The sequence below is a fragment of the Drosophila grimshawi genome, unplaced genomic scaffold, assembly GCF_018153295.1.
Source record: "Drosophila grimshawi isolate 15287-2541.00 unplaced genomic scaffold, ASM1815329v1 contig_1377, whole genome shotgun sequence".
NCBI classification, from domain to species: domain Eukaryota; kingdom Metazoa; phylum Arthropoda; class Insecta; order Diptera; family Drosophilidae; genus Drosophila; species Drosophila grimshawi.
The window spans coordinates 20,149,984-20,433,618 of NW_025062900.1; the positions used below are offsets into that span (position 1 = coordinate 20,149,984).

The window sequence follows — 283,635 nt, forward strand, 5'->3', positions numbered from 1 at the left end:
AATCACAATTAAATTAAAAAAATAATAATAATAATGCTTAGCAAATGAAATGCGAGCACACAAAAAGGGATGCAACGATGCAATCAAGTAATGAAAAAAATTGTAAAATATGATATGATTTTGTAATTGCTTTCATGATTTCCAATTCAGACAGCAGGTTAAAGAATAAAAGAAAATGAAATTAAATGAATATAATATAAGCCAACAAAAACATGTCATTGTAGAAATAACATGGAAGTTTTACTTCTTATTTCCCCTTTTTTTGTTTGTTATCTGTTGTCTGACATATGTTAAACTTCCGTAAAATATGTGAGATTGAGATTGATATTGAGGGTTGCATATGCTGCAGTAATCCAAATGTCCATCACAAGTCGCAATGCGACTGTTCAATAAAATTCCAATTTCCTTTAAAATACAAAAAAAAAGGCGGAAGTTCTTCAAACAATCCAAATAACCAGTTGGAAGCCAAGCGAACTCGCACAATTCAATTTCAGCATTTGAAATCGGATACTAAACGGCGAGAAATGGAATGGATTTGTGGTGAACCCGAAACCCAACTGGGACAAGAATACAGATACAAGCAACAATCATGATTATAAAGATGATGATGATGATGATGATGGGCTGCGTCTGTTTTAAATTCAGCGTGAGGTAACAAGTAAAGTAACAAAAGTATGCAATCGACGCTTTGAAATCTAAGCGCATCGGCAACCACAACAGAACAAAACGACAAACCAACACCAACAGCAACACTAACACCAACAACACTAACAACAACACCAGCAACACCAGCAACAACAACAACACCAACAACACCAGCAACAACAACACCAACAACAGCAACTATTGCAAAGCCACTGGAATGTTGGCGCAGCCGCAAGTTAATTTCTACATAAAAAAAGTAACTGCAATGTATACAAAATGCGAAAGCCATTTGATGAAAAAAAGAATAAAACTGATATTAGTTTCAGTTTTGGCATTGATGGAATAAAATAAAAACGAAACAATAGAATGTCAACATGTGGCATACCACTAAAATGTGCAAGACCATGAAACTTTCATAATTCCTGTTTGGCATCGCTTAGATTGGAAAAAAAAAAAACTACTCCAACTCAGTCAAAATCCAATAATTATCATCCAATAATTCTTCTCTGCAAAACTACAAATTAAACAATAACTTTAAATTTCATCTTATAGTAAATCAATAAGAATTCGTTCAAGTTAAAAAATATATAAATAAATATATAAGTTATAAGAAATAACGTCCAGCTGCCAAAAATTACTTACCGTTCAAAACCAGAGTCAAATTGCCCATATCTAAATTGTACTATAAATTAATCGATTATTTTTCTATGATCTCTATTAGATATAATTTTTTTCTTTACTTTGAGGAGCATAATAACACACATCACTTATGAGTTTGCTTGGAATATTTTGTTAAACAATAATATTTTTCACACAAAAACTCATCTTTCGATCGATTGTTCCTATGAATGGCTTATAATATAATAGACCGATCTTCAGTCTTTTTTTTCAAATATTAGAAACTTATTAACACGCATAACTGAACAATTTAGTTAGGGTATCTAAAGCAAACAATTTTTTCAAACTCATCTTGATTGCTCTTGTGGAAGCTTTATGATATAATAGACCAATATTGATAAATCTGTTGAACACTTTAGGAGCAACTACTATAGTAGTCCGATCCCGTTCACTTTATGAGGAGCATAATAACACTTATAATTTGCCAGATTTATTATGTTTTAAGAAAGCTTTCTAGCGCTTTCCTCAATTGAAGCAGCTGAATATTTATTTCATAAATTGCATTTTATGCACAACTTACCTCCAGGCAGCGAAGTCCGTTCAACCAAGTGGCAAGTTTTATTCAATTTAAGCCGCTTAGCCAATGACAACTGCAAGTTTTCATTTATTTCAGCGGATTTTATCTGGCTTTGATTTTGACTGCAGAAAATGCACTTGCTGAAACAACTTTTAGCCTGATTAACATCAGGCATCAGGCATATTGCAATTTGTATATATAGCATTTGATTTGATTTATTGAAATATATATTTTAGATTTATTTAAACATTTAGATTTTAAAATTTTGATTCGTTTGTACACAAAGTCGAATAATTTAATAAACATTTTCTGGTTTTGCTGTATTTATATTAATATTTTTTTTGTACTGAACAAAGCAACAAGTTTCAACTAAGAGAAATAACAATTGCTCATTGATTATTTAGCATATTTGGTGGATATTTGATTTTTAGCTGTAGCAATTTTGATTAAATTTATTACAAATCACAAGCGTAATTTTTAGGAGTTGATAAATATTTTTTCATATGAATTTACAGAATGTAGTTTGTAAAAGTTTTTTAATTAAACGGTGGGCAATAAAATATTAGCCATGAGCAAATAATATGTTCTTAAGCTTTAGTAACACTCATTTTTTTCTTCAGGAAATATTACAATTTGTTGCTTACTTCGAGTTGAATATCTGCAAAGCTGTTCTGTGAATATTTAATGTAGTTATTATATAATTTTCAACCTAAGCAAAACTGCATAAAATTTAAATTCAATTTGTATTAGTTTATAATAATAATAATAGTAAATATTGATCGGTCACTTTAAGCTATTAAACGTTAAGCACGACGTGTTAAACCAAAACACATTCCTTTGCTGCTTAAGAGTCGAGATATTTGTATTATCCTTACTACGGCTGCGATGCCATACGAATCCTTGCGGTTGCACGTGACTTTGTGTGGATCTCAGCTGTGCGCAATGTAATGCCAAAGATGTCCTCATGATAACGATTCTCGTCCTGTGTGTGCCATACAAAACAAATATATACATATGCATATATTTATATGTGTGTGTGTGTGTGTGTGTGTGTGTGTGTGTGTGTGTGTGTGTGTGTGTGTGTGTACAAAGTGATAACAGTGCATAATAAAACCCTCACAATAAAAGAGTAAGCGTCATCATATTTGTGGCTGTCAAAAGGAGGGCAAATACACAACATAGCAAAACAAACTTAGAGGTTGAAGCACTTTTCCACAAAATGACCTACTAGCAAATACCCATTATTTTTTTCAAATCCGAGTTATTAAATAAAAAAATATATAAGCGATGCGTCACTTAGAAAAACACTTATAAAAAACTTGCATATTTTTTTAGATTTACTTAATAAATATTTGCTGCTGTACTTTTTAATTATCTTTGTATCTTTGTTTATTTGGATATTTTTCAGACTTAAAGAAGAATCTATTTTTGCTGACTTCGGGGAACATCTGACTAGAAATCTTTATTATTAGATTGTTATATTAAAAAATATATAAGTTATGTGTGACTTCAACAAATACAACAAAAAAGATTACAGTAACTATAAAACTTTCATAGTTTTTGGACTAATTTAAGTCAATTATATTGCTGCTACACTTTTAAGTTTCTAAGCTAAAATTTCTTTTTCATTGGAGTTAACTAAAAATGCATATTTTTTACCTATAAATCTAAGAAATAAACTGGATGATTTGAAAAACAACTGATTAGCTAAAAATCTAAGTCATTAGCTAAATGATTATATATAATATATCTGAATATCTACAAATAACACTAATATAAAAAAATATATATAAATATATATAATATCTGTAATATGAAATATACGATTTTCTGAATGTTTGACTAAAAATTTTTGATGTAGCTGTAAACACCCCATTTCAGATAGCTATCTGGGTATCTTTGCATTTTTCATATAGAAAACTGCATTTGTATAGCTAAAGGAGCTGTAAAAAGCCAACAAAGTTTTGCTTCATGGCTCACCACCCTCCCCTCCCCTCCCTCTCCCTCTCCCGTCATCCCATTGTCGCACACTGGGGTCAAATAAAATGCGCATACGCCGCATGTGACAAGGGAAGCGAAGTGCCTCGCTTTTGACTGCTGAGAGTCGCACTTGCTTTATGTTATTTATACGGGCCGTTTAAGTTGGTTTAGTTTAAGGATACTTACGCGCAATGTGAGCAAAAATGTCTCAACTTCCGCCTCTGTTTTCTGCTCCTTGCCAGCTATGCATTTCCTGTGAAGGCAACAAAAAGGAAGAGTAAATATAAAATATAAAATAAATAAGAGAATGTGCAAAGTATTTCATTATTTAAGTTTTTGTGATGTGAGCGTATTTAATAAACAAACGCTAATTAACTGCGCTGTGGGCAGTAGTTAGCTGAGTGGGCAGAGCAGCATTGGTGAAGCTAAAAGCTCATAATTAGTCCCTCTTAACTGTCTACAGAAAAAAGGGAACTTTCCGTGGTAAAATGTGAACAGAGAATTGCAAATAGAAAATTCTTTGGATGAAATTTCAACTGTTTTTATACGGTGATATCGAATAAGGAACATATATCGATAGCGTCGATCTATCAAAACTTGCCAGATAATTTGCTGGTGGTTCTTTAAAGATCCACAAATAAATTTGCATGCAACGACCAACCGATAAAAATTAAATTGCTCAAGCAACGAAGATTTAATCAACAATTTTATAGCCAAAATTGTCAGATTTGCAAAGCCTTTAAAATCTACAAACCTATTATTTTCTCTTGGTATAAATGCATGCCAATTTGTAATCTGATGAATATTTAATTGCCATTTTTTATTTTAAGTGTAACTACTGCATTCCAATTTGCAATCTGTTGGCAATTTTGTGCTTTTTTTGAGTGTACTCATTGCTCTGCCATAGAAATGATAATTAACATAAGCCGCTTTAGATCAGATAAAAGACTTAAAAGCAAATGAATTGACATGAAAAGCACAACTTGCCATGAATGTCTATATACTGTCTGTGTTTATCAATGCGAATGTGAATGTGTGTGTGTGTCTCTGTCTGTGTGTTTGTATTACCTCAGGACTCAACCTGTGCCTGCACCTCCCTCAACTGCTGTGCGACAAACACATTTCACAATAATGGTTGTAATCAAGAGCTAGTTTTGTATACACAGGAAAAAAAATGGTCAAACAGCAGAGAAAAACAAGAAAATGATGCCAAACCGACCGCAAGGCATTTGAAAAATAAATTCCCTGTAGAGCAACGCCCATGCCTGGCACCGCCCTCCCCCTGGGCACCGCCCATGCCAGTAGCACACAAAGGCAATCAAGCTAAACAGCAAAACTAAGAACTATAAACTCAACTCTCAACTCAGGTATCCGGCAAAATGGCAAACTCACCTGATGGTCTGGTAAACATGCTCGGCCATTGTGACATCGCCACAGACATACACATGTCCTCGTTCCAGGACAATCAAATTGTACAACGAATCAAATTCCTGTTCAATCAGATCCTGCACATATGTCTGCAAGTAAAGAAATAGTAAAGAACAATCCCGCATCAAAAGCCACTCCTGCTTCAAACAAATGTTAGCTTAGGTTTAAAAAAAAAAGAAAAAGAAAATGTTGAATGTGATTTGCGCAAAATGTTCAGGCAATGAATCAATTTGCCAGCAATTCAAGTTAAACAAATCATTTATCGTAAAGTACAACAGCTGGTAATCCCCCCATTTAAGGACTTTGATGATGAGACCTATTGCTTGAGGCCAAAAACAATCAAGGCTGACAACGGGGAATAAACAATTGTTCACCTTAGCACATTTAGTGTCGTCATTCTACAACTACAACTACGTAAATGAATTGCTGAACTTAAATCACAATTGACTTTAGCTTGATTGGTTTCATTCACTGCACAAATATTTATACAAATTGTGGAAAATACTTAAACATTCATTCACTTTAAAAATATACAAAATATTCTATGAAAGTGTCTGACATTTTATTCACTTTAAAACAAATAGAAAATAGTCTAGGAAAATGCCTTAAGCTTATTTCAGTTTGAATATATAGAAAATAATCTAATTTAAAATCTAAATGTCTTAAATTTTATTGCCTATTAAAATATTGAAAAAAAGCCAGTGAAAATATCTAAGCTTTTATTCGACTTAAAAAAACATTAATAAATATGCTGCGAAAATGCCCAAAACTCACTCTAAAAATATAAAAATATTCTTCCTAAACTTTCACTCACTTTAAAAGTGTTAATCTGTTACAATGTTAAAATAATTATTAAATTGAAAAATATAGAAAAAACCAGTGAAACTGTCGAAGCTTTCATTTTAAAAATATACAAAATGTTCTGAATAAATTTCGAAACTTTTATTCACTTTAAAAATACAGAAAATAATCAGTTCAATTTGTTGTTAATCTTTGAAGTGTTCATTTAATTTTCATTTTCTCAGTTTTATTTTTAAAAATAAGGAATAATAAACTTACCTTGGGTATGTCTGGCTCTCTGGATAGTGCCAAGAATACACGATCCATGATTTGATCCTGCAGCAGTTGCGCCTTCTCCTCGGCATACAGATCCACGTCGCGATTACGACAGCCAAAGAAGAGCCACAATTTTGGCAGTGCCGTTGCCGCATCCACTTCGCGCAGCACCTGAAACTCCTGCCAGAAAGAGCGGAAGGGGGCAATCCCAGTGCCTGGGCCAATGAGGACCACCGGACGACTGCGATCCGCAGGCAAATGGAAACCCAAAGCGCTGCGCACAAACATAAATAGCTCGTCGTCGGCTCGCAGCCCGGCCAGATAATTGGAACAGACACCGAAGCGCTCCTCGCCTTGACCATCCTCGCAGCGATACTTGACAATGGCGACGGTCAGATGAATCTCATCGCTGACGCGACGTGGCGATGATGAAATGGAGTAGAAACGTGGCTGCAGCGGTGTCAGATGTGCCACCACCAGCGAGGCGGGCGGTCGACACGAGGGGAACTCCTCGAGCACTTCCAAAAGATGGGGCAGACGCCAGTGACGCCAATCCTCATAGGCCGACGAGTCAGTGACCAGCAACTGCATTCGCTCCGCATCCGTATTATCATCGCAGAAGCCCGCCAGCAAGGTGAGCAACTTCCTCGACGGCGGCGTCGTCAGATCAAAGAAACGCGACAACAAATTGCGCAACGTATCCGGTGGAATTTTATCATGGGACTCCCAGCACTTGAAGATGCCATTCGACGTTTGTTTCTCCTTCAGCAGCTGCAGTTGCAGCACATCGTCAGGCGAGTCGACGCCAACCAGTCGCTCCAGCAGTCCGTCGACCAACGCCTTGCGATTCGCTGGAAAGATGCCAACATGATCGCCCGGTTCGTATTCCAAGCCGGGTGCATATATCTCCAGCAGCATTGTTGTCTTGGCACCCTCGCTCAGCTTGGTTAGATTGTGTGGCTGCGTCTTGATCTTGCAACAGTGCACCTTCTTGTTGTGGTACTTGGAGAGGGCACTATCCAGCGACGTCTTGCTTACAGACGGTACCAGGCGAACCGTGTTCACGGTAAGCGATTCATTTTGCAGTGCTATCGATGCATCGGACAGACTCTGATCCGGATCCAAGCAGAAGGTCTCGCATGCCAGCTGCAGAGGGAGAAAAATATAAATTTCTGATTGAAATCTTAATTAAAATTCGACTTTGAAACTTTGACTGTCAAAGCTAAAGCGATTTCTAAAAACTACATCGATAATAATTCAGTTAGTCAACTCACCTTGAACACCTCTGGTGCCCACTTGCGGAACGATTGCTCCTGTCCGCACATCTCATCGCCATAGGCAATCCTCAGTAGACGCTCGCCGCCCAGTTCGCCCAGAATGTTGTCCACATATTGGCCAAAGGCGCAAAAGTTCGGATAGGCCGAGGAGCCCAGTGCGAAGACAGCGAATCTAACATTAGACAGCGGTCCAAAGGTCTCTTCCGTAAAGGTATCCGAGGTGGAGCCACGCAGCGAGTCCCAGCGATCGATTTTCTTGACTTGTTGCAGCGGCAGCTTCATAAAGTCCTGCCTCGAGCTGGCCTTCATGAAGGACTTGGATGAGCTGACACCCCTGCTAATCATAAGTAGTTGCAAGACAGAGACAAAGATGCCACTTTCAGTTAGAAATTGAAAACGCTTTTGGAATTTTTGTTTTGTTTCGTTTTGTTGGTTTTTTGCCTGCTCAGCTCGAAATACATTTGCACAAAGGGGGCCAAACAAAGGACGTGGGCTTGAGCACTGCGCCTCTTGTCAAGCAATCACAAAAGGCAAAGGACACGGATAAAAAAGAAGAAGAAAAAAAAATGATGAAGACAACAATAAAAGCAAAGCATACATAACTGACAGCAAAACATTTATTACGCTTGTCATTTGACGTAACCAAAGTGAGCCAAAACCAAAAATAAAATGCGCCTCTCAAGCGAAGGCCTCGCCTTGGACATACTTTGCAACTGGCAAAGCGTAATCATCCGCTCGTCAGCAGCTCGTCAGGCGCAGCAACAGTAGCACTCGCAGTCGCAGTCGTAGTCGCAGTCGCAACATGTGGCAAGTGCCCCCAAACCCCGCATCAACAGTTGAGTGATGATCCAACAATGAACAGTGTCAGCTTTTAAGGAACACAGCACTGCGGAGAAATGGACAAAAATCCATCTTGCAGCTGAAAAATCCAGCTTAGCGCAGAACTATCCATTGCCAGCTGTAGTTGTCTTTTGGGTCTTTTAGAGTCTGAGTTTGGGGTCCTAGCCTTGTTCGGGCAAATGCGTTTTAAACTATTTGAGCTGCTGCTCAGCTTTGGCTTTGGGTCAAAAGTTTATGGCTTTGGTGCCGTCGTAAAAACCTGTTGGCTGTTACATAATCAGCTGCCAAGTACTGCTGGGGTTGTCACACACACTACACACACACTACACACACACTAAACCACCCCCGACTACACACCATATCAGCAACATCAACATCATCATCAGCTGGGGAAGAGCTTACACGTTGTAAGTGCTTTTCAACAAAAATGGTGCACACAGTTGCAGACCACACATAAACATTTTTTATGTTTGTGGACTTGACTAGTTTTTTAGAGAATAGATATCCCATGAAGCTAATTAGCTCAACTCTACTTTTACTCCCAGAAAATGCAGCACATAGATTAGTATGCGGAAATGTTCTTAATTGATATAAATAAATATATTTTTTACATATATATATTTTTTTGATTTCTTCATATTATATATATATTTTATCTTTTATTATTTTGTTGAAGATTTGAGCTGTTTGTACCACTGTGCCATTCTTAGGTCATGTGCAATTCATCAAGGTAGCAAAGCGTTGAGTTGCAAAGCTGCGTGCCACTTGCTGCGTGCTGCCTATCAACTTAATCGCAGCACTAACCATATGAGCAACAGTAACAACAGAATCAGCAAGCAGCTAAGCAATGAAAACAGAGAAACAAACACACGAACAGACAGACAGACACACACAAACAGACAGACTAACAAACGAGGCAACGTTATCCTTGTTAAGTCTCGAATTTCGTTGGGTGGCAACTGCTTGCTGCTGCTGCTGCTGCTGCTCTGCTTCTGCTGCTGCTGTTCATTGCGCAACCCAAAAGTGCAGCTTGGCGTGAAAAGAGTGTTGTAATTTAAGAGCTATGCAACAGCTAAGGCAACGACAGGTGGCAGCGCCAGTTGCCAAGTTGCACGTTGCAGGTACAATAAAATATACGCCAAAGTAAACAAGGCAAACGGCGAAAGTACAAAATTGTAGTGTGAGAAAAGCCCCCAATCCCCCTATTCCCTAGAGACTCTGGCATAATTAAAACAGCTTGCGAGCTGAACAGCAAAATTGGCTGTTCCTTTTTCTGCTTCCCTTTCGCCATCATAAATCCGACGAGTGCCCAAAAGTAGGCAACAGTTTTTTCTTCTCATTTTTGTTTCACTTAACTTGAGTCAAGTGGCCTCCGGACAACTACTACTCGTAATTGTTTTGTGCACTCGAAATGCTGTTGAAAAGTGTTGAAGAGTTTACTATTTGGATATTTTATACCCTATAAACTGTATGCGAAAAGTCGAGCTTTAAATACTTGCCAGCCATTGAGTAATTTATTGAGTTTATAGAGCTTTTTAATAAATGCTAGCAACATTTTGAATAAAAAAATTATATAATTTTCATTTTATATATCTAAAATTACATTTTAAAAAAATATACCATAGAATAGTTTTAATTTTACTTTTTCTGTTCTTTTTTATTGCAACAGATGTTGGTAAGTATTTAAAAAAATAGTTTTAAGTTGCAATACTAAATAATTCAAAGAGTATTTATATTTTCGATACCAGAACCAAAAATGAACTGCGCGGGAGACGTGTAGATGGTGTTGATTATGAAATGTGTTAAAAACTGCCAGTTTGAGGCTTAAGGGAATAAGAGCAAAGTTTGCTCCAACGGCTGAGAAGATTTTTGATGAGAAAATAAATAAGAGTGGAAAATGTGTGCTTAAGATTTTGCTGATAATGTTCTTGGTGAGCTTGTTTAATAACAATTATAACAACTATTTGATATAATGATTAACAATGAAGCTTATATCTGAAATTTAAATTAATTCCCTCAATGAATTTAATATCATTTTTCATTGCTCAATGAAATGCGGCTACATATATAGTTTATATATTTATTCATTTTTTATATTATTCATTTATATATATATATATATTTATTCAAGCATTGCAACTAAAAAAGTATCAACTAGGGTATCTGATTTTCAAGATAGCACTGACAGCCAATTCTTCCTGTTGCTATTTGCAATTTTATTCGAGTATCTTATTATGCAAAGTGAAGTAATTGTAGGTTTATAGCTAGCATCATCATAAAAAACTATGATGACAACATCTGTGCGTTCCCATCCAATAGCAGCAATAATGATAATAATGTTGATGACGTCTAAATGAATGCCGGTTGGTGCCACTTGTGCGCTCAAGCAGCGGCAGTTGCAGCTTGCAGCAGCAGTTGCAACTTGCAGCTTGCAGGATGCGGATGCTGCTGTGACACCCACACCCACACTTAATCATGGGGCAAATAGATAAGCAACCTGTGTTGAGTGACACTTGAAGCGATACTTGAAGGCGTTGATGGTATAATAGACAGCAATTAAGAGAGTCACTTAAGCTGACAAACACAGAAGCACGGTCTGTTGCAACAGGAACATTGACAAGGCCACCAGCTATATAGCTGATGACTGTGCACTTTTTGGGGATGACATGATTTGCAGACAATCAAATTAACGTGCAGCTGGTTCGCTATGAAATTGACTTCAATTAATTGGCAAATTGCCAGTGCCACAAAGCACACAGCACTTGTGGAATTGAATTCAATTTAGGTTTTGGCAATATGCAATCTTGCTCCAGCTGAGGCACTGAAACTGTTTGTGAACTCTTAAGTAACTATTTTGTAAAGTTTTGGCGCCAGTTAAAATCTTGCCACATGCCAGACAACATGCTGCAACTTGAGACACGAGACATGGCCGAAAGTTGCAGTAAAAGTTTTCGCATTCTTGACTTTAAGCATGAAATCAATTTGGGGCAAACAATTAACAGTCAAGCAATTTCCGAAGCGACAAGCGCCCAAAGCACTCACTCAACTGGAAGAGCAGCCAAAAAGAAAAGCAAAACAACAAAATGAAGCCGAAGAAAATCGCAATTCACCTACAGGCGATGAAAGCTGTTCAGCTGTTGCTCATACGCAGTGTATGCCTCAAAGGCAGCTACTAAGTGGCTCACAATATAATCAAATTACCAAAAAAATATCGATATAACCTATATCTAATAGCTAAGCTAATGCGTTGCTAATTCTCGGACATTAAATCAAAAATTGTGAAAACTAAGCTAATTAACGACTCCCGAAAAGCAACTAAGATTTATGTACGTGCAACAGTTTGAAGCAAGGAGAACACACAAAATATAATAGACAAATGTGAAAGCATCAATAAATCATTTTAAGTGGTTTATACTGGCATGCCAAGTGCTTAACACGATAAACCAGCCAAAAGAGAATTTTAACATTGTTATCATAAAATACAAATTGATAAACAGGCGTTGCAATAATAACAGCAACAGTGCCCCACACAAAATGATGTGCGTATTAAGTTGATGTATTTAATATTGTATGTAGAAAAAACACACTTCGGGCAGCATTTAAGGAGTCAAAACGTCCTATTGAAAGCAGTCGCAGGACATTTTTTTTACTGCTGATGCTTATCAGCTTCTGTTGAACTGCCAAATATATCAACACACACACACACACATGTATTTCTTTCAGTGTGTGCCTGTCAATATGTCTTACACAAGTCTACGCATTTTTTCATATGAATTTTCAATTTCGTCTTCAAGAGCAGCAACTCGCATTGAGTATAAATTTAGACATGTACGAGTGAGTGTCGGAGAGAGAGAGAGGAAGAGAGATAGAGCGAGGGAGAGAGAGAGAGGGTGTGTGTGCGTGTGTGCACAGCAAGTTGTCAAAGCCGTCAACCGGAAATTCCCTTTACATCATAAAAACAGAAACACAAACGAGTACAAAACTGTTGCGGCTGACGTCTGGCAAATACCCTATAAAAAGTGGTGTTAGGCAGGCGGAAATATTGATATGTAAGATTTAATGGAAGAAATAATAATATTAATTTATAGAAATATTAAATATAAGACTTAGTAATTGAGGAATTATGAAATTATGCCTAAATACAACTCTATTCGTGCGTTTAAAATTCGATTGAAAGGCTCAAAACCCATCAACCTGTAAATTTGAAAATATTCAAGAACATAAACATTTTTCAATAATCAATAATCAAATAAAAAATTAGGTGACTTTGAAAACCAATTTTCTGTTTATTATTATTTATTTGTTCATTGCCTATTTTAGAGGCATTTTGTGAAGCAATTTTTAAAATCAATTTTTTGCTTGCTATTATTTTTCTCTTACTTCAACAATTTCGTGTTTTTTGCTTCGGTTAAACCCTGTTGTTCTGGACTTAAGGGGCATAATTCTTGACATACATAATACGAACACACACGCCACGGAAATATCGAAATAACAAAATTATTGTTATTGTTTGGGGCCTGATGGTGGTGGCCAAAGGAAATTGCGCGGATTTGGCTGTGCTCCCAAGCGGCACACACTTAACTGTCGAATTGGGTTTATCCCTGTGTGTGTGTGTGTGTCAGCTTTATATTATGTTACAAAAATAAAAAGAAATACATAAGAGCCAGCCAATTAATAATGCAAAATATTAAATATGTGTCAGCAAAAATGCGACCCAAATTCAATTTGAATTCCTATTTAATAAATCAGTTTCACAAGGGCCTGCGAATAAATGTAATTAATTCATTTTTTATTACATACATTTTTCACTCGATTTTATATTAATGAAAAATATTCAAGACTTGCTTATTTGTTGAGCATCAAATTTAATATAAACAAAAAAAAACTAAATTAAAATTTAAGAAGAAAACTTAAAATTGAAAAGAAGCACTTTTCAAAGTATGAACTGCTATCCAAATAATGAAAGGCAAATGGCTTACAAATTATGCAATTCTTGCTTAAAAAGCAATTTAGTTTCGACCTTTGTAAACCCTCATTTATTAAACTGGGCAATCTCGTCCAGCAACCTCCACGCAATACCCCGCAATGCTGTTGCCAATATTGGCCAGACAGCCAAATTGATTTATATGAAATTTATGCAGAGCCGCAGATAAAGGCATAAAAAAAAAAGCAGAACAGCAAAAAAAAGTGGCCACAACAAAAGACGAGGCCAAAGGTTAAAGGCATGAACATTTATTTGACTCTTCGCCACACTCACCTGGAATCCTGGAGACCATGTTCGCTCGACTCCTGCACACGCATTGCATACAATTCCTGGGAGAACAGCTGAACGGCACAAAGTTCACATTTGATGTCATTAGTGTTAAACTTGTACTTGGCTCATTCATTAATTAAGTAGTTGATGATCAGGGCTAACTTACCTCGCCATTTTCCGGCGGATCTCCATTGCCAAAGGTGGAGGCAACCACAATTAGCAACGCCTCGTGCTCAATTGAGGATATATCGTAGTCAGACATGCAATATATCTAAATGAATAAACAAACAATTTACTCTCGCAATCGTAATCGCAATCGACAACCAACAAACTTGGCTGAGGTCAACACATTTGTGGTCATTAGTACATATATAAAAACAGCCTAAATTACTTCGACAGATGTGTGTGTGTGGCTGTGTGTGGGTGTGTGTGTGGCTGTTGTGTGTAGTTTGTCACAGGTGCTTGCAGCTTATCTAGTTTTTCAAGGCAATGAGCAGCTGTTATTTTTTTTTGACCAGCATCCGCTTCCGCACACACACACAGAAACACACCCATAGGCACACCATACACCCCCCACACACAGCACCCACTGGACACTAAGCTGCTAAAATTTGAGTTTCACATTTTGGGCTTATGCTAATTTGTGTAATGTGGCATTTACGATAGGTCGCAGGTTGCAGTTTATTTTCGGCTAGTCCAAAGCAGCCTTTTTAATGTCACATTAAGGCTGCTTTTGGCTAACATGATGTATGCTTAATATTTGGCATAAGCCGGCTCAGTTTTTTGATAACTTGCCCATTTTAAAGCTTGATAATTTTAACTATTTTGTATAACTCTTTAGTCTCTTAGACTTTTGCATTTAATTTTAAGTACAAGAATAGCAATATTGTTATTAAATCACATACTATTTAAAGTTGACCCTTTTTATTCATTGACTCGCAGACAATAAGCAAATTTCGCTAGGCTTCTAACTTGACATACCCATATTGACAAAGCTATATAAATTTCAATAGAATCAAATCAATTACGTATTGGCATATCGAACTCACCTGTGCATTGAAGGCGTGTCCCAAGAGTTCGCACAATTGTTTGGCATACTGCTCCGATTTGCCCGTCTCTGTGGCATACAGAACCGTTGCCTTGATGCGTTTCGACAGAGCGCGTCCAAATAATTTCGATGTAAATTTCACAGCACTGCAAGTAGCAAGAGGCAAGCACAGAGGCAGAAGAGTTATCTTTTAGAGACTCAAAATGAACGAGAGCTGTTAATAGTATGTATATATATATATATATATCTATGCATATTCATGTAGCTAGTTAGGGGCATCGCACACTTTCAGCATAGTCAGCAGCAGAGGCATCACTACACTCTATAAGGCTTTATAACGTTGCCATAATACACAAACACACACTGGGAGACTGGCTGATTGACATGCCATATAATTGGAAAATTGTCTTGCAGCACAGCATAGAATGCTCAAAAGACGTTTGGCGTCGACACACACACACACACACACATATACAAACACATACTCGATGTCCTGCCAATAGTCAATTGACTGCAACACTTTTATTACATGGCAGCTGGCTGTCATAATCATCTTGTTGTTCCTTGCTTAAAGCATAAAACACATGAAATTTTAGTGCATAGTGTAAGATGTGAATCGAAAAGAACGTCTACACTCAGAAAAACAATCGACATGCATTTGAAAAAATCGCCTTACTCTTAACACCAAAGGCAACTTATTTATTCAGATAATATATTTCTAAAATTTAACTTTCTGTCTTTATAATAACCAAGGTTAATATTTTCTTATTTTTTTCTGAAATTTAGAAAAATATGTTTAATTTATGCAGTGTTTTTCATATATTTTTAGCTGCTTATATTATGATTTTAGATAGTTTATACATTTATAAAATTTAAATTTTGAAAACTTAAGAATTTATAAGAGCCCGAGAACTCAAGTAAAGATACTTCCCACTAATATAGTTAGGAATTTGAAATTTACTTGGCCTCTGAAGAAGAGGCCTCTTTCGAGAAAGGACATTTTATTACCATTTTGTGATGTTCAGAAAGAATTTGTTCTCAAAATCCTAATTTGCATTTCTACTTTGTTGAATTATTTTATATTATTAAGAAATCAATTTTTGAGAAATTGAAAAAATTCCTTTTTTAATTTGTAGATATTTTTTGGAGTGTACTGTTGCCTGCTGCCGGCTAATAGAATCTAAGAAATCTTTAGCTATGCCGCCTCTACTCGCACATAGTGGATCTGTGCTGCTGGCTCGTGACTCGCACTTATGGCATTGGGTATACGGATGCTTATAGGCAGTTTAACTGTAATTTAATATGGCGTCGCTGCAGACTTTTGTGCGTGGCATAATTTGATTCCCATAAAGTTGTCGATGTCAGCGCTGATTTAATTTCATTTCATGAGAAGTCGAGCTGCCGTGCTCATACACTGAAACAATTAAACTTAATTATGGCGCTACACACATACACACAAATATATATATATATATGTGTGTGTGTGTGTGTGTGTGTGTGTGTATAGTGCATTTTGTTTTTTTAAGCATTGATAAAAAGTTATGCTGAGCAGCGGAGGCGCTCGTTTTAAATACGTAAAGTGTCTGTGTGGATGTTTGTGTGTGTGTATGTTTGTGTGTGTGTGTCTGTTTGTGTGTGTGTGTCTGTTTGTGTGTGTGTGTGTGTGTGTGTTTGTGTCTGTGTATATTTTTGTGCCTGTGTGCGTGTGTGTGCATTCGCATAAGTAACGATTTTAACATGTTAATTGACAACTTTTTAATGAATTTCATTTTTGCCATTTTGTCAGCCGACAATCCATATATACACATTATACATATACATACATATATTATCTGTATACATATTTAATTGTTCAGTGAAGTTGCGGAATTGCAGTGAATTAAAATTAATTAACTTATGAAAATGTGCAAAATGTACAAGTGCGAAAAGCGCTTCATTAAACTGTTACGCTTTAAAGCGTGGTCATTATATAATTATTATGTTGGTTTTTTGTTGCTTTTATAATTCATTAAACAACAATCTGTATATTAATGAAAGTGATCTCACCATTTAAAACTGGCTACAGTGTTAATTACATTGTTTTTATTATACCAAGTTGGGTCATTACGGCAGCACTTCTCAGCCAAAAGTTGAACAGGTGTTTAAATAATGAGACCTTTTCAAAATAGGCATTTGAAAGTAAAGAGTCATTTGTTCCAAGCAACACGGACAAATTGTGAAAACTGCGTAAGAATTCTCTCACTTTGCTTAAAGCTATTATTTTTCAGAGTTTTCATGAGCTCCGTTCTCAAAGTTTTCTCTAATGAGTTTTTGTTGTTTTGCACTTATTTACAATGACAAATATTATGGCACACTGGAACGAGAACTTTCTCCATTGCGTTCTATGTTTCTTGATTTTTGTACCCTGAACCCATTCAAAAGTTGGAGAAGTGCTTAAGTATGCAGCGGGCGGAAGGAAGTATCACCGAAGCAATAAGACATTAATATTCTGGATCAGCATTAACAACCGACTGGATTTAACCAGATTCGTATCTCTTGTCTGTTTGATTAAGTTGATCTCAGAGACTATAATATATAGAAACTTTAAATTTGGATCAGATCATTGTGATTTTATTTAATAGATATTTCTCCTAGCTTAATATCGATAAAAATCGATAAATACACAACTGCAAAGTGGATAAAGGCATATTATTGATCGACAGTAAAAATTCTTTTCTTATTAAGCAAATGAATAATCGCCAGTTTGTTATGAATTTAACAGCTATGTTCAGGACATTTACTAGTATCAGATATTTCTTACTGATTTCAGCTGAGCTTCAGCTATTAGAAATAAGACACATATCTAATTTTAATATGTATAATATATGCTAGTATTGCACTATAAAGATTATTAGTATAAAATGCCTTTAAATAGGGATATCAGCTAATTATTGCTGGCAGCAACTAACTTTGCATATTTCATAAACTAGCTAACACTTAGTGAGTAGCTTAATAAAAAATAAAAATACAAAATAAAACCTGATGCAATGCATCACATTTTGCAAGCGTGTTGACATCGCTGACAGCCGGGGGGAGAATCAGAATGAGAATGAAAATGAGCAGAGAACTGGCAACCGGTCGCAATAAACCGCAATCCATGTAATCTACTTAAGAGCTAATCCCTGCTGATGCTGTGTTGTGTCGTGTGACACACGCCACACACATCACACACCCACACACACACACACATAACACACACACACACATCGCTCACCCACACACACACATGCATAAACAATTACACGGCATGATGAGAATGCACACAAAAGCCAAAGATATCATCGAGCAAAGGTCGGCTACGCTTAACGGTGAAGGTAAAGGTAACGGCAACGGCAACGGTAACAGTAACAGTAACGGTAAAGGTAATAGCAACAATTTGAGCACTCGTAATCGTGCTCGTACTTACCGAGCGATTTGTTTAAAATTGAATTTACGTCTTGGCTTTTTGCCTTTGCTTTCGCCACGTCCCTTTTTCCAGATGTGCGTGCGCCAAGCGGAATCCTGATATTCAAACGAGGGCTTCAAATAGTACAGTGCCATCTCCTGATGAAACACTGGCGTTATGGACCCCGAGAGTGGCGGCACAATCCATATCCAATCCGCTGGACAGCCATTCCTAAGAGACAGACAGAAAGAGAGAGAGAGAGAGAGAGAGAGAGAGAGAAACAGAGAACGATACGAAAGGATGAGATTCAAGTAATTGTTATGGTCGCCGCTTTGTTTTTGCTTATTGGCTGTAATTGACATATCGCCGCAGAGCAGAAGCTGCAGCTAATGGCTGGCAACGCCACTCCCCTTCTCACCACAACCCATCCCTGCACATCTCTGCTTAATTGAAGCCAACAATCGAGCAGGAGGATGCTCAACGCTTATCTGATGTATCCGCTTTGTGTAGCATTAGAAAATGCAAATTGGCTGTAATTGAAATATGGCCATGTATTTTTAGACAGCAAATGGCTTAAGTCGAAGCGTATTTTCAGCATTGGCCCAACCGTTGCTGTCTAGAATGTCTCTTCTCGTCGGCTGAATTTATTTAACTTTTAAATGAACAGGATTTAACAGTTTAAGCAGTTTAAGCACTTAACTTAACACAACATAACGTTAACTTAATCCCAACGTATTAAAGTTTACCATTTGACTTTTGGTTTTTGGCTTGCGGATAATACATATATTTTAATTAAGCTTTGTAGTCGGTAAATATAGTCAAACTTAAGTTAGCTTAAACTATATTTACAAACACTATTAAAATATAATACACAGTTTATAAATATATTAAATCAAGCATCAAAGATAACCACTGATTTATTTCAACAATTATGCCCTGCAGCCAACTGCAACATGAAATCTACAATTAAAATGAACTAACACATGCCAGAAGTGTGAAAATATACTGGCTTGTACACTCAGAGAGAAAATCGCACGGATTATTAAAATATCAGCGCATTTTTTTCTCTGCTGGGTATATTTGAGATAGTTTATAAAATAATTATAAAATTCATTATACATTTCAGAAATGATTTTTGCTAAAAATAAAATTAAGTTAATTATTAAGAAATATATTTATGTAAAATTGAAAAGTCATTCTTTTCAATTTTAAGATTATTTAATTTTAAGAAATATTTATGCGAATTTCGAAAAGAATTAGAAAAAATGATTTCAAAATACAAGACGATTTTGTTGGAAATAACTGTATTTGCCCACGTACACCGCAGCTTGTCTTGCATTCCCGTTTTGTAGTCTTAATCTTTTGTTGCCTGCGAGCAACGGTAATTGTCAGTTCCTTATGATCAAGAGCTTCTTCGATGGTATGTTTAAGCTACTTTCATGAAGTAAGAGTCAGTCGCTTTTGGTCGCTTGAATCGCGTAGCAAAAGTCGCATGAAGCGGACAAAACTCTGAATAAATATAAGCCCCAAATTATAATATATTTTTATCTGAGTGTATGTAAATAACATTTATTACCAATAAATGTGATAGCGACTCTGACAACAGTTACGCAAATAATAATATATATATGGCACATATATCATATAAAACCTTAAACCAAACCGAGCATCACATCCTTCCTCCGTATCACAGCTTGCAAAGTTTTTGGACATATTGTGTGGCATTTGTGAGTGTCTCGTGTGCACTTTATGTAAACCGATGACAGCGGCAAATTGAAAACAATAAATTAAATTCGCACCTGAAAACGAGTGCCAGTGCAACACAGGAAGTTAAATAAAACGCGTTAAGCTATCAACTTTGGCCTGCAATGTGTGATAAACATTTACAATATTGCGCATACGCCCCCATGAACGATCAGTGAATATTAATTTATGCTTACCGTAACTTGGACTCGTTCTCGAAGTGTTTCATGAAACTTTCGCTGGCCGTGTGATGATCCACAATGGTTATATTGCGACTCTGATATGAATGCAGCACAGCAATATTCATTTCCACAACAGCCTTATCCTTCCACAACGATGTCGGCGTTCGGGTATCCAGATTCATTTTGAGCGCCATCGTCTACAAGAATATTCAATTTCAGATTACTTTATGCTATCTCTCTTTTCATTACAGCTCCTGTCGGACTGCTGTGATGTTGTTAATTTTCGATTATAGGTTCTGGTTTTTTTTTTGTGGCAAACAAATTAATAATTGCCTATGGTTATGCCCCTGGCAACAAGTGGCGTATTTTGTTTTGTGGTTACTGGACATCGACCTGACATCATTTATCGATTTGGCTGCTGGCCATGAAACATGGCATTTGCCTACCACACTGGCTTTCAATTATGTGAAACTTTAAGGAAATGGAAAAGTTTGAAATTGGAAAATATAACTTCATTATGTGTAGCTCTGACAAACGTTTCCCTAGCCATGTGCGAAATTGGTGGTATATTTAAAATTCATTGTTAAATTGCGTGTGCTTTAGTTTAGTTTGAAAGACTTGATTTAACGACTTAAACTAAAATCTAAAAAGTTTTTGTAAGATTTACTGGATTGTGGCTTTTGTCTTAATAGTTTTGAATTAGCTGAAATGATAAACTTATCAATCTCCCTTTATGAATGTAAAGTAACACAGGATAACAATAATAATAAAACATTAAATTTTTATTTAAACAATGTTAGTTAAACAAATTAGCCTAACAAAAGTATAAAAAGAGATTTGAAATTTAAAATCTGCATAAATATAAATAATTGTGATTTAGCAATAATAATTCGATAATAAGAAACTAATAATAATATTTATAATATATATATATTGAAAACAAAATAACTGAATTTTGACAATGTGCGTGTACAACTTCCAAAATATAATTGGGGCAAATGGTGTACGTTGTGTGTGAGTATAAAATCCTATCATCAAATTGAATCAATTCACCTGTGTATGCTAATGGCTGGTTCGTGTTGAAAACTAATTGAACCAGCATTTTGCAAGTGCAAATTCATTTCATTACAAATTTATGCTGTGCAAATAACTAAAATATTCAAGTATCCAAAAATCTGCCAGCAATTAGTTCAACTCTGCAGATACATACATCGAGTACTGGCCTGCACTGTTCAATGTTGCACCATTAACACTATGGAAACAGCATTTACTTAAAATGCGCTCGAGTGGCTTTTAAAGATTCTTGAGCCAAACTGACTATCCAGAGAAGCAGCTATACACATAAGCTGTCTCACACACTGAAATATTTACTCGAAAAGGCGCTTTATGGCGGCAAAGTAAACGCGATAAGGCAAACGGAAGAATGAATGAGTTCGCAAAGGATCGACTAGCACATACTCAGTACTCAAAAGTTAAACGATTGCTTCATAAATAGGGAATTTTAGTTCTCATAATCAAATTTCAGAAATTTGATTGTAAACACCAATAAATAAAATAAGTAATAATAATAATTAATTAATTAAATAAATCAAAAATAAATAGATAAAATAGAAACAACCGAATTGACGGTCTGAGTAGCCACTTCTCAGTAATTAAAGTTAGCCAATATTTTAATTATAAATTAATAAAATAAATAAGTAAATTTTAAGAAAGTTATTGGGAAACAATAATTTTATATATTCAGTAACATTTAGTCATTAAGCTGATAAAAAATGTATATATCCCGGAAAGGTTCGCAATTTGCTCATCCAGAGTGCTTAATAGATTTTCAACCAGTGATTAAAACCTTTTTAAAAGCATTTTTAAGCGTTGCAGGGTATAATAAAAAGGAAGAATCTTTGTGGAAAGGCGGCCATTATGCGGCACGTAATGAAATAAATGCCGGAACACGCCAGTGCGGTGGCGACAAAAACATCAAGGACATTACGCAATGACAATCCCAGTGCTATCAATAATGCAATTTCAATATACATGCACCACCAACCCCTCTCCCGAGCCGCAAAACCAATTAACGATTTAAATACTTTAATGAGTCGGGTAAAGCTGGCAACTTACCTCCAACATATTGCGACGATTTGTATCGCACAAATTGCGGCAGCCAATCTCTGTGGACATGTACCAACCACTGAATGTGGTGGCCGTAAACTGTATGCCACCCACATCGAACAGCATGCTAGATACGGCGGGCAATGCATACCACCGTAAATCCAATTCCGTAAACCATTCAAACCTGCACGAGACACAGAGAGTGAGACAGCGAGAGAGAGAGAGAGAGAGAGAGAGAGAGAGAGAGAGAGAGAGAGAGAGATTTATAAGTTGAAATATTTGTTGGCAATGCTGATGCGAGTCCGTTAAATACACTTGAATATAACTGCTTTGTTTGCATGACTATTTATACACAGTCCCACACACAAACACACACACTCCCACACTCACTTGGGATGAGTCAGCGGCACTTCTAGTATCAGTTCCGGCGGGTAATCAAAGTAGTCCGGATCGTGACCATTGGCAGACACCACCAGCGGCAAAATGTCCCATTCGGTGCCCTTGCCCTTCCAGCCGAGTTTAGTGCAAACCTAGAAGAAACAACAATGAACAAAAATAAAGAAAAGAAATAATATCAGCATGAGAGAGGCAGAGAGACAGAGAGACAAAGAGAGAGAGACAGAGAGGGAGCAACATAAAAGCGACATGTGAACAAATATATGGCACACTTTCGAGCTGGTTTTTGTATGCAAATACATCAGTATTCAGCATATTGTGTCCTGGCAACATATGTTTCAGTTTGTGTCTTTATTGACAGCATTGTTGTTTGCTCGTTTTGCGTGTTTTATTTTTTTTTTTTTTGCTTTGCGTATTTAAAATGCGATTTATTACATGAAGTTTACACAACTTTTGTCCTGCCAAAGTACACAAATGTTCCGATAATTTGTTGTGTTATTGTGAATTGAGGGATTTTGCAATTGGTTGGTTTACTAACAGCATCAAATACAAACATATACATTCATAGGAGGGATTGATGCAATATATAAATTGATAGGTAGATTAAAAGCAATAAATAAACATCAATTCTCCCATTATGTTAGAAACTGCTCAAATTGCTGCAATTTCTGTGGGATTCAAAGAAGTTTTTTGCCTTTCAAGAAGTGGTTCAATGCCTGATTATCTTAGCGTCATTTTATTCACAACTCTTGTTATTAATAATACATGTTTTTGTAATGATAAGTAGATGCTTAATTTTAAGTCTGACTTGAAAGTGGGAAGAAACCTGTGGCAACCTGTGACTCACAGCTCTAATATAGACCACACAAAAATAAGATAACATAAATAATTATTAATATTCCAATTACCTGGTTGCAACTCTAATATTATATTAAAATTAAAATGTAATTACCTCTGTAAACTCTACATTCATGGGATCACCAATAATCTTGGCATCGGCTTGCTTATAGCCAGCATAGGAAATAAGCTGATTGTTCCATATGCGATAATCGTGACGAGCATCTGTCCGCTGTGGAAATATTGTAATGGCTGATCTGCAATCAAGTAAAATAAATCCATTAATACGTATTTGAACCAAAAAAAAAAAACAAAGGGCAAAGTTTTAAGCAAAACAATATAGATCCGACTACAAGCCAAACTATTTACAGATGTTTTCAATTTCGAACGAACTTTAAAGTTTGCAAAGCTTAAGCAACTTTGGTAACATAAGCGGCTTCTAACCTTAACATAGTCAAAATTGCAATTGATAGTCAGTTTAGGGCATTATTTAAGCTGTCAATTTTACCAATATTTACCAGACCACTTTGCAGCTCAACTCATTGCCAATTAGCAATGACCAAAATATTTGGCAGCCATTTTGGGCAAACTTTCGCCCGATGGCTGAAACGTTAATAGTATGTTTTAAGGGGATTATTGCGTGTCAATGAAATTTTAAATTAGTAATTTTCCAAATTTTCCAATTGGCATTGGCATATGCATGCTTAAAAGCATGGAAAATAATGTTCAGCTTTCAATATGATATCACAAAGATATTTTCACTAATTAGTATTTCCCAGCAATTTATAATTTAATGAGAATTTCATAAATTCATACTATTGCTGACTAAGGTTTATTTAAAATATGTGTAAATATAAATTCATTTCATTTTCACATTTTTGGGCAATTAAATTGCGTCAATTGCTAATATATATTTGCAGCTTAGTTTTGCAGAGTCTGAATTTGCTAACAATTACAATTTGCAGTGTTTATTGTTTTAATTAACTGATATTAGTAGTCATTAGCCCACCATTATATACTTGGTATACAATTTATAATAGATGTATTCGCATTTAATTACTTGGGAAAAACAATTTGAATGCGAAAAACACTGTATTATTTATAACTGAATTTTTGGTTTTACATTTTTGAGTGAATATTTTGTATTTGTTTTTATTGGTTTAATGTTCTAATTTAATATTTATTTGGTATTCATTTTAATACAATTTTGTATTTTAAAACTTACCTGAGATTTCCTTTATTGGTTGCATATTTTATGTGATTGCAAATTGCCTCAAACATGCCACTTGTTGTGGTCACATAACGACAATCAAACACCTAGAAATATAGTTGAAAACAATTATAAAATAGTTTTGTAACTTTGCCTGAATATCTAACAAATTAAAGCCAACACTTAGAGTTTAGGCCAAGTCTAAGCTAATCGCTTAAATTTTCTATTCTCAGCAAGACTAACTACAATCAAAGCTGCAACTGCAATTTTGCAACATCCAGTTCAAAAGCTAATATTAACTAAAATATTCATAGCGCTCATAGACACAGGCAACAACCGAAATAACGAAAACTAACACAAGTTAGAGTTGGGTATACATGACTATAAGATGCCCTATATTGAAGAATTATAAACTGCACTAAGCTTATTCAAAATTCAAAATGCAAACACTGCATCTATATCTGTATCAATATGTTTATATATAGCTATATAGATTTGTATGTTACGGTTTTAAAATCTTTTGGCAATATCGGACCAGAATCGTGTTTCCAACTTTCAACTGAAAATCGGTTCACTTTTGACGAATTTATGACTAAAAGAAAGTTTCCTTCACCCGTCCCTTTTTTTGGGAGTTTAATTTTAAGATTAATTTCGGATCAGAATCGTATTTCTAACTTTACATGTAGCTTTGTTCTAGACCTATCAATCTATATCTACACCAGAATCTATATCTATTTCTACATCTGTATCAACATCTATATTTATATCGACATCTAAGTCAACATTTATATCAGTTACTATGTCTATTATTGACACATATAATCCGCTTTTGCCTTGTTCATCCCCAAGTCGATGTCTCACATCATTCCCGTTTCCCCCATTTAAGTGTACAGGGTATTCAAAACAGCAGAAACTGTTGAAAAAGAACAGTCATAACAGTGGCACTACATGAATTTTAAGTTGCAACGGCACTGGAAAAACTGTAAATTAAATCAGCTGAGTTAAGTTATGTCCTGTTTTGTGCTGTTCTCTTCTGTGTTTGCTTGCAGCCCATGGGGCGTATGATAGATGTGTTATAATACACTTTGTTTCGATTGTTGTTTTGCTGTTTTTGTTCGTTTCGCATTTTGTTCAGGGTCCCTACCCTTTTTCAATGGTCTCGCTTCTGAGCACTTTCGAGTTATTCCAGATATTTCACCAGTTCAGTTCAACTGTTCTATTTACAATTGTTTGGGCAAATTTTCACACCTGCTGCTGCTGTTTCTATTTGTGGTTTTTCAATGATAGGTGCGAGTGCCAACACTTGACCCTTTGGAATTTCTATGTTGTCCACTTAAATCTCTGAACCGCAATTTGTTTTTTTTTTAATATCTAGCCCCTTCCTTTATTTCATTTCCATTTGATTTTCTGCTGTGTTGGGTTTTTGTGCGAATGCTGGCCCCCATTTATTTGTAATTAAGTTAGAACCCTTTTTCAAGTGGTCACCCATAACCCATTCATTGGATCATGATGCATGCATTTAATTTAGAGCAAAGTTTTGTTTTTCAAGTGTTATGGGATAACTTTTTTTGGAAAGTCATGGCGTAAAATGAAATTATCATAGTACACAACAACAAAAATGATGCTTATGCAACAGCATTTTTTAAAGGCAAACGGATAAACTATGCTTTGAACTTTCCACATATTTTCACAAATCGAAATGGTTTTTGGTAGTGAATGATAAGGATCAATGAATTAGGATTAAGCTAATAAAATTAACTCAATATTGCATTTAGCTATAGATTCGGGAAAGCAACAAAAAATATTTAATAAATATATAATATATGAGCAGATAGCTGGACTTTAGTATACCTAGTAACCATTGCAGGAATAAATAAATTTTGATTAAGCTTACAAAATTGATTATACACATCAAAGCAGAAAAAGATGATCGAAAATCCAAAATTTAATTCAATTTGATGTATTTTGCTTTTGATTACTAAAAATTATAAGTCGGTTTGCAGAGCATATTTCCATCAAGTCAAACTATTTCATTTGTAAGCAAAGAGCAGAGAGTCTTTGTTCATTAAATATGCATAAATACACGAGTGTACAATAAGTAAATATTTAACGCTAAGTGAATTTCTTAAGGTGACTTCAGAGACAACGAATTGAGAATTCCTGTATGCCTTAAGGCAAACACACACATGCCAACCATTGAGGCGCGAATGCAAATTTGCTGACACATTTCTAGGCGCTCTCTGTTGCTTTTCAATGTCAACTACCGATCATTATAATATACAAATATATGTATATTCACTTACACATATAAATCTAGGTATGTATGAATAAATCTCTGCGGAGCAGACACTGAAATTTTTGTAAATTAAAATTTACGAGGATTTGCAATGCAAATGTGCACATGGCATGCCTTTGTCTCTCTCTCTCTCTCTGTCTGTCTCTCTCTCTTTATCTCTCTCTCGCTCTCTTCCTCCATCTCTCCCTCTATATATATGTTTATATTTTTTGTTTGTGTGTGCTGTCCTACTTGCTGCCGTTTTTTATCGCCTTTGGCTGTGCGTTTTGTATTTGTCATTTTGTTGAAACACGCATAAATCTTGAATAATGTTGCCCAGACAGACAGACAAGCATATACATATATATGTGTATGCTTTATATGCATATAACTACTAGGAAGCCCCTCCCTCCCTGCACCACCCTCTTCTCGAGCTGCCTGTGTGATTTGTGCGCCAGCTAATTTGCTCGACTATTTTGCGTATCTTTCAAAATTCTTCTAAATTACACAAATTTGCCTAATGTCTCTTGATGAATTGTCGAGTTGGCATTCGCAAAATATCGCAAGTCACTGGCGAATGCACGACGCAAGCTAATATGTGGCCCAAATAAGGCTGACAAGGGTCGCTAGTTGGATGAATATGAAATTTTGACTGTAACTTGAACTTATATTTTACAACAATTTAAAGCAGCTTTCTTTTTAAACTCAAATGTGTAGAAGTAGGACTTCTAACTTGAATGTTTATAAGACAAGTAATATATCTGTTGGACAGCTATAATCGTATAAAAGTATTATCCTTGGGGAAGAACAGACTTAGAATAGTCAACGGTCTATTGACAGGACACTAGGAGAACTAAGAGATCACCTAGCTAAATAAGGTATAATTATTAGAGGAATCTACTGATTTTATGATAATTAGAAGGGGCGCAATCGATCTGAAAAGTCCACAATTAATATAATTCCCAAATAATAATAATAAATTAAATGTCAGTTATTTGTATTTGTATTAAATATTTTAAATTATATTCATTTTTAAAATGTAATTTTAAAGATGCTGTTTTTTTTCTAATTCTCCCAATAGTCACACAAAAATGGGGAGCTCCCAAATATTGCACAGATTTTATTTAATATTTTATCGTACGCTCTAAATAAAGGTACAAAATTGTTCTTCAGATAACTAATTCGTAAGTTGTTTGCCATTCATAAATCAAATGTGAAGCTCACCTGCAGCTTGGACCATTGGATGCGGCCAATGCAGCGAGAAGAATTTCGCCAAGCTAATTTGGCGCCATAAATTAGCTCCGTTTCAGTTAGCTGATAATGTCCCGTTGTCTCTATGCTCTGACGCACCTGTTTCCAGCGTGTATCGTGGGCAGCCGACGAGGAGCTGCGAGTGAAAAAAGTTTTGCCAAATTTGAGTTACATATTTCATTTGGCATTTGGCAGTGCACAGTGTGTGTGTGTGTGAGTGTGTGTGTGCGTGTGTGTGAGGATTACCGTTTTATTGAAGTGAAGTACTGATCCAGAAAATCCTTGGCGTGCTCCAGCACCAAATCCGATTTGCGCGCCTCAGCCGGAACATTTCCAATGGCCATGATGCTGCTCGTACAGGTAGCCTTCGAGCAGGATAATATCTGGAATGATGGAGCCAGTCGCAAAATCATAAATAAATAAGTCATTAATTTGTCACAAATACGACATACTCTGGGCTTGGGGATTTGTCTTAGTTGGTTGTGACAATTTAATTAAAAAAATAAAAAAAACACAAATAAAAAAATTTAATTGCTTATCTGGGTAATTAAATTTTTGATTGCTCATTTCGTGCGCCCTAATTGCAGCAACAAATGAAGATGAATGACAGAGCTGACAGTGCGATAATAAAAAACACACCCACAACTTGTTGCAATGAAAATGAAATTAAACAGCAACGGCACGAGGAATCATGAACGAGGACGAAGAAGTCACAACTTCTCGCCTCGAGCTGTATCTCCAAAAGTCCTCAACAAGTTAGCTGCTTGCTGCTTGCTGCTTGCGTCCTGCCTTTGCCACGTTTCAAAAGCATTTCACTGTCAATTGCGAATTTTACTTGTTACTTTGCTTTACTCTCACAATTTTCTTCAGTTGCTTTCTTTTCGATTTATTATGACACATGTCGCTGTAAATATACCCTGTAAGCAGCGCGGACGAGTTGAATAAAATCATTGACGGCACAGAGCTTAAAGTGATTGTTGTAAATAAATTAAGTTCACGACTAGATTTATGTGAGATTTTGTATAGAACAGAAACGATCCAGAAGCGGTCAGTGCTATCAGGTAACCTTCTTGCAATTATCCCGATAGTGTTGAATAGTAAATAATCGAGTTGAGTTGCAATTAATCGATAACACTAAAGATATCGATGTATCCGAAGAGCATCACAAGCAAGTCTTCAGAAGGCAGCCGTAAAAAGCGTTCTTAAAAATAAGTTCAAACTTAAATATCATAAAGCACAAACAGATCAATGTAAATCTTTAAGTAAAGATTAAATTAACTATATAATAATATCTACATATACAAGAGGTCCCATCATATTTAACGTACAACTCTTAAATGTACAACCTTTTATTCCATGTCTATCCTACCAAACCCAACCATGATACTTTTCTATTGCTTTTTTTAAACTCAACATCAGATTGTGGACTTAACTCTTACATGGTACCAACAAGTTGAGTACTGTCGAGTAGAATTATGCTGCTGCTGAAACACTCAATTTATCTGATTCCCCGCCTCAGCCCAGCGCTGACAACTGTGAATGCTGTGTGCCTGTTTTTTTTTGGTGTGTTTTTCTTTACCTTGTTTTACGGTCTGTTTTTCCACGACGTTTTAATTTACTCAGCGCCAACGCAAACGCCTTCAAGCACCAAGCAAACCTGGCAAATCTACCCGCGGTCATAATTAGTTTGTTTTTACAGGCAGTTGAGCTTCTGAATTGGCTGGCGAAAACTGAATTGGCCCCCCTATAAAAGCGCTCAAGTGGTTTTTACCTGCTTGCTGCTGTTGTTGTTATTATAATGACTTTGAGACTGCGACAAATACATCGTGCATACGCAATGTAACCTCTTCAGTTAACTTTTTTGTTTGCGTTTTATGCAAATGAGTCGAAATTAAAAGTATTTTCCAACTGCTGCTGGTTTTCCCATTACGACTTTTAATTATGAACGATGTTGCTCTTTAAGAGTGTTAAATTCTTTGGAGAAGTTAAATAATCGTCAACGATAGTCACTTAAACTCAGTTTATTATATTTGTAAACTAATTTTTGAATTTTGGCAGTCGATAGCCTTATATATCTCCCTTTAGCTAAGCATTTATTTAGCTATAATGGACTTATTTACTATTAAAAACCAATACTAAGGTTTAGTCAGAAATGCTTTTCAGGAGAAGTTTCTAAAGAAGGTAATTGTGACTACAAAGAATGACAAGGGTTGCGCAGACATACTTAATATTGACGAACCGAAAAGTTAGGATTTTCATATTCAAAATATATTAAGGAAAATGTTCAGTTGCAACTTATGTAATAAGTATTCTATCCCTAGACCCAATAAATCACCAAAGTTGACAAGATGAGCACGACAAGTTAACAGAGTTAAAGAAAACTTCAATTTTGATGCTCCCAAAATCATATGTTTTTTGCTGTATCCAGGTGACCTATTAAAATGCATCCAATTTAGCAATATAAATTCTAAGAATGATGAATAAATGTAATATTTATAAAGAAATGTTCGCTGGCCTGGTAAATTTATCTGAAATTATATTTATAGGCTGTTAAGAAACTAAATTCTTTTTGCAGCATTTTGAATAGTTCATGAATTTTGGGAAAAATACATTTTTAAAGAACTTGGGCTCATCAAGATAATTGAATTAGGTGTGCCAATTGAAATGTAATAATCCAATAGATATTGGAATGATTAGAACCCAAATAACAGAAAAATGTCGAGCGTCATTAAACCATTTCTTTTTTCACCGACTCTATATGCATTCTGAATCATCAACCGTCATTATGTATATCGAAGCCGACTCTATTGCATGTGTAAAAGAAGTCGATCGAAAGAGCTTTGAATCCCACTTTCCACACTCGAATCGAAGCAAAAAAGGCAGCCTTATTTTACTGTACATTTATTTATTGGATGCCAATAAATACTACAGAATAGAGAATTTCTTGGCATATATTGCATCACCAGATGTAGCCACTCAGATGCGCCTGGGCAAATGAATTGGATGGCTTCAGGGGCTCAGTTTCAAGTACTTAATCAGCTTGTGCTTCTTTCAATTACTTTTCAGCTTTTAATAGTGATATGGTAAGGGAATATAACCACTTTAACAAAGTGTGCTGAAACACACAAGTTGTAACTTAGACAAAGACAATAAATAAGATCTTTCTCTATTTCCGGTTGATTTTTTCTGTACGCTTCCTCTTAATTTGTCAAAGTTTTTGGCACAATCTAAAGTTAATGCAACCACACAGTAAATTCTGGTTGTCTATTTATGAGCCCCTCAAGCGGTCATAGCCACTATAAACTTCAAGTCCAACCACACACACATGGGGGAAAAAAAAATAAGAAAAATATGCCACACGGCAGTGGCATAAACTTTGCCAATTTTCAGGAGACAAATTTATGCACAATGTAAACAGAAACAGTAAACAGCAGATGTAACCTACACTTTTCCACACACACACACACACACATTCGTGGGTTACATTACGCAATTTATTTGCAACAACTTGGAAATGGTGAATGTAGTAAGTAAGTAAGTCGCTGCATGCCACGCCCAACCCACACAAATACCACTGCACATTCGCACACCTCATTACGGTAGACCAGACTGTTTGCCGAGCACAAAAATGAACTTTTGCTTCTTCGGAAAGGGAATAATCCCATAAGCCAACCGGAGAAAACAGCTAAAAACTGTGGCCAGGCAGCTTTCCAATGCTGGAGATTTGCAGACAGCCAAATGAATTTGGCTGCCAGCGTCAAATGCAAATAATTACGTGACTGCTGTTGCTGCTGCGGCTGCGACTGCTGCATGCCACGCCCATCAACTGGTGAGCCCCTTCTCCCCAGCAGCAAGGAAAGTTCTTCAAAATTGTTTTATGTAAATATAAACACAAAGCAGGAACAACGCGTGGCGACGGCCGCCAGTGAAACTTGCCACTGCGCTCGGAAACGGAAATTGTTGCAGCTGCAGCGCGTCAAATAAATACATATACAAGCGCACCCAGCCACACACACACACACACACACACACCCATATCAAAGTGCTTAAAGTTTGGCGTGTGAGTTTTGGGTTGCCTCGACACCACTTGCCAGCACTGTGGGGCAGCAAATGGGAGCCAAGGGGATGGGATGTGATTCTCTGGCGTGCGCCAAATTTGCACATTTTTATTAGTTTACCTTTTTATTTATTTATGTTTATTTGTTGTTGTTAAAGTTATGCGCCCCCTAACAGGAAAAGTGTTAAAATGCAGCCAGCTGCTCTTGAACTTCAGGCGAGTTCCAAATGCGCTTTTTACTCTTCCAAGTAGTCTCTCGATAAACATTACAAATATCATCGATTTGTAAGTGAAAAGTATTCTTATTCGAAATATGCTTTTTCGGAAAAATTATTAAACTGCCTTAAAACAAACTCAACCAGTTGAAAGAAGCCAACAATTATTTATATTCGCGAAATGAGCTTTATAAAACGATTTATTTTTCATAGAGAGAGCTTGTCCTCTAAGAGCTATAATATAAATTACTCACAAAGGAATAACATCATATAAGTAATAATATATTATTACACAAATATCGTTCAGAATTCTATTTATAATTGAAGCTGCCATAAAAGCGAACAACACTTGAAAAAAATACCAATTTGTAGTTGTTGACTTCTATGATCTTATATACCCCAAACAGCAGCAACTTGCTTGCATCTCAGCATGCTTAAAGAAAATTGCAATTGAAAATGCCACAAAAATTGTATTCAACTGAAATTAAATTAAACTTATGGCAAACAGTAAATATTCTGCAAATATTTGGCTGAAAAATAATGGCATTATAAAGCCACCTTGCATGAAAGTTTTCATGGCAAGCTACTAAAAATAAATCAAAGGGAAGGTCGAGCAGCAGATACCCTGTACTAAGCTAGGCTTCATTTTATGGGCTTATTAAAAGCAAAATAATTATTAATTTAAATGGTTAATCCACCTGCTAAAATGTATTATTAAGAGCATCTCACTGACATGCAATAAAATGTATTTTTAGTGGGTATTTTTACAACTATTCAACTCAGTATGCAATGGATACAACTGAGAGCCGGGCTTAAGAGCGAAAGCAGCGCACATAAACATGAAACTTATGAAATCCATAGTTTAAGGCTATGAATATTTACGTGCCACATTGTGTGGCACCTTGTTAAGACATTTAAGCTGTGAATTCCGAGCGGAGGACATTAAGTTAAATTCCGCATCCATAAAGGAGCCCATATTATAATTAGCAGGTGGGTGAAATTAGCATATCAAGTGGCAAGTTGAGTGTCTCTATACGAAGGTAACTAAAGTCGAGGACGCTACTTAAATAAAATGGCGCCAAACGCAAATATTTTGCATTACATTAGTTGATGCGCTGTGCACATTAAAATGCACTGGGCGCTGCTGCAAAACTAAAAGCGACAGCAAAGGCAATGAAATTTGATTGCAAAAAAAAGATTCGTAGCACCATTTCCGGCTCCGGCTGTTGCTGCCTCGACGCTGACTTAATTAGTCAGGCTAGCTGCTGCATGGGGACAGCTCCAGCTAATTGAGGTTAGTTGGCAACTTTAAGGCCAACACGTCGACGTCTTTTCCGCTTGTGCAACGCCACTTGCCTGAACTGCTCTAAGCGGCCTAATGAGTTTCAAATCGCAGTTGCAGTTGCAGTTGCAGTCGCAGTTGCTGAAACACTTTTGGGGCACATTGCCAAATCACGTGCACTAATTAAATTATGCAATAAGCACATAATTCTTCTATTTTATTAGATAAATGCTTTTATTTTTTACTATTCACTTGGAGTTCTTCGTTTTCCGATAACTTTGTCTAAATGCAACAGCTTTTTAAAAACAACACGCCTCCTAGCTTGGTATTCTATACATATATTTGAGAATATAAATGTGATTTATTTTAAATTAATTATTATATTTAATTGTATTTCATGTAAAGGTTCTAACCCAAAAATCCACTTGGTTTTTCTAAAGCCATAGCTTTGTCAAAAATCAACAGATTCCTTAAATAAAACCTTTCAGATTACATTGTTATTTCCCGGCTCAGTTTCTGTCTTGAGTCGAATGGACAGCAAAGGTTTAAATTGTCAAAAAGATATTTAATAATTTCAGAATATGCAGCACTAATACAAAATCTACTGCATTTATTTTATTATTCAAATTGTGCAATTCCCACAACAATAAGTTTTAATTTCCAAGTATTAAACAAATCCCTTTCGCAGTGTCTTAGACTGCTGCCAAAGTTTGAGACATCAGTTTTATGTTGCACACAAGTAAAAACTTTGCGTCCAACCAAAGACCACAACACAAATTACAAGCAAAAACAAAGAAAACCAACAATGAACGACAGTTTCAACAAAATTTTGTACGCACGAACACTTTCTACAGCAGCCAGCATCCGCCCACATTCACTAACCAACAAAACACACACAGCTGGATATAATTTAAGAGAACACACACACACACAACACACACACACACACACACATACACACACACAACACACACACACACACATATGTTAAAAGAATTTTTCAGCTACTTCATTACGCTGAGCACACTTGACTCAAAGTAAAGTCGACCAATGCGAGGTCCTTTTAAGCCGGAAACAGGCACGCACTCGAACAACTTTTACATAAGAGAGAGAGCAATAAACATTAAAGCATAATAACAGCAACAACAACAACACAGTTACCCACACACACACACACACACAAACAAACAATTACATGGCCAACTAGCAGGCAGCATGAGTATTAAGGAACTCCTACAAGTATGCAATGGATTTTTTCGTTCACGTTCCTCATTTTAGCAAAAAACAACTTTTTAACGCACTCAATAAAAAGAGCGAGCATTGTGCAAATTGTTTTACTGCCTTTTTTTTATTGCACATTCATGTTCATGGCAATGGCTAAGTCATAGTCAAAATGATGCCATTGCCCACGTGCAACAACTAATTATAATCTGTTAGAGCAAATGGAAGATAAAAAAAAAAACAAACTCACATCTCGTCCCTTGCTGTGCAACGTGTCGTACACTTCCGGTCTGCCCTCAATGTTCTTGAGACGCATTGGCTTGCGCATCAGCAGGCTGCGACCCTCGTCGTCCAGGTGCATGAAACTGCAATGAATCAGCAATTTAAGATTAGAACAACTTGCTAATATTAATCAGTAATCAAGCACTTGAAAATGATTCGTGTAACAAAATCGGATTAGTTGTGTTCTTGAAAGCTATTTTTCATTTTAAATTAATTTAATGCAATTAAAGTTGAAACACTGAAAATATTTGATTTTTATTTTATTTAGAAAAATAGTCTAACTATTTTAAAATTAAAAATATTCTTCTTGAGAAATTGAAACAAGATAACAGATCAACATATAATGTTAGTTTTCTAATATTTAAAGAATCGTTTGCAATATGTCACAATGCCACGAATATCTAATTCTGATCATAAAACAAAAAGTATAAACTTATTTAAATTGTATAAAATTTATGATTTTAGTTCTCTCAAAATAAAATATTGAGTTAAGTTTCAGCTGGAAAAAAGTTGTCGCTTTTGTTGTCTGCATTATTGCGTTGCGGCATTTGATATATGATATTTGCTTATAAGTTTTACCTGCCGGCACGCGAACGATAATCCTGTGACATTTTTCTTGGCTGTTGGTTTTTTGGTGTGGGCGAAAGTTCGCGTGAACTTTTGCTGGATGCGGTGCCACTGCCGGAGGCGCCTGCCGTATTGACACAAACACCGCCACCACTACCACCAACACCACCACCACCACCACCACTGCCACTTCCACTCCCATTAATCCCATCGTCCAACTCCACAACGATGCTGGTGTTGGTGCCACGACGTTCGCCCCTTGCCGGTTGCGGCGATGTTGTGGTAACATTGGTGCGCTTGTGGTGCTTCAGCGGCGTGCCGCCGCCACCAACGCCACCACCACTTGCTGTGGCCGCAACTGCTGCGCCTCTGCTGTGGTCCACTTCACCGCCACCATCAAGATTTGTGCTCGAGAGCCCATTGCCGTTTAGTATTGGCGTTGGTGTTGGCGCTGTTGTTGACTGAGTTTTGGCTTTGAATTTATTTTGTTCGATGCTCGTTGCTTTCACTGTAGGCAGCGGCGATTGTTGTGGTGGCTGTTGCTGTTGCTGCTGCTGCTGCTGCTGGTGCGCATTTGGAGTACGTTTGATGGTCACAAAGCGCAGATTCTCAAATATCGATGTGAAATGCTGAGACATGATGTTTGCCCTGCGCTATTCCTGTCAAAGACTTTTTCACGTTTTTCTTTTTTTTTGCCTCTCTTTTTGATGGCTTGCCTCGTTTATTTAAAATGCAGCCAGCACAGGTGAACATGAAAACATCTCCAGCTGCTGGCCAAGCTTTGATTAGATTTTCTTCAACAGAAGAATGCAGGAAAACTTAAACTTTTTTTTTGGGTTTCTGGCAGCCTGCCGCAATCGGTTTTCCGTTGTTGCTTGACTTGCTGCAAATAGAAAACTTTAAATTAACAATAAATACTTAGACAACCACAGAGTTAAACGAAAATCCAGTTTTATAATAAATTAAAGATGCAATCAGAAAATAAAACGAAAAAAAAAACAACATTTAAAACCAAATGTAATTAAATTAAGAAACTTAACTTTGCCCCATACTTTTATTATATATATATATTTCTTATTTTTAATAATTTAAATATGGTAATTATAGCACTTAAAGTTTCCAATGGTTTTCTACTTCAGTTGAGCTCTAAGCATATAAATATTTCAATATAAATTCCTTAATTTGCTTGTATTAGTATAGATTTTCTATGAAATCATCTCAGTAAGTTTCAATTTATGCTTATTTTAATAAAATGTCCACAAGCATCTTTATTTTCAAATTTTCAAAAACGAATCAATTTCAATTCTCATTTCATACGCTTATTGAGTTTAAGCCCCTTTAAAATGCGTTCAATTGTGAGTAACTTCTATGACTTTATAGCGAGAGCTTGCCGCCGATCTCAATCCATTTAACCTGATAGTTGTATCTCGTTTAAGTCCTGGCAGTGTGCTCGGCTCATTAACTTTCAAATCAAGCAACCTACATTTACTTTTCCAGCACAACAATTCCGCAACTATAACTCAGGACTCGGTGCACATCGTTTGCCATCTGCCGTTTGCCATTGGAGACTTGCTGGCTGCCAACTTTGAGAGTTTCCTTTGCCTTTGGGCTGGATAAGTGTTGGATGTTGGATGTTGGCTCTACCGGCACTTAGTACCAATTAAAAGTATCTTTATGGCAATTTCCTGGCTGCTGAGCAGCTCAAGCCACAAACTAAATTTTCACCTCACTTTTCTTCTATTACTTGCGTCTTAATTATTTGCGGGTGCACATAACTTGTTTAATCAAATGTGACTGCGACTGAGACTCTGTGAAAATTCAATTAGTACACCTTTAAATTGTTCGAAGATGGATTCATTAGAACAATGTTTGTGACGCCTCGGCTCTTTCACGGGCAACAGCTGGGCAACCCTTTTACTTTCCCTAAGCTACATTTGAAAGTCCTAAAAGTTAACCTTCGCATTAACATCACATTTGAGCACTTTTCACGCCCACTTGACACCAGCTGTTGAACTTTGCGAGACAAGCACAAAATATTCCTCGAAATCCTTTCATTTTGTTAACTCAGTCGCGCCTAGTTCCGTTCCCTGGCCGCAGCTGTTGTCTCAAATACATCATCAACAGTTGGCCAGGTGCGTTCTGGGTAAGAGGCCACATAAATGTATTTGATTTGAAGGTCGACAAAAGCATTAATATTATATTAATTCATTCACTCATTTATTTATATGCCTCGAAGTAATCATGTTCAAAAATGCTGTCAACAATTTGCCCACTCTTTAAATAGTTGTGAAGTTGATAATTGTGTTTAAATGTGTACAAAAGCTAAATAAGAAAAGAACTTTCAATCATAATACCAATTATCTTTTCATGTGTCATATATAATACCCTTTACAAAAATTTCAAATAATAATTGTTTTTGTTTTTCATCAACATTTTTCTTAAGGAAAATTAAAAAAATATCATTTGCTATTTTTCTGACATTTTAACAGCTTTCAATTAAAAGTTTTGAGTTTCTCAAAAGTTTATCATGAGTATTAAAATAAAATATAGCTATTTTCAATTATGGGAAGTTTAGCTTAAATACATTCGAACTTTTATAATGAGTTTTATAATAAACTCTCGATGATCTCCTAATTGAAGCACATGGATTAAAGCCAATAATTTATTTTTATTACTACCAAAAAGCTAACTTTTGTTGTTCAATCAATATTTCAATACAACTTTTAATTTCAAATTTTATGTGATGGCACAGTTGAAATAGTTTGTGATAATGATTCTGTGGAACACAACAAACACATAACACACAACACACACTCAACATTAGCACAAGCTAACTGCAGAACGGCTGATTGTATTTTTGGGTCTATAGGACATAAAACACATCACATTAATTCACACACACACACACACATTAACACACACACACACTCAAACACATTAAAACACACACACAGAAAATGATGGAGCTGCATATTGTTGACCGCTGGCAAAATCGGTTGACTGAATCACCATCCATTGACCAATTTAACATTGGCCTTTGATTTGCAGCTGGCACTGTCATATTTATACGTATGTTTTGTTTTGTTCTGTTTTTTTTTTTTATTTTTATGACTGGTTCCGAGTCCGTAAAACATTTTCATGCAGGCACTCAACCAAGTGGGGTGTGGGTAGTCGAGTTCTCAGGTTCAATGGGCACTCAACTCACATTTAAATTCAAATCACAAGCACAAATATACGCTTTGATTTGCTAACAAAACACACACCACTAAATAACCTACTTGAACGCATTTGTTATTGTTGGCCTCTGGAATTGGCTAAGCAAACGAAAATAATGAACCACATTTTGGTTGATTTTGGTTAATTTGATTTTGTTAGACAGCACGCATTGTTGATCAAGCTAATCAATCAATCAATCAATTAATTGACCAGTTTGATATACTCGTCTGTTAGTCTATTTTCATTGCGGATTGCCACCATTTGTTGCTATTTTCTTAGCTGTTGGTCATCTTGGCACTTAGCCAAAGTTATTGCATATCATCCCAGGCGATCAGATGGCAAAAAGATTATGTGTGTTCTCTATGAACACTTTATAATCTTATATATAAGTTATATAGTTATATATATATATATATCTGGCTAGCTTATCTTTTACCTTTCATATTCGAAATTATTTCCTTTTCCAATTGTTTAACAAATACGCTTTCTATAAATAACCAGTTACGCCTAAAACATGTCTTTCCAGCCACTTAACACAACTGCAATGACAGATTTTCGCAATCCTCGTTTCAAATCCAATCAATTGCTTTAAAATAAACTTGAATACAATCAAAGCTGATGGGAAATAAAAGCAAAAATGTTGCAAAGCCTGAATGCTTTTCGTTTTATCTCAAATGACAACGCAAAAGCGACAAAATGAAATGGTAAAAGAATCAACAAACTACAAGAAATCGCAGCAATGGAAATCGTCGAACAATTGGAAGACAAAAGGGAAATTGTAACAGTAGCTGACAAAAAAAATAAAAAAAATAAAAGAAAAAACCACATTCACACCCACAATGTATAAATAAGAGTGCAAATCTGTTAAGAAAACCCATTTAAATGTTTGGGCCAGAGCCAAGTTAAATTAAAAAACAGACGAAAAAAAGTATAGCATATTTTTTCGGGTAGGTTGCAAATAATAAAAATGTTGAAGACTTAAGCATGCACAAATTTGTAATGCTCAACTGCCGTAAACCGTATAACCCTGTTCTAGTTCATTTCCTCTTATGCAAATACACAAATTGTAAAAGCACAAGATGCCAAGTAAGAAAAATTTGCACATATGAAGTGAAGTGCGGTAGGCGTTAGAAAAGAAATAATAAAATCGTGAGGCGCTATAATGGGTTGAACGTTACGGAGCAAAATATGTATGCAAGGAAGCTGGCCAACCTGCCTGCTCCTGTTGCTGGTCCTTCCTTACGCGCCAAGGTAAACAAGGGTGGCCGACTAACTGACTGACTAACTGAGTAATCCACTGTGCAACTGGCAGCTAAAGGATTAACATATAAAAGGTTGGCGCTCAAAAGGATCATCCTTTGAAGGCATGCCCTTTTTATTTATTATTTACTTATGCAGCAAGTGCGCATAAGAAAAAAAAATACAAAAAATATGCTATAATAAATATTCGCACTTTGTTTGGCACACATATATAAAATCCACAGACGCCATGCATTCTTGGAAGATGTCAGTCGCAGCTGCGCCGCTTTTGCGTGCCCTCGTCAATATTTATATATTGTTATTTGAAATTGATATGTTAAAGCCGACTCAAAACATTCATTATACCCTTCGCCTTACACGAGAAGCAGATAATGGGCGTATGTGGCTTGTTCAAGGAAGCTTAGTCACATAGACGGGTTTAGGAATATAATATTATGTAAAATGAAAGCCTTCAATTTACTTGTGCGATATGACTTTTAAAATATGGATATGAGTGTGTATTACTTTTTAATTTACCTTAACTATCCCAATGGGTATGTTATAAAATAATAAAACAAAATACAGAAGTTCTTAAATTGATCAAATTCAGTAGAAGGCCGGTGAAATTTGTAAGAGTTAACAATGCATATATTGAAAGGATTCCTGAAAGATTCCCATTGTATCACTTGTCAATATCCTGACAATGTTTATTCACAAAATACGTTGCATAGTTGATTTTCTTCAACATATCTGGTATCTGGCAGAAAAGCCGAACAATTCAGTTTATTTGACTTACTTCGTTTGCAAAGTAAATTTGACTTGTCTATTTAAATACCACTGCAAATGTAAACCGACTTCTTTGTGACCTTGTGAAATTTTAATTAAATTTAAGCAAGTGTCCACCACAGCTTGGTAGATAAGTGCACCAATTAAAGAAGATTGATTTGTGTCACATTTAACGCAAGAGACTTAAAAAAAAAATAGTTGTAAGTATGTTGCATTCACAAGAACTGTCGCTGCAAAACTATTTTTCATTTAAATTTCAATATACAAATGGTAGTCAAGCAATTTACATTTAAGTACTAGCAACTCGAATGATAATAATGAAAAACATGAAATTGACAAAAAGAGGCACACATTTGAAACACACACCCGCCGACACGTCCTGACACGTCCTGAAAGGAGGCAACTTGCAGCAATGATGTGGAAGTGGATGTGGAAGAAATCTGAGGCAGCTGGTGTTCTAACTTCGGTGACTTGTCTCAAAAATATAATGTACTCTAATTGTTTTTAAATTTATTTAATGGGTCGGAGGAAAGTCGAGTTATAAACAGTTCGCGACTCGCTCAAACTTAATTATTGTTTTAATTAATGTCTGAAATCTTTACTAAATGTTTTTGCCGAAACAAATTTGCAATTTTCAAAAGGCCAATTGCGGCAACATCTAAGTGCTTGTCCTCTCTTAGCGGCTCGACAATATTATAAATGATTTATATCAATTTTAATTAATGACTTCTTTAGAGGTGAGTGGAGGCGTAAATATTTTTCATGATTTGATTTAATTGTCGCAGCTCTTTTGGTAAGCCTAATTTTCTGTCTGACCAATTTCATTTAATTTTGTGATTTATTTAATTGGATACGACAACATTAATCAATTGCCTTGAGGGGATTTTGTGCACAGTTTGAGTGATTATTATGTCTCAACAATTAGGCAATAATTTTGCAATTATAATTAAGAGTTGTCCAGCTTGTGGTCCATTTACAGCAGCTTCCATTTATGCACTATTTAATTACTCAGTTTAACTTATTAATCTCTTTCAGCTTTTGTCTTTAAGCGCTTGTCTAGCACAGAAAAGCTAAACTTAGTAGCATAATTTTCTAAGCAATTTTAAATTTCATATTTCGTATTCTATAAAGTTAAAATAGGCCCAATTTCATTTTTAATCTAACAAAAATCACCCAATAATTATTTTCTCATTAACACAAACTTTTTGCTTTACATTTTAAGGTTTAAACTATTCAGCTCAAATAAACTTAAAAACAGTTGAATTGAAAAATATTAAAGGATTGCATAAAAGATATTAAAATTTTTTTTACTTACCTTTTAAGTATTACAGTTATATGATGAAATGTCTTTAACTTAAAATATGTTAGTGTAACTTTTCTTTTAAATGTAACTAAACTATAAAATAACTTTACTTTGTCACAAGATATAATTAGCTTGTATTTATATATTTACAGTTCCAACTTTTTATTCGTAATAGTTCTTATTAAATTTATTAGTTTTAAATTTTTGTTTGATTTTCTATTTGTGTGCACTGCACTAACAAAGTTAAATTTTAATCTAATATCTTTTGATTATCATGTTGGTCCATAATTAGTTAAGAGTTTTGTTCCAAGATTTTCAGCTCGATCCAACGAACTCAAGCGCCGCGCGTTAACTGAAGCTAAGGCAGCAACGCAGCATCCTTAAATAGTAGTCACTCCCCCAGGACTGCCGCACAGTGGCCGTTGTCGTGGTCTTCAAAGTCAACAACCAGCCAGCATCCGTTCACCATTGGTGTAAAGCTTCGCTACAGCCTGCACGCACACACGTACTGGGAAAATCAACAATGGTTCTGCGACTTGGCTAAAGCTTCACACTGGAAGGTTTGTTTTGACGGCAACAGGTGCGTATTTGTTGTTGTCACACCGTTAAGCTCATGCAACAAGTGGCGCTGCACCTTTAAGAAATCCCCAGCATTAATAGGCAACACAATTTTATTTTGATATATTGTAAAAGCGCGCTTTTTATTTCACTTTTTGAGTGGCACGAACGCAATTTCTTGTAATTCTTGCAGCTGAAAAACGCGTTGAAATTCTCAATTGATTTCAATTTGTTTTTGTTTTTTCAACATTCAAAATTAAAAGAACAACAATTAACCTTAAGCTTAAGTAAACAACAAAAAAGTTGTGCTTAAAATTAGCCTAACCTAAATGGATAAATATACCCTACATGCCCTCGCTAAGCAAATTATTGAATATACCTGACTATAATAGCTTGTTTAATTATTTTATTGAATAAACTTGTTATTCAATTCTGGAATCTCATTTTACATACTTAAAAAGACATTTTTTTAATGGTGTAGTACTTTTTCTTGCGACAGATTAAAATTGGAAGTGCTTACAAGTCCCAAACAGTGATGGCTGCAATGTTAACGTGAAGACTGTCGATGCTGCACACTCCGCCGGATGATTTTTCTTGTTGTTGCTGGTTGTTGTCGTTGTAGTTGTTGAAAGTTGTGCATGCCTTGAGACGCTGTTCCCCACGTGCTGGTTGCAAGATTATTGTTGCTGAGAGTAGCTTGTTGATGATGTTGTTGGTGATGGTGTTGTTGATGTTTATATACAGGTATATAATAGAGAGACAAGACATTAGTATTAACCTTTTTTCAATAATTTAAACAAATAACAAACTTTAAAGCTAATGCTTAAGATTATTAAAAAAAAAAATTAGATGATAAAAGCGGAAACAAGCCCAAACAAATTTTGCCAACGATAATTTGTTGAGGCTCCCGCGTTTTGTTGGCGGTGTTAATTTTTTGTTAATATTGTTGTTAATTGATTAATGTGTATCATACAGTATAGTTGAATTATTTGGGTATACATTCATTGTGGTTTCAAGTTCAGTTTTGTTTAGTTCACATATAGTTCACATTTGTTACACCTTGCACTTTTCATATTGCTCATTATTGCACTCAACTCAGAGGTTGATTAGTTTGAAGGATTTCTGGTTGTGTTTTTTTTTATTTGATTGAGAAGATTGATGAGAATTTTACTTTCTGCTAAAAACCTGAAAAGATGTTGGCTCAACGACGTAGTTCGAAACGAATCCACACGACGCAGAGTAAATAAGAGTTTGTCCCAAGAATCTCAATTCCGCCTTGATGTTACTTAACTTCAGAATAGCTTTTTTCTTCCATAACAAGTGACAGGAAACTAAAGCACAGGCTACATCTAGAGTCATAGCTATCATGACGTTCCACATTGTCCGCTGCTTTCTTAATGAATTCATCATTTAATTCTGAAATTCAAGAGTAGATTGCAATGTTCCGCTAGTTGATCTTCTGTCAATCCCAGAAACCATGTTGCCGAGTCCTTGATGACTTTGAGCATTTCCAGCGTCGATATTTTTGCCTGCAACCAGGTCGCCTCGATGCGTTCGTTGATATTTTCCAGATCCCAGGAACCATGAGTGACAACTTTAAGCATATCCAGCGCCGTAAGTTTTGCCTGCACCTAAATCGCTGGAAAACCGACGCGGTGCTCCATGTGCAGATCCATAGATGATAATCCCTATGAAGTATTTCGACGATATTCAGCAAAATATTTAACTTAGAGACCGAGAACGTAGAATTGTGATGAATTAATTGTTCAAGTGCAGATGAAACTTAAATTGCAACCTCCATGCGAATGTAAGCCGACGACGACTTCTTTTCGGTGCTTGATTTTTTTTTGCAGTGATGTTTGAACAGTTTGGAGTTGAATTAGGGGCAGAACCGAACTGAGATACATTTGTGAAGGGGCGGGGCCGAATATATATATTACAATTGTCCAATTAGCAAAAGAGTTAATCAATAATACAAATAGATTGTATTGTATAAATTCACCGCAAGGGCACGCGCACTTAAACATATATGTACAAAAGGGCGGGAAGGGGAGGCAAAAAGAAAATAGAGATAGAAGAGAGAGAGAGAGATAGAGACAGATAGAGGTGGACAGATGAGGTAGCCGCAAAAATTCCGTACAAGGCACGTCCGGCTCTCTGTTGAGCTGAACAATTTTTAAAACGGAAATCGAATTTGAGGGACTTTTGGTTGTGTGATATTTTTTTTGTGGCACGCGCTCGCTTGCTCGCCGGCTTGAGCCACTAAGCTCCACCACAAATGGTTGCACAGTTTGTTTAAAACAGTCAACATTTGACACTGCGGCTAAGCGACTTCAAATGGCAATGGCAGCTGCATTTTTGCAATCGATTTGTGCCCCTTCTGCGGCATACGGTAAACTAAAGGTGTCTAGCCACTCTTTGCACTTCTCAGTACTATCAAATGCCAAAACATTTGACACATAGTCGATGCTAATGTTGGGGCGATAACTGCAAAAAATACAATAAATAACATTAGTACAAAATTAATTAATAAATTCGTAATTACGCACGATTTAATGATTACGCGCAGGGCCGCCTTGCGCTCGCGCTCCAGGAACCATTCAATCATGTGGCCCGACATGAGCGGCGCCTTCTTATACAGATCAAACAGCTTGCAATAGTTGCCCAGCGACCAGGCCGAACGGAATTGTAAGGCATGCGCTATGACAGGATTCTCGCGCTGATCAGTTGTTATCGCACGCAGCACAGTTGTTATGTCTACCAAATGGACTATAATTTAGTAAATTGATTAAATTATTAATTGTAAGCGATCTTACCCAAGGTATTTTTGGTAAATATGTAGTAAATAATGCGATAAGCTGTAAACTCAAGTGAATTGCTACTGTTTCCCAATTCCAGGTAGAGCATCTTCAGCTGTGTCTGGCACTGATTGAACTCTTCGTGATCGCCCTTCTCCATGGCGATGCGTGCATGCGTCTCATATACCTCAACGGTGAACTTATCGCGTATACCTTGGACCTGCGAAACGAATAGACGCCAAAAAAAGAATGTAAATGCAAAACTGCATTATGTATATTTATAAGATATTAGAAGTGCCTGAGGAACTTACAGTCAGATCCTGACGTATAGACTTCAACTGATCACACGCATAATGATAATCGTGATTGGTGCGCCACTTGCCCTTCACATTGGCCAGAGAATGGGTGAGCACCTCAACGGGTCGCACCTCGCATGCTGATGGCGCTTTCGTTAGGCGCAAGAATGACTTTTCTAAATCCCTACATGTGCCTACAATATGCAAATCGAGTAAATCTATGCCCGCCGCACCCGCACCCGTATCATCCTCGTAAAACATCATGCCAGACGTTGAGCGGTAAGCAGCCGCCGCGGCTGCCTGCAATCTCTTCTTGTGCTTGGCCGTGGTGAGACCAAACGGTGAGCTTGCAATGGCGACGACAGATTTCTTTGCCGAGCCGCTGCTCGACTGTGAGAAACGTGCCGCACGCTGTTGCAAGCGCGCTGTGTCATCATCAACGGCACCGCCCACCGACGACGAATGTGTGGCATAAAAGTGTGGCGTCTTCTTTTTGTTGTTACCACCACCACCACCTGCTCCGGCAGCGGCAGCTGCGGCCGCGGCAGCGCGCTTATTTCTCTTCATCAGCATTTTCTGTTGTTTCTTGGACATATTCGAATGGATGGGTATAAAATCGCTGCCGAATGAATCATTCGAGCCCGTCTTGCGCAACACCTTTCGGGCTGGTGGACTAGCACTGCTGCTGCGCGATCGCGAAGGGGAACGGGACCGGGAACGAGAACGTGTCGAACGGGAACGAGAATACCGTTTCCTGTTATTGTATTTCGATGCTGTGGACGTGGAAGACGATGTGGGCGAACTGTGAAACGCATGAAGTCAATACAAATTAAATTAGTTATATATATGACAAATACTATAATTTACTATATATACAATTGCAAAAATAATAATAATAGTACCACTCTCTCAAAAAATGTTGTCAAAGGTGTCTCTTAAATTTGTAAATTTAAACAGATGAATAAGTTTTGTAGGAGTGGAACAAGACTCTTAAACAAAAGAAAAAGATCATAATTCACATTCTTCACCGTTTTCAACATATTTAAATTGAATTTAAATTTAAATTTTTGAAATAGGAAATACGCGAAAAATAATAATAGCAGTATATTACATAATAAATTATATTGAAAAGAATTCCAGGAGTAGTATGAACTTCAACTTATAGGGGGAATTTAAAACAATATATTTAAAATCAACATTTGAAAAAAAAACATTGCAGAGCTCCTGATTTTCATAAGAAAAAATGATGTGGTGCTATTCATTTTATTTTGGGAATTATTTATTTATATCTAAGAAACTTACCGTGAACGACTCCTGGAGTAACGTAAAGATTGCTGCTGATGATGCTGCTGTTGATGTCCACCATAGCCGTTGGCAAACTTATTAAAGGCGTTAACCTTCTGTTTAAATTGGTTGACATTCGGCTGCTTCTGATTTGACTTTTGTGGTGATTGCTGTCGATGCTGCTGTTGCTGCTCCTGATGTTGTTGTTGTTGCTGCTGCTGCTGTTTTTTATTAAAGTAATTACTGCGCTGTGGCTGCGGAGGCGTCACATTACTCAGCACCACATCGATGGCATCGCGTTCGCTGTGCACCGTCGGCATGGGCTCATTGTCCCAGTCGCGTGTCCAAAGCTCATTGCGATTAGCGGCGGCAATAATCTTGCCCTTCAGACAGATATCAATCTGATCTTTGTCCAAGTCCGTGGTGCACTTCGAGTAGCAACGTGCCACATACTGATTCAATGAATCGGGCCACGAATCATTCGAAGCCATTTGGAAGCAGCTATTTGGTCGCTGCTTAAAGGCTGACACTGATGCTGTTCCTGATGCAGGACTTGCTGCTGCTGCCGCTGCAGCCGTTGCTGGTGATTGTGGCGTCTCCTTTGGCAGCGACTCGAGCACAACTGCTGGAGGAGCTGCTGCTAGGGGTGGTGGAGCAACAATTGCCGCTAAAGCTGTTGTGGGTAAGGGGGGCGGTGGTTTGCTCAAATCCGGTGTGGGTGGCACTGCCGGGGGCACCACACCAAATGGATTTAAGGCCAAGCCCGTAAAGCCAACAGGCGCCTGCATTGGTTGATGTTGTTGTTGCTGTTGTTGTTGCTGTTGCTTGTTCATGTTATTGTTGTTACTGTTGTTGTTGTGGTTAATATTATTATTGTTGTTTTTGTTATTGCGCTTGCGCTTCTTTTTGTTGTTGTTGTTGTTCATATTATTATAAAGATGAAGATGCTGCATTGGATTTTGCTGCTGCTGCTGTTGTTGTGTTTGCTGCTGCTGCTGTTGTTGTTGATGCTGCAACGGATTCGGTGCATTTGCCAAACGTTTCTGATTCAAATTTAAATTGAAGCGTATGCCACCAAAGTTTTTGTTCTGCTGTTGCTGCTGCTGCATTTGCAGCTGGTGTTGATGATGCTGCTGCTGTTGACTTTTATTACCTGGCTGACCAGGTGTTGGCGGCGGTGGTGGTGGCGGTGCCGTAGGTAGCGGCGGTGCTGCCAGCGCATTGCTAAAACCAGGCGGCAAATTCGACGAACTAATCGTCGATGTTACCTGCTGTTGTTGCTGTTTCTGCTGCTGTTGTTGCTGCTGTTGCTGGTATCGCATGTAGTATTGATAATATTGTTGATATTGCTGCTGGTAAGCGGCTGCATTGCCGCCATGATGTTGCCACCAGGCGTAATTGCTCCATTGTTGCTGCACATTGGCAGCGTTAGCCGATGCTGTTGGTTGTTGTTGTTGCTGCTGCTGCTGCATCTCTTGCAACTGTGGTATTAATGAGGGCGGCGCACTCATCGCATCCGACATACTAATACCGACCGTTTTGTTTTGTTTTTTTTTTTTTGTATATGTGCGCACCTTTTTTACGCTTGTGGAACTTACCTTTACATTTAAAATGCGTGCTTGCCGCACCTTTTTGCGTTACAAAAATAAAAGAGAGAGGTGAGCAAAGAAGAAGTACGTGAAAATGCCATATATGGTACAAAGTGTGTGTGAGTGTGTGTGGGTATGTGTGTGCGTGTGTGTATGTGTGTGTGTGCTTATACGCCATTTTGATTTTTTTTTTGCTTACTCAAGAATCTATCCGTGGCCTATTTAATTGCTATTTCACAGTAGGCATATGAAACGATTTATTGGTTATTTGAAAACACTTGCATTCGCTAACACGCGCACAATTGTATGCTGGATAACACAGAATGAATTAACGTTCATTTGCTTTTGAGCAATACATATAATAAATGAGATTTTCACGTCTACACAATGTGTGCTCAAAATTTTCTTTAGTCACACAACAACGATTTGATCTGACTGTCGATATCACAGCTGCAAAGTTGAAATTAAGAGCAATCGAATAACCATCGCATTGCGCATATATACGAAAAGAAACATTGTTGTGTTATCGATAAGGCCGCAACACACCTAAAGTATCGAGTACTAAATGATATGGAATGAGTAGCATCGAGCAAACAAGAAGACATTCGAAAAAACGCGCAAATAACTGTGATGCTCCATATTGAAAATCGCGAAAAGTTGATTCATTCTGGAAAAGATTGCACCAAAGTTAATTGAAAATAGCTACAACATGTCGCAATTTCGCACCAAGCATGCAACGCGAACACATTTGCCACATTTAATGAGCAATGTACCCGATGAACATCAGGAGCCAATAAAAAAAATGTGCCTCAAGATGATGTCCCATGATGCCTACGGCAAACCGTAAGTTCATCATTGCAAAAACTGTTTTTTATTGCTGTATTAATTGTGATTGCTAACTGTGTAGCTATGAGTGGACTTCACGGGATTTCGAAATGGGCGCACCACTGGGTCGAGGCAAATTTGGTCGGGTGTATCTGGCGAGGGAGCGTCACTCTCACTTCATAGTGGCCATGAAGGTGATGTTCAAGGAGGAGGTGCGCAAGGGCAACGTGCAGCGTCAAGTGCTGCGCGAAATTGAAATACAGTCGCGTCTGAAGCATCCCAACATATTGCGCCTGTTGACCTGGTTCCATGACGATTCGCGCATCTATTTGGCCCTAGAAATCGCATCAGAAGGCGAACTGTTCAAGCATCTGCGTAATGCGCCCAATCATCGCTTTGATGAGCCTCGCGCTGCCAAGTACACCTATCAGGTGGCCAACGCCCTCAATTATTGCCATCTCAATAATGTCATACATCGTGATTTGAAGCCAGAAAATATTCTGCTAACAAGCACCGATGATTTGAAGCTAGCCGATTTTGGCTGGTCCGCGCATACGCCAAATAATAAGCGGAAAACGTTGTGCGGCACCTTGGATTATCTGCCGCCCGAAATGGTCGATGGACACTCCTACGATGATAGCGTTGATCAGTGGTGTCTGGGCATATTGTGCTATGAGTTCGTCGTGGGTAATCCACCGTTTGAGTCGAGCAACTCGGAGATAACCTATGAGAAAATCAGACGCTTAGATGTACACTATCCATCGTACTTGTCGTCGGGCGCCAAAGAAATCATTGCAGGCGTAAGTTGAAATAGTCAATGAAAAATCTCTAAAGAAAAAAAAAAAGAGTTGTAATAACCCATTTTATATATATATATATTGATATATAGTTGTTGCGTCGAAAGAGTCAGGGCCGTGTCAGCTTGGTGGATGTGATGACGAATCAGTGGATTAAGGATGGCATGGCCAAGCGTGCTGCCCAATTGCAGCAACATTTCAACGATGGCTGCAAGGAAAATCTAGCCAGAAACTGATGGCATATGAATATCGTTGCGTTTGTAAATTAAATAAAAACAAATCAAAAAAGCACTAACATTTATTAACATTTTTTCCAATTTAGCAAGTAAAACTCCAAGAAATACCCATTTTGTGATTGCCCTCAATTGGCGCGCTAATGTCGCAGCCTAAGTGATACATAATTCTAATGTTCTCACTGAGGTCGTGCTGAAAGACGGCACCCAAAAAGCCGTCGTTGCTCAGCTTGGCCTTGATCCGAGCTGTATCAATATTGCACTGAGCACCAATCGCAATGTGTTTTGGTTCATCCTTGTACAGATCCCCCTTGAGTGTAACAGCCCAGCGATCGCCAAGTCGCTGGAAAACGGAGCCGCGCAGTTGCTTGAAATTCTCGCTACGTGTGGCACACAATAAGCAAAGATACTAAACAATAAGCAAATATATTGGAAATCCAGGACTCACAGCTTAAGGCACAATTCGGTGCGACCGTTGTTATAGCCCGCGGCAATTGCATGTTGGTCAAATCCTTGCCTCTTCCAGTCGTAGACCATACGATAGCCCAGCAAAAAATCCTCAGCCGGCTGCACAACTACATAGCCCTTTAGATGTGCCACATTCATAAGCGGTACTATCAAATCAAATTTGATTGGTGTCTGCTCGTAACCGGTATGCAAATCCAGCATAACACCCGAACTGAAAAAAAGATGCCGAAGATTAAAAATCGTATGTATAAAACGACATAAATCTGAAATCCCAATGGTGTCCTTTACCTGCCATGCGCGGCATATGCCACCCTCAACATGGCATTCAGTCTTCCATCGCCGTCTTCAGTGCTTATGCCAAGTGTACCCAAGATGCCCTCCGTTTGCCAAACCTGTGTCATATTCAGCATACCGATTCTCTCGCGGATGCCCACGCCACCCGATATCGTTTTGGAATCAGGCCTAGCCGTGCCATAGTTGTAAAGGGTACACACATCGCTCGCTTTACTGGTGCAATCGATATGCCAAGCTCCAATATTATAGCCAATGGTTAAGCACGCCGTGGCCAATCCACCGATGTGAAAAAATGTTGGCATTCGCCCAGCGAATGGATCCGGTCTTATTATCTCTTCTTGAATATCGGACCCATTTTGATCATTGGCATCTTGAGAGTTTGGAGGCGCATCGCGGGGAGTATCCTTTCCACGATCCTCATCGCCATGTGCTTCAGTTTTCCTGCTCTTAAATATTGTCCTACGAAATACAGACATTGCACCAAATTTTAAAACAGTCTTTTTCCAATAAACCAAAATTTAAAAATTGGACATTTTCCCAAATGGTATTTCATCTAAAAATTGGTTTGACAACTTTTTCAATGCTTGCTTAAATGCAAAACTGATCGATCGTTCTGTTAAAAGATACAACTTATCTTTTGTAACTCATTGTAAAAAAATACAAAAAAATAATCAAAAAAGACGCAAATGGAGAACTCCAATGAAAATGCTTTATTTTAATTCTAAATTTCAGTGTATATTTCTAACAATTGCAAAATGGAGAAAGTAATTTGTTGGCGATAACTGGAACAACTGTTATTAATATTATTATTTTTTGTTAACACTGCAGGGATATGCCAACGCCAAACTTATGATTTCCGTCCGCGATTTTCTGGCCATCGAGCACGGCTGAGACGGACATGGTGACACCTTCGCGCAGCTTCTGTTCGTAGCCCAGACCCAGTTCGATCTTATTGTTGATTTTGGCACGGATCAGAGCATCACCCTCCAAATGATAGATCATACCCAAGCCCACATTCAGACCGTCTCCTTGCGGCTGCTCCTCAACTTCAACGCCCTCTTGCTGGGGTGCTGGGCCAGCAACGGACCCAATCTCAAAGGCGCCGTCAATTTGATCGTTAAACTTATGGAACAGCGACAGTAAAAAGCTCTCGGCGTTCACTCTAGTCGGAGAGTAGTTGGAGGAGCAACAAAAACAACGCTTTTGCAATAAGCACTTACAGTTCAGCGTGCACCACTGTCGCCTCATGTATCCAGCCCAGGGCAACTTTCCATACAGCTGCACCGCCGTTAATATCATAATCGCAGGCAGCACCGCCCAGAAACTCCTTGTGGCCCACCACCAGCGACAGGCCCAGCAAAGGATTTGACTCAATACTGATTTTGCCCATTATGTTAAAATTATCCTGAGCATAGCGGGCCATAAACCCACCACTCTTGTCGCTATATATATGTGTGTATATTAACCCAAGATCTGATATAGAATTTAATCTATAACTCACCCGCTTGATGGCTGAAAGCGACCCTCCAAGGCGAGCAGCAGCCCCTCGGCTAGTTTGTCCTTGTGTGCGATCTCGCCGTAGAGCAGATTATCGGTGTTCCAGCGTTCGGTGAGCGTGATGCCATAATCCTGCATACTATATTTGCTCTGCAAGGAGCCCATCACTTTGCTGGCATCTTGACTGGCGAAACCCGTTGTATAGAATTCGAGGCCAGAGGTTGTCATGGTCTTGCAGTCAAGCTGCCACAAGCCCGGATGATAGTTCCGTCTAAATAAATCGCGGGCCAGTTTGCCCAAATCCGTATAAATTGGAGGCGGTGCCATCTTTGGCCAAACAAACAATTTGTACACTTCGTGCGGATAATATAATTTCAGAATTTTCCAAACAGTCGTTGTGTATCACCAGAATTTTTTATGTTATTTTTTTTTGAGAAATTTGTTAATATTGTAATTGAGCAATGTTCTCCAAGCTCCTTGTTGTTGAAAAATAAATTTTAATTTGATATATGAAATGTATGCTATGCTGGCATTAATTCAACTACTTTTCAAAATATTGAATCGAAAAACGCAATGAAAGCTTGCTCATTTGTTTTTCAGCTGCTTTTCAAAAAGATATGAAATATTTAAGTATCCTCTGCATATTGCTTTAAATTCAAATTGGTTTCTTACAGATTTATTATATTTATTTAAATGCTAGCTGCAGCCTTTTCCCTATTTACTTACTTCAATTCCGTGTAAAAAGAGCTTGCTCAAAAACTTGTTTTTTTTATGTTTTAATAGGTAAATTATGTATTTCACTGGTTGCCAACAATAAATATGGTTTTTTAGCTAAGTACTAAACAAGACTACGTCCAACAACCCGATGATTCCGGGTTTTGCTATGTTGGCAAATGCTTTGCTAAATATGAAGATTCTTGTCGTGTGTTCTTTTATTTCTTTTAAACTTCTCTTGTGTTTTATTGTTGTTACACTTTGAATTTATTATTTATTTGTTGTTGTTGCTGGTGTTTTGTTGTTGTTGTTGTTGTAGTACTGTATTGCTGGCAGCGCATTCAGCTTGAAATCATGAACTAACTTAGGCTTCCAATTCGAGGCCAACGCCAACCTTGTGGCTGCCGCCATTGAAGTTCTTGCCATCGACAAGTGTGGATAGCGTCAAGGTGATGCCATCGCGCAGCCTGTGCTGATAGCCCAAGCCCACCTGGCTGGCATTGTTCACCTTGGCGCGGACGCTGGCATCATCGTCCAATTGATATTTGGCGCCGATGGCGAACTTGGTGTTGCTGGTGCCGCTGGCCCACGACAGCTGAACGCCCACATCCAGTTTGTCCGATGTCCGTTGGAAGATCGAGCCGCTGAACTCCTGGCCATCATTGCTGCAAACCCAAATAAAAATAAATATATGGATAGAGTTTGTAATACTGTGTATTACTTACACGGCTGTGTGCAGGACAAAGTCCTTGGCGGAGTAGCCGAGGGCAAAGTTGTTGGTGGTCAACTTGGACTGTTTTGTATCGAATGCGGTCTGATAGCCGGCCAACCAGCCCTGGTAGCCAAGCACAGCAGATGCATTGATCAATGGACCCTTCAGATCAATATTGATGTCCGAATCGGCCTTGACATTCTCATGTCCGTAGGCAACCTTGAATTTGCCACTCTTATTGCCAGACTGGGGGGCAAAGTTGCCCTCCAGCGACAGCTTAAGGCCCTCGAGCAGTTGATCCTGTACAGCGACCTCGGTGTACAGTGTATTGTCTGTGTTCCATTTCTCCGTCAAAGTGAGGCCATAATCCTTGACCTTATACTTGGTCTCCAAGGAGCCAAAGACCTTGCCGGACTCCTGATTCGAATGACCAGCTGTGTTAAATTCAATGCCCGACGATGTCTTGGTCTTCAGGTCAAGCTTCCACAGGCCAAAGTTGTAGCCTTTGCTGAAGATATCGCGAGCCTGTTTGCCCAAATCGCTATACGATGGAGGTGCCATCTGTTAATAAAACAAAAAATGATAAATATAAATTAACCAATGTTGCGCGCACATATTTATCGTTAAACAATTTCATTTAAACAGTTGGCAATTGCGTGAAACTAGCGATTAGATTAACAACTCTTTATCTAATCTGACAAACATTTCACCAATGCAATTATTCATATAGTCATAAAAACGCTTAAAATTGACCTGATTAACAAATTCAAAGTTGTTATCGAAAAAAAAAAATTGGAAATTTGCTGTGATTAAAAATAAACACTGAAAGTGAAATAACTTTACGGTACTTTGGCTAAATGTCAACTTCCTCGGTAAGCTTAATGCGGAAAATAGTGAAAATCGCTTTCAAGGCCCAAAGAAAAGTGCATCCAACTGCCAAGTGTGCCCAAATCTGGCAAAGAAACTGCACATCTATTTACTCGCTGTATGTATGTGTGTGTGAATGGCGGGTCAACGCACGTTTGCTGCGATGAGAGTGTATAGAGCAGATTGAGAGAGCGTGAATTAGTGGAGAGCGCGTTTTAGCTGCAAATAATCGTGCAATTGATGACGCACCGTGTGCCACAGTTGTTTGAAAGTTTGCTAGATGTTTCAGTCGCCATACATACGTGTGGCAAATATATATATCGTACCTCTTTGCGCCTTAGTTTCTCTCTCAAAATAGTATAAGACCAATACTTTTGGCTATAATCAGCCATTTTTATATATGTAATTCCCACAAATACGTATTTATGAAACTGAAATTGAGTTTAATAGCACTTGGCCTACTGTGCAGCATATCTCTGTTTCTGTTTACTTTTTGTTGGTGGTGATCCGTTAATTTCTGCCAGCAACACGGCGTTCATTGACCAGTTGACGCAAATACACATGCATACACAATACACATGTATACGTTGTGTTTGAACCGATAACTTCGACATTACATTGCCGTTTTAGTTTTTGACGTCATATTCCACTTGTGTGCACAGTCGTGGCGATAATAACGATACAAGTGGCTGCTAAATATGAGAGCAGACAGAGAATAGCGAACGACTATTATACTAGGCTAGATTGGACAGCGGCCAAACGGCAGCAAACTGACAAACAACAAAAGAAATTAGACGAAAAGAAGAACAAGTTTTGCAAACAAATATGAAAAAACTGAGCACGGCATAAATATGCGCTGTGATGTAATAGGCCTAAATCAGCATGGAAAAATTGTGTGCTTAAATAGGTAAATCGCATTTAATGAGTTAATCAGCTCAAAATTGCAGCTTGACCTTGATAATATGCCCAACTCCAAATTAATACATATGCAGTAAGTTTGTGTGTAAATTGCACAGGTGAGCTTCAACTGCAAATAGTGGACGCGAGTCGTTACGCAACAATATCCAGCAACATGAAATTCATATAACAAAAAATGGCAAAAGGTGTCACAATTAAGCAACTTATCGATTTTTCGTGACGTGAGCCACCCCCCACCCATAGCTTAAATTGACATTAAATCTTGTTCTTATGCTAGTTACTCATCACATGACCAGATGCTGCCCAAAAGCTAAAGTTTAACAAGCTGAATTTGATAAACCAAATGGAATGCATGTGATAAAGAATAGCAACGATAGGTGACGATTTCATCAAAACAAAAATTTTTTAGTGCAGAGCAGGCGACATGTTACGTAACAGGAAAGTGGACTGTTGCCGGCGGCGGCAGCTGTGAAATTGTGCGAAACAAAATTGTGGAACTCGTTTGTCGCTGGCCGTTTTTTTTTTTTGCCGGCTGTTTTTATTAATATCGATTTTGGTCACACATAATGCTTATCAATTAGTTTATATTTAAAATAGCATAAGCACGATGTGCAAACCCTTTGCACTTATGTGTGTACGTATGTATGTATAACATATATATATTTATATATATGTGTGTGTGTATGCGTGTGTGTATGTGTATGAGGGCTTCGTGTCTACTTGCAAATTTTTCTTTTGGAGGTTATGAAATCACTAATGACAAGAAATCAGTTTCACTTCGTATTTTCATGCACAATCTATGCGTATTCTACCGATATACACTTTGCTAATGTCTTGCGTAAGTTTTACTTACTTTAAGAAGAGAGTTTATTTAAGATTTTTGAGCAATGTGCAACGCAGGAACAAGACGACGACGACGACCGCACAACGTACACCACAAAATTGATTTGGAACTCAAAATGTCAGTGTGGCCAGCTCAACGGATCGCGAAAATGCGTTTTGCGGACTGCTCAATATACTAAAAGAAGAAGTGAATATGGGCAGAGGTCACCTTAATTACAGCAGTTCTATTTGAAAAATATTGTAATTTTTGAAAATAATTAAATAAAGTTTGTTGCTTAAGACAAGTAATGTGTTGTTAATTTAATTTATTTATGGCATTAGCATACCATGCGAAGTATGCAAATATATATAGAAAGCATTGATTCGAATTATAAAATAGTTTTGGCGCCAAACTGTATTTGAATACAAATTCACTAAACGTTCAATTAAATGCTTTATTAATTGTAGACTTTTTGATTCAATAAAAGTAGTAAAATTACAAAGATAATCGTATGTACACAGTCATTTATGTGTAAACAAATTTACAGTCTTATAGAGCATGTGCTTCTCGCCATCAAGCAAAATAAAACATTGTTGTACTTTCATCTATTTTTAGATCTATAAAAAAACAAATATGTGTGAGAGTCGCCGTTCTCTGAAACCGAATTGCATTCAATAAAAGTCTCGCATTTGGGAGCTGCAGCAGCGGCGTCATCATGTTGTTGAAGGCTCGCCTGGAGCACGACACAGTCTACGGCCGTTGCCTGGCCACATCGGAGGCAGTGGAGCGTGGCGAACTTGTCGTCGAGGAGTTGCCCTTCGCCTATGGCCCCAAGCGTGAAAGTGGCATTGTTTGCCTCGGCTGCTATCGCTATTTGCAGTTTGGTGAGGATGGTGATTCGCTGGATCGCTGCGAGCTGTGCGACTGGCCGCTCTGTGGCAATTGTGCAGATGATGCTAGCAGTGATCATCGGGGCGAGTGTCAGGTTTTCGGAACGGCACGTGTCACATTTGCCGGCAATGTTGGCGAGGATGGCGTCTGTCCCCAATTGGATTGCATAACACCATTGAGGTTAGTTTGTGGATGCCCAAGGGGCGGGAGGCCACCGAGGGGCTGCAGTCACTCAAAAACCACAACAAAAAAAAAAAACAACCAAAAAAAAATGGAAATTCAAAAATCAAAAAAATTGTTGTCAGTTAGCCAACAATTTAGGTAGGCAGTGCCAAGAATTATGCGCCCGCTGCAGAGGATGATGTTGATTATGAGCTGTGAGAAGCGGCGTCGGCGTCTTTAGTCGGTTTGGCGTCATGCGAGGAACGCCAGCAGTGCAAATAAATCGCACGGCAGTCGAATGGAGTCGTCTCTATGGTCGTTATCTGGTGGCCAGCGGGTCAGCGACTCATGGCGAACTGCTCGTCGAGGAGCTGCCGCTGGCAATTGGGCCCAAGTGCAATGGACCCGTTGTCTGTCTCGTCTGCTATCGGCCAGATGTGCCGGAGCGTTGCATCCACTGTGGCTGGCCCTTGTGCAGCGCCTGCAATGAGACTGAGGCAAATCTCCATGCGCAGCTCGAGTGTCCACTGCTGCTGGCGTCCCGTGCCCGTTTCTATGAGATGCCCACGGGCAGCCGCTACTGGCCCCAGCTGGACAGCATCATGCCGTTGAGGTGCTCTGACGCAGAATCAAAAATAGAAATAATTGTACCAGTTTTTTGACATATAAACAAATGGATTTGAGCACATTTTAAACTACATATTTAATTAAAATCAAATTTAAATTTCATTTAAAATTGAATCACTTTATTGAGTATAAATTTGTGAATATAATTTCGTTAAAGAGTTTAACAATAATCGTACAATTAACTTATAATTAAATTTGTATTTAATCAAAGTCGTTTGAATGTGCAGATTTTAATGGCGATGATTAAAAATACATTTAAGTTTAAATTAATTGTACGATAACTGATAATCTCTGATTAAACATACATTTTATTTAATATGCACTTTAAAATCAACTTTACAATAAGTCAATCGATAAACCCTTTAACGGAATTAAATAATATTTATAATGAATAGAAAAATAGTCAAATTAACATAATTTATATATTTCAAGTACACTTTAATCTACTTCCTCCTTCGTAGAGTATCACATTTAAATGACGTTAATTAAACATAAATTTATTACATTTAATAACGCTGATTAAATAGAAATTTAATTTAATTTAATTGTACGATGATTGATAAACTATTTAACAAAATTATAGAAAAATTAACATAATTTATATATATCTAATACAACTTGGTCTCTCTGCTTTCTGCGTTATAGAGTGCTGCTGGCAAAGGAGGCGCAACCGGAACGTTGGCTCAACGAGGTGGCGCCCATGGAGCATCATGAGGAGGCACGTCGCGAGAATGCCGATATTTGGCATGCGGATCGTGTGAATATAGCACAATATTTACGCGGTCCGTGCAAACTGGCCGAGCGCTTCAGCGAGGAGCTCATCATGCAAGTGGTCGGCGTGCTGGAAGTGAACGCTTTTGAGGCACGCACCATCAACGGCTATCCGCTGCGCTGTCTGTATCCCTACACCGGCATTCTGGCCCACAACTGTGTGCCGAACACGGCGCGAAGCATTCATCCCAGCGAGGGCTACAAGTGAGCGACATGGAAATATCTGATCAAGAAACTTATTCAAATTATTTGATTATATACATTTAGAGTCCGCTTGCGTGCCATGGTTGATCTGGAGGCGGGTCAGCAATTGCAGCACAGCTACACATACACCTTGGACGGCACCGTCCAGCGGCAAGCGCATCTGCAACAGGGCAAATACTTTCGGTGCAGCTGCAAACGCTGCCTGGATGCCAGCGAGCTGCAAACCCATTTCTCCAGCTTGAAATGTGGCCAATGCACAGAGGGCTGGCTGCTGCCCAAACAGCCCACAGGTATTCAAATATGAATTCAAATCTGTTGAGTAACCAATATTTACTTGGCCTTCTACTAATGTCAGACACATGTTCTTAAAAAGATCTACTCACCGAATTAATCGCATTTCTCTGCTAAGATTTGTTTTACAACTCGGAATTTGTTTTTTAATGGGCTTTGTGCCAATTATAAAATTTGAATCGGAATTTTTAGAGGACACCTATTTCTGGACATTCAAATAGGTGTGAAGACAATAATTTGGTGCCAAGCACTAAGCATGACTGCTTTTTTAGTTAATTTATTATGGTACTCAGTAACGTCTCTTTTAGCATAGTTAACAAGTAAATTTATCTGATTTCTGAATGTTGTGTCATTTTATTTCCTAATGAACCAAGGCGAAGATTTTCGCCATCTTAAAATTTAACTATTCATTTTGCACTTACTACAATAAAACTAGACAATAATCAGTTACTGAAATGGCTTTCTTGAAGTTCTGAGACTGTTTCATTTTTAATGTTTTCCTTGATCTTAGAGCTTATATCTATATTTTATCTGCTAAACTATAGCGGAGTCCTTGGCCCATTTAATATTGTGCGATTTATGATAATGAATATATTCAAAACTTACCTCTTGAAAACAAAATCAATTGAGAAATTAAAGCATTCTTCATTTTATGCACCTATTTCACTTTTAACAAAAATGTGGGCCAAACAAATTAACTTAAGCCCAACACTTCTCATTATTAGGAAATAATAACGCCATAAGAAATGCACAAGTTATTGTCCAGGTGTGTCAATCCTATACAAATTAAAGCTATAATTTAGTGCAGTTAGAGTAGAGTATCAGCTAGTCGGTGCACTCACTATGCTCACCTTGCATTTTACAGCCTTGGAGAGCAGCTGGCAGTGCAATGCCTGTGACAACACAACCAGCAGCCAGGATGTGCGTGAGATTGTGGAGAACCTGCAGGCCGAGGTGAATGGGGTGCAGGCGCTGGAGATGGGTGCCAAGCGGCTGGAGGAATCGGAGCGTTTGCTGCGCAAATACAAATCGCTGTTGCATCCATCGCATTACATTGCCACCGGATTGCGGCAGCTGCTCATCGAGATGTATGGACGGGTGCAGGGCTATGAGATGGTGCAGCTCTCGGATCAGTTGCTCGAACGCAAGTCATCACTGTGCCGCAAAGTGTTGCGGGTGCTGAACGTATTTGAGCCCGGACTGAGTCGGTCGCGTGCCATGAATCTGTATGAGCTGCATGTGCCGCTGGTGCTGCTGGCCAAGAATGGCTTCATTGCAGGCACACTGAGTGGCGGCGAGTTGCGTGCTCGGCTGGTGGACGCCATCGATTTGCTCAAGGAGTGTGTGGACATATTGCAGCACGAGGATCACGACTCGCAGGAGGGCATCCTGTGTGGTGTGGCCAAACAGGCGCTAGAACAGCTCACGCTAAGCGTTGAGGGTCTTGGCAGCGAACTGGACTAAGTGGAAAATCAATAAATTTGAACTTTTTGTGAAAAAACAAATCATATGTTTATCCTTCAATTTATTGAAATCTATGCACATCTATATATACATATATCTATAGTTGAAGATTCGCATATGTATTGGTTTTTGCTGGCTTCTGGAGACCATCGAGAGATAGAAATTGAGAGTTTGTTGCCTGTTCAATAGAAACAATTTGCTTAATTCTCAATTGGAATTGGGTGTTTTACATATTAAGGCGTTCCTTGGATGAGTTTCGATAATCCTGCAATGATAACTGCAATTTTTCGTCACAATAGGAATAATTGAAGACAATTGGAATTCAAATTTCTTGACATTCATTGTTCTGTACAATATGTATCAAAATTATATTATATTTAAAAATTGTCTATATTCAAATGATAGAAATCGATTGAATTAATTTCAAAACTAAGCAAGGAATTTTCATAAATGACAATTACAAAATGTTGAAGTTTATTTTCTTCAATGTTTACAATTGATATAACTTTCTTAAAAGGTGTCTGTTGCATTGTGATATAAAATATAAAGCATTGGTATAAAAAAAATTATAAATCTTTAAATAACCTATTTGCATGAACTAATTTATTATGATACATTTAAGAACCTATGCAGCAAAATATTGTATATTCGTTTTGCAGCAGCCTAGTTTTATTTTTTATATAACATTTGATTGCAGATAGGAAACAAAATTGCACGTTTCATTCCAGCATAAATCGAATTACTATTCAATAATGTAATAAACAATAAAATTACAATAGTTAAAACAATATTTTGCTTTGTTCACAATCAAACTAAATAGGTCTTATAAATAATATGAGCTATTACCGCATACACTATTGCCTGGCATTTAATGTTTATGTTGTTTGTTTTTTTTTGTTTTTGGTATATGAATTATTTTTGCTCTTAAATGCTTGAATGATTTTTGTTTTTTTTTTCTTTGCACACATTTATATATATATATATATATTGTATATAGCTAAAGATCTGGTTCTACGTATGTAGATGAAATTACAGTTTCTTTTAAAAAATATCGAGTTTCTGTTGAGTATGTGTCGTGTCTTGCCTGGTGCACTAATTAATTATTAATGAATGTGTTAATTAAAACCTTGGAATCTTTGTATATCATACACACACATACATACGCACCACAACAAAGCGATTCAACTTCGAGTCGTGGTAAGGGTTCTAGGGATAGCTGGGTGGGCGTTTCACAGAGTTATATAACATAAACAAAAAAAGGAGCTCACACGCCTACAATACAGAATACAAACATAATACATACAAATCAAAAAGGTTGATTATCACACGCCTTTCCTAAACATCATGGCTGAGCAGCGGCGTATCGTGATACCGTGAGCCGTGATTTAGAGTCGCGCACGGCAACAGCCAGAGACCGGGATGACCGCGTCCAAAGACATCTGCAAGCAGTTGATATTTACGTCGATTGGGGCGATAGGCGCCCTTCTGCTGTATCGCCTCAACGGCCGTCTCATCGTACAATATGGCATGCAGCTGATCCACCATTATCGCCGTGACAAACAGTCCAAAGAGCGCCGACTCCAGTAGCAAGATTACCGAGTGAATCCTAAGTATAGACAAGATATCATTAATACATACACTCATTACCTAAATTAGTAGTAAATTAACAACAGTTAAAGTACAAATTGTGACTCACATTCGTAGCTGCGAGTCGATAACATTTTGACTGCATTCCGTGCAGGGCCAAACCCAAGAGCCGAGTATCAGTGCGACGGAATAGAGTGAAAGTATGCCCACATAGACGAGAAATTGTAGAAAATACTTTTGATTGCGTTCGCCGACACAGTTATTAATCCACGGACAATGATGATCCATGCGCCGGATGCAACGCTTGCAAATCCGGCAATGATGGGCACGTGGCGGCCTGTATGTCTCGCAACGGGTGCATACCGTCCACTCGCTGCCATGACCATTGCCAGGAGGATTGTGTTTGGTGCCATTGTTCGTGGTATGCAGATCGGAGAAGTCCAAACGATTTGCAGGCAGCGGCACAACGCCGGGATCAGAGAAGACCGCCTTCAGATGCGACATGCCCAGCAGGAAGACGACCGTATTGAAGAGCACAACATGAAACGGCGCCCAAATACTGCAAAACAAAAACAAAAGCACATTAATATAGTATACATATAGATCAAATAGTGTGTAACTCACCTGAGTGGCATTGTTGTCAGTATTATCCAGCGCGTGACAACATAATCCGCATAGACAACTGCGCCATAGGTGACAATGAGGCAGGCAATGCCACAGGGATCCCGTATGAATACCATATTCAAAAATATTGGCTTTCTATTTGCTCAGTGTGAGTGTATGTGTGTTTGACTCTGTGTGGCTCGTAATTGAATTACAAATCGAAGGTGTCTCTGAACCTTTTGGCCCTTTCCATTTAGCGAGCCGAGTAAATACTATCGTTGCTACACTGCAGCTCCTCTCCGGCTGCTGGCAGCAACTCGCAACACGGCGCACTTCTTAATTTCCACAAGTATTTTTGGACTTCCTCTATGTATTAAATATTATTTAGTATTTCATTTTTACGCGTTTTGAAGGATTCATTCATTTATTTGTTGCTATTTTTCGATTACAAATTTTTCACCCCAATATATTTAGGGGCCACACACGACACAATCGGTTAACAGACTGACATTAATCGTTTCCATACTGAATTTCTCATACTTTTTATTATAGACACAAATACAATATTTAAAATAATGAAGAAAAAAAACATTGTTATTATTGTTATTATGTCATAAAATACATCTAGTGTTTATTGGATTAAAACCTATTACATAGATTTACAAATTTTTATTACTTAAAATTTAAGGTCAGTACGCAAAGAAAACTCAAAATCCACACTGTTGCCAAACTGTTGACATGTGTGGATCGTATGAAGAGCTTTTCGGATTTTCCTTGCTTTCACCGATAGCTTTTAATAATTTAATAATTTAACTTTTGGTATGGAATAGAACAACATGAATACATTAGTTTAGCCTGGAGCATTATGGAGTTATTAAACACACTTTATATCCACATTTGATTATGTTCCCACTGCTTTGCTTCTATGGTAAAAAAAAAATAAAATTCGCGCCCAGCATTTTCAATGTATTGGCAACATTACACGTTGCACAAATTCAAATGACAACTCTAAAAAAATGGCGCCGCAGCCAATTTTCTTATTGAGTTAAAGCAAAAAGAAGGGATTTTTGTAAGCCGCTTAAATAGAATAAACTAATTTAATAATTATTAATAAGCAATATATTACAATATTAAAATCACTAAGTTTAATCTGCTCAGACTTAAGCAAAGTTAGCGTGAAACCAAGAAGAGTCAGCCACAAGAATATCTAATAAGAATATTGCTCTTTGCAGTTGGACAACAACAAAGGCCGTATTTGATTTTCAAAATGCCGCCAACTAAACGCAAATTTCGCGCTTTTCCCGCAGCAGGCAGCCAAATTGGCATTGATGGAATCTTACCGCCGCCGGGCAAAGGTTCGAGCCGTCGGCTTTCGGCGCCAGCAGGCAACAACATTGATGGCAATAAGGAAAATATTCAAATCCGCAGCAAATCCAAAATACCTAAATTACCCATGCCAAACGATAAAATCAAGCGTACAGCGCTGGGTAATTTGACCAACAAGGCAAAGCTGCATTCAAACGATGAGGAACAGAAGCAGAAGCAACTGCCCAAGAAGGCGACGAAGGAGCAGCGAAACGCGCTCCTCGATGCTGAGAATCTGATCGTGTTCTTTTCCAACAAACCCATGCCGATGCCATATGCAATGGCCGGATTAAAGTGGAGCCTTGTGGACCCAGCTGTGGATATGGAGGATTTTGGTTGCCGAACCTTTAACGATTGGTTCCAGGTATCATTTAGCGCCAGGGATATGTTCAACTATCTGAAACGAACTGAGCCAAGGCAATCAGTCCATGATTATATGCCACAGCAAATCCATTTGACAAGAATGATGAGATCTGGTCTCATTAACTGGATGATCCTGGTGCAGTTGAAGCTGCAACTGAAGCCGGAGACACCTTATCTGGCCGTTAGACTCGTTGATCTCTATTTGTCCCAAAAGCTGATTGGAAAGGAGAAATTTCAGCTGCTTGTTTTTGCTGCTTTTCTGATTGCATGGAAATATCAAAATTATCAGTTGAATTTGATTAAGGAATTTGTAAAGATTGGCGCTGGTTGGCACAATCGGGATGAACTCATCCAAATGGAGCTGGGCATATTGTGCACCATCAGAAATGGTCTTGGGATGCCGCTATCCTACACCTACTTGCAGCTGTGTGCGGGGGTTGTCCACGAGACCACATTGATCCTGGCCCAATATATATTGGAGTTGTCGCTGACGGATTATGAAATGATTGGATGCAGTGGTTCACAGCTGGCATCGGCTGCTCTCTTTATGGCCCTGCGCATGCATGGAGGCAATAAGAATCTTAATCAGCTGACCTGGACAACAAAATTAGTTGACTACACGGGTTATAAGTTGGCAGACTTTGCCGGGATTGTCCCATTGCTAAATGCGATACTCCATAAACAGCCGCAGTCCAAAGTGATGGCGACTCACATGAAGTTCTCGGCAATGACCAGCTATGATGTGACCAAGGTGCCGCTGCTCAGCAATCAGGAGATGTTCCTGCACAATCTCGATCTAAACGATATCAAATTAAATAAATTGAGCAAGACGCCGCTCCTGGAGGCTGATGAGAACTTTGGCAAACGGAACGTTTTCACCCCGGAAGCATCCGCTACGTGGCAACCAGTGCAGCTGCCCATGATCAAGTTGCCTCCATCAGCAGCAACTGCCTTTAAACCGATGCGGCTCATCTTCAATGATTCTAACAGCACTCAGAAAAGCTCCACCTGCAATTCAATGTGTCTGCAATTAGATTTCAGCATACCGCCTTCCTATAGTTTCTTGAGTCAGTGTGCCAGCTGTGCGCAGGTCAAGATGTCCACACTGAACCTGGCCCGATATATTCTGGAGTTGTCGCTGGTGGATTGTGCAACGATTGAATGTAGTGACTCACAGCTGGCATCGGCTGCTCTCTTTGTGGCGCTGCGCATGCATGGAGGCATTGCTAATCTTACTAAGCAGGCCTGGACCACAACATTGGTCAATCATACGGGTCATCAGCTGGCAGAGTTTGCAGAGATTGTCCCGGTGTTAAATGCGACACTTCATGGGAAATCCAGTGCCAAAACCATGGCGACACGCATGAAGTTCTCGCAAAAGAGCTTCTATGAGGTGGCCAAGGTGCCGTTGCTCAGCAATCAGGAGATTTTCCCCTACAATATCGATCTAAATAATAGTATTTGAGAACAGAGAATAGATTTCCATTAAAATTCTTTGTTTCCAGTCGCATTTTTAGTCATTTATGCAGCAAAGCTGATTCTCATCGTTTCCTTATTTATGCAACAGAGCTGACAATTAGAATTAAGACAAATAATAAATTTTACACACATACTTTCACCATCGATTTTTTTTTAGATTTCGTGAAACTATTTTGTTTTTACTGTCCACAAACGAAATAGATGACATTTCCGTGCGTTCAAACTATTTTTCGAGCTGCGTACTGGGCTCAAGACGTACTATAGGTGGGCTGCATGACAGACTGGCATGAACGACAATCGAAAGCGGATTTCAGCTGAACACGACACATCGATGGCTGCCACACATCGATATCTTCATTAGTCATTTTTTTACACAAAAGCAAGAGGAAAAACGGTACAAGTGAGATTATTCAGCAAATTCGTTGCAATATTTCGGCTTAATTAATGCAAATTACAACACTTTTGATGTACGTAATAAACCAACAGCAGTAACCTGGCAGCTGCCCAATTAGGAGAACAGCAGATATAAAAATATAGTGTGTACGTTGTTATTGTGACGCATGAAAATCGATTGCGTAGCAGAGACAAAAACACCAAATACAATAAAGTGCAAGTGCAACAAATAAATACAGAGTAAATTGACGAAAACGACGACGTAATTCAATAAGAATTACAACAATTACAGCACACATAATTAATAGGCAGCTGAGTGAGCGTCTGTTCAAAGAAATGGGCATATTTGGGCAATCGTCGCCCTTCGACGCCGATGTGGGTAAGTCGCCTCCCCTCACCCCACCTCCCTCCCAGCCTGCTCTTAACAACACTGTCCGCTTGTAAATGATTTCTACTGCTGTTATTGTCTTTTACTAATCTTTTTGCTGTTGAGCAAACTGACAACCACCCTCCGCCCCCTGAAAACACAAACAAAGAAAAGAACTGAAAACAAAATCGAGTCACATGCGTCGCTTTTGTCGGGATGCTGCTGCTGTTCATCGTCTGTTCATTGAACTGTTCTCTCTCGCCGAAGGTGCGCTTGCAGTCGCTGACCTTGAAGTCGGCGCCACAACCTCCACGTATTCTAACCCCCCAATAACGCTTGCTTTTTATTATCCTTTCTCTTAGTAGTTTAATACAGTGGTTGCTCGATAATGGTGAACTCTAGAATTTTGAATTGGCTACAAACTAAAACTTATGTATTCTATGCAATATTTTTATGCTTTGAGATTTATGCCTACTGATCATATTTTTAAAACAATTTCACATAATTCTGTTTAAATTGCAACCGAAAGGAAACAAAATTATTACAATTTCCAATAAGTCTTAATCTAATTAATATTACAAAAAATTCATATTACAAATTTTCACAGTTCCAAGTTTAAAAGTGCAAATAAAATAGGGGTATTCCTGTAATTGTTGCTTTATTTTTTTATTTGCCATATATTGATACTGCTTTGATTATTTTTGCGTTTACTTATCATATTTGCTAGGCTCGCACTGTGAGTCAGACTGCTGCTGAATATTTGACTGATAAGCAGAACGACTGGCTAGATTGTTTTGACAAGAGTCATTGTTCTGTTTGTGCCTTTTATTTAAATAATAATTTATATGAAGGCAAAGCCACAGACTAACTAATCGCCGTATTATGCCAGGTTTTATGTTTGTAGTTAAATTGTCAAATGGTGAAATCGCCTTCGCTACGCTGATGAATTAATTATTTATTATTGTTATATATTTATTAAATTAATTTTTGTGTTCCCTCTAGAAAGTTTCGTTACTTCTTTCTTTCCACTTTCTCATAATCGCTGTACTACTTATAATTCCTAGCATGAACCGTTTCGAGTATGATCTGATATGAGAATGATCACAATAGACTTTATCATGTAATCAATTCAAAGCCCCCTATTTCTATCATTAAGAAATTAATTTTAAACGCATTTTCTCGTGAATAAACTTTTGCATTTAAATACAACCAGAAATCTTATAAATATTATATTATTTTTGTAATGGAAATTAAATATTACATTTTATTTTTAATCAAGTATTTATGTATTTTTTGTTTTAATTTCTATCATTAAGAAATGAATTTTAAACGCCTTTTGCATTTAAATACAACCAGAAATCTTATAAATATATATATATTTTTTTTTTGTAATTGAAATGAAATATTAAATTTGAATTTTTTTTCAATTTGCAGAAAAGGCAACCAGCGAGACAAATACGAATGATAACTGGTCGTTCATCCTCGATGTGTGCGACAAGGTAACAACCAATCCGCGCCTGGCCAAAGACTGTCTCAAGGCGGTGATGCGACGCATGGGCCATGCTGATCCCCATGTCGTTATGCAGGCCATCACATTGCTGGACGCATGCGCCAACAACTGTGGCAAGCCGTTCCATCTCGAGGTGGCATCGCGTGACTTTGAAACCGAGTTTCGGCGACTGCTCAGCAAAGCGCAGCCAAAAGTCTCATTGGTAAATCCCCAACCCTTCACCTTATTACTATTCCCTGTTTCATATTGGATATTTGCAGAAAATGCGTCAAGTGCTGAAGAACTGGGCCGAGAGTGATTTCAAGAATGATCCGGAACTGAATCTGATACCATCGCTGTATGCCAAATTGCGCAGTGAGGGTTACGAATTTAGCAATCTGAACGATAAGAGCAACAGCAAGTCAGCGGCAGCCAAAGCGGCAGCTGCCACATTGGCCAAGGATCCGAATGTGGTCAGCAGCCAGCAGGAAGAGGATGACATAGCCAAGGCCATTGAGCTGTCACTGAAGGAGAACAAGGGCAGTCCCAAGCAACAGCATCAAAGTGCTGGCGCTGCAGCAACTGCTGCTGCCGCAACAACAGCAACAACAACAACAACCAGCGGTGCCTATCCCTCGCTATATCCCTCATTTGGCGGCAGCTCCTCCTCGGCCACGCCGAGCAATGGCAATGGCAATGGCAGCAGCAGTGCCCCCGCCGCCTCTGCCGCTTCATCAGCTCGCACTGTTCGTGCTTTGTATGATTTCGAGGCGGCCGAGGAAAATGAGTTGACATTCTTTGCTGGCGAGATAATCCATGTGGTGGATGATAGCGATGCCAATTGGTGGAAGGGCTACAATGATCGCGGCGAGGGACTGTTTCCCTCCAATTTCGTCACTGCCGATTTGTCAGTGGATCCCGAGCGTTTGGACATCAATCAGCAGCAGAAAGCCAATGCTCAGAAGCAGGCAGCCGCCGAGGAGGAGGAGGCGGCGGCGGCGGAGGCGTTGCTGCAACAAAAGACTGAGGCGGCTGCCGCCGCACAGCAGCCCGTCGAAATTGATGAAGCCAAAATCGATCGTTTGCTGCATCTGTTGCACGAGGCCAATCCGGAGGATCCGTCGCAGGATAGCGACGAGATGTTGCGCCTCGAACAGCAGGTCCATCAAATGGGCCCGCTCATCGATGCGGAACTGGAGCGTGTAGATCGCAAGCATGCCCAGCTGACACAGCTCTCCAGTGATCTGGTCGATGCCATCAATCTGTATCACACCCTAATGCGTGATGATCGTGCAGCTGCCGCACAATTTGCTGGCGCCAGTTTTATGCCAGGTGGTTTTCCTGGCGCAGCGCTTTACGGTGCACCCGGCTATCCCAGTGGTGCTGTTGGCGGCGGTTTTCCTACCGGCCAAAGCTATCCGGGCATGCACTCGTCGCTGCCGTATGCACCACAGCAGGCGAACAATGCGGCACCGCCGACAACTGCATCCGCTGTCCAGGGCTATCCCGGACAAGTTCCCATGCCATACCAAAATGGACATGTTCCACAGCTGAACTGTAATTACAAAAAGAGTTAACAGGGTATGCCCTTGTAGAGTATATAAGAAGTGCGGCTTTTTTGTGGTTTTAGCTAAAATAGAATCGGTTTCCGCTTTGGTTGCCACAATAATAATATACTCTGCAAGGGCATACAATATATTTTATTTAAATGATTTCTTTTTAATACAATTTCGTATAAATTTGCAGCGCTGCCGCCTCATCTGACCCAATCGCCGGCTGCGTCTGTGCAGCCACCACATCCCAGCCATCCTCAGCCCATTTATAATGCCCAGCCCACACCAGTCACTACTCAACAGCAGCAGCAGCAGCAGCCACCCACAAATTATCATATGCCACTGCCTACGGATCAGCAGCAGCAACAGCAGCAGCAGCAAATGCCGCCATCGACGCTTCCACAGCAATTTGCTGCCGCACCACCAGGAGCACCACAAATCCAACAGCTGCCGCCGCCTCATGCTTATATGTCGCCACAGCATCAGCAGCAACATCCACAGCAGCAGGCCTATTTGCCACCAGGCGCAACAGTCCAAGCGCCACAGCAATTCTATGCGCCCAATGGAGCTCCACCGGCTACACAGGGCTATATGGCGCCGCAACAACCACAGCAACAACAGCAGCAGCAGCCACAACAGCAACAGCAGCCACTTAATCACAATGATCATTTTAGTCAGCTACATCAGCAAATGGCGGCCATGTCGATGGCGCATCTTGGTGCCATGCCACCAGGTGGAGCAGTTGGGCCAGCACCGGTGCCAGCATATCATATGCAAAACGATGCCGTCAAGAATAACATTCCTATCTATCAGCAGCAGCGGTAAAACCGTCAGCCAGCAATCGATTTCTTCACATGGCTCGCATCAATTTGACAACAAGTCTTTGTTTGTTTTACCAATTCAACTGTTCCAAAAGATATTTAAACATCATTTTGCAATTATTGTTTGAACTTGAATTTGAATTTTATAATTAAGGCATCTGAATTTCTCTATTAATTGCCAAAGTATCTACTAAAATGGAAATTTCTTTTGGGTTATTCTTTTTATTTACCAAATCTCGGCTTATTATTTCCAAGAAAATGTTTGCAGGAGCGCCAAAAACTAAGTTTTTAAATGAAGTGAAGGGAAAAGAAAATGTTTGTTTTAATACAATCTATAACATATACTATATAAATATTCAATAATATGTATAACTCTATATTGAACGATGAGCAAGAGGAACACAGAACAGAATTCACTATCACTATTATGTATTATGTTTATTCTATTACTATTATAATTATACGATAACAAAAAAAAAAAAAAAAGAAATAGCAAACGAAACGAATCACATTCATTATGCAACTTTACGCAAAACATTAAATGTTGATCAGCTTCAAATGCTGATTAATTATTAATACAATACTTTTATGAACAAGTTTTTCATGCATTTGTCTTTTCATAGAGCATTAAGAGGACGCATCTGGAGCGGCATCTGGCGATGGAATAAATCAAGATTTCACTTCATATATATATAAGTCAATGGAATGCACGGCAAATTCTATCGTATTGTTTATGGCTATAGCGAGTCGTTTATAAAACTATCTGCCAATTAACAAACTAAAGTTTTCGAATAGCTATAGAATCGAATAAAAAGAAGTTTGTATAATTATCGAAAAATCTTGATGAGCTGTGCTAGTAATCTGACTGTATTCTCAAGAAAGAAAAACATTTAAGAAAGCTTAAGCAGACATATCTGAATTAATTTTAAACGCTAATCTTTTGCTGCCAGTTGCTAGTATTAGCAAAGTCCAATTTGTTCTTCAACCGTCCGTTACAATTTTTACGCCAGCAACAAGAAGCAAAGCGATGTATGTTTATCGAACTATCGAACGATATTTTTCATACGCATTACATCGCACAGCGATATTCATGGTGTTATTGTTGTGAACGAGGTAACCTTGTAAATTCGATTATTCTTGCGGCGCCTGCGTAGTCAGCTGTTCGGACTGTAAACAACAATAATTGGCAAATTGGATGCTTTTGCGTCGAATAAATAATTGGGCTAATTGGACACAAGGAAGATCAACACGTAACAATGTGCACGCTGCACATTGAGGAGGAGACACATTTAGCCGTCATGGGCAGCCGCAATTTGACACGAACGCCCAGCCCAATGCCGATGCAGAGGCCACCAGATGGAGAACTGACATTGTTCGACATTAGCTGGGCCGATGTTTTGATACCGAATATGTCCGTCTACCTATCGCTCAAGGATCTTTTCAATTTGCGCAGTTGTTCGCGCACAGCGTTGCGCTTTGTGGAATCAGCGCTGGAGATGCGCACTGAGCTCCATTTGTCTGGGAATAATACGGATAATATTCAGTTGGGATTTAAAGTGTTGGCGCGCTGTTGTCGCCGCCTGGAACAGCTGCATTTGGCCAGCTGCAAATGGCTAACGGATGAGCTGCTGCTGCCACTGCTGCAGAACAACAAGCAGCGACTCAGCGCAGTCAATCTCAACGAGTGCGTCAACATAACCGCCCTTTCCCTGCAGCCAATCATTGTGCAGTGCAAGGAGCTGCGTGTCCTTAAACTATCCAAATGCCAGTGGCTGACAACGGGCGCCGTGGATGCTCTCACACTGCATCAGAATAAACTGATTGAATTTGACATATCGTATTGTGGCGCCATCGGCGAACGTTGCCTCATCATCTTCTTTCGCAAGCTGAACAAATTGACTGTTCTATCGCTGGCTAATACGCCCAGTGTTACGGATCAGGTGCTCATACAGATTGGCAACTATTGTCGCGAACTGGAACACATCAATCTGATTGGCTGTGCAGCCATCTCCGACTACGGGGTTCAGTAAGTACATCTTTTACATCCACGCGCTCGTCAAATTAGAGCTAGCAGCAATTGGCAACAGTTTTCAAAATACTTTGGAGGAGGCAATCTAATTTGGGAGCGTATTTGTGCATAGCGTGTGTGTGTCTTCTGTGTGGCTCCTCAATGACGGCACACTGCATCTGCGTCTGCATCTTTTTTCGTTTTTTTTTTTTTAGCGGTCTTGGGGAGCGGTGTATGCGTTTGCAATCGCTGCTCATTCAACGCTGCCATCGGATCACGGAGCGCTCGCTGGCGCCATTGCGTCAGCGGGTGATGATTGATCGGCCACGTCCGCGGCAGGATGTGCACAATGCGCACAACTTGAACGATTTCTATCCCAGTGATTTTCTTGTTTACTAGTCGCATCCACAATGCTCTCTCTCTCTCTCTCTTCTTTCTCTTTCTTTTCTCTTCTCTTTTCCCTTCTCTGCTGCTTTCGAGTGCAGCGCGCTGACCAACTGCTGTCCACAACTGCAATCGCTGATGGTGCAACGTTGTCCTCTGGTCACGGAACGCGTCCTGGCGCCACTGCGCGGACGTCTGCACATCGATCGACCGAGCATGGGCTACAATATGCCTGCCATGCATCATCGCCTGTATCTTCAGGTGTGAAAGCCACACACAACACAATCACTAAATAAACCAAAACAAAAATTACGATTGAAGCTATGCTCAACTCTGTCTTGGAATTATGGACGCGATCAATTTAGTTTAATAATATTGTTCTTAGCTTAAGCTATAACTTTGTTAACATTCATTTAGGCTATGCAAAAGTAACTAACTATGCATAGTAACTAACATACTCTGGCTGAAAGAACGAAGTTTGTTCATTGAACTTAATCAATCATAAGTCTAGCTCTGTATATATATTCTATAGATATATTCTTGGCAACACACTTATCCGTCCATATCAGACACAGACACTATACATTTTAAATAAAATTTCCCATTTTAAATAAAATTTCCCATTTTAATATATGTTTTTTAAATTTCTATATTTTTTTTTTTTTCAAAGTAAGCTCTTTTTTTATCCGATTATCAAGCCAACATTTATATTTAAAACATTTATATTTAAAAAAGGATGTCTCTTTTATTTTTTAATTGCATCCGTGTTATTTGTTAAAATATATATAATATAAATATAACTAGTTGTCGCACTTTAAAGTGATCAATACTTGACAGCTTAAATTATTATTTCACTTTTTATCTCTTTCTATATATAAATTTAGTGCCACCCAGCTCCTAGTTCTACACAAGTTAAAATTCAACGCAAATTCAACAATAATTTCCAGCTTTTTTTACTTAAATACGTTTAGGAAAATATATAAAAAATGCTGTTAATAAGCGTATAAAATTGAAATTGTGTGCATTAACATTTCCAACATCATTGTGCTGATATCAGAGGCGAGGAACTCGAGGTAGATTTCGTTGTGGCGTCTCCAGTTAGCCGCAACTGCTTAAGGTCATCGGTGCCGCGCCAATGTTCATGGAGTTGATTGAGGTTCGCATAGGCGGCCATGGAGATATTCAGGCTGGGCATAACATCGTTCAAGCCCGGCTCACCAATGAACGCCAGTCCGCAGAGGCCCAGGTACGTGTGGAATGGATCTGGCGAGGATCTTGGCCATTTGGCAAAGCCACCAATCAGTTCATCCTGTGTGCTCAGTATATATTCACGATTCTTTGCATAGTCGGTTAGCTTGAAGCCGTTCAGAATACGCAATGCGGCGCCAATCCAAAACGAGTAACACGTATCCACGGGCTTATTGGGCCTGCCCTGAAACCCATCCATTTGACGAAAGACAAGCCAACGCTTAATGCGCTCCAGTGTTGCCGCATCCAGCCGATGCAGCTGACCGCTCAACTCCAATGCGGCAAGGGCACAAAACGTGGTGCCACCGTGTGATTCACCCTCCAGCTCCTGACTGAAACCGTAATCATAGCGCAGGCTGCTCATTATGAATTGAAACATGGTCTCCTTGTTGACGCTGCCCCAACAGTCGAGCATGTGGCAAATTGTGGCAGCACAATACACAAAACGCATATCATTCTCACTGCCATCGATGCAGGCACTGAAGCTGCCATCCGCATGCTGCACAGCCGCCACACCATCCACAATAGTCTGACGATCCAGTCGCGACAGATCGTCGCCCAGCGTCACCAGCACTGCGATGCTCGTGTATGTCATGGCCAAATGTCCCCATTGATATTTCCGCATGCATTCCAGCACCTCAACGTCCTCGGTTTGGGGTAACATCGCTCGGCAACCCTGTAAACAATAACCCATAATTAATTGCTATTGATAAATGAGTACAGTAAAAGTGCTAATGAATGTCTTAAAAAGGCGTGTCTGATAAGCGCTTGATGTGATAACAAATACAAATGTGATAAGGGCACCTTTGGAAGCTGCTGCTGTTGTTATTATGCATGAGAATAGTTGCTCAGAGTATCTATCAGAATTATTCCGGTTTTATTTACTCTTTCCGAATGCAAATCAAAACAAATACGTAGCAAATGTGTCAATTAATAAATACTTCACACAATTAAATAATAAATAATCAAATTTATTGCTTATCCTAATTTTCTGATTTTTTTGTCGTAATCAATAGAAAATTTTGTATTTAATGAAAATAAATTTCAAGGCAGAATTTCGTTCTTTGTCAAGCTATTGTTTTATAAGCTTTCAATAGGTTGATCAAAGTTTACAATATATAAATGCAAAATAATAAAATGAGATAGATGTTTAGAAAATAGTTTATTTAAAACGAAAAAATTGCTTCTTTCTTTTTAAAAGTTAAATTTATTCGATATTTACAGAAGAAAAATATTCAATATAAATTGATATTGTTTATTTGTTTCTCTTATTGGGAATAACACATTCTTTAGTGTAATTTTTATATATTCTATTCAAATTATAGGGGCAGTAATTCAGGGAATTAAACTTGATTAAACCAACACCAACTGGCTTTAATTGTTGACGTTAACGTTATTTAAATTTGTGTAGCCTATAACAATAACGTTGGGGAATTGTGGGAGCTGAGAGCGAGCGACTACCGCAGTGGCTGCTGCTGCGCCCCACGTAGAAAGATAAGGCTTATTTGCCATAGCCTTGGTTGGTTTGAGTTTGTTTAACTATCGTATCTGACTAGCTGGCTGGCTGACTGACTGACAGAGAAGTATTTATGCTCACCATAAAACCAGCTTGTTGCTTTTCATTGTCGCGTGGGATGACAAGGCCGCCGTATGTCCAATCGATGATGTCCTTGCGCAACTGTGGCGTTATTAAATGCAGCGAGTTTAGTACATCCAAGCCGCAGACGGCAAAAAACACAATTGTGCTCCTGTGTAGTTAAAATACTTTTACTTATTAGTTATGAATGAATAAAGTATAGAAGGATATAATCCTCACCTGGTGTTGTCGTGCGAGGACAATCGCGCCGGCAACAAGTGCAGAAAGCGCACCAAGTGCTTGGCATGCTTCGAGAGTAGCACGGGCTTTGGCTCGGAGGGATCCGTCATATCTACAATGTGATAGGACATGATTTTAATTTATTTTCAATTCTTCACGTCGTCTTTTGTTTATCTTTATGTGTGTGTGTTTTGTATGTGTGTGTGTCTCTTATGACTAAGCGCCGTTGAAATTTGTATTCAGAGCTGAGATCGCTGCCACAGTGCGCTGCTTAATGGCCGGGCCCTGAGCACGTGTATGCATTTAAATAGCCAAGCATGCATTACCTTGTTGTTATATTATAAGCCGGTTTTTTGCATCGCACTCATGTAAAATATAAAAGAAAAAAACGCAACAGTGATGCTTGCTTACGTATTTTACACTTTCCGTATATCGATAGCAATGATAGTTCATTATTGTAACACATCACATCCATCTCTAATGTCGCCCATGCACTGTGAATGTCAAATTCCAAAACAGCTGTTTTCAACCGCATTGCATAGTTATTTTTTTGTATATTTGTAAATAAATTGCACGTAAAAAGGAAAAAAAGGATTCAAAATGCGCATAACACAATATTTAACTAGTAAACTGAAGAACTTTTCGAATCTGCCCAAAGAGTACATCGAGCGCAGCAAGAAGCAGGTAATGGAATTTTGTGTTTTCAACTCATCAAAGTTTTTAGAGCTCACGTAACAGCTGGAGAACCCTTATGGCTTGGGAGTTTTAATTATTTAATGCATTTTAATAATGTGTGAAATCTATTCAGGTCTATTGGAAAACACCACGCGAAATAAATTATTTACCACGCACCGTTGAGCGCAAGCGATTTCGCTATACCACAAACCGTTCATGGACAGGTCAATTTCGGCAACAGAATATGCCGGCCACAATGCGAAAAAAGGTGTTTGTGGAACCAGTTGGTAAGCCTGTTAATGTTTTATATATATTGAAAAAACTTAAACTTATATATATACAAATTGTTATTGCAGAGGACTGGAGCTTCTTCCGTGGCGATCGCATTGAGGTGCTCGTTGGCAAGGACAAGGGCAAGCAGGGCTTAATCACCCAGGTGATACCCGAACGCAATTGGGTTATTGTTGAGGGCATCAATTGGCATTATCGGCGTGTGGGCGCCGATAAAGAGTTTCCCGGCATAACCATTAAATCGGAGGCGCCACTGCATGTAACCAAAGACATACGCCTGGCGGATCCATCCGATCTGCAGGGCACCGAATTCGAGTGGCGCTTCACAGAGGAGGGCGAAAAGGTGCGCGTCTCGTTGCGTTCCGGTCGCATTATACCCATACCGGAGACAAATAATCAAACACACGATTACAAAACGCCCAATGCGTACATTGAGCGCGAAAAGGATACACCAGCTGCCGTCGTCAGCGAGATCACTTTCCAGCCAAAGTTGTCCACGTTCGAAATGGACATCATGGAGGAAATGGACATTAAGGAGGAGCGCACACCGGCCAAGAGCTATTGGTATTAGACATAATTCTATTGCTTGTTTATTAAAAAAAAACACAACAAAAAAAGTGTAATTCGATTTACTGGCAAATTTTTATTTTCAAATATTGGCTACAATTTGTCACAACTAGCAACAATTTTTAATACAATGTACTTCGGTAAATGTTTAAAGCTAAAAAAAAATTAATTACTTGGCTGCCACAAAAATTTGTTCATTTGCGTGCCGCACCAAAAACCTCCTCGCGATGATCTCGCAGTGTTCTGGCCAATCCCCGCACGGTTTCCTCCGCCTTGTCAAAGTCCGAGCGCAGGGTTTTGTGAAAGGTGTCGTGGTGCCATGTGCACGTCTTGGAAATATTCGCCTCATAGCTGCTAAAAACCCGACTCGTGTGCTCATAACTATTAAAGTTAATGTAATTGCATTATTGGTGAATCTAAAAATAGGTCGAGCAATTTACCGTGCTGCATTTGCAATGTCCGTTATTAGATAGGTGTTACAGTGATTGACCGCCAGCACCTGGCGATGGCTCATATACTTCAGCTCCACATGTGGCAGCGACAACTGCGCTGCCTCCAGCGACGTTAGCGATGCATGCAACAAACTGCGACAATCCAGTGCCGATTGCAATTTCTGTTTCGGATCGCTGCACAGGAAAATTATTCGAATTGAAATTGTATGAAATGGCAAAGATTCAAGCTACCGAAAAGTGGTCAGTTCAAGCAATAAAATTTGAAATACGAATTGAACTTATTAATTGTATTTTCTTTCATTTTGTAGTATGTATGACACACTTATAGATATACACATATTACTCACATAAGCCTGCCCAGCTGCTGCCACTGTTTCAATGCCTGCGTTGCCGAGTTGGCTGCGGCGCGTAGTAGAAGACCACAGATGCGCCACTGTTCCAGAGCGCTGCCCAATTTGTCTCGTGTATCGCGTGCCACCTCCAGCTGGGCATCAATGTTCTCCTCGAGCCTGGTCAGATAGGTACCGCCACTGATGTAGGCAATAATGCCATCCTGTTTCACATAGAGCTCGTTTAGCTCCGCATAGCTTTCGGACAGTGTTTTGAGGCGCTGCTTGCTATGCTCCAGGAGTTCACCATAATAACGTATGCTGAGTAAGTAGAGGGCCGATTCGCTTAAATTGGCAAAGAAGTCCTCGTGCGTGGAAGCCTTTTGTGGATCCCCAATCACGGCCAGGTTATGCGCCAGCTTAAGGTTGTTTTGTGTAATTAGGACAAATCGAGGCCACACAATAATTAACATATAATGGCTATTATAGTACAGTGGTCACTCGATAACTAGCATTTCTAAATTTCTCTTATTCTACGGCTAAATATTTTCCATCTTAACTTCAATTCGATTAATAAGGTATTTAAATTTAAATCAAATTCATGTTAAAATTCTGTTCCACATAATCCATTTGGGGTTGTAAAATAATAATATTAAATAATAAATAAATAAATAGTAATAATAATAATATGTAATAAATACTAATAATAAATAGTGATAATAATAATATGTAATAAATACTAATAATAAATAATATATAACTAATAATAAATAATAACTAATAATAAATAACAATTTTGTAATTTGTTTGAAAAATTCTCCATATGGAGTGACCACTGTAGCCTGAGGGGCGTTGAGCACGTGGCAACGCATTAATTGTTCGGCACTCACCTGGGCCAGGTCCTTCGTGGGCGTGTTTGCGACAATTTCGTTGCCACCACGCTCCGCGCCTAATGTCAGCGGGTAGCTAGTTAATTGATGTGCCACCCGCTCAACCCGCACCTCGTTTGCGTTCGGTGTCGCCCCCGTTGTTGTTGTTGTTGTGGATGGGCGCACCGGGTGCTCCATGCCCTCCAAGCCGAGCATCGTATCACGCTTGGCACGCAGATGCTCGATCCATGCCTCGGCGGTGGCCAGTCGCGGACCCGGACTACTTGCCTCCAATTTGCTGATCTGTTCGTCTAGCCGCACATATTGCTGCACAATCGTCTGGATCGGCAAAGGAATGAATCTGTTCAGATTAGCTTCGATGAAATGCGAGTTATTGATTTGGATAATTACCGTTACGCGACCATCAACATTTTGTTGCATCGGACGCATCGGTGTATTTGGCAAGTGGTGGCTAACACTTGACGGTCGCTCCATCGACGAACCACAGCCCATCATTCAACCATGGAATGATGACATTTTCGTCAGACCTTGCAATTGCATATATTTATACTCGAGTGCCCACTCAAATATCCACGTCCGCAACGCTCGCCTGCCACATGCCGAATGGCCCTGTCCAGGGAAAAACAAAAAATGGAAACATTTTCGCGCTACTTGTGCAAGCACAATCCAATCCATGTCTAACCAACCCACCCAACAGCCATTCATATATTATTTTGACCATCCACACTGAACCATTAATGTTTATTAGTGGGTTGCGTCGGGCGCACAGCGAATGAATTTCTGAGTTGGAGGATTCGAGGGGGACACGAGTTGATCCACTTTTGTTTGTGTGTGTCAACAACCAGAGTCCATTGAAAAGGTGCAAGAGGGGTATATTAAAGTTGGACTGCATTTGGTACATGAACATTTGAAAATATAACATTTTTAAGTTTTATATGCGCATAAAAATTTATCAAAATATATATTAATTATTGATTAAAATAGCTCAAAGAATTTATGGACTAGCTTTAGTTGCAAGTAAATCAAATTGAAAGAAAATACATTTATTTTTCGACTTCATATTTGCAGGGTATCTGCTAGTTTGGCAACTGCAAAGTTTACTTCTGCATTGTTGTTTGTTGACTTGCATGTCTGTTCGCTGTGTTGCTTTTGTCAATTGGCGCACATATTCAGCGGCTTACATAGCAAACTTAACAAACAAACAAATAATAAAGAACCACAACAACAACAACAACAACAACAAGAGAAAAAGAACAACAAAACAATAATAATAACAAATTCTAGCAGCTGCTTAAGGCTGACACCAACATTTTGTATGGCTTAGTCCTTTTACTGGATAATAGATGGGTTGTAACCAAATCCGTCAACAGGATAACCATCTAGATTTTGATAAATTAACAGATAATTATATAGTGCAGCATATAGTGTTGTATTCATACATTGTAATTGCGTGTTGGTTTTTGAAAAAAACGATGTTATTTTGATTTAAAATTTATTGAATGCACAACTTAATTTACAACAACAATTTAGGTAAGCTTCATTCAACTCCTTGCCTTTAAGATCGATTATTTGAATTAATGATTGGAGCAATAACTAAGGATGAACTGCATTATGATAAGTGCAAGGATAGCACGCAATATTAAAATTTGATATTTTTACACAAGTGCGTCACGCATTTTATTTTTTCTTTTGCAAATATATCAAACGTCAGCGATAAATGGGAAATTTATTACGTTTTTTTAGCTTTTGGATGAGTCTCATTAAAATTTCCTTTGGTTGGCATATAATTGCTTGATTGACTGGCGACGAGACCTTGGACAATTCTCTGGAGGCGCCACATGTGCCTCTGTTCGATTTGTGTGTAATATGGTACAGTGGAGTCATAATATCATTTATTGTTGTTGCACTGAGTAAGTTTAAAATATCAAAAATATATAGATTTTTAATCATTACAGAACATTTCAAAAGTTTGAAAACAAACCACGCAATATAACTTTAGATGTATTATAATATTATATATATTGTATTATATTATATTTTAATTTTCAATTTTTTAATCAATATCAATATTCAAAATAGAGTAAAGTTCTCCACAAATGTACTTGAAAATAAATATTAATATTTTTAAGACTATCTGCTTAAATGCCGAATCTGTAAATTTGTGTTTTGATGATTCGATATCGATAAATAAAATAAAATAAAATAATAAAACTTGTTATTGTTGAGTTCAGTTAACATATCTGCAAGAACCAAAAATTTATTCTGACGGGATCTTAATTATATCATAATCCGATGAACAATTTCTTAAAGCGTAACGTTAAAAGAGGAAAGTAAACATTTCAAATGAATATTAAATATGTATATCTTTTAAAAAAATAAATAATTCACTTGCTAAATTTTACTTGCATTTGCCATAAAGCTTATTGATTTACCGCTGATGTTGTCATCAATCCTGATCCACAGCAATGGTTATCAAATCTAAACTAAAATAAAGCCGTATTATTTTTAGTGTTTTAGTTTTCATGGACGATATTCTTATTATATTCTTATTATTTAAAACACTTTATAATATTCAAAAACAGCAACAAGTGCGTATAATGTAATAAATACAATGTAATTGTCTAATTTTGAGTAAAATTCAAATCATAATTATTTTCTTTTGTGTGTTTTTTATTGTCAAGTGGCTATATTTTCCAAAAACTTTTCATTAAATTTAATTTTAATATAAAAAAGCCTTTAAAAAAAATTTTAGCGATTGTTAATTGATGACTGTCTTGGGGATTTCGATGTATTCCAGTCTAAAAATAGGACAACGACTGTTGAGCGATTTTTTGCTAGTACTTTAAAATGTTCAAAATGAATGGAACATTGACCATTTGCCCGATAAATCGTCACAAGCGAACTGTATAAATAAGATATAAATCAAACTAACAAATTCAACACTCAAACAGCAACTGTTGATTTTTGACAAGTCATTTTTTCAATTTGTACAGGAGAATTTCTTAAAAAAATCACAATTAGAAAACAAGAATTACATTCACTAATTTAGCATAGATTCAAATTAACATTTCAACACACTTTTGAATTCGTTTTCCTTATTGTACATGCGATATTAACATATCCCATATCAATCCCATATTAACAGAGTTCAATAAAAACTCAATGACAAATTCATTTAAATTTAAGAAAATATCTTTATAAAATGGAAAATCATTGCAGTTTACTAGCTGACAACACTAAGATTTAAAATTTAACAAAAGCTGCATGAAAAATCGAAGCGATTGATTAGATTCTCTCTCAAGGATAGAGATATTCTCTCTCTATATATATATTTCCCAAGATATATATACATTTTTAAATACTTTGCCAGTTTTCCCACACTTTAAGCAATAAACGGGTAGATCAAAAGTTGCTCAAACATTTACCACAAGTTTTCCCATCACTCAACTCGAAATAGACAAGAAAGAAAAGTTTTCAACTTATGTTTTATGCCAGTGTAATGCGATTTGTATTTGAATAGTTATATGTATGTATATTTATATATAATTCAAAGGCGATTTGTCGACTGTTTTTTTTTTGTTTTGCTTAGTTCGTTTAGTCTTCAAGTGCAACGGACTGAGAATGAACAAAAGATACATCATATACATATATAATCTACAGCTGCAAAAGTACAAAATGTCATAACTGGTTAAATATACAAAATGATATGCTTAAATAAATAATAATAAAACCAACAAAAATCACGACAAATGGAAGTGGAGGGGAATAAAAAACAAATTGCATTGCTATTGCAGGATTTTGTAAATCGAGCAGCAAAAGAAAAACTATGGAATTAAATACCGCGCTCAATAGAGCCAGATGTGCTCGAGGATGCCATTGTCCAATTGTGCCGCTGGCAGAGCCTTCAGCGTGCGCAACGTTTCCATGTAGAAGGTCAGCTCGGAGGTGACCACGCCATGCTGGGGCCCACCATTATTATAGATATTGAGCTTGAGCAGCTGTTCCCGCAGCTTATCCTTGAAGTTGCTATGCACCACCCCATAGATCTCATGGATTTGCGTCTCGGGCAGCACACCAGCGATCGCCTCGTGCAGCTTAACCAAATGCCGCGAAATGTGCCGGAATGTTTGCGATGGTATCGGCGGACGGGCATCCCATGCCTCCAACTGCGCCACAATGCGCTCCGAGACGATGCCGTGAATCTTGTGCTCAATCTCCTTAATGTGACCCTGATAGTCCCGTTCGATGGCCTCATACCCGCTCATGCTCTCGAAATGTGCTCGCAGCCGGGGCAGCAAATACAGAACCAATTGCAGGGCACGCGACACCAGCGCCAGATTCGTGCTAGTTATCGTCTTCAGGCCGGCGACACGCATCGCCCCAGCGCCAATGATCAGTTGGCAGCTGCGCGAATTGAAGCAGCGCAACAAATCGATCACATTCCGCGCATGATAGGTGGCGAGGAGTGGCAAGCGTTGCGCACTCGCCCCATACTCGTACAGCATCTGGATGAGGAGCAATGCGACGCTGACCAAAGCAAATGGCTGTTTGCCCTCGACAAGCAGCACGGGATTGCCAATGCCATTAACATTTGCCAGATTGTGACTATCGATGGTGGAGATGGGCTGCTTCTCAAAGTCGCCATCGGCCATGCGTTCGATGATGCGCTGGAATGCATGCGGTATGTCCACTTGCCGCCAACGCTCCTGATCCAACAGCAGGGCCAGCTTCTGTTTGCGCTCGGCATGGAAGCGTTGAGCGTAACGCGACGCTTGCACCTTGAGTGCCAGCTCCAGCGGCACACTGACCGCCCCGCAAATATTCTGTGTGGCAACACTAAAATCGCGTACCAGTTGCGATAATTGCAACAGTTCCTCCTCGCTGGCGGCGCAACGTTCCAGGCTCTGTGGCGAGACAATGTTCGCACAACGCTCGTGGCAATAGTGACAGACGGCCTGCAGCAGTTGCTGCAACTGACCACTGAGCTGCTCATGATGTGTAGCACTGAGGAATGCCTCCGAATCGATTAGGTTGACAGCATGCTGCGGACTACTGCCACCGGCTGCTGCATCCGCTGTCTGTTGCATGATCGAGACAACGGCCCGGATGCGCTCGAGGATGCCGTGGAGCGCATGACTGGCACGCTGCAGCATCGTTAGCCATTCGTTGAGGGTCAAGTCGAGCGATTGCTCACCGGCCCCGGTCAAACAAAGCTCCCGATCTCCGCGCTCGAGCAGCTCGATGAGCAACTGTTTGATGATCGCTCGAATGGTGGCAATCGCCTCCTGCTGATAGCTCTGCACGAAACTGAAGTTCTGTTTGCGCAACAGACCCATCACAATGGCCACCAGTTTGTCCTCCTCGGCACAGACGCTGTCCGTCTCCAGTTCGGCATCGGTGAGGGGTCGATTCAGATCCGTTGCCGCATAGCGTTCAAATTCCGTGGTGAGCATCTTATCGATGAGTTTCTCCATTTCGCCCAGCTGCATGGGCAGATGCTTGAAACAGTGCACGCCCAGCAGCTCCGCAGCGAGTATCTCCTGCGTGGTGCTTATCAAATCTAAGGCTGCCACATAATCCTGTGTGCCCAGGAGCAATTGTAGCATCGGTTGCGTCTTGTGCACTGTGGCCATCAGTCGCAATTTGTCCAGCGTCGCATAGCAATGCTGGCGGCGTTGCGCATAGCGCATCACCCGAAAGCTATCGACAACGGCGCTGCCATGCAACTGGGCGAGGGAGGCGCGCAACTGATGCACTTGCTCGGCGGCTAGCTGCATTTCGGCGAGTATCGCATGCTGTGTGGTCATCGCATGAAAGAATGCCGCCGATTTCTGTGCCACTTGCTGCGCAATGCGCACCTCAACAATGTCCAAATAATGTGAGAGTTGCTCCTGCAGGTGTCGCCCCCTCTGCTGAAGTTCCACTGTGCAACTGGAGCTTTCCGACGATTGCATATAGTTGGGAAAGACTTTGGCAAAGGTCGCCGCATGATGCAGTTGCAGTTGCGATTTCAGAAAGATCTCCGGCACCGGCACGTCAGCCAAATTGTGCTGCTGCTGCTGCTGTGTTGGCGTCGTCGCTGTCAATTGCTGATCCTGCTCCAGTTGCTGCTGCTGCTGTTGGCGTCGCTCATGCCAGCGATAGCGTTTCCCAATGCTGCCCAAATACACCGTGAAATCAGCATGCGTTATATCCGGCAGTCGCGAACTCTGCGGAATTTGGCTGCGCTCGACGAATTGTTCGCCCCATTTCTTGGTGAAGAGATTGCTCTGTTTGCCACGCTGCGGATCATTGAGCACGGCCGGCAGATTCTGGGCCGACGAGTAGACGCCCCATTCTGGCGGTGATTCACGCGTCAGCTGATTCACATGATATTTGGACACATGCGCATCGTAATCCCGATCCGAGACACCGTCCAGCGGCAATGAGGCGCACACACCATTGAAGCCATAGCGGCACACAAAGGAGCCACCCTCCCGTGTGCAGTGGCGACTCCGCAGGTGACTAAAATGAATGACAAAAATATATATTCAATTAATTAAGACAGTCTTTTTTTGTGTCTCTACTCACTTGACAAAGTCGGCGATAGTCTTGAAGTGTTCCCGTGTGCAGTAGTAACACGATTGCCAGCTTGCTGTTGCGGATGTTGTTGCGGATGTGGCTGCGGATGTGCCATTCGCATTCGCATTCGAATTCGTGTACGATGGAAGCGATTGCTTGCGTTCCAGCTTCGCATCGTAGTCCGTTGTTTGTGTTAAATTGTGCTGCGCTGTGGCCATAACCACATTTTTTTCAATTTTATTTTTTATTTATTTATTGTTTTTATTTGTTTTTAGCCAAATTTTGTCGCCGCAAACGTTGACGTGTTATGTCAATATTTGTTTTTTAATTTCGTCTAGCTTCTTCTCGTTCTTGGCTGATTTGTTTACATTTTAACGTGTTGTCCGCTTGTTTTAATCATATTTTGCAGCGACTATAATCCATACAAGTATTTTTATTTGTTAATTTTTGCCGTAATTTAGCGAATGTAAATGGAACAATATTATGATGACGTTCGCCAGTGTTGTGTAATGGTTGTTTGCATACGGTGGCACTGCACGTTCAGACTACCGCCTGCACGATGCAGCTTTGTGGTATTACAAATTATTCATCTCTTTAAAACATTTTCAATGTAATGGCTCTAAGCATTAAATTATTAGTAATTTTACAAATGCAATGGCAAATCTATCATTTAATTTTTTCTTTTATTTTTTACATTGATAGCAGATTTGAAAGATATTGTCACAAATTATACGAAATTGCTTATTACATATATTAAAATAAAGAAATTAGCAAACTTGTCAATTGCGTTTTAATATATTATATCTATATCATCTTTGATAGATATTGGTATGAGCTATACAACTTATTTACCCCCACCTCAATTAAAGTCAACCTTATCAAACAATTTGAATTAATTGTCAAACTGTAAAATATGCAAACGTGCACTGCACAACGATAGTATCGTAACGTGCCGAGTATGCCAAATAAATAGCAGCGTTTAACAACACTGCAAGCGACACTGACAAAAGAAGCAAAACATCAGCGGCATAATTCAACAAACAAAATTATTGTGCGCGCAATTTCGAATTGGGCCATGACCACAGCCCCAACGTGATAAAGAAAACGCAGCGGAAATTAAACAATGCGTTCGTGGCGCAATCGTTGGCTATGGACAGTGCTGGTGTCGATTATCTGGCTGTGCACCATCGCCGTGCTGTATTTGTATTTAACGCGCCGGGAATCGCCAAGGATTCGGAATGCGGTGCATGAGTTGCTCTGGTGGACGGATGATCTTCACTGGAATTACGATGAGATGCGCCACTGTGGCTTCGATACTTGCCGCGTCACCAACAATCACAAACGTCTGCACGAGGCGCGCGTTCGTAGCAAGAAATTTGGCTTGCAACTTCCAAATTTTAAGCATTTTTCCTTTCGCTTTACAGGCAATTCTTTTCTATGGCTCCAATATGAAGGTGGATGAGTTTCCAATGCCACGCAGTGGGCGACATTTGTGGGGTCTGTTGCATGAAGAGTCGCCGCGCAATGTGCCGTTTGTGCCGTACACTGAGTTTTTGCGCCACTTCAATTATACGTCCACATTTAGTCGCTACAGCGACTTGCCACTGACCACCCAATATCTGCCGCATCCCAGCGATTTGACGCAACTCGACTATCAGTCGACGTTCCTGAACAAGCAGCGTCATCAGTTCAATGAGCAGCTCGCATCAGTTGTCTTCCTGCAGACCGATTGCAACACAATGTCCGGCCGTGAGGATTATGTGCGCGAACTGATGAAACACATCCAAGTCGACTCCTATGGCAGTTGTCTGCACAATCGCGATCTGCCAGAGCAGTGAGTGAAGTATATGTACAGTTATATATCTATAATCCGACTTAATTTTTCCATTTTCAGGCTGCAAAATGATTATCTCAACAATCTGTATTCGGATGCATTATTGCGTTTCCTTTCACCCTACAAATTTATGATTGCCATTGAGAACGGCGTTTGTGAGGATTACATTACCGAAAAGTTCTGGCGTCCTCTCATGGCGGGCATTATACCCATCTATTTTGGTTCGCCTAGCATACGCGTATGTCAAATGAATAGCTGACGTATTAATTAAATAATAATCTAATTTTTGTTTGTCGATTAGAATTGGCAGCCGCAAAATCAATCTGCCATTTACATTGATGAGTTTCCCAATGCGTCCGCTTTGGCCGCACATCTGCAACAGGTGGGCGGCAATGAGAGTGCTTACAACGCCTACCTGGGCCACAAGTTCAATCGTCGCCAGCCCATTCAGAATCCGTTGCTGGTTAACCACTTACTGATGCGTGGCTATCAAATGAGACGCAGTGGCGAGCTGAGTAATGAGGATTCACTATTCCATAAATTCGAGTGCTTGATGTGCCGACGCGCCGCTTGGACGGACCAGCGGCGACCGGCCAATAAGCGCCACTATAACTGCCCACTGCCACCGGTGTATGCACCGCTCGAGCAGCAGAAGGAGCCCAAATATGCGGCGGACTGGCGTTCAATGATGGGCGTGGGTCGGTGTCAAGCCCAGTTACTGGATGCATTCTGGCGAGCGAATATCCCATATACCAAAGCAGAATTCGATGCCCGCTTAAGCGAGATGATGGAACAGAACAAGTGCAATTAACTATACAATTTATAACATTTTTGAGCAATATGTACTATTATTAACCTCAGACGATTAATATAATATTTAGTAATAAGTCATTTTGGCAACGAGGAACAGCCTCCGTGATATATTCCACTTTTTATATTCTTATATAAATATTTACGACAGACATAAGATTAAGCTGCTGTTGATTTTTACAATTTATGTTATGAAATAACTTTTATAAAACCAAATATTATTAATATTTGTACCTGTTGTGCATTATTTTAACCTGCACATTGCTCAATTGTAGACAAAACCAAAGCGTTTGAAGAAACAGTTAAATTAGGAACATTATTACATAATAAACTTGTATTGTTCTAAGAGATCTCAAAATTTGGCTGTTGATAATAAGTAAAAATGTAAACAACTAAATGCCTTCAAGGAAGCAATAAATAAAACAATTATATGCAACATTTATTAATAAAATTTGTTTTATTTTATTTAATTTCGACTAAAAACAGTTTACAACTAAAAAATGTTTACAAGAAATTAAAGTATAAAACTATATTTAAAGTTGAAGTTAAAGTAACAAATGAAATGATATAAAACTAAACAGAATAATTAAATTAAAATTTAAAATAAAGTAAAGTATATAATAAATTTGGGGATATTAAAATGACAAACCATGGAAACCAAGATTAGGCCAAATTAAATAAAAATTGTTCAATTTTAGTAGCTTAATAATAATTAAAGTAAAGAGAGAAAGGGTGATACGGAAAAATAAGTAGAGATTGACAAATATCTGAACCTGTGGAGTAAGATAAATTTATCACGCTCAAAAATTCCCGAAGATATGCAAATATTAAAATTTTGATTACGGGAAGCGAGAAAGAGAATATGAAAAAAAACCTTGCAAGATCTTCCCTGAATTTTAAGACCATTGCAAATGTAGAAATGGGATGCATTATAGAATAATCGCGTAAGGCCTTCAAGGGAAGGTCTGATCAAGGAATTTGTAGATATATTCTAAATAATAATTGATTCGCACTATATGAAGCCTTAGTCAGGTCGACTTAGTGAATATAAATCAGATCGTCGAGTCGGAAAAGGAATAAAAAATTTAGCGTTTAAAATTCAGAACCGGAATGGGAACCTAAATTCATTTTTAGTACAATCCCAATTTCATTAAGTACACAGATCTGCATATTTAGTTCAGGCAATATGGCCCTGTCCGTCCGGTCTGTTTTTAGTTTCTAGTTTTAATAATTAAATTTCTTCGGATTTTAATCATGAACTTGCTTGAGACAATTGTTCTTCCTTTTTTTTCTATAGAAAACAAATGCAAAGTAGAATTGTATTTAAGAGCGACTCGTAGCTGGGAGTATTTATTGGTTATCTTTCGAGTAGGCTTCACATTTGCCACTGCATCTGGAGATTAACTTCCTTCAGTTGTCCCATATCGATGATCCACATGCTGCCGTTTTTCATCATTTCGATGGCTTTGATGATTTGGTTGGCCGCCTCCTCGGGCTTCTGACGCTTGGCGCTCTCAATGGCCTCGACCAGGTGCATGGAGTGCTCCCAGGTGACATTGTCGCGAAGGTTCATCATCATCTCAGTGTTGGTTAGACCGGGGCACATCGCCATGAACATGACGCCGGTCTTCTCATAGATATGCCTGTCAGCCATCGAACGTGTGAAGCCGATGACGCCATGCTTGGCTGCCGCATAGACAGCAAAAGCTGGCGCCGGCTCCAGTCCATAGACGGAAGACATGTTCACCACCAAGCCACCATGGCCCATTTGGGTTTTGTCCATGTAGACCATCGCCTTCATAGTCATGTGCATCATGCTAGTCTGTGTGAGAAATTTGTGTAAAAATATGCAACGAATTCAATATGGAATTTATTTTTTGTTTAGCTTACCAAATTGATGGCAATCGTTGTATCCACATCCTTGTCGAGTAGCACATCCTCACAGTTGATCAGCACATCGATGTTGCCCATCAGTTGGCCCATCTTCTGCATGGCCTGCTCAATGGAGGACTTGTCCATCAGGTTGACTTGCATGAAGACCAGTTTAACGCTGGCATTTTCCGCTTGCAGTTTCTGCATCATCTCCACATTCTCCATGCGGTGCATAATGCCAATCATTTTCACCTTCTGGCGCTGCATCAGCTGGTGCAGCAATTGGAATCCAATTCCGGTAAATCCACCCGCAAACACAACATTCTTGCCCGTCCAATCGTACATTTTGTGCTGCTTATTGGCCACTGATTGGGGCTGCACAAGAATCCAGTGTCTTTTATTCATGTTGCACACAGTTGCATTCGCTGATAATTCCGATTGGAGTCATAGGTCAGGGGCCATATGGTTGATTGACGACAAACACACATCTGGATTAGACTCGGACCCGATGCAAGGTGTCTTCAGATAAGACTGCTCGTTAGATCATTGCCACCTGCCTAATTCCTTATCAATATTTATAATTGAACTTGGCTTCAAGTCTTGTACAGTGGAAATGCCAAAATTTACATATGTGTCTTGGATAATGTAATAAATTCAAATATTGCATCACATAATATATCTTGGACTAGTAGATGCATCTTTAATGTCACTGTGTAGTTTTATATAATATCCAAATGGTAAAAATCAGAACTGATTTTAACATTTATTATCTGATACTGAAGTTGGTGCAGAAAGTGTATGAATTGCTTTGTTGGGAATTCGATTAATATCGATAAATGCAAGTTGATAAATATATCTTAGATATATCTTAAAATTTTAAAGATAGAGTCAATCAACCTGAAAGGCATCGACTACAAATAAAGAGCTAAAGTTAACCTCTTCCCGAGCACAAATCGAGTCTGTTTCAGACGATAACCCACCCAATAAACACAAAATAATTAAACAGAAATTTGTTATATAATAATTAAATAATTGTATAATTTATGTACAAGCGTTGAACATTTTGTTGTGTGCTTAAAATCTACTGAAATGTTTTAGACAATCACAGATGTTTATGTTATAATGAAACTAGCCAAATTTTGAGCCACAGAAAATTATAAAATCAAATTGAGCAATTGTTGAGTATTGCCGATTATACAAATACTGGGGAAATTATAATATATATATATGTATAAGAAATATATATGAGATATTCAGTAATTTTGCGAAGTAAAAATATACTTATAATGCATTTTTTAATATTTCTACTACAATACTTGAAACATCAAATTTATTCCGCTTTCTGGGCAGATATTTTGTTTTTTTTTTTTTTGGAAGCAATTGAGTTATTAAATATGTTTATAACATAAGGTTAACCTGAAAGACAACCTATGCCAAAATTCCGATTGGAAATGACTTAAAACTGAACTAGTGTCATGATAGCGTTAGGTTCAAGGCCAATGCGCTCAGCGCAGGCAAATCAAGTGAATCAAACCTAGTAGAAGCAAAATGAGTGGCAAACCCGCTGCACGGATTCGGGTTGATGTGTCTTCTGTGGGCGGTGGCAGGGCTGTCGATGTGCTGGCAGGGTTGTCGTCGGTCATCGTTGTCTCCTCATCCGTTCGGGAATCGGGCACATAGTCACCGCAGGTGGGAAAGTTACGTGGCACCGGCACCATCTCATCATCGTCACCCACCTTGACCACCAGAGCCATTCCGATTTCGGCATGGAACTCGATATGACAGTGGAAGAGCCAGTAGCCAGGATTGTAGGCCTCGAAGCGGATGATCGTGTAGCCACCGTCGGGCACGGTGACAGTGTCCTTTACTGGAGGATTTATGAAATTGCGCTTGAGCAGCTTAAACTGATCCAATTGCTTAATCTGCAAAGGGAAATTTTGAAAATGCTTATCAGAGATTTGTTATAAAGAAATTATAGAAATATATGCATGAAACCCTTTATATATTTGTTAAGATCTCTTAATAATATTCGATATATAGATGTCCATATGCTAAGTTGGCATCTGTCAATAATTTAGCTCATGGATACAAAATCTTAATTATTTGCCAGATAATTTAAATAATCTTAGTAACTACGCAACTTCAAAAGCAACATAAATTAATTGTATTAATTTGAACATTTTGCAATAAGCTTTGTCAGATATACACTCAGAAAATAATAGCCAGGAAATTTAGCAAATCAGCCTAAAAGGAATATCCCTTCAAAAACTAGAAAAGTATCTGGTTTTTTATTATTTTCTAAGTAAACGGAATACAATCTTAAAAGTAGACAACTTTTAGAAATGTCTGTTATTGGGAAATAATTGTCTATAAATTAGAAATAATATCTCTTAAAAATACTTATTAAAATTAAGAATTAATTTTAATTAACGAATTAATTTTAATTAAAGAATTAATGTTAATTAAAGAATTAATAAAGATGATAAGAACTGTTGGAACTCGTAGCTCAGAGAAAGATTGTAGAAAACACAACTTTGAGTTTTAAAAATATACTTTTTGACTATTAAGGCGACAAAAGTAATCTTTTAAGTGTTCTGTTCTGTTTTGTAAACCGGCTTCCATTAATAACTCTCATATCTAAAAATTGACGCATCAGATTTATACCTTTGGATTAATATTAAAGTTTTTAAAGTTGCTCGTTGAATACATTTTGTTATAATAAAAACAAGTGAACTTTTGCTAGCTAGCTTAAGAAATTCTAGAAAATTCTTGACAATATATTAATATATTTATAGATTAGCTGTATGTTTTCAAGGGGATTTTGCATTCCGAATTACACTTACCATTTCAATGGTGACATTCTCGCCCAGGCGCTCGAGTCCGAGGACGCGGAACGCATTGCCGTGCAGATGGAACGGATGATTGGCATAGAAGGTGAATCCCTCGTCGACAATGATTAGCTCGACGACGGCATTGCGGGGCACCTGGAGCACATGATGGCACTTGCAGAACTCCTGGCGACAGTCGATGCCCTGCTGGGCGAGCGTCGTCTCATTGCAGAATAGTTCATCGTTGATCTGATGGCGTTGGGGCAGCAGCGCCAGCGAGGGGAACTTGAGGGAAATGTGATTCAGTTGGGGCGTGTAGAGGATGTTCTCTTTGGTGATGTTCGTGTCCATGCCATAGTAATCGCTGTGATGGAATTCGGGATTGTCCTTGCGATAGAAATCGTAGTACACAAAGAACTTGTAGTCTGCCTCGGGCTGCAGCGTGTCATCATCAATGCCGGAGACCTTATCGTATATGGGCAATGCCCGCATCTCTGCCACGGTTTTCGAATCCGCATAGCCAGGACCACGATTCATTGCGTTCAGCTCAATTCCCTCAGCTTTGTGGGCGTAACCCAGTTCGGCAGTGGGCTCGCGATCGGGTGCACCCTCGTACCGCAATATGGCCACCTGGAAGGCGGAGGTGAATCTCTCGCTGCAGTCCATAAGGCCCTTGAGGCGCAGCCAGTAGTTGTTCACCTCCTGATTGGCGTTCAGCACAAAATCGAAACGTTCCCCCGAATACGTTACAATCGAGCCCACCTGCATCGCCTCAATATCATAACCATCCGAGTTGATGGCGGTCAGTGTATGATTATCCACAGACACCACAATCGGGCAGTTCAGATACTCGGCGTTGATGAAGCGAAACCGATATCGGAATCCTCTCCGCACATTATACACCTGGTGCGGTATCAGCTCCAACGGTATCTCATTCACATTGCCTCGCCGCTGACGCGAATGGACCACAACTGAATCTGGCAAGGATCCGCTACCGTTTCTCAGTAGCCCCGTCGATCCCAGTCGCTCTTCAGGTGCCAACAATTTGATTAGATTCGGTGGCGTTGTTGTGGTTTTGGCAGCTGTTTTGAATGGTTGGACTGAGAATAGGTAGACAATATTAATGATCAGATTTGCTCGGAAAAAAGTCGTCCTGAAATTTGGTTTATTATTAAGAAATTCTATTTCTAAAACGCAAGATTTATTATCTTTCGAAAAACTAAACTTGTTCTTTTCTTAATTCCAGAGCCAAGTTTTTTAGAATGTACCAAAAAATTATTTCTAATTTTGCAGGTTGTTTTCAAAATAGTTTTTCTGTTATTTATATTGTTTTTAAACAACCAGTATATAATAATTCAGGTATATATAAGAAGTAAAATGATATTTTTTGAACTCTTTCTGAATTTAGGAAAGTATTTTTTCTAAAAATAAAGATATGTTTATCTTCATTTTAGAAATTTCTATTATTGAGAAATATATTTCTGAATAATATAATAAAATCGTTCTAATTTTAAGAGATTTTGGTTTATTTTTGTACTTAGAATTATTAGGATTTTTATTATTTTTTTTGTTGTTGTTTAGCTCGATTTTCATATAAAGGTGATTTTTTAATTTTAAAGTTTTTTTTTCCTTTATAAGACAATTTCAACTATTTATTAAAAAAACTCACCTTGATTTACATAGGCAAGTTTTGATGGTTCAACGTTCGTTTGAACGTTTGATGAATGCGGAGTCGTAAGATTTGAACTTGTTGGAACGTTTAGAGGCTTTGGTGGTTCTGTTGGTACTGGCTCTGTTTCCATTCGATGCTGTCTCTTCATGTCGGCCCAGATGCGATTGTAGTAGCGACCACGCCCATTGATGAGAATATTGTGCGGCTTATTGTCGCCGCGTGAATGATGATGATAGGCAAAGATGCTGGCGCCCGGCTCATGGATCCAATCCTGGACAACCAGCACATGTTCGCCAAGATCAAAGTCATAGAGACCGCCATGTGGTTCCGTGCTCTTTGGCCGACGTATAATCAGTGGGCCAAAGACGCCATCGCCGCGCTGCATGCCGGTGTGCGAGTGCCAGAAATGTGTGCCCGAGTTGTCCGCCGGAAAGCTGTAACGAAAGGTGGCATGCGGCGAGATGGGGCACTGTGTTATGTGCGGCACACCATCCATGTAGGGTGTCTTCTTCTGGTGGAGGCCATGCCAGTGTATCGTGGTGCTCTCGCCCAACAGATTGTTCTTCACATCGACGATAATCTGATCGCCCTCGCACACCTCAATCGCCGGGCCGGGCATCATGCGATTGACAACGGTAATGCTGCGCTGCAGTCCATCGCCCATGATGCAGTGCGGCCGAGCGCAGTCCGTCCGATTGAGCGGACAGTCAAAGCAGGCCTTGGAGAAGGTCTGATACCATTCGACGACAAATCTATAGTGACATGTCATCGGCTCGGCACCCGTTTGGCAGCTGCGCACGCAGGGATGCTGCCGATACCAGTCGGCTGTCCAGATGTCCTGCGTCATCTCAGCGTCGTCAATCTCTTCGATTCGCGCTGTGGCCAGCGGACGACAGACAAAGCAACAGCTATTCCGATAAATACGTTCCGCCGGACAGCTGGGATCGATTGGCGGGCAGCTGCGCTTATAGCTATTGATGACAATCTCGCCATCAGTGTCACGGCGAACGCATTCGAGGAGCGTGCAGTCGGCATCATTGTGCCAGGACTCGCCCACTGCATACAGCGTATTGTTGTGCTGGCAATGCGTCCTCACGCACTCCCCACAACAACTGCTGGGGGTTTTCCGCAGCTCGGTGCCCTGCAAAAATTGCATTATTCATTTTATTACATCTTACGGAATTTGATTTAGATAAGCGAGTAAGTTGAGATGTCGTCAAAAATGAATTATGTGCAATTTTTTATTTTAATAGCAACACTTTATATTCAAAATATTCTTAAATATAATCATAATTCCAATGATCATTTAATCAAAAATAGATAAATTCTAATTAATATAATTTATTTCAATTTTTCATTTTTAATTTCAACAGAATTATGATTTTTTTCTATTATTTATTGTCAAATTTTAATTTAATTTTAATGCAAGCACTCATTTTGAATGTTATCCAATTTAATGTTTAATCTTTTTAGTCTTTTAGGTTTAAATTTAGTTTGAAATCTTCTTTTTTTATTTGCGGATTGTTTTTATTACAAAGCAAGTAAATAAACAATTATTGGTATACATAAACATTATTCATACCAAATTCAATCATTTCATTTTATTTTTTCTTTCTGTGTTTTTTTCGGGGCTTCGCCTAATCCATGCAACAAATGTTGCACCAATATTTGCAATTTAAGTTCGCCCAGAAATTTAAAATTTCTCCCTCTAATAAATGATTATTGGAAGATTCATTGAATAATTATACTAACCACATCGCAGTAGAACTCGTTGCAATCAATCCGTGTGGCAACTATGTGCGCCTTTGGCTCGCTTCCCACGCCTGCGGCACACGAGTAAACCATGCAATTGTCCTGTGCATCAAACCAAACGGAGCCCTGCTCCTTCTGGATGGTATTGTTGCGCTCAAGGTACTCACAGTATGTGCTGCCTGCAATTGAAGGGAATGCATGAGATGTTGTTAAATGCCAGAATTTCATATACTCTTGCAATGGGTATTTACAAAACTTAACAGGTTTGAACGAACTAATTTCGAAACTATTTACGATTATTGTAATCAATTAAAGTAAATAAAGATATCTAAATTGCGAAGTATATCAATACTTGGCATATTCAATTAAATTGCATCATAAAGCAACATTTGAATAAACACTATAATCTTGGAATGTGTGAGGGACATATATCTATATTGATTGATTTGATATGGATTTTGTTGCAGCTTCTCAATCGTTGCAACAAATGTTGGACTAATTGAATAATTCAAATAAATGTGTTTGTAAATGTAAATCATAAAAACAATTTTTTTGTTTTAATTTTTTATGAAAATTGATGTTAAGCACAGCTTAAAAAAATTGACATTTTTAATTTTTAAATTAATGTTTCAATGAAAATATTTACAAGGGTATCCAGACTACGTTCAATTCAGTTTATTCGCTTAGTTCAATATGATAATTGTTATTAATAGGAGCTCAGCTGAGTTTACTCAGCCAACCGAAAAGCTTGCAATACTCGAGTTTTTATACCCCTTACACATTAAAATAAATATTTAGGTTGTAATAAATTTGTGAAATTGCATGATCAAATAAAAAACTGCTAAGAATATGGACATATTCGTGATCAACATCAGGGTTCTCAGATATTGGAATAGCTAGAGAGTTTAAATGAAGTGGTTCACAGATTTATGCATTTTTTTTTATTTGTCAAATTTATTTAAATATATTATCATAAGTATCTTTATTCTATTTTGTTTCTTCAGCTTCAGCAAAAATTGATTTCTGCTGCAATTTTGATTTCTGCAAAAACTTATAGAATATCTTCCAGTCGCAGTCTCTCAATGAGCGCACTTTTACTTATCGTGTATTGTTTATTTGAGGAACAGATGTTAAAAATGTTTAATTTCTGTGTACACAGCAAGAAAAAAGGGAAACAAATAAAACCAGACAACAATGTACTTTCGTTATTTGCGTTTGTTGTCTGAGTTGGTGTAATTCACCGGCATAAATGTACTGGTTTATAACTCGAATTATTTAAACATATACTAGGTATAACTCAGACTCGCAGATGAACTTTGTAACGAATCTGAGATATCACCTATACATTAATAATATATATATATATATAATAATATTAATAATTGGTAACTGAGGTGCTTGAACCGAGTCACAAATTCTGAACAATTAAGTACAAATTTATTGACACTTTGAGTAGCTTTCATTGTGACACACACAATAATATAATAAATAATATACAATTAACATATGTCCGTTATTAATGTCAGGATTATAGAGTTTATTCAAATGCTCCGATTTAATTGAATATGCCAGTTAAGTGTACTTCATATTGTCGTAGGTTATTTATTCGACCATAACGCAATTTAGATACCTTTGTTTACATTAATTAATTACAACAATATTTTGCCCTTCGTATTATTCGATATTATGGTAAATTGGTTCGTTCAAAGGTGCCGAAAATTGTAAACTGTTAAGTTCTGTAAATAATTAAGTGGGGAAGTATTTTTGTCGCACAACCTTTACAAAAATGCCGCAGCTGAACCAATAAAAGCTTTGCTATAAAAACCTGCCTAGTTAATCCAAGTAATGTTATCATAATTATTTCAGAAACAAAATTTGGGTTAATTATAAAAGATGTAATGAAAGCTTAACTCTGAAGCACAGTTATTTGATACTCTGTTTCTATTTGACTTTGTTTTTATTGGTAAAACTTGGCTTAAAGTGTATTTAATAGTCAACATTCTGGCGCTATTTTGAGTGCTTAGAAAAGTAATCTGCTAATTGGAAAATTTATTTCGCAAACCTGAAACCTTATAAAATATTTGTTCATTAAAGTCTGTATAAGTTTATGACCGCACACGATTTCTGGACTTAACGATTCCAAATAATGACAATGCAACAATGATAAGCAGGAACCAGCTGGAAATAATCAGATTCTTTAATTTAAACTTTATGTAGGGTATTATAAAGATTGTCAAATTTAATGGCATTATAAATGCTGAAGTGGGAAATCAAATATATATTAGAAGTAGACAAAGATAAGGTCGAGCAGTCCATGCAAAGTTTTTGGTAGTTGGATTCATTTTAGAATGAAATAAATGACTGTAAAACAATGTGTTCAAAATGTGATTATTTCACCTGTGTGCCTAACTTTTTTCTCTCTGTATTAAATAATAATGGTAAATTATGTTTATAAACAATGTTTATAATATATTGTAAACCTTATATGAAGATGCCAAATTTGTAGTATTTTTTGACCTTTGAAAATTCGGTTACAGCTATAAGCGATTTCTGGTTATTTCTTTTCTAACTTTCACTTAAATAGATTTTATATCATTAAAAAAAATCTTTAACTATACGGCTATCACTTACATAACAAAGTGCATAAAAAAAGAAACACATTTTATTGATTTTTTTATCAGAAGAGGTTTGGCATAAGTATAAAGAAAGCACATTCATATGTACATATATAAAATATATATACATAACTGTGTCTTTTATAGCAACTATTTCGAAGTCCGCTAGCCTATTGGCCCAATGGTCGTAAGCGTCATTATTATTGACAGCTAATTTTAACACATTCATTGGCTCGTTATGGCCATTACTATGATTGAAGTTTTAGCACTTATTATACGATATATAAGCAATGTAAGTAATTACGCAAATTCGCATGCCATCGCCAAGTTGGAGCCAAACATTATTTACATTACACATTTGCAATTAACGTTTATGCTAACTCAGACAATATTGGCCAAGGTCAGCAGCAATAAACGGCAATAGCTACTTGATATTTTCACACGCGCAACTATTGTGGCTGTGTTTGTGGCTTCAAATTAACATTTTAATTTACCATTTCTCGTTTGCAGTACACTGTTGACTAGCAGAATTCTGCTGTTATTATTTTAATTTACAGCTGTTAGTTTAATAGCGCTTATTGTCACTTATTGAACTCACCTGTAGATTCATCATTTACGTTTCTTAAGCCGTCGCTCACACGAAATGTTAACAGCACAACTCCGTAAGTTAACAGCAGCTTCGCTGTTGTTCCACAGCCTTGGTTCCTCTGCATGTTATTGCATTTATGTTGTCTCTCTGTTGATTTTGCTATTGTTCTCATGTTGTCATAATTATGATGAATGCTTATTATACTTGATTGGGCTTTTTGCTGGAATCGTTTGATTTTATGCTTCCGCAGGCTTAGACCTTCAGCAGTTCTTCTTTATTTCTAATCGTTTCTATTCAATGGCTGTAAGTTAGACAACAATTTTGCCAATTAGTATTGGTGGAATGAAGAATGTATGTAATTATAGTCGACATAGCATATTTATAGTAATTAAATAATTTACTAACTCCATAAAAACATACATTTGTATGCGTATTATTACTATCGAAACTTAAAAGCTACATAATAAACTCTTGTTTCTTTTTAGTTTGTAAAACAGTACTTAAAATAACGATTATAATAATCATCGAGAAAAAAATTATAAATCTTTTTTTACTGTTTTATCGCTAAAATTTTCGATTAAAATATCTGCAGGCCTTTTTATTTTAAACCCCATTTGTGACGATAAGAAAAGATAAATAAATATAATATTTTTTATTGAGAATAAAAATAGAAAAATAAATAGTGTATTTTTTGTGTTGTAATTCTCTTTCTCTTTAAATATCTATAAATATTTAAGTTCTCGTCCCTTTAATCTGCGCTTAAAGTAATGCCAAAAACTACTTTGGGGCGATAGTGGCGATTCAAGACTTTTGGCCAAATATTTAGTATGGACAGAGGGACGGCAATAGCCACAGGGTAACAGACATAGATTGTATTTTTATTTAAGTATGATTTACGGCTGGCAGTTAATGCTTGTATGGCCCATATGCCTAGTTGGGTCAAAACAGTAAAGATACTAGACTAGGCAATTGCGAGGCTCTATCAGCACATGGCCAGCAAGCCAAGTTGGCCTACACGCAATGCACGTACAAATTTAATTAATTAGCACTCTGTTCTTCAAAAAAAAACATACACAAACAACACACACACACACACACACACACACACACACACATACACACATATAAACACTACAGATTCCAACAGTCACGTCTGTCAATGGGCGTTTATAAGGCCGAGATAAACACGGAAACGGAGACGGAGACGAACTCGCTGCTGTAAAAGGCAACTGGTGGTGGACCAAAGATTGCTCACCGACAGATGCCCAATTTTCTTTACACACACACACACGCATACACACACAGAGCATATCAAGAGAGCTGCGCATAAATTATGAGAGCAAAGCAAACAAAAAAAAAAAGAAAAAAGAAATACTCAAGAAAGAAAATGCGGGTTGGAAAAACAGCTAGTAAATATAAAAATTGGATAAAGAATTTTTTGTGCGCTTCCTTCTTGGCCGACTGGCACATATTTAGTTGCCAACACTTAAAGCGCCCCCAAAGATTTATGTTTTAGCCCGGCTCAGAAGCTAACACAATTGTGTTAATTAGAAATTAGGTGGCACTTCATTAAAAGCCCCAGATAAGTGCATATATTTATATGCTTAGAACAAAATTTCCCAAAATTTAATGGCTTGTAGTTTGTCCAAAAACAGAATTTAAATGAAAATTTGCTTAACTATGCTCATAAAAAAAAATAGTTAAATATATAGAATATTAACGTAAACAAAACCAAAATTCTAGTCGAGAGTAGCTGACTAGACGATATCCTGTAAGCAGCCAAGCATTCATGCGAAACAGAAATCGTAAAATTGGAATTAATAATTAAAATTTTTATAATTTATAGATGTGATTAATATGCGATGGTCATTAAATATTTTTATCATTAAAGATGTAAATATACTTGAGATGACGCTGAGTATCTGTTAATGTTAAGAAGAAAAAAAAAACAATAAATACGTTATAATTATATCTGAGCTTAGTTGATTGAATTTAAAGACTACCACACGTAATTAAAGGTAATCAACTATACATTCTACATTCTACATCAATTTGTACATTACAACTAATTTCCCATATAGTTTTCTACAAATCGAACTCGATCTTATTTGGGAAAATTTCAAGATAAATTCATTAAATTGCATCGATATTTAATATACCCTGTATCAGCTACATTAGAAGTAAGATTAATATGTAATTAATTTGTAATATTCATGATGCCTTTTTACCTATGCCTGACACTTCTACTTCGAAAGGTAGGGTATCAGAAGTCTATATTTATCTGCAATCATTTGTGTGAACTGCTTGTGATTTTTCTATGGAGCCATGACTAAACATTCAATCAAGCGTCTGTCTGCAATTGTTTAGTGAAGTGACAGACAATCATTTGATTAGCATGACTACAAAAAAAAAAAATTCCCGTGAAAGTTACCACAAAAGTCACGTTGGCTACTTGCTACCCATTGTTTAAGGTTGAAAGTTCTAGGTAAAAATCACACAACTTTATTTAGCCGATATGAATAATATGGGTATTACCTGTAATTTACACCTTTTTGGTTGTGCTAAATTACATTTTGGAATTATCACATTGACGCTATAGCTATTTTAATCTAATAACACGTTAATTGGATGAAGTTTTGGTTGACTGCTCATGCGAATTCCCTTCATGACGCTGGGATAAGATAATTAATGATTGCTAACAACTAATGCGGATCTAATAAATTTATTATAATGATTGCACTTGCTGACAGACAGATCAAATGCAAATCGATTACTTGAATAGACTAGCTGATGAATCATATGAGATCATCGGTCCTCAAGTCTTTGAGAGCATGAGACTTCATATTATCATATTCCGATCTGCGTATAATTTAATGCAGTGCAAATTTGCTTTGACATTGTCATTAGTCTTTCGTTGTATGTATATCTATATATATACAAATATTTGTGTATACTTCAGCTGAATACAGCATAGCTTAAAAAAAACCTGGTATACTTAACATTTTTTTAAATAATTTATATACTCATAATATCACGTACATGTGTATATATAATTTATTTTTATTATTTTTTGTTTACAAACTCAAGTTGACTAATTACAGTTTTTAAGATCGAAATGCTTAATTATACAGCTCAAATTCTATGAAAATATTAATATTTTCTGGGTTACGTACTTTCTTTATATATATTTTTTATGGCGGTAGCTTATGCAAATTTCGGTTTTTAGAGCTATTTACTTCACTTCACTTCCGGAAAGTCAGACAATAAGTCGGATGGACTTGCATAACACAATTTGTGAGCATCGTTAAGTTGTTATGTGGCTCATTGTGTTGAGTGCAAGTTTAATTTTGATTTATTGGTGATTTTTTTTTTTTTTATATCTATTTTTGTATCGTTAATTTGTACAAGACGGCATTTCAATTATTCAGATGCGACAGTTGGCCGCATTTTTTATTGGCCAGCGAGTTGTGTTGAGCCAGGTTGAGAAACAAAAACGGTACGCATGGAGTGGAAGTTTTTAAGCTGCTTAACGATGTGAAGAAAAAAAACGGCGTATTTATATATATATATATATATATACATTTATATATATATATTTGTTTTATGTACGCATGTAAGTGAGTATATGAGATGGCAAAGTTTGTTTTTTAGGAGCTAGCTCGCCTGTCCGGGTTGGGAAACCCCAGTTTACGCATTCTTTCTGTTGCATACCCTGTAAATCTCTTTTACTTACATGCAGACTGATAATGTCTCTGCTCTTTGGGAAAACTTTTAAAATAATTAAATTGTTCGTCAACTTGGCTAAAATTTTTAAAGCAACTGATTTCGTGACTGAGGCTTTATGCATTTTTTTAATGTTAATTACCAAATCACAATAATGATTGTCGTAACAACTTAAAATTAAACTAGTAACTTTTGCTGTCTAAGTTACACTTGTCATAATAAAATTTTTTATTATGCTGCATAAACCAAAAATGTGCATATAGATATTATGTGTAGGGTAACAGGTAGTCGACTAGTCATCAAGCAGCTTTATAAAGTTACACATTTTAGTTCAGCTTATAAATTATTAAATGATAAATAATAAATAACAAAAGATCAGCGTGTAAATTCTTGGGAATTCCGCGTTCATCGTTGTCCAATTAAATGCTGTGTCATTTAGGTTGATGCTCTGGAAAACAAAGTTTTTCGAATCCGGTTGTGGCAACACATTCGTATAATCAAAACAAATCTATAGCTGCGATCAACGGAAATTCAAGAGCAACACAAACATTAAATCATAACTCGAACTTTAACATAATGTTGTTGGACCTCGACTACTGCTGCCTACTGGCTACTGGCTACTGGCCACTGGCTACTGGTTGCTGGCCACCAATTCACCAATTGAAGCCAAGTTACGTGCCAACCTGCATTCGTCTTATCTGTCACCTATATTACTGGTTTTTGTGGCGTCGGAATTTTTAGTATATTTTTTTTTTTATTTTTTTGGAATTTGTATTCATTTTGGAATTGAACTTTGATTTTTCACTGGTTTTGGAAAAATACCTGTTTACACCAGAAGGCGTAATTTTAAAGAAATAAATACTTGAATATTCTCTTATTTGAATGATAAACAAGACAAGAGGAGTTTTTAGGACAATTGGAGTTTGCTGAATATCCTTACAATATCTTGCCGTGCACCAGAATTTCTCCTTTTAAATGGGTAATCATTTTAACTATTTCAGTATTATCAATCGATAAATAAAGGCATTTAACATATACCTTAAATTATGCAGACATCCAACTTCAGAAAATTAATACATTTTGCACTCATAACTTTAATATTAACAGTTGTATTATTTTTAGTGATCGAAAATATAAAATGTTTACTATTTAGCAATATAAGATTAAGCTTTTTATCCCATAAATGTTACTTCAAAGTTCTTTGGCTCTCATTGTTGAAGAAAACTATTATTATCTTTAAGTGACAAAGCCAATTTTTTTTTAAACTAATTCCATACCACAAAATTATAAAGTGATGAAATCGCTTTGGGAGTAATGAAATTGACTAGCGTTAGAATTCTTTGTTTAAGTTGTTAGTTTTAACTCTTAAACAAAATGAATTGCAAATTTGGAAGAATTATATACGCATATACTATATGCATATACTATATATGTATGTGTTTACTATATATATATTTTAGTAATTTGTAAATTTTTATGATCTATTTGAATATATTTCACACGCAATTAGCATTTCCTTACTTATTCCTTTGAACGTTTCGACGGCATATGAAAATTTTACGTGTCACAGATTATTGTTATATATTGCACGCCAGAAATTATAGTACAACTTTTACTTATCACTTTAAATAATAATTAGATATCGTTAGTTTTTTTTTTGGCCCAGTCGTCGACAAGTTTTATTGTATTCAGATTAGAACTGTGCGAATGACAAATAAACGATCTTCCACAAGTTGATGTTCGTATAAAAAATGGTGCCCTTAAAAAGTTTGACACGCACTGAGTGGCACAGAGCAACAAGGGAGCTATATACTCTATATATATATATATATATATATACGGGCCAACTTTTGGGTAGCCGTTGTGGATGCGCGCGAACCGCCGTTGAAATCGCAACTAACTCAATTTGAATGCGACAAAGGCGTTTTTGAAGATTCCGAAACTCGCTAAAAAACTACAAAAATTGTTTTTAGCCTTTTTTTATGGCTACCGCCAAGCGTTCAGACTGCTGCAGTCGCAGCTGACGTCGCTGCCGCTGCTGATAACAGTTCAAGTTACGACGTTCGCTTGTCTCGATCGTGTTGCGTGAGAGCGAGAGAGCGAGAGAGAGAGAGTCTGTTGCTTTTAATTACGTGCACTTGTTTCGCCTCCACGACTGTTGACATTTGACTGCGAGCAATGTTAACGCTTAACAGAGCTCTGTTTATCTTCACTGATTGGCCGCATGTTAAACAGTTTGTGAGAAAACAGCCGCAGATATTTGATTAGAATCGCATATTTTGTCGACAGACCGTGTCTATGACAACTAACGTCTATGACTGTCTGTCAACATTTATTAAAAGTTGTCACATCGCTAATAAAACCCAGCTGCAAATCACATTGTATAAGTTTTGCGTACTGTTCTTTTTGATTGGTTTCCCAGTTTACAGATCTATGTAAATAGAATCAGGTTGTTTACATATATACATATTTGTATCCTTCATTGGCTTGGATAATTTATTGTGATCTACATTTTCAATTGTATTGCTTTTGTCACTACCTAATTGGATTCTTACATCAATGAGAATATTTTTTAGTTCACCCCTTGCCCAAATTGGAACTGTTCGTTTTGGAAAACGATTGAAAATCGCAGTTCTTTTATATGTGAACAATTTTGTACATACAAAACGAGTATATTTTACATACAAGTTACATGCCAAAAAATATATTTTTAATACGTATTGTTGTGTTCAAATTAGAAAAGGCATCCAAAGTATTTCATTTTGATCAATAATTATTTACACCAAATCACAATTTATTATTGCCTTTAAATAAATATTAATTAATAAGTACAAATTATATACATATAAGAATTATAGAGTATTGTTGTGGTGAAACTGTTCAATAATCTTGTATTTATATTATTGCTTATTTCCTGTTTGGCAATTAAATTCAAAATTTAATTGTAGGTTTTTTGTGCTTTTAATTTGGGATATTTGATCATTAAAAATTCAAAACTTGTTGCATCAATTGCAAAAAATCCAGAACACCATGAAATGATTCACAAAGTTGCTTTAAAAAATGGATTGCTTTTCTACTTGGCGAGGCTGCTGATTTCTTAATTTAAGAAAAAAGAGAGAACAACAAAGTATTTATTTGTTATTAAAAGTCTTATGAGCTTTGGTTATAAGTTAAATTTGACCGTTGGCTAAGCGTCCAATTGTTTGTTTTTTAACTCTTTATTTATGTAATTTTTAATGTTTCAATTCTTGTCATCATTTGCATTCGCAATTTGACTTGCAAAAATTCTCAGTGTATCATTCAGCGTTATTCACCACACACGCACACAAATACCAATACACAGATGTTAAAGCTTTCAAGCGCTCTCTCACGCGCTCTCTCTCTCGCTCTCTCTCGCTGTATCAGCAACTTTAAGTTGCAGCATCCCGTTAGTCGGCTGGAGTAATGCGGCACAGCGACAAAGACAGCAGCAGCGACCGCGCCAGCGGCAGCAGCAGCAGAGGTAGTTAATGTCATGTCCTTTTCGCAGGCAGCGTTCACAATTCAGTTCGTATTTAGACGTGCGTGCGGCAACAACAACAACGACTCGCCACTTGACACCGGAACGTTCACGCTGGCCACAAACACAAGCAAGCCCACTGGCAGCGCTGCGGCCCTCGACGAAGTGGCCAAGAAGTGGCCAAGAAGTGGAAAAGTGCTAATAAGCCAGTGAGTGTGTCTCGGAGTGTAACCGGTCGTGGTGTGGTGCGGTGTAATTTTGGCTTGGACAACTGGACGACAGGTTGCCGCGTTGAGTGTCCTGGTGTGTGTCTGTGTGTGTCTCTCTCTGTGTGTGTGTCTCTGTGTGTGTGTGTGTGTGTGTGTGTACTAAAGTGTAACCAACAAATTATTACCGTAATACTAAGGAGTGCGGCAAGCATTAAGGATTTCCCATGGACTACTGCCAACCACAAAGTTTGCTTAAAGGATTAAAGCATCTGGCATTGGCCGAGGTGAGCAGTCTATTTATCTATAGATTCTGTTTAGCAAACTTTACAACTTGATTTGGGGTTCGGCTTGGCAAAACTTTAATGCGCCTAACTGGGTTTCATTCGGTTTTCATGTTTAGTTTATTTTTTGTTGTACATGTTTATATTTGTGTGGCGCTGCCAAGGGAGCTATAAAATAAAGCTGCCCAACGGTAAGATATCCTCCCCGTATGTCAGCGTCAATTTATATGGGCGCTTTCCTTCTAACCGGGAGTCAAGAGAAGTAAATTTGAATTGGTACCGACACAGATAACATATGGCTAGAAACGACTCGGAATGTCTTTAAGGGATATCAGTAATTCATTTGCACTTTGGGTATGATAAACGAGTTGGAACCCAAAACTTATCGCTCTCTTTATTTTAATATTTACACAAAATCAATTTCGAAAGATCGTACGCATTTGTGTTATATATTTATTGGTAGATGCCTAAGAAGTATTTGAAAACTATTTACCAACGTTAGTATTTAAATTAATCCATATTTAAAGAGAGAAATTTGTTTAAGTCGTATGAGTAATATAACCCATTTGATAGATGATTCCAAAAAATATAATAAATATTTAAAACTGCTATTAATCGATCGATTAGTATAATTAAAACTATCATTATTTAAAGTAAAACAAATAATAATAATTAAATACAGTAATTTCTGGTTTGTTTTGTAGAAATAAAACGGAAGAAGTTTTTCTTAAGCCCACAAAAGTTAAAAATTGTTTTATTTATTTTTCTCAATCTAACTTTGAACACTTTTAGGTGAAAAATGATTTCTTTCAGTTTTCCTACTTTATCTTCATTATTGTTGATGACCAAAAATTCGCAACTTTCTTGAAAAGTGAAGTCAAGCTAGATTTAAGTTTGGCTGCATTGTTCTTTAAAGTTTAGAAAGCGTATTTATGCCTCGCATTTTACTGTTTGCCAAATGTTGTTTTATTAGTTTGCCGTTTGTTAGTAAAAAACAAAGTTTGCTCTTAATGCGCTCAGATATTTTGTGTTGCTTATGGTGCGGGACAAAAAGGTTTAATTTATGGTGCCTCAGATTGGCCGGGGAATTCACCTAAAACACATACATTCCCAAGCACAACCCAATGGGACACACACACACATACATACACACACACACTCGCAAAAAACTTTTTGGTGTTGTCAACTTTTGTCACTTTTTATGTGGCACTAAGACATAAACACAACATAGTCCAAGTGCCAACTGCTAAAGGACTCGCTAGCTAAACAAGTCAGTTGGTTCAGACACGGTCCTTATGCATTTATCAAATTTTTTTATGGTCGACTCGATGTGCGCGATTCGAAAACGGGCCGAAATCCGCTTTGTGCTGCTATCCCGTAATTGAGTTACGGGCCGTATTCCAAGGTTGGCAGTAAGCTAAACAGACCCATAGAAACCTAGAAACTTTGCGACTCCGATGCACCTCTGCAGTCCGCATAGAGTCGAGCAAAGTGACTGATTGAGATGGCGCTGTGACGAATGTAATTAAGGGTTCAACTCTGCTTTCGCTTGGCCATAAAACATGCTGCCAACTTTGGAACCAATGCTGAAAAACAACAGAAATTGAGAAGCACCAACTGCAATTGTGCACGTTGTAAGGTTTACGACCGAGGACAATTTGAAAAGTGTGTGTGTAGTGTGTATGTCCCTAATGGTGTTCACTTGATGTCGGCTGTGTAGTTGAAGTCGAAGAAATTCTTCATAGTCAAAGTGTATTATGAAATTGCTGCCAGTTGCAATGGGTAATCAAATTGCGAATGCAACGAGTCGTATGCGCAATATGCATATCTAATATGATAATTCCGAAATGACTGGCAACAATAATAAAATTTTATTGTTCGCCATTTACGCAGCAATTTTAATAAAGAGATCTGGCAAATTGCTTTCCACCAGACACCATGAAAATATAATTGGACCGGATAGTTCTTTATGTGTGTGTCTTGGTGTGCTGAAAGACCATTTATTTAAACAAAGTATGCTCTTAATGTAAATGAGCATTTCACATAAAGAAAAAAACAAGCGATTTCCTTAGCACTGCTTTTAGTGTAAGAGATTCCAACAATAAAGAAAAAAGCAACTAAAAAAAAACCCAAAGAAACTGTGAAAAGCGCCTGAGTTTTTTTTTTTATGTATTACGATTTGTGTCGATACGATTTAAAATGATGTACTACGAACGAAATAATTATGTCGTAAAATTGTTTTTCGCATTTTTTCTATACAGATATATAATCTGTCAAAAAATAAGACACATGACTTTTCTTGCGATTTGCTTTATTTTATTATAAATTGACATAAAAATGACAGGCAATCAATCTGTTTGCTTTGCGCTCCTTGCCAGTGCCGAAGAAATTTACATAAATCACAGAGCCTATATGTTGGACAAATCATATTGGCGACCAATATTTCAGATTTAAAGCGTTAAGCGTAGTCATTCCTTCAATTTTTATCATTTAGATTTGTTTGTCAAAAAGTAGAAACTATAACATTTGAGTGCTTTTTATGTTTTATGTGAATTTTAGAGCTATTGCTGCTTCATCAACCATGATTCTTGCACGAACTAAAAACATTTTTTTTCGGGTTGAGGGTTTCTATGTCTTCAAGACAAGATACTGCATCTTCTTCTGTCTAAGGCGATTATAGCTACCGATTTTACATAGTCTTTAGCTAGGTGAATTCACAGTCTAGAGAGTATACTATTTTTGTCCGTCCCAATGGATATTACTTGCTTAAATCGTGTCTGATTGCAACTGCCTAAAATACATTTGGCTAGTTGGATTGTTGCAGATGACAGCTGATAGAAATTCAGCATATCTCTGACTAAGGACAATGGAAAAGTTTCTGCGAAAATTATATTATGAAAAATAGAAAAGTTTTCAAATTAATTTAATAAAATTAAAGTTGCCGATGTAAATTAACTTAACCATCCTTGTTCTTACTTCAACTATTCAAAACTCATATATTATTGATTTAGAAAATTTAATACTTACAAGAATCAACTTTCGATGCGGATCACGAACTTGTTTACCTTCTGGGGGAGAGACGTGCTCCCCTCTGCCTGCTGCATACTTTTGCCCAACTTCAGTATACCCTTTTTGGCCATTTTCGATGGGTTCGGGGTATAAAGAGACAATTCCCCGCAAATATGCAGCCAAGTTGAAATCCTGTTTCACATAATTACGAATAATTAATAAAGTTGTTCAAAAAGTTATTTTTGGAAGAGCTTTGGCATCCGTGCGCCAAACATAAAACAAAATATTTAATCAACATTTTTAGCTTACTTGCCAAAAAGGTGAAGCCTTGAAAAATGCGATGTGAAGATTTGAAGAAAACTCGAGGACTACAATATTTCGACAAAAATGAAAAGAAAACCCATTAAATAAAAAACGAACAGTTGAACGCCTATGGCAACAAGCTTTGGCAGTTGTTGAGTGCAAGCATTCTCCTGGGTGTTGCCAGTGCTACGGATGCGGATGCGGGAAGGAACATTCTGTTTTGTTCTGTTCCGTTCCAAGTTGAGCTGAGCTGAGATGAGCTTCAGCTATAGCTCGAGGCATATGGCGCTACTCGTTGACAGCAAACTATCTGCTCTCAGGCCGGTGACCTACTGACTTGGGAGTGTAGCCCACTTTCCGGCGCCAGCAGGTAGCGGCTCAGCTTCTGGCCACCTCCTGCTTGCTGTTGGCATTTATCCACCAAACTCCAACCCCATTCCCATTCACATACACATCTCCATCCCCATTCCCATCCCCATTCCCATTCCCATCCCCATCGTGCATCGTCGTGCGATGCAGTTGTGAGAATTAACTGCAAGAAAAATACTTTGCAAATTTAATTAAGCAAGCTGTGTGCCTGCAGCAGATGCAGCACATGACGTCAACGTCCCACATGCTCACTGGCGGCAACTGATATGTTATCCATATGGGCATGACTTGATTGGTGAATATTATACCCTTTCAAAGGATATACATATTTTCACAGCCAGTGTGTAACTTCTTAGTTTGGAAAGTGCAATTTGTAAATGCTATAAAAAAAGAAGAAAACTTATATGAATTGTAGCGAATTTGTTTCAAATAATATGCGATATATCTTATTATATTGTACTCTTTTATAATATAAATCAGTCATTTATAATATAAACATAAATTGTTTGTTTGAAGTGAACAAATTACTGAAAAATAGAAAGTTTTAATTTGGCAAATAATTATTAACGTAAATATTCAAATTGTAGTTTGCTTAAAATCAGACGGGTATAATAATCGAATGACACTCATTATAAGCATTAAAAACAAATAAACCAAAATGATATTTTTTTATTCACAATCAGCTATTTTTAAAAATAAAATTATAGGTTAAATTATTAGGCATTGACTAATGGCATATAACAATTGCAGTATGAAAATGATTGTATATATATTTATATTTGAATTTGTATTAAGTGATAGGGATGATCGTGGAATAACATTGAATATAGTATATGTTTGCAGAGTATTTGATTGTCGACACAGCTGTTCTTAATGTTCTTAATGTCTGATTTTATGAACATCTTCGAAGCGATGTTGTTTGATTACTACTGCAATGACTCAATTCCTATTGATGGATATTATCACGACGATAAAATTGACGTAGGCAGGTGTTCGAGCTCTTTTGTCAAAGACTAACTGATACCAAATTAAAACTTATCTCACACATTTTGTTATCGCATACTGAACACGACAATTATCGAACTACAATTTAGGGTATATACTAAAAAAACCAACAGAACAAATATTGAATGCCAGCAAAATAGTTGCCAAATTGAGTTTTGGTTCCGATAAGTTTAAGATTTTACTCTTAAACTCTTGACCATTTCACGCACTGTTCAATAAAGGAAAAAAATTCCCCATTGTCTGGCTTATAAATCCATTGGTAGTTACGGCAATACGCAGGCTCATCGAATACTTTAACCAAATCCATCTATCACATTCATAGAAAGTTTCGCTTGAACTGCGAGCATTGCTATGAGTTCATTTAACTACTACAGAGTGGGCACTAAAACACACAAATATATTTCTATGTGCATGTTTGTTCGTAAGTACTTATATAACTTATTTTAGTGCTTACTTTTCAGCAGTTTTTCCTTTGGCTGTAGCATAAATCAGAAATTGCTTTACATACTGCTAACCCGGCCGCTTCCACCTCCACTTCGTGTTGGAAGCGCAGGCAAAATGAAAATATTTTTTATTTTTTTATTTTTACGTTTGTCATGGAAAATGTATTCGAAATATGTACGTATACATATACATACATATGTGTGGAAAGCGAGGAGGAGGAGGAGGTGTACATGTGCTTGGTATATGGCATTGGCAGGCCGCCTAAGAAACTATTTTCTTTTCATCTGCCTTTGCAAATGGATGCCGTCAAGCACCTATTGCATAAAGTAGTAAAAGACTCAAATGTATGCTTATACTTTATTTAAGACAAATAAACTTGGCAGCACTAACTCTAAGGCTGGATCTTAAATATATTTCCCAAAGGCTTATTTATGGAAATTGTAGTTGACTTGCTTAAATAAACAACTTTCTTAGTGATATATAAATATATGTGTATATATTTTAATATTTCTTCTTTAGCTTAGAGCACTAGCATAAAACTATTTTATCTTTCCTATTTATCCTTGAAAGTTTGCTCAATATTTGTTGATCACAAATACTGTTGCCGTTTCGACAGGTTTGCTGTGCAAATTGGAAAATATTTAGTTGAATCTAGTTTAACACAAACTTCAATCGAAGTGTCTGTTTGCAGTTTGATGCCACGTTCAAAATCGGCACAGTCATTTAGTCAGCTGGCATCGTGGTTTTAATTAAAAGCAAATATGTTTACATTTAAGTTAGTAAAACCACATAAACATTTCATGGCCATAAGGCAAAGGTTTTATGATATCAGCCCAAAACCCTCCAGCCTCCAGCCGCAAAATGTTTGTTTAGTTTTGGGTGTAGCTCCAAATATTTACCTGTTTGAAATATTCATTTTTTTTTTTTTTTTTTGTTGAAATTTGTTTGCATGAATTTCATGTGCATTTTGTGTTCGAAACGTTTGCATTCCATTTGCAGCCCTAAATTATTTGAATATGGTTTAACTTTGAATGCTTCTGAGCAAATTATTTTTGACTTATTCAAAAAATCAATTAATATTTGTATGCATAGGTAAGTTATTGTCTATAGATGGGCGCTGAGTGCCTAACTCTAGAATAATTACATAATAAATCATAAATAAATACAATCAAAAATTCACAAGACAACCACAATGAAGCTCCAACATCTGCCAAGCAACCATCTAAAGAAGGCATTTTGCCATATGTACTTAAATATATTAGCATAATAGCATTTGGCAACATCCAATGATTTCTAATGCGCCATCTTCTGTTTTCTGTAATCATTATTCGATTTTTATTCTCTTTCTTGGTTTCTTATGCATTCTTAGCTGGCATTGCTGCTCCAATATCAATGCGATTATGTTGGATAAAATTCAGAAATGAATTATGGATTTGTTGTTATTCGTGAAATGTTTTACTCTCTACACCCAAAGTATTTAATTTTCTTTTTATCTTTATACTAACTCCAATAAGTATGCCAAGCAAAGACTCGACAAGTTATGTCAGACATAAATCGATTCCATTTTCAGTCTCATTAATATTCAAATAAGTCAAAGCAGTACGTGGCTTATTAAAATCAAAATCAATTCAACAGCTTTTCAGCAGTTGGTTTTAGCCTTGCCTTGCAGCAAATCGACTAGTTGCAGTTGTCTGCTTCATTTACAAACGGATGCATAATCATTTCATTTTTAGCTCTACTTCAGTATCGACTAATAGTCGGATTCGCTTTGTTGGTGGGAAAGCTTCTGTTGTTGGACAATGGGGATTTGACCTTGTTCCGTGTTGCTTGCAGTCATCCTTTTTGTCGTTCTCGCATCCATTGATTTTGGCTGTTATTTGGTAGCCAAACAATGCGAGAGACAAACTTATATATTTATTTATGGTTTGTCTGATCAGTTGGCAGTGCAATTTCAACTTTCCACTCTCAACTTTCCATTTTTCACATAACATTGTTTCGTTTGTTGTTCGCCCAGTTTTTTCTTAACTTTGCGTAACGCCAAACTTTTCGGGCAGGCATCTGGCAAGTTCCATTGTTTTGCCAGCTGTTTTACATTATTTGTTGCCAAATAATATATACATATCAGTTACTTAGCTACGACTGCCAGCAGCTAGGATCTAACTCAAGTTCTAGTTGGACTATCTAAATTTATATTGCTCTTGTTTTGTGTAAATTGATGTCATTCATAAAAAAAGGATTTGAAACTCACATTTTTTAAAATTTATTTCTTAAATGTATCCTACTCTTTAGAGGATTCAATTCTAAGCAGAGAATTACAAAATTCAAAGTAAAGTAAGATTAAATAAATTACAAATAATTTTAAAAAAAGATATTATTGATGCAACAAATAAAATTAAATCTCGAATATTATATATTGAGGCTATTAAAATGCAAAATGGTTCAGTTATTAATATAAGAGTTGGTGAAATCCAAAAAAGACCAAGCAAAACAAAAAATATATATGATTAGAGATTAGTAAAAACATGTTTAAGAATGTAAAGATTTCAAACAAATTTAGAAAGATTTTTGAAAATGCCATTTATAGTTTCCCTCAATCCGATATTGATTTAAGCTTAATATTTACATGTGATAATACGAATCGTAAATGGAAATCTGCTGAAATCAAAGTCCGTCAGTTCTTAAAGTGGCAATTCACGAAAGCATCAATGAGCTGTTGATTGACTGACTGAATGTTGGGCCCGAAAGTGCCAACAGCAGGCGGTGCCTCAATGAGACTAAGACAAAGCGCGAACTGAAAGCACTCAGGATTCGAGTATCTCTCTCCTGCCACTTTGCCATTTCGCCTCTCCCCCTCCCACTCCCACTCAGACTTTCTTTATTGCCACAGCCAATGAATGGAAATTCCCCACACAGCAGAGATTGATGACGCACTTGAAGCGCTGCCAGTTCCAGTTGCATGTTCTCACAATTGCATGTTAGAGTTGAATACTCGTATTCCGGTATATATCTATATATATATATATCTTCACATGGTCTAGTCAGTTAGTATGGCTGAGTGAGTGGGTCTGTCGTCGGCGTAGCCAGTTGATTAACCGTTAGCTGAGTGGTCCTTTTGCAGACTTTGTCGCCAGCTCGCCGCCCTTAGCCGGCATTTTGTTATTTTGACAGCGAGCATATGGCGTTTGCCTAACTGGGCTTACATTTTATTACCAGACTGTGCACAAGTGCGGCCAAGTACAAAATTTGCATACCATGCAAAGTGGTCGGAATAAAAAATATCATCGTTTAATGCGCTGCAAGTGGCAGCAACACCCATTCAACTGTTGGCCATAAAAATGTCGTAACGACGTGATATATTCCGAGCTGATTATATTTGTGAGTGCGTTGTAAACTTTTGCCCTCAATACTTTTACTTTTCCTTCTACTTGCTGTATTCTGAAATTCTCCTGCCCTTTTAAGATTTCAACCTAGATGAATGAATCATTATATTTAAATGTTATAATTAATGTATTTTCTCGATTTGTTTTTAACATAATTTGAGAAAAGTAATCAAAAATTAATGGCATGCATATACAATTTGTTTCGCAACCGATGATTTATAATAACCAGTTTTATTTTGCTTTTAAATGGACAAAAAAAAAAGAAAAAAAAAACAAACAAACTCATCAAGTTCGCAGTTTGATTTTAATTTATGCTTGAAAGCTAAAACTGACAGTCTCTCACATAGTGTACATAAATAATCTGTTAAACAACTATTTATTACTTCATATACAGAGTGAAAACAACTTTCTCTTTGTCTTTCAAAGGGTCATTTGTCAGTTTCGCATCTAAGGGCGCGAGATATTTATTTTTACCACAACTTTTCCTCACTTGTGTGACTATCAATCAGCACAATCTTGGCCAGCAAAAGTTTTGCCAATCTCCCAACTACCACCACAAACTTTGGCGTATGTGAAATAAATAGGGGACTCAAGAATTTCCTTTAAATTTGCCTTAAACAGCATTGGATTGTCCCAGCAGCTGTCATATTTACATATTTGCGATGTCTTCCAAGTTATCATGTATTTGATTCTGACAATATGCTATTGTATATATTAAATTATTGGAATGCCAAAGTCAAATTCACGTGACATTACTTTCTCCACTCTCGGGCTTATTGAATTGTCGACATCCTCAGCTTTTCTCGACTCTTGTCGTTCGAATCGACAATGGCAACTTACATAAATGAAATAAGCGAAAAAAGCCACAAACCACAGATAGACAAAACTCCAACATATTGAGTCCTCGCCCCATTTTGTGTCACTTTGAACATATTTGATTATTAATTTGATATTTTTAAATTGAAATTATAAATGCAAATGAATTTTATTTGAAAATATAATCCCATTAATTTTCATATAGCGACTAAGAATTTGATATTTTGGAAGCTCTACCATCCTGGTTATGAACGAAATTTTGAAGTCAACCACAAATAATTATTCACCTTGAAACAAAAAACCAAAATTTCAAAAATATTTATTTACATAAAGTACATACATAAACAAATACGAATGTGCCCGACTATGGTATACCCTCTATACAGTCCCATATGGCATAAATAGTTTCTGTCAAATTTACAGAATATTTGTGAATCGGACCTCAACCAATCTAATTAATTCGAATGATTAGGATTTGAAAAAACAATAAAATAAAAAATCACAGATTAAAAGGATAATATTTAAAAATTAAGTTTAGAAAATTTGAAAAAAGTTAAATAAGACCATTTATATTAATTATATATTGTTTATTTTGATAATTAATAATTGTATAAGTCAAAGTTAAATTTTCATTTGAATTCAGCTTCAGATTTGAATTTGAAATGAGCGAAAAACTATTCTAAACACTATTTAAGCTTTCTGTCAAACTTAAAAATCAAAAATCTATTTACTTTTTCAAACTTCTTAATAGATGTATACTAATAATTAAAATTAAAATAGATATTCGATTCACAAATGAACATTTGCATTTGACTGAAGTCTCTTTCTTTTCGACTTCGAATCGATCCAAGAGTTTTGATTAGCTCAATTCAATTTAGATTTCATGGCTCGATTTATGTTTGATTTATTTGCATCTTGTCATTTTTACGAACCCGCCATAAAGTTTCGCCAATAACTTTTCAGCCAACCCTCGAATATAAAAACGATTCGTTTCGGCTGGCAAATGTAATAAAATGCACTAAATTTGCAGCACTCACATTACTCGGGATTATAGCACAATTTCGCTGCGCGCATTACAGAAACCACAACTAACTATTTCATTCCCTTTACAGTTGGAAGCCCAAATGGATATGCAAAGCAAACCAAAACCGGAGCAGGAATTGCTGCAACCATTTTGTGGACTCAGCATTAATTGAAAAGCATTTCGCGGCTTGCTTGTGTTTTGTGCAAGTGTTTAAATAAGTGCATAAAATAGATAAAGCTTTTATAAAAAAATAATATTAAATAAACATTATTCTTTCGATTCGATGAATAAGGATAGTATGTTTGTATATTGAAATCGATTTGTGGATTGGCTTAAAATATTGACTGGCTAACTGAAATCAATTTGGGCATGCGGCTGCTGTTACCACAACTGTTGCATGCAACATGGATGGCGAAAATCGGATTATATTAAATGTGGGCGGCATCAGGTTAGTGCAATAACTAATTTTACCACATATTTCCCTATGCTATATCTTATTTATGACAGTATTTACTATAAGTATGTATTTCATTTATGCAAAAAACATGAATCTAATCCTTCTACACTCAAAAAAAAAGAGAGCGTCGATTTTTCAGGAACTTAAAAATTATATGTATTTAATTTCAATCATACTTTTTATATAGTCACACACAATTCCAACATATTAGTCGAGATAGCAAATTATATTTCTGCTTTCTACATTATAAAAAGTAATTTTTAAAAAATAGATTCATTTTTACTTTTGAGAGTACTTTTCATTTTGAATAAGAGAAATAGAAGCATATAAAAAGCATTCGCCCTTTTATCAGTCAATTAATGATGTAAAAATAATGAATTTAACGAGACAAAACATTAACTAAAAACCGAAACACAAAATAAAAAATGAAATATCGAACAAGCTAAAGCTGATATCCTGTCACATTCAGTTATGTTACAGTAAAGTTGTTACAATTTACTATTTAACTAGTTTTAATCAGTTTAATTCATATGAAGTAAATAAAAGCTGGAACATGGCTTGCTACATCATTTGGCCAACCGCACTGGAAAATTAACTGCGTCCATTGATTTACATGTTTTGTGCTTTTTATTTATATATTTTTTTTTGTCTAGCTGAAGGGACATTTAATATCGATGCAACCCGCGCAACTAACCACAAATATAAAAATATATAAAATACAAATGGGAATGCAAATGCAGTAATAAATTTTCCTGTTGGACACAAAATAGATAGATTTCGAAATGAAAAAATAGACAAGAGCGTTGCTGAATAAATCTGGCGACTTCTAGTGGCAAACAAATTTATTGATTCCATTTATTTTCAACTTGGCGAATATACATATATTTATATATATTTAAATAACCCATTCCTTATTTTTGATTGGCCTATTATGATCGGACATACTCCCTTCTGATTATTGAAAAGAGTATTTGAATACACCAAGAAGAGCATGCTTTGACTATGCTTCAATAAATTGCTTTCGCTTTTGCCGTGGATGCCTCAATTCATCTCGCATATTTGAAGATATTGACTTTCATATAAAAATCGCGTCACGTTGCGTTCGACTCGGCTTAAGTGGAGCGACTAAGTATTATGTGAGTTTTCGTCGTGGTTCCGGGTGGCATCGTGTGGTGGGGCTAAGTGCTGCAATATGTATGTGTCACACCACTCGAATGTTTTCTTATGCAATGTGCACTCTCAACTCTACGGCTGCATAATGTGGCCAAAGTAAACGGAATGACTACGTGTCTGGGACTTTGGCTACTACGCAACATCATGGAATAGTTTTGCAAGGGCGGAGTGTGACAAGTTGGAGGTGGGGTTAGAAGTTGAGCCACATACTTTTGTAGCATACTTATACGGGTCAAAGCGGCTCGACTCTCTGCCCTGCTGCATGGCATCATGCTGTCACATCCCAGATGTTTTTAGCACAAATACTACACACGCTCATACATATATCTGTATATATATAAATATATATAAATACCTTTTCATATATATATATATACATAGTTTGTAAAGCATCACAGTAACATGGCACATCTAGTTCTTTTGTGTGTATTTCTCGCTACAAGTTGTTTGCTATTTGTTAAAGTTTCACATTGAATAAAAGTTTTCGATTTAAGCTGAAGCAGAGGCATGTTGGTATTTTTGCTCTAAAATAAGGGTATTATATGCTTATCACGAAATCTGTGTAGATGTGGCTATTTAGTAGAGTTAAAAAGTTGTCTTCTTCGGTCCCTTGAAAAATGACAGCTGTTTTAGTTAGGCATGTAAAAAATCCAAGGATTTGTCTTTTAATTAGTTGACTAATTGATGGGCAAAATATTGTAAAGCACTTTATAGTAAAAAATTAGTACAATATAATTATTGTCTTGAAAAATAATTGCTTACGCACTTTACTTTTACTTAAACAAGTATACTGAGCATTAAATAAATTAAAAATAATAAACACAATTTAATTGTTGTGGTAAATAATTAATTATAAGTGTTGGGTTTTTCAAGCGGCAAAAAGTGATGCACTAGGTTTGGCGGTTAGACTAAGAAGAATTTATTCAATGTAATCTTAAATTAAGGTATCGAGCGCAGTATCGATATGTTCTGTTATTAACATTAGTAATCGGAATGTTGTATTGATCTTTTACATATTTTCAACAATAAGCTCTATTTCGAGTTTATTTGCACTTTGGCTTTGCTTTAAGAAAGGGGAATAAATATATTCAAAACCTAATAAATAAAAATAAATATGATAGCTCGCTCACCTGAAGATTAAACACTGCTATCATATTGTTTACAGGAGAGAATCAAGGTTATTTTTATTCTCATATTCTGGCAAATTTTCATCATCATACGAAAGAAATTGCACATTTTTGTCATACGAAAACAGTTTTCGTTTTTTTTTTTCTTTCTGTCATTCGAAATGTAGCTGTCAGTAAGTCTGTGTCTGGATGCGTGATTCTTATCATTATGATTACGTGGTGCTCTCTTTGTCATGAAAAAGCACACTGAATGGTTATATTGTATGTTTGGGGTGGGGTTGGGGGGGTTGAGGGGGTTGGGGGTAGGTCTGAGGCAGAGACAGGGCGAGGGAAAATGGAATATATGATGGGCGCTCCATTGCTTCGCTCATCAACGCAGACAATTGCGCTCTGATTGTATCTGTGGTGTAGCACACGCACACACACACAGAGACACACACACACACAGGCACACACACACACTGAGGCAATAAAGTTTCTGCTGTGGTTGCTTTCAACACATATACATTATACTTAGTGCCGTTGGTTGTTGTTGTTGTTGTTTGTGTTGTTCCATTCGTTGTCACCATTGCTATTCCTATTCCTTTTTTTTTTTTTTTTGGTGCTGGCCTCTGCTGTTGAAGCATCACTTTTCTGTGCTCTGGTCTGCCTTGCCTTGGCTTGCCTGCCTTTGAATCTTTGATATTGTGTGCGAATTAAACGAAATGGCTAATGAAAAGTTTAACAGTCAATAAATAAAAGAGGGAGCCCCACGGAAAGCACAAAGTGGGTTCCGGATAGCGTTTTGCTCGCAGCTCGATGCATAGTTGTTGAACACAGTCCTAAACTGTTGACTCTGCCACTGTTTAAATTCAATTTTCTATCAACTTGGAGTTAAATTCTAGTTTATTACAATTAAAAATTCAAATTTATTTATGAGTATATATTGAAATATAATTGCATTTCACATTTAAATAAATTAATTAATATGATAATTGTTGGTTTGATTTTAGTTTAATTGGAACTTATTTGCAAGTGAACAAAAATCGTTTTTAATTTTAAATTAATTTCCTGAACACTAATGAATATTATTTTCAATTTCAAATTGTTGTTAGAAATGATTATAAAATAGATAATCTATTATACCACAAATAAAAAAATTAATCTATGTCTAAATTAGTTTTATTGTTGTTGTCCACAACGAAAACAGATCGTTATTTAAATCAATTTCAATTTGTATTTTCCCTTATTACCTAATTCTTAATGGGAACCAACTGTTTACATTTCCAACCAAACATTACGACACTATAAATTTTCCGTTGAACAAAAACGTTGCCGCAACAGAAAAAGAAAATGAGTATAAGAAGAAGAAGTAGAAAAAGAAGAAGAAGCCACGCGAAATTTGTGGCATTTTAAGCGTTGAAGCAGCCGCTTAGAGCCAAGTGTCAGAAACAATGGCACAATTCAGACTCAACAGAGACAATGCCCGAAAGCAGCTACAAAACGACCGCGCCTGACTTTCCCAAGGAGTGGAGCAAGGTACAGGATCTGTGGCTAACAGGAACATTCGCAACGGGCTAACAAAACCGCAGGCAACAAGGGGCACAATTTAAAATCAACAGCTGCGCATTTCATTCTATAAAATGTAACAATAGAAGGAAGCGTATATACTAAGTGAGAGTAATGGACTTTATTATATCCTGCAACAATGTCAATTTTGCTAACGTCTACAAAAAACCTTAAGAGCTCTTCACATTTCCATTAATACTTGCTGTATTATGTGAAAAAACGGACGATAATTGTTAGGAATGAACAACAAAAAAATCCAGTTAAATTGATTAGTCTACGTAACAAATTTCAGACTTACTTTAATTTGTAAATATATATCTGCAAAGCACAAACTTGATAATACCTCGTCTAATTCAGTGTCATAGGCGCAGGGTATATAAAAAATAAGAGACGAAAGGATCTCAAAGTTTAGGCGCGAATATGAGCAATAAATAACTTTGCCGCTTCTTGAATGTTGTTTGTTGTTTGTTGCTTGTTGTTGTTTTTGTTTTGTTTTTTTTTCTCTGTTTATTTGGTTTTGCGTTACTTTATTCTGGTTTCCTTTTGCCTGCCAAACTGTTTACAGTGGCCCTGCCGTGTTGCTGTCAATGTGCTGCTCATGCTTCATTAAGCTCTTGTTATTTAATATGCTTTCCTCTCGCATTTCCGTTGCGTATTTTCCGGCCTATTGTCACTCTATCAAAAGGTTCCTTAAACTCCATTAGTTGCGTTGGTAAAATGGAGGAGGGGAGCTGCTGCTGAGGTTGAATACATATTTGTGGCTCAAATTGAAAACAATTTTGGCAGTAAACCTGAGAAAGGGTTTTACAACAAATAGCGACAATTGACATAAATATTGTACAGAAGTTCCTTGGTCCTCAAATAGCTTTCATTTCTGCTTTTCGTACTTTACAATCCTTTTGATTTCCAACGACAATATCTATTTGTGAACATCTTAATTTAAAGAGAGAGATTATTAATAATAGATAGGTTTTATTTAATTAATGTGATTTAATTGTATTCATTTAAAATACAATAATTTTTATTTTTTCTGCATCATTTGGTTTTAAATATATATTTATGTAATAAATGTTCGACAGCTGCGTTTATTATTTTTGTTAACAGACATATTGTTGTTGTTAATGTTTTTATATTTATTTTTATTTATCTTTTTGGCTGATAGCTGAAAGGCGCAGCAGTTGTCAGAGCCATGTTTTAACTTATTTTTTTTTAACTTTTGGTTTATTTTTGTTATTTTTTTGGTACGCACAATGGCGAATAACAAAGGGTACAAAGCCGCAAAATCATGTTGTAAACCTTGTCAGCTGACGCTCACATGTATGCTGCCAGCGACCTTACGCAAGAGTTGCCACATTCCCTAGTTCTGTGCCCCAACAGACCACCGCCACCCTCCCGCCACCTTATTGTTGTGCGTGTGTTATTTTAACAGCAATTTTAATGAAGCGCAAAAACCGTTGAAATACAATTTGTAAAGCAAAGTAAAACTCAGCGGTGGCAGCAACAACAACAACAACAACCACAAAAAAAGAGGAAAAAAAACCTAAAAAGAAATACAAGGAAATGTTCTACTCAGAAGTCGGACTGCTGAATGCCGTTTGGTAAAAGTCTTTTACGACCAAGGAGTGGGTTCGGCTCTTAGCCATGTCCCGCTGCCAAGCAAGCCAAGAAAAATTGCGTACAAACGCTTTTTTGCCCGTTGTATTTTAAGCATCTTTTGTTCGCGCATCTTGTGCGAGTTAATTAAAAAGGGTTTTCGAATGCCCCTGCATATAAATTTTAATGTAATTCAATGTGGCAGCGTCCAAAAGCAAGAGTTATGTGCGAAAAAGCACCTTTGTTACCAAAAGTAACATAAAGCTTACAATAGTCAAAATTGTCAGGCTCTGATGATATTCGTGTAATGAGATTTTATCTGTTGATTTACCTTGTGTATTTTATGTATTCTAAGTAGTAGTCACGAAAGGTTTTTAGTACTCATGTGAAGCAGTACATTTTCATATGAATTTTGTATATATTTTGCCTTTACTCACATTTATGCAAAAGCTGAAACACTTTTGGCATGGAGTTGAATCGACATTTCTTAATTTAATAAATTATGATTTATTTACTTGATGCTGCATCTTATTCGGACTATAATTTATATGTTTTTTTTGCTGTCGTCATTTTTTAAATAAGAAAAAAGAACTTTTACATCTGATAACCAACAGATTGCTTTGTCATTTTAATAAATTTATTGCTGTAATCTCGATCTTACAATACAATCACATTTAATATGTATTTACGTAGACAGATTTACAGATAAATGAAAAAGTATTGCCAGAGCTGAAGCGATAGTGTCTGTGACTTTTATTTAAGGACTTAGGACTACCCGAGGAACAATTTGCTTTAATGTTACTTAATTTTGTACTAACGAGCTAAAGAGTTGCAAAGGACACCCTAAGGCAATCTGCATAGCTTTGGGAGATCATGTAATGTACATGCAACCATATTGTACACTTGCTTGGCAAAATCAAAGAGAATTTCTAAATTAAAAATAAGAGGAAGGAAAAACAGCAGCTGCTAACAGTACTCTCAGTTCCGTCATCATATTTCATTCCGCTCGTTGTCAGGCTTAATGCCTGTTGGCATCATAATATTTTCATACCCTTTTTGCATAAAATGCTAGCGAAAGGCATTATTAACCGAGCACAATTTATTAATCAGCATTTATTTTTCCCTTATAATAAAATACGTCTTATGAATATGATATTAGATGGTTTATATACAATATACATATTGTATATATTTTATTAAGAGTTGCATAAATTGCAGAAATCGACATTTTCAACAGTTCTCGTTTTCGGGCTTGAGTAATCCATGTTGGAGGACTTGTTACTGAAGAGAAAAAAAATTATTTAAAGCTTTGTATATATGTATTTTGAACATCAGAATCACCTCATTGAAGGAAAATTTAAATACTTAGCTTAAACTTTCGACGAGTCTTACGATTGCCTAAGGAATCTTTTCAATGACTTTATTTCAATGTATGAAAGTGAAAAGAAAATTAGCCGCTTTATTAGAAGCCTCTCCAATCCTTTAGGAAATAATAAAATATCTAACAAAATTATAATACATCTGTATAAAGAACACAACAAATACATGTATCGCATTCGTGACGCGGCGTATCTGTTAGTCGAATGCCTCAGCTGAAAAGTGTCCTTGTTCATATTGCTAAGTGTCTAAAATTCAAAAAGATGGTTAATACATACAGCATACCTACGTAGGCCCTGAGTGCTTGCTGGTGATGGTGTTGCTGGCTGTTGCTGGCTGTTGCTGATGCATGATTGCCTCCTGCTGCATGCCACTGTGTTGCATGTTGTTTGCCTTGTTTGCTTTGTGCTTATGCAAATATTTGCAACAGTTAATAGCCAAGAGCATTGCAATGCCAACTCATCACAAGGCTGGGCGTCTAGCCTGTCTGCCCTGCGGCATTGCCCCACCCGAAACCAAGCAAACCAACCAAACCACCCACACCACCCAGCAAACAACGCGTCCTTCACACTCCCTTTGTTCACATTTCCGCATCCGCATCCGTCAAATGGCGCGTGCATTTGCGACATGTGTGATCATCTACAAAGGATGAAAAACAACACCAAACAGCAGCGAACAGGAAAAAAAACTCGCGGAACGCATCGCTGCATTTTGCGTTTACATATCCCCGTGGCATCAAAATTCGTTAGCATCGTGTCCCCATCTTCTCGTCTGGTTGCACATGCTTAGTGCCACTGGCGGTGCCACCGTTCATCCGTTTATGCCCCATCAGAAAGTGTATTTCAGTTTTGACACCTACTATGTAAGACATCTCGAAACTTACAAGAAGTAATAACAAATAAAATAAAAAATTGAATAAAATAAATATAAATAATAAATAACTATGAATGTTAACTAATTCCACACATATCGGATATAAAGCTACTACTAATTTTATAGACATTTTTTTAAATATATTTTTGAATGTTGGGTCACCTTTTTTTTATAATTTAAATATGCCTTTCTTTGGCGCCAGGTCAAGTGTTTCTTATTTTATATCGGTGTGTAGGAAAATTATATTTAAACTATTTTACAACTTAGTTCCCACATTGAGTATTGCATACTTAAATGTCTGTTCAAGATTAAATTCCTATTTCAGTAGAGAAAATTATGTTATTTCAAAGAAGTTTCTCGTTGTTCCGATCTAATAGGTTTCCTGTATATTTACGTGCAGTTATTTAGTTAGAAATATATAATATATAACAATGGAATTGGAGCTTAATTCATATCAGTTGCAGTGCAGTGCCTTAAGCAAATTAATCTGAGCAAAACGTTTTAAATATTTTACTCTCTACTCCATTACAGTATTTTTAATGCCATGTTCTGTCAACCCAAGTGCTTATCTTGGGATGACACCCAGCTGCAAAGCGTCAAAATGCTTAAACGTCCAGCAAAGATTAAAAAATGTATAAATAAATAAATTGCATGAATTTTCAAGTAAATAAAGCAGTGACAATTATAAACAATTGTACGCTATTTCTACCCCAAAAATTGTGTAGCATTTTGGAGTCTAATTGTGACTTCAACTCTTCAAAGGATTTTGTTTGCTGCATAAAACGACGGCACTTAAAATGCCGGAATCATAACATCCTTAGTCGTAACCTGCCAAAGTGGAGGTCTAGTCTACATTTTGAAACTGAAATAAATAGTTGGTTCATTTAAAATGTATTTATTAAATGGCTTTTAAATTAGGTTGCCATTTAAAGCTTGCCGCATAATTCAGGGATTTATGTGGCATATTTTATGTTCGTCTTTTTCCAGCTGCGTTTACCCATTTTCCAAGCATGACCCAATTTATGGGGCACCCATTGATCAGAATTAGGTTATCTGGGCACAAAATGGCGCATTAAGTCTAAATGTGTTAAGAGTGTTTAACTGTGGTCATAAGCTGTTGACAGCTGTTATTGGCAGGAATGTCGGAGGGGCTGATGGGTCGCATAATGCTGGCACACACAGCTGTGGTGCATTGATAGGCACTTTAAATATACATATATATTGGGTTAAGTGTGTTGCAAACATACTCGCAAAGTGCATGTGTGTGTGAGTGTTTAATTCGGCGTGAATGTGCAGTTGAACCACACTTTTTGGGTCAACCCAATCCCGCAAGACCATTGAAAATAAAATCCAACCAATTTGTTTGTTTTTTAACGTTTTTTAATTAGCATGTTAAATAAGAGTAGTGAATAAATTGCTGAACAGATTTTAAAACGACATTTTATTTAAAGACTATTTAATTTGTATCCATTTCCAAATAAAAATAATCATATACGAGTATATTCTTGCTTACCGATTTTCTTTCAACTGAGTTGTGATTGAAACTAAAATTTAAGAAATACATTTACCACTTGGAAAACTCCACATTTTTTTGTAGAATGAATTATGAATGTATATTTTTCAAACAAGGAAAAAACTTGAGAATGAAACGATGATGCGACTTAAGATGTCAGAGATGATGACGCTGGATAAGGGAGAATGTCTTGTTCTGCATTACTTACACAGCTAATCCCCGTGGGTGGTTTCCGTTGGGACCGTCTAAGCCTTTGTTAAGACAAGAGCATTTGGGCCATGTTATCGCAGTGTGCGCTTTGTATTTGCTATCTTCTTTGCGCTTCCCTTGAGCTTATCAGCGCAGCGCATTTCTGGCCATTTTTGCCAGCTAATGATGATCAAAGTCAGGATGTTTGCCCCTCTTGCGTTTCAAGACACGCCTCCTCACTCACGGCTAGGCAGGTGGCTAATGGCAGTTGTTCGTGCCATTCGCAGTGTTTTTGTGCAGTGTACCTCATTTTCTCATTTAGACCTTTTGGCAGAGCCATAACAATGTAATCGAGTGTATACAATGCGATAAACTCGAATTGCTTGGCACTAAATGCCACTGCGAAGCAAAGAAGCGAGCAAAAAAAAAAAAAAGAAAGAAGGAAAGAAATGTGCTGACAAATTGGCCAACTTTGCTCTTTTTTACGCTCTGCTAGTCCTTTGCTGTGCTGTCCTTGCAGCCCCCGCTCTCCACCCTCAGCCCCTTTATCGTGTAATGATGTGCCAAACTCTAAGTTATAGTTGCGGTCCATAGGCATCATAATTGTAATTGGCCCTACATGTTGTCGGCCACCATAAAACCAGGCGCACAGCCATGAAAATTGACCACTATGCACGATTTTTGATGGCTTTAATGTGGTGGGTGGGTTGGTTAGGGTATATTAAACTGGTAATTTCATTAATGCATATAACACCATCCAAATAAATGAATGATGGCAAGTTGTTGTTTATATTTTAATATTAATTCTTTAGAACTTAGTGGAAGCTTTGATAAAAGTTTGAAGTTTTCTGAACTTTGCTTTTTCTGAAATAGTGTTTGATTATAATAATGATCCAAAGTTGTCAGCAGTTCTTGAAAAGTGAAAGTAATGTTAAAGTAAATAGATTTGGTAACAAAGCATAAATTTCCAATTCCTAAACCAAAACGTAGCCAAATTTTATAGATATGAAATAATATCTGACTTTTTGGCATTTCTGTTTATCTTCCACAAAACTTAGCATAACTTAAGGAGATAAGATATGAAATTATATCAGTCTTTGACACTTTCTAATAAGAAATAATAAGTATATACTCCAAGTAGTATAATTTATGAAAATTTAAATATATTTTTTCTCGACTTCTTTCGACTTGAGCACTCTAAATAACTGCAATAGATATTATTCTAAGCATTTAGCTGAAATTTGTTATTTTAGAATAGATTAATAAGGTTATAATTAGAATATCCGAAGTATATATAATCCTGAGCATTTAGGTCAAATAATTTGTTATTTTAGAATAGATTAGCAAGGCTATAATTTCGTTGATTCTAACAAAAATTAAAAGGTAATTTTTGGTCATCATCACTAGCCAATTCTCGTTGTGCGTCCGCCGCGCTTATGACACATTTAGTGCGCATTAGACGTTGTTTTCCGTAAAAATGATTTTCAATTATGCTTTGTGCTGCGAGTCCCTTTCGGCCCGGGACGACAATCCATAACGCTCCGCCGTACCTGTGCACACGATTCATTGCGCACGGCTGCACTTTTGGCAGTTCCCCAGGCACCCATCCTGCACCAGCCAATCCTGCCCCTGCACTGCCATGGCCATGTCCTTTAGCGTGTGCCATTTGGCATCATTTACAATTTTTGTAGTTTTCATTGTTGTAAAGTTTTTAGCTTTTGCTTTATAGTGTTTCATATTTGAATATGCATGAAATTGGAATTGTAAAAATCAATCAATTTCGTATACGCCATGTGCGCCACCGGGGTAGGTGGCTCGTGTGGTTGTGGTAGGGACAGCAAAAAACAGTATTAAAATCACCGAAGTGGAAAAAATGGCAGTTATAATGTTGCAATTGGCAAGCAGATATCCTACACATAGACATTGAGTGCACTAAATCTATAATATGTTTATTTATTGTCTGAAATTTACTCACTTAAAAGATGATAAGCTTAAGGATTACCAAGTAGCAATATAGCTAGACTAATATGTTATGTTTGCTACATAAATAAATATTCTAGGTAAATTCTAAACAGGGTATTCAGCTTGTATTTTGCGTATGCGTAATATGTATTCAAATGTTGAACCTTTTTCACACAACAATAAACAATAAAGTCAAGCGCTGCTCAAGTCGCTTTCCCACTCATTAATTTTGCTTTAACGCAAATATTACATTGAAATCCACTCAAAATGCTGGCTGCCTTTCCTCAAGCACCTCGAAGTTATCTTATTTTATAAATAAATCAAACAACCCGAAAGCACTTTAGCATTACGAATAAATTGTATTCAGGGCAAACAAAATACAATTTACTGCCGTAAATATAAAAATGGCAACAACGACAAATTTTATACAAATTGCAAACAAATCTGAACAACAACAACAACAACTGCAACAACTGCAACAAGAGGCGACTAAAATAAGCTGCAACTTTGCAGTGACCGCAAAACACTTGACACGCTCAGCTGCTGTCCAATATAAATGCAACAACGGTAGATGAAAGGCTGCTCGAGCTACAAATCCTCCTCCTCAACCTCAACCTCCTCCTCATCCTCATCTTTTTGTTGCTGTTGAGGCAGCTTATGTGTGTGTGTGTGTGTGTGTGAGTCTGCATGTTGATCCGTTGTGTTGTTGTGTTTGCTTAAAACAAGTGAATAAAAAAGTGCATCCAAGAAGAAAATTACAATAAATAATATTGGCAAGGAAAAACCTTTAATACCCTCTTTATACAACAATTATCTCAGTGGGTATGCTGCTTTCCTACAAACTTATGTTAGAATCAGAGCAGATATTTATTTGCTCGCAAATGGGCGCCTAAAATATGCTTGAAAAATGTCTAATATGTCTATAAGATATTAATATTTCATATTATTTGATTGGAACTTTTATTCATATTTATGTAAAGAGCATTTAATGAATTCAAATTGAATAAACTTTATAGCCAAACATAATTTGTATAATATCATTTTAATATAACATTATTTCCGTATTTTATTTAGATAAATATGAAACCACAATCAAATCAGCTGCCAATTAACTTTCGAGTTTCGAGAACATTTCACGCAAAGCTCGCTGTTTCATAAAAAAAAGAAATTAAATATGCATAGAGAATATGCAAAATAAGCATGCAATCCGCATTTTATGTAAATTTTCGAACCAGAAACAATAATTCAATTAAAATTTGCCATCAAGCAAAGGAAAAAACTAAATAGATTTAGTTGTTATTCAGAAATTAATTAATTTTTAACTTTATGCAACTCTTTGATAAAATAGGAAGAAAAATAAGAATGAATCCAAATCGAATAATAAATTGATTTGGCACTCTTGGAATACAAGTCATATTTCTTTTTTGGAAAAGGCATAAAACACTTTGCTTCAGATATATACATATATTTCAGATTGATTATTTTATTACTTAATATAAATCAAATGGAAAATACACAGCAATTCCACTGACGAGTGATGCTGGCCAGAAATGAAGTTCCAATTTGTCATGACGCCTGCACAAATAGGAGCAACTTCGAATGCAGGACATTGGAACTAGTTTCGGGATTAAGAGTTCTTCTGCGGCACCTTGACAATAACGCTCTTGACCTCCGTGTAGTTGGAGAGTGCGTATTCACCATTCTCGCGTCCCTGGCCGGACATCTTGTAGCCGCCGAACGGAGCCTGAGCAGCGAGGGCATTGTAGGTGTTGACCCAAACGGTGCCGGCACGCAGGCCATTCACAATATAGTTGGCTTTGTCCAGATCCTTGGTGAAAACAGCGGCGGCCAGGCCGTAATCTGAGTTGTTGGCACGTTCGATGACCTCGTCGAGTTTCTTGAAGCGTATCAACTGCTGCACGGGTCCAAAGATCTCCTCGCGTGCAATTGTCATGTTGTCCTGAACATTGGCAAAGACCGTCGGCTGAACGAAATAGCCGGGCAGACCATCTGCTCGACTACCGCCGGCAACTAGTTTGGCACCCTGTTGCTTACCCGTCTGAATGAGACCCAAAATCTTATCCATTTGCTCCTGATTCACCTGGGGTCCCTGTTCGGTGTTCAGATCGAAGGGATTGCCGATGGTGCGTTTCTTGGCACGCTCCGCACTCCGCTCCACAAACTCATCGTAGATCTTGTCCTCGACAAAGGTGCGCGAGCCGGCACAACAGCACTGGCCCATGTTGAAGAAGAGTCCAAAGTGAGCCGTTTCCACGGCATAGTCCAGATCTGAATCGGATAATATAATGTTGGGCGATTTGCCGCCCAGCTCGAGAGTTACACGCTTCAGATTCGTATTGCCCGAGGCCAGCTGAATCAGTTTGCCAACATCTGTGGAGCCCGTGAAGGCCACCTTATCGACGTCCGTGTGATTGGCCAGAGCGGCGCCAGCATCTCCAAAACCGGGCACCACATTGACAACACCCTCGGGGAAGCCAGCTTCCTTGACCAGTTGTGCTATATATAAAGCCGTCAAGCTGGTCTGCTCGGCGGGCTTGAGGACAATTGTATTGCCAGTGGCCAAAGCTGGGCCCAGTTTCCAGGCCATCATTAAAATTGGGAAATTCCAGGGTATTATCTGGCCGCACACGCCGACCGGCTCGTGGCGTGTGTACGTAAAGAAGTCACCATCCATAGGAATAGTTTTGCCGTGATTCTTGTCCGCCCAGCCGGCAAAGTATCGCAGATTCTTAATGGCCACCGGCAAATCCACACTATAGGACATGGTATACGGCTTGCCATTATCCAGAGTCTCCAAGCTCTACAGAGAAAAGGAGAGAGAGATTGTTCATTCAAATAGATTCGTTTGGTTGATTAGTCTAGCTTGTATTTACCGACAAGTAAACCTGATCACGCTCCATGAGATCGGCGAGACGATAGATTAGGCGACCACGGTCAGAAGCATCCATGCGGCGCCAAGGGGAGCCCCATCTTTGTGGCAAATGGATACCAAGATTAATAATTTAAAATTGCTTATATATCTACTCACTTGAAGGCCTGACGTGCCGCATTGACGGCAATATCAATGTCCTCCTTGCCGGCGGCTTGGATCTCGGCAATTGTCTGCTCGGTAGTTGGATTGATGGTTGTAAAGGTGTTACCCGACTTGCTCTTGTGCCACTCATTGTTAATGAACAGCTAAAACATAAACAAATCAAGTTATTTATTTATTTAAAAGAAAAATATTTGATATTAATTAATTAAAAATAAATGTTGTATATGTTAAATGGATTGGGAAAAAACCGAAATTATCCATTTACTGCTTATAGATGTATTTTATATGAATATTAAAGAATAAATTAAAGAACCATATCTTTTTATATATACTCTTGCTAACTGTACACATTTCATTGAATTTATTGATCAAAAAATGCCTTAACATAACAATAAATGATTTTGTATACCTAGAATCCATATGTACAATATAACTTCTAATGGAAGTGTCCGGTATAGAAAGCTTGGAGCGTTATTTAATAATCAGTTGTATTTGATAAGCCATTTGATAAGCAGTCTTTGTGTTGTTGTTACCCAGCGGAAGCTTTCATTCATCAGGCTTTGTTTTTATATAATTAGTACTAAAATTTAAATTATGTGCAAGCTTTTGACAAGCTCTAAATTTATTTATAATCAAATCTCAGAATGACTGGCGTAAATCGAAACTGTTGAGAAAACTTTCCGCCAGACAAAATCGCACCTAGCATTTCGTGTCTCAGACAAACTAGACATTTAAATATGAGAGTCATATTTGGCATATATATATACATATATATATTTATATATACTCGTATAATATAATATTTACACTGTAGTAGTACACTTCAGTAGTGACAGGTGCAATACAAATATTTTGTATACTTGTGTGCACACATTTAATCAGTAAATATTAAATCACACTTGGAAAAGTACAATATTAGTGGGATATATACAAAATTATTGACATACAAGTTCATAGACAACAACACTTCATAAATAAAGTACATAAACACTTAACCACAGTTCATATTTGATGCACATGCAAATTCACTACATTCATAAAGTTAATCTTCGTATATAATGTAGTTTACAAATATTTATTCTGATTAACTTAGCAATTGTATTGCTAATTGCTGTACAAGAAGATAACAAATTTATATTCCAGGTACATGCAAATTAACTACATTCCAAGGTTGATAAATTTAATCTTTGTATGTTATATATATAACAGTACTTAATATTTAGCAATTTTTAGCAATTGTACTGCAAATTTCACTACAATAAGATAACAAATTGCGCGAAATGCATGGGAATTGAAAAAGAGAAAATACAATTTGTATGCTCAACGTAAGCTCTTAGAATGCTGAACAATTTTCGGCAGTGAAAACATTTGTATACAAAAACAGAGACTTTTTATTAAGAGAGCCGGGCACAGTTCTAGTTAAGAGTGGCGGTTGCGTCAGCAAACGAGAAAAAAATTTAGTAAGTGTGGTGTAGTCGACTACGACATATCCTGAAGTCAGCTGTTATATAAATTCTAGCTTTATTGCCAGATTTCCTTTAAGAATTTAAGAATTAAGTGGAAATTATCTCATTTCTTGTGTCAGCACAGGCACAGTTAAGAGAGAAAAAAAACTAGCGCAGCGTATAAACATATACATACATATATTCACAAGTCCGAACTGAAATCACCGCGGCGATAACCATAATCATCATGCATAGGCATATTATGTATTAATTAGAAGATTGTAGCTTTTATTGCTTTCGGAAATCGAAATATATCTAGAAATATACTAGAACCTATATTCCAATATTTTGAAGTATATATCTATATCAACTCGGATAATGATCTTGATCAAGAATACATATACTTTATGGATATGCTCCTTTCAGCCTTACAAATTTGCACAAAACTAATATACCCTTTTACCCATTTTCAATGAGTTCCGGGTATAAAAAAGAGTAAGAACAACAACAAAAATAGCCGGCACTAAATACGCAATTCTTTTTTGCGCTCTGCTCAAGACACTATTCGTTTGATGAGCATTCAGCTCACATTCAACGCCGGGTTATTTTCCTATTTTTGCATATTTGTTCGTGTGTGTGTGTTTGTTTGTGTGCATATGTTTGCATGTTTAACTAGAAGCAAGTTTGAAATACGCTAATGCCAGACTTAATTGCAACTCAGCTCAATTGGATGTGAGTGACGTGCTTGAAGAGGAAGAGTAAATGCATAAATATTGCGGCTTTGCCTTTGCAAAAAGGGCAGCTGCGATCTTCGTCAAAGTCAAACAAAAGTAAAGCAATTTTGATAGCAATAAGTCAATACCGGTAAACTATATGGATGTGAGTATGTACGTATGCGTGAGGAACATATGTTTAGCTGTGTATATATATATATATGTATAAATGTATGTATGTGTGTATTTACTTACGCCTGTATAGAGCACGTCTGGACTTGTTTGTGGTTGTGGCAGCGCCGCCGACGAATATGCTGCAGCAGCGGCAATATTCTTATATTCTGCACGCAACAATTTGCTGGCTCTTAAGACACGCAACATGCTGTATTATTATTAGCCGTTATTTATTATAATAGAAAACCACAAAGAACAAATGGCAAGCGACGATTAAGTAACAGAACAACGCGTGCAATTTGCTCAGCAGCTGGAAAGCAACTGAGAGCGAAAAAATAATACTCAACGGTGCCCAGCGCCCCAATGCATGTTTTTTTAAGAGAAAGAGAGCACGTCACTCACTCATACAGCATACGGCGACTCTCCAACGTCTTATCACACAACACACCCAGGTAAAATATATGCAAAAACACATATGTATGTGTTCGTGAGAGCGCGAGCAAAGCAACAACAATAAAGCTGCTGATCAAAAGTCACTCGAAAATGTTGAGCAGCTTTGTGTTCTGTCTCTCTCTTTCTGCGAATATTTTTAATGTCATTTGTGTTGTATGTGTTATGTGTGTGAATAAAGTTATTTGTTCTTTTGCGATTCCCGGCAACGATACCGGTTTCCAACAATTTGTCAACTGGAATAATACAGCTGTTTGCAAATTTGCAAAATTGGAAAAAGGAGACAGGAGGTGCCAAAGTGTAAGGCGAGTGCGAAACAGATGAGTGAAATTGATTGTCGCAGAGGGCCAGTGAAAATGAGTTCTTTACCGATTGCGCAGGGAAGGAGAAATTGTATGCAAAATGAGTGCTTTAAGTGGCAAAGTTTTAATGGCAATAAATATGTGGGGAAAAAAGAACTCAATTAGCATTTATTAAAATAAATGAATGTCTAATTTCTTATAACAATTAGTTATTTAAAAAAGGTTTTTTTAATGTACACTATTTTTTTTCAATTAATTTAAACATTAATAAACAATTAGTTGCAGCCGCCGTTTACAGATTCGATTTTGTGATTTTTTTGTTGTCATAATCAGCATAATAATAATAATAATAATAAGAGTCAAAAAACTTATTTCCTCATTGAATAAAATAAACATTTTGCACAACACGCAAAACTTCGTATTTTGGCGGCAGCAATAATCAAATGGCTTCAATAATTTTATTTTTTGCTTTTTATTTGCTGTTGTTATTTTTCTTGCTGCATGAAATATTTAATTTATCCAATGCAAACAGTTGACATAAAGAAAATGTCAAAAGGACGTAGGATGTTAACGGGCATTAAGTTTAATGCACACCAGAATGGCCAGGAAACGAGATCGCGTCAGATGGCTATAAATGGGAAATCACATTTAAAATAAATTGTCCCAAATTATATTAATTGAATTCAATTACATATTGTGTGCACAAGTTGGAAATTCAATTTCGAGTTTTCGCTGATGGAGCCACATTGCCGGCATAAGTTATCAAAGTGCAGATTTAAAGGTAAAAAAATTCGTAAATAAAAACAGCATTGCTGGAAGAAGTTTTAAAACTATACATTTAAAAGGCAACAACAACGAGTACAGTGAAAAAAAAGAACGCTAACCTAAAAACGTATAAGTAAAAAGAGCGCCAAAAATCTTGAAACAATTAATAGTTTTAAATATAATCCTTTGATTCTAGGATAAATAAAATATAATTACGCTTATTAGCTCCTAACTACCTCGTTTTTAAGAACACTGTAAAAGGTAGCAAATGAAGTTTAATATATTTTATCGGGAAAGTGATTACTATATACGTGTACTCAGAAAATAAAAAATCTTTCTGAAATTTAGAAAATTCGTATTATTCAGAAAATAATTTCCTGAAACGAAAAGTTGTGTCTATGAATTCCTGGATAGATGTATTATTTGGATTTAGATAATCGTTTGCTTCTTAACTTCTTATCTTGACTTATCTTTTTAGAAAATAAATGTTTGCATTTCTACTTTTGAAAAATATATTTCTTAATGAAAAATATTACTCGAATATATAAAAATAATCTTACTTCAAAACCAGAAAACCTTCAAGTTTTCAGTGCGATTTTCATTTCAGAGTGATTATTTATGGAGACATATAATGCAATCCAAAATCTGCGACTTCTTCGATTTTTGATAAAGTAATATTCTGGAATAGTGTATCTTATAGTCTAGTTTCTCAACTTAATCTCTGTACCTAGAATAGAGTTTGGTTATGGCGAAAACGCAGTCGGCAACATCATCATCATATCGTATCTGCTATTTGTAGGAACATATTTATTTGTATTAAGAAGGAGCTAAGACCCGAAAATTCGATAACAAGCAAATATGACCTTAATTACAAGTTTATATAGCTATTTGATACTGGGTTATTTTCGGCCTTGTTATTTAAGTAAGCCCAATGTGAAAGTTACGCAAAATTTACTTTATATATTTGGGACAACTGAAAGAAAGGGAGACACATACATGAATGCATACACACGCGATTGTATATGTGTGTGTGTGTGTGCACTGCAGGATTCAAGGATGTGTTATATAAATAGATGGAAAAAGTTATGTGGACTACAGTAGGGCTAGACTAGGAAATATCCTGTACTCAGACCTGACACATAAGAGAAATTAGACCAGAAAAAAAGATAATTGTGTTGGAATATAAACTGATCCAATTTACATCAATTTATGTGAAAGTATATATAAATATTGATCTGCCAAGTATATCAAATTATCAGTTGGAGATTGAGCAAAATATAAGAATATTAAATATGAATTTCTTACCTCTATTACGACTCCATCATACCATTTGTTGCCCAATTTTATAGGGTATAGAGCGTAAAAAGCAAACATCTATGATGGCAAAAAAAAGGTCAGCAGAAAAGTCGAAATGTATTCAAATGGCTTATGGCTGGATTTAGTTACACTTGGCTCCTCGTCCTTGAGCGTGCCCCCACCCCACATGCGTGCCCCCACCGCCTGTGGTTTTTTATCACTCACTTTCAGGATGAACCCACAAACCGAACCATGTTAGGTATAATTTTTTGTGGCTCGATTTAATGGTTAAGGCGAAAGGGTCAAGCAAAAGCATACACACACACACGCACACACACACACACGCACACACACATTCGCACACATTTGAAAGAGTTATGGCAATGGTAATTTGTAAAGTTATTATGGCTTAAATGTCAGTGTCGAATGGGGCAACAGGGCGTATGCGTAGTGCAGCTGATTTATATGCAAATCCACTTAAATTTATTGCCTTTCTTCTTGCCACTCGTTGCAGATATGAAACCTATAAGGCGACTCTCAAGAAAATACCTGCAACGCGTCTCTCACGCCTCACCGAAGCTCTGGCCAATTATGATCCGGTGCTCAACGAGTATTTCTTTGATCGGCATCCGGGCGTCTTTACCCAAATACTCAATTACTACAGGTGAGGCAAGCAAATGATTACCATTATTTATTGTGTTATAATTGAGAAATAATTAGCCTAATCTTTTACATTTAAACTGATGGCCATTGTTTAAGTGGCGTTCTCCTTAACTTGGTCTTCATACCCTTTCCAACGCGAAGGGTATTATAATTTATTAACATAATTTGCATCAAACTTAAAAAAAAAATAAATCATAGTAAATATATAATTACAATTATTTCTTATGTAAAACAAAAATTAGAAAACGAGTTTTAATGTTATTTAAATTTTTGTTGATTTTATTATACAGTTTGGTTCAAACTAATCGCAAATATTCATTGAAATATTTTTATTATTAATTTTTTTTAACAAAAAATATTTTTTTTTATCAAACACAACTACCGAAGAATAACTTTATATTGATATTATTACTTTATCGGACATTATTTAAAGAAATGATAATTGCTTCTGTTTAGCTTGAGCTACTTTTGAAACAATTTAATCGCCAGTGTAATTAATCTAGTCCCTGTTACCTTGAGCCAAAAACAAACAAGCTGTAATTTTAATTATGTGCTCGTCGTCATAAATCTAAGTTTTTTTGGCTCTAAAGTTTCAGCGAAATTTTAGTACAAAGTCAGAGCGCTCATTAGCAGGCAAAGATAAATGGAAAGTTAGCGGGCTTATCGCTCGATGAGTTAAGTTACTTAAGATTAATGACAGGTTGCCGCACCCCGATTCCTCCTTGCACAACCTGCTACAAGTGTAAACAAAGTTGCCGAAAGTATCTCATTATTAACCGTGTGGTTCGCAATAAATATAGTGATTACTTAGCCTTTCGTATTGTTTGATATAAACACCTTTTTAAACAACAAAATTAATTAAATAATTAAAAATTTCGAAAGTTTTTATTTTTAATTTTAAGCAGTCTGCGTGAAATTATAATATAATTTGGGCAGCAATTTTTAGTTTTTCCCAAATTATCAATGGATGATTGTGACACTTGACACAAAATTATAGCGCAACATTTTTTGTTTGATTTTTTTTAAATATGTAACAATGCTGCAATCAAAAAATAATAATGTATTTTAAATATTATTATTAAACAAATTTCTCCGTACAGGCTTAATATTATTTGTAAAAATATTAGGTAACGGAATTAATATATATTTTTATTTTATTTATTTATTTGATATGGATTAAAAAATAGAAAAAAACAAACAATGACACCGAAAATTATTAAACGTTAGTAGCTTAATAATAAGGAGATTAAAACGATTAAAACAACATATATTTTATTCTATTTCATTGGAGTTTTATTATATTATATTTTTTAATCTGAAATAAACCTCAATTGTAAAAGTTTTGGAACTAATACAAAAATATTTCTTTTCATTAGCTTACATTTTTTTCGACACCACAAAATAAAGACGAATAAGATTAATTTGCTGTCGATGCCATGCTTTTCTGTAGGGTCATCGATTAACAACACAGTAAATGTGAAAAAAAAGTCAGAATCATTATATATATATATATTTAGATCTAAGAGGTCTGTTGGCTATTGATTATTGCAGTGGCCCCCGTTTTAGCCGTTGGCCTTGGCAGACTGTTTTTCCAAGTGAATTAACTGACACTCGGCGCACAGGTATCAAAGAAGCTGCCACAAAGCGTTGCATTTCCATGCCAAAGCAAAGGCTGCAAGGTTTCCATACATTGAACATGCATATATAAGTATATAAGTATACAGCTTTATAAGTATGTTTATGTACCGCGGATGAGCAATCGAATTATGTAGACGTCAGAAGCTTTTTGCAATTTTTAAAGCAATTTGCGAATTGATGCTTTATTTTTACGCAGATTTCATAAATCGAGGTCACCAGCCAAATTGAGCTTCTTAATTGAATTTATGGCTTAAACTAAAGACAGTCAAGATGTCTAGCTTAGATAAAGTAATAAAATACTGTGCTTAACCTTTTTTAGGTCTACAAAGGTTAAGAGTTCATAAAAACGTTAAAAAGCTGATACTAATCAAGAACATGTATAGCCTTACTTATGCTCGTTTTATTTCTTTTGCTTTTTATTCACTTCTATAAAACCAATTTTAATTAATATTGAAAAATATATATTTATGCGGGTAATCTATTATGACATAAAGCGGAATTGTCTGAATAATTTGTGCATATATGTATTATGTATGAGTTTATATACACCTGATAGATGCTGCTTTCAACTTAATTAAAAAACTGCATTGCTGTCGGACAGATCAGAATGCTTTTAGTAGGCGAAGGAGCGGATGAAAAGTGGGCGTGGCTGATGTGATGCGCATAATAAAAGCCACAATTCACATGTCCACCCGCATTCATAATGGCCTTGAGCATCCATTTCTGGGCTGTTGCCGATGCTGGGATTTTAGCTTGGTTTTTATTTGTTTTTTGTTGGGGGTATTCACAATTTAGCACTCACCATTCGGCGCACGAAATGATTTGGAGGTGGAAAAAAGCAGCACAACAAAAGGCTACCAAAGCAGAGTTGCATAAAATATGCACAAAAAAAAGAAGAGGAATCTGCCTGAATGCACATATGTCGGACGGACACGTGCCGCACATGGCCGTCATAAAGGACAGCCGAAACAAGTAAAACAAGGGGCAAGAAATGCGATTACTTTTATTTCGAATAGTCGCTGCAGGGCTGTCCCAGCAGCTGATATGCTATTACAATTTGGACAGCACTGCGGACAAGTCCCTGTCCTTGGCCAGCCAATTCCCCCACCCCGTGCCACAATCTCTCATTCACCTCACGCATCTGCAGCACTTAACACACAAAAAAATAGCAATGGTTTTTATCTTCTTTCCTTTTTTGCACCTGTATTAAGGTCATAATGAAACAAAAGGCTATTTTTTTTTTTGACAAGTCAATGGAGCCGGAACTCTGAATTTGGCCAACATGCAATTGCACATTTGGTAAGCCACAGTGAACTAGTTGCTGCTCATGAATAAGATACTTTCGCCATTGCAGTCATCAAATAAATTGGGTATTTAACAAGATAATAATGTGTACTGTAAATTGTAAAATACAATATATATTTGATTGTGAACCAGTGAATTGGTCACAATTTAAATAAAATAATAAATATAAATATGCGTTACATTTTGATGAAAAAGGGTTTTAATTTGTTTACAATGGAAATACAACGATTATTGATATTTTAAAGAAAAATCAATAATAATCTTAATATTCTTTGCAGAACTGGCAAGCTGCATTATCCGACAGACGTCTGTGGGCCACTCTTTGAGGAGGAACTGGAGTTCTGGGGACTCGACTCGAATCAGGTAGAACCATGCTGCTGGTCAACTTATAGCATACATCGCGATACGCAAGTGAGTAACAGAATTGGCATCGAGTGAAGCCAGATTAGAATGCAAAACTAAACAAATTGCTTTCGATTTAATTGCAGAACACCTTAGCCATATTAGATAAACTAGATATTGAAAATGAGAAACCCACGGAGGAGCAAATAGCGCGTCTGTTTGGCTTCGAGGAGGCATTAAGCAACGGCGAGCTTAACTGCTGGCAACGATTAAAGCCCAAAATTTGGGCCATGTTCGATGAGCCGTCGAGTTCAACGGGCGCCAAGGTAAAATTCATGACCCAAATAATTACAATATAAATTACTACAATAAATGACTGCATTTATTTAGTAGCAAATAAACCAAATAAAATATATACATATATTAGTCTGTGTTAGAACTCTAGCTGAAGAGAATGAACTGAAAAATTAAGTAAATATATAGTTAAGAAAATTTCAGTAAATAATGTTATCAATATCAATATAGTTTTCTATTTAAATGTTAAATTATACTTTACTTTAGGTGTTTATAAATAAATTAACAGTTTGACAAACTAAAGCTTATTGGAACAATTTATAAATTAGAATTGGAAAAATATATAAAAATAAAGTACAAACAACTTTAAGAATAACAGAATTCTAATAAACTAAATTCAAATTAGTGAGCGAGGAACTTATTTTGATTAATTATTTTGTATATATAAACTTAATTAAACTTAATTAAAACTAGCGAGAACTTTTAATATATTTAGATACACATTTGACACACATTTGATATCGATTTAAATAGTTTTGCATTGTTTTTGTGTACGCAGTTCGTTGCTGGCATGTCGGTATTCTTTATATTTGTTTCTGTGATATCATTCTGCCTGAAAACCCATCCTGGTTTTCGCGTGGATCTGCCCACCAGCTACGGCGCAGGCTCGCCACTGCCTGGCCACAATCTGCTCGCGCCGCCCTCATCTCAGCACCCGGCGCAGCAGTCGCAACAGCATCAGTACCACCAGCACAGCATAACGCCACCAAGCGGCAGCATTGGACCCACTTTTCGTGTCACAAACTACACCAGCTACAGCAGCGGCAACTTGAGTGCCGCTCAGGCCACGCCCATTGCCACAATGAAGGGCCAACAGCATCAGCGCCAGCGACTGAAACGCGAACAAAACGCGAGCAGCCTCAACGAGTTCCTGGAAAAGAAGATACTGGGCAACAGTGGACTCAGGCAGCACGGCTGGATCGAGACCTATGGCCAGCCGCACAAGGCCTTCTTCTACGTGGAGCTCGTCTGCAATGTTTGGTTCTTCATCGAAGTCCTTATCCGACTAATTGTGAGTAGTTTTTCGCTTAACCAATTTATTCAGCACACAAAATTACATTAAAAATGTGTTCAACATTGATGAAATAGCAGCATTTACAATTTTAAATCTTCAATGTTTCAAATGACTTTAATATGGGACAGCCAATAAGATTTATTATCCTGAGTCCTAACACTTCTTACATTCACATTCCCAACCAGGGACACTTTTGACAAATTTATGGCTATGGAAATTTATGACTCCAGTTAAATCCCTTTTTGGGGTGTAATTTTAACATGCATTTCGAGCTGAAATAGCGCTTCCAACTTTGTATGGAATTATAAATAAATCAGCTAATTGGGTTATATCTATGTGCCTTTCCGAAATAAATAACAAAACAGTAAATTCAAATGTAAGGCAGGCTGACCAGGGTTGCCCTTCTATGCAAGCAACCCAGTAAGTAAGAAACAGATTACAAAAATTAAAAATTATATTGTTTCCATTTTGCTTTTACCTTGAATAAATTATATAAAATAAATTATGTTCATTAAATTTTAGTTGAATATTAAATTGAGCTCTTAATTTTCTCGAATAAAAAAAAAACAGCTGTTTGTATTGATGCTGTCATACTTTCTTATAATATCGATAAGAAATTAGATATATTATAGCAAAAATTACTAAATACGCTGGCTACTCTCCGATTGTTGAAGGTACTAAATGTTGTCATCAAAAGTGTTAGAAATATTGATAGTTTAATCATGTCAGAACTTGAAAAATATGGTTTATATTTAAGTTCGATTCTATTCAATTTCAAACTTTTATGTCACCGAATTATTTAAATAAATAAAATTAAATGGAGCATTTATATTTTATATGAAAATCACAAAATAAATTTCGCATGCCAGGTTTCACCAAATCTGTGGCAGTTCATCAAGTCGCCCGTAAACATCATTGACTTTACGGCCACGCTGAGCTTCTACACGGATGTGATGCAACGGATGGGCGAGTATACGGGTTTGTTGGAGGCCTTCTCCATTGTGCGCATAATGCGGCTCTTTAAGCTGACGCGTCACTCGCCAGGACTACGCATCCTAATACACACGTTCAAGGCATCGGCCAAGGAATTGACTCTGCTCGTGTTCTTCCTCGTGCTCGGCATCGTCTTCTTTGCCAGCCTGGCCTACTATGCCGAAAAGTTGCAGGTAAGTTCTGGAGTTGAACCAATCTTTAACCCTTTAAATATATTTCATTTAGTGTCTGTCTCAGAAAAAGTTTAAAAAGTATTTTATTTAATGCAATAGGGTAACTGTATTCTTATTGTAATATTTCCATTGTTATTTAAACTTACTGATTTTCTTTGCAATTCACTCTCAGCTTTAGCCCTTCAGGGCGTTCTCAAGTCCTTGGTGTATTGTATTGTTTTTGTTTTAATGGAACACAATGTACTGAATTGCTTACTACGTAATTCATTTTGAAAATGTGCTTTGCCTTTTACGTTGCTAAATTGCAAAAGGAGTATTCTTTGTATATATATTTTTAGCCTTTATATGCTATTTTTGGAATACTGCCGTCTGATTAAATTTGCATTTAACTGTTTGTCTTAAAATGAAATTAAAATACACTGAAATACGTTAAAAATACAAAATGAGTGAGAATTAATTCATGTAATTAATATTATTTTAGTCTTTGGAAAGAATTTAATTATCAAATGACTTTAATGCAGCTGTTAATTTAATTAAAATGTAATTAAAATTTCATACAGGTTAATCTAAAGTTAATACTCCTTCTCTAAGAACTATATTTCTGTAATTTTGTTCTCAAAAGACTTACAAATATTTTTAACTTCAAGTGGAAGAGTATTTAATCTTCGACTCTATATATATACTATACTATACTATATTTCATACTTTCTAATTCATAATTCGCATTTTGCTTCGCAGGACAATCCAGATAACCAATTCAAGAGCATACCATTGGGATTATGGTGGGCAATTGTTACCATGACCACAGTGGGCTATGGCGATGTTGCTCCCAAGACCTATCCGGGCATGTTTGTGGGCGCACTGTGCGCCCTCGCTGGTGTCCTGACCATCGCACTCCCCGTACCTGTTATCGTTAGTAATTTCTCCATGTTTTACTCGCACACACAGGTGAGTACTTAAAGGCCCAAACAATTTTGACCAGATTTTAGAGACAACATTAGCAAAACATGTCAAAGATACTTAAGTCTAAAGGAAACCTATTGGCAATTAATTTATTAAATGTGCTTAAGATGCCTGCAAAGATTTGGAGTAATTGTAACAAATTAGTTATGCAACATATACAATTTTAGTATTCGGTTGACTGACTAAAGCAGCATCAATCGATTCATGTAAATTGTATATATAAAATTTCTTAATTGTCATTTTACTTATTATATACAATAAAAAATAAAGTAAAAAACATATTTGATGAGGCAATTCGAGTATAGAATATTTACTAATTGATAGTTTGATAGCTATTAATGAAAAACATTGATATTTGATTAAAAAACGGACGTTCGAGAGAATTAGCATTTTATTGTATTGATTTAATTTAAATTTGATTTATTTATATATTTGATTTAATTTAAATTTGATGATACATTCAGAAATTGGAATTTATTACATTTTGATAGCCAGTTAGCAATAGTGAAGAACATTGATATTTAATCAGAATTTATTTTATTTTTTAATTTTAGTTTTTTGATTTGTATTCTTCATTTAATTCGTTTGCTCTGATGGAATTCAGTATGTTTATTTTATTATTTATAGTATTGATTGATGATCTTGATTAAATATAAAACGGAGTTCAAGTCTAGAGCAATGAATTTAAATTGTAATTTATTGGTTTTAATCAATTATTATATGATTTATATAACTACAATATATAAATTGAAATAAATAAAATGAAATATTAGATTTATTATATTCTACATTTTATTTTTCTCATTTATTAATTTTTAATTTAATTATTCACAATTTTTTTTTAATATAATTTATAACTTCAATTTTAAATTGAACTTTAAATTTGTGTTTTTTAAACAAAAAAAGATTGAGTTTCTTTAGTCTACATTAAATAAACAAATAATTAGGTAAATAAATGAAGAAATAAATATGTTTAGTATGAAAGTAAGCTGTAACTTAATTATAAATGGAGGCTGTTTGGTTCTAGGCACGCTCCAAGTTGCCCAAAAAACGGCGTCGCGTTTTGCCCGTGGAGCAGCCACGTCGGAAACGGGAGCCGCCGGCGCCGCATCGCAATCGGACGAACGCCATTAAACAGACGACGCCCACGGTGCCGGGCGTTGTTGGCGGCCACGCCCACACGACTGTGCAGGCGCCCACGCCCATGTTTAAGGATACCTTTGGCAGCGCTAAAATTGGTAAGTAAAGTGCTCTCTCTCTCTCTCTTTCTCTCTTTCCCGCGCTGTCTCTCTTTCTCGCTCTCTGTCTCGATTTCTTGCTCTGCTCTTATGTGTACGTATATCTTAGCCACACATCGTGCCAATTGCAGTAGTTGTTGTGCTAAAAGTTGATTATCATTTGTTGTTGTTTTTTTTTCGTTGTTGCTTTTTGTGTGTGCAGCTGTTTAAGAGCAGGCAGCAAGTAAAATAGCCAACATCCAAAACAGGCAACACTCTCAGCAGTCCACTACAGCCAACACACAAACACATACAGCCAACAGATACACGCAGACAACAGACAACAGACAAACAGAACAGCAACAATACAACAACAGCGACAACACTCACTTTCACATCCAGCCGCATAACTGCCACATATGCAGGCCACACACACACACACACACACCCACACACACACACACCCACACATCCACTTACATTTACCAAACACTTGGGCTGCATGTGGCGCTCTCCGGAGACGAGACTAATTTCATTCAATTTATTGTTTAATTACTTTATTATTTATGCACTCGCCAAAGCCCCGCTCAGCTGCTATTGCTGCCATCCGTTCCCTGCGGGTATCTTGTGCTAAATATGGAAATCTGCAGCTGTTGTTTATTCAAAAGATTCATTTAAGATCCGCAGTACATTTATAGTGGGAGCAGCTGTTTAGTTATTACGTCTAAGTGTTTAAGCTTGGTTTTAATTCAAGTTTATTATTTGCATATTCAACTTTATTTGCTCATATTATTTAACATTTATTTGTTTCGATTTACATTTTTTGGTTTAGTTATTAGACAGAGCAGTCAACATAGAAATTGTCATTTTTAACAAAATTGTGTCAATCAATTATTATTGATATCTACGTAAATATAGTAGTGTGATGCATAAATATGATAGTAATTCCCCGATAGATATAGTATGGAAAAATGTTGAAAGCACTCATGTTTCACAAGTCAATTATTCGGTTTTTGTGAATGAATACAAAAGCTGGCTTAGATTTACTTTTATTGAGCCTTCAGAAGATGCGTCTGGCATAAAAATGAGAGCAATTATAATTTGATCATTTTTAGATAACTATAAAAATAACTTTCTTTTTTATTTATGTTAAAATATGTTTGCATATCGCAGCAACGATTAATACTTAAGTATCGATATATCGATTAGTATCGAAGGTCTGGTCACACATGAATTGTCTTTCTATCTTTCTGCGTTGTATTTTCCTAAGTTCACGAGTTGCTCTAAATTCTTCAACAAGTGAAGGCGCACTCGCGCATAATAAAAATAATCCATAATCAGAAACTGCGTTTAACTCTTCATTTTTCCACGCCATTTACAACAATTTATTATTTCTTGCACATATCCTTCTCAAGTACCCGTTTGCCCAGTTCTTGCATATTAATTTTAATTACAATTTTATTATGATAGCAAAATGCCTTTTTTATGCCATATTTCAAATGGCCATTTTTGTTCTGCTACACACACACACACACACACACACACACAGAGCAACAAAACACTTGGTAGCATAGAAAAGTTCATTTACCGTCAAACAAATTGAAAAACTTTTTCCATTTGGTCGTCCAGCAAAGCTGTGGAAAAATTGCCCAAACTAAAAGAGCAAAATTTGTACGTTCACCCAATGTCAAAACATTTAAGCTGCTCAAAATAGCTCAATGTGCATTTTAATTAAAAGACTTAAGAACTGCAACGTACTTCAAGTGAAAAGTGTTGCCCAAGTTCTTCTTGGTTCAACACGCTGAGGGCATTTCCCGCTTAGACTGACCAGGACGAACTTCTAACGGGGTTAATCAAATTTGACATGAACTGTGTCCATCGTTGAAATATGCCATTAACCACTTAAAAGAAAATTACTTTCAAGCTCGACTAACTGATAAGATCAGTATTAGGCTCATTAAAGACAAATCATGTTAATCCTCAGCAACTAACATTTAAACGAATAATAAATTAATAATATATACTTATATATTTCTTTTTTAAATTAGCTGCCGTATATTTATACCCGAGAGCTATATAGATAAATATAACGCTCCACCAATTGAGTGATTTAATTAATTAAAACTATTATTAATATTGCTGATGAGCTTTTAAATTGTTCATTGCGAATTGTTCGGAAAGCTCTTTCGATTAAAATACTAGATAAAGACTAGATAAAATGCTAAAAGCATTTGAAAATAATATTAAGAAGAACGGAACGGAAATTTATAGAGTTGGAAACTGAAATAAATATGCAATTATCCAGCAATTAAATCATTTCTGGGGAAGTGCAATTGGCCAATTCGAGCCAAGAACTCGAAGAATGCCAAACCGCTACAAAAGCCAGGCAGGAAGCATGTCTAAAATATTTATTATATACCCTCAACCCGTTCGAAATGGGTCTGAGGAGTATATTGAAACTGCGCAAAGCTATTTGTGTAGGCAAATGAAATCGTCTCCGACTCCATAGATATATATGCATTATCCAGATAAACAGCATGAACAAGTTGATCTGAGAGACTGAAAATTTAATATATAAATTGACGTATATTATCCGCAGATCCAGTTTATTTTATTTTATCGATTATTCTTCTCGATTGGCGAATATCGATACAAATCGATTTCTGCTATTTAGAGAAACCAAATCTTTAAAAATATAACTCATAACTGAAGTATGATTTGTGCATTGCATCTATTCATTATTAAATGGATCTTGGCATACGAAACACCCAAGTTAATAAACCAAAGTGAATTTCTGTATTGTGTAAAATAATCAAAATGCAATGTACAAAACCAGTTTAATCTGTTCATCAAAATTTGGTGAATTGAAATTAGCCCAAGTTATTTTCGACAACGTTTAGAAGCCTGTTCGATATGCTAATCATTTTACCTGCAATGTTTTGTGTAGTTAGCCCAGTTATTCGTACAACATTATTCAATCTGGAAACCCTAAAATTGCATCCCAAAAATTAGTTCTTAAACCTCAAATGATTGGCAAATTTCGTAACATGAGAAACATTTTAGCTTCTGAACTGAAACATAATTGAAATTTAATTGTTTCTACAACTTCGAACATTTCCTTTTCCACATCACACACTTCCGGTTAGTTGTAAAACTGTGTTACATTCCGTCGGAGGCTGTGTGAAAAATAGATTTCTGTGTGACCGGAAATGGCGTAGTACGTGCTGCAGTCAGTCACGCATAGTTGGCTCAACTTCTAAGCTCACTTCTTTCACGTACACTTAGTTGGGGTGGAAGGACCTCATTTTTGCTGGCAGTGACTGCGACTTCAAAGAGCATTAAAATAGCAAGTAAATCATTAGCAGGCATACTTTGCTGGCGGTGGGCGTGAAAGTGTGACAAGGTTGCTGCCGACTTCTAGTGGTCATTAAAATGGGCAACGCACCACCAGCCGTGGCGACACCGAGGCGTCGACAATTTACGTGCTGCACACTGGTACTGGTATATAAATGCAAGTGCGTCAGCTCAGCACGAGGCATTCAAAATGCAACATTAAAAACACCCGAAGGCATTTTGCGGAAGCCCAACATTTACCCTCTATTTATTTTGGGGCGTGTTGAGCGCATTTTGCCTTGCAGCTGTAGCACTAATGAATTTCTATACCCTTACTGAGACCATTTGGAAAACAACAGGCAATTTATAACGCAGAAAGCAGAGCACAGTATGTTGATTAGATTTACACAGAAAATCAGTCCTTCTATTTTAATATATGCCATAATTTGTCGAGATTTACAGCTGCTAAAAAAAATATAAGGAATATATATATATAGGATATTTAGTTGTCGGCATTTTGAATTTAACTTGGGCTTTCTTGTTATAAGTACATGTTTTAAATGTTTGCGTTCGCCGGGAAAACTGCAAAGTGAAATATTTTCACACTTGAGGGCGAGCTTGCTCTTTTTCAGGACAGCATTTAAATTTATAATGGCTTGCAAGGCGGGAAATGTGAAATATTGTTCTAAGGCAAACTGTAATGGACTCATATTTAAATATTATGCCTTCTTGCAGAACGGCAGCAAATGGTCAAATATCTAAAAATGATAAGAAAAGTGTATATAAAATTTCTCTTAAATTTATTGCATGATTGTAATTGGGCAAATATATTATGGACTCCAAAATTGCACATAAATTATCATAAATATAATCTCTCTCTATAAATATGTCTTGTAGTGCTTGCAGTTCACAAAATTAATACATATTTTTTCCCCCAACTTGCTCATTATTCTTAAGTGTTTGTTATTTGTTAATTGCTGCACGTAATAAAAAGATTCAAGTACAAAAAAGTTGGCTTTGGATTGCACACTTATCGAGAAAATTATGCACATTTTCACTTACCCAGTTAAAACTTTGGTCTTTTGATAAAAATTATATAATGCCCGTATACGAATGAAGATGAAACAAAAACCGATTTCATAACTTTGAAATTATTTTATGAAACTTTTTATCAAAATACTGTACGAGAAAAAAAAAAAAAATATTGAACATAAAAAAGTACAACAAAATTGTTTGAGCGCCTTTTTTTTTTAAAGTTTTCACACGGCCACGAAGGACTTTGTGATTGTTTGCCATTCCTTTCATTCATTTTTTTTATTTTATTTTTGGTAAACTTTTGCTTTAACTTTGCGCCTGCGTTACATTGTTTACTTTTGGCGTCGCAACTCAAATATTATGCTGGTTGCCTTTTAGCGGACTACTTAAGTGTGCCGGCGGTGCAGAGCCTGCAGCCGAGGGCGGCAACAACTGGACACGAATTCATGCTGCCGCTACAGCCCAAGCTTGTGGCGCCACTGGGTGAGTACATTATTTTGTAGGACCGCACAACTTTTTGATAGATAATTGCATTAGCCGGCTGGGTGGGGGGCCGAGGGGAGTAACTGACTGACTGACAGCATAGTTGAACCCACTTTCAGCCACATACACATAAGCACCACGGGGCACCTTGGGAGCAACTACATCTGAGCGCCATTGTGAAAATGGAATTTGAAAGCGACGAACAAAGGCGCGTTCTCAGAATGCAGCAACAACGGCATTGTGGCGGCTGTCTCCGGGGATGTTCAATCCGTGTGTCCTGTGCAACGTTTTCCACTGATAACGCTTGGGCCAATATTAACACACTGTGCTGAGCACACAGCTGCCTGCCTGCACATTGTCCTCAGCGATAACCCAAATGCGTTGACATGCGCTTTGACTTCCGCTTCCGCTGGCTCGAATATTTTAAATGTCCTCGCCTCGAACTAAGACCAGAACCCACAGCTGCATACCCTTGCAGCTAACTACAAATGTTTTCCAAAAACAAAACAAATAAACCAAGGCTCGATTTTTGATAAAAAAAAATATATATTTTATTAGTAAATTGATATATATATATTTTTGAATTTATAAGATTTAATAACATTCATAATTCTTGTGTAGCCAAACTCAAAGTAAGAACCATTCAAGAACTCAACTTTTAAACAATAGTTCTGATCACAGCTATATACTGATACTTATATACTGTTTCCATCAGACCAACAGGTGTCTTGGGCCTAGGCTGGTGGGAAGAGTTTCTCAGTCAGTTATCCATGAGAATGGGTCCGAAATGTTCTGATAATGTTAAAAATGTGATTATTTCTTTAATTGAACTTATATTGATAATGTGGAACAAAAAAAACAATAATTTTAAAGTTAGGTTTCCAATTCTATAGAGAAAGAAAGCCAGAGACTTTAATTTCTCAGAGTGCATTTTCTGTCTGCTTTAGGACTAGAATATGTTGCCAGTTTCATTAGCAATGTAGGTCAGTAATATAAATATATTTTATATCTCCGTCTGTTTTATGAAAATAACTGCTAGGAAAACAATGCCAACAAATTGAGAACGCAGTTTTCGCTTATTTTAAAATAATTTGCAGAACGCAAGGATCAACATCCGTTGCAGCTGACTGCCCACAACTTGGCCTCCGACACGCATCAGATGTATGCTGGCCACGCCCACGGCACGAAGACAGGCACCGTGCTGAGTGTGCCGCCCACCATCAGCATGACGCACACCCAAATGCCGCCGGGCATGGCCAGCATGGGTCAGCGCACACCCAATCTGAGCTACCGGGCAATGCATGCGCCCATCCAGCAGCCGATACCACAACAGTTTCAGCACCAGCATCAGCATCTGACCTCGTCCAGATCGAGCGGTGTGGAGTCGTGTAATATTAAAATTTCAGTCGCCGGCTCAGCTGGCGCCTGTTCGGAGGAGCTAATGGCGCCCAAGGTGACGCTGCTCGACGATCTGAGCGATGAGGTGAATTCCTCAACGGATGACTGCGGCGAGTGCTGTCTGGTGGACGATAGCGATACCTACGAGGCCAGCAACAACAATGGCTCCTGTACAAATCAGGAAATGGAGCAGGAAAGCGCCACTGCCGAGGAAAGCGGTGACAGTTTGGGTGGCATTTACATAGGACCCACCCATTGATTTTCGGCCATTAAATGGGAATTTCCATGCTAGGTACGTAAACATATATGCATATGTATTTGTGTATATGTTTATGTATGTAAATGTGCATTTGTATGTGTATGTATGTGTATGTATTTGTGTATGTGTCTGTGTTTGGCCATGCCTAGTTGGGGCTAAAAATAAACAAAGCCCACGACTCGACTCTTGCCAATACCCTGCCAAGGAGAGTGCAAACAAAATCGTCCATCAGTTCAGAGTCGAATTTGTTATGACTATAGAGATACTATATAGACACTATAGAGATACCTTTTATATATATAGAAAGACTATACGAGATACTTCTATAGTGTTTGACTGTACTCAAAATGATCTCATTTTTATTCAACTAATTTAATTGCATACTATTATTTCTTTCTATTATATTTGCTGTATTTAAATACTGAAAATATAATTAATATATTGAATAAACAATTATAGATTGTAACCTCTCCTTTTACAATCACAATATTTCTTATAGGATTTATTCGAAAGATATATCAGATAGATATCCGCTTTCTTTTGCTTTAATTTAAGATCTGCATCAGATTTTTATAAGTTATTTTCACTATCCAATTTCTTAATTCTTTTGAATATCCAGCTAATAGTTTACTACTATATTTTTATTATGTAATTGTTTATATTGCTTAAATTGTAACCCCTAACCAGTTAAGAATATATAGTCATAATTAGAAGAATGAAGTACATTTGACTGGTTTGTTAATTGTTATGTTATCTTCACACGCAGATATTTAATTTTGCTGCAACTTCTAAAGGGATTATGTTAAAAGCTTCAGAAATATATATATAACTTTAGTTCTTCATGAATCTATACTTAATTTTTCATAAGCAAATCACAGTTTGCTTGGGCATCGTATCAAACAATTGCCTGCCTGCTCTTCTTACATCATCTCGAGGAAATCAAGTTTAATAAATATTAGTTTTGTGTAACGCCCCCGACTAAGACTTGGGCAAGGAGTCGAACATCCGTAACATTTGTGTTGTCCTTATAACTGTCATGTTGACAACTGTCATTGACAGAGATATATGCGTCTGTGCATCCGGCAAGGGACTGGCTATTCTCGTGCTAAGACAACACAAACACACAGCCGGACAGCGCACAAGGCAAACATATCATTCATTTAAACGTGTCCACTTACTTGTCCGGATCTGCCCAGGCAGCGATAGTTTTGCTCCTTGCTCGGGTTTCGGTCTCTGGTGGCTGTGCTTGACACTCCAAGGTGTTTATTGTCTGTGTGTGTGTGTAAGCCTTTTGTTGCTGTAAACATGTAACTATAAATTTTAACACTTGAATAAGCTTCACCTATTTTTCATCTTATTTTTCTTCAGTCCGCCTCAGTCCGCCTCAGTCCGATTTCTAGTTGCACGCCCACAAAAAGTTCAAATAAAAAGTGTCAATCGGAATGTTTATCTGCCGCATTGATTTCCACCATTTCAATGAACTTACACAAGTAGCTAGTAAGAAAGTTTTATACGAACAGACTGCTCGATTTTCAGCTACCCTGGAAAAATATATCTTTCCTCTTGGATAATCTTCAATATTTGTTATGGTACTGTTGCCAAATATTGTGATTAGCTTTACAATAGTTAGCTAGTTTGGAAATATTTGTACTTTATTTCATATACCCTTTGAGTGGTCTCTGCTTTAGGGTACAAAAACCATGTCGACACAATGGCGACCACAGCTAAAAGTAAATGGCGCCGAATATGATTTTCTTTTACCCCTTAACCCGCTTACTTTTTCTTTTTTTACTTTGTCACAGATGACGGCATGGCTGCAGACTTATATATGAATACAAATATAAATGTATTTATTCTTTTGTTTTGTAACTGATAAGTCACAGACTTAACTATTTAAAATTGCTCTCAATGTTCTTCTCAAACAAAGAAGATTTGCTTCATGTAAATAGCTGTTTGATTTTATTGGCAGGGTATCAAGAAGAAAGTTATATAGCGCATGTCTATAAAAAAAACTTATCTGAGGTTCAAACGTAATTTTTGGTCCAATACTTAATGTTTTTTTGATGTGAGCACACTTAATATGAAAACTATATATGAGACAACAGAAAACCTAAGAAAGTGTGTATAGTAGTGCGAAAAAATTATAGATAATTACAAACGGAATTCAAAAGAGGCGTCATAGAAAATATTGTAAGTAGATAAGTTAACAAATGAGTAGAAAGGCTCAAAATCTCGTTGCAAATGAAGAATTTTATTAATACTAAAAAATAAAAGTAAACAAAATTTAAAAACAATTTTAAAACTTAAGAAATTAAATACAAATATAAAATGTAATTGTTTATCTAATTAAAGAGTGGTTTAAACTTAATAATAAAAAAAACTAATGAAACAAAACAAAAGTTATCAGCTGGTTTAAAGAGCTATTAAAATTAAAGAAAAGTTTTCAAGTTAACTTATGAATCAACAGCAGCAGTGATACCTTGCTCTAAATAATCTATTATTTTCCACTAATTTAAAATTTAAAAATTAAAAAATGGCCCCATTTCACAAGTTACATAAATAAAGAAAATACCAAAAAAATATACCAGCATGAGAAATACTCCAATATTTGAAATGTTTCTTACGTTTCGTTCCATATTAATGTACATTTTAATTAGAATTAAGTACAAGCCAAAATACTTAATTGCGTTATTGCATAGCAACAACAACACGAGAACAATTTAATTTGATTTAATCTTAAAGGACATAATATGCCCGAATTGGCCAAACTAAGACGAATTCTGTAATTTAAATTAATCAAATCACCAGCTTTTCATTGTCATGTAGCTCCATCTAAGCCAGGTGAATAAATTTAAAAATTGTCTCTAAGCAAAACTATTCAAATTGAAATTCAATGATAAGAACTCAAAATCTGTATTTCCATAACAAAGCCATCACCGAATTGTAATTAAATTAAATATACATATATAAATATTGTTTACAAAAAAAAAGCCCCAAAATTGGAGCAAATTTTTAAATGTTAACAGTAACACAATTTACATTTAAACAAATTAAAAAATATGTGGCGTGTGTGCGACAACCAAAATTTCCAATTTTAAAAATAAATATAAAATTTCTTTGAATATACACACAAATTCAAGTGGGACGAAATTTCATCAGTGTGCTACCAAAACACGTACAATCCATACATATGGTAATTTTATTCTGAAGGACTGGGTAATTCAATTTTTTTTTTGTTTTCCAGCACACAAAGACAACATCAACAAAAACAACAAGTGGGATTTGTTATACTCTATCGAAGGGAATTCTATTTTTGACATCAATTATATTTTTCCATCAATTTTTAAGTAACTTTACAGAACAAGTTTAAGCTGAAGTTTAAGCCGAATTCTGAGCCCAAGTTTAATGTAAATTAAAAGTGTTAACTAAATAGCATTTTTTGCATATGCAATTTGATATATATATATATATATCTGTACAAGGGTAACTTATCTTATGCATACTTTATGCCATAATTTCTTGTTAATTTTAAAAGCAAACACAGCAGCCGCCATTTAGCCATTAGCAACGAATCAGCCAAGGCACGGAATTATAGCCGTATATATATGGCCATTTCGAAAAAAATTTATGGACGCAACAATGCTGCATGATGAGAATAGGGGCAGAAAAAGCGATGAGGACTGCAAGTGATGGTGTCTAATGTAGACAATTCAACACCAACCAACCCTAACACACACACACACACACACACACACACACATTCTTAGCTAGAGATATGTAGTCTAATACGGTATAAACCGTTTGCACATCAAAGCGCAAATCCATTAGGCATAAAACCGTCGGCCAGGTACCAGGTAAAAAAAAAGGCTGAAACGGAAAGTGAGAAGCTTATCTATGTGGGCATATGTGCGTGTATCTGTGTATGTGTGGTGCCCCAAGTGTGTGCTAAAATAAGCGGCAGAGAATCGCCGAGAAAAAGGCGGCTCAAAAGCGAGCACAAGATTAATGAGCAGCACCTGCTTGCCGACAAATTATATGACATAATTCACTTTGAGCCCCATTCGCATATGTTTCTCGGGTTTCGGCTCCACAAATCTCAACCGGTCCGTTTGGAATTTTGGAGAATATTTTCGTGTACCAAATGCAAATGAGTACGTAATTCTTGGAATCTTTGGGTTACTAAAATATTTCAGTCACACACAATAATAATTCATGGACTTGGAGTTTTCTTCTTACGTTTCTTATATTTATGTTTATATTTAGATGATATTGTCCTTGTATTTAGACTCGACTGTCTACCATTTGTTGGCATAAATTAAAACAGCCCTTTTTCTGATTGGAAGACATGTTCTTGCAGCAATCTAAGCAGCATTCTCTAAAAATCCCTGAATGTCAAAAGGCTCTAGTTGAGTGGGCATCACAACGATCCGAGTCAAATCAAAGCCTTTGACTTATACTTGACTTAATAAATTCTCACACATCAAGTTTTCTATTTATTTGCCAGCTACGTGCCCTCAGCAAATCAAATGCAATGTTTTCTTTTTTGTTTTTTGTTTTTTTTTTTTTTGCCCAACCCAACTTAGCCGAGTAATCAAAGTTAGCAGATGTGTCCTTTTCGTATGCAATACAATCTGTGAATGCTTTTTCTCTTTTGTTTTTTGTTTATTTATTTTGCGATTGTTAAGCCAGTTTTTCCCACACCTTTGCCCTCTAACTAACGATGATTGACGATGATTGAATGTAACTGCCAAAGAAGCCACAAAAATAACAGCAACGACAGCTGCAACTGGCTCCAAACTATTTTGGATGTCTGCATTTGAGGTAAACAAGGCAGATTGCCATAGGCTTAAATAAAAATTATTCATTTTATTTCGGTAACCTCATTTCAATTCAAATCTATCAAGGAGTTCAACCCGAATGTAATCCTATTTGGAGAAGTTAACTCTGAATACAAAATGTATTATATTTTGATTATGCTCAGATTTCTACAAGCTTTTAGTTTCTCGAGTCGTGATAAAAAAATTTAAAATTTAATTTATAATTTCTAAGTTTAACTGGTGTACGTAAATTATTGAGTATTAATATTAAAAAAAAAAAAACCAAAAAGACCAAGAAAAAATACAGAATAAATTCTTTACTTACAGATTAAACGCTTTAAGGGAAAAGTTTTATAATTTAACTTCAATATGGCAGAGTTCCATTTATAATATATAGCTATTACATTTAGCGGAATCTGAATTTCATTTTATTATATTTTATATTTTTATTTATTAATTGTAATATAATTTATTTATAAATAAAATAAATATTTAAAATTGATTGTTTAAAAAGCCAATCAGACCAAAAATAAGGTAAGTAAAACGAGAGGTAGAAAGAAAGAGATTCTTAATAATACATATTAAAAGATTCAGCTAACTTAATTATATGATTTGCTTATGTCCTTTCTCTCTTGCTTGATTTATTTGTGCTTATGACTAATCATCATAAATCATACCATAAATACACCTAAGGGGCTATTATAATTATGATCAACTGGTATCAGCAATCAACTTTGACAATCAAATAACAATTATTGGAATGTTTGAGTCTATCTATGAATTATTGCAACAGTTAATGACATCAGTCTTATGCTTGCATACCAAATTAGCCCTCATTTGGATTAAGGACCGCATTAATACAAACCCGTTTGACAGTTACTGGCAATACACCCATTCAGAGACACAATTTTGGCAGGCATGCATTGCAACGAACACCGACAACAAAGCCAAAGAATTTATCTTCTGTTATTTTTTTCTTTGCTGTTCACGCAAACGCAATTTATTGTTACAGATAGCCAAAATGTATAAGACAGATGGCTAGGACGATGTGGAAAAGGGGAATGAAGGAAAGTCAATTTCCGTTGCGTGCAGGCTAAAAAATCTCGTCGAAATGTGAACTCGCAATATAAATTCCAAATGGATAGAGCACACAACACACAACACACATGGCACACACACGGAAATGCGAGGACATGATTTGCTCCGTGGCAGACCCACCAATTCAGTCGCTAACTTGGTTTCCTTCGCTATCACCCTCCTCTTCGTCCCCATCATCCTCCTCCTCCTCCTCGTCTTCCTCCTCCCCATTCTCGCAGTTTCGCCTGGAGGGAAACATGGCCATGTGGCAGGCCTTTAGGGTGCGACGCCTATCGCAGCTGTTCATGCGCCAAAGGCTGCTCACCATGTACCACAATTGTTGCCAGGTGCTCCCGAACTTTTGCTGCGTGGCTTCCATGATGAAGCAGAATAGCGAACCACCCACCGAAGTGGTGGCGAGACCTAGCAGCCAGTATCTTAATGGCTCCTTACAGTTGCCCTGGCTGAGGTAGCCGATCAGCTTCTGCGTTACAAAGCAAACAACGCGCTCCAGCCCACACCAAATGATCAGCGTTGCGATCTCGGCAAGAAATATGCAGGCCACAAGCTCAACAAATAGCTTCCAGCGTTTGTTCATGTGCTCGAACCGACGGGGATAGATGTTAAGGTCCCACAGAAAACAGATTGTGGCCAGCAGAAAGAAATAGCTTCCAAGTGGTGGTGCTGGCGAGCATGCATCCTCCGGCTGCATAATGAATATGGAGTAACCCTTCAACTGCAACAAGGCGGCGATGCAAACACACAGCATCTCCATTGTACTTAACAAAATATATACGAATTTGAGAAGATTTCGCGATTGGTCCAGTATAAATACTAAATATTATAACTTTTTCTTTAATAACTTGTATTTAATTGTGTTTAGATTGACGTATACAAAATATAAGAGTGATATGAGTTTTACAGCTTGTCTACTTTAGCTTTTAGTTTGGATATAACCTGAAATATTCTGGGTATATTTTATCCCAAGTGTTTTTTTTTATATATTTAATTTGCTTCGATATTTATCGAATCCCGTCGGGAATCGTTTTCAGGGAAATGCTTACACAGTTCGTTCAGCCAAATGTGAAGTTCCAAAATAAAATCATATACTGAATATATACGGTAAATATATAGTATTTGAACGATAATAATCACATCTGTTCCAATTTTATTGAATTTTAAATGTTCGATGCAGGCAGCGTTTTTTATGCAAACATGAAACTTCAGATCTGGGCGGTGTTTAAACTATTTAATTTAGCAAGTTTATTTATGAGCGAAACAAAAGCGTGCGTCTAACTTGCTTGAATCTCCAACTCGGACTCTTCGATAGTGAAAACTATCGATATTTACTAAAATTACAAAGTAGTGTTTACATAATTGAATAAGATTTAACAGAGTTATGTAAAGTAGCGATAAATTGACAAATTAACAGCTGATCATTCAACATCAGTTGTCATCATAAGAAATATCATTGACTAAGCCTATTCTTTGTATACTGCGTTTAGTAAACATTAAATAAGAAGTAAATGAATACAATTCCGTTCATATACTTAATTATTATTATAAGATGGTTTCTACCAGCTCCTTTATATATCTGAAAATTAGAGCAAACATTAAAATAATTTCACATCTTCTATTTCGAATGCCCTCAACGAATAGCTTTGCATAAAAACTTAATGAAGTGATACCAGTGGAGGATTCTTTCGGGTTTCCTCAGATTACTAACAAACAAATTAACAATTAATCAATTTTGGATTTCTACCAGGAGAAGTCGATTTGGAAATGCCAGCAATTATCTGCTGACTCAAACTGCTAACGTAAATTCTGTGCTGGCCAACTGACAGCTGCCGGTCTACGAGTCCTAGTTCACACTCTAGACCAGACACACACAAATAAACACAGAGACAAACACATTCTCACACACGTATATACATATAAGCTGACTGTGTAAATGGCATTTGAATAGGGTTCATTGTTGTCGGTGCTTGACGTTGGGTTCGGTTCGGTTCCGTTCTGGCCAAGCCCTGTCTGTCGGTCTGTCTGCCTGGCTGTCTATTTAAAAATTGATTTGTTGTTATTTACATGCCGCATTATTTATCAAAGATCTCGTTTAAAACGTTGTTTCTGCCTACTTTGATAATTGTGTGTCACATCGTGGAAGTCAAATGTTTTTTTTAAAGGGAGCTTAGTGGGTGGCTGGTGGTTGGTGGCTGCTATCAAGAATTCAATTTGTAAGTGTCAATGACAGTTTAGTCGATGTCACCTACCTTTTTTAAAAGAAATTTATTTTTTTTTTGCTTTTCTGCCCATTTTTTATTAGCTTTTTCTCCATTGAACCGAAAATGCCAGTTGATTTGCAAGCAACAAGTTGTGTCGGTCTTACAACCGAGGGGCGATCGGTAGGAAAGGTGACTCTGCGTGACTTTTGTTATTGGGTGCGACGTGCATCAACGCAGGACACGGGCACACTGGCAATGTTAACGTATTTATTACCATAATTGCTACAGTCAGGGACATGTATAATATGCTCGGTGAGGGAGGCAGATGGGTCTTATTGATATATAGGGATTGTGTGCAATTGAAATCAGTCGCTCAGAAAAATCAATCAAAATTGTGAAATGACATTTGAACCAGTTGGCAGATAAATGACTCTATTCTCGACCCTTCTAAGCTTTCTTTTTGTAGTGTTAAAAAGTATAGAAATAATAAATCAATTTTTATACGGCCGAGAATTTAAATCAATTTGTTTATTTATATATTATATATTTTTTTTATTTACTTATCTATTTATATATTGTAGCGGGGCACTTGTAATGTAGATAACAGGTTACTCGTGACGTATTAATAAGACTGTAAAATAACATCGTACATAACATTGTTATCGATATCTATCGACATCAATTGTGTGAAGACCATCTTAAAGAACAAGAAGTGATCAATCGTTCTGAGTAAAGTAAAGTGTTTGAGAAAAAAAACCTACAATATTATTTATATATTTTTTCGTATAACTAATTCCGGCGGTTTTCAAAGTGTTTCAATAATCAGCTTAGGCTTACTTTCATTAAAGTGTCGATTTTTATTGTACGAAGTAATTTTAACCACAACAAGAGACAAAAGAAAATTAATTTCAATTTAACTACAAAATTTTATGAAATTTGATTATATATTTTTAATACTTTGAACAGGAAATCAAGAATTAGAAGGATTCGTTTTGTGTGAAGTCCAACAAATAGGTCACTAATAAAATTTGTTTAAGACTGACCAACATATTATAATATATTAAACTACGAATAAAAATTTAAGTGTCGGGAGATTAATTGCAGCTTACACGGATATTTAATTTTTAGCGTGCCTGAGGAAAACGTTATTTCCTGTTTTCAGTTGCTTTTTTTCACCTATAACTAAACAGAAAATTAAAACAAATTTTTTCTTGCAACACGTAGTGGAAGCTTCATAAATTATGGATGGTCACGTGCAATATGCCCGTTTAACAGCAATTTACTAATGTACCAGCTAATGACAAAATAATGACTAAAACACCGTTAGCGATTAACCGTGCACAACTTAAATTGACTGCGCTGCCAACACATATGTATGTGTAAACAGAAATACATATGTATACATACTTACATACATCAAACTTCAAAAGTATTTATGCTGCGATTGTGTCTGCCACGGCTTGCACTTTAAATGTATATATGCTTGTTGGTTGTATGCACGTCTCTATAATTTCACACGTGCAACTTTAATGAACTTTTCACACTCATTACACTCATTGGACACAGGGAAAGCACTGGAATGCGAACACGTCACATCAACACACACTCCCACACACACATAGATACATTCACACAAACAACTGCATATACAGAGCGTCGCTTAACTTCCGGTTTTGGTGAGTTTTTGTAACCGCACGCAATAACCTAACGGAGTGCATTAGTGCCAGCTGATCGACTTGCGGATACTCTTTGCTTTCAAATGGCCCAACAGCATTTGCACTAGTTTTTTTTTTTAAATATTTATTTAAACTGTTTATTTATACTTAATTTAGGAATAAAATTATCTGAAATATTTTGTAAATCTCCCAATTTATATTGTTTATATTGTTTGTTTTTAATTATATTAGGAAGCCCGACACCCAAACATAATTCGGTACTGATATGGTTAATAAGCACAGTTTAGTATTCGTAATATTCGTTAATATTCATGAGCTCCGACGCAATGAAAGTTGCAAAAGCTTAATATAAACTTTATATATATTTGTCAGCTCTTTATCTAAGTTTTTTAAGTAATAAATAAATGATATTTTGGATTATTAAATTATTTTATTTTTTTTATGTTTTTCAAAATAGCGGAGATTAACCAATTTAAAGGTTATCACTTCTACTTTTTGCCGTAAAAAATATGAATTGATAAAATTGTGGAAGAGCACTTATTAATAGTTTAAAGAATTTCACGCCATTTCACGTCATTTCCAAAGCCATTGATATTAATAATTAAAGGGATTTTCACCGTTCAGTGTGTTGAGCATAACCACAATAAATAATATATAGCATAACAAGGAATAGTATAAAAAAAAAACTGTTTAAATTGGTGAAAAATGCTAATGAGACCAACATTAATCTTAATTTAAGTTCAATAAAGACTCGATATATTAATGCACAGCTGAGATCGCTTCAGTTTGTTGTTTTTTTAAACACTTTAATGGAAATTTTTCAAGAATAAACAACATTATATGAAAACTCCCCTCATGAACAATTAAATACACATTTTGGTGCTTTCAATGAATACTTGAAGTAAATATGTTGTATATATTAGAAATAGCTTAACTCTTGCCTGTGTTAAAGTCGATAAGGGGTTAGATAGTGGGCATCAGAGCTTGTTTCAGCAACCTTCTCGTTACAGGGTATAATTAAATAGAGAAAGAGAGAGAGAGAGAGATAGAGAGAGTTGTCGTGACTTGTCAAATCGTGCGCATAAAACTTTTGCCATAGAAAGTTTTACCTCAAACATCCTTCGCTGCATTTGCTGCAAGCGCATCAGAGATAGAGGCAGACGGACAGGCAGACAGGTTGACAGAAGCAATTGCAACCCAAAGCACAAGAACAGCAACAAAAACAAGAAGAAGACGAAGAAGAAGAAGAAAAACAACGCGTAACAACAATGTTGGATGTCATCCACTACAGGGTGTACCATATTGTGTCTCACTCGCATTACACGTGATCTGTTGGTCTACTGTTTGGTCCTGTCAAAGGCGCCCATCAGTTCCTGTTAAATTTTCCCCTTTTTCAACTGATACGGCTTGTTTTTACTGGTGTCGCGTCGAACTGCCACCCTCGAGACAAATTGATTTCGTGCATTTTTTGTGGAGCGCATACAAATTGCGCACCAACTGGCGGTTGACTTTGTCGTCCAAAGTCTAATATGTCCTTATGTAGGGTATCACATTTTGTCTATTCAGTGTGTAACGCAAGTGGATATGTCATTGACGATTTTTTGTGATGAATGTTCAGTTGATATAGTGATAGGATATCCGTAGCCTTAGGGAAATATTTCATAAATATTTCACATATTTTTAATACCACTTCTTCTTTAATTAATAATTCACTTCATATTCATTTATATTATTCTATTTATATTTCATTTTTATTTTTTTCATTATATATGGGAATTTTATTATTCACTCTTTTTAATATATTTTAATTTGCAACTTCAATTTTAACAATATATTTTTATTTTATAAAACCTTTTTTTAAATGTTTTTGACTGTTTTAGATTTTTTTGCGATGTGGAACATCCAACCAAAATGACTTCAAGGAAAAGGGTATTAAACTGTCGTTTATCAGTATAAATTCAGTTCTTTGTGTTTTTGTTCCGCATGCTGTCCCGCAAAAATCACGCTAATTGTAGCATGGCAAATGTGCCGTTGTCGTCAGCATTGCATACATTTGGTCGTTTGGCAAGGGGGAGGCAGAGAGGCGGCCGGGTGGTTGTGGTTCAAGTGCTGCCAGGCTCTATGCCAGCTGAATTATCATAAATTTGAATAAGGAATCGGTTGGTGCTGTTAGCCCAGTACTTGGAAAAATGTTAGTAATATATTTAACCAAAATTGAAATCAATTGCGGGATTTCTTTTATTGATAAGAAGCTAAATTTCTTTAATCAACTTTGTTTAGTATATTATATATTCATATAAATAAGAGATTAATTGATAATTATTTATTTATATATTCAGCAATGAATTATGAATGAATGAATATTCTATGAATTGTCCTTAACTCAAAATAACAGTTCGAGCAATAAGTACAAATAAATAAATTACAAAAATATATTTTTTTTTTATCAAATGCTTAGTATTTTCTAATTTGTTGCAGGTTTGCCCATATTTTTCGCTGTGTGCTCAAAGTCAAGTCTTGTTTTGAAATGCAAATGCACCTCTCCGCAAAAGCAACATCAGCGGCCGACAGTGAAGAATGATGCCTGTCATCTCTTTTTGTCAGTTGGTAGGTGCTGCATATTATAATGACAAGCCCCCTACATAAACAAAGTCAATGCTTTCAGCTATTAGTGCAACAATACCAAACACTTCGCCATCAGCTTCAACACACGAACAAAGCCATCCCACTCACCTGCCACCTCACTCCTCTAGCCAAACAAAGATAAAGAGAGGCGGTCAGCCGCAAGCCCCACAATGATGACAATGCCGATGCCGATGATGATGATGATAAACCATAGTCCCAGAGCCATGCATAATTTATGGGCAAGTGCAGCACCGCCACTGGGCTACTGGACGACAGCTGACGCTGCTGCAGGGGCTGAATGGGTAAATTTACATTTAAACACATTTCCACACTCATGAGCATCGAATTTGTGTGTAACAATTACAGTAGCCCCGAGTTGCTTCAAAACCAACATCACCAGGGAAATGATTCGAAATGCTGAAACTTATATTTTGGCTAATAAATGACAAATCATTTGGCTATTTTCCCACACATAAATACTGTAATTATTTGGGACAACGCAATGCAGTTAAATGATATGCATTCAAACCTGAAAAGGAGAAGCTATTTAAGACAAATACGTGTAGCATGTTTAATAAGTTCACAAAATATTTCTAAGAAAAATAAAATGGAATAATTTTGGCCTGTGCTTATTGAAACAATATCTCAATAATGCCAATCAAAGTTATTTAAATAAATTAAAGAGCTTGCGCTTAGATCTCTGATTTGAAATCACTTTTACATATAATTGTAATTCTCTTTGAACTTTAATCCAATTATAAATTTTATTTTTAAGTTTTTAAATTATTTTAATATTAATTTTTACTTATTACTTATTTATAATCTAATATATTTCGAATCCTGTTGGGATACGTCTTCAAAGAGATGCACAGCGTTCGTTGACTAAGCTGTGGTGTTTCAAACAATACTAGAGTATGTATAAAAATATATAAGTAAGCAAATTTGACTTATTAAAAGAGATAACCACTCAATTACATTTTAATTTTAATTTACTTTTGGCTGGCCTGACATTTTCAGATTGCGTATTCGCCATGTTGAATGCCGCAAAACATTTCAATCAGCTGGCCTTAAACCAATTTTAATAGTTGTCAGCTGCATAGGCTTGATAAATGCCAAAGTGCCTGGCAGTTCCCAGCTCTGAAAGCATCCCCTACCTACGCCTACCCCTCGCCTACAGCAACAACAATAGTATCACTGAAGTTGAGAGTGTTGCTTAGCCTTCAGACTTCAGTTGTTTGTCCCTGAGTTGGCTGTGCCTGACATTCAAACATTTAAAACACGATTTTCGCATTTACCTTTCAATTTGACTTTATTTTCTCTGCTGTTGTCGCTTGCCTTTACTTTCCACACTTGTTCTTGTTCTTGTTCTTGTTGTTGTCATTATGTTGCTTGTGCTTCTCTGACCAGGGCAACACCTTGACGAAAGTATCTCAAAAATTAAATCAAATTTTTGGTCTGATTTTTGTCAATAACAATAGAACCCAAATACTAATTCGCCTCACTATTCTTTGCCATTAAATAAATGCAAGATTGAATTTCATATTAAATTTTATCTTTTTACTGGAAATTAATGTTTGCTAATCGATACTTCTCCTGTCTGTGCGAACATGAAAGTAAGTCCTTTATTTTCAATCGTGCTTAATACATTCCAATGTCTAATGGACAATAAAATATGAAGCCCTGCATTTAGCTTGTGCAAATGTCGAGCTCCTAAACCTGGTAATAACCGTGTATTATAAGTATTTAAGTAGCTAAGCTCTGTTGACGCGCTTGTCATTGTTATCAAGTGAATAGGCTGGCTCGTATCCTCAGGCACTGTTGTAAAACAGTTTAATGGCCGGGATAACAAGGTGCATCGTGTTACAGTTATGCACATACATGTATATAATATCCATGTGTGTAGCACAAGCACACCCACACCAACACACACACACATATGGCTATAGTCGCACACGGTCAGGTGCTTGGGTTGCGGTTGGCAGTGTAAGTTGCCCGGAGTTGCAGCTGTGGTCACAGTCTGCTCCCCAGTCTAAGCTGTCGGCTCTAACCCAATTGCTATCATTTTTAATGATTTTATAGGTTGCACTAAAGCCGCCCTGCAGCCACACTTGATTATTTGTTAGGCTCTGTCTCTGTTTCTCTATCCGTAAAAGTTGCTAAATTGAACTATGAAATTTTGTGTCTTCTCGTTGTGTAAAATTAGTGTTGATTTTGTTAAATTATTAATGTTAACTGCTAAGGGGAAAGTCTAAATATTTAATTTTAAATAGCAACCCTGTTTTTAACATTTTATAAAACACATCTCAAGAATAGAGATGGATATTAAATATAATTTTACGTAAGACAGATCGGTTATCTAAGATACGCCGAAGATTTCATACGCTTGTAAATCGGAGTTAATTAGCTGACATTTAAATTTTTGTCCGGAGCTTGTAATATAATTAATTTTTCATATATTTGTATATTTACACAAGTTGTAATGAATATATATCTCAGACTCCGAACTAAACTAGTTTTAATTGCGGGAACACTATAAAATAGTTCCACATATATGTAAATAAATAATAAAATTAAATAATAACATTAAAATCTCTAAAGAATTGAAGTTATGAATTAAATTGGACACAATTTAAAAGGTAAAAATTAAATTAAAAAAATAATAAAGAATATAATAAATAATATATTTATTATAAAAACAAATATACATGTATGAAATGAATTAAATTATGTTCTATTAAAATTGTTTTTCACGTACGTTGTTACGAGATTATTTTTCTCAGTGCCCCTTAGCACATTCACAAGCAAGATGCTCTGGACCATACTGCGCATTCTCACCACAAAACGACGAGAGGGCCAAGTCAGCAATTGTCAGATGAGTTTCATGAGAATCCTGAACTTGAAAGCTCTCCACTGTATATACATATATATTGCTGGGACAGGCAAAACATGTGGAGCATTTGAATGGGAGCCTACATCAACAGTAAAGCGCTTGAAATTCAATTCGGCGGCTTTAAGCAATTTCAAGTTATTAAAAGCAACGCGAAAAGTTTAATTGGAACTGCTACTGTGCCCTGTGTTTGGGTCACTAGGGAGCGTAGACAAACACACACACACACACACCAAATAGATGTGATATAGAGTATATATAGTGAACAATACTCTTCGCCACCCGCGGAACCACAAATACTCCAGTGCAGCCAGGCTGGCGCTAAATGTGCACAATTGAAGGCAATTGAGCAATTTTGTGTGCTCAGAGCGGCAGCCGGCGCATTAGCATAAATACATTTATTTAATATTTAAATTAGTTTCATAGTATTTCAGCCATGCATTTCTGAATACAGCACCGTCGCCTGCTTTTGTTTAGAAGCTATTCATCCTGCGGGCCCCACACATTTTCACTGATAATCCCCATTGACGCCTAAGTAATTGTCCATGACGTGAAGCAAATGCAGCCATTGTGACACATCCAAGTGGGTGGGTTAGCTGCTGCCAATTTCGATGGACTTAGTGGCAAAGTGGCCGGCGTCTGAATTTATCCTAAAGTAAGCTTACTGTGAACTGACAAGTTTGCTGGTGGCTCATTGCTATGCAGGGTATTGTAAATCTACTTCAGGAAGTTGTACAGCAAGCCTTTAAACTCGTATATTTACTTGGAAGTTTAATTTATAAATTACAATTTTTTGGGCCATTTTAAATTCTAATTTAATTCATAGTTTGCAATTTTATTTTATTACATATTTTTTATTTCAAGTTATTCAATGTGCAATTTTACTTTTCGGTTTTTAATGTTTTTTTTTTTTAATATTCTTAATTTTGTGGATTTTACGAAATCATTCAACAAAATGTATTTGGTCTACATAAAATAACAAAATAAATAAATAATAAATTGTAAAGACTATTTTTTAGTTTTCAAGAATGATGTTTAGGTTCCGATTCCAATTAAAATAAAATAGTATATTTCCGGTAAAGATATTTAATATAATTTTGTACTTGACATATAGTTAAGTAAATGGATCGACTATTATGACGTTTTGCTACGATATTTTGGTTCCGATATGATCTTTTAAAAATGTTCAATTTATATTCCGATTCTGAATTTCAACCGATAAAAATGCAGTTCCGATTCCAGTTCCAATTTGACATCCTGATATGTAAGTATTTTCTATATAGGTTCTTTTAATGTTATTAAATTTTCTTATTTTTTCTACTGTAATTATATTCAGCTCTAAAATATTCAATGTAATGGATTCATATGGTTTTAGTAGGCGTACTTGCCTTTTCGCCCGGATCGCAATCCATTATATATTGATGATTTCAGCTGACTGCTGCTTGCCAACAAATTATTCGCAAGAATTGCTAAAAATGTCGCGCAGAAAATATTACGTATACGCACGAGTGTGCGAGTGCCTGCTGTGCCAGGTGCAAATGCATGAGCAATTTACAGTTGCGCCCAACTGGCTGCTTGCCACCTCTGCTGCCATTGACCCTGCCCCAGTTTTGTGGGAGGAAATGTGAAAACTTCGGCGACTGCTTCTTCACTCGCTTTCCTCAGTCTTTTGCTTACGTAAATACCCCAAAGCACTGCGCATATTTCCATATTAAGTATTTTTATTGCTAATGGCGCTTTTTACTTAATGTCAACATACAAGTCACGCCCCTTGCATATATATATATATATATATATATATATATATATTTATATTTTTATTTATATATATATATGTACATATATATGTACATTTGCATGTATATCCACAAAAAATGCAAAAAATTGAATATTTTTATGTTGTTTTTATGACAATTTTATTCATCGTTGACATTGTTGCTGCTGCCGCTGCTGCCGCTGCTTTTTTTGTTGCTTTTTTACCGCTGACGATTTTAGCGCTTGAGGGGCGGAAGTGCCTCCTGCACCATCTGTACCGCCAGTGACTCCTGCGCCACCTGTTATCTATTGATTTTTGTGCCTGCGTATTGCCCGGATACGTGGCAAGAAAGAACAGTGCCTCTGATTAGATACACTGACAGACAAATGCAGCAAAGACATACGACAGCTTGTTTTGAAGTTTAATGACTGGAATCAGGTAAATATATATAATTTATTATATGCTTTGCATTAAACATTTTTTATTATTGTCTCAAATATAACATATAAAAATAAAACCAATTACTTAATAGCATAATATTTCCAAATTAAACATATAAAACCATAGATAATAATTGTTTACTTTGCTAAGTAATAGGAATTGATTAATATATATTGACCAACAAAAAAAAGTTTAATAAATAACAAATTAAACATATTTCAATATTGATTAAAGAAGATGAATCTTATAGAGATTAATGATGATTACAAGTTTCATCTATTAATTTATTATATTTCTATACATTAGAATTGCTTAACAAATCACTTGAAAGCTAGTTGCAATACCCTATCTATTAATTCAAATACTAGTTTTTTCATTTTTATATTTGACATATCTATTCATATCTATGCATATCTATTCATATATAAATAACAAACATGACTCGGAATTCTTTTATATTGCAAAGTTGACAGTTGAACAAATTTTAGATAGCCGCTTCTGGTGTTATCCATTTTAACACACTTGAAAAGGCAACGCAGCACAGTGGCACTTCACCCTTAAAAAATGATATAAACTAAAAATTATACAATTATTACAAAAAAAAATTAAAAAAGAAAACAAAATGTAAATTTAGTTAACTACATATGAAAAGCGACTTTTATAATTTCTAGGTTTTTCCCTGAATTTCGCGACCTTACATTTTTATACAATAACCGAAAAATGCCATTTCGTGAATGGCTTATTTAGTTCAGCTATGATAGACTTTACTACATATAAATTCAGATGGTCCCACAGTCCACACTGGCGTATGGTGCACAATGGAATGCTGCTTGATGGGATTGTCTATGCGGAGGCTTGTGGGGTTAAAGTAGCAGTAGAACACCAGGGCCTGTCAGTCGAGAATGGTTATTGTTATGTTGTTTAGCTTCCACAGGATGCACAGGATGTTCGTGCAGCTGCTTTTGAGTGCCAACCAATTTGGCCTCTGACATTAGGCAAACTGTTGGCTGTTTTGGGCATCCTTGGGTGTTGCTAAGTTTATAATTTGGGATTTGATTTCGCTTTTGCCTCGACCCTCGCAGTTTGTTCTAGTCCTAATTCAAAACAATTATTGATTTTTATTTGATTTTGCATTTTTATTCATCGTTTTTTTTAGAGAGCTTACATTGCATTTAAATGCTAATTGCCCTTTTTTTAAAATACAACCAGCAATTTTTTCCACAGTTAATTCATTGCAGCATAACGAGTCTTTTGTTTCTCCATGTGTATATGTACACTTCTTTACCCTCTCGACAATCTGACGCTAAAGTTTGTTGCACTTGCTTTCCGCCCCTCAGCGTATTACTTTCCACTCTCCATTCAAATACAATTTCAGTTTATTTTTTGTATATATATATTTTTTTTGTTTCGATGGCTTCTACTGCCAAATTGCTAAATTGATTTAATGACTTAAGTCGCTTACATTTAAATTATTTAATTGCGTAAATGGTTCAATGAGTTCTTAATTGTTTTATGTAGCACCCTAACTTGAAACGATTTTAGTAAAAGAATATTCAAATAATAATTATATTCCATATATTTATTAAAAGTTGATTAGATCGCAACTGTATTTCTTGAAGCTAATATATCTTGCCGAAAATGTTATCACATCTTTGTCGCTTGTTAAAATGTGTCGTGTTGGGCTTCTTTCATAAATTTATTTCAGATTAAACTCAATATTTATTGTTTTCGTAATTCACGTTTAAAACGAATATTCTAAACTGCTAGAAAAGATATCTCCAGGTCGAGTATTCCCGCCTATATCATTCTGATATGTTTATTGTTGTTGGTCTTTAATTGAATTAAATTATTCAGTAGTTCCTTGCAGTGTGCTCCGACTCGATTTTTACACTCTATACCTATTGATATGATTGAGTAAAGTATCCTGAAGTTGTGGAAATGTATTTAACATTTAGTACAATTTCCGTCAATCTGTTCTGGAATGGAAAATCATAAATTAAGTATTTCAACCTATAATTTAGATCTATAATCTAAAATTCTCTTTACTTGACGTGTAATAAGAGTTTTTTTTATTCTATTTATGAATGCATTTTGGGGGCAGGGCATCTCCTAGTCGGATTTCATGAGAGCACTCTAGCATTTTTACCTTTTTTGTAGATGTTAATCCATTACCGCTTGAAATATCATGCGGAAGGTAAAATTGGGGAGAGAGGATTGCTGACGGATTACGGCAACGCCCATTTACAAAGCGGTTGTTAACATTTTAGGCTAACGACTAATTGTAATTGTAATTAGTTTGTGTAGTGATAATCTTTGTTTTTGCACAATTAAATTAAATGTCAAGCAATTAAAATTAACCAAATGTCGGAAACTGTCAAGCATTGAAAAATGGTGAAGGTTCAAATGAGCCGTAAAAGGCAGCCGGCTATCAACTCAACCCAAATCTCGACCCAAATTTCACACATGTGTGTGATTGTGTGTGTGTGTGTGAGCCATATATGTATGTATAACCCTGCGCAGATAAACAACTGTCATTGTCAGGCAATGATTCCTAGTTGCTACAGTCACCGACAGGGTGCAGGCGATGTTTCAAAGCTGCTTAGCTGTGGCTTCCGATGCAGCACGTGCCCACACATCGATTAATAGACTTTAAATTCGAATTTACTTTACCTCAGGGCCATGAACATGATAGGGAATATACACACCCAAATACAATATTCCAAACGTGTTGTATATTAAATTTAGTCATTTAATTTGTTGCATAAAATTCGTAATAATTCTCTTATAAATTATAGTCTGATTTCAACAAACTTGATTTATTTATATTGTCAACATAATACTATAAATAATAAAACCAAATAAATATAAATCAATATTAATAATAATTTCTTATAACTAAACTTTTAATATTAACATAATTCCTGGAAATCGTTCTAAAGAAAGCCAATTTTATCCACGGGCTTAGAGATTTGACTATCTCCTCTTTATTTTATGTTTCACTCTTTATTTCTGTCTACCTTCTGAAGGTTTAAAAATTGAATGATTAAATATTAATTAAATTGGGATTTTTTTTTCTAGGTTTTACCCTATCCCATGCAATAAATGTTGGACAAAAAATGCATCTAAATACCCTCGAAAATATTATTTATTATTATTACCTTTTTAAGATAAAGTTCAAACCCATATTTTATTTTTTTATTTCTTTTAATTTATTTTATACTTTTTGTATTCTTTTGAGTCGACTGATGTAAGTTAACGTTAAATAAAAAAATTAATTATTATTATTATTTTTTATTATTTAATAATTTTAATTTATTATTTTAAAATTTTAGTTTGTTTTATTATTATATATATATATTAAAAAACTTTTAAAACTTTCAAATTTAAAGAATTTGGCCGCTGCAGGGTGTCGTGGATAGGTGTTCTTTGCGCTTTTTTACTCTTACATAGTTACAGGGTATCTCTTTGTCCCCGCTCGAGTCGAAAATACATTCATTTTTGTTATGATAACGTTTGTGTCATTTTGCGCCAACTGCCAACTGGAAAAGTTATCACAGAGGCGCAGTCAACGCGTTAAAAGTTTTTTGTAGCATACTTTATAGCGGCACAGCCGCATTCAGTGACATACATATGCATATATATGTATATAAATGTAATACATTTGCATAGATACATATAGATACGCTTTTATACAATATGACTTTGTTTTGCTTGTGCTGCTGCTGCACAGAGTATCCAGGGTTTCCCCAGCTGGCTGTTCTGTTATGTTCTGTTCTGTTGTCTTAGGTGGCTTGGTTAATTTACATTTTCCTGGTAATTAAAATGTGTTCGTCACCCCGCTTGCTTTTACCCCCCCTTGGTGGGTGGAAAACTCGTTTACATAATTATGTGTGGCAATTTGCGCGTGTGAGTAAAGATTTACACAACACACAGACCAACATTTTGGAGCATAAATTTAATTTTTTTGCGACTGGTTATTTCTTAACGCTTTTCTGTTGCTGTCTTTATGTGTTTTGTTCGACAAAACAAACAATTGTCAGCTAATAAGAATAACTCCATAGTTTATGAGTTTGAAATCAAAATGTTGAATTAACGTTTTGCTTTCTTGAAATATATGTGTGCTGCATGCTCTAGTTATCACCATCAGAAAGTTTCATAATGAGAATGGTGTTTAGTTGTGGCATCTTAAAATTAATTCACTGTACTCAAGTAAAATTGCAGAAATGTATGTATTTATATATAAAATAGGACATATTACAGATATATATAAATATATATATATATATATAATATGGCACATCTGCGCAAAAACGTTTGTTGCATGTCTTTTTGTCGTTGTTTTTTTTTGGCATATTTATTAAGTTTTTATCGAATTGTTATTGATTTAAATAGCAGAGTGTGCAGGAGAGTGATCGAAAAATGAATAAATTATTGTTGATAGAATTAAAAATGTAATTAATTTGATAATTATGCTGTATTTTTTTTTAATTAACTCGAATCATTTATTTAAATTGGACAACATGCATAAGGTATTTTAAATACAAATGAAATACAAATATTTTGTTAAATAAATTAATTTCGCATTTAATATTTATTGGTAATAAAGAATAAAGCAAGTAAAATTGATATAAGAAAATTGAAGGCAAGGAACTTTATATATATTTTAATGTGACTCGACTCAATGATTACATTTGAATATATTTACTCAGATCACTCAATCGCATCCATATGAAATCTCAGATGATGCAGCATGTATCCTACTCGTAAATAAATTGTTTGCACTATGCTAAACGGATGCTAGAGACCCGGAACATACAAAGTCAATGTGTCAGTCTCCTAAGTCAAAGTATAAAGCAAAAAGGGAGAGATGGTCAGATGGTCTCTAACTTATGCTTAGGGTGTGTAAGCCAGCATAAAGATTTCTGGCCAACCGGAACTGAATAGAGCATGGGATTCGTTTTGTGGGTGGACATTAGACACGCTTAGCAACTACACCGTCCTTCGCATTAACCCAGATTTGGTGTTTGCACGAAAACTTGCAAAACAAATTAATAACAACAAAAACAAAAACAAAGCGAGTCGCTAAAGATGCTGGTGGAACGAAAATTGTCAAGTGGCTGAGCTGCCCGCAGGACCAATTAGTACATCCTACCAGAGTTGAGCACGTGACGTGTTTTCCTTCATGACAAGAACTCAACGGACTCGTGTTCAAATTTGTACAAAAAATAAATATATCTTTAAACTGATTTCTCCATGAGAGTTAATATATTTCTTGTTTCTTCATGACAATGTAATTATTTACTTCAATAATGTTCAGTTTCAAATAAATTTGCTGATATCTTCTTAGGTGAATTAATTTTCAATATATTGATGAGAAGTTATGGAAATCTAAAGTATGTTCAGTAGAATAAGAAAGCAAAAATTTAATATAAAACAAAAATCAAAATAAATTAGTTTGGAAAATGTCATATATTTCTTTTAGATAGGAGGTAAGTCGGCCATCTCTATTGCCAGCGAGAGAAACTTTTCTTTTCATTCGCCTATTGTGAAGCTGAATTCATTTCATATTTCTTGCTTCGGTAATGCTTTTCGGAATGGGCACATTAAAATGTATCGAGATTTGTTTCAACTCAACGATTTGTTGAGCACTTTGTTCCCGGTCGATTATTCCGATGCGCTCGAATAGCTTTCACTCGTTGAAAGTCATTTCTCGACCAGCTCCAAAACTCACCCAAGGAGCTTAGGTCATTTCCAAGTTGATTCCTTTGTGCGCAATTAGAAAATATATTTGTCGTTTGCTTATTTTGAGTATCTGTTGGCAGGGCAAACGCAATGAAGAGAAATTAATATTGTAAAATAATTAATCACAGCAATTAATATGTAAACTGTAATGCGTGGCAAGAATTTGATTTTATTTAAAGCTATTGCAATAAATCAAATATCCTCGACAAAAAATGTGGGACTCGAATTAATAAATCTTAATGCTTTATTTTTAAAATTAATTTAAAATTGTTGAAAACTACAATTAGAAAAATAAAAGAAAAAAGTCAAAATACATTTCAATATTAAAGTATTCTAATAATATAATTCTCAATACAATAAAAGTTGCTGTAAATCAGTCGTCAGACAATTGAAATGTGGAAAATAACTTCTTGTTGTACTCCAATAAAAATTTCATTACATTGCACACAACAACAATACAAATTAGAAAGCTAATGAAATTAAAAGTGTCTCCTTTAGACACTGACAAATACTCTGCAGCATCACGAGTATAGCCTCCATTTGAAAGCCTCAAAATGAAATTAAAGACAAGTAGAAATTATTGTCTTACAGATGAGAAAGAACAATTATTATAACAGATATATTTTATTATTATCTCTGTCAGAAATTGAATTTAATTATTTTCGAATTTAATTGCTTTTGAATTGTGAAATTTTCTTAGAAAATTAAAATACCCTCAGGTATAATGAAGGTGCCTCAAAGGCAAGGACTAAACTCAATTGGACAGCCAATTAAAGTGCGCAGCCAACAAATACTAATACAACCAGCAGATCTGCTTTATTCGGGAGTGCACGACTGTCAAATACTCTGATTTCAGTGCAGTGTGTTTTTAAAACATGAATCTAACTGATTGCAGTTTTACTAAATGCTTTTAACTCCTTAGCTGATTTAGTTTCTAAGCCAATTCCGTGAGTAATATACTCGGACAGAATCAATATACTGTTTTTCCCTCGGGTACAGAGTATAAATACTGTTATGCTGGTGAGTGAAAAGCCTTTTGCTTTATGTTGCTTGCGAGTGCCTGAAGCAAATCTTCTGCAAAACTTTTTTCTTCCGTTTTTATTTTAATTTATGTTACTGGCAGAAGCATAATAAAATATTTTATTGAGTGTATTAAGCAGACGTATTAAAAGCCATCGGGACCGAAACAAGTTGGACGGGCAATGTTGGCGATCAAGGGACCTGAAAGATGTTCTTGTGCAAGTGAAATGTGTGTGGCGAATATTTTCCACACAACGGAAGCTAATTTCAGATTCAGAGCACAAACAAAAATGGTGAGCCAAACAAAGCTGTCAGGTGTCAGGTATATATACACACACACACACACACACACACATACACCGTCATATACAGACATGAAGAGGCGTGTGCAAAAAGGTGTTCCACGAGCGCTCTTTTTAAATTCTTGGAGTTACGGTGAAACATATTAAGGCCAAATACTAGTTGACGACTTTGATGCCAGTCAAAAAGTTGGCCGAAAAGCCTTCAGCAGCAGAGCAAAGAACATGTTCACACATATACACATACAGATGCACATACAAAAATATATATTCAGCTAGCTACTTGGCTATTAGAGATGGTAGGCAGCCACGCCCTGCGTCTATAAATAACAGCCGTTATGGGTGCGGCGTAGGCACAACCATTTAAAGTGCCCAATTTACTAACAGGACTCACTCAAACAAACACAAACACTCACGAACACACACACACACACACGCACAAGCACACATATTCACAAACATTGCAGGCACCTACGAGAGGGGCTTTGGAAGCTTTGGTCCCTGGATCGCAATTTGATGTGGTGTTTCATGGACCAAATTGAAAGTCGGCCCAAGTGGCTGGCACAAACAATGCTCGAAATGAAAGGAATGAAAAATAAATATGAAAACCAATTGAACAAAATTATTATTATTTTTCTATTCTGGGCAAAGAAAAATTGAAAATGATTGTTACTTGCCCTTCGTGCTTATTGGGTATTTACTTTGGGGATCTAATTGATGTTCAGAATACATATAAGCTTATATGATTTTTCAGCATCGCCGTTATATCTCCAAAAGGCAGGAAAAGTTAATTAAATTAGTCATAATGGTTGAACATAATCAATATGTTTTATTTATATATTTATTTATTTTGGAGATCTAATTGATATTTAGTATATATGCTTTATCCACATTCAAGTGATGCCTTTAAAGAGCATGTTAATTTAGTTAATCATTATTAAGTCTATCTCATTTGCTTCAAGACCTAATTTGAGCTATTAAATATTTTATTTTTTTGTAAAATCCTATAAAATCATTGGCACGAAAATCATATATTATTAATTTTCTTCTCTCTCTTCATTAAACTATTCAATTTTGCAGTTAATTGTTGTATTACATTCTAGCACCTTAAAAGCTTTTATTGAAGTTTATGTGTATTTAAGGTAGATATAAATCACAAACACGAAAATTATTATTTATTCATTTTCGTTAGCTATTAGAATATTTAGTACGTAGTTAATATACTTTCAAACATATATAAACAAGTATATATGTATATATATATATACAACACAAATGAAATAAATTATTAAGCATACATTTATCCTTACACATGTATAATAATTAGTAGTTTTCTTTTGCCGCAAATATTAGCTAAAAGCATTATCAATTTGTTATGAACTTAATGCGCCTTGCAAATGTCAATATATGTGTATGTGTCTGTGTGTAACTATATGGAAGAAACACACAGCCCCACATAGACACACACACACTCACACACACACACACACACACACACACACTCACACACACACTCACACACACAAAAGACACACGTGTTGTAACTTTTGCCACAAGCGTCAAGTGAAATTTGCCGGCAATGGGAAATCTAATAACAGCAAACATACAAACACAATAACAGTTAGTTGTTGTCACGTTGTTATTACGTGTGCGAGTCTGTGCCTATGTGTGTGTGTGTGTGTGTGTGTGTGTACATGTGTGTGCCAGTGTGTGGAGCAGAGTTTTAATTTGTGTTTGCCACTGCATATTAAATAGACACATCAACGCCCAGGCAGAAGACAGAGACCAACAGAGAGTTCAAGCTGCCCCAAAACCGCGATGGCTGATTGAATTGAGGGGGCGGAACAGGAAGAGGTGGCAAGCCCATTTTGTGGGGCAACTGTATTGGTTGGTAACTGAATCGAAAATTGGCTCTCAATTGGCTAAGTGGACAGCGCTCGTTGCGTGTGTGGTATCACTGATTAAGTATACGTCGCCTGGGCTCATAAAAAATACATTAAATGGAAATTAGTTGTTATTGTGGGCCAACGTTGGTTAACCTGTCAAAGCATATTCCCTATTCGTCTGTCGCAAATTGACGTGACATATTTGATTATATTTTAATGGACATCATCTCCCCCTTACGTTCGATAACCTAAACAAGATGATATCACGATTTAACAAGTTTAAGTAAGGGCATAGCGAAAAAATATAAGGGAAACATGGAAAAGGCAGGATGAGTTGTAAAAAGGGACAGAAAATAGAATAATTAAATTAGCAGGGCGATGGGGAAATTAAATTCAAAATATAAAAATTAACATAAATCATTTTCAGAATTTGGTATTATAATCCAATATAATTCCCCAATTTTTAATAAAATCTTCTTTCAATGCTGGCGATAATTTTTAATTTTTTTTTTCTTAAATTCTAGCGAATTTAAACCCACTAACACAGTGAAGCTCACAACTTGTTGTGAACTCAATTTGAACTTCACGAAGAAGTTGTATTTTCAACCGACGAAAAAGTGGTTTTGACAACATTGCAATCCAACTATGCAAAAAGTAAATAAAACTAAATTACATGAAAAACCAGTGAAATCCAAACTTCGAAATTCGATTCGATTTTACAGACAGAAACTAGAATTTTTGTTGCCCCATAAACTAGAGTTGATATCTAGCTAGTGTTTAGAAATTTCTCTTATTTCTACAAGAATATACGCAAAAATACTTTAAGTGTTGTAACTTTCCAAAATTGTGATTGAATAAATGTAAGTCAATAATTGTGCTTTATTCGACTTATGCAATTGGAAGTTGTAACATTATTACGATGTAACTATAAATTGATAGAATAACAATAAAGTTATTACTTACATGCACTTGGCATAAAATTGTAAATTTTACAACTTGCCAGCTCTAGAATTGCCAGGTGGTCACTTTACAACTTTTATTGTATTCATTTAAGCTGTAATCACCGGTTTTGAACTATTTTTGTCGGTTGAAGCATTTTCAGCACACAATTTTGGATGCAATTTATTGTAGAGATTGCGATCAATAAAGCATACATTACTTTTATTTTTATTGAGAGTACGATAGAATTGATTCAATTTAACAACGAAACTTTTTCTGTGTGGGATTATAAATTTTTTTTAAATATATCATTTACATATGTATGTAAACAATGCTGAGGATAAGCAACGTAGAAATTTTGATTTTTAATTTAACGTCGCAGCAAAAAATTATTTATTTAATGAATACAAAAATTTGCATGTATTTTATTTATTATCATTTATTTATATAATATTTCAATTAATTTTACACCAGGTAGCTTAAATCTATGTGCTATTAGCGGCACACTTTCTCTTACATTCCTCCTCATCGTCAAACATATTCCGTGTGCCCTGGCAGCCGCCATAGATAAAAGGCTCACATTGGCGAGTTTCCTTTATGAATCGCCACATGGGAAAGAATGCCCTGCATGGTCCCGTCTCAGATGGCTTATCATCGCATTCCTCTGACGGTTAGAATAGTTGAATATTTGTAATAAAATGAGTGGCATGATTATACTAACTTGAATTGTAGGCATTGCTAGTTAGCAACAATACGAAGAGTAAACAAAGCAAAGGCCAAATAAATTTCTTCATTGTGACGGAAACTAAAGAATTTCGAATAGTAATCTCTGAATTTGGCAAGGCAACCGACTTGTTTAAATTGCCTACTTTGTGTGTAGACTGTTGAAATCATAACCACCAAGCTTAGACTTCAAATTTATAGTAATACATGTCTTCATTGCATGCTAATTAAAATGTGTACGAAATTTGATAATATATATACTTAACTTCAAACACTTAAGCGTAGTTTATGTACTTAATTATATAGTCCGGCTATTAAAAATAAAGCACGCGACTCATAAAAGCGACTCATAAAAGAATTTTGGTTGGTCGTTATATTGAATCCTTGTACGCTTTTCAATTACCATTTCAGATACCATCAATTACAAGGCTACAATTTTTGGGCGTGTCTATTTGTAAGCGTCTGTGGCGCTTATTTTGCCAGTTACAACGACAGCGCAAATCCCCAGAAATTAAACCGCAGACACACACACACACACACACACGAAAACACCCCCACGCACACACATGTGTGTATATATGTATATACATACGCGTTCACACGGATTTACAGCATGAAAATGGCAGTTGTTGTGATATTTATCAATTCGCTATTATGCCTCGTCTTGGAAAAGTGTTTTTAATGCTTGCAATCCATTTTCCCATATCAATGACACTTTCCGTTACCCGCTGCCTATGCGCAATTTTCAAACGCTTTTTCTACTGTTTGGTTGCTTTGAAGTTGGCTCTTTAACTATTTCATAACATTCCTTTGAGTATTTTCTTAGCCTGTTACTTTGAGTAAAGCAAAAATAAAATCTCACGATTTGCAAATTACTTCAACTAAATTAAACAGCACTTTCGACGTGACATCGCTGATTTAAAATTTGTGCTGCTATTAAATTTTATTTTAACAGAATTCTTAGCTTTTCACTGAGTTTGAGATACTTTCGCGAAAGCACAAAAAACGTTTCATTCCCAAAAATAACCAAAAAATAAATATTTATTATAAAATATGTATTTCAGATAAAAGCTTTTTTGTATCCATTACCAACCAACAGCCCGATAAGCAATCTCTCTCTCTATCATCCGCATTAATTCTAATCCTAATCCTAATTAATTCCTTTCTGAGCAATTTGAAATAAATTCCAAGAATTAATTATTATAATGCGTAACATGTTTGCCCTCAAGCGACGAGAACATGTTTCAGGTTATGCGAACCAATTAGCTGATTAATATTAGTATTGTTTATGAAAGGCATTTCTTTATTTATGCGGTTGTGGACTCAACTTCTCATAATTGTATAGTATTAATACGCAATTTAAAATTAAACTGATAAAATAGGAAAATTAAATTAATTTATATAAATATATATTTTAACATATCTAATTTTAAGTATAATCTGGGAAAGGAATAAATTTTAGCTGTAATCATCAAGTTTCGATGTCAATATATTAAAAGGAATTAAATTAATTAATTATTTATTAGTGACTGGTGTCTCAAATAATATCAGTATCAACAAATATCAGTAGTATTTTTAGCGGAAACAAAGAATATCACTTAAATTCTCACATAGCCGAGAAAATGTATAAATATATTTTTTGTACTCTTTTAGTAACATCCGTACAAATCTGTATATGTAAGTCCGTTCAGTTAGCAAACCCCAAAGAGAAAACATTATTTATGGAAAAGTTTTCCATTTATGTGTTAAAATATTAACAAGGCTTTTACTCGCATCCACACAGTTTGATAGAGACTGCAAATGTGGCTCAAATACTTTTTGGCAGCTTCAGCCGCTAAGCTCGTAAATTCGAGCGCATTGGTTTTCAATTTAAACATGTGTTTGAGGCCAAATAAGTAAGCTTTGTACATAATACAAACACACACACATACATATGCATTGTATCCACGTGTGTGTGTGTGTGTGTGTGTCGCCTTTTCCTGTTTATGTTCCGGTTTGCCTATAAGCCATTGATACTTTAATGTATGCACCAGAGTGCGTCTCTGGGTGACGGCTTACACCAGCTCTCTGAAGGATTTGTATATGCAAGCGTGTTCCAGCCATTTATGGGGCTTCAAGTTGGCTTTATGATAGCGCTCACAATACGAGTACATCATGCATACACATTTTTGGCGCTGATGGAAAGCCCCTTTGGTGTCATTGATATGTTGATTCATTTATTATTCAAATTAAGTGATTGTGAATATCAAATGGTTGCTGTACATTTCAGCCACAAAGTTCCAATAACACACAAATATCCAATGAACTTGACACCTGCCAAAATGATTTTTTTAATCATATTAGACTTTGCAGGCAGTGAAAGTGGCTGCTCTGAAAATTGACTGAACAACTTCTCCCATAAAAGGATTACACGGCTGAATTACGTTCCTTGATGAAAGTTCTCCAATCAGTAATCCCAATTGGATAGATCTCTATAAGAAACATACATTTACTATATTTACAAGAATTAACAACATTTTTTGCACAAGACACATGATTGTAAATTATGAAAGGTATTTATTCATTTATGATGTTCGCATCTGGGATCAACACAAATATTTATAGTATCATCTACTGCATTTTAATAAATAAAAAAAAATAAAAAATATAAATTCGTTAAGTCGATTAGCGATTATATTTTTGCTGAGTTATCCAGCTAAAACTGTTAGCTTTTAATAAATCATAATTCGTGCGGAATTAAGTATTTAACTTCTTTTTTTTAATTATATGCATATTAAATAATATCCGCTGATTACATTTCGATAATTCGGTGGATAGTAATTTAAGCTTTGCAAATACCCCTATTTATAGCTTGTAATTTATTTTTGCGTGTACTTCGCCTATAAATCAAATTACAATGGCAATCTCAGTGTATTGACAATGAATTAATGGGTACAGGCCACAGCATAAACAATCAAAGCCTGCGTAAACAACAAGTAAGCTCTCAAATGGCAGCAAGTGTGTAGATGGATAAATACGCCACGCCCACAGCACGTACACACATTGTTTATTAGAAACACAAAACCGTAATACAATGCCAATATTTACCTTTAGACAGTATCTGTCGGCAATATTCGAATACAGCTGAAGAAAAAAATAAAGATTCGAATTTCGCTTGGATCGAATATGCTAATGAGCCCAACAATCATTTTAATAAATTTAATACATAAATACGTATGTGCATACATTTATTTATTGTTTTACTTAACGTTTTCTAAAAACAATTCGAAATTGTAGATAAACAAATTATAATTAAAGAAACATATAAGTGATCCCAAATTTTTAGTGAATAATTGAATTAAAAGTTGAAATACAAATAAAATAAGGGATTTACTTTTTAAAATCATATATCATTTTAAAAAATATAAATTTTCGAAATAAATTTGAAATTAAAGTTCAAGCTATAAACTTCATATTTTAAATTTAAAAAAAAAAAATATAATAAAAGCCATACACTTTAAAATAAAATCAAGAATATACGTTCATTATAAATATAAATGTAATTTTAGAAACAAAAGTTTTAAAATAAAAATCAAAATAAGAACAAAATTTACAACCTTAATAATACAAAAATAAAAACAATTTAATTAAAATTTTATAAGGATAAATAAATAAAATAAAAAAAGGCATACAATGAATCTGATGGTTTTAAAATATAAAGTGGTCCAACATTTATAGCAAGGATTGAGGAAACTAAGAAAAAAGCAATAAGACCGAGCACTTATCAAAATAAAATGTTAAAACTGGAGAGATGCATAACCAGATTATCGAAAGGGGGTATTTCTTTCATATAATCTATCTATCTAAAGTTACGATGTCTCTTCAGGCATTATTATATTTTAACATGGCTTTATTATCCCACCGTGGATTAACAAGTGCTAAAGGAATAGTTCGACAACAAACAGTGAAGAACAAAAAACCAAAGCAAAAAAAAAAACAAAAAACAAAACTAAACTTTACAGACACTCAAAGCCAAATACTTTAAACTTTCTGCCTATTGGCGGTAAAATTTGGTTTCACAAACCAACCAAATCACGACAAGGGCTTTGAAAACCGCACACAACTTTCACACAACTTTTACCGCAGCAGGCGCAACAATATCCAAACAACAAATACAAACACAAACACAAACAACAACAAGAAGAACAAGAACAGTGGCAATTGAATTTGAGGATTATGACAGCAGCAAAAAACGCTCTGGACTTGATGAAGTTACCAGCTAGAAGTCGATAGTTATCAGTATAACACAACGGAAGCACTCATTTGAAAGGCCTTCAACAGTGGCTGGTTTCCCTTTCACTAATAAAATATATTATATGGCAATATCTAAAGCTAAGTAATCTACATATATATCTTTTGAGACCAAAGGCAGCTTGGAAAATATTACTCTCTTGTAGACAAATGACAAAATGCCGATATAATCAATCATGTAACCTAACAAACTGGTATCCATGGAATAAAATGACAAGCATCTCTAATCTCCTTTATTCTCTGAGTTAAGTACGTTAGATCATTTAACAGATATGCTGATAAATGTAAATTTCTTAAATTAAATGGCGTATACACATTGTCAAAGTTGTGTTTACCACCTAATTTGCTTGATGGATTCTGTACAAGTTTGAATGCATCATTAATGGGATGCTGACCATTGTCGCAATGGGAGAGCAGCTGTGAGATTGACTAGACGACACAAAGTGAAATGTAATCAATCAGTATTGAGTTTCAGTTTGTTTGTGTGCGACAAAAGCGAAATCAATGGAGCGAAATCTGTTGAATATAACAAGTCCAGCTCGCTGCAGTAGAATAAAACTGTTTCTGTAGTACAGTGTTGTTGATCTGAGTGACGCAAATACACTCATTTAACTCACATGATTAATATTGCACAAGCGCAGCGTCTCGTCGTTGTTATAACTAACTTAATAAATTTGGGCAGACGAGCTGGAAATGACACAAACAAAGAAAATCAATTATCGTCCAATGTCTAGACTATTTTTAAAGTCTGGCAAATCTTATTAAATATTATGCGCTTTAATATTTAATAATGGAAAATAAACACAAAGTATGTATACATTTTCAAAATAAATATCTTGATCTTAAAGAGTTCAACTAGTATGTAGAAATTTCCTTTATTATAGTAACTCATAAAATTGGACTAAGAAAAAAAATGTCTCTTCATTATATAGAAAGCATTTTACAGAAAATTGTGCTTCTTAAATAAAAATTAAAATAAAAAAACAGTTGAACTTTCTTATAGATAATTTAAATGGGATAAGAAATCAATTTCATTATATACAAACTTTATTTTACAGAAAATACTACTTCGCTGCGACAATCACGTTGTTCACTGAACAAAGACAAAAGCTGAAGAAATAATTAGTGATGGACTTTTCTCAGTTCTGATAATCTAATAAAGTACAGATAAGCAATAGATATGACACGATATTCTCCGCTTACGCAGTGCTTTTGTTCTGTCCAAAAATAGAAAAGAAAAAAAAGGAATCTTCAAAGTAGCCAAAATGACAATCAACGTGAGCCAATGAGTCAACGATCCATGAAGCAAAGCCAAACAAGCAAACCCATTAGCCGGACCAAAGCGAGTTCGAGCTGGAGCTGCTCTTGGGCAAAGATTATGGTCAAGAGTGATGTGTTAGCTGGAATTGTGGCCATTCTTTTAGTAGAAAAGTTGAAACACTTCCGTATGTACGTACATATTTCATTTGAAGATAAGTGGCGCGACGTAACACCCAACTGCTTAACTAGCTGTCCATTTGTTGATAAATTAAATTAAATGTCTCCACAAAAATTCACAAATTTTTTGTCTGCATTTGTGAGCCAAGAAGAGAAAGCGTCGTAATTTATTGGGTAATAAGTAGGTCTCCTCAGTTGCGGATAGCCAAGAAAAGCTAAAGGAATTTTATGGCTTCTATTGAAAATTAAAATGCCATTCAACATTTTTATACCCTGTACCTATTAAACTCATAAAAGAGCGCATGTATATTCTAGATTGCGCATTTCGAGTATATTAACATTTCTTAATTTATTTGATGTCGACTTAGATCAGATGATCTATAGAAATACAAAAAAATTTATACGTATATATTAAAACTGAAATTAAATATTTATGCGCTGTAAATTTAAAATTAAAAGAACATTAACAAAAAGTCAAGTTAGTTAATATGATAAATGTAGACAAGTAGGTTTAAATTTAGATAATTAGAAGTATTATGTATTAATTTTATTATTAAATTTGGTTGATTTAAAATTATTTGCAAACTTCTTAAAGATGTCAGTGTTCAAATTTCAGTCTTGACTATTCAGACGTGGGTAAACATATTTATTTAGATATGCACAATATTGACAGTGTAAATTATAGGGTATTAAAGTGTCGGCAACGCACATCTGGCAGCTTGGAGAAAGAGGCTAGGGAGTTATTCTTTGCCAGTTGCTGTCGATATTGTATCTCTGTTTTTTATGTCTTTACTCTTATTTATGACAAGCTGCTTATTGAATGTATACCTATTGTATTTATTATTAAAAGTATATAGATTTTTTCTAAGCAGCGCAATTTTTAACTTGTAAATGTGCAATAGAAAAATGAACTTTAATAAAGCAATTTATCAACATATCCTGGGGCAGGAAAAAAACTTTATAATTTTTTCCTTTGCAAGGAAATAAGAGCTGCAAGCCGCTTCACTTGAAGGCCACACACACTCCCAATTCTCTGCGGCATTATCCAGTTATTTGGCAACTAAAATAGACTGCTGTGTTGATTTTACGACATTTTAGAAAATTTATTGCAACACCTTGCCAACAGCAGGAAGAGCCGGAACTCGACGCGTCGTCAGCGGCACCAAGCCAAGGCGAGTAACAAGATTCAAGTTGGGGAAATTGCCAAAAGTCATTAAGCTGGCGCATCTTTGCAATGGGCAACGAGAGTTTCTCACCTCTCTTCCCAGGTGGCCAAAACGTGGATTGCTGAAGTTGAATGCAGTCGCCTTGATAAAGATGCTAAAGGGCTTATTTTTATGCAATCCCATTTAATGTGCCCTCACAATATTCAAGTCTTGGTTGCTTTCCTAACTCACAACTGACGCTTACCATAAATATAATTTCAGTTTCATTTCCGCTTTAAGTGAAGAATGACATTTGGCAAGCAATTACTGTCAACACGTGGCGTATGAGTGATGCCACTTCCAGCATTGCTCACCGTACTCCAACAATCATTAAATTCAAAGACTAACTGCGTAAATATGGCATTCTAACATTCTGATTTCCCATTAAAACGGACCATCGTAATTTCCTTGAGTTGAGGGCCTTGTTTATGACGACAGCGATTATATATTTATTTTATAGTTATTATCTCATTTGTAATTCTGATTGCGCTCTCGTTGCGAAATGACTCAATAAAATACAATAGACGTTTTGAGGATATCTGGTTTAAGAAGACAATGGGAAAATCGATTGCCTTGAACAGCTGTTAGCTGTCTAAAAGTAAAGGACTCTTCTGAATAAAATAAACTTTAAAACTTGACCAGAAATGAAAAACAAAGAAGATATTATAAACGTTTTGGAAATGGTGAGTATTTAATCTTTACAAACTTATATTAAATGTAATATTTACCTGCACAATATTCTGGAATATATATATGTATATTAATTATATAGGTCTATAGTTATAAAATTTACATTACAGAGCAGGTTGTGCAAAAGCATTTAAGCACTTCCGACCCAATCAAGTAAACATATTCTTGGTTAGAATCCCAGCTGAGTCGAGTTAGCAATGTCCATCTGTCTGTTCGTTCTATAAGAGCAAACATTTTTGAAATATGAATACAAGCTCTCATATACAACTTGCAGATCAGGTTTATTTTGCGAATATTTAAATTCACAGAAGATAATGTATTATTACCTATTTGATTTTCATATTTATTAAATTACATAGCAGTTGGTGCAAGCATTCTCAGTGTCATCTGTGTTAGTTAACACTCAAGCTAATGGATTCAAAGACTTCTGCAGAAGCTGTAAGGATCAGGGAAAAATTAAAATCTGTAAAGCACTTCTTGAGTTCCTTGCCGGCACTTGCCAGTGAGAGATAAAGCACCCTAGAAAGTCCCTTTCTAGCAAACCTATTTCAGTTAGTAAATCTAACACCAATCAAAATTGCAAAAATGTATTAACCCATTTATTTAATTTGATTAATACTTAAAATCACATTAATTAAATAAAACATTAATTAAAAAAATATCTGGTAGATGAGCTCTCTCGATTTAAATATTTTAACCTGATCTTAAATTAAGTTGGTCTTTGTATAAAAGAAGTAGCGACATTAAATACTTTCTGCATTCTGTCAAAGGTTTTTGTTCTTCAGTTATGAAACGCAAAATTCTTAGCTGTGAAAAATGTAGGGATACAGTTTTTATAAAATCTTTATTAATGACAGCAGTGTACAGGAAAAAAATAAATGTATTGTTTTTTTTTTGTGTTGTTATTTCTGTTATAAAATTGGAATGGTGTCTAATTGGTTGTTAATTTATTGTAGCATTTTGATGCCCACATAGGTGCAGACGACCACCACACAGCAGATGATCGTACAACGCAACTTATCCACATCCAGTCTACCCTGAGAATCGCAGCATAATCCTTGCACTATCTTACGCAAGAGCGAAGGACGCTGACGACGAATGGAGGTTAGACTGGAGGAGTCCTTTTTGGTCGTTAGCCCCGCCAGATGGCTGACAGCGCTTGTGAGATCGATGGCCAGCAGTTGTCCCTCGTTCAGATACTTGATGGTGCACAACTCTTGCTCCGATGAGAATTCCGCTTCGGATTCCGATTGCATCCAATCACTTTGACTGAAATCCTCAGCAAAATTGCAGTGTTCCGCTCTCTTCATTTGATTCACCTTGCAGCCTGAGGACGGTTGAATGGTTTCAACAGATGATGCAGATAGATAGCTACCACTACTACTATCCTCACTGCTGAAGCTAAGCGATTGATAATCGGTATCTGGTTCGACGCTAGGAGTGTTCGTCTGTTTCGACAGCATCATCTTATGCATCAGTGCAGGTTCAGGCTGAGGCTCACCTTCACTAAATGCGTCCTCAACCTCAAACTGCTCCTCCCCCATGCACAGTGCCAGCCTACTCGGCTGTTCCAGTTTTATGTACTCGTCGCCACCAGAATACCGTTGCCTTGCCCGCTCCTCTGCAGCCAGATAGCGCCACTGCGACAGTGGCATGCAGGGCTCATCATCGCCTGAGCTATCATCTGGTTGCCAAGCCATTCGATTGTGCGGATACGGGTCAGCCTCAGATCCGTGCAATAAGTCGCGAGCAATCCACTTGGCGCGTTCCGTTACAATGGCCACATGGAGGCGGCGCTCCAGCTGCCGCCGAGTCATGTTTGCAACCTGATGTGGCGCAATGTTGTAATTGTAGCACAAGATGTACAACTGACTGTTGGTCAGCTGCTGCACCTGAAACATTATACTGGACATACTGGCTGGCACTGCAAGATTTCCTGGACCGGTTTTTTCTCTGACTTCTGTTTTTTCTGTTCTTGTTTTTTAACTTTTGCATAAACTGAGAATTTAGAAGTGCCTGTTGCTGTCAGTTTCCAGTTTTTTAGGGCAAACAATTTCCATAAATCATTTGGAAAACTTTTTCAGAGCCAAGGGGAATTTTTGTCTGCTCTTGAGAAACATATCATATTAGTGTGAGTGAATATTACATCTATATATATCAATAGTCATGTTCAGTGCGAAGAAGAAGAGGAAGTTCACCCAAAAATAATTACATATAAGGAACGTTCAGACATTGCGAATATTACAGAAGCAGAAGTTCTCCGAGACATAATCTAGCACATTAGATAAAAATATGTCGGGTTGGGATTAATAATCATTAAAATTATAATAAAATTAATAAATATAAATTAAATATTGTATAAGATTTACTGCTTTTTAATGATGCTAGTAAAACTATTTCTAAGATTAGTTCTATTTACAATGAATTAGACATGATAATAAAATAAAATTATATGAATATTGATGTATTATATATATAAATTGATTAAAGATGAAATTCAACTAATAAAAAACCCACAATAATTTGATGTTTGTCAAGAATAAAAATGGGATTCCGCTTTTAAGTTATTTCGATCCGATGTAATTATGGAAATGATAAATTGTGCAGGACCATGGAAAGTTATAAGTGGTTGTATTTACATATATATACACTTTTTCTTTTGTTGAATGCAAATAATGTGTTGAGAAGTTAGTAACATCCTTCAACGGATATCAAAATTTGATATGAAATGTATCAATTTTATATAAGTACCATGTACAGATTCAAAAAATTTATTTGTAAACATTTAGGCTACACACATCTAGAAACGGCTTATGTATTTAGACATAAGTAATATTTAATTAATTTGCCATGCTTTTATATGTTTTGTCTCGCCTAATGGATGTTAATGAAAATTCCTATTTTTGGCGAATTATTTCGTTGCATTTCTGTTCAAAGGCGATTACTTAATTTAATTAACAACATGTAATAAATAATATTACTACTTATTATTTTTGTTTTATTTTTACGTATAACTTTGTTGACATTTATTTTGAGCTTTCGCAGAGCTTATTATTGTCATTGAATATTCGCTGTTTGATGATTGGAAATTGTTTCTTAATTCGTTTATATAATTTTTAATTATACTTAAACTATTAAGTATTTACAAAGCTCAATTTTGAACCAGAACTTTTAACGGCATTGGAATTGTATGTTATATTATTACAACTTTTAAATTTTAGCAAACTAACTCAAATTTTTTTCTTGTTTAATTATTTTTTAAATCTAGTTATTTTGAACACAAAACTTGCTAATAACGTTTCGTTATTTTTACAAATTTCTAGTTTGGGATTTTCTTCCTTTGTTCATTATATTTTGTGAAGCTCGTTACGAGTGCAGTAACAATAGCTATTAACTGTTGAAATTGACTATTTGATAATTATGGAATAATTGCTAGAACGATATCTGTGCGTTTCTTAGGCGTTTGTAACAATGTTTTCTTTGTTTTTAATACTAAGTATGAAAATGTGACATCAATTTGAACTGAATTCAATTTAATTATATTCATAATTATTTACATCATGATGTATGATAATTAATATGTTAAATGAAATAATAATATCCAATCTTCTTTTTAGCTTTCTTGATTTTTGTCGAATGTCCAATTGAAGACAATCGATTTAATAAATTCTCGTCTCCATTGACAGTTTTCACAACTGTTCCAAATTGCTTGAAATTGAATGTGTCTTGGCTGCTTTCAGCCGCAAACCGAATGATGAGGCCAGCTTACGATAACGAGAAACCCCAAAATCATTCTCCACTCGATTCTCGTCATCGTGCTCCTGCTCGTCCTCCATCACTCATCGCTTGCGGTTATAGGCGCCAAGCGAAGACTGCCTTCATTCTTTCATCTCATGTCCATTCGGGCCAAGCTCGAGCAGCTCATGGGGCTCGGCGTTTAGCTATATGTACGTTTAAGTAAAAATACAAATATTATTTCCATATTTAATTGACATTCAATTGCAGTTGTGTTTGTTACTTGAGATATAAATTTTCTACTTAAAGCAATCACAATTCTTTAGCCGACAAAATCGAATATTAATAAATTATAGGATAAAAACAATTATTTTTCAAGTACGAATTTCGTACTCAGCATGCAATTTGTTTAAATTTTACGCAGAAACACAACTGTAAGTATATAACTATATACGTATACAACTACTTACACGATCTACGCTTGCCAAATCGTTCTTGGACAGATGATTAACCAGAATAGTGCCCAGTGCGTCACACATGACGTTGATGGTGGTCCGGAATCGATCCCTGAAACGATAATGCGAATCTGTAAGCATCTAGCAACAGTCAAAGTGTTGAATTAGTACTTACAGCAGCCAATCGACAGCGATGATCAGTGAGACATCCTTGGGCTCCAGGCCAACCGTGTCCAGTACCATGACCATTGTAACCAGACCCGCCTGCGGTATGCCCGCTGCACCAATTGAAGCCGCCGTCGCCGTTATGCTCACCGCCACAATGGTGCCGAACGAGTAGCTCATCTCACGATACTGGGCAATGAAGAGAGCAGCAACGGCCTCATATAGGGCGGTGCCGTCCATGTTGATCGTGGCGCCCACTGGTATGACAAAGCGTGTGACTCGTGGATCGATGCCCATGTTGTCCAGGCATTTGATGGTTAACGGCATCGTGGCCGAACTGGAGCCGGTGCCAAAGGCAGTGGCCAACACCTGACTCAGTTTGGCTATGAAGCGATATGGCATACGACGCGTGCCCAAAAAGAATATTACCGCAATTGTGCCTGAATTACGTAGAAAAGAACCAGAATCATTTCAGATACATTGTGTTAACGTGGTTGAAGCTTACCAAAGCCGTGAAGGAAGAGACCTATCATGACCGTTATGAAATACCAGCCCAAAGATTGTATTGTTGCGGCTATGGACTCCATCTCAATGATCTTGGCGGCTATCAAAAAGGCAACGCCCAGCGGGGATATCCTGTAATTAATCAAAGAAAGTAGCTTTAGCTAGTCTCTTATAGTATTCCTTTTAGTTTTGCATACTCACCAAATTACCCATGATGTTATGGTCATCATTGCCTCACTGAGTGTTGTAAAGAAGTCCTGCAGCAGCTGACCCTTCTCCCGCATTCGACCAATTGTTGTGCCCAGAATTACGCTGAACATGACCAGACCCAGCACATTGGAACCCTCTCGCTGTGCAGACTTAAACTCCCAATTCTCCATGGGCTCTGAAATGAAAAAAGTATATATATATATATTTCAATATGCATATTTTGAATTAATTAATTTAAGTTTTAAATTAGTCAAAATTAAATAAATAAATATCAAAGAATTAATTAAGTCATTCCAGACTCAACATTTTAATTTACTTACGTGCTGGAGAAATACTGGTGTTTTCAAATATCTCCGTGCGGTGCTGCAAAGATATTATTACCATTGATTAACATTTAATTTTAATCAAATAATGAATAACTAGTAAAATTATAATAACAGTTGTTGCAAATCAGTTAGCAAATTCATAAATTTATTTCAGTTTAATTGCATCTTTCGAATTGATATTCGATCGCCTTTATACTAACTCTCCACCTTCCACCATCCAATATCTCCACCTTCCACCATCCAATATCTTCCCAATTTATAATTATTATCTATATATTGTTTATTAGTATTTTTAATAAGGATTAAAAACAGTCCACAACTTTTAAAAACCATTTAACATTTTTAAATTACAATTACAAATTATAACTATATAAAATTAATACATTTTAAATTTTATAATAAGGATTATTTATTGTTCTCATCTCATTCCGAAATCATTCGAATTTGTCTTGGACTTGTTTGAAAATGAGTTTTCTCACACAGAACTATATTAAGACAATAGTGAGGTTCCACTCAAAGATTGGATATAATGGGACTATATTCAAAGATCATTAAACCAACTAATAAATGTAGGTTGAGTAACATTTATTTTTAGGTCAATTGACATAGACATGTAAAGTGCATTATTCAAAGATTCTTGAATGTAGAATTGTAATCAAATGTATCTAAATGAGTAGCAGAAAATTTGGAGATCGTACATCCTATACGATTTATATATATCAACAATAACAATTCACAGCGACAATAATCTAATTGTGCATATGAATATTCAGTCTTATTTGTTTGTATAGATAAACACACAGAAATATGCATATAAATACAGGCGAGTTGAACACTTTGCTTCAATTCGCGATGACATTATAGTATATATATATATATACAAATATCATATACATATAAATATATATATATTATACTTGGCATATATTGTAGTTGAAAATTCAACGTGTACGTAAATTAGATATGTATTTTTTATACATATACACAAGCATGTATAGACAGACACATGCAGATATGTCTGGTCCCCCTATCATTTCCATTTTCAATTGAAACGGAAAGAACTTTGCTTTGGAGTAACCTATCATGGCGGTTTTGATTATATGCCGCGTAGTGCCTTAAATCCAAATTATGTAAACAACAGCACACAATTGAATAATTGGCGCAGTTGCAATCATAAATTAAACGAATGCGTGTTGTGCTATCATCAATTCAGCAAAAAAAATAAAATAAAATGTATCTGAATACCTGGCCCTGCACAAAGTTTCCATCGAGGCAGATAAGAATGCGATTCTGCATCTAAACCTTTTCTCGATTTCTCATCATTGATCTCATTGCAGTTGCTTACTTTTCACAGAGATTCGATATAATTTTGAATTTGTGACAAGCAGACTTTTTATGTTAATCTAGTTTTGCTTTCGTGCACTTCTTGTACGAATGCTATCACAAAAAACGTGTTACAAATTAATTTATTTTGTTTTTTAAAGCGTATTATCTTTCCAGTTGTATTTCTTCTCAAACTGCTTTTGTCTTTTCTCATACATACCTGAAACATGGTCGACTGTATGATGTTGTCGGTGAACATATTTCTGTTTGCGCAATGAAAGAAAAACAATTTAATATTCTGCCGCAGATCGTTTTGTATTACCTACCTCACTAAATCCATTAATGTATCTGGCGTCAACACTTTTGATGCCTTATCAATGGTCTCCGTGCGAGTTTCCACAATTTTGGCACCCTGGCCGGGCCTTATGGTTGTGACTAAACAGATGCCCAAAATAACTGCCGAAATGGTCGTGACAAAGTAGTATGTGATGGCTCTGGAAATATCGAAAGATGTATTTTAAAAATGCCAAGCAACTAAATAAGAGTACTCACCTCGTCGCTATTTTGCTGGACATGCTCAGATCCAGTCCACCAATAGCACTTGTTATGGATGATACCAGCAAGGGCACTATGAGACACTTGAGCATGCTGTAAGATTGTGTAACATATAATTAAATAGAGACGGTTAAAGTCAACAAGACAACTTACCGCAAAAATATCTCGCCCGGAAATGATATATACATTATCTCACGCTTTGTCCACTCGCCGGTGCTGTTCTTGATAATGAAGCCAACGAGACCGCCCGCAAACACACCGATCACGGTGGCCATTGTGAGCACATTCTCCTGCAAAAAGCTTTTGAATTTGTTCGCATCCTGCTTGGGTCGCGTCATTGTGACTCTGTGTGTGTGGATATTACCCTAGGCCCGTACACACGGACGGGTCGCTTTACCAGATATGGGTTTCAGTTAGACTTGGGCCCAACTATGCCAACTAGCAAGTAATTCGACGCTTTGATCGTCTACAAAATAAAAACGAGATAAAATAATTATTCTTAATATTAATTAAATATTGAAAGAGAAATATATATACATATAAATATATATATATGTATAAATGTAGATAGTATTCACATTGTGATAGACTCAACTTTGTCTAGCCAATCTATGATAACAAAACGTTAAGGTTACACGTGAATATAATTAGGTGTTCAGAGTTATTGCATCATGGTGATAGAGCAGATATGAAACTAAACTCTTTGAATAACTATAACCAAACAATGTGCGCTGTGTTCAATGCTATTTGTCATCAATTAAGATTTTACACATTTTATTTCTCTGGAAATGTGTTAAATGCGTTTTGCGAATGCAGCTCAATTAATATATCTCTGCTGATTGTTGCTTTGTGTGTAATTGAGAAATATATTTGGTATACGCGTGTCAAACAAATAAATTTACATAGCTCGACCACCTAATGAAAAGTAATGACTGCGATCAATGCCAAATAATAGGGATGATTATGAGTAAACTGATCCGAATTGTCGGGAGAGCTCTTAATTGAACAACCAGACTGATGAGCAGATATGCATTTTTGCATTCGAATTGATTAATAAAGAATATTTACACTTGGCATTGTTGTAAAAGTGCCTTTTTTTTATCAACATTTAACACTCAGCACAAAATATAGCTTGTTAATTATTTTGCTAGCAATATGTGGGAAATTATTGCATCCTCAATTTAGAAGAACAGAATTCTCAATAACATGGTTTTAATGAATATATGTTTAATATATATTATTTATTTTTTAAATATTAATTTTTGAAGTTGATATAGATGGATAAATAAATTTTATAAGAATAAATATTAAGTTCTTCTTATAATAATATAAATCAAAATACGTTTTGCCAAGTTTTAGAAAACTATAAAAATTTAATATTAGCTTTCGAGATGAAATTATATTTTAATGGTCGTTGTTGAAACAAAATTAACTTTCTGGTTTTCCGGTAAAGGTCATATAATTAAACTTAAGGTAACTAACTCAAAACTTAATTGTAGTTATATTTGTTGAGCATTAACTATAGGCGGTTATTTCAAGTATTTATAGTATGTGACGGCATTTTAATTAATTCATCGATCTCAACAAGACAACAAATGAGACTGACCTCCTACACGTTGTTGGTTGTTATTGGCGTTGTTGGTGTCGCTGTTGTTTTTGAAATGCAAATCAATTTGTGTACCCAGACAATTGACAATGAATAACTACTATTTGCATCTAACGCTGCGAATCCAAACTACTGCCGGCTACAAGTTGTTCATATCAAGTGAAATCACTTTCCAAAGAGCATTTGAAAAATGTTACGTAAAGCCGTGTCCAGTAATTTAATCATCATGTACTGTTCTCGATATTTGGATGCACACCTATATATTTGATATTTATTAACTTCGTATGTATCTACAAGTTTATTGCCTGTCTATGTATTTTTTTTTTTTTTTTTTTTTTTGATTTAGGTTCAAATTTTTGCCCCAATTAATAAAAGCATCCACACCGAGATTCTTAGTATTTTCTTCTTCTGTAAGTACTCATTCATTCACTCGATCTTTGTCAACGAGCCAGCTGGCATTGAGTCGATAGAATAGAAAAATAAAGCACGAAATACATACTAAATACGTATACGAGTACATTTTCAAAATCATAATGGCAATTGTGATTCATATTTACCTACTGTGGAAATAATTTATTTTTTCTATTAAGTGCCTTTATGATTAGATTATGTCAACTTAATTGGTGATTTAATTATAAAGTCTGAGATAGTTCTATGCTAGTCTATACTATTTGTATACCCTGTTAACTGTTGAAGTTGTTCGATTTTAATTATATATATATTTATACTAGCTTCTTAAATTATTAATTAGTGCTTTATTTATTTATGGTTGATAAAAGCTTTACAGGAAGACCTGCTGTAAATATTCCTTATCTACAGACATACTATATACAATTAATTGTAATTCTATCTTTTTGGAGAGGTCTACAATTGAGAGGTACTTGACTTTAAAGCACCCCTAATTACATACTATATATAATACTAGAATTCAATATATAATAATAAAACTCGTAAGCAAGAAATAAATGTTGTAGAACTTGTAGCCAAACAATGTGATTTTTGAGAACATATAAAAATATCTTTTTACTTATCATATAACCTTCAAGATCGTTTCGACAATTGACAGATGGAATACATAAATTCCTTAAAGAGTTTCAGATATTTCCTTGTCTTACCTACATTTTTTTTTAACAATGTGAAACTTTTTTGTATTTAATTAAATATATTATACAATAATATATTCAAGACTTAGAGTACTAGCTATAAATGTCTACGACTGTTTGTGATTTTGACATTGCTATAATTTAATCAATCTACAAACATGATAAGCAAATTTTGTAAAAACATTTAAAGCGCATATCAAGTAAGACACTCTGAATACTATAAACCCATGCAACTATTTTTAAACAAAAGAGAAATCTGCAGCAGAAATAGTATCACCGGCTAAAAATACGAAATAAAAGAAACAAAAATCAAAATCAAACAAAAACAAAATACAAAATAGAAAGCAATAAACAAACAAAAACTTTGCGGTGCATGCAAAATGAAGTGCGGCCTACCCTTAAAAAAAGGGTAAAGGGCCTTGGACCTACGGCACGGGATTCCCCGTGCCCCGCTGCCCTTTCAACGACCAGACGGTGCGGCAGATGGGCTTATCAGCAGCAGCAATCGAATTTTCTAACGTTCTCTCTTAGCTCAGTAAGCGAAAATCGATGCATTTAACAAAATAATCACAATCACATGATGTGCTGAACTATGGAATAGTTAATACATTTTAGAAATAATTTATTATTCAACAGGGTAGTTGTTTCTATTATTAAATTTTTCATGAAATGAACAAAATATATTGAATAGTTTAAAGAAAATGTTCCATTGGCTTAGTTGTTTCTATTAGTAATTTAATAAACAGTTTTCTGATTTTGATTATTGAATCCTGATCAAGAATATGCCTGATGCGCTCGGAGATGTTTCCTTCTGTATTAAATATTTTTATAATTTAGTTTTTACTTTTTTAATCCATCTTTAGTTGACGAAAACTTGTCTATTGCGCTTAATAAAATAAACACAATCACAAAAGTTTTATAATATTTTAATCTGATTTTTGCGACTAGCACGTTAATTTGAAAACCTCTTCAAGGGCGAAAAACAAAAATGAATAAATAATAGAAAGATATGCCTGGGACAACACATATTTTCATTCCTAAGATTTCTAATACAATTTTTGTATATCCTTGAGGGTAATAATTTGAAATTTTGCCAATAATTTTTAACACTTCAATATATAATATGTGTACAAGGAAACATTTTTACTTACCCAACTAAAATGCATAAAAAAATTCGAAACAAAAATTAATAGCAGAAAATATGAACGAAATGCATTTATTTATGTAAGAAAATTGTATGTCAAATATTGTTCATTCACTTGTTACACAAAGTGCTGCACATTTTCTCATCTTTTTTTTTTTTTAAATATTTGTTCATATAGACATGATCTTGATCATTGAATTCCTTCTATTTTGGTATTAGATGCCTTAAATATACATTTTTTATTACACTTACAACTTAGTGCATGAAATTAAGTGCAGCCTGACCAAAATTTGCATAAAAATGCATAAGTGTTGAACCCTTTCGGTTAATCGAATATGTATTCAGTTGATTGTGGGCACACGAGATATACATTCATATAGTACATATGTATGTATCTATGTAACTGAGTAGAACGCGAGTCAAGTGTAAGTATCTATTTGTTTGCTGTTGTCGAGCACGCGACGATGGCACGACTGATCGCAGACCGCAGATCGCAGTTCGCAGTTCGCAGTTCGTAGATCGTAGATCACAGAACACTGGGCTGTGTGAGAGAGCGAGGAGAACAGAACAGAACTGAACAGAACACGACTCAACTTGGCTTGCCTGATTATAAAATAGTACTAAAAACTATATCAAAATCAAATACGAAACGTAGCCAACGAGCGCGCAAAATTTTGCGACTGCAACTGCGACTGCGCTGCCATCGCGTCGACAGCACAACTCATATCTGTATGTGTGTGTGTGTGTGTGTATGGGTGTGCTCGGGTGTTGGATTACTTTCATTCATCAATTGCGTCGACGTCGAAGTCGCCGTCTCAGTCGATGCGCTGCTTATCAACTGCATGCACTGCACACGTAACTCATACGACGTGTTGTCTCTGCCGCTGCTGCTGCCGCTGCCACTGCCACTGTTACTGGCGACGCTTCGCAGCATCGTTTAATTAGCTGACTTGTTCTTGCTTAGTTTCGCTTTCTTTTGACAGGCGAATTCTGAAGGGAATTCATTATTTTTATACGCAATTCTCAAGATTTTCAACGCGCACCTTTCCGTTCGAAAGTAGTTCAGTGTTTTGGTGTCGCCCACTTTTATCGCCTACTTCCTTGCGCACTCTTTTCATTAGATTCCACATTGTATATTGAAGCTCTGATCAGCTGGCTATTGTTTACCGACTAAATAGAACGAGGGGAACTCAACGTATAGCTAACAATTTGTATGATTCCATATAATTTATGCTTATAGGTTATTTAAATCAAAAATGCACATTACTAATTTGGAAAGCAGAGTATTTTAATATATTAACTCTTAAGATGAGTACTTTGGTTGAATTCTCAGTCTAATATATATATAATATCAGTTAATATATTTAATTAAATAAATACAATTTTTCAGGATTTGTAGATCATAATGTAACACATCGAACACCCATAGAAAGAGCAAAATAGTAAATAATTATTTATTAATCATGTTTAATAATGAAACTGAGAAATTTAGGAAAATTAGGAAATTTGCTCAAAGTTCAATTTATTTAAATGGCTAGATAGTCTCGGCTTTTGATTGTGATCAATTCTATATTTAAACATATATCGTATGCATTGAATACTGAATAAAATAAATATTCTCATCCGATCCTAAAGAAAGCTCTTAAATATTCTGGAAAATCATTTATTAATTTCAGCCTCAGGCAGATAATCTGCAATTATTCAATTAACTTAAAGACTCAATTTTCTAGATAAGTTAATTATTATATATTATATAAAATATACTCACACTAAACATCCATTATTTGCCAACTGTTTCAGTCACATCCACAGCGAGAAGAACTAGTGTCCTTAAAATTATATGCTATATAGAGATAGTCCAGAGAATGATTCGATACCTTGAGAATGTGAATATAATATGCGTTATCCCGACTATCCATTTTCATATATATCCAACAAGAAAAACACTTAATTTAGAAATTCCTTTGTTGCTTTCTTGTTGACTCATTGTACTGATTTACAGTTCATTTTGTGCACATAATCCAATTATTATAATTTATTAAAAATGCTAATTCTGTCGAAAATATTTACATTTTTGAGGCAAACAAATGGATATTTTACATTTCATAGTTTTTACAAAATACTTTTTTTTTTTTGTATAATAATAATGGAAACCCAGCTTAATAAAATATTTAAAATCTTAGTTTTAATTTAATATGGACTCTTTTTATGGTAACCACCTAAAAGGGGAATTCAACTTATTTTAATGCTGATCGAGAATTTATATACATGAGAAGATGCTTTTTACTGCATATTTATTTGCATTTCTTAATAATACCTATTTTTATCTATTTTAGGATACAAAAGCAATCTGCATAAGGTTAAATCACATAGTTAATATCTAAATTATAATGGAATGATCTTCTGCAACTGCAGATTATTAAATTAAATCTGTTTCAAACTTAAGTCTTGGTCATAATCAAATTCCAAGTCTTATTGCCTTAGACACCATTAACATTTTAGGGCGCTCGTAAGAAAGTTAAGCTAACTCGTGCTAAGTATAATAACAAAGAACTTGCAATTAGTGGTTTCCGCCTTTGCTCATGATGATACTCTCGTATCGCATATCGTATAATAAATAGTAATAAAAATCAGCGGCGCACAGCTGCAGTGCCACAGCTGCCTTTGATCTGTTTCAATTCGATTTGCCTTGGGGGCTAGTTCTGCTGCTGGACAACCGTTGGCGACACCAAACAGCCCACGCTGGTGGGAAATACAAAAACAAGAAAGAGTAGCCAGCAGTCGGGACACCGATGCTAAAATACCCTTGCCAAAACGGACTCCAACTGCCCTCAGCTATATTTGTTAGTTTTGCTAAATTACATAAATTAGAAGTTTATGATTGATTTCTAATTGTTTGGCAAAGAATGGATTTAAATAATGTAATAAAAGGGATCTTTCGGATTGAGTAAAGTTGTTCTACAATAAATCAATATTGATTGTTTTTGTACACATGCCATATCTTATTATTATATATGTCAACTGATGGAGACCTAGTTTTACTAAGTTTTTTGTGCTGATCAAGAAATTTATATATATATGTACATATCTACCCAGATTCATAAAGGACTAACTAACCACGATTCATAACATTTTATGAAATAATTGAAATAAACTGAATTTTGGAGAGCTCATCTGAAGTTAAGTCAAATATTTTCGTCTCCTTTAATATATCCAATTTTTGGGTCTGAGTTTTAATGGATTACACACTTCATGAGAAAATCACAATACTCACGGCAAACAGCGTAAAATAAAATTACAAAAAAAAGTGTAACTACAAATAACCGTATCGGGGATTTTTGTCGCTATTTTATAACTGCGTCTAAGTGGCAGGGCCTAACTGTGAATAAATGGCCATTGTTGACAGCGTTTTGTCGTAGTCCCTTCCCTTCCCTTCAGTGGTGAATTCATAACCAGCAGAGCTACCCTTGCATTTGTCCACGGCACAGCTCTTTCTCACACACACACTGCACACTCGCACACACACACTGCATGCGAGTGTGTTCGAAAACGTGCCAAAGCATTTTTACCGGAACTGTCGATCTTCATTTTTGAAAGTGGAATATATCATTATATATATATATATATATATATATAGATAGAGCACACTATATACATTTGTATACTTGAACGTCAATGGGTTACAAAAACAAAACAGTGAATTATTGTTGTACAAATACTTATATATATATGTACATCTTTATCCGTATATATATAGCGACATATGTTTAGACATTGGACAAAAGAAGGCCGCTTCGGTATTTATAAGAGTTAACATTATTTTTACTCTGCATAATGGTCATAAAAATAAGGAACAAAGAGTACTTGACTAGATTAAACATATAAGCAAAATATGGAAAGTATCATAAGAAATTACTTCAAAAATGTGTTTCAACTTTGTGGACTCAAAGACAGGTCAGATATATTATGCGAGAACACTTATTCCAAATCCTAAATTTCGTAGTAACTGAAATCGACACTTTTATACAAACAGATGAAGGGATTCAGTGACGGACGACTTTGGCTATATCAACGCGAGTTTTCACCGACTTATCATTGAGACTTCGGAAATGCACATCTAAAATATATATAAAATAAAATAAAATATATATTCTTTTGTTGTCTTACCCATCAGAAGTTCAGCTTAAAACAGATTGAATAAAAAGAATAAATACTTAATTCAACAGTTTTCCACGATTTTCATCCGACGTAAATAAAACCAATTACAGAGCTGCCATCCTGGGGACTAGATTTATAAAATACAAAATTGAAGTTTCAATATTATGTGTTATTGAATCTTTCCTGTAAAATTCAGAAGACAAATGCTTTCACAAAAATAATAAAATAAAAAGAATAATAGAAATCACCTATCAGTTACAAATTTAGTGGCAATTGTTTATTGTCAGTTAAAAAGTTGAGCATATCAAATTTAGGAATTTCTAAATAGCAAACGGAAATGCTTTTCCGGGTGTTGTATGCCGTACACTGCAATATATGAAAATATTTATTAATTTAACAAGTGTATCACTTATTGAACACTATCAATGTTACCCACACAAAACTGTTGAGAGGTATTTAATTTCATTGCCTTTCCGTATAGTTCGTTTGCATTACAAATCGCCAAAATTAGCAGTAAACATAAAAACAAAACTAGTCAGGTAACTTTTCATACTCATCTCAGTTAATAACAATATGAATAATTCTAAAAATAAATATGAAAAGTTAATTGGAAATGATTTTGTTCTTCTTTAGCTGCTAAACTTGGGAAGTGGGTTACAATATTAAAAATGGCTGCAATATTAATCCTATATATAAACAATATAATCGAATGTATAAATGTTTTCAGTTACGTAGTTTATGTATCTCATATTTGAATATTTGAAATATAGGATTGACAAACGAAAATTTGCCAATAACTGAAAGTTCCAATTAACTTCAAGTTGATTTCTAAATAAATTATATAGTGATATATATTGAAAACAATATTGAAATTGGGTATTGAATAACTTCAAGCAATCAACGCCAAAAGTTTTCTACATATATATTTATTATTATTTTTGTTTTCTTTTTTTTTTTAATATATTTTATTATAAGTTTATATTATGTTTAAACGTATGCATTATGTATTGATTAAAATTTTCAAGATCACAAGTCATATATTTTCTTTAATATTAAAGTGAAAATGTGCTGGCAATTTTCATATCGCGTTTCGAGATGGTAAAGGGCAAATAATACAATTGAAGGCTAGACAAAAAAGAAAAACGGAATGCAAATTTAAGGTGGCCAATTTGCTCACAAAGTATGCCAATCTCAACTATACATATACGGCAATAATATATATATATATAAACATATGGCAACGTAAAAATGTGTAATTCATAAAAAGTATTCAAAAGCGGATTAATTCGAAAACTAAAGCAGTGAATGGGAAGTGTAATAAAATGATGTAGAGGTGTGTGCCGACTGTTTTGGATGGGTTATGTTGTTGTTGGAGTTGTTGCTGTTGTAGTTGTTGCTGTTGTAGTTGTTGCATTTGTTGTAGTTGTTGCATTTGTTGTAGTTGTTGCAATTGTTGTAGTTGTTGCATTTGTTGTAGTTGTTGTAGTTGTTGCATTTGTTGTAGTTGTTGCATTTGTTGTAGTTGTTGCATTTGTTGTAGTTGTTGCATTTGTTGTAGTTGTTGCATTTGTTGTAGTTGTTGCATTTGTTGGTAATAAGCCGTCGCCGCAACAGTTGTGCAGCTACCACCATTTGCGCAGTCGCAGTCGCAGCAGCAGCAGCAGCTGCTCCGCAAACGTCAGCTGTAACTGAGCGCTGCTTGTGCATGTGTGTGTGTTGGTGTGTGTGTATGTGCGTAGTGTGTGTGTAAACGAGAGTGTCTGCGAGAGAGTGTGTTGTGTGTTTATTGTTCGCCTACTCCTCCGTCTTGGGACGTCGAAATAGCAAAATGTGCGGCTCCGGCTTATGTATCATATAATGGATCCAGCCACGCGATTGCTGTACACCAATTGATCTCCATTCCATTTCTGTCATCAGATGCGTTTTGGGCACCAGCTTGACGAGCTCCTTCGGCAAGACCACATGTCTGCAATGATAGTTTATACATAAATATATACATACACACACACATTCATACATACATCGATCATTGCAGAATTAAATGCAAGCTTTTTTCTTGTCTTGCATTTGTACTCACCTGTACTCGAATTGTTCATCGTAGTATTTATCCGAGTAGTAAATGTCTTTGCTCATATTTTACAACTGTGCCAAGGAATTTGTGTGTGGAATTCGGGTTTTCTTCTTTTTTGGTGTCGGCGTCCTTTTTTTGCACGCCGCTTCTACAATCCTCTTCCTTTTGCTGTTTTCACCGTTATTTTGGACGGTGTGCTCAAATGTTTTGCTATTGTAGTGATGTGAAATGGTGTATTTTGGTGCAGCGCACTGCGTTTATTTAATAATTATGCACGTTTTAAGTTATTTTAAAACAGAAAAAAGTGACGCGGTCTGGAGTAATTTGTACTGGTTCGTTCCGGTTCATCGAATCACTGATATCGACATTCACACAAAATTGTAATATGTTTCGATATTCTGCCGCAGGTATTTTCAAATAGTCATTTACTTTATTTACATTTCATGCATACATGAGCTTATTGAGCACATACAATGACATCTTTAAGTTTAATAAAACATCTCAAGCATTGTATTATAATATATATGTATATAAGATTTCCTAATTCGTAGTGAATGGCAAATAAGGTGTACGTGGAATAATTTCAACACAAGGCCGGCATCTATGTTGACGTATGTTAAATAAACAACTAAGTCATTCAGTTGAAATAAAATTATCAGTTAATTGTTTATTTATTGAAAATATATATTCTTGTATTGACTTAACAAATTAACACATAAATATGGCGATTTGAACTTAAAATACATCGTAGTAAGTGGTGGCCAAACGATAGGCAGCAACACATTTCGTATCGATATATCGGTACGAAACAGTAGCTATAAGAGAATTTGTAGCAAAAGTGCCGCACTAATTCAACAATTTTATTATGTACAATATGTCGAAATTTGGGAATAAAAGCTTGTGAAGTCGCACCAGTCCAGCGGATTTGCATACAACACACATAAATGTGTAAGCTGTCATAGATGAATATAAACGCTTATTTCTAAACGAATCGCCTCAAGAGCAAATAAAACATTTTTAAAAATTCCCAATAAATTGGGTGTGTATGGTGACTAAAATCACATTTCTATGTGCGAATACAGTGCTAAAAAGATAGTATAAAGTATATAATATTTATAATAATAAAGTATGTCAATAAATATTAAAAGTTGTATTAACAAATAAAAGTGATAAGCTCATTACATGAAAAATAATGAGTTTTTCTAATAAGGTGAATACGCTTAGTCATAAGTCATAAATTAGGTTTTAGATTTACATAATTCCAATAAGGGAATACTTGTCATTTCTCAAAATCCCAATTTTCTGTAAAGAAAAATTAAAAACTACAAATTGAAATATATGCAATTTCATTAGATGTTGAACAATTTCAAAAATTTTAAATTTGTGTTTTAGATTTGATGATTTTGATTTCGCACATATAATTCTATTCATTTTAGACCACCACTTAAAATGCACCGGCTCTTTTGTTTATTTGGAATTACTTAATTCCATATCAACATAATATTTTTATTGAATTCAGTAAAATTTTTCAAACAGTTTCTCGTTTTTGTTACTCATACATGACTTAATCAATGTTAATGAAGCTTCTGTTGTTGTTTTTGTTGATGTTCAGTTACTTTCTTGTCGTAAGTTCATTTTTTAATATTACATTTTATGTTTTTCTTCTTTTTTTTAATTTAATATTTAAACTTTGTCATTGATTTATAGTTAAACTTAAACAATACAAAAGCAGTATTTGTTTTTCATTCATTTTGTTACACATAAATATATATATTTTTTTTTAATTTTACCATGATCTTTATTTGTTTATGAAGGTTCTTTTTATCTATAATTTTCACTTTTAAGTCTAAATTAAAGCAATTCTGTTAGGTTTTTCTTGTTCGGTTCTTGTTACACTTGAAATAAATGTTGAAATCAGGGCAAATGAACTGTGTTTATTGTTTCGTTTTTAATATTATTATTTGAATCGACTGCCTTTTGGTACAATTATGCATTGCCTTTGTTGTTATTGTTATTTGTTATTGTAATTGAAAATGTAATCTTGTAAATTGCACTACAATTACAATTCGCCAACTAAAATAGATACATGTTGTGACCTGTCCTGTTCAGGATCAGGCTCAATATTTGACCAACAGCAAGTTTCGGCTGCAATGCTTATGAATTTGTTCGTTACTAATTTGGTTAATTGTTGTAAATTAAAATATGCTTGTAATCGTACTTAATTATTAGTTTACATGCTGCCTTTCATATTTTACCATTTATATAACATATGTGTGTATACATAATTGTATACCGTAATGTTAGATCTCTTAGTTCTATATATATAATAATTGTAAATAATAAATACTTTTGTTGTAATTGCTATAACCAAATGGGTTTGCAAATTATATATATATTTATGTCTAAACCAATTTTTGCCAGCTATATTTTCTGTTAGTTTTTCTAAAACATTTTCTTCATTAATTAAATTATTATTATTTTTTCTTTTGCTAATAATGCGCTGCAATTTGCACGTGTTGTGAGAGGTCTTTGAGGTCTCGGGCAAATTGTGATCCAAAAATTGCAAACTTCACACTGAAATCTGTGGAATACTTTACCCACTTGTGGGCGTGGCAGTGGTTTAACATAAAAACTCAGTCGTAACAGCGCAACTGGAGTTGATTTGAATAATTTTTTGTCATTAGGTGTTGAGAATATATTTGATTAAATATTTTGTAATAAACAACTGCCACATTTGTAAGCTGAATGATATTCATATTTTATTTCATTCAAAAATGATTACTTAAAAAGCAGCGGCATCAGCTTTAGTGTTGTCAAAGCTGCGAAATATGTTTGAAATTTTTAAATGTTTTCGCTTTACATTTTTTTTGTTTTTAGCAATATGTGTAGATTGTATGTCTTAAATCATTTCGAGAATTAATTCACATTTATTGTAGTTGCCTTGTGCTGATTACGAAAGTTGTTGTTGTTGTTTACACACAAAAGAGTTTTGTTGTTGTTTGTTTTTTGTCTTTTTGTTTTTGTTTTTTTTTATACACTTGGTGTTAAAATGGCAGTTTATACATATATATCAATATACGTATACTTGTTAAATATGCTCTATCAAGTGTGTTCTAGTAGTTGCCGCATGCTAATAAGTGCAAAGTATGCCACATTTTTGGATCCAAAACTATTTAACCGAAATGCCATAGGGAATTGAAAGAAAAACAAAAACAAAATTCGAGTGCCAATTTCGTCGTAGTTCATAATTTGAATACACGCGCTAGAGGGTCAAACATTTACTTGGCAGTTTTTATATATATATTATATATTATTTTCTTTTTATTCTCATTAAATATTATATTTTATAGCTTTTGTTACCCTATATAAACTACTAATATTTATCGGCGGTTTTGGGAACACACTTTGCCCAGGTCAAAAATGATATTAAAAAAAAGATAACAATTGTTAATGTGGAATTTTTTGTGCGTTGAATTCGAAATTTTGGCAAAATAAATTTAAATTGCTAAATAGCTAGCCGAGTGGAATTTATTTATTATGTTTTACGGCTGCCCGTGACTGCACCAAGTAAAATTTAAGTGAATCTCACAACTCATGTTTGTTTATTGCAAACTGCAGCATTTTGTTCACTACTTAATTAATTGCTTTAGTTATTATATTCTTTTTCTGTTTTCGTTTTTTTTTTTTTTGCTTTTTGTTTTTTTTTTTCTTCCTTTCTTGTATTTCATTTGTTTGATTTATAGGAAAACAAGCACTAGAAAATGTTAAAAAACTATTTAGTAAACAATTTGTTGGTTGCCTGTGGAATTATATTTATTTAAAATTTGTTGCTAAACACATTTTCATAAATTTTATTCAACTGAAGGTTTAAAATTAAATGTATTATTTCCAGGAACCAGTAAATACCTTTTGGGCTATCAAGAAAATTTTAAATGCAAAATTATGTTGAAAATTGAAAATATTGAAGAATTATGGAAAATAAGTTGATAGCAGCCAAAATATCTTGGTTTCTGGGCAAACCGAGGGCCCAGTTTGCATTTGGAAACTGTGATCGGAATTTTCGTACGCTTTACTTTAGTTTTGAAATTCATTTAATAAAAGTAATTAGTTGTTAATAATATATTTATAATATATATTTAAGTATAACATTTTCCTTTAAACTATTATTTAGCGATTCTGCTGCATGTGTAGCAAAACTGTAACATTTCATGTTTAATTTTTTAATCATTTTTGTTTTTAGCTTTCTTGAATTGTTGTTGCTGCTTCTTACATTTAGACTAGCACTAGTTAAGTGGATGGTAAAAGGGGGTTAGTTATAAAGCTTGGTATGCCATTTAAGAGATTTAGCTTATATTTTTTATTCGATTTTATATTTTTTGTATTTTTTTTTTTTTTTGGTTTTTGTTTCTTTGAATTTTTTATGGGGTGGGGCTAGGACTGAAGAGAGCGAGAAAATTGTTAAGCTAGTTGAGGCCTATACATGAAGTTGTCCTTAAAGTCAATGCAAGCTAAAATAATAAAATTGCAGAATCACACCATTTGTTTATTTTTCATTTTGAAATTTTGCTCGTCTTAAAATTTGACGAAATGTATGCGAAAATGAAATCCCAAACAAAACGCCTTGATTTAAGATTACTCAAAAGTGTGGTTAGGTGTGTGTTTTGGGTCTGTCTGTTATCCTTTATCTATATCTGTTTGAGGGAACTGTAGCTCCTCTTTTCCTCTCCCTCTCTGTCTCTCTCTCTCTCTAGTTGTCTTTCTCTTTCATTCCCTTTTTTGCCATCTTTCTCAGTTTCGGTAGAAGCTGTCGTGGATCGCCCTTGTCTGCTAGGATGGCTGTTGAAAATTGTGATATCGAAAAGGTAGGGTTTTGATTTAGTTAAATTAAGTTCGTTTTTATTGTTATTTATCTTTCTTTGGGGATTCTTTGTATACATAATATATTTTTAATTTTATATACTCTTTTTGTTTTTTATTGTAACCAGTTACTCTGTACTTTACTTTCAGCTATATTTATGTGTTTTTGCCTCATTTATTTTATATTTTATTTATGTTTTTTTTTAATTTTTTTTTGTTTTTTTTTTTGTATATTTTCTTGTTTTATCTTCATGCAATTTTCACATTAATGATCTTGTTTATTTTTTGTTCCTTGTTTTTTTTTTTTTGGGTTTTCATAATAAGTGAAGAGTATTAGTTTTAAATGTGTTGTGGTTTTTTTCTTCTTGCATTTTATACGTTTCTTAGTTTTGTGTCTATCTGTCTTTTGCTTTTGCCTTGCAGTTTACCATCCTATTCACTTTTTAATTTAAAATCTACATTTATGAATTTTTTTACTTTAGAAATTTGTAGTTAAACACGTTTTTTATGCTTTGCTCTTGCTGTTTATGGATTAATGCGGTCTGTTTAAATTTATAACAAATTTAAACAAATTATATAGGTATGCTTAGTGTGAAAATTGTTTTTTATTTATTGTTTATTTTTATTTTATTCATTTTCTTTTTGGGAGGTGTTTATGTTCACAATGTACGTAATTATGTATGTATGTATACATATGTGTTTATATATGCATTCCAATTGTTCATTTTCATTATTATATATATTTATTTAAATATTATAAATATAAATAATGTTTTTTTTTATGTATTTAACACGTTTCTCATTGAGTTAAGAACAGTTGCTGCATTTTTCATCTGTTTATATTTTGTTCGCTGCGCTGTTTGTCGTTTATATCTTTATTATTAAATTACACCAAAAACAAAGTAGAATTTTTTAACAACAATTTCTTTTGTTTTGTTTTTTTTTTTTCTTTTTATAATATCATATTTGCGCTAAATTATGTGGCTTGCCAATTTTAACCATTTGCTATTTTTTGCCTAAATTGTTAACTAAATAAAATTCTCCTAACAAATGAAGTATTTTTTCTTTTGTGTGGGTTGTGTTTTATTTGTGTATTTTCTTTTGTGTTTTTGTGTGTGGGGCGTTTGTTAGCGTTGGGTAGATTTTTAGCTTTTTAGCGCTAGGTTTAGTCATGTTATGTTATTTATTTATTTTTTTTTATTTTTACTTTTATTCTTGTAGCTCTTTGTTTTAGTTTTTCTTTGGTTGTTGCTGTATTTATTTTGCATTATTATTACTTTAGCTTGTTTTTTGTTTGGTTTTATCTTCTTTTTGCTTGCTGCTACATTTTTGTGTGTGTTTTGTCACTGTTTTTTATTTAGCGTGACTTTTGCTTAACTTTCATCTTAATCTTCAACTTTACTTCTGTATGCCTATTTCGAGCTGTTTCCCTTTCATCTCCAAACGGATCCTGGCTTTCTACTGCTTCTCTCCGCACATCCTGTTTGCTGTTCTTGTAGCTTTTAGAATTTTACTGATGCGATTCCATAGCGTTTCTCTTAGTCGACCATTAACTCAAAGTGGACGGATCCTCTCCTATCCGAGCGATCATGATGGATGTTGTAAGCCCAGGCTTTGCACTCAATGTTGATCAAGACGCCGGCTAGTAATTGATAAGAATGAACAAGAAAGTATTTAGTTACAGAAAGTTGTCAACAAATACCCATAGAAAACAGCTTGCCGAAATGAAAGATTCTCAAGTTACACTTTTCAAAGTTGAATGAGCTTTCATTCCCCATGGTTTTTAATGCGCTCCGACATGTTGCCAATCCTATTAACCTAGATTATCTTGTTTAAAATGGTTCGCTAAGCGCATTAATTATTTTGTTATTTACCGTAGAAATAGAGCACTTCCTGAATGAATGTTTTTTATTCCTATTCCGTCCTCTGCTCCGACTTCATTTGTAACCCAAGGAATTATTAAGGTTTATTGTGCTGTAAAATTGGCTTTCTTTTTTTTCATTGTACTTTTTTTTTGCCATTTATATATGGTTTTTGTGGCATTAGGGTTGCTGCAGCTCTTTTGTCTTCCGGGAAAGGAAAGGGAACTCCCAGGTTAAACCTTTGCTTTGAGTTTTATTCAAATTCTAAACCGTCTTCCCCATTGTATTAACTCTCAGGTGGAAACCACACACCGTTAACTGATTCTAGATGTATCATATAATTTTTGTTGAACTAATGGAAAAACAACAAACGGGATGATAATACAATAAAATGTCTATGCAATATATATGAGAATTTACCTAAATACGAAATGTGCCCCAAACTACAACCCCAAAACCATAAGCCATAAATATAATGATAGTACAATATGTATCAAATATAGTCAGAGTCAAAATGTCTATCGGAATTTAACTGAATGAGTAAGTTGCTTCAACACTATATATTTTCGTACGTTAGGGATTAAAAATCTCAAATGATGCTTACTTTTTTATTAATTTTTTTTAATTTGTTCAGACATATTTATGTTTGATTAATTTACCTAATGGATAGCCAAAATATTAATCAGAATATGTTACTTACTTTCGACGGTGAACTGAACAGCAACGATTGGCGGTATATAGCCTTCAATGTTTTTGAACGGGAAATAGAAATGGGGGAAACCCATGCGTGGATAATAATCACGTGCCTTAATGTTCTCAACATCGGCGGGATTTTCACCCTCGCACGACACCCAAACTACGCCAGTCTATAAACAAAAAAAAAAAAAAAAAGAGGAAGAGGAAACATAAGTACATGTTTGTTAAATTAATAATATTGATTTTTATTTTTTCTTTTGTATAAAACTGACCTCATTTGGTCGCAGGCTCTGCTTCTCCTTGATGTGCTGTTTCAACTCTTCAGGCATATCAACGGGCAAAGTTTTTGAATCGTTGTAAATTTTTGGTTCCCAGTTGTAAATCTAAGAAACCGATTAACCGATTATTATCACACCTGAATCGTACAAGTGTGCAATTAACATTACCTTATTCAACTTGAGGAATATGCAGGGCCTTGCCTGGTGATAACCAAAGTTTTTCTCAAGAGTGCAGGGATCAAAGCTACTAACTTCAACGCCGCAGACTTTTCCCTCTGGTGGCATATGCTCAAATGAGCAGTTGACTTGATTATGCTTGGGTAGATCGTCGTAAGCTAAGATATTATAACAAAAGTCCATTAAATATTGATCTATAATGCGCGATTGGGCATTAGTTTAAAAGCGTCTATAATTTATTTAGCATTAGGCACCGGGGATAGTGTGTTTTTAAAAATTACATTTGTTTCACTTACTGTGATCTTTATTAGTGTTTATTGACAAAAAACAAATGTGTGTGTGTTGTACATAGATATACATATAAAAAAAATGTATACAAATTAAAAACTTTAATAACCACTTTCAAAAACTTGCAGTTGTTTCAAAACTGCATAAGACTTAATAAACAAATTTATGTGTTGCACATATCAAAATAATAAATATTTCAATGGGTATAATAAATATTTGGTCACATGGAAAACATATATATATGTATATAGTTTATTTGTACTTACATTTCAGAAATCGTGCAGTTTCATCAACCCAATACTTATAATTATCTTCCTTCGATGATTCGTACCAAACTAAAGTGCTCTCAACATTCGCCTCTGGTGGCATTGGGCGAAAACCAAGACCTGTAACAAAAAATAAATAAATAAAATATATATAATAGTAAAATATAATAAAATAATAGGAAAAGTAAAGTAGGTTTCTTTTGAGTTGGAAAATAATTGTTAATTCATAATTTTTACTTGTATTAATAATTGCTATTCTTTTTGTAAATATATGTATTACAAATGATAAAATGCTATGTAATTTATGTTGGTTTCTTATCAAATTATTATTATCAAATATATTTTTAAAAAATGTTTAAGGTTTATAATAAAATAGAAATCAAATGTTCTGATAGTCAAAGATTTTAAAATAACATGCCAATTAACTTTCTTTGTCTTTTCAAATGTACCTGGATTCGATCCAATCAATCCATTGTCAAGCATCCATTTGGGTTTATCAACTTCCAATGTTTGATAGAACACCGCAAATATGGCAGCAAAGAATCCGGTTAACGCCGCATAGAAAATAATATAGAAAAGTAAAATTTTTGCTGCAAAAAAAAGAGAAAAAAGTTAGTTACATATTTAACGTAGATATTGTAATTGCCTAAGTTAATTAGTAATTATATTGATTATAAATTACAAGCGCCGCAACGACATTAAATTGATTTTATGTGCACAACAAAGCGGCGCAATTTTGTAGCCATAAAGACAATTTGTATGGCTATTATTATGTTTGTAGCCATTTTGGGCTTAGGCCGCAAATATGTAACAGATTAGAGGATAGACTTTATAATTCCAAAACTAGTGGTTAATAACTATCACTGTATCACATTATAATTCAACTTATAATTTCCTTCGATATAGAATTATCTCAGAACCTAATTTCTCTCTTTCTCTCTTGTTCAGATTTTCGCATTCATTTTTAGAACTATGGATAGTTGAAATACAAAATTACAAACTTTAATAATTATATATAATTAATAAATATGACGAATTTATAATGTGGCTCAAAAGTTTTGCTTATAGAGAAAGTTGTTGTTTTCTCCAAATATCTGAACCTATTTAAAGCTACAATTATAAAGCTAAATGTCAACTGGGACGTCAACTAAAACAATTGGCTAATTGGCATTCTGGGAGAAAGGGCAGGGGTGTGGCAAGTAACAGCGACAGCCTTCTGTCTATCACGCCCTCCTTCCCATTTGTGTATCCACTTTCCTGTTCACCGGTTACACAATGCACGACTTTTGGCATTTTCTTGGATCTAGCTACAAGTTGGGTGGAGAGAGTGTGGCGTAGACCAACCTTGCGGGTGTGTGCAACCAAAGTCTGCACTATACTCCGATGTTGAACTCTAACCCATCGTCGAAAAGTTTGTCATTTTGACATTTCTGTTTTGCAATTGAGAGTGATAAAAAGGTCGCTGAGTTCAGGCTTTTCTTTTTTAACAATTTCTCTATCGCAACTGTTTTTCTATTTTAAACAGTTTTAATTGCATACGAATGGCTTGACATTTGTAGCTTTTTTTATATATAGCTTTGGATTTGTGAAATTATTATATAAATAACGCATACGCCAAGTGGCATAGAACACAGAACAGACCTTGAATGAAATAATTTATAGAGCGGAAAAAATGTTCGAATTGACACAGTCATTGAAGTAAATTAGTAAAGTCATTAATCAACTGCTAGACTCGGGGAATTGTGTCAACCGTGGGAATTTAGCTATAAAGCTAGGAATGCAAATATAAACACGAGAAATATGTAAGCTGCTCGCATTTTAGATCGGATTATATTCTTAAATTACATTTCAATCTTCTGACTGACTTGACGTAATCTGAAGAGGTGGGATAACTGATCATTTCAGTGTTTAACTGAGTCTTAAGCAGGCTGACATAAATAGAATTTAGAAAAAAAGATATTATAAATAAATTTGCAGTTTGTGTATTGGTATTTAAAGATTGAGAATTTCAAAATAGTTTTGTAAATTCTTCAAAATTAAGGAAACAATTTTGAAAACAAAGACTCTTATTCGATTTCTTTGAAATTCTTTAGAGCTACGTGCAACAACAATTGTTCTCACGGTCAATTAGTTGGCTGGCCAGTATTACCAATATGGCAAAACGCATGCGCGCTCCCATTTCAGCTACCCAACTAGCTATTGGCAATGCACCCACCTCTCTCTCTCTCACCACCCCTTTCCCACTCTTTCTCTAACGGATTCTCATGGCCATATACATACATAAATATGCGTATATATATTCTGTTCTTTATACCATATCCCTGGTCCGTTACTTAATGGCTTACTTGACAGTGCTAACTGACATCTGTCAAACATAGGGCTAAAATTCGATTTTCTTACGTCACTCTGAGACTTATATACAAAAACCAATGAATAATACATCTAATATTAGTTAAGGCAACGAACGATTAATTTAAATCAGAGTGTGGCCTTTAATCATTTATTTTTCAAGTAATTATTATTTTGTTGGCATCTAACTCAATCATAATTAGTCTTAAGTTTATAATTGGACGCTGTGCCCCTGTTCCCATGCCAATTGAGTTGTGCAAATTAAAGAGAAAGCGGAAAACGTTTTCAACGCCTTACGTAATTTAGTTACGTTACGTTAGCAGTTAAATAAAATGTACGTTTGCATGGCAACACTCGAGCAAACTTCAAGGGTTCTCTGCTTGTGGATAAAAGAGGGGCCTGAAGCAGAAGGACAAGAAACCCCCTTTAGCAGTTGGCTGTGCTTTTTTTTTCTTCTGCATTTTCTTATTGTTATTTCACTGTGTGTGTGTGTGTGTGTGTGTGTATGCATGTGTGTGTTAGTGTGTTTTTGAGTGTATTTCTGCACTTAACGAGCTGGTTGCTCTGGTTTCAGTGGTCCCAGTGGCTTTGAGTACTGCTGCAACGTTTGGGACTTTGGCGACAGGGAATTTCTGTGGTTGGGTTAGAGGAGTGTCGGAAAACTTAGATTCGAGTTGTCTAAGCTGCTGCTGTTGTTGTTGTTGTGGAAAATCAGCTGATTTTTAAATGAAAACCATACTGGATGATGATGGTACGCAACCAGTCTTCCAACCTTAATTAATCTCTAAAGTCACCAGTTTTTTATTACAAATGATTATCAAATGTTAGGCATTGTTATATAACATACCCAAATCGATGTATAGCATATAGTGTAGCTGTAATGCATATTACAGCAGTATTATTATATCCATATAATATTCGGAAGAAATCGAACAAATTCAATTAATAATTATCAAATTGAATATTATAAAATTAAAATTAATTAGATGAACTTTAGTTACTTTTTAACTAGTCTCATGTACATACAAATTTATGCTTAATAATTTATATACATTAACTTTATTAGTTTTGACGAGTTCTGACGGCATTCAAAATATTTTTGAGCTTACAAAATATAAAAAACATTTGACCTACAGCCAGTAAAAACATGTTTTAATCATAAAAAAAAGGTATGCAATCCATAAATAATAAATATTTAATAAACTATTTAAAAAATAAAGTTGTAAATTTCTTTCATCATTTAATTTTAATTTAAAATTTAACAAAGAAATGTTTTCTAAATCTTTCCTTCAAATTTTGAACTCTTTTTAATTAATAATTAAATATTTGTCGGGCTTATACAAGATTTGGAAACAAGTGAAGTACAATAAAAAAATCGCATGATAGAAATTAGTATTCTATATATTTCAGATGAAAATTAAGCTAGAAGAGTATTAATTTTTAGTAACTAAAAAATGATGAGCTTACCGATCATTTCTATGTTTATTTAACCTTTACAAAACTTTTTAAGTGCATAGGTATATCGACCCTCATGGAATATATATGTACATTATATCTATCTATCTGTGGTATATAAAAAAGTTTACCTAAAGCTAAAATAATCTTATAAAATTCGGACATTTCATTATTGACATATATTTGGTGAGATTTAATTTTGTTGGCAGGCTCAGCTTTGCTTCTTCTCCTATTTATTTTTTATGTGGGTTCTGCCTTAAAATCCGATTGATTTACGCGAATGGCTCTCACTCTGTGCGTGTGTGTGTGTGTGTGTGTGCGTGTGTGTTGCTGGTGAGCACCTGGCTGGTCTCAGTGGAACATCAAGTATACGCAGCATTGTGCGCGCACTCTCTGACTGTAACTTTTCTCTCTATCTTCCTCTCTCTCTCTCTCTCTTTGTCCGTCTTCCTCTTGCTCGGGCTCTTTGCAGGTCTCTCGGCTGAACTTTGCCATTTGCACAGCTGCGGCAAAATTGTAACAAACTGTGCTAGTATGTATCTATGTGTGTGTGTGTGTGTGTGTGTGAATGCGTTGTGTGTGCATGTGTGTCGCAGATGCAGCTTATACACACACACACACACACACACACACACACACACACACTGACTAACACAAGCACACTTGCACAACTGAATTGCGTCTGCTTCTTCCCTCTTTTTTTTAATTTCAGTTTCAATTTTACCTTTCTGTTGCAGCTGTGGGTGCAATCTGGGCTGGGTTTGGATTCACAGCTCGCAGCTCGCAGCTCGTAACTGCTGCTGCCCATTTTCTCTTGAAATTTGGACAGTTTCCGAGATATGAGAAAAATGCTTGCACAATTATATACACACACACACACACATACCGAGTAGCAGCTTGCACACAAAAGAATGACAAAATGGAGCAGAAAATACAACTGTCAACATCAGAATTCACAGTAGCCCTTGGGGTATTCAGCAGTCATGTATACAGAATGAGCAAGTAGATACTTTGTATATGAGATAGTAGGGAAAAACATAAAGATATACAAATTTTGCTAAAGCTTACTTTGAATATACACAGCAAAATAGTAGAGAAAATATAAAGAAATATAAATTTGGCTTAAATTTAATGTGAACTGTAAATAGACTCAAATCAGGCATGACATAACTATTTATATATATATATATAAATATATCTATGTACACAAAAAAATTAAGTATATACAAAAAATAAAGAGCATGAGAGCTTTTAATGACAAAATTCAGATGACCTACTATTGTTAAGCCGACCGATTTAATGTATAGCCATATCTGAAATGTGCCATAATTCAAATTTGTTTTCCCCTCATTAATACACAATTATAATTATATCTTGCACACCAAAATCAGAACACTTCCTTATCTATTATATACCATATTAAAATAATTTATTTAGTCAACAATTTTTAAACCCTGTTTTGAAAAATACAAAAGTAGAATTAAATTTAAAATTGAGATTAAAGTGACATAGAAAATTAAAGTGAATAAGAGAATAATATAATAAATAAATTGTGGTAAAGCTGTTGTTGTCGTAGTTAAGTATCCTTTACTGATTTTTTAGGTTTTTGAAAAATGTATACAACAGGCAGACTTCAGAAATCAGAGCTATATTCCAATAACTTTGCTAGCCTTAGGACAGGCTCTTAACTAGTCGAAAACTTTCATTAATTTCTTTAGACTAAAAGTGTAAAGAAAGATTAACTAACAACATCTCAGTTTTGTACTAAAGGGTATTTAAAAGTCGACTATATATTAATAAAAGCAGTTCGAATGGCTTTTTTAATTGTTTCCCAATTAAGCGCGCTGAAAGCTGCTCAATTTAAAACTTTTATGGGGTGAAAAGTTTCCCATACATCTTTAGCTCTATCTATAGCTTTGCGGCTGAGATGGAAAAGCAAATCTGGAGCTCATTATAATGCGCTTATGCAATCGGTAAATGTGATCCACACGTTAATTGTAGCGACGATTGGATAATTGTTTTCTTCCAGTGCAAAATACTTAGCAAATATTTCAGCTTATGGAGGTCAATGTGTGGCTGCTTGGATTTTGGCATATTAATTAGCGGAACGCTCAAGTTGATGGGAATGTGTAAATTGTTGTGTCTCGATAAAAGCAACATTTCAAAACATTTGTGCCCATGTGCCACAAAACGTCTCAAATTGAGTTCATTGATGGTTGAGCTGATTGAGATCTTAATTGATTCGCAGTCGAACAATTGAAATATTCGTTGTGATTGGCTTTGATTTGTAAAAGACAACAATAAAGATATGTTTTCAATACACTGATAAATATATAAATGATCGCCAAGGTACTATTTAGAATGGCTATAGGACTGATATCCTTATTACATAAATTATCTTCTTGGGCTAACTATCAATAATAATTCTGGAATAATTGGTGTACATAATATGAGACAAATATCTAGGGTGGTATATATTTTTATCTATTTTTAAGAAAACCTCTAAACTCCCAAAAATATAAAAGTAAGAAAATGTTCCAATATGCAGTTCATTGAGTGAATGAAAGAGAATTAAAAGTAATAGTTTTCCGCTCATTTTTGAGAGCATAAGCGAATCATGTATTTATAATGAAGTCAATAAAACGAAGCTTTATCTTTTAATATTTCAAAAGTAATTCAACAATTTTCAAGTTTTATACAATAGTTTTCAAAAATTTGTACACCTGCTTGGGTTGCTTACCAATCAGATAACAGTCTATTTTTTATTCACACATATTTGCATTTATTACAACCTGTATAAAGTAAAGTCTATGGCTGATCAAACTGATGATATTTTAATCTGTTCAATAACAAAATAATATATATAATATAGAAATAAACTTAATAATATTTATTTAACGCCAAAAGTATGGTTATTGTCAAAAGTTCACGGCGATTTTTTGCGAGTGTGGGTATTATATAAGGACAGAGATTTTCTAAAGATATTCATAGGAACACGTTAATAATTGTCTGAGAGTACACAACACACACATTTGTAGACAATATCTATCTAGAGTCATGTAGATGTGTAGTTATTTGCCTGCCCCTTTTACATGCTTACATTCGCCTGTTGAAAATGTTGCAAAGAATTCACTTTGGAGCCGTGTTAAGTGTTTAACTGAAGAAGCAAGGCAACTTTCAGCCAAGTAGGTTACAGACAAAGCAATCATGCAACAGCAGAAGCAACAGCAACATCAACAACAGCAACAACAGCAATATCCAAAGCAACGCCATTTTTTGCAGCCATGTTGAATTGTTTGGCGTCAACGCCCACGTTTTGGGCTCTAAGCTCGGGGCGGCACTTGTCGTAACGGCACTTTGTTGCCTGCTTCTCTGCCAGTGTGTACACTCTGTGTATGTGTGTGTGTGTGTTTTGAGAATGAGGTTAGAATTGATTTTTGTTGAGTCAATTTCAGCGCATGATAGTGCAGGTTTTCCATTTCCCACTTGTCACTTAACTGGGTTATAGGCAATTGTGCAAGAACTCTGTTTCATGTTGATCCGAGGTAAGACCAAAAAACCTGTGGACAGGTGATAAATGAATAGGACTTATGTGATAGATGGAATATGCTCGAGAACAGAATCGACCAACTTACTCTGATTTCTAAATGTAAATTTCTTAATGTGTAATTTACAGAAATATATATTAAAAACTTTTGACTAACTTTTACAACTAAACTGCACTACAAATTCGAAGCCGAGACACTTTTGACATTCAAACTCTCATCAATATTTCAAGAATGTCAATCATAAATTGAAATCCATTTAAAATTACCAAACTCAAAGAAATGGCTAAAAATAAACCAACAAACTGCACGTGCCTGAGCTGGGATTGAATGCTAAAGCTGCAGCCAGTGAAGGCAGAGAGAAAGACAAGGATAGCGAGATAGAGAGATAAAGAGAAAGAGAGAGCGAGAGAGCGAGAGAACGAGGTACAAAGCGCGTAATCATATCTATTAATAAATAATCAAGTAACACGTATGACATAAATTGATGGTAACATGATTATATCTTGTCTGCACAGTGTACTCGTCACGTTTTAAAAAGCGCTTATAGCTTATAAATAAAATTCACTTTGAAATTTAGAAAATTGCTATACTTTTGGCGCCAAGGCCAGCGCAGCTTATTTTTCATACATATACAAACAATTTGAATAGTTTATAAACTAATATAATTTAATTTGATTAGACGTACTATTTTAATTAATTTTTAAAGTATTTTTCTACAAATAATATATTTTTTTCTACTTTTTAGCAATTTATTTTTTAAGAATAGAAAAAATATAAATTTAAATTTATTTCCTATTTGGGAATTATTTAAAAAAAAGTCTTAAGTTTTTCTAGTATAATAATATTATTAGTTAATTAATTTTTTTTCCTTTTTAGTTTTAGAAAGTGCAGCGCATAATTCTAAATAGATAAATATTGATTTTAAGAATCAGTTAGTCGGGCATTTAGATAATAGCATTTCTTTCTTCACTTTCTACAATAAGCCCAATTTGTTTGCAATTTTTTAACTGACCTAGGGAAGACATCAAGCTTTTTATAGCGGTAAGAAATTACCTAATTGTTTTTATCTATTAGATAAATAGCCGTAAATACTTATATGAAGAATGCGTGTGCATATAAAATCTTATCTAAGGCCCAAAATCATAATGTGGATACATCATAAATTACAAATTGCTCCCGTTTTTTTTTTTGCCTTTTTTGTTTTCATTTTATTTGTTATCCATTGTCTTTTGCCCGAGTCATAAAAAAATTTACGACAATTTTGCATTTTTGTTTTCATAGCTTTTACACACGAAATCAAATGATTAGTCATATCTGCTGTTGTGTAAGAGTAGTAGTAAATAATGGGCCTAACGCTCCCAGCACTCCCTACTGATGGGCCCACAGAAATATTTTCAACTCCTCCATATTGGGGCTGCAGCTCGCTTGGTCTATACTCATATAATTGTTATGCAATCGCTGCCAACCAAATTGACAATGGGACAGTCTGAATAACTGAGTGACTGACTGACTGACTGACTGACAGAGTGAATGACTGAGTAACTGACTGAGTGAGTAAGCGCATGTGCTCTAGCTAAAATGTGGTCTCTACAATAATATTAGCTTCTATATTTAGTGCTGGTAGGCAATTTACTGGCCCCAGCAAGTACGTGACTTTTTATGGTGCACGGCACACAAAATGAGTCCAGTGGATCGATACGCATTAAGAGGGTGAACACAAAGGTTCAAATTAAAATAATACACCTATGTACTGGAAAAAAAAACAAGTTAATTGCTGGGCACGTTTACCAACTTGAATATTTGATTACAAGAAAAATTATTATGGCCGTTCCATCCCCTATCTCGAGCCCAAATAGTAGAAGCTCCTATTAGCAAATAGTAAAAAAAAAAAACTTTACTTATACAAACAAGTAGTTGTCCCCGCAATTAGGAAACAATTGTTATACAACTCTAGCTAACGATTTTTATACGCGTATTTTACTTTAGTTTTACATTATTTGCCTTTTAGCCAACATAAAAACATAGTAATTTTTGTTGTCCAAAAGATCTCATATAATTTTCAAGCTTTATTAATTTATAATATTTAAAATATTACATAACTAAAAAAAATATTACAAATTATACACAATTTGAAGTGAATATTTATTCTATTTATTGTTTGGAAACCTATTTTCTACATTTTAAATATGTTAATACCGAAACATATTTATATTAAAATCGAATAGATACATTCAAAACGAAAATCTAAAACAAAGTAATAATCTGGGGGTATTAATATATAAAGTGGAAACTCGGAAAAGAAGCAATCGGACAAAAAACTGAAGCTTTTGGTCAACATTCAGTATACAAGTTTCTTTTCTATATAACTTACGTATGATTTTAAAATGCATACATATGTTTCAAATATTTTATAAATATTATATATTTAGTTATAAAAGGGCATGCCCTTGAATGTCCCTCAAAATAATCATTAACACAACGCTGACACATGCGGCGTATGCGCAATGCATGAAATTTGATTGATTTGGAACGCGACTTAATTGTAAATAAGTGTGTCAAAGTTAGGACTAAAGTAAAGTAAAGTAAAGTAAAATTATTCAATTTGGTTTTTGTGTACTCACCCCAACTGGAACCGGTACGTCCAAGGCATTGGCTAGTTTCACTGTTCCATAGGAATTTTCTGAAACCCTCCCATTTGCCCATCTTTGGCGGCGGCGAATAGTATTCACCAATCTTCTTGTCGGCCATTTTAGCTTGTTCTTGGCTTTAAGTACGGCTCAATGCGATAACACCAGGTCTAAGGAGGGTGTCTGTCTGTCTAGTATTATGCTAGTGTTAAACTATTTGGTTTTCGTTTTGGTTTTGGTTTTGTTTGTGTCTTAATGTTTAAGTTTTAAACTCTTATCGTTATGAATATTTATATTCGATTTATTATTTTATTTAAATATTTATATTTGGTTTTATTTTATGTTATTTGGTTTTATTTTTTTTTTTTGGTTTTTGGTGTGTCTTAATCAACTGCGTTGGTACAACATTTTTAAATGGGGGTTTTTTCTGAATGTTCGTAGCAGTATTGTGTTAAGATTTGCGCTAAATTTATTTGGTTACTGAAATTAGAAATAAGGTTATGAGTAAATGAGGTAAGTGTTGCCTGCTCTACCACCTGTTGGGAGGGGTGGTAAACCAAGCTTAAGAGGCACACTCAAGTTCTTAGTTAAATCATTCGATTATTTTATTTCGATATTTGAAAGCAATTTCCATTTGAAGTTCTATATAAAGTCTGGTATTCTTTATATAACCAATCATTAGGTAAACACTTGCAACTTAAGATTTTTTATTTACATAATTTTTTTTTAATATTATAGAAAAGTTAATAGTTTAACAACTGGCTGAAGCCTAATAATAATATGATAAGTTTGAGCCATGCCATTTTGGGCAAGAATCAACTTTGCTGCTTATATAAACATTACAAATTCATTTGGCAAAGACCAAAAAAGTGGACAAAAAAATTGATATCTTATTTGCCTCCTGTGGTTGTTGCCTTTGCGTTTTCCTTTTTTTTTTTTGTTATTTTTTTGCACACAAGGACACAGACAGAAAAGTGGTCAGAAGTGCACTTTCCAGTTACTTAACAGATTTCCACACTCGCTGATAATTTTGATGAATTTCTGATGAATTTTGCTTAATTTAATGTTGCTAATTTTAGTCAAATCTTTGTCATTTACGTGAAAACAAATTGCAGTCGCCTGCCGATTTCAGCCACACACTCTGCCAACTGTTATGTAATCTCGAGCGAGGAGCGTGGAAAAGCATCCAAAGCTAGCCCAAGCCAATCGGCGTATGCGCACTGAGAGAGCAAACAATCAGAGCGAAGGTGTGGAGAGAGACAGCGAGAGATTGAGAGGAAGAGAGAAAGAGAGAATGCCTGGAACATGCGTTGGAAGTTTTTTTGGTGCAGCTTTGGAAACGAACGGTAAAACACTGGTTCTTTTTTCTTTTTCGGATGGGCTATGGCCATAAAAGTTGACAGCTGGGCGCCAGCTTAATGACAGCTAGAATAGCCCTTGGGAAATGCTCAAGGGAAGTGCTGAGCAGACCGCTTTGCTATGCCTTATATGGCAACAACACGAGCATAGCTCGAGCGCTTTGCAACACTGGTCGCGCAATGAAAGCTATGCTAATTTTCATTATGATATGCGCTTATCATATTATATATTGCACATTCATTTTTCTCTAATCTGTTTCTTCTTTTTTTATAGCTGCAGCTAAAAATACAGCCAACTAACTGGATATGTGCGTTGAAGTCTCACGCATACGCATTGCTTGACTTACTTTGAATGCTGCCGCCGGCGACGTTGCTGCCACATTGCGCAACGCGCGTTCGCGTCAGTGGCGGCAGAGGTGAGGAGGGGAGGGGTGGAAAGAAACGGCCTCGGTATATAGCCTGTATGCCTCTGATGTGCCCTGTGGCAAATGTCTGTCAGTGGAGTCTCTAACTTGAGTGCTGTAGGCGCACAAATGTAGGCAATGCTTTTTTTCTCCGTTTTTTTTTTTTATATTTAATGGCAATTGTTCCTGGCGTATTTTCTGAATTTTCTATAAAAGTTCGTTTTATCTAAGTTGGGATTGCAAGTTTTATATAAGCGCATATTGATTACACAATTTATGCATATGCACTGAAAATCACATGGAGGCCACTTTTTTTCAAGCGATTCGAAAACAGCCAAGACTCCGAAAAAGATATATAGATAAATACGGATATATATTTATATATGCTTTATCGCACAATCAATAGTTTTCTAGGCGTTGTCTGCTCGAAAAGCTTAACTGTAAATTAATTTCTAGCACTTCTGAAATAGAAATTGCTTCAATCTATTATATTGTTAGATTTTATTATTTATATAATGTTAGGTTATGCGCGTATTTTTGTTTGAAAAATTATTTTTAAATATTAATTGATTTTAGTTTTGTCCTTCTTTGGTTATTATGTTTAATTAAAATTATGTTTGCATTTTTTTTTTTGTTCAGCAGTAAAAAAAAATCCAATTTCGGTATGTACATAATTTTATTTTTTTTTGCAAGGATATCTTTTTTTCTAGTGGAGGAGTCCTCGTCGCGTCGCCTTTAGCGCCGCCGTTGCCGACGCTATTCAAAGAGTCACTACAAAAATTGTCTATCATTTTTGTCTTTTTTTTTATTTTCGTGGTTGAGAATATTTTGCATAATCTTCATGATTTTTTTCAATTGTGTTTTTTCTTTTTTATTTGATTATTGAGGTCGGGAGATTAAAGAATTTTTTTTGTTTGTCACTTTTGCATCATCACCTCGAGAGATATTTTTTTCTTTTGCTTTTTTTTATGTAACCAACGTTTTGTGCAAATACATGAAAATTTGTAATATTTTTCGCAGCGGCGCACCAACAACAACACACATACAGATGGATTTTCTTGAACGCTGCTTTTCAGCCTCCTCTTCTACTTCTTCTTCTTCTCTACGCAGACATGCACATATTAACTCTCAAAATATACATGTATATATATATATATATGTATATATATATACAAATATATGTATATATCTGTTTATATCTATGTGCCGTTAATCCGCCAGCGAGTGCGAGTAGCAACCGTCCACAGTTAAAACGCCAATGATAGTGGCAGTCGAACGTTAGCTTTGCCAGCACCGCAACTTGCAGCTGTGAGCAAATCGTTCGGCTCCACTTCGGCTGCGGTCGCGTTTTGTCGTCGTTCGCACTCCAAGACGGCGACTCTATGGCTTGGGGCGTGTCAGGGGGAGGGGTGGGGGTTCACCCTACCGTACAAATGGGCATGGAACGACACAATCAGAGCTTTTTTCGCAGCTTTTTACTCAGCTGGGCGACGCAGTCGTCGTCACTGGAACGTGAACGGTTTCGGTTACTGTGGGTGGCGCCCATTTCTATGGTGGGGCGCTCATAAGGCCGGTCGTGTGCAGGAGAGCAACAAATACACTTGGGCTCGCTGCAAGCTTTCAAGGTTTCAGGCGTTTCTGCTGCTGCTGCTGCGGCGATTTGCAATTTCGTTCAGTGCGTGAGCTGCATACCAAGCAGTGCTAGCTTCTAGCTTTCAGTCTGCCCTGTCCTTCTCAAACTGTGTGCTTTTGTTGTCAGGTTTGATTTTTGACAGTCATGCGTAATTTGTGAACATTTTCAAAGAAACGTAAACATCTTGTTTTAAATATAATACTGAAAATACAAATAAAAATTATATAAAATATCTATATATCTTCATATGCATATGTCCATAAAAGACAGAGGGAGTGAGAGTAAAAGAGCGAGAGAGAGTGAAAGTTAGATAATGAAAGGGAGTGGAAGATAGTTTCCGGCAGAGAGAGTGAAGCTAAAATAGAATAGAGCTTTTTCAATATCTTTAAAGTACTGTTGAATATTCACAATTGTGAATCATAACTGTAAGCCTAAATTGAAAACTTGAAGGTAGAGAGGGAGAGAGATAGAGATAGAGAAATAGTAACAAAATAATAGAGATAGCGAAACGGAGAGCGAAAAACAGATTAAGTCAGAGCGTGCGAGAGAGATAGAGAAATGAGTTTAGAATTAGAATAGAGTGCTATAAGAAAGAGAACAGAAAAACAAATCGATCCATAGCACGCATTTTTTTTGTAATAAAAAACTAATATTGCTCTTAAGTCTAAATCAATATGAATATTTATGAGGGGACATTAAATTAAAACTATTAATAAAAAATAATTAATTTTATTGTTGAAACTTTTATTTTTCAACTTTTTCAAGCTCAAATTTGAAGCGTTTTGCAAAACAACTAACTGCATCGTCCAAAGATATTTTCAAAATTTTTGAGCGTGGAAAACGATTTTCCAACTCCTGTTGATTGTTCCTTGGGGTTTCTTCAGTTTTAAGCTCACTTAACATAGAATTTAAATCGGCGGCCAGAGACCCATAAGCAGCGGCAAACAATAATCTACCGTTGGACTTCCAAGGCGAGTACGGCAGCTATTTCCAGTCAATGTGCCGCAAGCTTGCGCAATACACCGAAGAGAGACAGATAGAGAGAGTGAGTGTGAGAGAGAGAGAGGAGCGTGGTAGCAAGCAAATGATTCCCGCAGAGTTCTGTAATATAATATTTATTGATTACTTGCCACCAAAGAGTTTTACTTCAACTCGCCAAAAACTGAAGCCAAAATATTGACAGATTACGTAAATAAAAAAAAATACAGAAGCACCCTTAAATCGGACGTCATCAAGTGTGTCATACCCTCGGAGTTGATTTTATTTTTTGGGGGGTTGGTCCTTTTTGGGGCCTGTGAGTGAACATTATTCGTTTATTGTTTTTTGCCCACTTTCAATTACGTCATATCTCAGCTGTTCTGAATAAACGGCGCTTGTTATACAATCGACTGCTGTTCAGTCGCTTTCAGCAGCCACTTCTCTTTATCATCTTTCTCTGTCTCTCTCTCTTTCTCTCATCCCATGTCATCTGCCAACTTTATGGAGAATCCCCCCCCCCCCCCTCACTCCCTCCTCCATCAGCCAGTCCAGTTTCGTATTTCGCTAGTCCTTTAGTTATTTTGGGTTTTAAATGCTAACCTGCTTCAAATTGCTGACATTTACGCAAGCCTTGTTTACTGTTATGCTGTGTGTGACGCGCTGTCTGTGTGTGTGTGTGTGTGTGTGTTTTTGTGTCTGTATTACGGTTTATTTCGCTCTTAGTTAAGCCCTTGGAATCTTTTAGTTTTGCGTTTATTGCGGTTTATTTAGTTCTTGTGGCATCGTATAACACTCCAACTCCCACACACACACACACACATATATACGCACACACACACACACACACACCAGCACGCACACACACCCTCATATTTTGTCATTACTTGGCTTTTACTCATACACTCCGAAAAAAAGCCACCAACATTCGGAAGTTCGGCATATTTCTGTCGCCAAAGGCAACAACAATAATTCAGAATTTTAGAATTCTTTCTTCTTGTTGATAATTGTAAGATTTTTGAAAAATATATAATTCAAGGATTTCAGATAAACAAATATTTTAGATAATTTTTTTACAATTTTATAATTTACAATTTTAAATTTATTTAGTTTTAAAAAAAGATTACAATTTTAAAACATACGGAACTTTCCTTTCTAAAAAATTATCTACTTTTTAGAAATGTATTTCTTAATAATAGAAACAATTTTAAAAAATTGTAAGAAATATTTTCTCGGAAAATTTGTATAGTTTTTAGAGCCATTTCCATTATAAGGAAATTTTTTGCTGAGTGTATCATTCGCCTTAAGTATTTGCCTTCTGCGATTCACCCTTGTGAATAACAGTTAATGCGGCACTTTTGGGCAGCAGCTTCGATTGCGATTTCTGCCCGTCCAGTTATTATCTTTGAAGTACAGTTGCGATATGCAGTTGCAACAATTATTTATAGGCAAAAGCACTCAGCACTGATTGAAACATATATATATATGGTGATAAAAAAAAAGAAAGAATTTAGACATAATTAGATCAAGTACATTAAGATGTTATTATAGCTGTCTATATGCATTTTAAAGGAATCTTAACTAAAATGTAGTTTCCTTTGTTAGTGTATCTTTTATGAGGCCGTTTCGAGTGCAATCTCTAAAACATGTTTTCAAGATATTTGCAAACAAAATGAAAGTTCATTTTTGTTTTTTGTAAGTTTTGACTGCGTACAGGGTATCTCTATCTAGACTATAGAATATGTCTCAAAAAGCAATCATTATTAAAAAAAGGAAATTATCATAATAAATGTAGATGTATTAAAATGAATAAAACGGAAAATACTTCAAATTTATATTCAAGAGACGTAATAGGCTTATAATAAATAAGTTAGAATGCTCTAGAATAGAGAGAGAGCTCAAGTAGCAGAAACCAGCTGTTCAATAAATATACTAATTCGTTTAAAAACATTTTCTAGTTTAATTGCACACTCAAGCAGAAAACATATAAATAAAATTATTTTAAAATATTAGTAAAATCATTTATATTTCGAAGTCAGGAACAAAATTCAGATGTCAGCTGATTGACTTCAATATCAAAGTGTATGTAATATTCGGGTTGCCCAAGATTGCCGCTCTTATTCTAAGACTGCATTCGTCTTAGATTTTCCCATTTAAGTCTAAGTCTGTAAAGGTCAAGCTGCAATTCAACTTCAGCTGATACATGTTAAATATAGAAAAGAAGATGCTGCTGCATTAATTTCCGTTCGCTGGCGGCAACTTACATACAAAAAGATGTCAGAACAAACAGGCAACAATGGAGAGAAAGAGAGATAAGAAGGCTAAAAAAGTGTCTAAAGTTGTGTTAGCTTAATGCAAGAATCTTGCAAAAATTGTTGAAAAGAATCCAACAATGGGCTTGAAATACATTTAAAATATATAAATTATGAGCCTATGAAATAACAGACTCATATTCAACGCACAATGCTTCGAGCCTTCAGCATTTTGACCCACATTGGCTGTCAAAACTTTTCTGCTTTCAAAGTTGACACGGCAAGAACAAGGGAGTAAGGGAACGAGTAGGGGGAAGGGAGCGAATGGTGCTGATATTGCTAGAGGAAATTGCTGATGCGGCTGCATATTTTCAGCTGGATTGCGTGCAATTGCACAGTCGTTAGCCTCAGGGGTGGGTGGGAGTGGGTTGATTTCTGGGATTTGCATTAAGCCATTCCTATTGTACTTGCAGAGTGGAAAACTCTGCGGAAAAGTTGTGCCAACTTTTATGATTGTCTGCGAGCGGCGTTCTTTTCAGCCAACGAATAATTTGTGTTATGCTCTGTGTTGTCAAGGAAATTTCCAGATAGCTCTGTACAAAAGGCGCAAAATTCGGGACAATAAAGTTGAGCTGAATATCATTTCACTTAATAAGTATTGCAATTATAATTTTAATCTGCAGACTTATGCCAGAGTTAAGCGCTGTTATCTGAAAACCGACTCTTCCTCTACCATAACTGGGGCACACAGTATTTTTCTTTTCCTAATTCCAGATAACATTTTCTTTAATTTATAAAAAATATTTCTATTCCTATGCTTGCCTTTTTTTTACTTAAATATTAATTCGCTCTACATTTTAGAATGTATTTTATCTAAACAAAAGGATTTCATTGCCATTTTGTAGAAGGGTATTTCTTTATAATAGAAATACTTTTAACAATATTAAAATAAAAAACAACTTTCTAATTTAAACGATATTTTTTTAGTATAGTTTTAAATTATAACAAAAAACCAGTAAATTTGTCTAGTTTTCAGGTGATTTTACTAAGTCTACGAATGACTGTAAGATTTAGTAAACATTTTAGAATACTTTCAGGTATACATAAATTGCTTAACGTTTTTCAACGGTACCAGGCAATAAATGGAACAGTATGTTTCCTGTTGCCAACTAGTGTAAAATTATAATGTAATAGACGTGGCTAAAATTAAAATATACCAGCGCATAATTCAAAGATTAAAATATTTATTGACTGTTAGTTAATAATCGTATACATAGGCTTATTGAGAATTACGTATATGCAGTTTTGCATTTTATGAAATGGATAAAGTCTTTTGTTTTCCTTGGATATTGAATATTGACGTAGGTTCACAAAACTGGGCTCAATATTCAATGGTGACACACTTGGTCTTCATATACTCGTTGAGCGCTTCCTGGCCCAAATCCTTGCCAAAGCCGCTCTGCTTGAAGCCACCAAATGGAGCAGCGACATCGGTTTTGTTGTAGACATTTACAAAAACGGTGCCAGCATCGATGCGATCGGCGAAATTGAGAGCCTTGCTAATGTCCTTGGTGAAGACACCACTGGCGAGTCCATAATCCGTGCGATTGGCACGCAGCATAACGGAATCGACATCGCTGCCATTAAACTTGGATATGATCATGATGGGACCAAAGGATTCCTCCTTGGCGATAAACATATCATCCGCAACATCCGTGAACACTGTTGGCATGAAGAAATAACCCTTCATATTGGGCACACGACAGCCTCCGTAGACAAGCTTGGCGCCCTCTGCCACGCCCGTTTCGCAGAACTCGATCAGCTTGTCAAAGTGAGCCTTGTGATTCTGCGGTCCATGTGCGGTGGACCGATTGAGCGGATCCCCAATCGTCATGGTGCGCAAATCCTTCAGCACGCGACGCACAAACTCATCGTGAATGCGATCCTCGACGAACAAACGTCCAGCGGCTATGCAATTTTCACCCTTATTGAAAAATACCGATGACATGCCCTAAAAACAACAACAGAATTTGTCAGAAATTATTAGTTATAATTATTATATGGGGGTTAGATTCCTTGTACACCTTCTATGACAGAAGCTGCTCTACCTGTCCAGTTTCTTGTAACAATCTTTTATGACCATAAAATATACCTCACCAGAAACCAACTTCCAGTATTCTGATGTACAAAATATATTTCTATAGTTAATATAGTATAATATTTGCATGCAACTTAATAAAATACTAATTATTTAAAAATATTTGATATTTGTAATGAAAATATTTTGAAATATTACAATATATTATTTTTGAAATTAAGACGAATTATTTTTGAAAATATTTCTTTCTAAATTGGGCAAGAAAGCAATGAAATTAAATGCAATATTTAATTGAATAGTTTTTAATAGTAGAGCTTTTCTGGCTGGTGGCAAGCAGTTCAACCCACGACTGTTCAAGCTACACAAAGCAGTTCAACCCGAACATATTGCAACAGTACCAAGCAGTTCAACCAGGTAAAGCTCAAGCTGAACAGCCAAAAATTCACTGATGCTGAAGTTATTTTATGAGCTATTACGTTATTTTATGTTGCAAACAAGAACAAAACAGGCTAATTTAAGAATCTATTTGAATTCCATATAACTTAAGAATTTTTTTTTAGAAAAATCGACCTCAGTAATGAGATATACCATATAGAATATGTAATTTCTGAAAAATAAGGTGGCTGCTTTTGGCTCAAAAAGTAAGTGGTTAACAAAAAGAAACTTGAGGACTGTTTTTGCACTACGACAATTGAATAAATAAAAAGCAAGTGAATAGTGGCTACTACTCACATGTCTGACAGCCTTATCCAAATCGCAGTCAGCGAATATAACCAAAGGACTCTTGCCGCCCAGTTCCAGTGAACATTTCTTGAGATTGGATGCGGCGCAGGACTTCATAATGTGTTGACCAACGGGCGTCGAACCGGTGAAGCCCAGTTTGTTAACTAAACCATGATCGGCAACCGCCTGACCCGCTTCCGATCCCTTGCCGGGCAGCACATTAATCACACCAGGCGGGAAGCCAGCGAGTACGCTGAGCTCTGCGAATTTGAGCGCTGTCAATGGACAGGTCTGAGCCGGTTTGATCAGGCAGGTATTGCCGGCGGCAATACAAGCGGCCATCTTCCAGGAGAGCATCATCAGTGGATAGTTCCAGGGCGTGATAAGGCCACAGACACCAATTGGCTCCTTGCGCGTAAAGGTCAGCACATTGTTGGGCCGAGCAGGATTCACGGGTATCGTGTTGCCCTGGATCTTATCACACCAACCAGCAAAATAACGCCACGCATCGATGGACATGCCAATGTGTGTCTTCAGAGCCAGCGTGTAAACCGCACCGGAATCCACAGACTCAATGGTCGCCAGCTCCTCCTTGTGCTGTTCCATCAGATCGGCCAGCCGGAGCATGAGTAGACCCCGTTGCCTGGCCGACACCTGCTTCCAGGAGCCGTAGAATGCTTTGTGCGCCGCCTGGACAGCTTTGTCCGCATCTGCCACACTCGCACATGCCACTTTGCAGAGCAACTGTTCATTGGTCGGATTGATAATGTCCAGGGTGCGCTGCTTTTCGGCATCCAGAAACACACCATTGATGAACAGCTGGGTTGGCACTCGAATCTCACGTTTATTCGCCTTCAACGTGAATCCTTCATAGCTAATCTTGCTGGAGCTGCCGCCGGAGCTGCCCTGTCGCAGTGTACGAATCAATAGATCAAAGAACTCTTCGAAAACGGGCGCCATGAACACCTGCTCGTTTTCGAGGGGCACATCGAATGCCTCCTTGACCTCCTCAACGAGACGCACCACATCCATGGAACCGGCGCCGGCAGCAAAGAAATCCGTTGATGCTTCAATTGATTGCTTCAATATCGCCTGCCAAATGGCAGACAGATCCGTTCGCTTCACCAACTCATCCTCGGTGAAGTCCGTAATGGGATGATGTTCGGCCAGTTTGAACCAATCGCATGCATTGATCATCTTGGAGCCACGCTTAATGCGACGCACGTTGACAAGTTGGCCATCGGTGCCCTCAATCAAGAGTCCATTCTCATGCACCCAGGCGGGCTTCGGCAGACCCTTCAACTTAATCTCTTGTGCGGCTCGTACGGGTCCCGCTGAGTAGAGATGGGCGCCAAAGAGACGCACCTGCTCTTCACTGCCATCGGCTTGAAGGACCGTCGCTATGGCACCCGGCACTGAATCCAAGCCTCTAATAAAATTCCATATACGTTCCGCTGACTGTTGTAAATTCAGTATCTGGTTCTCTGCCCGAAACATGGCGGGATCATAGGTGGCGCCCACCTCAGTTTGCACGATCTTTGGTGCCGTGCCCTTGGCGACCATGTCCACGGCCAGGACCATTGCCTTAACACCCTCCGGGTATAGGAATCGCTTGTAAATGCTGTCCAAAGTGTCTGTTGGCTCCAAATTTGTCTGGCGCGTCAGCAGCAGTGGTCCAGTGTCCAAACCATCATCTGCCCAAAAGATGCTGAAGCCAGCGATCTCATCGCCCTGTAAATTAAAAAAAAAGAGTATTAAAAACCATCATAAAACTCAGGCAGTCCTAAACTAAATATAATTTATTTAAATTTAATTTATAAAATTTAGCTTGTGCAATTTTGAATATTTTTAATATTTTTGCATCTGTGTTTCATCTACATCTAATATATTTCGAATATATTACTAATATTGTTACTGTTTATTTACAAATAGACTAAAAGCAATAATCTAGTGGTTTTACAGAATTTGACGATGCACGTAATTCGCAGTAATTCTAGCATCGCTTACCTTGTGAATTCCCTGAAGAATATTTCCCCTAGATTCATTATATTTATATATCACGTACATTCAGTAATATAGTCAAAGGTTATGGGAACCCCTGACTCTTCCCGCTTTTATATACACACTCAAATACGAGTTAAAAACTAATTTGTGAAGCATCCGAAAACTTAAATATATTTAATTGACTTCTAACCGTATACCTTTCATACATTCAAAAAAATAAAAATCTGATTAAAAACAGCCTTGAACTTGAAGGTATTTCTGATAAGAAATAATTTCTAAATTTGGGAAAAAATATATTTTTAAATTAGAAATGCTTTCAGAAAGACACACCCATTTTGTATATATAAATATTTCGGAATAAAAAGGTTCTAAGGTTATCTACTAAATATAAATTAGTTTGTGCTTTATCTAATCATGATCTCTGCTCACTAACCTCAATGAGTGTCCAGGAAATGGCGCTGGCTCCGCGATGTCTGGGCAATATGGAGGGATGATAGCAAATGCTGCCCAGTGCAGCCCCATCAATCACCTCCATGGGTATGAACTGGGAGCAATACGGCAGCAAATTGAGGGTCGCTCCCACCGATTTGTACTGCTCCAGGACCTCGGGCAGGGCCACGCCTTTGCGTCGCCAGCTGGCGAATTTGAAAACGGGTATATTATGGCTGGCAGCGGTGGTAGCCAAAATATCCTCGCGACTTCCTTTATCGGGTATCGTAAAGACTCCAACGACTTTAACGCTTGAATTCTCCAAGAGCTGCTCCAATACATCGGCGGCAAAGTTGCTCTGGCCAATAACCGCAATGCGCAGATTGGTCTGTAATATTGTTTAAAAAATAACAGTTGAATTAAAGTCAGTTAAAAAAAATAATAACTTTATTTATAATTATAAAAAAAGAGTTATTTAATAACTACAGATAAAATATACATAATAAGAAAACTATTTTCGAAATGCAGAAGACTACAAGAAAATAAGTGCATTCTCAGTTAAAAATTATGATTTTCAATGTTTTATATATACTATATATACCCAGTGCAATAATAATTTTAAAAGCAAATTAATCTTGCTGATAATGTAATTTGAATCAGCTGACCTAAACAGATTATTGCGCTTGCATTGCTTCAAAAATGTTCAAATTACACCAACATTATTTATATATTATTCATATTTATATTTTTTTTAATTCCCAATATATCAAAATACCTCACAACTCTTTTTTACAGACGTTGGGTTATTGCCAAACGAGGCCAATACCAAACAGTGCTGTGAACGCGGAGCAAGTTTACATTATTTAAGAATATTTATTTTCTTCAACATCTATCTAGTAAATGCAATATTTCCCTTGAATATGAATATAATTACTTAGTATCAAAAATAAAAAGAACTTAACTTTAAAATAAATAAATAAATAGTTGCAAAATAATAATAATAATAATAATAATAATAATTATTGCATGTCATTACTATTTAATTTGTAAGCTAACAGCAATGATATTTTTTCTATTTTTTTGTTAAATAATAATATTAATCAATTACGTCTAAAAATAATATGAATAATAATAATTAAATTTGTCAGCAACCGGCCAAAATAAATAACTACTCCAGTTTTGAAATAATAAGAATTAAATAGCATATTTTAAAGTAAGTTTCAAAGCAAAATTTATAAAAAATATTTAATTTGTGAACTAACAGCCATAATTAATCACTGTTCCAGTTTTCTTTTTCACACTTTTCAAACTATAATGTCACGACTTGTTGTCTTTGCTAATCTAATCACTTTGGGAGAAGAAATGCTTTTTCACTTTTAATATTCAGATTGACGAGCAAAGCGTTTGAGCAACTTCTATTAACTGAGTCTCACACTCCGTGGCGAGGCATATTTATACCTCAATAGAGGCGGCACAGTATTATCAGCCGATTCTAAAAAAACAAACATATACGTGCAGTAGCTGGCGCTGCTGTTTCGAAACATATATTCATACCTAAATGCCTACATATACTTTTACTTTTCCAATAATTGAATAAAACAACAAAATTGTGGAGCACGACGCTTATCAGTGCAGTAAGCTGAAAGCCTAAAAGTGTCGCAGCTGAATGAAATTTTGATAAGCATGGTGATTAGGCATGATCATAGAAATGTGGGCCTGATTTCTAATACATATTGACTTAATTATTGTCAATGGAAAATTTGCTAGCAAACATCTATATGTACATCTATTTTGCTGTTGCAATTTTATTTCGCGTTTCGCGTGATTTGCAGATGTTACTTGGAATGCGACTGCATTCTGTCATATGAAACTAAATCATAAATATATAATTACAACTGCATGGCTAACTGGCCTGAACTAGTTATAGGGGAAGTAAACTGAAAATATCACTGATTATAATCGCAATGTCAAGGGCAGCTGAAAAAGCACAGGAATCAGACACTCAGAAAAAAAGTGGAACTGAATTTTAGAAAATATTCATACTTTTCGCATTCAGAAAGTATATTTTAAAAAATCTGAGAACTTCAACAAATATTTGATTAATTTCAATATTTTATTATATTGTACTTTTTGAATGATTAAACTTAAAAATTAAATAGCTTCAAAAAATAAGTTATCAAATACATAAAAACAAAAATGTTAAGGTAGAACAAACTAGTATATTAAAAAATAAATTTTGCTCCGTTGTTTTTTTCTTCAAATTTTTCATTTTTATAAATATATTTGTCTTTCGCAGTTTGCAAATTGCAGCTCATTGTATATTTAAGGCATTACTCTCAAATAGCACAGAGCAAATAATGTCCATAGAATTGTGTACTTCGTGCTAATATACAATATATACATATATATATATATATGTATATCTACTGAACTAATTTGTGAGCATTTAATATTAACACCTTTCATACATACTCATTTCTTTCGCTTTTCCCCTTATGCATTTAGCTAATTGTTGAATTTAATTAGCAAGAACGAAATGAAAATTGCATTATCTTTCAGTTTGTTACTCTGGACTTCAGGTTTTCCTTTAAGTATACATTTAATTGGCCATAGCTAAACATGCTGTGCGGTCTGCAGCGATACATCAAATACTTTGCCATATTGGGCCTGGTGCCCTGGTCGGAGAAAGGAGCACAGCAGCAGGTGCAAAAGATCTACACGATGGCCATCATACTGCTAAACAACTGCATGACCTTCTATGTAATTGTTTATGCGCCACCCGATGTGAAAATACTGGTATCGATGCTGGTGAGCATCATTGTGTTTATCACACAGACTGTGACCATGACAGGCGTGTATATAATGTTCTGCACTAATCATACAAATTATTAACATTGTATTTGATTTTGCCAAACAGTTATCGAACTGCAAGTAATGTGCCAGTATAAAAGATACTACGAGTTCTGTCTGCACCTGAAGTGCTTGAAACTGCGCTTCCAATGCGAACTGCAGCAGCCAATTGTGGATTTACCCTGGACCAGATATATCAAGTTCTTTCTGCTGGGCATTTTAAATGTGCTCACTTTAGTTCCGAGTGTCCTTGTGGTGCTATATAATGATTATGTCGGCCACTTTTTGTACTCGGTACCCTCCCTTATAATAATTCGTTTCCAGTGCCTGCTCCTGGTGATCTATGCCGAACTCTTAGGCTATCATGTGGAGCTACTGGGTGAGCGTCTCCAGGCTGTCCACAAAAGTCGCCAGCTGGGCACCGATTCATTATGCTCCCTGGAACATCTGCTCAGTTTGAAGCGGGTGTATATGGAACTATATCATTTATTTGTACAATATAATGATTTGTATGGTTGGTCGATTGTGTGCATCTTTGTCGTCATGTTCCTGGACAGCATGATTAACATCTACTGGGCAATGCAAATTCTCAACGAGGTCTATGAATGGCCATTCCTCTACCTGACCTGCTCATCGTTTTTGCCGCTGCTCATCCTACTTTTTACGTTCTGCCGATGTGGCGAATACTGCAAGCGACAGGTGAATGAGCTGGCGAATTATGTAACATTAATCTACACTCAGAAAAAAGATTTACTTGAATTTTAGAAAATCATTATACCAACACCTAAACTCTAACACAGCAGATAGCAAATCATTATTATTTTCTGAATTTCAGAAAGAATTTCATCTAAAACTCATCATTCATCATTAGAAGTATTTTCTATTATTAAGGAATTATATTTCTGAAAAACAATAAAAAAAAAGCCTGTAAGAATGTTTTTTGTTAATATTTTATAGAAAAGTTTCTAGATATTTATTTAAGAACGACTTTCTAAATTCTTATCGGTATCGTTGTAGCACATTCTAATTGGCAGCCACGTGCGAGGCTTGGCATGTGCCTCCCAGCGCCAAGCTGCATCGCCCCCGCTGGCCTATAATGCAGTCTTAGCTGAATTTGCCATGCAGGTGGAACAGGACGCATTGATCATCAGCGCCGAGGGTTTTATGGATATCGATTACAGTTTGCTAATGTCGGTACGTCTCTCTCCCATATTCAAAGACAGATTTGAATTTTTTTTTATATGCATCCATATTTCTGCAGATTTTTACGGCAATGGTTACCTACTTGATCATTCTCACGCAGTTTGGTTCATTGTCTGCCTAGTCAAACAATTATGCAGATAAGAAAATCACATAAAGAACCAGTTTCTGCATTGTTTCTTAAAGCACGAATATTTATACTCATTTGAAATGTATTTGCACGCGTTTGGCGCAATTTTAATTGGTGATTTCAGTTCGGACTCAATAATATATTTGCTGCTTTAGTGTTTTAAACAGAAAATCGCACTGAAATTTGGAAGATCACCATATTTTTGTCGACAAGGGCAGCTCACCACATTATTCAGTAAGTATCTTTCTAAAATGCAGGGTTGCCTTTCTAAAAACCAGGGATTTCCTTTTCTAAATTATATTTTCTATTTTACTAAAAAATATGTCTACTTTCCAGTGATTTTCTTTTATGCAATACACAGAATTTTTAAGTGTCTTTCGACTTTTTAGAAATTTATATCTTAAATATAGAAAAATATAAAAAAGCCTTCAAATTTTAATAATTATATTTTCATGTATTTAGATAATTTTTCTGAGAACCAGAATAATTTTAAATTTCCCGATGCGATTTTCATTTATATTTCTTGCACGAATTTTGATTAAAAATCATCTCAGATTTTATAGACGTTTTTAGTAAATTATTCAAAATTAATTATTAGGATTTTTGAAGGGCTATTAGCAGATTCGAATATAATTATCAGAATGATCCACCAATTATTACTTTTTATTGACTAATAAACTAGCATATTGAAATTTTTTAACTGGTTGCAAGTGACCCATATACAAAAAAATATATTTAACCATCGCACAACTGTTATTGAAAAAAGTATATTATTTGTAGATAAGATAAAGGAATGATCGTCGAAATTTTTGGTAACTGGTAAAAACTAGTTTGATACATATACATACATACATATACACATTTTTATTGTCAACAAACAAAGTTATTATCTCGACCACAACTGAACTTGGCAAGCACTTTAAATATTTAAATAAACATATTCCCGAAAATAAATGACCCTCTAGAAGTTCTAGTAAGCTGATAAATATGCAAAAACAGCCCAGAGATTACTGTTGTCAGCTGGCTATATTCGATGCTGAATATATATTTTATATATATACAGAATATATATATGGATCCTATGATGTGTTGCGCAACATCAATGTGGCATAGTGTCCAATAAACTGTGCACGCAGTCCCCAGCTGCTCGTGCTTGTGTTATTTGGCTTCCTCTGGGAATAGTGCAATAATGTTGCTGATAAGCGATAACCTGATCGAGTGCCACCAACTAAGTCAAGAAAACAAAGCACGAAACCGGTTTGGGCGATACGCTGAACTGGTTTCAAGTGACTCGAGATGTGCTAATTTTGATAAGCAATCGAAGTAGCAGTAAATACAGTGAGTCCCACTAATCTTTCAGACATAATTTATTTATAAATAACACATTGATCTTATTTTTTTTTTTACTAACTGCTATAGAACGTTTTGAAGCAGTTAAAACTGGTTCGCGATTCTAATGCCCTGCACTGTTATCAATGGGTTCAAACAGTGGAGAGGTGTGTTCCATCAATTAACTTGAATAAAAAACCAAAAAAAAAATAATAAAATAATTATTCAAATTATAATTGACAAATTTCAAAGCATATCCGTCACTTATTTAAGTTCGTAGGTAACTTGTGCATCGACGCTGACCTCTTGAAGCACAATATCACCATCCTCATTTAGGATCTCCAGATTACACTCGATTTTGTCGGTCTTTAACTCGGCCGCTTTGCTAAAATCGGTCTCCGAATTATCCGGCTCCAAAGCTTCAAAGTAATCCAGTCTTAAAGTGGATTGAGCGTCGTCTGCAGTTGATTGAGGTAATTCCTCAGCAGGATTTATGTCTTCTACTGCTAGCTTTGATTCCTCGACATTCCCATTCTCTTGATTAGTTTCGTGTGATTTACCATCACATGGTTTAATCTTATCACCGGAACCATTGTCCAGATCAATTTCGTGCATTTTATTTGCCAATTTGTTGTCAGATTGGTTAATCTTATCGCCGGAACCATTGCCAGTTGATTCCCGAGATTTATTCAGTTCAATAGTTTGTTTACTTTGTTGATAAACTTCATTAAGTTTTCTCAGACTCGCCTCTAATTCGTCGTCATCTTCGCCATTGCTATCGTTCTCATTGAATTGACTATTTTCCAGCAATTGCATATCATCTGAATTTATGAACTCATTCAGTTTCTCTGATATCTTGGCCCATTGGCGCTTGGCATTACGTTGTAGTTCGCCTATAGCACCATCATCTGTATCGGAATCCGTACTTTGATCTTTCGCTTCTTGTTTAATTGGCTTTTCTGATATTTTGGTTGTATTATTATCAGCTTTCAGATCTGAGCTTTCTTCGTCCACATCGGTGACTGCTGCAATTGCTTCCTCATTCACCAGTTTTTCATCTTCTTGAGTCACACAACTGGATTTGATTTGTTCTTGGGCTGTCCAAGCGTCTAAGGGCAGTTTGAAAAACTTTTTGCACAAAGTTTGCTCGTTTTCCCGTTCGAGTTTTAGGCCATCTTCAAATTGATTGCTAAATAATTCATCGAGCACACCCTCGGGTAGCAGAGGTGGCTCTACAACAGATATATCTTCGCCTGATTCATAGTCAGTGGAGTCATCGGATACAATATCATCATCTATGCTTGTATTCCATTTATTTTCAGTTTGTAGAGTTCGGCCTTCAGGTGTCTTATCAACAGTTGTTGGTGCACTGTGTTTTTCATTGGGTTCCTCAATAACTTTTCCATTTTCAGAAGACTTTTGCCCAAATTCTCTTGGTTGATCGTCGATTTCCTCTTTCTGCTCTCTGTTTACTATTTCCTCCTTCATTTCTGGTAGTTCACTCTTCAATTCGTATAACTTACATGAACCCAGCGTCAATTGAGCTATACCCAAATCCTTGTCGCAAACTAAATCTTGTGTCTCTTCTTCCTCTTGCTCTCCATCCTCTTCTACCGGATCAACCACATTTTGGGTTAAGGTTGTAGGGTGACCTTCTCGTTCGGATTGACCTTTAGGCTCTTGATCTTCTTCAGCTTTCTCCACATTCGCGTTCAGTCGCTGACGTTCGCGTTCATCGTGCAATCTTTTGCGGTCCAGCAAACCTTCTAGCATCTCATCCTGTTTGACCAGAGCCAATGGATTTGGCTCAATTATTTCCGGGTACTTTGATTTCAAGTTGGCTCTCAATTCATCCATGCTGCGCAAACTTTCCTCGGTTATTTCCCCATCACTGTCGAGGGCCTTTTGCAGATCCAGTTTCTCTTTAAGCTCCTCATCCAGCGCACTGAAGGTGGCCCTTGCCTCGAGTGAGTAGAATTGATCTATCGATGGCTCGCCCAGGCTGTTGTCTGCCATCAACTCATTTTGATTCAATTGAGCATTGGATGTTAGTTCATCTTGGCCAGCCTTCGGCCAGGAATAGCGAGAGTTGCGTCTTTCTTTGTCTAGTTCGGTTGCTTGACCCTCCTCGGCCGTAACATAACCAGCCACTCCATCTGAACTATCACTATCACTTTCACTCTCACTCTCGCTGATATTGAGCAAATCCGGAGGCGGCGGCAGATCCTCCACTAAGCCGGTATCCTTCTTGACAATCACCAGCTTATTATCAATCACTTCCAGCGAGTCCTCGAGGTTCTCACGCTTCGCATAGCAACGGGTTGCAATAGTCGAGGCACGTTTTTTGGCCAGCTTCTCCATCTTGGCCAAGTGAGCATCCAGCTTCTCAGCCTTCTCCCATTTCAATTTCGTATTCTTTCCTTTTAGCAGTTCCTTGGCAGCATGCAATTTTTCCGAACTACTTGTGGGTTTACTTTGCAGTTTTCTTTCCTCCTTGCGCTCGGCCACCGAGCCGAGAAAGCTGCCAAAGGAATCGAGGCATTCACGTATGGTTTTACCGCCAACCAGATTAACAAGTTCCGGTGGAACGAGCGGCTCAACATTGGGTGTGGCCGAATAGCTATACTCCTCATCCGATTCAATTAAGCCAAAATCAAAGCATTTGATATTCTGACTATTGATCACTTCCTGGTACTGCAACTCACCGATGAGCTCATCTAGAATCGATGTACACACTTCCGTAATGGGTGGCTCCGGCAGTCTGGACAGTTCACCATTATCATCATCATCATCACCCATAGTGCTTGTAATATCGTACATTACATCTGCCTCATCCTCCAGCTGCTGAAGCAGTTCACGTAGCCCAGCTTCATCATCGGCCAATTTTTGACTCATTTGCTCACAAATTTCGCTCGCCTCTTGGGCACTAGTTTTCTCATTTACCGGTTGTACCTGGTACAGGTCTTCATCGACGTGGATCTGCTTCTGCCTTACAGTTAATTGCCGCATGCATTCCTCTTGATGCCATTTATAGCTGGGTGCATCGCAGCCAGCTCCAAAAACACGACGCGGCACGTCATCAGCACAATCGTCAATGAACTTGGCCAAGGCAGCATCAACTGCTTCGGCATCTTTGTCACAAGCGAGGACATTTGTTTTCTCTTCTATCTGTGTTTTGGGTATTTGTTGATTTTCGTCCTTATTTTCTTGCATTTTCATGTCCTGTTTAATGCGTTCGCGTCGCAAACTAAACTCTTCGCTAATGCGCAAGGATCGCACTACAGTTGTCAGCTCTATGCACTTTTTCTTATCCGCTTCTCTCTCCTCATCGGAACTGGTGCTTTTCATTGTCTCAGTCAGCTCTTCATGCCGCTGATATAACGGTTGCTGAAGCTCCTCTAAATCCTCTGTCAACTGACTGCTCAGCTCTTCAATGTTGCGTTCCACCAATTCATTTGCCTCGACGCATTCTGCTTCGAAATCCAATTGTTCCTTAGTTTTGGTTGGACTACATTCAGCTTTCTTCGGATAGACCGAAGGTTCCTTGCAATCATTCATCTTTTGCTCAATATTCCAATCGCTTATTTCCTCTTCATACATTTCCTCGCTAAATTCGGGTTGCTCCACAAATATTTCGCTTGCATAGGATTTGTACATTCTATCTATAGATTGCTGCTTAATTTGCTCGGGAGTTGGTTCGCCAGCATTGCCATAAACTAAAGCGCTAAATTCTTCATAAGATTTCGTTAGATCTGCTGCAGTTTTTTCATCCAGTTCCGAGCCACTATCTGGCTCAGATCTGGCTGTAAGATCTGGTAATTGCTCAAGATTCAATTCTGTTTCAGTTGTAAGATCTGGAAATTGTTTTAGCTCCGTTTCTCTGTCAACATTCTCAGTGCTATTATTCGAAATTTTTGTGGTCTCTGCTTTCAGTTCCTTTTGTTGAACTTCTTCCTTTGTCATTGTTAGGTTAACTTCCTCAAGAGATGTACCTTCAATATTGTTTTCCTCTGTTGTTTCCTTGACCTCAATCTTACGATCCAAATCTATATCACTGAATTTAATTTCCTCTATAAGCACCCGTTTTCCTTTTTGTGGTTCATGATCCTTGCTCTCTAGCTTCTCCTTATAGAGGACTTCTTGATTTTTCTTTAGTATCTTTAATTTATCTTCAAGCTTGCCTGTCTCTTTTGCTTCCTTGAACTCAATCTTACGTTCCAAATCTATATTATCAAATTGAATTTCCTCAATGAGCACACGTTTTCCTTCCTGTAGCTCTTGATCCTTCTCCACTTGTTTTTTCATTATATTTGCTTCTTTGCGTTCCGAATCTATATCATTGAATTGAATTTCCTCTATAAGCACACGTTTTCCTTTGGTTGATTTTTTATCCCTGCCGTCCAGTTTCTCTCTATTATCAACATCGTTGAGTACTTCTTGATTTTCCTTTATTATCTTTAATTTATCTTCAAGCTTGCCTGTCTCTTTTGCTTCATTGACCTCAATCTTACGATCCAAATCTATATCATCGAATTGAATTTCCTCTATAAGCACACGTTTTCCTTTTAGTGGTCCTCGATCCTTGCTCTCTAGCTTCTCCTTATTATCATCAGCTAACTGTGCTAACTGTGCCACTTCTGGATTCTCCTCGAGTATCTTTAATTTATCTTCAAGCTTGTCTTCCTCCTCTGTACTCTCTAGTTGCTTATCAATTTGATTTAATTCTCCTATCTCAACCTGACGTTTCAAATCTACATCGTCGGATTGTATTTCCTCTATAAGCACATGTTTTCTTTTTTGTAGCTCTTGATCCTTGCTCTCCAGTTTGTCTTGATTTTCCTCCACTTTCTCATTATTTTCCCCATCAGGGAACTGAGACTCATGCAGTATTTTTGGACGTCCCTCCAAGGGTTTCCTTCGACCCCGCCCTAATGGTTCAGCCACATCTTCTGGTTGCGAGTTGTCGCTAGTTTCTTCGGGACCAGAGCTGTCATCATTAGTTTCTCCAGATACTTCAGCCCAAATGTTGTCCACGCAACCATATTCTAGATCAGCTTTCACTTGCGTCCTTTCCCCGCGTTTATCTTTTTCGCCTTCCGCTTCGGAATCGGTTGAACTTATCAACGCATCCTGTTCTCCCTCTGGTCGATGACGATTACGCAACTTTATGGTGTCTGAAAGGAGATATTCATTTAGGCAACAAGCTCGTTAATCCTTAAGGAATTAACTCGATTGGTTTAACTCACTATTAACACCATCGCGCATTTTCTTGCGATCTGCGCGATTCCAGCGCTGGTTCTCTTTGCGTTCGCCTTCATAGCCATCTTTTTTCCTAAAATATTAAAAAACAAATGTATAAATATGTATGTGAAGTAAGTCACAATCACAGTCATAGATAATGTAGAATCATTCTTACCAGGCCTCAGCACAGGCTCGATCGCGTGGAAACACAGGTCGAACATCCAAATAAGTGAGTTCTTTCTATGGGAGATTAAGGACAAAAATATATAAATACAAATATATATATATACTTTCATCAGTTTAAATACTCACACAGGATAATATCAAGGTCTTTCGATATTGGGGCAGTCGTGAGACAACCGGATTTCCCTGTAGCGCCAAAACTTTGAGGCATGGCATTTGTTCAAAGATCTTAACAACCAAAATATCATCGATGCGGTTATTGGACAGATCCAACACAGCTAAATTCTTGCAATTAACCAAATCGGCCAGACCTTCGATGTCCTTTAAATAGTTGGATGATATATTAAGGGTATTCAAAACAGGCAATATATCAGAACCAATGTTCTCAATTTTGCGTATATGATTTGAGCTCAGATTCAAAGTGTCCAGATCCTGACAGAAGCTCAAATTATCTATACGCTTTATAAGATTATTCTGGAGAAACAGGCAGCGAAGTTTGCTCAGTTTTTCAAGACCTTCAATTTCCGTGATAGCATTGCACTCCAGCCACAGGCACTTGAGCTCTGTGTACTCTTCCAAGCACTCAATATATTGATAACCTAATAATAAAATATATAAATCGATTGTGCTTGAGACGCTGTATGTAAGATATTTACCCTGATAGTGCAAATAGAGAACATCATTTAATCGGGGCGTCTGATATAACTTATCCTTCTTGCATATATCTCGCAATCCTTTCTGTGTCATGCGCTTCAGGCCGCTTATCTCTTTGCGCGATGCCGCATCGCCAACAGGTTCCGACATTATTAATATATATATATTTTTTTAATGTATTTTTTAAGAATTACTTAATTTTCAATATGTATTTTATACTCTACTCGATTTCAAATGTTAACTGCAAGCGTTGTTATCGCCGCTTCCTCAGTTTGTTTATTATTATTGAACAAACAACAAATCCTATTGTCAGGGACAACCAACTACCCCCCTGTATGTATGGAGTACATTCATCTTGACAACCTCACAATATTGAAATATATATGCACATATATTCGTGGTCAGGACAACTATGGAAAACAATCTCTCAACTCTAATGTCACGTTAATGGAAATCGGAAACTGTCATCAGTGTTTGGGTAAGTTCTAAAATTAAAAACTCATTTGTCATAAGATATTCTTAACAAACTGTTAAGTAAAAGAGGAAATTACATACATATAATATATATTATATTAAGCAAACTTGAGTCAAAGATTAAATGCTTATTGAAAATTTATAAATTATATATCTAATAAGAGTTCACTTCAGCTGATATATAAGCTGATCAGATAATAAGCCAAACCATTTAAGTACTAATTAATTAATTTTGTACAAAATACATACTTAACATAGAAGGACCGATTTAAATTGGATTGTTTTAAATATTATTTTAGGTCGTATTATGGTTACGGGAAGTAATATTCTTAAAATAACTATAAATCAAAATTCAAATAAATAATAAAAACAATCTATATAAAAGGAGCCTCTCCAGTTACAATAAAATAATCGTTTCTCATTTTATTTTCAATTGTTCTTTTATTGATTTTTAAGTTTTTCAGTGCTGCACAATCGGTTAAACTCAGATCTTATATTTAAGATACATACATATTTAAAAACCACATGATTATTAATATATCGTGCTGAGTTGTTGCATTTTAAGACAAATTACTTATAAACTTATTGCATTTTAGTCATCTAACATTGAGTTCATTGAATTGAGATATTTGATGTTTTGTGGTCGTTTTTGAAAATCGCGATTTTTTCGAGACAAAATATGCAATATGCATTTCAATTAATTTATGTTGTTCGATTTCAAACTGTAAATTCGATATTTAAACAGTTTCATTCTTCAGGAGTTGACAAGATATGTAAAATTCAAATTCTCCCAAGTTTTGTCTTTTTTTTTTGTTTCGATACAAGTTACTGTCACATAAATATTCATATACGTATACTTATATATTTGTGTGTTGCTAAAATATTTATGAGTGTGTGTGTGTAAAATGCAGTGTTCTCTTAATATACCTTGTATAATAAATTACTAGGTAGTATATGGGGTATATCAAAACAAGTAGCAAATGGTGGGTTGGTTTTTAGGGAGTTTGCCACACACACATACACTGAGGCACACGCAAATACATTTAGAATTCGAATGCCATTAAATTTCTACATATAAAAAGTTGTTTCAAGGACACTTTGTAAACCGATGAAATGATGAATGAATTTCGAAACAGTCAGTATATATAGTATATATAGATGATCTACACATATGGGCATGTGTGGCGGTGGAATGCAATTTTGGCGAATGAGGATGTGGCAATAATTTCAAATACAAATAATATCATTACTTTCACTTAATATAATAAAATATATTTAAAAAATTAGTCTTCAAAATATACAGAGTGCAGGAATATTTAGCTTTTGAGCGGAGTGTTTCAAATAATAAGTTTTTTGGATAATAGAAAACTTTGAGATATATGTATGTATATAGCTTAATCATAGAGCTCAGCGCAACTGAGCCAAGGAAATAACATTAACAAGTAGTAACAAACTAAAAGATTGGTCTTGTGATTGACATATGGATTGGATTGTGTGTGATTATTGAGTGAGTTGGTATGTGTTACTTATATTTATATATATTTTCTTATCGACGAGACTGCAACGAGGCAGGCATTTCGCATGCATGTGACCAAAACTACTACAAAGCTACGAAACTGGCGTTTGCCATTTTAAAATCGATAGATGGGATCCTCGCTGCGCAGCCTAAACGTGATCGTAGCTGCGGCGAAACGAACGATACAAGCAGCAGGCAAATAGTATAGTAAGCAGCTGCAAGCAAAATCACAATAGATTAGCAAGTGTTGGATTTAATTATTATAATAGCTGGCCGACACGCCTACCTGTATGCCCGCAACGGAGAGCACCACACTGGCCAATATCAGAGTCTTGGAGTCGATTATGCCCAACAGCTTGTGCAGACAGCCCTCCTGTACAGAATGCAATGTGGTGCACTCCTTGGCCTCGCTCAGATTGATCACTTTGCAGCAGGCCGGCGGCAGTGTCTTGTTGGGAAAGATGGCCTCCCAATCGTTGGGTTCATAGGTGCCACAGCAGTCCAGTTCGGTTTGCAACAGAGTCCAGGCATCGCGATAATCATCCCGATCCTTATAATGCTTCATGGTCGTATTGAATTGGGTTTCCATCAACTGTTGCAGGCCCGAGTGCTTGATATAGCCCGCAACACCAAGACCAATCTCCAGGAGGAAAATAACCACAGCCAGTATGGCAAAGCTGAGTATCATGCAGCTGTTCTCCTTCAAGGCACCACAACAGCCCAGGAAACAGATGAAGGCCACAGCGGCGCCAACAACCATCAGTATAATGGGTGCGGTCCATATATGATCACTGACAAAATTCGAGTAATGCGCATAGTTCAGCTGCACCATGGCGCCCACCATCAGGATGAGCAGACCAGTCAGCTGTGCGAATCAGGCAAAAATAATGAGTTATAAATGCGCAGAAATATTTTTTGAGTTCGGTTAAACTTACCGCAAACAGCAAATTGCAAAAAAAGGTTATGTATTTGACGCATGTCAAGCCGCCGGATGCCATTTTGGAAACAAACTTTGATCCACGTATAACGTTCAGATACTGCAACGATATATGGGAAAAATATTTAACAAAATGCAAGCAAAAAGCAGTCTGCACACAATAATCAATAACTGGTCAAAGGGAAAGTTGTGTGTGGATGCGTGTGTGTGTGTGTGTGTGTGAGTGTGTGGTGGAGCCAACCCCCAAATCCGTGACAGACACGCAACCACAGCGAGCCACAAACGATGTCCAAATGTCTCGTCTCTATTTGCCACCAACTGCCCACCAACACACACACACCTGCGTATCTATATCTAGCGACGTCTGGCTGCGGATTAACCCCATGGCAAACAACAGCCCCGTGCCACTCTGCCACACTGTGGCACAAGTGGCCAAGAGAGGGTAGAGTATTTAGCAATTTCCACATTGGCTGGCCTAGTTCTGTTGCCATTATTTGTTATTATATTGAATTGTGGGTTGAGTTGCATAGTTTTGTTTTTTGTTTTTTTTTTTTTTTGTGGCAAGGACATGGGCTCTAGCTGTGTTCCCGTTTTGAATGCAACTGTCATAAAAATCGATGCAAGTGGTTGCAAATGCAGAACTCGCGCAGGCCTCCCAAATGTAGGTCTAATGTGGGAGGTTGTAGGTTGTAGCATTTTTCTTATATGTATTATGGAAAGTGACAGCTGGCAATGGACGCAAAACAATATTAATAAAATCATAATAATTGACAGGCATGCAATCATAATTTTAAAAATGCAATAAATACCACAAAGATTGTTTGCAAATTTTCAGAATTAAGCATGAATAAATTAAGTATTATTTAAGATTAAAATTGTTAGCATTTATCTTTTCCTCTCTTTACTCCACAGTTTAATTAATGTATTTATTTATAGATCTTTTTCCTTTGGTTTTTATGTTAAAATAGTTCTAAACGACTTGCTTTAGGAAGCGTAAGGAAGCAAAAGTAAATTATTAAATAAATAAATCAAATATAGAGCTAAACAAGCACAAAACAAGTTTTGTTATATATTTATTTTATTCTTCTATAATTAAATAATAGCAAATTTAATTATACTTGAATTTTATATACAAAATCTTAATCATAATAACTACAGAATGTTGCCCGTTGTTGACCTATAGCATTTTTTTTTAAATTCACCTAGCAAATTATGTGCGAGTTGCGCGGCCATTTGAACTATTCAATTAGAATAGGTCACTGTACCAATTAGCTGACCAACGCAATAGACATAATTTCCCAATGGGAAATGAATATAAATGAATACACAAAATATTGAACAGTTTGTCAGCCCGGTGGCCCCCCAACAGAATCGATCGCCTGCCAAATTGTGTCAGCGGTGGGTGGGAAAGTGTTTAATAACTTTGGGTATAACTATACCAATATCTACGAACGGCTTAATGAAATGAGAGTTCTATAAAAGAACCTGAAGTGAAACGGCTCACCTGTTCACATATTCACCTGTCGCAACTGACGCATGTAGAAAAAGGACACTCACATTGCCACTCGGACTGCACAGTGGTGTGTGGGACTGTTGAGCGTGCGCTCTATAATTATATCATGTGTCCTTTTTATTAATTAAGTTCACCGCCCCCATTGAGACTTGTTATTAGATTTATTCTTTAAATATAACAACTGATCAAAAATGCATTAAATGAGTTTTAATTACAATTCGAAGGTCGAACTATTGTTCTTAAATTTGGCAGTGATTCTAATCGCTGAACCTTCGTATAAAACAAAATTACAAAAAAAAAAATGTAGAGTTGTGATCTTATTTTGTATTCTTTATATTTATGTATATTATTTGCATTTTTTATACAAAAAGTATTCCATTCAACTAATCTTAAGAGGCTGCTCAATAAAAAGCAACAATTTTGATGAAAAAAAATTAGTAAATATATAAAAGTTAACTTTTAAAGTTAACAATAAAAGTATAATTAATAATAAATGAGTAAAAATTCGGCAAATTAATGCAATGCAAAAACAAATAAACAAAATAAGCAACAATTTTGATTAAATAAAATACAAATAAATAAAAGTTAGACAATGCACTGACACATTGTAATCTATTTCAAAGCAACAAATAAACAAAAACTTTGATTAAGAAGAAAAACAAATTAAATAAATCTTGACACACTGTAATGTATTTTTCTATGTGTTCATTCTTGTTGCGCTTCGGTTTCTGTTCGCGGGGAGTTTCGATTCAAATGGGTGGCGATTGTTGGGGTCAGTGGGCTGCCAAGTTGAGTGTGCGTGTGTGTGTGTCTGTGTGTGTGTATGTATTTGATGTGTGGAGTTTGCATGTGTGCATGTGCATAACAACAACAATAGGAATAACATGCGTTGCGTGACATTAGCTAATTCCGGAAATTTACCTATAGACATGGCTAACGGGGCATTAACCGAAAGCTCCACTGACCGTTCTGTCTTTGTATGTATGTGTGTGTGTATGTAGGCGTGGGAGTTTCTTCATTGAAATTAAAACGCAATAGACAAAAGTGTTAAGAGCCGCAAATGAGTTCAAATTGGAGCGCGGTGTGACCAAACACCCAAAAATGCAGCGATTCACTCGACGAGGTTAACAAACTGTAACGAACTCAAGCGGCAAATGCAAACTCACACACACACACACACATGCTTAAAGAGAAAAAGACGTTAGTATGTGTGCAGCGGAATTTTCAGCAGCATCAAAAAAAATGCAACTATTGCCCGCTTTTTCTGTTTTTTATACCTGCATTTTTAAATCATGCACACATACATACATAACTTGTTTTTCATATACAGCCTTCAAGAAAATCTCAGTCTTGAGAAGAACAATAAAGAAGAAGGGGAATAGAATAGAAGAGCATCAAACAAAAGAGCAGCTAAGTAGAACGGAAGCAGGCAGTGAACCTGAAAAGAAATAACTGCACTCTCCGCAGCTTCACCTAATTCCTATATACACACACACGCAGGTATATATACACACACACTTAAATATCTAGTACACTATTTATTCACTTAATATTATTATCTATATTTTTAATATACTCACTTTGGCTTGCAATTAACAAATCACACCTCTTGCAATATTTGTATCTTGACGGATCGTTTATTTTTCCGCTTCAGCTCGCGATGTTTTTGTCGCAAGGCGCAAAAACACAATGCATACGCAAACACAAAATCTTGTTTTGGTTATTGTTGTGGAGCGCATTGCGCAGGTCCGTTTCTCGGCTTACATACGATTGGCCCGCAGAGAGAGCCAAAATGAGTATTTTAGTGCGTGACGTCACAATCTCGATATACGGTTTGTTTTATATATACAATGGCAGTGTAATTATAACACAACATAACACGAAATATATCGTTTTTATACTAAAAAGTATATTTATGTGGTAAAAAACAGGGATCATAGGCTTTTAGAAGTTTTTTTTAAAAGAAATACGAACAGCTATCGATATTATCGATGACCTATGTATCCAACGTACTTGCCTTCTCTTTTCACACATCTGGCAGCTCTACAGCGATTCCGAACCGAGATTTCAAATTCGCCGCCAAATTTAAATTGACTTTTAAGTCACTTGCGGTTTGTGGTTAAATTATCATCGATTTAAATTCGCGAATTTCTGTTTTCGACTTATTTATTCGTATTCGCAGGTTAATTTCTTTTGAACAATTAAAATCCATTAGCCCAGTTATATATTTCATATGCTTTCTGACTTTATTCAATATTTTTAGGTTCCGTGGATATCTTTAATGCTCTATACAGTTTTGATACATAAATGTTCCAATATTTGCAAATAAATACTACATACATAATTACAAGAATATTTGTATATATATAATATGTACATAAGAGTACTTGTTTGTATTTATTTCTTTATTTTTGCTGTTTTTGCTTGTACACACCAAATGCTCATTATTTGTAGACCAGACTTAATTTTATATACAATGAGACTAGTTGGTATTTAAGTATTTCTTTTACATTTTACATTTTAAACAATATATAAATATATTTATATGTATGTATATACTTTAATAGACGTGAATTGTATTGTAAACATTAGCTTAATAATTCTCTACACAACTAAATTACTCGCCTATATTGCAATTTCAAAAGTTTTACGCAAATCGTAACTGAATTTGACTAGAATAACTCGTCACAAGCCGGATTCAATCCGGATTTCACATTCCATTTCGCTCCAGCTTGCGAAAACTACTACTAAGAAATAAAGATAAATATCGATTATATTTTTGGCCTTTGATATTTCTACAAAATATTTTTTTTTTGTATTTTCTGAGCAAACTGTACTCGTAGAAATATGTCCTAGAATTTGGAAAACTGTCGCAAAAAAAAAACAAAATGAATTTGGTTTCTTAGAAATCACTTTCTACATTAAAATGATATATGTTTGAAAATAAATTTGAATTATTAATTAAAGAAAATCCAATGGACTCTACGAAATTATTATTTGAAATTTCTTAACAAAAAAAAATCAAGCGAAAAAAGTTTGTACGCTAAAATAAAACTTGTTTCCGCTGAATGACAACTACTTCAAGTTCTCATATTTTATATATTTTAGTTTATATTTTTTTTTAAATAATTTTTGTATGTTTGTCAATTATTAAAACTATACATTTTCTTTTGAGGAACAAATAAAAATAATTTTCTTAGTATACTCAAAAGCATTAATAATTAAATAATAAATATAATTTTCTGAAAATAATTATTTTGGTAAGAGTAAATAAAATAAAGGAAACAATACCTTAAACTTTTCTTCTTTAAATATAATTTTACAAGTTTTTTTTAAATTAGCATTAATAATAATAAATATTATTTTCCAAAGTAAAAATTAAAATAGAAAACAAATAAAGACATAACACTTGTAAAGTTTTTTTAAAATGTTATTTTTTATAATAATAAATTTTCATAATAAATATTATGGAACTTTTTAGTTTATTTTGCGAACAACTTATTAGACTTAGGATTCCTTTGAATCAGGACATTTTATTTATAAAATAAAAAATTTAATGTAAGTTGAGCTGTTTTTGGCGAAGAATTTAAGACAATGCTCCAAAATCTAGGACATATTTTGTTTTTGCTATTTTTTTGAGTGTACTAGCACTAGAATTGCAAACCCCCAGTTAACTTTTGCTAAATCTTGACTAATCAAACATAATCAACAAGCTTAAGTTGACACACACACACACACACACACACAGATAAACACACACACAGAAAACAGGCACCCTAACTTCTATTTTTCACTTAATTATTGCTAAGACCAACACACATACACACGCACAGACACACACACAGACACACACACACACACACCCGCCACCTGCCGTGCATTGTTATTTTATTACTGTTTACCGTAAGGACGTCATCACATTGTTGCCGTGTTGCTGTCCCTTTCTATCGTGCGAAGGTCAGCATGCACAGCGGAAGTGTGTCAGTTTGAATGCGTTGGCTTTTCAACGGTTTTTGTGTGTTAATTGTTTTGTTGTTGTCCTCTCCCCCCACACCCACGCCTGCCTCCTAATGTGACACCACCATTAGAGCAACACTAAATTTCAAGTGCATTAAAAAGATCATGGGTGGTAAATTAACTAAGCGACGCGTCACTCGCTCAATTTTCCCGGGCGTCGACATTTTTGCTATCAGCAGCATCTACTTAAGTACCGTTATTTTTACGTTAATTGATGCTTTGCCTTTGTTGCTATTGCTCTTGCTCCCAATTGAATACACATACATAAATACTACATACATACACACACACACATAGACATACACACACATGCATAGAAGTTGAGTTGAATTTCTTCTTCTTGTTCTTCTTTTTCATCTTCGCTTCGTTTCATTCACTCGTTTCAGTTTTAGTCAGCCAATCAACTCTGCTGTTCCATTCAAGCATTTCAATTGAGCTGCTTTTCTCGTGTTTCATTCGTCCGTTTCTTAATGCTGATTTACATTTGTAATTAATGTGTAATTTTGTAAGCTTTCTTAACTATGCATTTATAATTATGTACATACATACATATATTAACAACTTGGATTAATTGCGTTATGTACTTGAAATTTGCACCACAATGCTCGACTTTTGTTTTTAATAATTTACAAAATCATTCTTCTTCTTCAAGTGTTGGCAAAATGAGAACTTAATAAACATCGAATTTTGCGAGCTTTTTTCTAATATTCCTGTTTAACTTCATTTTAGCTGACATTTAAGAATATTGCTTGTTGTTTTCTCATTTCCCAATCAGAATAGCTGCCAAAAAAAAAATAAAGAAAATGGAGTGGACAATGTTTTAAACTGCTTGTTAAATTTAGCAAGAATAATTTATTTACTTCGTGTCTTATAATTTTTTCAGGGCAAAGAAAAGGTTCTATAAATATAGATTAAAACAAATTTGATCTACTTGCTAAAAAGAATTGTGAACATGCAGATTTACTACATGTATAAAAGTGTTTGCTAACTTTAACAAGAGCCATTTATTTTTTAAATACTTGTTTTATAATTTTAGCAAGCAAGACAATTATGTTAAATAATATTTATTAAAGTGTTTGCTAATTTTCAACAAGAACTAACTTTTCAACAACTTTTCTTAGAATTTTAAAGAAGCACAGAGAAATCTGTGGGGAATAATAAAGTTCTTGCTAACTTTAACAAGAACTTGAGAAAACTGGTCTTGAAATTTGCTAAATTCATTCGACTTTTTCGAAGCTAAGCTGTTTTGATTTGAGTGAATATTTGAATAATTTTTTTTTGGCACATCTTCTAATTTGTTGAAGTTGTATTTTGATTTTGGTTTGGAATAATTTGGCTGCTTGGCTTTTGAAATATTTATATTTTAAGAATATTTATGCTATAAATTCTATTTTGCGTACTTAGTATATCCAATTTACCACAGACTGATCTGAAAAAAGAAATGTTCCGGCTTAGAGAAACTCCCGAAAAGGTTCATCGAAATTATCATTGACATCGGGAAAACCAGCAGCAACATTCACTGTTGAGCCACCATTGAGTATGAGTGTTGGTTGTTGTTGCTGCTGCTGCTGCGGTTGTTGTTGCTGTTGCGACTGTTGCTGCTGTTGCTGTTGTTGTGGCAGCAACATGTTGGCGCCCAAATGAGCATGAGAATGCAACAGTTGCTGTTGCTGCTGTTGATGATGATGATGTGGTAAGTGTTGCTGCTGCGATTGCTGTTGTTGTTGTTGTTGTTGCTGTTGTTGTTGTTGCTGTTGCTCCACTTGTGGCGGATGCGCCAGAATGTGCATCGCCTGCGTTGGCTGCAGGCTCTGCATGGTGGGCGTGGCTGCGCTTAACAAGCTGCCATCGCTGGCGGCGAGCAGAGCACAATCGTAGGCAACACCACCAACAGAGCCACTGGCCAAAGCATCCTCAAAGCACACAAGACCATTTGTGCCGCTGCCAACTGTTGCTCCAGTACCAGCAGTACCTGCACCGCCCCCGCCACCGCCACCTGCCCCACCATTTGTTGTTGCACCACCAACCTCACCGGTTAAGCCCGTCAGCAGCACACCACCAACAGCACCACCATTCAGCTCCATGGCAGCCGCCTCCTCGTTCCGCTTGGAGAGTATAATGTGCGTCAGATTGATGATGTAGTTCTTGGCCAGCGTCAGTGTCTCGATCTTGGACAGACGCCGCTCCATCTCCACATGGGGAATGACCTCGCGCAGCGACTGAAATGCATCATTCAAGCTATGCATCCGCATCCGTTCGCGCTCATTGGACTCCAGCCGACGCAGATTCCGCTCCTTGGCATTGAGGGCACCCTTTCGCCGGCGATTCGCATTGGCGCTGTTCGCCGTTAGACTGGAGCCCGTCGACCCATTCTGTTGCCTGCCCCGGCTCGAGGTTCGCTGGCCGCCTTGGGCATTGCCATGTTGGTGGCTGGTGTTGTTGGTGCTGCTGCCGCCGCCGTTGCTGCTGCCACCGCCGCCGCTGGTGTCGTCACTCTGCGAACTGGAGTCCGTCATCTCCAGATCGTATGTGTTATTGCTTAGCTGTGTGTGTGTGTTGGTGTGTGTGTGTGTGTGTGTAAAGAGTAGAACTTGTACAATTTCTCTATTAGCTTAAGTGTAATTCTCTTTGTATTTTTACCTGTGAGGTGCGTCGTGTTGCACGTCGCACTGGCCGCGAACTGCGCTCCGCCGATTCCGGTGAGAGTCCATTGTGGCCATCTGTGTTGTAATTGTTGTTGTTGTGCTGCAGCTGCTGTTGCAGTTGCATGAAGTCATGGCTGCCCATCAGCTCTGTCAATTGTGTGGCGTCCATGTCGCCAATAGAGTACTGCAAAAACAAATATTTGCACTCATTTTGTTACTATTACATATATTATACGTAAATAAATAGATAATAATCTTCACAGTAGCCAATACATAATTATTAACATAATTATTAACTTAAAATATGCTCACATCTAGATAAAAAGCTAATATTGAACATATTAAAAAACACTTTCCAACTCTCTCACATCTCAGATCCTCCTCCTTCCCCAACTCAAATCTAATGCCTCCCCCTTTCAGATTATAACAGCTACAATCTTAACCTTAATGTTGGGCTTTTAAAGCGGCAAAAATTGATGCACTAGGTTTAGCGGTTAGACTAAGAAGATTTATTCAATAAGTTAAGGTATCGAGCGCAGTATCGATATTTTCTGTAATTAACATTAGTAATCGGAATGTTGTATTGATCTTTTATATATTTTCAACACTTAATTTATGAAATAGCTTGGTATATAAAATATAGAAAAAGTAAAAAATATATATCAGTATGTAAATAAATATAAATATGTTATATATCGATCTATATAATTTAGAGCAGAATAATTTATTAAACGAAAAGATAACTCTGAACTGAATATTCGATAAATCAACATTAAAACAACATATTTAATTTCATATTCACAAAATTCTTGCTAAGCAAATGCTAGATTATATATGGTATAAAAATTAAGTGGTCTAGTTAGATTTATTCACCAACACCATTAAGCTTAAATCAAGTAAGTCGAAAAACGACGATCTAATAAAAATACCTTTATGAATATAATTGTCATATCAAAATGATCAACAACTTTGTGATATATAGTTAAAAGAATATGATTAAATTTTCTAATGTTGTTTTGCAAAAGTTTTTAAATGGATGACCCCATAGCAACTATATCACCGTTAAAAATCAAGTCGATTTATAAGCAAGTCAATCAAAGACTTCAAATTAGAAATTGAAGTGAACCTCACGTAAATTAAGCTTATTTAATTTGATTGATAACTTGCTGGGCTCTTCTAATATTACCGATCGATTACCGATAGCAATAAGAGTCACAATTTTAGAGATTCAGTTTTTTAGATTGCCTTAACTCTGTGACAACTGCAACACTCTGACTAAGTTTGGATCAGAAGCTGTTAAGGAAATCAGATATTCATATTTACTAAACCACTTTCTTTATATATGTAATAGATTCACTTACACTCATATAATGATTGTAAGCGCAATCTATAATGAATTTCAATATAATACTTAAAAGCTATATAAAATCTCATGGTTAAGTTAACAGAAATTGTCTTTCAATCCATTTATTCCACTATTTTAAATTGTAATTCCTTCACCAACAGCAACTTTTTTATAAGTTATGTCATTAGAAAACTTTTCATTTGTTATGAAGGTTTGAGATATTTTCGAGAAAAATAAATAAATAAATATCTATATACACAGCATGTATTTATCGATAAAATGCAAGATTGATTCATGTATGTATGGATGAGTATGTGTTTATATATTTTTGTGTTTATTTGTGTCTGATCGAAGATAAGATACGAATATCTAAACAGTACTAAGTGATAAATCAACAAAATTAAAAGTAATCGGCTTATTCGTATAATACAATATTCGTATATAATAATTTCGTTTATAAATTGCAGTTTTCTATTTTTATATATATAATTTTATAATAATGTTTATTATTTGTTATTTGAAAATATTTTGGTCTGTGGGTTTACCCAATCCTTACAATAATTGTTGCACCTTTTTACATTTGAATACCCAACCGATTTATAATTTAATTATAATTTAAAATATTATTTTATTTGTTCATAAATTTTAATTTAATTATTCACATTATATTTTATATAATTTAATCTGTAACTTTTTTAATTTAACTTAAAAAATTGTAAGCTGTTTTCAGTCCACATTAAATAAATAAAATTATTTGTAAATATGACGGTTTTTAAAGAAAATCTTTTGTTCATCAACATATTTGTAATTTGAAATTGACACAATAAATGTCCGATTGGAATTATATTTTTGGGCAAGTTACCAATAGGTGTACTAATGAGTAAATCCAAGCTTTTAATTTATGGTGACACATTGAATACTATTACAAATATTATTCGGACTTGTCCTTTTAGTTTTATTGTTCGACTGACAGTAATTGTCCAACTGACAGAACAGCACTTAATATTTGTGATAGATGTCGTTTGTTTCTGTCAGCTTTATCTGTGAACTAAACTTATTAAAATGAGCTGCTCTTTTGCGTCATATTCGAAGTGGCTTATCTAAAATCGATATCAGCTATCAATATCACACGTGACTGCTTATCAGCTTCCTTTTGCGATTAGTCAGACTTATTATTATCAAAAGCCTTTTATTTGCTAATTGAAGATTAATTAAAATGACGATAAATGCTTTAGGATAAGTTCTGCAAAGTATTAAACCAATATATCCCTAAGTAAGTGTGCCTCTTTAGCGATAGCCAGAAGGGACGAGGGGGGTCAATGGATTGCATTGTACTTGATTTCTAAATATGTCCAGAGAGCAAACGTTTTTTTATTTGACGCCAACCCCGTCCCCCCTTTGCCGTGCGATTGAACCGATGAATGTTGGCGGCGTTGTTATGGTTATGCCCTTTGGCATTGGACCATTTGACCAGAACAGCGTGGAGCATTTAAAGCGTTGACTTGTGGACATGAACATGGATATAGTTAGAAATATAGGACTAGGGAATAGGGAAAGGGACAAGGACAGGGACAGGGACAGGGACAGTTGGAGGAGAGTTGTTCTCAGCGCGTAATACAAAACGCGCACTTTGCGGCGCGTTTCTTTTGTCGCCTGAGAGACTGTGTCGCTATTATTTAACTGCATGTTATTGTGGCAAGCTCCTTGGGCTTCAAACTCTCTTTAATACAAATGCTACAAGAAATTACAACACAACACAGCACAGCACATAACACTGCCACAAGCTGTAATGGGTATAAGGTTATAGGGTTACATTCCCAGCGAATGCGATGATGTTATATAATGGTTTTTCATCATAAAAAAAAAATAAGAAGAATGAATAAGAAATGCCGAATATGCCATACCCTGACAATCATTTTGTATATATTTTTATTTTAGTCCCACAACTGCATCTGATGATTTCAATGGAAATTATATAAGACTTACTAACTTATTCTAATATGTCGAATATAATATAACTCGAGAAAGATTTATTATCAAAGACAATTAAATAGAATAATAACAATTAATATTATATGTAGAATATAGCATATATAATTCTCTTTGTGTTTTTACTATTAATATTATTAATATTTAATTGATTGGTTATTATTATTAAGCCAAACATTTATTCAATTATATCATGTATTTATTTGTTTTAATTTGAATTTGATTAAACACTTTCAATCATTTTTAAAAATTTGTTTTGTTTATGACTATTATTATATTTATAGTCGATATGAGATAAAATAAATTAAATTACAAATAAATTGTAATAAATCAAATTAAATTTTAATAAACCAGAAAATGGAAAATAATAATAAATAAAATACAATTAATATAAGATTCAGATTAAGCATAATAAAGCTGTTCATTCAAGCATTAAATTTACATCTGATTTTCTAGAGCTCCTAATCTTAGATATTCAATTGTTTTTAGGAGCATAATTATCGGGATCGGATATCATATCTCAAACGAATTAAAATTGGTCAAAAATTCTATGAAATGTTTTTATTATATTTTCATAAATATTATTTTCATTCATTTCTGTAAAATGAAAATAAGAAAATGAAACAAAAATAAGAATAAGCGTTTATTAACACAACTATAAGGAAGTTAAGCTCTTTTACAAATGTAAAATACCCTTTGCGAGGATTTTCAAACTTAAGAAAAGCAACAGTAACACGAGTCCTTTTACTTGGAGCTTAGCTTGGTTTTATCGAAACTTGTAAGTACTTTGTTCCATTATCCATTATCCGACAATGAGTGGCCGATTTGTTGGCGCCTGCAACATGTTGCTGTTGCACTGAATGCTGCTGCTACTGTTGACACTGAAAATGCAGCAGATTTTATGTTTCTTTGTCTGACAAACGTCCTTAAGAAGCAGCCAGGCAGCCAGGTAGCCAGTCAGCCAGTCAGCACCTGCGCTTGTGTAATATTTATTGTGCTCTCTATTAAATAAGTGAAGCATACTTTTGTGCGAGGGGGTTTTTCTTATTTTGTTTAAAGTATAAAAGGTCGACGCTTGCTTATAAAACAATATTCAACTGCATTTGACAAACTCAACACTGGTTCGCCTTCATACAAAACTCCAACAAGTGGGTTAATGCTTAAGATTGAAATGCTTCAAACGAGCGAGTAAAATCAAATTTGTTGAAATCATTTAATTTCTACGAATTACACATTTACTGCTAAAATCTTCGATTACTCGATATGCAAAAACAAGCGTAAATATGACAATGATCCCAAAAAATAAGTTTCTTCCATTTGTGGAACTAAGAATTTTTGAAACCCTTAAGATACCGAGAATGTATTCTGTGAATTATGAAAATTACTCATTCAAACTTGTGACTAGAATTATAACTTGTAAGTTTTTAACTAATAGTGCTAGGATAAACAAACAAATAAATGTAAAAAAAATAATACAAGGGGAAAGGAAATAAAATAATTTTGTGATATTTCGAGTAGATCAAAAAATCCATCAAAATCATGCCAAATGAATGAAATGAATAATATATATGGCATTTGTAAGATTTTTAATTCTAGTACTATATAGGCAATTTTTAAGGTTTTCTATGATTCAATTTAGATTAAAAACATAAATTAACAAATGTTCGAAACTTTTGGCAAACTCAATTTTATTTTTTCCGTTTCTTGTGTTTTTACTTACAAATCAGATTTACATTGAACCCGATTTGAATATTATTATTTGTAATTATTATACGCCCACAAATTTGTGGATTAACATTTATATTAAAATTATAAATACGCAAAAGTTTGTAAATTGTTGCAATTGTTGGCAAACTGAACTTAATTTGAGTTTTTTCTGGTTTTTGGCTTTTTTCTTTATAAATCAAACTTACATTCAACTGGATTTCAATATTGCTGTTGTGTATTTTGGATATTTGTTATTATTAAACGGTCACAAATGTGTAGAGCATTCACTTTTTTGAAATAATTTTAGGAAATATGCGTGTCAAACATTTTCACCATAATTTTTGCCATTTTTATGAGCACATTCCACTTGTCTAACAGGCATTTTAAAAATGATTATTTTATTAATTTTTTCTTTGTCAACAAACTGTTGCTTTTGAGCTAATTATTATTATTTTTTTTGTAGAATTTTTGTTTGATTTGGAAACGTTTTTGAGAATCGAAAAAAGAACACGGCGACGACCAAATTGCGTTGGATCAGTTAGCAAACTGAGCACCGGAAACGCGTTGACGGCGTTGACTGCCACTTGTGGAATGGCCAAAATTTGGGCAGCGACGACGACACAGCGAACGAGCGCCGAGTCAAAAGGCGAATCACGAGCAGGCCCAGCCCGAGAAGCCAAATTGCCGAACGCGAACTTGTTGCGGCAACCGTGTGTATGTGTGTGTGTGAGTGTGTGTGTGCGAGTGTGTGTGTGTGTGTGGGTAAGGGAGACACCCACACGAGCTGCAACGACTGGCGAATCGAGAGCTTTTAATTTCGCTCAACAGTTGCGAGTGGAATTCTGAGTGAGTTCTTTTTTTGTATTTACAATCGAGTGATGGTAAAATGCGGGCATAGTCGAAAGTGCTGGCATGCAACTAAATTGGGGGGTGAGTTGAATTGTGGGTAGTGTGTAGTATGTGTTGTGCTAGAACACCCCCCGTTGTTGCCGTTGTTGCTGCTGCTGCTGCTGCTGCTGCAATCCCCTTATCACGTTACTCATACACATATTACGACCGACGGGGTGGCACACCACGTGCTGCCCCAACTCCTCCACAGCGGAGTAAGTTTGTCAAGGGGGGGGTGGTGGTGGTGGCTGTGCAAAGTGGGACATTGACGTTCTTGATTAGCATCATTGACGTACGAAGGAGCTGCTCATGAGTTAGTTAGTTAGTTAGTTTTCTCTCCATGTATCTCTCTCTATGTTACCCTGTATCTGTGTGCCTCTTTGCCGGCCTGCATTCGACGGAGTCGCCTTTATTGAGGCCCACTCTCTGAACTGAGTGACTTCCGCACTCTACACTATTATTATGTATTATTATCGTCTGTTTGTCTATGATTTTGTTGTTGTTGTTGTTGCCATTGCTTATCACTGTGCTTATGTCCTTATCAAAAGGGTTTTTATCGCTTGTGTCCGCTCTGATAAACTATTGTCGAGCAGATAATAATAAAATGTTGCCCAGTTTCGGTTAGTTGAATGTTCGCCTTTTTCTTCAGTTTCTTATCCCCTTTACATATCAAAAATGATGCATATAATGAAGGGTTGCAAATGTGTACAACAGCCAGGATTACACTCAGAAAAGAGTCGATTTGAAATTTAGAACGTTTTTAAAGGGCAAAATTACACATTTCTATTTTCTTTTATTAAGAAATATATTTCTAAAAATAGAAAAAAGCTTTTCATACTTTACTAAAAATTATTCGTGTATTTAGAAATTATTCCTAACAACCGGAAAATGTTTCTAGTTTTATGGCCGATTTTTGTGTATGTGTAAAAGTTTTCTATCCCATTTTCGATCTGGAATAAAAGTGAAGTCCAAGTTCTTTGACTAGTTTTTTAGCTTATAAGTGTGTTTCGATAAGTATTCCTGCTCGATTAATATCGATAATTGAATATCATCAATATTCTTATTTGCTGTATTTGTGACAAAAAATACCAAACATATTCAGGCTGTGAACAGGGTATCTGATAGTCGGGCGCTGATGACTAAAGTCCCCTTTTATATTTTGTTGCTTATTACTTTTTGCAGATTTTTCTTTTGTTTGTCAATTTTGCAATTGTTTGACTCTGCTGGAGGACTTATGTTATCGAGTTGCAAGTTGTTTAATAGGACTTAACATATTACTACATGACAAATAAAAAAAAAAAGAAAATCATATATTCATGTAAACTTCAATACCATAATAAAGTCATGTTAAAAAAATGTTAAACAATTAAATAAATTAAACAAAAGATGACTTTTGGTGCAGGCCTTACGCAATAAAGTTTTATTTTGTCTACTATATAAAGAAGTAAATATTATAAAATTAGGAAAAAGTATTTAAATATAAATTATTATTTTAATAAAACAAGATTTTAAAATAGTTAACTATGCTTTCACGAGCAATTACATCTGCAAAGTTATTCCAATATTTATTAATGTATTTTATTTTGCAATTTATTTTTTAAAATGTAATTTGTACTAAATTAACTTTAAGCAAGTCAAAAAAAATAAAATTAAAAAAATAATTTTAGTATACAAATGAACTGAAATAAATTTTAAATATTTTATTTAAAATTAAAAGAAACTATTAAGCTAAAATTTGAAATGTAAAGATTATAACAAATATTTGTGGGTATTTAAAATGTAAACTATATTGCTAGGATAATCAAAAAAAACACAAAATCAGACGAAAAAATTTTAATAATCAGTAACATACAGAAAATAGAATGAGAAAGATGAGAAAGACAATATTATAATATATACGAAAATAGCTCAGGAATATAAATATACCAAAATTAAACACGGTGAGATTTTTCTGATAAATGTTAAAATTTAGAATTTAATGAAGGGAACAAAGAGTTCTGTTAAAATATAAAAAGTATCCTAAATAGAGTTGAAGATATGTTCCAAAGCCATGCATTTACACAACTCATTAAGCACTCGCTGAGTGGGGGACATTATTTATAAGTGAACTTCCCCATCAAGTGCATTCTCAAGTTGACGTTGCCCTTCTGTTTGGGTCTCTCCGTTACCCTGCTCCGCTTGCAGATGCCCCTTCAGCCAAGTGTTACCAAATACAAATTGACAGTTAATATTTTTAAACTAGTGAGTAGCGGGGGGTTGTTGAGGGATGCTGCTGCTGCTGCTGTTGCTGCTGCTGCTGCTGTTGCTGCTGCTGTTCCTGCCAATGCTGTCGACAAGGACATTATGTAAATCACACAAATGCGGCAAATGCGTTGGCGTGCCGGCCCCTCCCCACTCCGAGCCCCGTCCCTTGCCCCATCGCCTGTCGTATCTGCGATGTGGAAATAATAAACAGGAAAAAGACGCACTGCAAACGAAGGCCAAGCTGCAGATACTCAGATACTTGGCTTTCTATCCAGTCTGCTGTTTGTTTTTGCCCCAGCATTTGTTGTTGTGGTTGCATGCAGTTGCTGTTGTTGTCTCGTGGTCGTCATCAACGGGCCCAGCTCTTAACATATTAAACCGATCATTGTACTCGACATCGACAACAGCAGCTCAAACAAAAAGCCAAAAAAAAAAAGCAAAACTGAAAATAAACAAAACAAATACAATAATAACTATCAACTGGTTTTTTGTTATATTTTCTAGGGCTAGACTTTGTTTGCTCTGGTTTCCCTTGGTACATTTTGAGGCCAATTGATTGCAGAATCTGTGGCAAGTTATGTAAGGAGTAGACGGAGTAGTCAGACAAGAGGAAGAATTCTTAAAAATCGACCACATCTGCGTGTATTGATTTAATTTATATATTCTATGCATTTAAAGTATTCATTTAAAATAGTAGAAAGCAGTTTTAAATGCTGCTTAATATTTCTATAGTTGTAATTTGTCATTTATATCAATTATTATGTTGTGAGCTCAAGTGATAAATCAGTAATATCTGAAAACAATACATATTGTACTGACTTATCTGATTAATTGTGTGATTATATTATTAAATTAAGAAATGATATAGTAAAATGACCAACATATATTAATTTATTACAATTTTCTGACACATGTTTGCTCAAACTGATGAAGGAAAAAAATAATGGGAAATATCAAATGGAATAAAAGGAATGTCAAAAATCATTGAATATATTTAGTGTTGGAATTTTAAGCTGATATAAGTAAATATATTTTCCAAATTTTAACATAGTAGCTCTTATATATAATTATATATATATTGATATATATATCTTGATATTCTCGGTAATGTCATTTTCTGTGTGCTATATATATTTTGGCATAAGTTTATGGTTGCATTTCAAGAACAGATGCGATGCTCTAATCACAATTCTGATCCTTGCCTGGCCCAGCATCCTAGTAACCACAAGAAGCTGTCAATCATCTCGGGGATAACAGCGACTGGCTTTAATGCAATCAAGGCGCGCTCTATACCCGAACAGCATATTTAAGCAGGCAGCTTAAAAACGCTTAACACACACAAATTTAATCATGACAGGACTTGGGCAGCGCCCCTCGTCCCTTGTCCTCTGCACTTCGCCTGACGACATTTGAGTCGCTTAGCTGGGTAAAAATCACACCCGCGGTTATTTAAAATGCTAAAAACAAAGCAAAATATTATATAGCAATAATAGAAAAAAAGAGGCACTCGACTTACAGCTCATCCCCATGCAACACGCACCACGCCCAGGGGCCATAACCCACGCTACCCTGTCAAATGTCAATAGCAAGCGGTGACTTTTTCGTCGTCAACAGCTGCTCAACATCCTCCTCCCCACCTCATCCCCTACCCCTTCCTCCTACTCCTAACACACTTGTTACGCTCCGCCAGACTCACTCTGCGTGTCACTTTTCCAGGCAATTCTTGGTTGGGGGTCAGTCAGTTGGCATATTTGCACCCCGAACCATGACTGACTTTTTATTTTCGAACATAATCGCTCGTTGTAATATTGACTTCATTTTTGGGGGAGTGCGAATAAATATATTTATAACCAAAACGCATGTAAATTTTCGCCATAAGTTGGTATTAGTTAACACATATTTACTGAATAATAAACGATGTTATACAATATACAAATGGATAAATATAAATGCTTTCAAATAAATTAATTTAGTCGAAAGTTTGCTTCGAGGATTACCAGTTCCAGTCATGTTATTTATCTTAAAAATAATATATAATATAAAAATAAAATAAGTAAGTATAGTCGATTATTACAGCGAAGGCCAACACTTTTTTTTATAGTATTCTATCTAATAGATTATATTCGAACAAATAAAAATACATTTCAAATATATTTATAATTTTTCCGTATAACTTTCAACCTTTTCTATAAAAGTAATTTAAATTAAATGTGAAAAATTAAATCAATATTTAAAATGAAAACCAGTAGTAATAAAATATACAATAAGTCGCGGCATATTAAAGAATAAATTTATTGCACGGATTGGGAGAGTCTAGAAGAAACCCCATCAAAGCTTAGAAAGTCGGGAAGATTATTTTCCCAATTCAATTCTTAAATTAAGTTAAAATAAAAAATTCAATTGCTTGCATATTTGTAGATTGGGTTATCGGTAATGAAAGCGATTTCTCTCTTTTTGTTTTTCGATTATGCTAATAAAAATATTTATTTTTTATTTAGATAATAATTTATATTATGCCTAATAATAATTTATATTTTCTAGGTGGGAAATTCTGAATTTTGAGAAAATTATGAAATTAGTTTAATTTGAGTAATAATTAGTAAATCTAAGTTGGCTTTGTATTCTTTTTTATTTTGATTGAATTTCAAAGTCAATCGTTATTTTATTCTATATTTAAATATTGGAATATATCAATTCGATTCAAACAAGCGTTAAATTATTGAATACTGACTATGAATTTGGATAAAATACCCGAGGTCGATATGCTGCTTGTGACCAAGAGTGCCCGGCTCCATCGACGAGCAGTGTTGGGTTTTGTGCCACGTATTGGTCTCCCAATTGTGGACTATGCCGATGTGGACAGGATTGATGCCTTCTATTTGCAATGCCAGGAATATCGTGACTATTATCGGGACCCCTACGACAGGGTTCACAAGCCATTGAAGTTCACGCAGCACATGGGCAAATGCGGCATTAAGCTGGACACCACTGTGGATGAGTTGAGGCAGCCAATCAATTGGGTGCCCAGGCGTCAACCGTTAATCGCGCCCATCGATTATCAGTCGTATATGAATTTGGGCGTGCCTATGGGGGAAATCTTCAGGGGGAAGTACAGTAAGCAGTCCTGTATCCGTTACAAGCGCTAAGCAGAAAAAGGACTTTCATTCTTTCGATCCGGTCACCTTATAGATGGGTTCATACAATGAATTAAAAAATGTGTTTACATCTTTAAGTGGTAGATGAACGTCAGCTATAAGTGTGCACTAATAAAATTATATGTCTTATATATTATTATTTTAATTATTTAACTTACAAATATATTAAAATTCGCTTCCAAACATATTTAATAATTTAAGTGTCAAACTCAGTTTTAAAACGTTTCCAGAGGCAGAATTTTTATAAGCAAATATTTATATATATAAATTTTATAGAAATCTTAAAACATATTTTTTCGAATAACAATCATAATACAACTTAACTGCTTGAAATTTAACACTACATATTAAATAAAACAGTTCACTCAAAACTCTTAAAAAAGGGAAAGAAAATATCAAAACAAAAACTTTAAATAAATGAAATAACATAAAATGAAATGAAAATCTTTAGGAATTAAATACTTAATATTACAAACAATTTGTTTTACATTAATTATATTAAATCACAAAGCCAATTGCTGTGGTAATTCTTAGATATAAATCTATTTTTAATCTGAATTTCTTACATTCTCCTGTGACTAAATCTCAGGTTTTCAGGTTATATATTGTAGACCTCTACTGAAATCAACATGAAATTTGTGATTTGCCTCCAATCCTTTATAATATATATTTAAGCTACAAAATATATATAATTTTGCATACACTTTAAAGCCAAGTTGTGTATCCTCGCCAGATATTTGCCCAAGGACTTGAAGCATGTCACTTGACACAGCAGAAAAGAGCAGAGAAATAATTATTATGTGTTTACACAGCGACAACGAGCGAATTTATAGCCCACATTTGACTTAACAAGCCAAATGACAGAAGGCGGCAGGCGGCAGGCGGCAGACGAAATGGGGAATGCGGCATGTGGCATGGGACAGCACAAGAAGAAGCACCCATAAAAGCCTCAGCGGCTTTTGGGAAGCCTTTATCCCATGGCTACCATCCCCCCCATGATACAGTTGCTAATTGGTGTCATTAAAAAGTTGAGAGGAGTTCTTTAAAAATATGCCACGAGCAAATAATGCGCATACGTCACGTTGTACGTTGAGGAGCCGATAGTGGATGGGGAGGGGGTATTGAGGGGTCAAACGGCTCATCGGCTGACTGTTTTACAATGTAAATGTAATCAAAGTTTGCTTTTTTCACACCTTCCGCTTGATTTGTGATTATGAAAATGTTAGTAAAAAAATTCATTGCGGCACACCTTGAAAAGGTCCTCACAAAATTAGCATTTAAATTACGCGACAAACGTCAAAAACATCCCCTCGCCATCCCAGCCAACCCAATCTCATTCGCAAGTTTAGTTTTGTGCGCAGCGTTCAATGAAGCAGCATTAATTGGAATACTATGGCCAGGACAGAGGCTGCCTTTGATGGCTCGCCTATAATTGTTATTGATGGCACATTATCCGATGCTGTTGCTACAAACAGCATAACTTCATCCACTTTCCTCCTCTTCCCGCAGACCCTGCTTCTAACTGAAGGTTTTATGTAAATAAGCAGAAGGTGCTTAGGTCAGCAGCTGACTCGGCCTGCTTATGAAACTTACTCCTGTATAAGTTCTAATATGGTTGGATGGCCTAATTAAATCTCAATAACATTCATGTTAAATTGGGCAGACATATATCGTATACATCCGTTTATCTGTAAAGGAATAGAGTCAGTTTTGACTCACACTAAAACCAACGAAATCTGAGATTTATTTTCATTTATTCAATTAACTTGAATATTCAAAGAAATTGGGTTATCTTAAGATTTGTCGCATAATTTATCACATTCCCTGAGAGATAGTTTTTAAATATTACTGTACGGATGGTATTCATACTATAGATCTAGAGCAGCTCTTACCATTTTTGCTGTGTTAATTTAAGGTATTCTTCAAAATATCTGTAGATATGAATAGTAAAAAAGGTTCCCTGTAACTAGAGTAGCCTTAGTCGAGCACTTACTAAGCCCACAAATAGTCTATATTGATTTTCATATTATCCATAAAAATAATAAATATTTCATAACACTGAAAGTTGGACTTGTACTAATCATGGCAGCACTCGATAGTTGATTATCTTTATTATTCACTATATTTAACAGTTTTACTAAATTTAACTAAATTCACCACTTAAATAAATATTTGGTATTTAATTATTGAATCTAATTTTAGTTAACAAAAATCGTGATCAAAGCATTTATCTCTCGTGATCAGCATCTGTCTGTCTGCTAATCATCCACATAATTTCTTTTGCTAGGGTATTTACTAGTTGACATACCGAATGTTGACGTAACTTAAATTGCCGAAGTTGTAAGCATTTATTAAGTTTCTATAAGAAATATTTTATATTTGCTTTATATATATATTTTTGCACATTTCTCATACAACCCAAGAAACCTTCTGTGGCCCCGGTGCAGGGTATAACACAGACACACACACACATACCAATGCATATTTTAATTCCTGCCCACGGATGACACGAGCCGGCAGCTATGAAAGAGGGGCAGAGGGGGCAAAAGGGGGTGGGCAGCTGAGGCGTGAGCTTTGGTTTGCCTGGCGGCTGGATGGCGCCGCTTTGACCAGCCCGCAAAACGAGTGACGCCGCTGCCAGAATACAGAAGAAGACTCCCAAGATTGCCGAGGCTAGAGCTGGGTCAGGACCACCCGTTAATCACCAAACACTCACACACACACACACGCACATAACACATAATACACACAACACACAAATCTACACTGTAAAAAATGTTGGCTTATTACATCTTGATATTTTTGTATAACAACTCCAAATATATGAAATAGAAACCAAATTAGAATTTAAAAGCAAATAAGCCAAAAAATAATATATATATATTTAAATAAAATAAAATCAAAATATACAAAAAAATCCGATAAGGTTTTTATTCCATTTAAAAAGTACATTTAAATTTAAAAAATATATAAATTGTTTTTATTATTTATAAAAATTAAACCAAAATAAAACCGGTATGCAACTAAAATATAAAATAAATAAAAATAATTATAATAAACAATTAAAACTAAATATTAAATATATTTAATAAAAATATTTCCAAGCTCAATTTTTTACCGTGCACACACACAAATCCAGCGACAATCTATTTACATTTACACCAAATGTACAAATTTAGTTATCGTTAGCTTGGTGGCTGTAACAAAGGGGCGGGAGTAGAGTGGTAGTGGTGGTTGGTGAGTGTAAGGGTAGGGGAGGGGAGGGGAGGGGCAACATCAAGCGTCACGCAAAAGTTGTTTGCGTTGGCGAGCTCACAAAAATAGGCAACGTTATCTTTGCATGCGGTTGTGGGGCGTGCCGCAGAAGAAAGGGGAAGGGGAAGGGGATGGGGCCAGGAGGAGAGGAATTGGAGTTGAGGACGTGGCTCATGTTTACACACATGTTGGAATGTCTGCTTCGTTGTGTGTGTGTGTGTGTGTGTTGCTGATGAGTTTTGTTTTTCTTGAACAAACTTTAATTGTTTTTGATTTTTCTAAGGATTCGAGTGACGCTCGCTTGTAAGCGAATAAAATCACGTATGATGATATAAAAATAATGATGATCATGATGGCTGGCTGGATGGGAATGTTTGCTGTGTGTCTTGGCTTGCCTTGAAGCCTTTGAATGTCGCAGCAAACAACAACAAAAGCAAATCAGGCAATTGGAAAAAAGGAAAATTGAAACCGCGCGCTGGCTAATTAAATGCACATTTGTCAAGCTTCTGGCCTGGAGCGTGCAGCTACCCACTTGCCACTCCACTCCACACACACACACACACACACACACACACACACACAAACACACACAGTCCCAAGTCCCCCACTTATTCTCATTTCATATTCCCTCTCTAAGCGGTCGAGTAACCACTTGAAAACAATTGTGCAGGCAATTGCCAAAATGTCACGTACGATGTGTAAATGTCAGCAAAAAGGATTCTAATTGTTGCAACTGCATAGAAGGGGGAATGTGGGGAAGGGATAAGTGTAAAGGAGGCACATGTTGCATGTTGTATACTCAATGGCACACGAGGCAATTTTCTGTATGCACTTGGCTTAAAGATCCTGCACATAATGCAGTTGCATGCAACTCGGGAAAAACGCGGCATGCCAACGAACGGGGTTGAAAAATGGCAAACTGCTTTGCCTGTTTTGTGGCTCATCTGTTTGGCAAATTGAAAATTGCGCTCATTTATTGCATTATTCACAAAACGTCGGGTTTTTTTTCTCCATTTGTCATGCCAATTCAAATAGCCGTGAAATTGCATTTGATTCGTCTGCCTGACAAAGTCTCTGGAAATGGAAATGCAAAATGCGAATTGAGGGGAAGAAAAGCGGGTGAAGAGAGTTATAGAAAGTGATTGTCAATTGTTGCAGCTATTTAATGTCGTTCTACTTAAATGACAAATTTCAAATGCAACTGAAAATAAAATACATATCAAATTTAATTATCATTTGCTTGAATTATATATACAGATATAAGTTAGCGCGCTATAAAATAATCAAGTTTAAATGATTATTTTCACATTAAGTGCCTTGTTTAATAGCTTAAATATTTTAAACACAAGCCCCTCCCCTCCCCTACCCTTACACTCACCAACCACCACTACCACTCTACTCCCGCCCCTTTGTTACAGCCACCAAGCTAACGATAACTAAATTTGTACATTTGGTGTAAATGTAAATAGATTGTCGCTGGATTTGTGTGTGTGCACGGTAAAAAATTGAGCTTTGAAATATTTTTATTAAACATATTTAATATTTAGTTTTAATTGTTTATTATAATTATTTTTATTTATTTTATATTTTAGTTGCATACCGGTTTTATTTTGGTTTAATTTTTATAAATAATAAAAACAATTTATATATTTTTTTAAATTTAAATGTACTTTTTCAATGGAATAAAAACCTTATCGGATTTTATTGTATATTTTGATTTTATTTTATTTAAATATATATATATTATTTTTTGGCTTATTTGCTTTTAAATTCTAATTTGGTTTCTATTTCATATATTTCGAGTTGTTATACACAAATATCAAGATGTAATAAGCCAACATCTTCCCTCATATCATCCCCCCCCCTTCCCCCCATCCCCCTTTCTCCGTTGAACACTTTAAAATACAATTAAAAGTCAAAACGTCAGCGCCGCCAAAGCTGTTTGGCGGTGCCTGTAAACGGATGCCAGTGGGCAAGCCCCGGCGGACTTCATTTGCAAGTCACCAGTGACGCCAAGCAGTCGGCCTTAGGCGGGTGGCAGTGTTGACGAGGGGTCGAGCTGGGGCAGGGAGAGGGGGAGGTATAAACATGAGACTCTTTTTCATAACATTTAACAATGTCATAATGAGAGTGTGAGCCAACAAGTTAACCCTTGGCACATGATAATGAGACAGTGCGACATCTAAATCGCGATTTGCATTTTTGGGTAATACTGAGCGTACACTCAAAAAAAAGTCTGCTTAAAATTTGGAAAATCTACTTGAAAACTGGAAACAATAATTTCTAAATATTCGAAATGCTCTTTGCAGAAATATTTTCTATTATTAAGAAATATATTTAAAATAAAGGGATAAAAGTGGATTGCAACTCGTTTATTTGTATTAAAATTCTTTTAAAAATTTGAAAAAATTAAATGAATACAATTTTTAATTTTTAAACTATCTACAAAGGTTTTATATGTGTCTCAGAATAAGAATGTTTAATAAAAGTATTAATAACAATAAACTAATGTAAAAATAAAAAGATTTGGAATTTATAAAACTGTTTCCCAAATTTCATCCTTGAATTGATTACTAGAAATAAAATTTCTTAATAATAAGGTGAGCCATCCTTGGCGCGAAAACTATAGTGATTTCCAAATTTACCGGCGATTATTTGGCTCAGTGCATAATCATATGAGCCACTGTTGTGACTGTGTGTGTGTGTGTGTGTGGCTCTCTGTGGGTTTTGCGAATTGGTAATGGACCAATGGCTGTTGTACTAAATAGTAGAATGAGTCATAGCCTGGGGCTAAATGTATTATGAGTCCATTAGTGTAAATTTTATTACCGCAAAAATATCATGACGGAAGTGCGACAAAAGAGATACCAACTAAAGCGAATGTATTTCAAAGATACAAAAATGGAACTTATATAATTACGCAGCGCAAATTGGTTTACGCACCACATGAGGCAACATCCTTAGATCCTCTAATTACAATAGCTCGCACAAAGAGTGAGCCAAAGAGATATACAATAATAGTAATAGAACTTGCCAACTTATTTTTTTCCAGCGAATTCAATTCATTTGCGAAAAACAGAAAAGCACACACAAAAAAAGAGAAGTGAAAATGCACATAACAAATTTCCATTACATACAAATTTTATGCTCTTAGGAACTAAGTCCCCTTCGAAAATAAAAGCCAACTGTTTGATTTTTTGCTTATCTTATCGCACCACCGCACCACCCACCACAACACGGCAACACGGCAACAATTGCTTATCTCAGCCCGCACACTCGCGCATTTTTTCATTTGCACCTTTTTAGCCTTTTTGTTTCTAGCTCCATAAAAATAAACTTAAATAATATGTAAACAACAATGATGTCGAATAAAACGGGTTACATCAATGCGGGCCAATTTCAATTAAATTGAAAACTTTACGCCAACTCGCATTCTTTGTTAGGGGTTGAGTCGAAAATGTTTATTGGATTGCATTGGCTGTCTAACTGACTGAATGTGTTTAAGCCAACTATCGGCAGTCAAGTGAGATTAGACATTATTTTCAGTATGCTATTTATAGAGATTGCTAAACAAACAAAGGGATATGTATGTATACAAATATTTTGGCATAAAAACTAGTACATATTATTATTTTTTTTAAATGTCGACTAAGAACAGAACAGAACAAAAAATGTAAAAAATATAGTTTAAGAACAAATTTTTAATTATGTATCAAGATAAAATTTGAGTTAATAATTTCGAGCAATTAAATTAAAAATGAATATTAAAATTCCGGTTTTATTTTGAATTTTATTTCATTCTCATTTTTGACTGATATTTTATTTGACATTAAATAAATAAAGTAAATACATTTATTGCAATTGGACCAAAGTTTGTTAGTAGTTAGTTAATTAATTAATTAAAAAATAATACAAATTTGTTCCAAAATGACAATCATAAAATGCTTACAGAGGATAATGATATTTTGTGGCAACTTTATGTGCTTTTGAATTAATTATTATAAACTTTGTTTTAAGAAACTTCTAAATGATAATTCGCCAAGTAAAATTTGCCATTTGACCGCTCGGCAAATACTTCTTAAATATTATTTACATTTCACTTTAGTTCACAGACGTGAATATTTAAACTTCATATATTTATACAGCTATTTTTTTAATACAATAAAATAAGTTATAGAAGTTTACTTTACGAATACTATTTAAATTTACTATTTAATATGTATCAGAAAAGTATTTTATGTGATACATTTTCTATTTTCTACTCCTTCTAATTTTAAACCGATTATTTTTCATTTTTTTCATTTTATTTCTAATATGTTTTTATATTTATTTTCATTAAATGCATATAAAAGATTTATTGCGGTCTAGATTTTTATGGACCATTCCGTGCATGCTTCTCTTTAACTTACTTAACTTTGAATTTACACCGTAAAACCTTTTTCAATTTTTTGGCTATTTGGATTTTTTTGGATTGGTTTGTTGACAATGCCAGCACTTGAAAAGTAAAAATATTCGCTAGGCTGTGGTTTAAGGGATGGTAAAGTATAGGGTTCGTGTGATGACACGGCTGGAGCTAATAACAGTATTAACACGATGAAGCCAAATTGAATTCGATGCCAATACACGCTTAAAGTTAGCAAAACCAGTCTAGAGAGAACCGCTCCGTATCCGTCGCCCCCTCAGCAGGAAGAGACCGGCGACGTCGATGAGCAAACACAAAGTCCCAAACGTAATTTTCACAAATTCATTGAACTGCGTGAGTGTGAAAAATAACAATTTAGATAAACAGTGCGACGGCGTCGCGGCGACCTCCATGGGTGTCGCTCCTGGTTACACACACACACACACACACACACACACATATATATATATATATATATATAATCATATATGTATATGGTGTATGTATATACGCGACGGGTGACAAGTACGTTGGCTCAGACATGGGCGGCATCGCGTCGACCGTTGACACAGAAATCATATTAATATAAATTAACGATGTGGAAAATTTAGTTTAGTAGTGAAAATGGCGCCCGAAGTCCAAAGGAACGCTGCTTTGCGCCTTAGAGCGAAGTCAACTGGTGGCTCACATCTCTCACGTCGCCATCTCATCAGTCAAATGCCATGGCGCGCAAATCCCACAGACCAACAGAAGGCAACTAACCAACCAACCAGTGTGTATATCCCACAGTTGAGAAATTGTTTTGTTATTCTTGCTTCAATTTATTCCCTTAGTTTCGATTTTTGTTTTTCGGCTTGCATTCGTAATTCGGATTCACTTTTGGCACTCACTGCATCAATCTCCATCTCCGGAACTGACGCTGCGCCACTTTTTTCAATTAATTGGCGCTCTGAACTGCACCCGGGCCTTGGGACAGGAGCTTGAAGATTCACTCTGTATAGCAGCACAGTCGTTCACTAATCACTTCCGCATAGTCATGATCATAATCCGATTATGCAACGTCTCTCATTGGATGAGGCAGTGGCATGGTTGGAAAGTGCTGTCAATGAATTGTGCTGCTCGAGCATGTTGTTGACATTAAATTGATTAAGCTCACTTTTCATAACTAGTATAAGCTAATGTTTAAACCTATAACGACATGCTACGCAAAAAGGATATTTTGCGACGAGACTTTAAAACAAAATTTGTTGTTGTATAGCATATATGTACTTTTTTAACAAACATGCTCCCAGGCTTAAATCCCATTGGGGCTTAATCTGTGTCAGATTAATTTGCTTGTTGTCAGCTACAAATTGTTAAAAATTGTTAGCTTAAAACCTGACTTAGACTTTGAGTACAAATTAATATCTTTAAGCAGCCAGCCTTTTCCATTTCAAGAACTTTTGTTTAATTTTGATGGGTTTTTGGCAAACTTCATGATGTAAATAATATTCGAGCAGTGAACGTCTTTTAGTGCATTATAAAAAATATTTACTTTTTACATACATTCGGAAAATCGCCATGCTTTGATATATTTAATATTATTAAGTTATATTTCTGAAAAGTTAAGAAAAAGCATTGGCAAATTTAAGAATCTTTTCATACGCTAAAATATCAATTTAAAAAAATAAGAAAAACTTTTTTGTTTTATCTTCATGTAAATGAGTTGCAGAGAAATTTAAACAATAGTATTTGCTAAAAGAACAAATATAGCTATGCGAATAATATTTTAGAAATATTTATTAGCATTAGTAATGAAATTGTTGTAAAATTATTAGATATCATAATAGAATATGGTTTCTTTAGGGAAAATCAAAAGTGAAAGTATTATTAACAGGTAATTAAATATAATTGAAATTAAACCAATAATAGATAATAATAGATTGTTAGTATTAGTATTGTCTGTAGAGATTATTATTAAGAATCACTTAAATAAGCAATTCAATAAACTCGTTTTAAGGTATGTCTCATAGTATGCAAAGCATTTAATAGGTTAATTGCAAATGAAATAAATATGATAATGCGCTTGACTCTTTTGTTCTCTTTAAATTATGAAATTAATATAGTATTAATAAAGAATTGAAATATATTCCAATTTGTAAAGGGGTGCTGTGAAGAAAAGAGCTAGAAATGCTACAAAAAAATAATAAACAGCGTTTTGAAAACCCTTTTTTTATTTATTACTCATACATAGATAATATGCTGTATTACGTTTATTGTTAAGAAATTATATTTAATATTGTTTACAATTGTCAAAAGAAATGTTACACCAAATGCAAAAAAAAAAATAAGAATTACAGTAAGCAACCGCCGCACAGGGTGTTGAGACAATGGTATCGGAACGTAAATAAGAACAAAAAGGTTTTCATATAAGCTTTTATTTGTCATCTCTAAATTCTGTGGCCCGTGGGACACATTGGCCTGTGCGGCATGGTGTGTTGGAAGTTTTGTTCCGGACAGCAGTGGCAAAGTGGGTGTCGAAGCCGCTGATCGCTGGCTCGTCATAGGTGCCAAGATGCTGAACCAGAACAGGCTGCTTAAACTGTTGACGTTGGCTTTGCATTTGTGCAGAATCAAGTGGGTGAATGTGTCGGTGTCGGTGTTGGTGAAAGTTGTTCAAATATTCAATGAGGGTCTCTTGGATTTACAACGTGACGATAACTATAACGATAACGATAACTTTGCAAAGGGAAACTTATAAATTAAGTGGATCGATCTGATTCCTTGGGCTGCTTGTAGAACTCGCGTATAAGCTGGCGAAGATAGCGTGACTCGCGCTTGAAACCGCCGAGTTTGCGTCTCAGCTCGTCGTTGACCTGCGTCAGCTCCTGCTCCTCGGTGAGCACATGCTCCATTTCCTTTTTCTTCTTCTGGCGATAGCGTGTGGCCGCATTCTTGTTCTGCTCCTTTTTCCGAATCTTGCGATCCTCTGTGCCGCGTCCATAGGTGCGTGTACGCTTTTTCGCCGGCCCGCTGCTGCTGCTGCCGTTGTCGGATGGTGTAGAATGTTGCGGCTCCTCGGCGATGGTGTGGGCGGGTGAGCTGCTGCTGCTGCTACTCGTGGGCAGCCATTCCTCATCCGCGTCCGCAATGCTGCTGCCAGCGCCGCTGATATCGCCGTTGTTGCTGCTACTGCTGCTGCTGCTGCCTAGAGACGATGAGGCCTGCGATTCGCAGTCATCGTTGTACTGCTGCCAGTTGATGGGTAGCTGCAGCTCCTGGGCACGCATATTGACAATGTCATCCACCAGCTGCGTTTCGCGTGCAATTTCACTGACAGGCATCCAGTTGTTGAAGCTGTATGCGCCAGTGGCAGCCACAGCTGTCGCATTCACTGCGACTGCAGCATCATTGGCAAAAGGCGGCAGCTGTAAATTAGATACACAAGTTAAATACGATTGCTAACAGGCAAATGCTCCATCATCTGTGTCCTTACCACTTTGTGCTCCTCCTTGACGAGCAGCTGCTCCTGTGGCTGCTGTTGATAGCCATCGAATTGAGGCGGCGACTGCGGCGGCGTTAGTTGTTGCAATACCAAGCAAGTGTCACCATCATGCTGGAAATCGGAATCGGAGGCGTTGGCAGCAACCTGCACTTTAGTCATGGGTAGTAAGTCCTGCGGCACAGCCAATGCTTGCGAGAAGCTGGCTGACTCATAATCGACATATTGCGGCGCCCTTTGGTCTAGAAGGCACTCTGCAAGTAAATAGCAAATATTTTCATATGATTAATATTTTAATTGTATTTATTTCAAATTACGATTTTTTATTACTAATTTGAGACACTAATTGCAATAATAGTTGTATTTAGTTTACTTTTCTCAGCTGGATTTCAATCTTCCTATCTGAAAAGTATTATTATAATTTTATTATTTAAACTAACATTATTTTCATATGTAATTATGGGCTTTAATATAATTTTCTTGAATTTCTTAGATTCGACTTGTAGTTTAACGCTTTTTTGAACGTATGGATATTATTTAATATTACAAAATAAATTTTCTACTTCGCAGCAGAAAGAGCAATGGAAATATTTCTCTGTATAGTTTAGCTGCTTTGATATTTTTTCTCGGTTTTTCTGATATTGCTACAACTACAGATAGCAATATGGAAATTTTGTTGCTCTTGCAACGAACAGAGCAGAGCGAAAGAGCATTAATTTAAATTTTCTGCTATTGTCTCAGCTAATTTTACGTAGTAGCGAATATTTAATCATTAAGCATTAAATCAGTTGAAATATATTTTAAAATGATGTTTTAAATTACACAAGAAAAAGAGTTTGCCTTTAATTGAATTTCGCAGTAGTAAAATATACAAATAACCATCAATAAATATTCATAAATATCAGAATAAATCTTACTTCAAGAAATATATTACTCAGGCTCTAAATCGTATAACTAAAAAGCATCAAATTTTTAAATTGAACAATCCCCCTAAGAGCACCCCGTACGTCTTTCCCCTACTCCGTACATGAACTACGTCGTAATATCATCAGAACTATTGTTGTTTTTGTTGTTGTGGCTGTTGTTCTTCATCTGAGCTCAATTCAAACTCATTTCCATTGACGTGAAGGACGCCTGGAGACCATTTGGAAGCTGTGCCTCGTAAATATTTGCATATTGATTGTGGCATATTTTCAGCTGTTGTTCTTTCCAATTCCAATTTATTGATTCTCACTTGAAGAGAGACGACAAATATTGAAAT

At 35.8% G+C, this 283,635-nt stretch overlaps 31 protein-coding genes across 39 annotated transcripts in view; 9 read left to right on the forward strand and 22 right to left on the reverse strand.

Annotated features, from left to right (window-relative positions):
• Positions 1 to 2,580: 2,580 nt before the first annotated feature.
• Positions 2,581 to 42,393, reverse strand: LOC6566802 (nitric oxide synthase). Its single transcript, XM_032739598.1, has 19 exons — positions 42,328 to 42,393; positions 35,784 to 36,654; positions 35,173 to 35,287; positions 28,394 to 28,530; positions 28,121 to 28,283; positions 24,637 to 24,728; positions 23,527 to 23,668; positions 22,569 to 22,708; positions 22,188 to 22,362; positions 20,088 to 20,269; positions 18,169 to 18,378; positions 14,725 to 14,869; positions 13,842 to 13,946; positions 13,679 to 13,746; positions 7,579 to 7,918; positions 6,308 to 7,450; positions 5,213 to 5,337; positions 4,007 to 4,073; positions 2,581 to 2,822 (listed from the first exon to the last, which is right to left on the reverse strand). The coding sequence occupies exons 2-19, from the start codon at positions 36,407 to 36,409 to the stop codon at positions 2,715 to 2,717; spliced, it is 4,083 nt and encodes a 1,360-aa protein (XP_032595489.1). The 5' UTR covers positions 36,410 to 36,654; positions 42,328 to 42,393; the 3' UTR covers positions 2,581 to 2,714.
• Positions 42,394 to 42,984: 591 nt separating this feature from the next.
• On the reverse strand, positions 42,985 to 49,228 carry LOC6567100 (leukocyte receptor cluster member 8 homolog). The gene is made up of 6 exons (XM_032739165.2): positions 49,040 to 49,228; positions 47,270 to 48,879; positions 45,983 to 46,769; positions 45,690 to 45,891; positions 45,423 to 45,630; positions 42,985 to 45,360 (listed from the first exon to the last, which is right to left on the reverse strand). The coding sequence occupies exons 2-6, from the start codon at positions 48,772 to 48,774 to the stop codon at positions 45,207 to 45,209; spliced, it is 2,856 nt and encodes a 951-aa protein (XP_032595056.1). The 5' UTR covers positions 48,775 to 48,879; positions 49,040 to 49,228; the 3' UTR covers positions 42,985 to 45,206.
• A 26-nt stretch (positions 49,229 to 49,254) lies between these two features.
• LOC6567101 (aurora kinase B) lies at positions 49,255 to 50,759 on the forward strand. The gene is made up of 3 exons (XM_001992965.3): positions 49,255 to 49,683; positions 49,748 to 50,465; positions 50,555 to 50,759. Exons 1-3 carry the CDS (start codon positions 49,550 to 49,552, stop codon positions 50,696 to 50,698), a joined length of 996 nt encoding a protein of 331 aa, XP_001993001.1. The 5' UTR covers positions 49,255 to 49,549; the 3' UTR covers positions 50,699 to 50,759.
• LOC6567102 lies at positions 50,743 to 51,960 on the reverse strand. The gene is made up of 3 exons (XM_001992966.3): positions 51,452 to 51,960; positions 51,144 to 51,374; positions 50,743 to 51,075 (listed from the first exon to the last, which is right to left on the reverse strand). Exons 1-3 carry the CDS (start codon positions 51,931 to 51,933, stop codon positions 50,781 to 50,783), a joined length of 1,008 nt encoding a protein of 335 aa, XP_001993002.1. The 5' UTR covers positions 51,934 to 51,960; the 3' UTR covers positions 50,743 to 50,780.
• A 192-nt stretch (positions 51,961 to 52,152) lies between these two features.
• Positions 52,153 to 53,521, reverse strand: LOC6567103 (voltage-dependent anion-selective channel). The gene is made up of 3 exons (XM_001992967.3): positions 52,959 to 53,521; positions 52,678 to 52,899; positions 52,153 to 52,619 (listed from the first exon to the last, which is right to left on the reverse strand). Exons 1-3 carry the CDS (start codon positions 53,279 to 53,281, stop codon positions 52,274 to 52,276), a joined length of 891 nt encoding a protein of 296 aa, XP_001993003.1. The 5' UTR covers positions 53,282 to 53,521; the 3' UTR covers positions 52,153 to 52,273.
• A 193-nt stretch (positions 53,522 to 53,714) lies between these two features.
• LOC6567104 (voltage-dependent anion-selective channel) lies at positions 53,715 to 57,154 on the reverse strand. Of its 2 annotated transcripts, none has more exons than XM_001992968.3 (3): positions 57,019 to 57,154; positions 54,394 to 54,941; positions 53,715 to 54,333 (listed from the first exon to the last, which is right to left on the reverse strand). In XM_001992968.3, exons 2-3 carry the CDS (start codon positions 54,939 to 54,941, stop codon positions 54,033 to 54,035), a joined length of 849 nt encoding a protein of 282 aa, XP_001993004.1. In that variant the 5' UTR covers positions 57,019 to 57,154; the 3' UTR covers positions 53,715 to 54,032. The 2 variants fall into 2 exon arrangements, with proteins under 2 accessions (XP_001993004.1, XP_032595215.1); XM_032739324.2 differs by lacking the exon at positions 57,019 to 57,154 and adding an exon at positions 55,574 to 55,675.
• A 508-nt stretch (positions 57,155 to 57,662) lies between these two features.
• Positions 57,663 to 61,439, forward strand: LOC6566959 (SET domain-containing protein SmydA-8). 2 transcript variants are annotated; one of them, XM_032739267.2, is made up of 4 exons: positions 57,663 to 58,059; positions 59,314 to 59,643; positions 59,707 to 59,933; positions 60,800 to 61,439. In XM_032739267.2, exons 1-4 carry the CDS (start codon positions 57,704 to 57,706, stop codon positions 61,396 to 61,398), a joined length of 1,512 nt encoding a protein of 503 aa, XP_032595158.1. In that variant the 5' UTR covers positions 57,663 to 57,703; the 3' UTR covers positions 61,399 to 61,439. The 2 variants fall into 2 exon arrangements, with proteins under 2 accessions (XP_032595158.1, XP_001993006.1); XM_001992970.2 differs by lacking the exon at positions 57,663 to 58,059 and adding an exon at positions 58,281 to 58,654.
• LOC6566960 (palmitoyltransferase ZDHHC3) lies at positions 61,422 to 64,046 on the reverse strand. 2 transcript variants are annotated; one of them, XM_032739268.1, is made up of 4 exons: positions 63,610 to 64,046; positions 63,095 to 63,544; positions 62,702 to 63,004; positions 61,422 to 61,576 (listed from the first exon to the last, which is right to left on the reverse strand). In XM_032739268.1, exons 1-3 carry the CDS (start codon positions 63,723 to 63,725, stop codon positions 62,734 to 62,736), a joined length of 837 nt encoding a protein of 278 aa, XP_032595159.1. In that variant the 5' UTR covers positions 63,726 to 64,046; the 3' UTR covers positions 61,422 to 61,576; positions 62,702 to 62,733. The 2 variants fall into 2 exon arrangements, with proteins under 2 accessions (XP_032595159.1, XP_001993007.1); XM_001992971.2 differs by lacking the exon at positions 61,422 to 61,576 and having other exon boundaries at positions 61,857 to 63,004; positions 63,610 to 64,016.
• A 3,032-nt stretch (positions 64,047 to 67,078) lies between these two features.
• LOC6566962 (signal transducing adapter molecule 1) lies at positions 67,079 to 71,999 on the forward strand. The gene is made up of 4 exons (XM_001992973.3): positions 67,079 to 67,567; positions 68,990 to 69,267; positions 69,326 to 70,601; positions 70,791 to 71,999. The coding sequence occupies exons 1-4, from the start codon at positions 67,525 to 67,527 to the stop codon at positions 71,420 to 71,422; spliced, it is 2,229 nt and encodes a 742-aa protein (XP_001993009.1). The 5' UTR covers positions 67,079 to 67,524; the 3' UTR covers positions 71,423 to 71,999.
• A 572-nt stretch (positions 72,000 to 72,571) lies between these two features.
• Positions 72,572 to 74,439, forward strand: LOC6566963 (F-box/LRR-repeat protein 15). 2 transcript variants are annotated; one of them, XM_001992974.2, is made up of 2 exons: positions 72,572 to 73,444; positions 73,642 to 74,439. In XM_001992974.2, exons 1-2 carry the CDS (start codon positions 72,675 to 72,677, stop codon positions 73,823 to 73,825), a joined length of 954 nt encoding a protein of 317 aa, XP_001993010.1. In that variant the 5' UTR covers positions 72,572 to 72,674; the 3' UTR covers positions 73,826 to 74,439. The 2 variants fall into 2 exon arrangements, with proteins under 2 accessions (XP_001993010.1, XP_032595267.1); XM_032739376.1 differs by having other exon boundaries at positions 72,590 to 73,444; positions 73,912 to 74,439.
• A 300-nt stretch (positions 74,440 to 74,739) lies between these two features.
• LOC6566964 (geranylgeranyl transferase type-1 subunit beta) lies at positions 74,740 to 77,328 on the reverse strand. Of its 2 annotated transcripts, XM_032739377.1 has the most exons (4): positions 77,201 to 77,328; positions 76,875 to 76,986; positions 76,656 to 76,806; positions 74,740 to 75,734 (listed from the first exon to the last, which is right to left on the reverse strand). In XM_032739377.1, exons 2-4 carry the CDS (start codon positions 76,982 to 76,984, stop codon positions 74,850 to 74,852), a joined length of 1,146 nt encoding a protein of 381 aa, XP_032595268.1. In that variant the 5' UTR covers positions 76,985 to 76,986; positions 77,201 to 77,328; the 3' UTR covers positions 74,740 to 74,849. The 2 variants fall into 2 exon arrangements, with proteins under 2 accessions (XP_032595268.1, XP_001993011.1); XM_001992975.2 differs by lacking the exon at positions 77,201 to 77,328 and having other exon boundaries at positions 76,875 to 77,049.
• Positions 77,329 to 77,363: 35 nt separating this feature from the next.
• Positions 77,364 to 78,468, forward strand: LOC6566965 (probable 39S ribosomal protein L24, mitochondrial). The gene is made up of 3 exons (XM_001992976.2): positions 77,364 to 77,558; positions 77,683 to 77,836; positions 77,906 to 78,468. The coding sequence occupies exons 1-3, from the start codon at positions 77,475 to 77,477 to the stop codon at positions 78,409 to 78,411; spliced, it is 744 nt and encodes a 247-aa protein (XP_001993012.1). The 5' UTR covers positions 77,364 to 77,474; the 3' UTR covers positions 78,412 to 78,468.
• Positions 78,469 to 78,478: 10 nt separating this feature from the next.
• Positions 78,479 to 80,631, reverse strand: LOC6566966. Its single transcript, XM_032739258.2, has 5 exons — positions 80,469 to 80,631; positions 80,079 to 80,396; positions 79,207 to 79,607; positions 78,848 to 79,033; positions 78,479 to 78,788 (listed from the first exon to the last, which is right to left on the reverse strand). The coding sequence occupies exons 1-5, from the start codon at positions 80,571 to 80,573 to the stop codon at positions 78,602 to 78,604; spliced, it is 1,197 nt and encodes a 398-aa protein (XP_032595149.1). The 5' UTR covers positions 80,574 to 80,631; the 3' UTR covers positions 78,479 to 78,601.
• A 2,926-nt stretch (positions 80,632 to 83,557) lies between these two features.
• LOC6566967 (vacuolar protein sorting-associated protein 54) lies at positions 83,558 to 87,140 on the reverse strand. The gene is made up of 2 exons (XM_001992978.2): positions 86,649 to 87,140; positions 83,558 to 86,582 (listed from the first exon to the last, which is right to left on the reverse strand). Exons 1-2 carry the CDS (start codon positions 86,855 to 86,857, stop codon positions 83,924 to 83,926), a joined length of 2,868 nt encoding a protein of 955 aa, XP_001993014.1. The 5' UTR covers positions 86,858 to 87,140; the 3' UTR covers positions 83,558 to 83,923.
• Positions 87,141 to 87,593: 453 nt separating this feature from the next.
• LOC6566861 (alpha-(1,3)-fucosyltransferase B) lies at positions 87,594 to 89,362 on the forward strand. Its single transcript, XM_001992979.2, has 4 exons — positions 87,594 to 87,999; positions 88,064 to 88,473; positions 88,534 to 88,711; positions 88,775 to 89,362. The coding sequence occupies exons 1-4, from the start codon at positions 87,763 to 87,765 to the stop codon at positions 89,282 to 89,284; spliced, it is 1,335 nt and encodes a 444-aa protein (XP_001993015.1). The 5' UTR covers positions 87,594 to 87,762; the 3' UTR covers positions 89,285 to 89,362.
• Positions 89,363 to 90,613: 1,251 nt separating this feature from the next.
• LOC6566862 (fat body protein 2) lies at positions 90,614 to 91,699 on the reverse strand. The gene is made up of 2 exons (XM_001992980.2): positions 91,174 to 91,699; positions 90,614 to 91,105 (listed from the first exon to the last, which is right to left on the reverse strand). The coding sequence occupies exons 1-2, from the start codon at positions 91,558 to 91,560 to the stop codon at positions 90,659 to 90,661; spliced, it is 834 nt and encodes a 277-aa protein (XP_001993016.2). The 5' UTR covers positions 91,561 to 91,699; the 3' UTR covers positions 90,614 to 90,658.
• A 712-nt stretch (positions 91,700 to 92,411) lies between these two features.
• On the reverse strand, positions 92,412 to 106,165 carry LOC6566863. Its single transcript, XM_001992981.2, has 6 exons — positions 105,856 to 106,165; positions 100,621 to 100,912; positions 97,408 to 97,586; positions 95,653 to 96,796; positions 93,999 to 95,083; positions 92,412 to 93,077 (listed from the first exon to the last, which is right to left on the reverse strand). Exons 2-6 carry the CDS (start codon positions 100,781 to 100,783, stop codon positions 92,661 to 92,663), a joined length of 2,988 nt encoding a protein of 995 aa, XP_001993017.2. The 5' UTR covers positions 100,784 to 100,912; positions 105,856 to 106,165; the 3' UTR covers positions 92,412 to 92,660.
• A 1,744-nt stretch (positions 106,166 to 107,909) lies between these two features.
• Positions 107,910 to 153,939, forward strand: LOC6566865 (potassium voltage-gated channel protein Shaw). The gene is made up of 11 exons (XM_032739231.2): positions 107,910 to 108,326; positions 118,762 to 119,121; positions 139,200 to 139,349; positions 142,570 to 142,702; positions 142,780 to 142,959; positions 143,487 to 143,999; positions 144,872 to 145,168; positions 145,907 to 146,116; positions 147,159 to 147,369; positions 152,095 to 152,199; positions 153,297 to 153,939. The coding sequence occupies exons 2-11, from the start codon at positions 119,078 to 119,080 to the stop codon at positions 153,854 to 153,856; spliced, it is 2,403 nt and encodes an 800-aa protein (XP_032595122.1). The 5' UTR covers positions 107,910 to 108,326; positions 118,762 to 119,077; the 3' UTR covers positions 153,857 to 153,939.
• LOC6566864 (aldehyde dehydrogenase, mitochondrial) lies at positions 131,949 to 136,196 on the reverse strand. The gene is made up of 4 exons (XM_001992982.3): positions 135,954 to 136,196; positions 133,535 to 133,683; positions 133,380 to 133,476; positions 131,949 to 133,306 (listed from the first exon to the last, which is right to left on the reverse strand). Exons 1-4 carry the CDS (start codon positions 136,077 to 136,079, stop codon positions 132,113 to 132,115), a joined length of 1,566 nt encoding a protein of 521 aa, XP_001993018.1. The 5' UTR covers positions 136,080 to 136,196; the 3' UTR covers positions 131,949 to 132,112.
• Positions 153,940 to 159,626: 5,687 nt separating the features above from the next.
• On the reverse strand, positions 159,627 to 160,551 carry LOC6566866. The gene has a single exon (XM_001992984.2). The coding sequence runs from the start codon at positions 160,523 to 160,525 to the stop codon at positions 159,896 to 159,898; it is 630 nt and encodes a 209-aa protein (XP_001993020.1). The 5' UTR covers positions 160,526 to 160,551; the 3' UTR covers positions 159,627 to 159,895.
• Positions 160,552 to 181,663: 21,112 nt separating this feature from the next.
• On the reverse strand, positions 181,664 to 182,049 carry LOC116805730 (kunitz-type serine protease inhibitor HMGS2). The gene is made up of 2 exons (XM_032739568.1): positions 181,962 to 182,049; positions 181,664 to 181,904 (listed from the first exon to the last, which is right to left on the reverse strand). The coding sequence occupies exons 1-2, from the start codon at positions 182,032 to 182,034 to the stop codon at positions 181,726 to 181,728; spliced, it is 252 nt and encodes an 83-aa protein (XP_032595459.1). The 5' UTR covers positions 182,035 to 182,049; the 3' UTR covers positions 181,664 to 181,725.
• A 10,291-nt stretch (positions 182,050 to 192,340) lies between these two features.
• LOC6566868 (excitatory amino acid transporter 1) lies at positions 192,341 to 201,333 on the reverse strand. The gene is made up of 11 exons (XM_001992986.3): positions 200,964 to 201,333; positions 197,012 to 197,324; positions 196,856 to 196,951; positions 196,630 to 196,797; positions 196,524 to 196,566; positions 194,975 to 195,017; positions 194,646 to 194,829; positions 194,446 to 194,576; positions 193,951 to 194,380; positions 193,791 to 193,887; positions 192,341 to 193,526 (listed from the first exon to the last, which is right to left on the reverse strand). Exons 2-11 carry the CDS (start codon positions 197,194 to 197,196, stop codon positions 193,464 to 193,466), a joined length of 1,440 nt encoding a protein of 479 aa, XP_001993022.1. The 5' UTR covers positions 197,197 to 197,324; positions 200,964 to 201,333; the 3' UTR covers positions 192,341 to 193,463.
• Positions 201,334 to 206,377: 5,044 nt separating this feature from the next.
• Positions 206,378 to 207,248, reverse strand: LOC6566385 (cyclin-dependent kinases regulatory subunit). The gene is made up of 2 exons (XM_001992987.2): positions 206,947 to 207,248; positions 206,378 to 206,835 (listed from the first exon to the last, which is right to left on the reverse strand). Exons 1-2 carry the CDS (start codon positions 207,000 to 207,002, stop codon positions 206,664 to 206,666), a joined length of 228 nt encoding a protein of 75 aa, XP_001993023.1. The 5' UTR covers positions 207,003 to 207,248; the 3' UTR covers positions 206,378 to 206,663.
• Positions 207,249 to 213,110: 5,862 nt separating this feature from the next.
• On the reverse strand, positions 213,111 to 225,647 carry LOC6566386 (sodium/potassium-transporting ATPase subunit beta-2). Of its 2 annotated transcripts, XM_032739548.1 has the most exons (8): positions 225,338 to 225,647; positions 215,814 to 215,954; positions 215,365 to 215,484; positions 215,107 to 215,112; positions 214,802 to 214,968; positions 214,628 to 214,738; positions 214,360 to 214,525; positions 213,111 to 213,439 (listed from the first exon to the last, which is right to left on the reverse strand). In XM_032739548.1, exons 1-8 carry the CDS (start codon positions 225,462 to 225,464, stop codon positions 213,336 to 213,338), a joined length of 942 nt encoding a protein of 313 aa, XP_032595439.1. In that variant the 5' UTR covers positions 225,465 to 225,647; the 3' UTR covers positions 213,111 to 213,335. The 2 variants fall into 2 exon arrangements, with proteins under 2 accessions (XP_032595439.1, XP_001993024.1); XM_001992988.3 differs by lacking the exon at positions 215,107 to 215,112 and having other exon boundaries at positions 225,338 to 225,644.
• A 7,545-nt stretch (positions 225,648 to 233,192) lies between these two features.
• LOC6566387 (cytosolic 10-formyltetrahydrofolate dehydrogenase) lies at positions 233,193 to 238,645 on the reverse strand. The gene is made up of 4 exons (XM_001992989.3): positions 238,482 to 238,645; positions 237,224 to 237,607; positions 234,796 to 236,517; positions 233,193 to 233,976 (listed from the first exon to the last, which is right to left on the reverse strand). The coding sequence occupies exons 1-4, from the start codon at positions 238,485 to 238,487 to the stop codon at positions 233,347 to 233,349; spliced, it is 2,742 nt and encodes a 913-aa protein (XP_001993025.1). The 5' UTR covers positions 238,488 to 238,645; the 3' UTR covers positions 233,193 to 233,346.
• Positions 238,646 to 239,838: 1,193 nt separating this feature from the next.
• On the forward strand, positions 239,839 to 241,393 carry LOC6566388 (putative gustatory receptor 39b). The gene is made up of 4 exons (XM_032739423.1): positions 239,839 to 240,070; positions 240,137 to 240,768; positions 241,087 to 241,263; positions 241,331 to 241,393. Exons 1-4 carry the CDS (start codon positions 239,839 to 239,841, stop codon positions 241,391 to 241,393), a joined length of 1,104 nt encoding a protein of 367 aa, XP_032595314.1.
• A 1,545-nt stretch (positions 241,394 to 242,938) lies between these two features.
• Positions 242,939 to 248,967, reverse strand: LOC6566389 (dynein axonemal assembly factor 1 homolog). Of its 2 annotated transcripts, XM_032739605.2 has the most exons (6): positions 248,809 to 248,967; positions 248,282 to 248,751; positions 248,145 to 248,209; positions 247,975 to 248,060; positions 246,623 to 247,902; positions 242,939 to 246,565 (listed from the first exon to the last, which is right to left on the reverse strand). In XM_032739605.2, exons 1-6 carry the CDS (start codon positions 248,954 to 248,956, stop codon positions 242,993 to 242,995), a joined length of 5,622 nt encoding a protein of 1,873 aa, XP_032595496.2. In that variant the 5' UTR covers positions 248,957 to 248,967; the 3' UTR covers positions 242,939 to 242,992. The 2 variants fall into 2 exon arrangements, with proteins under 2 accessions (XP_032595496.2, XP_001993027.2); XM_001992991.3 differs by having other exon boundaries at positions 242,939 to 247,902.
• Positions 248,968 to 249,701: 734 nt separating this feature from the next.
• LOC6566390 (CD63 antigen) lies at positions 249,702 to 254,932 on the reverse strand. Its single transcript, XM_001992992.3, has 4 exons — positions 254,827 to 254,932; positions 251,732 to 251,833; positions 251,083 to 251,661; positions 249,702 to 251,011 (listed from the first exon to the last, which is right to left on the reverse strand). Exons 2-4 carry the CDS (start codon positions 251,792 to 251,794, stop codon positions 250,946 to 250,948), a joined length of 708 nt encoding a protein of 235 aa, XP_001993028.1. The 5' UTR covers positions 251,795 to 251,833; positions 254,827 to 254,932; the 3' UTR covers positions 249,702 to 250,945.
• Positions 254,933 to 259,002: 4,070 nt separating this feature from the next.
• Positions 259,003 to 260,304, reverse strand: LOC6566391 (protein dimmed; the record flags this gene model as incomplete). Its single annotated transcript, XM_001992993.3, has 3 exons — positions 260,277 to 260,304; positions 259,904 to 260,092; positions 259,003 to 259,806 (listed from the first exon to the last, which is right to left on the reverse strand). Coding segments are annotated over exons 2-3 (978 nt in total), but the record flags the coding sequence as incomplete, so codon positions are not given.
• Positions 260,305 to 270,786: 10,482 nt separating this feature from the next.
• Positions 270,787 to 271,372, forward strand: LOC6566392. Its single transcript, XM_001992994.2, has one exon. The coding sequence runs from the start codon at positions 270,814 to 270,816 to the stop codon at positions 271,225 to 271,227; it is 414 nt and encodes a 137-aa protein (XP_001993030.1). The 5' UTR covers positions 270,787 to 270,813; the 3' UTR covers positions 271,228 to 271,372.
• A 9,716-nt stretch (positions 271,373 to 281,088) lies between these two features.
• Positions 281,089 to 283,635, reverse strand: part of LOC6566734 (vitellogenin-1) — an 11,238-nt gene continuing 8,691 nt past the window's right edge. For both annotated transcript variants that reach the window (XM_032739083.1, XM_001992995.3), the window contains 2 exons: positions 282,369 to 282,628; positions 281,089 to 282,300 (listed from right to left, as the gene is read on the reverse strand). In XM_032739083.1, coding sequence (XP_032594974.1) covers positions 281,635 to 282,300; positions 282,369 to 282,628 — 926 coding nt within the window. In that variant the 3' untranslated portion in view covers positions 281,089 to 281,634. The remainder of the gene's footprint in view (positions 282,301 to 282,368; positions 282,629 to 283,635) is intronic.

What these genes read in the sequence shown, in the direction of transcription:
- LOC6566868 (XM_001992986.3), bottom strand. Translation starts at nt 197,196, where the DNA reads ATGACGCGACCCAAGCAGGATGCGAACAAATTCAAAAGCTTTTTGCAG. An exon ending in TCCAGCAAAATAGCGACGAG is followed by an intron (nt 196,798 to 196,855) that starts GTGAGTACTCTT and finishes CGATATTTCCAG; the next exon opens with AGCCATCACATACTACTTTG. An exon ending in TCTCTTCCTTCACGGCTTTG is followed by an intron (nt 194,381 to 194,445) that starts GTAAGCTTCAAC and finishes TACGTAATTCAG; the next exon opens with GCACAATTGCGGTAATATTC.
- LOC6566802 (XM_032739598.1), bottom strand. Translation starts at nt 36,409, where the DNA reads ATGTCTCAGCATTTCACATCGATATTTGAGAATCTGCGCTTTGTGACC. An exon ending in ATCGTCGCAATATGTTGGAG is followed by an intron (nt 20,270 to 22,187) that starts GTAAGTTGCCAG and finishes ATATTCTTGTAG; the next exon opens with ACGATGGCGCTCAAAATGAA. An exon ending in GAGAGCCAGACATACCCAAG is followed by an intron (nt 5,338 to 6,307) that starts GTAAGTTTATTA and finishes CTTTACTTGCAG; the next exon opens with ACATATGTGCAGGATCTGAT.
- LOC6566865 (XM_032739231.2), top strand. Translation starts at nt 119,078, where the DNA reads ATGGATGGCGAAAATCGGATTATATTAAATGTGGGCGGCATCAG. An exon ending in GCATACATCGCGATACGCAA is followed by an intron (nt 142,703 to 142,779) that starts GTGAGTAACAGA and finishes ATTTAATTGCAG; the next exon opens with AACACCTTAGCCATATTAGA. An exon ending in TGTTTTACTCGCACACACAG is followed by an intron (nt 146,117 to 147,158) that starts GTGAGTACTTAA and finishes GTTTGGTTCTAG; the next exon opens with GCACGCTCCAAGTTGCCCAA.
- LOC6566390 (XM_001992992.3), bottom strand. Translation starts at nt 251,794, where the DNA reads ATGGCATCCGGCGGCTTGACATGCGTCAAATACATAACCTTTTTTTGC. An exon ending in TTTGCAATTTGCTGTTTGCG is followed by an intron (nt 251,662 to 251,731) that starts GTAAGTTTAACC and finishes TGATTCGCACAG; the next exon opens with CTGACTGGTCTGCTCATCCT. An exon ending in TCTCCGTTGCGGGCATACAG is followed by an intron (nt 251,012 to 251,082) that starts GTAGGCGTGTCG and finishes TTTTGCTTGCAG; the next exon opens with CTGCTTACTATACTATTTGC.
- LOC6566864 (XM_001992982.3), bottom strand. Translation starts at nt 136,079, where the DNA reads ATGTTGCGTGTCTTAAGAGCCAGCAAATTGTTGCGTGCAGAATATAAG. An exon ending in GCGGCACGTCAGGCCTTCAA is followed by an intron (nt 133,477 to 133,534) that starts GTGAGTAGATAT and finishes TTTGCCACAAAG; the next exon opens with ATGGGGCTCCCCTTGGCGCC. An exon ending in GTGATCAGGTTTACTTGTCG is followed by an intron (nt 133,307 to 133,379) that starts GTAAATACAAGC and finishes TTTTCTCTGTAG; the next exon opens with AGCTTGGAGACTCTGGATAA.
- LOC6567101 (XM_001992965.3), top strand. Translation starts at nt 49,550, where the DNA reads ATGTCGCAATTTCGCACCAAGCATGCAACGCGAACACATTTGCCACAT. An exon ending in CATGATGCCTACGGCAAACC is followed by an intron (nt 49,684 to 49,747) that starts GTAAGTTCATCA and finishes CTAACTGTGTAG; the next exon opens with CTATGAGTGGACTTCACGGG. An exon ending in CCAAAGAAATCATTGCAGGC is followed by an intron (nt 50,466 to 50,554) that starts GTAAGTTGAAAT and finishes ATTGATATATAG; the next exon opens with TTGTTGCGTCGAAAGAGTCA.
- LOC6566964 (XM_001992975.2), bottom strand. Translation starts at nt 77,005, where the DNA reads ATGTCCTATCACATTGTAGATATGACGGATCCCTCCGAGCCAAAGCCC. An exon ending in TCCTCGCACGACAACACCAG is followed by an intron (nt 76,807 to 76,874) that starts GTGAGGATTATA and finishes TTAACTACACAG; the next exon opens with GAGCACAATTGTGTTTTTTG. An exon ending in AGCAACAAGCTGGTTTTATG is followed by an intron (nt 75,735 to 76,655) that starts GTGAGCATAAAT and finishes TATTGTTTACAG; the next exon opens with GGTTGCCGAGCGATGTTACC.
- LOC6566963 (XM_001992974.2), top strand. Translation starts at nt 72,675, where the DNA reads ATGTGCACGCTGCACATTGAGGAGGAGACACATTTAGCCGTCATGGGC. An exon ending in ATCTCCGACTACGGGGTTCA is followed by an intron (nt 73,445 to 73,641) that starts GTAAGTACATCT and finishes TTTTTTTTTTAG; the next exon opens with CGGTCTTGGGGAGCGGTGTA.
- LOC6566960 (XM_032739268.1), bottom strand. Translation starts at nt 63,725, where the DNA reads ATGGTATTCATACGGGATCCCTGTGGCATTGCCTGCCTCATTGTCACC. An exon ending in CTGACAACAATGCCACTCAG is followed by an intron (nt 63,545 to 63,609) that starts GTGAGTTACACA and finishes TTTGTTTTGCAG; the next exon opens with TATTTGGGCGCCGTTTCATG. An exon ending in ATCGACTCGCAGCTACGAAT is followed by an intron (nt 63,005 to 63,094) that starts GTGAGTCACAAT and finishes GTCTATACTTAG; the next exon opens with GATTCACTCGGTAATCTTGC.
- LOC6566392 (XM_001992994.2), top strand. Translation starts at nt 270,814, where the DNA reads ATGAATTTGGATAAAATACCCGAGGTCGATATGCTGCTTGTGACCAAG.
- LOC6566388 (XM_032739423.1), top strand. Translation starts at nt 239,839, where the DNA reads ATGCTGTGCGGTCTGCAGCGATACATCAAATACTTTGCCATATTGGGC. An exon ending in ACAGACTGTGACCATGACAG is followed by an intron (nt 240,071 to 240,136) that starts GCGTGTATATAA and finishes TTTGCCAAACAG; the next exon opens with TTATCGAACTGCAAGTAATG. An exon ending in GCGAATACTGCAAGCGACAG is followed by an intron (nt 240,769 to 241,086) that starts GTGAATGAGCTG and finishes GTATCGTTGTAG; the next exon opens with CACATTCTAATTGGCAGCCA.
- LOC116805730 (XM_032739568.1), bottom strand. Translation starts at nt 182,034, where the DNA reads ATGAAGAAATTTATTTGGCCTTTGCTTTGTTTACTCTTCGTATTGTTG. An exon ending in TAGCAATGCCTACAATTCAA is followed by an intron (nt 181,905 to 181,961) that starts GTTAGTATAATC and finishes TCTAACCGTCAG; the next exon opens with AGGAATGCGATGATAAGCCA.
- LOC6566862 (XM_001992980.2), bottom strand. Translation starts at nt 91,560, where the DNA reads ATGAATAAAAGACACTGGATTCTTGTGCAGCCCCAATCAGTGGCCAAT. An exon ending in CAACGATTGCCATCAATTTG is followed by an intron (nt 91,106 to 91,173) that starts GTAAGCTAAACA and finishes TTTCTCACACAG; the next exon opens with ACTAGCATGATGCACATGAC.
- LOC6566385 (XM_001992987.2), bottom strand. Translation starts at nt 207,002, where the DNA reads ATGAGCAAAGACATTTACTACTCGGATAAATACTACGATGAACAATTC. An exon ending in GATGAACAATTCGAGTACAG is followed by an intron (nt 206,836 to 206,946) that starts GTGAGTACAAAT and finishes CTATCATTGCAG; the next exon opens with ACATGTGGTCTTGCCGAAGG.
- LOC6567100 (XM_032739165.2), bottom strand. Translation starts at nt 48,774, where the DNA reads ATGTCGGATGCGATGAGTGCGCCGCCCTCATTAATACCACAGTTGCAA. An exon ending in CTATACGTCAGGATCTGACT is followed by an intron (nt 45,892 to 45,982) that starts GTAAGTTCCTCA and finishes TTCGTTTCGCAG; the next exon opens with GTCCAAGGTATACGCGATAA. An exon ending in ATTTACCAAAAATACCTTGG is followed by an intron (nt 45,631 to 45,689) that starts GTAAGATCGCTT and finishes TCCATTTGGTAG; the next exon opens with ACATAACAACTGTGCTGCGT.
- LOC6566389 (XM_001992991.3), bottom strand. Translation starts at nt 248,956, where the DNA reads ATGTCGGAACCTGTTGGCGATGCGGCATCGCGCAAAGAGATAAGCGGC. An exon ending in TCTCTATTTGCACTATCAGG is followed by an intron (nt 248,752 to 248,808) that starts GTAAATATCTTA and finishes TTTTATTATTAG; the next exon opens with GTTATCAATATATTGAGTGC. An exon ending in CGAGCCTGTGCTGAGGCCTG is followed by an intron (nt 248,061 to 248,144) that starts GTAAGAATGATT and finishes TTAATATTTTAG; the next exon opens with GAAAAAAGATGGCTATGAAG.
- LOC6566966 (XM_032739258.2), bottom strand. Translation starts at nt 80,573, where the DNA reads ATGATGGGCTGTGGTTCGTCGATGGAGCGACCGTCAAGTGTTAGCCAC. An exon ending in CAGCAGCTGGGCAGGCTTAT is followed by an intron (nt 79,034 to 79,206) that starts GTGAGTAATATG and finishes TTTCCTGTGCAG; the next exon opens with CGATCCGAAACAGAAATTGC. An exon ending in GACATTGCAAATGCAGCACG is followed by an intron (nt 78,789 to 78,847) that starts GTAAATTGCTCG and finishes TAACTTTAATAG; the next exon opens with TTATGAGCACACGAGTCGGG.
- LOC6566866 (XM_001992984.2), bottom strand. Translation starts at nt 160,525, where the DNA reads ATGGAGATGCTGTGTGTTTGCATCGCCGCCTTGTTGCAGTTGAAGGGT.
- LOC6566386 (XM_032739548.1), bottom strand. Translation starts at nt 225,464, where the DNA reads ATGGCCGACAAGAAGATTGGTGAATACTATTCGCCGCCGCCAAAGATG. An exon ending in TATTCCTCAAGTTGAATAAG is followed by an intron (nt 214,739 to 214,801) that starts GTAATGTTAATT and finishes TCGGTTTCTTAG; the next exon opens with ATTTACAACTGGGAACCAAA. An exon ending in TGTTCAGTTCACCGTCGAAA is followed by an intron (nt 213,440 to 214,359) that starts GTAAGTAACATA and finishes ATCAATTACTAG; the next exon opens with CCGGCGTCTTGATCAACATT.
- LOC6567102 (XM_001992966.3), bottom strand. Translation starts at nt 51,933, where the DNA reads ATGTCTGTATTTCGTAGGACAATATTTAAGAGCAGGAAAACTGAAGCA. An exon ending in GCATATGCCGCGCATGGCAG is followed by an intron (nt 51,375 to 51,451) that starts GTAAAGGACACC and finishes TCTTTTTTTCAG; the next exon opens with TTCGGGTGTTATGCTGGATT. An exon ending in ACCGAATTGTGCCTTAAGCT is followed by an intron (nt 51,076 to 51,143) that starts GTGAGTCCTGGA and finishes TGCCACACGTAG; the next exon opens with CGAGAATTTCAAGCAACTGC.
- LOC6566967 (XM_001992978.2), bottom strand. Translation starts at nt 86,857, where the DNA reads ATGGCCACAGCGCAGCACAATTTAACACAAACAACGGACTACGATGCG. An exon ending in ACTATCGCCGACTTTGTCAA is followed by an intron (nt 86,583 to 86,648) that starts GTGAGTAGAGAC and finishes CATTCATTTTAG; the next exon opens with TCACCTGCGGAGTCGCCACT.
- LOC6566962 (XM_001992973.3), top strand. Translation starts at nt 67,525, where the DNA reads ATGGGCATATTTGGGCAATCGTCGCCCTTCGACGCCGATGTGG. An exon ending in GCCCTTCGACGCCGATGTGG is followed by an intron (nt 67,568 to 68,989) that starts GTAAGTCGCCTC and finishes TTCAATTTGCAG; the next exon opens with AAAAGGCAACCAGCGAGACA. An exon ending in CGCAGCCAAAAGTCTCATTG is followed by an intron (nt 69,268 to 69,325) that starts GTAAATCCCCAA and finishes GGATATTTGCAG; the next exon opens with AAAATGCGTCAAGTGCTGAA.
- LOC6567104 (XM_032739324.2), bottom strand. Translation starts at nt 55,639, where the DNA reads ATGGCTGATTATAGCCAAAAGTATTGGTCTTATACTATTTTGAGAGAG. An exon ending in AGAAACTAAGGCGCAAAGAG is followed by an intron (nt 54,942 to 55,573) that starts GTACGATATATA and finishes TTTTATTAACAG; the next exon opens with ATGGCACCTCCATCGTATAG. An exon ending in TTTGTCCTGCACACAGCCGT is followed by an intron (nt 54,334 to 54,393) that starts GTAAGTAATACA and finishes TTGGGTTTGCAG; the next exon opens with CAATGATGGCCAGGAGTTCA.
- LOC6566387 (XM_001992989.3), bottom strand. An exon ending in TTTCCTGGACACTCATTGAG is followed by an intron (nt 236,518 to 237,223) that starts GTTAGTGAGCAG and finishes TTTAATTTACAG; the next exon opens with GGCGATGAGATCGCTGGCTT. An exon ending in TGGATAAGGCTGTCAGACAT is followed by an intron (nt 233,977 to 234,795) that starts GTGAGTAGTAGC and finishes TGTTGTTTTTAG; the next exon opens with GGCATGTCATCGGTATTTTT.
- LOC6566959 (XM_001992970.2), top strand. Translation starts at nt 58,296, where the DNA reads ATGCGAGGAACGCCAGCAGTGCAAATAAATCGCACGGCAGTCGAATGG. An exon ending in CATCCCAGCGAGGGCTACAA is followed by an intron (nt 59,644 to 59,706) that starts GTGAGCGACATG and finishes ATATACATTTAG; the next exon opens with AGTCCGCTTGCGTGCCATGG. An exon ending in GCTGCCCAAACAGCCCACAG is followed by an intron (nt 59,934 to 60,799) that starts GTATTCAAATAT and finishes TGCATTTTACAG; the next exon opens with CCTTGGAGAGCAGCTGGCAG.
- LOC6566863 (XM_001992981.2), bottom strand. Translation starts at nt 100,783, where the DNA reads ATGAGAACAATAGCAAAATCAACAGAGAGACAACATAAATGCAATAAC. An exon ending in CGTAAATGATGAATCTACAG is followed by an intron (nt 97,587 to 100,620) that starts GTGAGTTCAATA and finishes CTTCAATTGCAG; the next exon opens with GCAGCACATACTGTGAGTAC. An exon ending in ACGAGTTCTACTGCGATGTG is followed by an intron (nt 96,797 to 97,407) that starts GTTAGTATAATT and finishes CAATTTTTGCAG; the next exon opens with GGCACCGAGCTGCGGAAAAC.
- LOC6566965 (XM_001992976.2), top strand. Translation starts at nt 77,475, where the DNA reads ATGCGCATAACACAATATTTAACTAGTAAACTGAAGAACTTTTCGAAT. An exon ending in TCGAGCGCAGCAAGAAGCAG is followed by an intron (nt 77,559 to 77,682) that starts GTAATGGAATTT and finishes AAATCTATTCAG; the next exon opens with GTCTATTGGAAAACACCACG. An exon ending in GGTGTTTGTGGAACCAGTTG is followed by an intron (nt 77,837 to 77,905) that starts GTAAGCCTGTTA and finishes TTGTTATTGCAG; the next exon opens with AGGACTGGAGCTTCTTCCGT.
- LOC6566861 (XM_001992979.2), top strand. Translation starts at nt 87,763, where the DNA reads ATGCGTTCGTGGCGCAATCGTTGGCTATGGACAGTGCTGGTGTCGATT. An exon ending in AACGTCTGCACGAGGCGCGC is followed by an intron (nt 88,000 to 88,063) that starts GTTCGTAGCAAG and finishes TTCGCTTTACAG; the next exon opens with GCAATTCTTTTCTATGGCTC. An exon ending in AATCGCGATCTGCCAGAGCA is followed by an intron (nt 88,474 to 88,533) that starts GTGAGTGAAGTA and finishes TTCCATTTTCAG; the next exon opens with GCTGCAAAATGATTATCTCA.
- LOC6567103 (XM_001992967.3), bottom strand. Translation starts at nt 53,281, where the DNA reads ATGGCACCGCCTCCAATTTATACGGATTTGGGCAAACTGGCCCGCGAT. An exon ending in CGCTTTCAGCCATCAAGCGG is followed by an intron (nt 52,900 to 52,958) that starts GTGAGTTATAGA and finishes ACATATATATAG; the next exon opens with CGACAAGAGTGGTGGGTTTA. An exon ending in ACAGTGGTGCACGCTGAACT is followed by an intron (nt 52,620 to 52,677) that starts GTAAGTGCTTAT and finishes CTCTCCGACTAG; the next exon opens with AGTGAACGCCGAGAGCTTTT.